Raw genomic sequence first — 288,358 nt, forward strand, 5'->3', positions numbered from 1 at the left:
TGAATAATGAACTCCTTCTATATGCCTCTGAAAATGAATCACACGATCTCTTTTCTTTAATTAATTATTTATTTATTTTTAGGCTTCCCAAATGGCTCAGTGGCTGCAATGCAGGAGACACAGGAGACTTGGGTTCGATCCCTGGGTTGGGAAGATACCATGGAGGATGAAATGGCAACCCACTCCAGTATCCTTGCCTGGAAAATTCTATAGTCAGAAGAGCCTGGCAGGCTACAGTCTAGTTGTGGTGCACAGTCTTCAGTAATTGTGGCAGGCAGGTTCAGTTCCCTCTTGGCATGTGCAATCTTCCCAGAATAGGGATCAAACCAGTGCCCCCTATAGTAGTAGGCAGAATCTTCACCACTGGACCACCAGGGAAGGCCCACATGATCTCTTGCTGAAATCCATCCTAGACTCTCTATAACTATTAGTGTTAGAATAATAAAATCTCCCCTATATTTACTAAGGCTTGTAAAGAGAAAAAAAGGATGTCATTCTCCAGTTTGGTGATCAGGCCTGATAATGTGTCCAGTAAGCTCTTGGCAAATCCAAGTTACAAAGACATCAGCTTTATAGCTATTTCTTTTTATCTTGTTTGTAATATTGCCCATTAAATGGAAGATGTATGCTGCCAGGTCTTGTTCATTTCAAAGCAAATTATAAGAGGTGACTCAACTGTGCACCAGGAGAAAGAGTCCAATGTTTGACCAGCCGGGCCACAAAGACATCTGCTTTCTGACAAGTTGACAGATCGAAGAATTGAACCTTGGTGAATCTTAATGCCATCTGTCATCTTTCACAGTGTTCTTCACTTATTTCTTTGTGAAAGAATGACTAATGATAATTCCTACTAGAGGGCCATTTGTATATTCAAGCTCAAGTGTTATACAGAGTAGAAGAGATGTCAATTCGTTGAGAGAACAAACTCCTTCCCTCCAGACTACAATGCTTCTTTTCTACCCGCTGTTAATATTAGGCTCCCTATTGAAACCCAGGGATTCAAAATAATCATTCAAGAGCTGAGCCCAAATCTATTTTCTCATTTCCAAGAACAAGAAAAAACAGTATCTTTTTCTTCTATTTTAGACTAGATTTTTTTTCCTAAATGTGCTCTGTAGCTGCCATTGTTCATAGGGAAAAAATGATCTGGATACAATTGGCCTAATCAGCTCTTAATCTGTGTGTCTAAGTGACTGATTACACCTCATGTTACCCACAGAAGCAGTTGCTGACACCTGGGTCCTTTTGAAAGTGCTGCTTCTGACATCAGTGCCAGGTACATGGCCCTGGAGACTCCAGCCTCCGGAGCGTAGAGAAGCTGAGCCATTGCATCTGGTGGAACCAATCATAGCGTCAAAAGCCTGTTCTGTTCTCCAGATGAATGAGCATCAAGATAGCCATCCTTCCTAGATTGTGAGCAGCTGCTGGCCAACATTGCCACCTTCCAAAAGGAGAGATTTGGAAGGAATGAACCCAGGCTATGCCAGTCTGATTTGTTAGACAGTTTGATCTCAGGAACAGATTGGGAGGACTCGCTGCTGCTGGGAGACTGCACAGGGCTCTTTCTAATTACGAGGGAAACAACGAGCCGATGGGAGGTTGGAAGAAGCAGTATCACTCTCTAGCTGGCCACATGCCACCTTCAGCTCTCCCTCTGCCATCCTGAAGCCAATATTCCTCTAGGCTGTCAACAAAGTCCACTTGGAAGCAGGGAGTGGGGTGTGAAGGATGAATTGGAAGTGTCAAGCAGGTAGAGAGGAGAGTGTGTTTCGGGTACAAAAAAAATCTCATAAGTCAGGCCCATGGGCTTGAAACACCATGATGCTTGGGTAAGTTTCTGAGGGCAGTAGTAACAAAGTACTGCAAGCTGGGTAGACAATAGGTCTGTTGTCTTGCACTTTTGGAGGCTGCTGCTTCTGCTGCTGCTAAGTCGCTTCAGTTGTGTCCGACTCTGTACGACCCCATAGACGGCAGCCCACCAGGTCCCCTGTCCCTGGGATTCTCTAGGCAAGAACACTGGAGTGGGTTGCCATTTCTTTCTCCAATGCACGAAAGTGAAAAGTGAAAGTGAAGTCGCTCAGTCGGGTCCGACTCTTCGCAACCCCATGGACTGCAGCCTACCGGGCTCCTCCATCCATGGGATTTTCAAGGCAAGAGTACTGGAGTGGGATGCCATTGCCTTCTCCGTTTGGAGGCTAGAAGTCTGAAATCAATGTGTACTCAGGGCCACAATCCCCATGAAGTTTGTAGGCAAGAATCGTTTCTTGCCTCTTCCAGCTCCTGGTGGCTCCTGGTATTGCCTGGCTTCTGACCGAGTCACTCCAACCTCTGCCTCCATCACCACTTGGCCTTTTTCACTTGGTCACTCATGGCCTTCTTATAAGGACAGCAGTCATCACATTAGGGTCCACCCTCATCCCATAGACCTCACGGTCCCTTGAAATATTCACAATGACTTTATTTCCAAGTAAGGTCAGGTTCACACATGTCAAACTTTGACCTTTTTTTGGAAGACACAATTCAACCACAACATTGGTACATAAAGAATGAATAGGAAGCATCTAAGTGAACACAGAGGAGAAGATATTTCTGATAGAAAGACTATCATAAGTCAGGCCCAGAGGGACTTGTAACACCATGATGCTTATGCAGAAAAATAAGCATTACTCAGCCATGAAAAGAAACAAAATTGGGGCATTTGTAGAGATGTGGGTGGATCTAGAGAGTGAAAGTCATACAGAGTGACGTCAAAAAGAGAAAAACAAATGTTGTATATTAACACGTATATGTGGAATCTAGAAGAATGGTATTGATGATCTTATTTGTAAAGCAGAAATAGAGACACAGACGTAGGGAACAAACGTATGAACACCAAAAGGAAAAGGGAGGAGGTGGGATGAATTGAGAGATTGAGATTGACGTATATATACTAGTGATACTATGTATTTATACTATATGTAAATAGTATAAATAGGTAACTAATGAGAACATACTGTATAGCACAGGAAATTCTACTCAATGCTCTGTGGTGACATAAGTGGGAAGGAAATCTAAAAAAGAGGGGATCTATATATACATGTATAGCTGATTCACTTTGGTGTACAATAGAAAGTAACACAATATTGTAAAGCTACTCTATTTCAATAAAAATTTTTGAAAAAGAAGAAAAGCGATGCAATAGCCTGGGTCCCCATCTCTCATTCTTCACGCTCATCAGCTCCTTTCTTCCCCTGTGCTGAGACTTACAACACTCATGATTATTTGTCCAATGTGTACATAGGGGTCACTAATCTAATCACAATACACCAGCCTGCCCTTAATATTTGCTGGCCTCAGGATAAGATACCAAATAGAGACCCACATAGCATGTGTCTAATTATTTAAAGTTATGTTTTAAGCTACAAGTTTCAAATATTCGTAAGTTATATGCTCCTATTTTGACAAATATACCTTCATTACTATAAACTTGAAAAATAAATTGGAAAGCTATGGTTTTGATTTAATTGAAAATTGGCAAAAGATCAAAGATGATCTGTTTGCATGTTCTGATAGAAGGGTTGGTGATGTTAGGATGAGCCATAAAATAATTCATAAATTATCACATATTTATTCCACAGAATTTCTTTTTCTTGCCTTAATTTCAGAAAATATACTAATTATGTTGCTGTTATCAAGCTTTTCACATAATTTGTGTTTTATGGACAGTATTGCCAAATTAGACCAAATTCCTTGGGTGATTATTGTTCTTAGGTAGTTTTAATTAGTATTAATCTTAAGAAACTTCACTGAAGTATGAGCAACTGGAATTTTCAACAAAATGCTTAAACAAATGCCTATATTCAGTTATGAAACATTTTCTATGTGGCAGGAACACTAGAGATTTACCCTCTTGGCAAATTTCAAGTGTTTAAGACAGTTCAGTTCAGTTCAGTTCAGTTCCGTCACTCAGTCGTGTCAGACTCTTTGTGACCCCATGAATCACAGCACGCCAGGCCTCCTTGTCCATCACCAAATCCTGGAGTCCACCCAAACCCATGTCCATCGAGTCAGTGATGCCATCCAGCCATCTCATCCTCTGTCGTCCCCTTCTCCTCCCGCCCTCAATCCTTCCCAGCATTCAGGTCTTTTCCAATGAGTCAACTCTTTGCATGAGGTGGCCAAAGTATTGGCGTTTCAGCTTCAACATCAGTCCTTCCAATGAACACCCAGGACTGATCTCCTTTAGGATGGACTGGTTGGATCTCCTTGCAGTCCAAGGGACTCTCAAGAGTCTTCTCCAACACCACAGTTCAAAAGCATCAATTCTTCGGCACTCAGCTTTCTTCACCGTCCAACTCTCACATCCATACATGACCACTGGAAAAACCATAGCCTTGACTAGACAGACGTTTGTTGGCAAAGTAATGTTTTTGCTTTTAAATATGCTATCTAGGTTGGTCATAACTTTCCTTCCAAGGAGTAAGCGTCTTTTAATTTCATGGCTGCAATCACCATCAGCAGTGATTTTGGAGTCCCCCAAAATAACTATAATCAACATTTTACACATTAGGCTCCAGAAATTATTCATTTTTTTAGTTAAAACTTTGTACCCTTTAACCAACATCTCCCAATTCCTCTGACCCAGAAGCCCTGGCAACCACCATTCTATTCTCTGCTTGCGTGAGTTTGGCTTTTTTAGACTCTTGATCTGGAAAAAAGGGAACCCTTGTTACTGTTGGTAGGAATGTAAATAGGTGCAGCCACTAAGGGAAATGAAGGTTCCTCAAAACATTAAGTATAGAAATAACAGGACTTCCCTGATGGTACAGTGGATAAGAATCTGCCTGCCAATGCAAGGGACATGCGTTTGATCCCTAGTCTAGGAAGATCCCACATGCTGTGGAGAAACTATGCCTGTGTGCCACAACTACTGAGCCCACTTGCTGCAACTAGCGAAGCCCATGCGCCTAGACCCTGTGCTCCGCAACAAGAGAAGCCATGGCAACAAGCAGCCCATGCACTCTAACTGGAGAGTAGCCGCTGTTCTCTGCAACCAGAGAAAGCCCGTGTGCAACAATGAAGACCTAGTGCAGTCAAAAATAAAATAAATAAAGAAGTTAATTAATTGAAAAAAGGATTTTTCATAGAAATGTCATGTGGTACAGCAATCCCACTTTGGGGTATTCATCCAAAGGAGATGGAATCAGATCTTGAAGAGATAACTGTACTCCCAAGTTCATTGCAGCATTATTCACAAAAATATGGAAACAAGCTGTGTCCTCAGTGGGTGGGTGCATAAAGAAAATTGATATATGTACATGTACAATGGGATATTATTTACCCATCAAAAAGAAGGAAATCCTGCCATTTGTGACAACATGGATAAAACTGGAGGACATAATGCTAAGTGAAATAAGGCAGACACAGACAGAGAGATACTGCATGATCTCAGTTGTCTGTGTATTTTTAAATCTTCAAGCTACTTTCATATGTCTCATTTCCTCTGTGAAGTCATAGAATTTTAAACATTAAAATAATCTTATAAAGTTTTATTGGATTTGGCTGTGTATGTAGTTAGGGCATCCTCTTGACTGAACTATAACCTCAGGAGCAGGGATGTTAAGAATTTTACTCATCATGGTCTGCCTTTGGTTTTAGAGGCAAACAGGTAAAATAAAACAGCCTAGTTCAAGCTTCCTCTGGTACACTAGGAATTCTGGGGACTAGAAGTCCTTCAGCAAAAAATACTGACTAAAATAAAGTACCAATAATACCTCTTAATCCAGAAATTCCACTTCCCATTTTCTACACAGAAATATACATGAGGAGGCAATATATACATGATATCCATACTTTATAACATAGAAAAGTCCAAGAAATCAAATGTATGTTTTACCCTTCCTTTACTGACAACCTGAGGTACAGCCATAACACAGAATTCATCAAGGCAATTTTAAAAGGATGAAATAGGCATGTGAATATTCACAATGAAAGATTTTCAATACATACCTTACATAAAATAAAAGGCAAATTGAAATAAAATTGATTTTGATTTCAAAGTTAATGTTTGGGTTATGTTACAATTACATTTTTTGTCTAGGATATCGGGCTATACTTCCTGTTCCTCTACATCTTTCTGAACAGTTCAGTTTGGAAGTTGCTAAGTGGGACAAAACAAGGTAGGCAGCCACACCAGAGAAAAGAGCAACTATAGTGGCCCAGAGTGGAATGTCAGGGTCTGAACAGGGTGAGGAAGATGCCCATGTGAACTTGAGGGGGTGGCAGAGACAGGAAAGAGAGTATACTCTAGAAAGTTGATCTGAGACTCTCTGTCGGTTCAGTGGTTAAGAATCTGCCTTGTGGTGCAGAGGACATGGGTTGGATGCCTGGTTGGAGAATGTGCGCTATTATTACTGAGCCTATGCACTGCAGCTAAGACCGCATGCAGTCAAATAAATAAATAAATATTAAAGAAAAAAAAGCAGAGTGATCAAATAAGTATATTAAAGATAGTGGGAGATAGGTTTATACCAGCAAAAAGATGGTCTGTAACTATGAAAGGGAACACTAAAATGAATCCGGTGCTTTAGTATTGGATTTGGAAGTATCAATGTGAACTTGAAGTGTTCAAAATACACAGATAAACATAGAATCAACACTGAAAAATATGTAAATATATATGTATATATATATATGAATATGTACATGCACATATATATATATTCTCTCACTCTAATCCTTAAAAGCATCTGAGATCTTCCAGTAGCGATAAGTATGCCAAGTACTCAGATCCTGCCTTCTACATACTATTTTCCACTAAAAGGAACTGGGTGTCCTTGAAAAAATGCTTGATTCTAGGGCTGAAACATGAAGTAAGAATCAGAAACATCTCCCTGTATCAGGAAGCAAGGAAATGTTTAAAGATGCTGAGACATGAAAAAGAACACAGAGGTCAGCTTGGTGAAGGAAGCCCTCACTGGGCAAAATCAGGGACACTTTTACCATAAAAAGAAATAATAATAGTAATGGATTATAACCCACTGCATAAAATAGAAAATCATGTTCATATAAATATAAATAAATACATAGTTGAGCTCAGTTATTCAGTCGTGTCCAACTCTTTGAGACCCCATGAATCGCAGCACGCCAGGCCTCCCTGTCCATCACCAACTCCCAGAATTTACCCAAACTCATGTCCATCAAGTTGGTGATGCCATCCAACCATCTCATCCTCTGTCATCCCCTTCTCCTCCTGCTCCCAATCCTTCCCAGCATCAGGGTCTTTTCAAATGAGTCAAATCTTCACATGAGGTAGCCAAAGTATTGGAGTTTCAGCTTCAACATCAGTCCTTCCAATGAACACCCAGGACTGATCTCCTTTAGGATGGACTGGTTGGATCTCCTTGCAGTCCAAGGGACTCTCAAGAGTCTTCTCCAACACCACAGTTCAAAAGCATCAATTCTTCGGCACTCAGCTTTCTTTATAGTCCAACTCTCACATCCATACATGACTACTGGAAAAACCATAGCCTTGACTAGACAGACCTTTGTTGACAAAGTAATGTTTTTGCTTTTAAATATGCTATCTAGGTTGGTCATAACTTTCCTTCCAAGGAGTAAGCGTCTTTTAATTTCATGGCTGCAATCACCATCAGCAGTGATTTTGGAGCCCCAAAAATAAAGTCTGACACTATTTCTACTGTTTCCCCATCTATTTCCCATGAAGTGATGGGACCAGATGCCATGATCTTAGTTTTCTGAACGTTGAGCTTTAAGCCAACTTTTTCACTCTCCTCTTTCACTTTCATCAAGAGGCTTTTTAGGTCTTCTTCACTTTCTGCAATAAGGGTGGTATCATCTGCATATCTGAGGTGATTGATATTTCTCCTGGCAATCTTGATTCCAGCTTGTGTTTCTTCCAGCCCAGCGTTTCTCATGATGTACTCTGCATATAAGTTCAATAAGCAGGGTGACAATATACAGCCTTGACGGACTCCTTTTCCTATTTGGAACCAGTCTGTTGTTCCATGTCCAGTTCTAACTGTTGCTTCCTGACTTGCATACAGGTTTCTCAAGAGGCAGGTCGGATGGTCTGGTATGCCCATCGCTTTCAGAATTTTCCACAGTTTATTGTGATAACAAGACCAGGGGCTGACTGTGGCTCAGATCATGAACTCCTTATTTCAATAAATACATATCCAACTAAAAAAGTTTCATGAAACATGGGATACTTACATGGTTTCAAAGTAACTCCTCACAAAATGTTTAGTTTCAAAAAGATTAAAAAGTTACCTTTCAGTGGAAAAGCCCTGCTGACAGCACATTAATTAAATAATCAAAGTGAACATAATGGGATAAATGGGAATCATGTGTCACCAAATATACAATGAGAAGAACCCAGATTTACTTCTGTGAAATTCCTGCCAGTGTATTCCTGCATATAACTTCAATTTAATCATGAGAAGAAGAAAAAATTTAAACCAACTCAAAAACTCAAATTGAAGGACATCTACAAAATAATTGGCCATGAATCTTCAAAACTGTAAAGCTCATGAAACTCAAGGAAAGACTGACGGAGGCTCAAGACACATTATTACAATCAAATGCAACATGCAAAGCTGAAGGGCAAACTTTTGTCATAAAGAACATGATTGCGACAATTGGCAAAATGAGAATGAGGTATCAGTTTAGATGGATTTAACATACTGATGTTGATTACCTGATTTCAATGGTGCTATTGGCTAACATCCCTGATGTAGGAAATTCACATAAAATTATTCTGAGTTATGGATTATCAGGTCAGTAATTTCCTCAAAACAATGCAGGAGAGTAAATTATTTGTTATGTACTTGGAACTTCTAGTTTGCAATTGTTTCAAAAATATCTTTTTAAAGAAAATTATACAAAATAATAGTACACAAAGTCTATTCCAAATATAAAAATAGAAAAACAAAACTATGTATAACTTTACATGTAGACTTATGGAAATATGTAGAAAGAGCTTTAGATGAACAGTGGTTATTATATATTTGGGAAAAACAGTTGATGGAGAAGTTAGGAAGGATTCTCTTTTGTAATTCAAAATATTTCTTTATTGTTTAAATTTTTATTCAATGATAATATATTGCCTGTGTAAAATGAGAAGGAGGAGATAAAACTATCTCTATTTGCAGATAATATGATTATTTACTTCGAAAGTAAAATTAACTTGAAAACTTCCTCATGCACGCAGTAAGAAAATTCAATAAGGTAGCGGAGTAGAAAATTAATATACACAAATCAATGGATTTCACATATACCAGAAACAAGTTATAAAATGTAGTAGAAGAAAAAAAATCCCATTTCTAATTGAGTCAAAGAAGGATATAATTTATAGGGGGAAAAAATAACAGGATGTCAGTCCTCCCTAAATTGATTTAGAAATGTAATATAATCTCAAAAATGCCAACAAGATACTTTTTAAAAAACTTCAACAAGTGATGCTAAAGTTTACATGGAAAAATAAATGAGAAAAACAGCATGGAAAGTTCTGAAGCATTGAAAAGGGTCTAGAACTAGGGTCTAGAGATAATAAAGAACTAGGGTCTAGCGATAATAAATTCTTCATAATGAAATAAAGACAAGAGAACACTTTCCTGGTTGTCCAGTGGTTAAGATTCTGTGCTTCCCCTGCGAAGGTGGAGGGGTAGAGGGGCCGGAGGGTTGGGGGTGAGTGGGGGTTGGTTTGATCCCTGGTCCAGGAAGATCCTGATTAGGGCACAGTGCAGTCCAGCCAAGAAAGGGAAGGAAAAAAAAAGACAAAGGAACAAAATAAAAAATAGAACAAAATAAATATTCAGAGATTGAATTATATAAATCTGGCATCTGTAATGAGAGGGGACAAAATTGGCTTTTCAGTAGGTGATGTTGGAACAACTAAAAAAAAAATTCTGTGATAAATTCCATATGAATCAAATAATTCAATGTTAAAAAATATATAAAGTTACTAGAAGAAAACATCAGGAAAGTTATTTGCAAACTTGCAGTAAGTTCTTTCTACCTGAATCAAAATCTAGACACTATTAAAGAAAAATGGGTACATTCATCTACATAAAAATAAAAACTTCTACTCAGTAAAAAAAAATACAAGCAAAGGCAAAGTATAAGTGATTAACTGGAAAAAGTATTTATTGCCAATTTACCTTAGCAGTATAGTGCTAATTCTTCTAATATATAAAGAGCTTCTACACAAATGATGAGATTATGATCTACATAATCTACAACATTAAAGGGAAAAAAGAGATACATACACTTTTTATGGGAAAAAATGTTCCTTAAATGAAAAATATTTTAAGCTTTATTTATATACATATCTTCCCTGGTGGCTCAGCAGTAATGAATCTGCCTACCAATGCAGTAGACCCAAGTTTGATCCCTGGGTCAGGAAGATTCCCTGGAGTAGGAAATGGCAACCCACTCCCAGTATTCTTGCCTGGAAAATTCCATGGACAGAGGAGCATGGCAGGCTCCATGGGGTTGCGAAAGAGGTGGACATGACTTAGCGACTAAGCAACAATAGAAATATAAATTAAAACCATACTAAAATAAGACTTTCAGCATATTATGTTGGGAAAATTCCAGCCATTTAACAATGTATCATGTTGGTGAAGCTGTAGGGAAACAGCACTTTCATTCATTGGCAGGAGCATGAATTGCTCCTGTGGAGGTAATCTGGCAATTAACTATCAAATATGCAGATGTATTTTACCATTTGACTTCATTTCTGTGTACGGACTGTGGATTAAACATAAATAACAATGCAGGTTGCACCTCAGGTTCAGGGGACTGGAGAGGTATATGATCTAATACACGGTTTTTCAGTTTTCTGTACCATGAGCATTTTCTTAAAATGACATCTTATGCAGGATGAGGGTGCTAGCTCTCCTAGAAGCAAAGAGATAAATTCCATTTCACAATTCTGAGAAAATTTCCCTTTCCAAGCTGACCATCATTCACTGTGTATTGGTGTATTGCTCTGATTTCAGCGTTGGTTACAATTCAGTATAAGATCCAGTGCTCTAAGCAGCAGCTGTTTTCTGTCTGATGTCACCTGTAGTCATCTTGTCCAGGTGGACTGGGTCCCCTGCAGGTCCCAGCAGAGAGGATGAGAGCCGTGAGTAATTTCTCATTCTTCCAGCCTTCCCTGAATGACAATGAAATCAAGGGGAACAGATCAGGGAGAAGAAAGGATAGAGGACTAGAGAGAAAAGGAATAGGAGAGGATCAGCTAAAAAATACAGGCCTAAAGACTCCTAGATAGAAGGTCATTTAACCTGAGGCAATTTGAGGAAGAAATTCTCAGCCTCCTTCTCATAAAACAAACTCAAAGCCTGAAGAGGTACAAACATTGACCAAAAGCTAGGAAATCACTAACCTTGAACGTAGACAAGAATCAGAGATACATTGTACTATACCAAGAGCTTCAAAGGAATAAATATAGCCATCACATAAAGATCTTTCTGCAAATCTGAAAATCAACAAACATTTTGGAGAGGAAGGAAAGAGATAAAATGCTGCCTGAATGGAAAACACAAACAAGCAGATGTCTGATCCAGGAGGAAGGAATATGGACCAAGTGAGGAATGCTGACTTTACAGATTAACAAATCACTCCACTTCATCTGTTTGCTCTGCTGGCTTTTCATTTCCATGGCTTCTAGTTCAGGAAGTTGGTTCAACATGCTTTTTTTAAGAATCAAGAAACCAAAGCATGTGTCTTCTTATTTTAAAAATCTATTGCTTCAGAACTGATGGTTGCCACAGGTGGGATAGTTAGGGAATTTGGGATGAACATGTACAGACTGTTATGTTTAAAATGGATAACCAGCAAGGACCTGGGCTTCCCTGGTGGCTCAATGGTAAAGAATTCACCTGCAATGTGGGAGATCTAGATTCAATCCCTGAGTTGGGAAGTTCCCTTGGAGGAGGGCACAGTAACCCACTCCACTGTTCTTGCCTGGAGAATCCTCATGGACAGAGGAGCCTGGCAAGCTGCAGTCCATGGAGTCACAAAGAATTGGACACTACGGAGTGACTAAACACACAGAACAAGGACTTACTGTACAGCACATGGAACTCTGTTCAATGTCATGTGCAGCCTGGATGGTAGGGGAGTTTGGGGAAGAATGGATACATGTATATGCATGGGTGAGTCCTTTTTCTATTCACCGTAACTATCACAACATTGTTAAACAGCTATACCCCAATACAAAATAAAAAGTAAAAAAAAAAAAAAAAATCCATTGGTTCAGCCTCAATAAAGATGAAAGTCAAATTGAAAATAAGTAGCTCTTCCTTAAATTGATCTGACCTGGTCCATCTCCTTTTACTATACTATGGTATTGGAAGTCATCCTTTCTCCTAGGGAAGCACCAAGTTCTTTGCTCCTAGGACATAAGAGGTTATAATTGCAAAACTCTGAATAAAGGAGATCATAGCAAACTACACAAGGTAAGATGACAACTGTTCCTTAAGTGAGCACTGATCCTACTATAAATCGGTCTATCAGACTGGCTTGCTGAGGAAAAAAAAAACAAAACAGTAGAAACAGTTTGCTTTTTAACTTTCACTTTTCAATGTGTACTTAATGACAAGGTCTATAGAAGTTTACAGAGACTTTTGAAGGTTAGTAATGCAGAATGAGTTAAACAAATCCTTAAAAGCAGTTTGCATTTAAATTACAATGTGAATATCCACAATATCAATATTTCATTTGAAATCACTGCAACAAAGAGCACCTGGTTTTATCTCAGAAACAATTCAAGCCCAATTTTCAATTTGCAAGATATAAAGAGGGTTTCCTTCCACTGGAATAAAAAAAAGGAAGAGAGAAACTAGGATGCACTCTTTACCTATAACACTAACAAAGAAAATGTCACAACTTTTCTTTTGACATCTCAAGGTCCTGTGTCCTGGCTGCCCCATTTTGCTGGGAGGAAACAAGAAGACTTGAGAGATCTCTTGCTAATTTGAAAGAGAAAGTCATTAAGCACAAATGTACCCAATGGTTTTGGCCAACATCTGCTCTAGGAGGCAGCTGATCCATTATGGAGAATTAAGAGTCTGTAGCTAAGGAACTAAAAGAAAAGTCAGTTTTTGAGAGTAGTCCCGTCTGTGGAACCATTCATTTGTTTCATGATTAACGAGAAATTCTTAGTGGTGCCAGCAGTGAGCTAACATCCCATTCTAGAAAAGCTGTTCTATCCTGTACTATCTAACTTCTCTGAGAGTGGTGTCAGGTTTGAGAGTTTTTAAGTTTATACCATTTTGGCAGGGGCCGGAGGGGGGTCTTTAGGCAAAAAAACTAAATTACCATTGCAAAATTTTCTAGAAAAGTGAATTTTTATTTTGAATGAGAAATCATACTAAATTACAAACTTTTAAAAGGTGATAAATACAGACATCACAAAATCAATACAAACACAATGCTTTTTATTAATTAATGGCCTGACATATTGTATTTCTCTTCTTCCCTACAGTTTTCATAATCTTTGAATATTTCATGCAAAGATGGGCTCAATAAAGGGCAGAAATGGTAGGGACCTAACAGAAGCAGAAGATATTAAGAAGAGGTGGCAAGAATACACAGAAGAACTGTACAAAAAAGATCTTCATGACCCAGATAATCACGATGGTGTGATCATTCACCTAGAGCCAGACATCTTGGAATGTGAAGTCAAATGGGCCTTAGGAAGCATCACTACGAACAAAGCTAGTGGAGGCAATAGAATTTCAGCTGAGCTATTTCAAATCCTGAGAGATGATGCTGTGAAAGTGCTGCACTCAATATGCCAGCAAATTTGGAAAACTCAGCAGTGGCCACAGGACTGGAAAAGGTCAGTTTTCATTCCAATCCCGAAGAAAGGCAATGCCAAAGAATGCACAAACTACTGCACAATTGCACTCATCTCACACGCTAGTAAAGTAATGCTCAAAATTCTCCAAGTCAGGCTTCAGCAATACGTGAACCGTGAACTTCCAGATGTTCAAGCTGGTTTTAGAAAAGGCAGAGGAACCAGAGATCAAATTGCCAACATCCTCTGGATCACTGAAAACGCAAGAGAGTTCCAGAGAAACATCTATTTCTGCTTTATTGACTATGCCAAAGCCTTTGACTGTGTGGATCACAATAAACTGTGGAACATTCTGAAAGAGATGGGAACACCAGACCACCTGACCTGCCTCTTAAAAAACCAGTATGCAGGTCAGGAAGCAACAGTTACAACTGGACATGGAACAACAGACTGGTTCCAAATAGGAAAAGGAGTACGTCAAGGCTGTATATTGTCACCCTGCTTATTGAACTTATATGCAGAGTACATCGTGAGAAATGGTGGGCTGGAGGAAACACAAGCTGGAATCAAGATTGCCAGGAGAAATATCAATAACCTCAGATATGCAGATGACACCACCCTTATGGCAGAAAGTGAAGAAGAACTAATGAGCCTCTTGATGAAAGTGAAAGAGGAGAATGAAAAAGTTGGCTTAAAGCTCAACATTCAGAAAACTAAGTTCATGGCATCCAGTCCCATCACTTCATGGCAAATAGATGGGGAAACAGTGGAAACAGTGTCAGACTTTATTTTTCTGGGCTCCAAAATCACTGCAGATGGTGATTGCAGCCATGACATTAAAAGACGCTTACTCCTTGGAAGAAAAGTTATAACCAACCTAGACAGCATATTGAAAAGCAGAGATATTACTTTGTCAACAAAGTCCGTCTAGTCAAGGCTATGGTTTTTCCAGTGGTCATGTATGGATGTGAGAGTTGGACTATAAAGAAAGCTGAGCACCAAACAACTGATGCTTTTGAACTGTAGTGTTGGAGAAGACTCTTGAGAGTCTCTTGGACTGCAAGGAGATCCAACCAGTCCATCCTAAAGGAAATCAGTCCTGATTATTCATTGGAAGGGCTGATGCTGAAGCTGAAACACCAATACTTTGGCCACCTGATTTGAAAAGCTGACTCATTTGAAAAGACCTTGATGCTGAGAAAGATTGAGAGCAGGATTAAAAGGGGACGACAGAGGATGAGATGGTTGCATGGCATTACTGACTCGATGGACATAGGTTTGGGTGGACTCCGGGAGTTGGTGATGGACAGGGAGGCCTGGCGAGCTGCGGTTCACAGGGTCGCAAAGAGTAGGACACGACTGAGTGACTGAACTGAACTGAACTGAATACTTCTTCATATTGATAATTCTTTAATATATTATCTCAAAAGAAGTAACAGACACATAATTCAGCCTGAAAAATAGCTGATGAAACCTATGTTATAATACTGATAGCTTTTTCAAAAAAGTTCAGCCTCATAACTTGTTAATAATGAGATGCTGTTTGGATGCATAAAACATGACTTAACACTCAGTTTTACTGCATCTGTAGTGCTGCTACTGGTTTTGTGCCCTACACACCATAGAAGTTTTGATCAGTTTTATACAAATCCATCAAGGAAGAAAAAAATGACTGTTTATTGATAATTACATATGGGGCATCCATTATAAGGTACTATGTTCTCCTGGAATTCAACTTCCGTTTTTCCTAGGTGTTAATGAGAACTGAATTCACCCCTCAAAACTTTATGCGTCTGAGGGTTGGAAGACTTTCCCACAGGTCACATGAATCCATACACATCGCATATTATTTCTCCTTTATGACCTATATACGGGTTTCCCTGGTAGCTCAGCTGGTAAAGAATCCCGCTGCAAAGCAGGAGACCCCAGTTTGATTCCTGGATCGGGAAGATCCCCTGGAGAAGGGATAGGCTACCTACTCCAGTATTCTTGCCTGGAGAATCCTCATGGGCAGAGTAGCCTGGTGGTCTACAGTCCATGGGGTTGCAAAGAGTCATACACTGTTGAGCGTGTCAGGTGCTAAGCACAGCACAGCACATTACCCATCTATTTCAATGCCAGGTGCAGGAGGACATGTTTATATCAGGATACATTTAACCCTACACCTTTTTTTACACTGTTTCTGGGAAGTTGGCATGGTGGGCCATAGGATTATTCCTGGAAGTCATTCCTACACCAGAACCAGCTAGCAATGATTAACTGTACATGGATGTTTATCATCCTCCTCCATAGAGCCCCCAAAACCCAAACTAAATGTGTTCCTAACTCAATCTTTCCCTAGGGCCACTCCAATACAATACCACCCCACCCAATACAAGGGAAAGAGTGTTAGAAAGTTGAGGTGAAAAGAAGCAACAGTCTTAAACAATTGCAGTCCGAACATCTTATTTTGCAAATTTTATGAAAACACATGAATATGCAATCATAGTGCAAACTCTATCCCAGAGTGTTGGAAGGAGCTCATGTGTACAAGTGAGGGGCTTTGAAGCAGAAGCTTTATTAGTTTCATGGGAAACTCACATTCACACACTGGCACTTGCATTTTATTCTCCTGCTAACTTTTTTTTTTTTTCCTGCTAACTTTTTATAGCAAATAGAACCAGGATGCCCTTCAGTTTCCTACCACCAAATGTGTAAACTTACCATCATCTGCTCTGATTCCATTTCCTTCCCTCTTGTTAAACAGACCAGAACAAGTGTCTTTTTTTTTTTTTTTCTATTTAGGGTCAATTTTATGTTATTGAAAATCATCCCAGAAACCTTACACAGTCCATTAACTTGATTCTTATATACTCATGTTTTCTCACTCACTGCAATATTCCCATTAGCTTAACAATTGTTTTGTTATCAGAGTAGTACATGTACATTATACAAAAGAGGCAAACTGTAAAACTAAACCTGTTGTGAGAAAGAGCAGCCCCTACTTAACTGCCACTCCTGCTTCCCAGAGGCAAACTCAGTCAGCTCTCAACTCCTCCTTCTTTCCAACTCCAAACTTGCTGTTGTAGCTATTTATTCTTTCTTTTTTTTGGCTGAGTCTCGGCATGTGGGATCTTAGTTCCCCGATCAGGGATTGAACCCGGCCCCCTGCAGTGGAATGAGAGTCCAAACCACTGGATTGCCAAGGAATTCCCCTATCATTTCTTTTACTTTTTAGTTTCAGACATTATCTATCAATTTCCCACTTTGAAAGATTAAGAACGTCACAGTTTGTAGCTATGGCAATATTCAATGTTTACATATCATGCTAGTTCCCAGTTAAACTACATAGTATGATCTGACTACATTTCTTCCCTGTAGGATTATTTCTGTTCCCTGGAGTAAACAAATGTTTTTGTATATTTGCTTAGTTTTCTAGTTATCAACCATTAACTTATTCACTAACTCTGTGCAGAATTCTCTAAATAAGTGCAAAAACAATAGAAGAAAATTCAGATCTAGGGGAATAGGTAAAGAGAACTGAAATTGTAAATATGCAGTTAAATAGAAAATATTTTATTTTCCTTCTTTTAATTTCTTTAAAAGATATTGGGTATTTAGAACAATAACAATGACATGATAATTTGGGGGCTTATAAGGTATATACCCCTGGAGGAGGAAATGGCAACCCACTGCAGTATTCTTGCCTAGGGAATTCCATGGACAGAAGAGCCTGGGGAGCTACAGTCTACTGGGGTCACAAAGAGTCAGAAATGATTGAACAAACACAAAACCACCATAACATATATAGAAATAAAGCACATGACAAGGGTGATACAAGAGATGGAGGAGGCAATAAATAAAATTAAATAGCTGTACTTTTTTTTATAACTTACATGAAATGATGCAACATTAAGTAGACTGTGATAAGTTAAGGATACATATTTTAAGTCTAAAACAACTACTAAAAATGCAAAACAATAAAGCCTAAAAAGTAAACAGAGGAAACGAAATAGAATATTAAAAACATTTTAAAAAAGGGTGAGGAAATTTAACTTATAGCAACTACAAAGAAGGAAATAATTAAAGTAGGAAATCAATAAAATAGAAAATAAACAACAACAAAAAAGAATATTCAAAAGATTATTAAAAAAACAAAATTTGGCCTTCAAAAAGATTAATTAAAGCTGATAAACTCCTTCCAAGATAGTCAAGAAAATAAAGGAAAATAAATACCAATATTAAGAATGAAAAATGGGTATCACTACAGATTCTATAAACATTAAAAGGATACAAAAGGGAAACATGATATAAAAGGGATACAAAAGGGAAAAAAGATGAGAAACAATTCATGCCAATTAAGTTTGACAACATATATAAAACCATCATAAGTAAAAAAACACAACTTACCAAAATGTTCATGAAAAGAAGTAAAAATCCGAATTGCTTTATATTATTAAATAAATTGCATAAAAATAAAATTCCTAGAGAGAAAATTTCTGGTCTAGATAACTTCACTGGTGAATTCTTTTGAACATTTAAGAAGGCAATATTGCCATGTTACACAGTCTCTTTCAAAAAATAGAGGACAAAGGAACATCACATAACCCATTTTAGAATAATTTAGCTAGAATAGTTTAATTCCAAAACCTAATACAACTACTACAAGATAAAATGAAACAAAACACACATATACATATCAAAATCTCTCACAAACACACATACAAAATTCCTTAAACACATATTGGCAAATTCAACCAGTAAAATAGAAAGAGTACCTTATAGCCAATTTGGGTTTATTCCAGAAATTCAAGATTGGTTTAAAAAACTTGAATTTCTCAATGTAATTCACCACATTAAAAGAATAAAAGAGAAAAATATGTAATTGTCTCAACGGATAAAAAACAAATATTTGCCTAAATTCAACACCTGTTCATGAGAAAACCTGCAAACCTGGAATGGAAGGAAACTTGTGTCTGTTAAAGGCATCTATGATAAATTCCAGATAACACCATACCTAATGGAAAAATAGTAAACTTTTCCTCTTTAATTCAGCAAGCTGGGAATGACGCTCCTTCTGTTCACGACTATTCAACATTGCACTGGGGGTTGTAGATAATGAAATAAGCCCCCTCCTCAAAACAAAACCAAAAATATAAAGAATAGAAAGGAAGAAGCAAAACTTTATTTTGTTCTAAAAGATAAAAATTTATGTTGAAAATCATAAGGAATATACAAAAAAAACACAAAAGTGATTCCTTCAACAGAAATCAGGAATGCAGGAAGAAACAAGAGGATGAGATAAATATCAAGATGGGAGAGTTAAACCCAAACACATCAACAATCACATTAATTGGAAATAGACTAAAAACTCCAATTGCAGAGGTTTTCACACTAAAAAAGCAAGATCCAACTATGTCCTCTTTATAAGAAATATGTTTAAACATAAAGAAAGGCAGTCTGAAAGTACAAAAAATGGAAAAAGATATGCCTTGAAAACAGCGTAAGAAAGTTGATGGGATGATGTTAACTATTAAATCTACCTCAAAAGGAAGAGTATCACAATAGGTAAAGATCTTTTATGAAGATAAAAGGATCAACTTAGCAAGAATATGGGCTTCTCTGGTGGCTCAGTGGTAAGGAACCCACCTGCCAATGCAGGAGACATGGGCTTAATCCCCTGGAGAAGAAAATGGCAACACATTCCAGTATTCTTGCCTGGAAAATCCCATGGACAGAGGAGCCTGGCAGGATACAGTCCATGCGGTCACAAAAGTTGGATGTGACTTAGCAACTGAACAACAATTGAGATCTTATTTCTCATAAATGATTCCTGCCATGACCTATTATATTGCAAATTGTCTCCATATTTTCTTAGCTATTTTGCTAAACTAGCATTAAATTTTAAATTGAGTTTGGATCTTTTAGGAAAACAATTATATGTACCTTTCAAATATAGGTTTCCTTTCCCATACTTAATATTTCTTCATAGCTATTTCATTGCTTAAACTTTCTAGAATAATTAAAAAAAAATAAACATATTGTCAAACGACTTGCATTTTGGCCCTGATTCTGGCGAACTGCCCTAATGTGTTGTCATTGTGATGTTTTTGGCTAATGGTGTGAGGGTGAGGTCTCAATGGTTTTGAAAAATATCTCCCATACTAGGTTTCTGAGAATATCTTGTGCAGAATTCAATTAGAGGATTATATCATAATACTGAACCATCCTCAGAGTTTTAGGTAAACCTTAGGTGACTTGGTTTTTCATTACTGCTTTCTAGCTCTTAGTGTTTTATTTAGGATTCTCTTACGTTTATAATAGAGATGGGTGTGTAAGCCTCATTTTGGGGTTTTCTCTTAGTAAAAGGGGGAAAGACACTAGGAACTAGCATTTACTAGGCTACTGCTACCACTAGGATAATGCATTAGTATCTTACATATACTCATTTTTTTGTAGTTTTGTTAGGATTTCTGGTTTCATATTACACTAGTTTGATTAATAAAAGTATTGCTGAATTTATCTTTGTGTTTACTTCAATGCACATATCATGGGAATTATCATGAACTTCCTAGAAAGCTCAAAGAATTTCCATACAAAGTCAACCTATTATGAGAGACAGCAAAAGAGACACAGATGTATAGAACAGTCTTTTGGACTCTGTGGAGAAGGTGAAGGTGGGATGATTTGAGAGAATAGCATTGAAACATGTATATTATCATATGTGAAACAGATCTCCAGTCCAGGTTCGATGTATGAGACAGGGTGCTCAGGGCTGGTGCACTGGGATGACCCAGAGGAATGGGATGGGGAGGGAGGTGGGAGGGGGTTCAGGATGGGGAACACATGTACACCCATGGCTGATTCATGTCAATGCATGGCAAAACCACTACAATATTGTAAAGTAATTAGCTTCCAATTAAAATAAGTAAATTAAAAAAAAAGTCAACCTATTAATAGTTCCAAGACTTTTGTGGAGGTAATTATTTTATAATTGTTTCCATTTTTTCCCTTGATTGTCAATTTGGCCAGTAAGAGCTTAAAGGGCCTTTGCTGACTGAAGTCCTATGTACTCATTCAGAATTCTCACTTGTCTTCATTCTTACTCCCTTCAAAAAAAGACCTGCACACAGAGGCACATCAACAGAATGCACTGCTTTTCATCTCTACTGAATTTCAGTAAAATCACCATCTCCTCTCACCCCTGAGCCTCCATACTTACTCCCTTACAAAAACACTCTCCTCTCTGCCTGGCTAGCGTTAACTATTGTTGAGATGTACTACACAATACCCACTGCTCTCCTATTCACAGGCTCATTATTTTATTATTGATTTTATTAAATCCCATAAGAACAGGGATGTCTATTATACACCACAAATGAGATAATCACTGAATAGGTTTTTCTGATAGTAGATACGTTTTGTCATACTACTTCTGCTAGATCTTTGTGATGTTATCTTTGCTTTCTTCCTTTTTTGTTTCCTACTTGGCTCTCTCCCCTGACTTTGCCACACACACGGTATTTTGCGCTTTTGAGAATACATATTAAATGCCACCAGTGGATAGCTTAATTATTTTTAAAACATGATTAAATGTTTATAACTCAAAGTTTAAAAATGAGAAAACATTTTAAATTCTCAATTTATGGAAGAATTTTGCACTTTTATTTCCCAATTCCAGCTCCTTGTTCCTCTCATCTAGTTTCCTATTTACAATAGGTGATCACCTTCATGTTTTACATTTGTGAACCAGCCAGGGTTCATCAGTGAGGGAAGGGAAGGAGGACCCTCTGTAGGGTTGTGGGTCAACTTTAATGTTTGTTAAGTTCAATTCCGCTCAGTTCAGTTGTGTCGCTCGGTCGACCTCATGGACTGCAGTATGCCATATTTGTAAACAAAGTTACAATTGGTCAGACTTCCTTTTAACAGTTTAATACTCATGGCCAATCCTTTTAAGCCTCAACTTCCTATGCTTGAATTACTTTTGATCTCTTTTCAGCATTTCCTATGCTTTGGGTACTATGTTAATACGCTGCCTCTGTATAATTTGTGTTAACTTTAGAAGTGAATTACTAAACAGCTAAGAAGTCTTGTTCAAAATTTTTTTTTCACTTAAAAAGTATTGCCTAAGAAATACATTTTAAATTTTATTTAAATTTATTGCTTACTCACACTACTTTTGTTAGAAACATTAATCACTCCTTCTATTCCAATTATTATTTTTGAACTATGCAAACTCCTCCACTGTAAAGGAGGCCACTCTGTAAACTGGCCACTCCAATTTCAAGTGGGCCATCAGGGTTTTTCTTCACATCTGCTATTCCAGAACTCCTTTGCTCTTCTCAAATCTCTGAAATCAGCAAACTATGGCACCAAGTCAAATCCAGCCCACTGCTAGCTTTTGTATAGTTCTAATGGAACAGTCACCTTGTGTTTACAGTCTATGGCTGCTTTCACATTACAGTGGCATGGCCAGTGCATAAAATATTACTGCCTAGTCCTTTAGAAAGTAAGTTTGTTGCCTGTGTGCATGCTCAGTCGTGTCTGACTCTTTGCGACCCCATGGACTGGAGCCCACCAGGTTCCTCTGTCTGTGAAATTCTCCAGGCAAGAATACTGGAGCCAGTTGCCATTTCCTACACCAGGGGATCTTCCCAACCCAGGGATGGAACCCACATCTCCTGCGTTGGCAGGCATTCTATACCACTGAGCCACCTGAGAAACCCAGGCTCCTAGGCTTTTTCAATTGCATGCCACTTTCAATTTTTCTTATGCTTGCAAAATTTTCAAATGACCTGCACATACTTTGGGCATTTATCAAGTACACATTCTAAAAACCTGCTGCGGCAGTAATATCAGTCTTCATTGACAGTGGTTGCTTTTGTGCCTATGTGCATGCTGCAGTTGCTATTCCTAAATCCCTCAATTTTTTTCTTTGCACTTACCCATTAAGGCCTGGTCTGAATTTGTACAAAAGGTAAGATTAGATACCAGAGGAATTGTTTGGCTCTGATGTTACAGACTGCACAGAACTATACCTGAATCCTTTACAAATGGGAATTAAGGGCAGAGGGCAAGAGATGGAGGGAGAAGGGGAAATGAATACTCATTAACAGGGATGAGTTTGCCATCCCTTTGCCACTATCCACTGCAGATGCATGCAAACCTCAACACAGAATGTAAGAAAGTAGCAATAATGTCAATGTCTCTATTAATGTCTTCTATCTAAAAATAGTGATCAAAGCAAATGCCAGTCTTGACTCCTCTTAGAAAGGAATGAGGTGATAGAATGAGGAAAACACAATATTCAAGTGTTCTAAAGTAAAGTATGAAGGGGGCCAGCTGCTGCAGAATAAGGGAGAAGGTCATATATAGTTCAAAGTTTACAATGTGACCACTTGTCCTATCTTACTGTAGCTGTATAGGAAATATTTAAGTGTTTCAACTCTTTTATTCTTTTAAGGATAATTCAGTGTGTATGTGTGTGTTTATAGACTTTCACTGTACATTTCTGTCACTTTGGCCATATATGTGTGTATGTTTGTATGTAAATTTTTGGTCACATTTTGTGGCATATGGGACCCTAGTTTCCTCACTGGGGATAGAAGCCACACCCCCTGTATTGGAAGGCAGAGTCTTAACCACTGGATAGCTAAGGAAGTTCTTGGCCATAATTTTTAAGCACTGATTATGTTGCTGTTACCAAGCTGGTCCAGTAATATGCTGTCTGAAAGTTGCTCTTTTTGACAGCAGGAAATAATTAGCTGAAATTAAAAAGGAGTAGGAGGACCAGGGAAAGGAAATATTTAAGTGCTACATTAAATTACATAATATGAGCATTAAGTCACTCAAGAAAAGTGGTGAAAAGTGAAAGTCGCTCAGTTGTGTCTGACTCTTTGTGATCCCGTGGACTGTAGCCCACCAGGCTCTTCTGTCCACGGAATTCTCCAGGTAGGAATACTGGAGTGGGTTGTCATTCCTTTTTCCAGGAGATCTTCCCTACCCAGGGATTGAACCTGGTCTCCTGCATTGAAGGCAGATTCTTTACCATCTGAGCCACTAGGGAAGCAAGTACATATATATGCAACATCCCCAGATCAAGGAACAGGTCTTTAGTAGGTTCCAAAAAAACACTAGCCTCCCTATGTAGAAAAGACAATTACTATGCATAATTCTAAAGGTTACCACATCAAATACATAGCTCTTTTTCTAAGGCGTCACAGTAATCTGAAAAAGAATTATTCATACTTTTCAAATAAACACAAAATAAACCACATAATTCTGAATAAGTAGTAACAACTTTATTTTAACTCAACGTGCTGAAATGCAAAAAATATTTTCAGCAACAAGATACAAAAAGTATGTATCTCATCATTGACATCAGCTGATTAAAAATGAGGCTGAAAAGTTCAATGTCTTTATACATTTGAATCTTGAAAATCAATTCCCCCCACAACTGATTTTAAATAATTTCAGCAGACTTTTATTTTCAAAAATGGGACTCAAGTTATATCTTCATTCTAAAAAACTGAAGGCAAAAATTAACTGGGTTACAGTATACAATGATAAACTCTAACAACAGAAGAAGATTTAAATATAAGAATTCTTTTTCAAACGTAAAGTCCACATACTGCAAACAGAAGACACGGTGTGGTGATTTCATTCTTAGTGAAGAGGAAATCTCGCATGGTAGGCACTCAATATTTGTTCAACTGGACCTAAAATTTACATCATTCCATTTTAACACTTAAACAAAGTAGAGCTCATAATCTGTATAAAAGAGGTTTGCAAAATACTCTTATATGTGCTGAAAGTGCTGTCTTTATAATCTGAAAACACTAAAACCCACCCACCCACCTTGTTTTGCAAGAATCCACTGAATATTTTCATTTTACCCAGCAAAGAGCATGAACATCCAACTCAGAATAATTCACCTCTTCAAGTAGACTTGGCTTTGAGAAAAGCTTGCTGAGTTGGACTTAAAACAACTTACTGAAGTCCCTAGTGTTCTATTTTAGTTAACACTAGGAAGCATACAAAGATTCTTAGATTTTGAATTTATGCACAAAACTTAAATGGGTAAATAAATTAGTTAATAACATGTCTGGCAATTTAAGCTCTAACTTAAATCTGGTTTAAAAATAAAATAATGTTCATGACAAATTTTTAAGAGATCTTCATTAATATTTTTAAACTCAATTTCAAAACTGACGTCCTAAAAAGGCACTGTTTTCACATTTCATCATGCAGTAAATTGGTCACATTTTTGAGAATTATAATTTCCTCAATTGTCCCCCCAAATAAAGCACATTTAAATGGAATACATTTCAACTAACCTAAACTTTCAACATTTAACTGAGTCCTATTTTCAGAAATTCACTTTTGAACATACCACACACAAATCCAAGCAAATATACATATACACACATACACACACACACACACATGCCTAATGACCACGTAATACATGCAAGGATCTCCAATTACTATTTCAAGACAATGACACATGAGTATTCAAGGAGGTAACAATGGCAGGCCATATGTGATGGCACCTTCATATTTGTGCTCCAAATATTGATACACACTAAAATTAAAAAATGAAAAAGGCACAAATATAGTGTTTCTGTATCTCAATCTAAAGAACAGTTCTCCAATGGTTACTTTTATAATATGTAATGTTTAAGACCAGTAACTACTTTTCTAAGAAAGAGCTGTTTAGGTGACAAAAGAGAAACAGGAGCAGGCTTTAGTTCAAAAGGCAACACTGCTTTGGACGAAATCTATGTCTACTGAAAACCATGTGTATAGTTTAAAAAAAAAAAGGCTATTAGAACACTCACTTCAGAATACGTTAACAGTTTTACATTGCCTCAAGAACCCACAATACCAAAAATATACATAATAAATAAAAAAAATAAATCAACTACCATGTGATTCTGTTAATATAATGGTAGGCATTATATTATCTGAAAAGTGGACACTTCTACAAACGTGGATATCCTTACAGCACAGTGTTTGACATTTTTGGTACAAAATGTGTTACCAAACTAAAAAAAAATCTTTATAATAAAACCCTTCAGATTTTCAATAAACACTAAAGTAAGGGTAAGCTGAAATGTATATTGTAGATGTTACCACTGAAGTCACTATGGTTAGAAATGTAGATTCAAGCAGTGAATTAATTCACAATGCATCTGTGTGCATTTGATATAAATGGATACACCAGTATTTTTTTTTAATATATGACAACAAAATTCTAGGGCCTGACAGGGGAATTGTTTTCTTCTAAGACCCTGGCAAAATCTCAAATCCTTGAAGTGTATATGTATGTGTGTGTTTTTTTAAGCTGCACACTATAAATTTAAAAGGCTCAATCTTATGGTTTAGTTAAGAAGTGAATTTCTGCTCCTTATAATACTCTTACATAGTTTTCTGCTCCCTATAATACTCTTACACAGGATAGAGTCTATTCATATGTAAGAATCCTTCTATCCCAAGGTAGTCTTTCAATATTAAATTAAAGTTAATACAACAAAGACTCAAACTACAAAAGAAGAAATGAAGATATCTGAAAATACCATGTTTTCAAACTTCAGTTTGATGTGGATAACAAATGATTATTTGACAGTGTTTGTTCAATGTAAATATGAATCATTCTTGGTATATTAGGATTCAGTAAATACCTAATAGATAACAAAAATAATATCTATTTTAAAATTTTAGCTTCATTTTTTTTTTTTTTTGCCCTAACTTTAAAAACTAAATAAACAAATTATACAAATTTTAATCTGGAGAGTAGTTACATAGGTAAATATATAGATATATGCATTCTTTTTTCCAGTGACACACTTTTTCCCCTTGTGGTCAAACACAGATCTTGCCTAAGAAGCATACTACCACTGTTAGAGGAAATCCGATGCAGCACTTGACACTGATCGCTCCCGCTTCGCCACGACAATGCACTAGAACAGACCTCTGCTGTGAACAAACTGAAGATATGTATGTGTTTAAAGCTAAAATTCATTTATAATAAAGAACTGGCCTGTGAAAAGCAGTTTATAAACAGTTTATCCTGTTCACATTATGCATTATTTCAATTATCATCCACAATGTTGGTACAGTAACTGAGACAGACAGGAGAAACCTAGGGAGGAAAAAAGGTTTCAGAGTGTAGCCTGACATATTTCTAAGGGTCCTCTCCTTTGGTCTTCGAATAATAACAGTTCATAGTTTTTAGAAGGAGAGTAGACTGTCTAGGATTCATTTACTGTTCAGGTGCCTTCTCCAAAGTGTGATAAAACAGTAGTAAATTCAATAATGAATATCTGAAAGTCAAACCAATGTAACTATAATTGGGAATATCTTTCTTATCTATTATCACAAACATCCCAGTTGCCTCCATCTTTCTTAAAAAATTCTTTCAAAAGTTAAGACAATTAATTATACCACATCAATTTCCTCAAAAGAAAAAAAAAAAGAGTACCATTTAGCATATAAAAGTTACACATTAAAAGTGCATATATATCTTCTTAATTGGCCCAGTCATTAAATTTACATTTGGTCATCCTTTTTTTTAACATATAGAATTCTTCATGTAAATGTAGGTCACTATAAATTAAAAAAAAATTAATTCAGCACTAAACATGCTTTCTTCTTATTGAAATCTTAACCTCAATCAGTTCTCAATCATTGTAAACTTGGATAAACTCACAAAGAAACACCAAGTAAAGGTTTGTTATGCTTCTCTTAGTTTGTTGGACAGTTAATATACAAACATCACACATTTCACTAAAAATTTGGGCCAACTCATTGCATATTTGCCCCTGAAATGAAAAATAAATTAGAACTGAAGCAGTGTATTGCCATAACTTACCTTGAAGGTAAGCAGGTTCTCCTGTATTTATAGAACTTAGACTAGAAACATTACCAGTCATCTCCAACGCAAGTGCTTTTTTAAAGGAAAACCTAGTTTTAAACTTTTAGTACAGGACAAACCCCACAAAATTCATCTGCCTTTCTCAAACTAATGGAAGATCCTTTTGAAACTTACTATCTTCAGTTATCAATATTACTGCATTATGGAGCTAGTGCAATCCTGCATAGCCTTGGTCACAATGACAAGGCACAATAAAAAAATTAAAGTATTATATGAACAAGAGAAGTCACTGAAGATAATTTAAGGCCTTGAAGTGAATTAGAGTATAATCAGTCTAATTTAAAGCTGAAGAATAAACCATAAATTATCCACCTGAAATGCAAGCAATATGCTTTTTCAGCTTCTGTCCCGTGGACAAGACAACAGAAACAACTCTTGCTTATGGTTTGTGTATTAGAATCCTTCTGGACCTGGAGGAGTAAAAGTCAATTCCATTTTTCTACAGTTCATGGAAGGTTTCAAGACTGTTTAAGCCGTTTTCGTGGAATACCAAACTGTGGACACTGTGCAGATGCTAATGCTCGGAAGGCTTCTGCTACCAAATGTGGGTGAGACTGAATCATGGACTTCCACCCGGATGTTTCCATTATGTCCGCTGCTTGGCTGAAAAATAAAAGTAAGAGATATTTACTAAGGAGTACTTTTCAAAATGCATTGTTGCACTGTCATTTTTTTTTTTTTTAATTTATAGATTTCAAAATTCTGTCTCCCTATGTATTCACACCACTTGAATTCATTAAAATATCAATCATCTTTACCTTATTGGTATTTTCTGTTGTAACTGAAACTGTCCAATTTTTCTGCAAATTCGACTCTCCTGAAGTGTATGACACTGGTCTGCAGAGCTCTACTCCCACTGTTACCATTTCTACACTCACTCTTTCAAGAGTTCCTTTCTCTGGCTCTTACACACAGGTTTTCTCTAGAGTTCCAAGTTTTGCCCTCTACTCTTCTTTAATATTCATTGTTCACCTTATCTCAGCCACTTTCACAACTATCATACTCAACAGTGATAAACAGTGATTTGCTAAATCTTAGGCCTCCCCACAAGGTCTGTCCCCAACCGCCTGTTCTCTTTACTTGGATGTGCCTTGAAAGCCGTAAATTTCAGACTGAGGATAAGAACTCAACATGTCTCTCTTGATCCCCAAATTCTTCCTCTCTCATTTCCAATCAGCTAGTGCTTCCACCATCACCCAGTGATTCAAGTCAGAAACCTAGGAGTCACCCCAGATGCCATCCTTTCCAATCTATCATTAAAGCCCTATTTGAATTCCCAAAGGTATCCTGAATCCCTAGTTAAGTAAGGCCCACAACATTTCTTGCTTGAATTATTATAAGAGTCTCCTAATTTGTCTTCTACTCTCCTATCATGCTCTTCTCAAACCAGCTTCCATGCTACCTCAGTTAATAAACACCTTAAAAAGGTTGTCTTCTGCTGTTCTCCAGTGCCAGTACACAGGTTCTTTACAAACAGAAATGAGAAACAAAGTTTCCAAGTTCTTCCCCCTAGCTTTCTACCTCCCATTTCATGCTTTGGCACTTTGTATATTATTATTAACAACAACAACAACAACAATAGTGAACTGTTTATTGTTAAAGGATGTACAACATGCTCTGAGTTAACACAATTACTCAAGCAACAAATCTAGTTATCCTTGCTTGTCTCCTGTCTTCTCTCCTTTGTACCTACCTACCATCCAAGTAATATCCAAATATTACAGACTGACCATTCAAAATATTATATCCTTTCATTTCCCTCTAGCCCCACTATCACTAATCAAGTCCAATTTTTACCTTCATCTCTTGCTTGAACTACTTCAATACCTTTCTAACTGGCCTACCTATACATAACCATGCTCCTTAATTACCACCACCACCTCAACCTCCCCACACTCAAGCATGTGGAGAAATTGCTAAAACACATACCTGATCACATCCTACTCTAGGTTAAAATCTTTTACTGTATGCCCATCCTCTTTGAATAATGTCTAAAAGCCCTAATGTTATTTAAATGGCCTTCCACGATCTGATCTTTGCCTTTTTTCTCCAGCTTCTCATACCTCTCGTCCCCATACTGTTCCTTCTTATCTTCAAACTATTGCACACCTGTATCTTTTTTTTTTTCTGGGACATACCTTTCCACCTCTTCCCTCTTCTTCACCGGGGTAACTCCTACTAATACTTTAGGTCTTTATACAACAATTCTTCAAAAGGACTTTCTCTGACACTTAGGTCAGGTCCCTTTGCTATATGCTCAGATGGGTATGCACTGCCTTACCTATTATTACACTTTATTTCAACTACTTTGTTTAGTTCCTATATATCTCCTGCTAAACCATAAACTCCATGAAGGCACGAAAAACATATGTTGTGTTAGTAAATATCTGTCAAATGAATGATCAACTATTGCTTCATGCACCTATACTTGGATTCAAGTGATGCTTTCTGTCTGCAATGCCTTTTATTTCCTCCTCAGTTCTGCTCATTCCTATTCAGATTTTTTAAGGCAAAGCTCAGTCAGCTTTACATCTAAACCTCCAGCCTTAGTTGTGTCCTGCACATACCCTTCTTTTATCACATTACTTACCATATTATAATGAAATGATACATGCATGGATGTTTCTGTCATTAGATAAATTTCTTACGAACAAGGGTTTTTCCTCAAACTTGTTTTTATATGCAGCACCTTAGCATAGTGCTTGACACACAACTGATACTAGGCACATGTTTGCTGTACTAAACATTAGCTAATAACAATTAAAAAATTTGCCTGACATCAAATTACCAGTGTACTTTCACGTTTATAATTTCAACTCGTTGTTTAGAATCACACAGATTCTTAATATACCTGATATTTTCATTGATTTAATTCAACAAGTATCTATTGAAGGTCTCTACGTACACCATAGTTTCTACATGGGATACAGAATAAGCTTATATTTTTTGACACTATAAAAATATTTTAACAGACTAAAATCAGAGATTGAATGTGGCAAAGTATGAAGCATCACAAAATTATCATTCAATTTTTTTTCTAGGAACACATACCATGATAATGTATTATCTATTACACACTGACCAATATATAGACTAGCTAGTATTTTTAAAGTATTCACTCATTTTTACCTTCAGAAAACAGAATTCACGAACTATTAAGAATTCAGTTAACCAACTTCAAATCTATCAAAACAGATGAAAGCAAGGGAATCATAAGCCAAACATTCATTTTCTTGTCTTTGAAACAATCTTTTTTTAATTTCTTATATCAATTTTTGATAATTTCCAAGAACAGAGTTTAACGGTTTATAGGCAAAAACTAATCAAAAGCAGATGCAAATTCTTCAACCTACTGACTCTCCTTTTGATTCTGAGTAACTGCAAAGAGTAAAAAAGTCACTCTAAAAATGAGTGAAGAAGGGGGAAAAAAAGGGAATAATAAATTCTCACGGTTATGTCATTCTGAAGATTCAGGCTTAGAAAGACGTCCCGACTACCCTGCTCCTTAGAGTTTTACCAGGGGAAAGATCAAATTGCTACCATTTCTGGAAGGCTAGGTAATTAACCTAATGCAGAATGTGATGCAAGGTACCTGGCTGCCCTAAGAAGCAGTGGCATTCAAATGTCAAGAGTTTTCAGGCAAATCTGGAGGGTACATTTCCTCATAGAATAAAATACTATTTCCCACATTTTTAGAAATGCTTTCTGAAGGGGCAGACACAGGGTCTCTAGTAGTCACTGAAATACCTGGACTGAGCTACATGCTAATGTGAACATATATGCTTAAGAAAAGACAGTGTCCATCCCAGTTCACATTACAAGCTGATCTACAAGGGAGCATAGCCTCAAGAATCCACTATGTGGTTAAATTATTATTTTTTTAAACCGGCAGTTTGCTTCATGTCACTAATATCTGGATTCATACTTATTGTAGATGAACAAAAGGCTATGCAACAAACACTTAATTTCATGTATGCAGATCAACTTTAAGTCAGAAACTGATGTCATCTTACTTGCTGTTCCAGTTTTTCCCATCTTTACACCCAAGCTGTCGAAGTACACTGCACCTGCATTGAAGATTTAAACACACTTAAGAAAAAGTCAGGTGAAAAACTGTTGAAGGTGTCATGTCCACTGAAATACAAGCACAGCTTACCTATTAATAAAGTCTATGGCTTGTGCTTTCAATTGTTCTGCACTGTGCAAATCTGCAAGGACAAGGGTATCCGCAACATTTTCTACTGAGAGGTTACTACACAAAGCTTCTTCACACATGACCTTCAGCCGTTCCAGTGCATACTATCCAGAAAGGAAAACACAACATTAAACATTTATTCAAACTACCAAGTTCTAAATACATGATATTTATAACTTTAGAAAATGAAGTTAAAGCACGTTACACATCAAACTGAGGGTACTTTAAAAGTCTTTGCTGCTGCTGCTGCTAAGTCACTTCAGTTATGTCTGACTCTGTGCAACCCCATAGACAGCAGCCCAGCATGCTCCGCCGTCCCTGGGACTCTCCAAGCAAGATCACTGGAGTGGGGTGCCATTTCCTTCTCCAATGCATGAAAGTGAAAATGAAGTCGCTCAGTCGTGTCCGACTCTTCGTGACCCCATGGACTGCTGCCTACCAGGCTCTTCTGTCCAGGGGATTTTCCAGGTAAGAGTACTAGAGTTGGGTGCCATTGCTTTAAGTTATTTTAAATATAAAGAAAGTATGAGTTACTGCATTCAAGATAAAGACTAATTTTTCTTAAGAAATTTCTACCTTAAGAAAATTTCTATCTAAGTTCAAGATACAGGATGAAATGTCAACCCACTCCAACATTCTCGACCGGAGAATCCCGTGGACAGAGGAGCCTGGAGGGCTGAAGTCCAAAGGGATACGACTGAGTGACTGAACACACATGCAAGGTCGAGTGTGTTTTTAAAACAGGTTTATTCTTTAAAAATTTCTCAGTACTCAAAAAACAAACAAACAAAAAACAAACAAAAATACCCTTATTACTCAATATTCTTAATGAGTATATTTCTCTTTTCTACTATTTTAAACACCAGTCAGGACACTGCATATTGTCACTACTTAATTCTGAAAGATGATGCTGTGAAAGTGCTGCACTCAATATGCCAGCAAATCTGGAAAACTCAGCAGTGGCCCCAGGACTAGAAAAGGTCAGTTTTCATTCCAATCCCAAAGAAAGGCAATGCCAAAGAATGCTCAAACTACCGCACAATTGCACTCATCTCACATGCTAGTAAAGTAATGCTCAAAATTCTCCAAGCCAGGCTTCAGCAATACGTGCACCGTGAACTTCCAGATGTTCAAGCTGGTTTTAGAAAAGGCAGAGGAACCAGAGATCAAATTGCCAATATCCGCTGGATCATCGAAAAAGCAAAAGAGTTCCATAAAAACATCTATTTCTGCTTTATTGACTATGCCAAAGCCTTTGACTGTGTAGATCACAATAAAGTATGGAAAATTCTGAAAGAGATGGGAATACCGGACCACATGACCTGCCTCTTGAGAAACCTGTATGCAGGTCAGGAAACAACAGTTAGAACTGGACATGGAACAACAGACTGGTTCCAAATAGGAAAAGGAGTACGTCAAGGCTGTATATTGTCACCCTGCTTATTTAACTTATATGCAGAGTACATCATGAGAAATGCTGGGCTGGAAGAAACAAAAGCTAGAATCAAGATTGCCAGGAGAAATATCAATCACCTCAGATATGCAGATGACACCACCCTTATGGCAGAAAGTGAAGAAGAACTAAAGAGCATCTTGATGAAAGAGAAAGAGGAGAGTGAAAAAGTTGGCTTAAAGCTCAACGTTCAGAAAACTAAGATCATGGCATCTGGTCCCATCACTTCATGGGAAATAGATGGGGAAAGAGTGGAAACAGTGTCAGACTTTATTTTTGGGGGCTCCAAAATCACTGCAGATGGTGATTGCAGCCATGAAATTAAAAGACGCTTACTCCTTGGAAGGAAGGTTATGACCAACCTAGATAGCATATTTAAAAGCAGAGACATTACTTTGCCAACAAAAGTCCGTCTAGTCAAGGCTATGGTTTTTCCAGTGGTCATGTATGGATGTGAGAGTTGGATGGTGAAGAAAGCTGAGCGCCGAAGAATTGATGCTTTTGAACTGTGGTGTTGGAGAATACTCTTGAGAGTCCCTTGGACTGCAAGAAGATCCAACCAGTCCATCCTAAAGGTTCACTGGAAGGACTGATGTTGAAGCTGAAACCCCAATACTCTGGCCGCCTGATGCAAAGAGCTGACTCATTGGAAAAGACCCTGATGCTGGGAAAGATTGAGGGCAGGAGGAGAAGGGGACAACAGAGGATAAGATGGTTGGATGGTATCACTGACTCCATGTACATGGGTTTGGGTAAACTCCGGGAGTTGGTGATGGACAGGGAGGCCTGGTGTGCTGCCATTGATGGGGTCGCAAAGAGTCGGACACGACTGAGCACCTGAACTTAACTGCACTGAATCCTGAAGAAAAATTATAAAGCTTAATACTCATAACCATAACTTGTATTTGACATACATGTGAAAAGAACATACTTGGCAGCTTTACTGAGGTATAACTGACATACAATAAAATGCACATATTTGAATTTTATACAGCCACATAACCATCATTAAATCAAGAGTGAACATAGTCATTATCCCCAAAGTTTCCTTCTACCTCTTTGTAATCCTCCTTTCTCACCCCACCCCAGGCAAGACCTCTAATATGTTTTCTATTGCTAGAATTCATATTTTCTGAAGTGTTCTATAAAAGAAATCATACAATTTGCTCTTGTTTTTATCTGGCTTCCAGTCATTATAATTATTTTAAGATTCACTCATGCTCCTGTCTGTGTATCAATAGTTCTATGCTTTTTATTGCTCAATTGTATCCCATTGATCTGTTGATGAACATTTGGGTGTTTACAGTTTTTAGCTGTTACACATAAAGCTGCTATAAACATTCATGTAAGCCATTAAATGGGCATATGCTGTCTTTTCTCTTGAGTATAGACCTATAAATAAACGCACTGGATAATATGGTTAAATGTAAAATTTAAAAAAAAAATGCCAAACGGTCTTTCAAAGTGGTTGTTATCATTTTACATTCTCATAAGCAGTATATGAGAGTCCACATCCTTGACCATACTTGGTATGGTTTTAATAATTTTAGCTGTTATAATAGTCATAGAAGTATCTCACAGTGGTTTTAACTTATACTACCCTAATGAGGTTGAGCATCTTTTGATATACTTGATGGACATTTTAAGAATTGTCTATTCAAATATTTTTATTTTTAGAAATAACACTGTTTACTTATAATTGTTTTGAGAGTTCTTTATATAGTCTGAATAGGAAAAGTGAAAGTGAAGTCACCCAGTCACGTCCGACTGTTTGCCACCCCATGGATTGTAGCCCATGGAATTTTCCTGGCAAGAGTACTGGAGTCGGTTGACATTAAGTCCTTTATCATATATATTCTGGATAAAAGTTGTTCATCAGTTATGCTTTGCAAATATATTCTTCCAAGTCTGTGGCTAGTCTTTGTACTCGCCTGTGTCTTCCGAAGAGTTTTAAATTTCATTGAAGCCCAATTTATCATTTTTCCTTTTATGTATTTTTGGTGTCATAGCCAAGAAGTCTTTGCCTAGTGTAAGACTATGAAGATGTTCTCCTATATTTTCTTTTAGAAGTTTAAGATTTTTTTAGGTTTATAATCTATTCTGTGTTACTTTTTGTATATGATGTGAAGTACAGTTTTTTCAAGAGTTCAACCACAGTTCATCTTTTTGGGTACAGACTACCAATTCCTGCAGCAACATGTACTGAAAAGACTATCATTTCTCCAATCAACTATCCTTGCACTTTCATCAAAAATTATATAGTCATACATGAGACAGTCTATTTCTGTACTGTCTATTCTGTTCCAATGAGTTATTTGTCTATCTTGTCACCAATACAACAATGTCTTAAATACTAAAGCTTTATGAGTTCTCCATTTTATTAATAATCTCTTTCAAAGTTATCTGATTATCCTAGGTCCCTGCACTTGCATATAGATTTTTAAAACAGCTTGTCAATTTGTACCCCTCATCCCTGCAAAGGCAGGCTAGGATTTTGATAATGACATGTTGATTCTACTAATCAAAAGAGAAGTGAAATTTTAACAATGTTAAAATTTCCAGTCCATTAACAAGATTTTCTCTCCATTTACTGAGGTGTACCTGAATTTCTATTATCAGTATAATATTCAGCATACAGGTCTTGAACATCTTTTGTCAAACTCATGTCTACGTGTTTTGTATTTTTCATTCCATTATAATGGCATTTCTACATTTAAATTCTGAGACAGTTACAGATTTGAATAAGCTGTAAGAAATAAGTTTTCATATACACTTGTTCCAGTTTCTCCCAGTGGTAACATTTTTCAAAATGAGTATAATTATCACTATAAATGCATATTCATGCATACACATACAGACATATACATGGACAGAAGTAGCATGGATATTAGTACTTTTGGAGGAAGCTCCCAATGGGCTTTAGCGTTTTCAGGATTGAGAACTACTGACTCTGAAATTTCCTGCCACTTTTACACAGTTTCCCTTTCCTCAAGAAATAAGCACTGTAAAGGACATTACAAAACAAGATGTTTTTTCTCTATAGCCTTGTATTAAAACATAAATCTATGAATACAGGATTAAATTAGAAAAAATACACAATATTTTCTTCCTTTTTTATAGATGAACACCATGCACTGTATCTTAAGACTATCTCAAAATTGCAATAAATTATACGCACTACTGTGTATGTGTTCTCATAAAACAGAGTAAAGATACACTCAAAACTACTGAGTCTGAAGTTAACATTCCATTTGTTCCATATACTCTAAATTAGCTCAAGTTATTTTTATGTTTTATTGATTAAAAATCTTTTCATTTCCATATTATCCCACTGTGTTATTTCATCATACTCTCAAGAGGCATCCACAAATAGTATAAATTAATTCAATACTTCAAGTTATTGAGGGTTCTCATTTGATGATAGCTTTCTAGATATGTCAAGCTTGAGGACATTTTTCAGCTCTTTAAGACCTAATTACTTACTTTGTCTGCAGCTGCCAACAAGTTGTCAGCCATTTTGTCAAGGTTTGGCGCTTTCCCTGTGTAAATGAATCTCATCATTTCTTTAAAAACCTCAGGGTCTACATCATTTATTTCCACTCGATTCTGGTATTGAGAACACAAAAAATGTTGTATTTCAAAAAAACACATAGACAATGAACCAGAGCAAAACTGACAATAATTTAAAAGCCCCGAATCTGTACTTAAACAATGTACAACTCAAATATTCATTAAAGTGTATTTTAAAAGTTAAGCAGGCAGGTCTAAGAAGAAGTATACCAAGTCAAGCACTACCATGTAGAAATAGAAACCCCCGTTTCTCAGTTAAAAAGTCAAATACAAATAAAAACAAATCTGTAAGGCCAAACTAAATATATCTTTATTCAGTTTCTGACCTCTATCTTAGAGGAAGATGGCTATTAACTTTTTTTGTTTAAAAGAATTAGGTTGTAATACCATGCCTAAGACCCTATAATGGTTCTTAGTCCCAGCTTTAAGTAAAGGTAAGGTCAAGTATTTGAGAACCTATCAGAGTTCACAACCTCAGAAATCTCTTACAAAAACGGCACATGATATTATCTCCTGGTACATCATCTCTCTGCTTGGGACATCCTCAAGTCCAAAGAGGACTGGTTGCTTTTTAACTCCTGAATTTTTGTATTCAGTTTCTCTCCTGAGATCTATGAAGCTAAATATCTAACACTATACACCACCAAACATTTCTGATCTTTTGATGACAATAACATTTAACATCATTGACCAGAAGACTGATCACACTACCAGGCCAGACCAACAATCAAAGGAAAGAAAGCAGCTATTTTATTGCAGCCTCTAGTTCTGCAGGGAGGAGAAAGCTGAGCCACATAAATAAACAGGAGTTGCCCAGTTGGAGCAATAAGGCTCACATGTAATACAACCAGCAAAAATCAATCTCTGGTCTTTGGTCTGACTACATTTCAAAATGGCAGATGAAAGAGAAATACCTGGGAAAACCAAATGGGTAGTATTACAGTTCAAGTAGACTAATAATAACGTAATTTATGTCCTTTATTAAATATAATACACATATTCTTATTACAGTGGTAAAAAGAATGTAGGAATTGTTTCTGTTCTAGAAAATAAATTCCAAAATCAACTCAAAAGTCTGGAAAGAAGGAATACACACCTTAACTGGAGAACTCTCAAAGAGGTATGGATCAGAACAGTCCTTTCAGATAGCTATCCTTTTTGATAACAACTATTCACTTATTTTGCTACCAAAGGGGTGCTACAATAGCTGTTATATGGAATATTAGTCCACATTAAGCTACATCTATTTTTCTACTATAGAACCCATTTCACCCCATCCTCTTATTTCTTTCTAAAATCATAACAATAAGAACATGCACTGTTACTTTTAAAATATACATACCAATATCCTACATGTATATAAATTAGATGTGAGCCTTTTAAACAAGGTTTACCTTTTTGCTTTCTTCCATTTCATGTTCAAACATGGCATTAAAAACTGGGGATCGAGCTGTAACAAGATTAAGTATTATTATTTAATGCAAAAATTTATGAAAGAAATGCAATATATTACTCAAAAGTAGAAAGTACCTGCAAGAACAGATTTATGAGCTTTAAATTCTTGTCCTCTCACAAAAAAACTGCAATCTGTAAATCTTCTGTTTTCCCAGAGATTACCTAAATCTTCTGCTAGTCGGCATTCAGGCACCTTTAATGTATTTGTATTAGTATGTCCTGATATATTTACTGAATCTTGGACCACACTCACCTAATAAAAAAAGGTACAGCAAGAAAAAATACTTTCATAAATTAATATCAGGAGTAAGCTACTAAGTTTCAACCTAAACTTATCATTAAAATCACATAGAAAATTCAATGTACTCCTTGTCAAAACTGCTAACATTTGGGAACTGAATTTAAAGCCACAAATTAAAGGAGAGAAATGATACAGAAAAAAAAAAATTGAAACGAATTAGATAATTTTAAGTGACATTTTATGTAAATAAATGGCTTACTGATTCCTGAGAATGCTCAGTTATTAAAGTAATCACAAAAATTATTTCTCAACAACAAAAAAAGGTCATAATATGATTCCAAATTCAAACAGGAGAAAATACTTTTGTGAGGAGAAAGAAATTAAATTTTCTTTTTTATTTTCTCACATTACAGAACTATCAACATTTAAACCTTATTAAACATACAATAAACACAGCATAACACTTATGACATTTTAGACTATTTTAAAATGTTGTTTAAAACTACAGACTATAATATGCAATTTGGGCAGCATTTTAAGTGTTGTCCCTACATGTTTCAATGCTAATAACACTGATTTAAATATCTAGTAATATTGATTTAAATTTTAAAGCATAAGAATTCTCACAGAACAATGTAATTATTAATGTTCATGGAAATCCTTTATTAAAAAAAACAGTAAGAATATAACTTAGTTCAATTAGACCTTTAATTTACCTATGAAATAATCAATAAATAAAAGTTGGTATGATTAAAACATTGCTTTTACATGGAGCCCAACATAATATGGATTAAATTATTTCTCATTAAAGATGACTATATTAAAAGACCACTAAGTCTGGCACAAACTTTAAGGAAAGGAATACACTGTTAATATTACTAGAAATTTCACTTTATATTTAATAAGTGGAAAAAAATACTACCTCAGCTAGTAAAGCAAATCTTTTAGAGTAAATGAACCATCTTTCACAAAAAAATGCTGTTTTGGTTACCTATGTTTTAAGCTGCTAAGTTTTCTGGTTGCTTTGTTATGCAGCAATACATGACTCTGTTAATTTAAAGTCGTATTTCAAAAGGTTTTTGTTAATTAAAAGTAGGTATGTATATGGACAAATAAACTATGTAGAAATTGTACACTGGAAATGGATCAGTTCAGTTCAGTCGCTCAGTCGTGTCTGACTCTTTGCGACCCCATGAACTGCAGCACGCCAGGCCTCTCTGTCCATCTCCAACTTCCGGAGTCTACCCAAACCCATGTCCATCGAGTCGGTGATGCCATCCAACCATCTCATCCTCTGTCATCCCCTTCTCCTCCCGCCCCCAATCCTACCCAGCATTAGGGTCTTTTCCAATGAGTCAACGTTTCGCATGAGGTGGCCAAAGTATTGGAGTTTCAGCTTCAACATCAGTCCTTCCAATTAACACCCAGGATTGATCTCTTTTAGGATGGATTGATTGGATCTCCTTGCAGTCCAAGGGACTCTCAAGAGTATTCTCCAACACCACAGTTCAAAAGCATCAATTCTTCGGCGCTCAGCTTTCTTCACCATCCAACTCTCACATCCATACATGACTACTGGAAAAACCATAGCCTTGACTAGACGGACTTTTGTTGGCAAAGTAATGTCTCTGCTTTTAAATATGCTATCTAGGTTGGTCATAACTTTCCTTCCAAGGAGTAAGCGTCTTTTAATTTCATGGCTGCAGTCACCATCAGCAGTGATTCTGGAGCCCAAAAAAATAAAGTCTGACACTGTTTCCACTCTTTCCCCATCTATTTCCCATGAAGTGATGGGACCAGATGCCATGATCTTAGTTTTCTGAATGTTGAGCTTTAAGCCAACTTTTTCATTCTCCTCCTTCACCTTCATCAAGAGGCTCTTTAGTTCTTCTTCACTTTCTGCCATAAGGGTGGTGTTAACCGCATATCTGAGGTTATTGATATTTCTCCCGGCAATCTTGATTCCAGCTTGTGTTTCTTCCAGCCCAGCGTTTCTCATGATGTACTCTGCATATATGTTAAATAAGTAGGGTGACAATATACAGCCTTGATGTACTCCTTTTCCTATTTGGAACCAGTCTGTTGTTCCATGTCCAGTTCTAACTGTTGCTTCCTGACCTGTATACAGGTTTCTCAAGAGACAGGTCAGATGGTCTGGTATTCCCATCTCTTGAAGAATTTTCCACAGTTTATTGTGATCCACACAGTCAAAGGCTTTGGCATAGTCAATAAAGCAGAAATAGATGTTTTTCTGGAACTCTCTTGCTTTTTCGATGATCCAGCGGATATTGGCAATTTGATCTCCGGTTCCTCTGTCTTTTCTAAAACCAGCTTGAACATCTGGAAGTTCATGGTTCACGTATTGCTGAAGCCTGGCTTGGAGAATTTTGAGCATTGCTTTACTAGCATGTGAGATGAGTGCAATTGTGCGGTAGTTTGAGCATTCTTTGGCATTGCCTTTCTTTGGGATTGGAATGAAAACTGACCTTTTCCAGTCCTGTGGCCACTGCTGAGTTTTCCAAATTTGCTGACATATCGAGTGCAGCACTTTTACAGCAACACCTTTGAGGATTTGAAATAGCTCAACGGAATTCCATCACCTCCACTAGCTTTGTTCGTAGTGATGCTTTCTAAGGCCCACTTGACTTCACATTCCAGGATGTCATGGACCAAATTACTAACATGCTAAGAAAGTATAATAATAGTCTAATATAAAATGCTTGAGAATATTAAGTCTCATTAGTCCTTACTCACCTAGATGTAATAACATCTATTTCATATGAATGAACTGACACTTCTAAAGAAAAGCTTTATTTTCTGAGGATATTCTCAGTAACCATTTTGTTCTCCTGATTTTATTAATCTTTTTGAAATCACATGCCATAAAAATCATCTAATCCAATCACCTTATTTTATTAAAAAATTTGAAAAAGTGAGATCCAGAGAAGATAACGAAAGTGTCCTAAATCCAGTGCTAGTCAGTATCAGAGGAAGACTAGATCTACACCCCCAGATTCCCTTTTTTAGCATTCTTTGCACTATACAGTATGTCTGTGGATTTTTTTTAAAAAAGTAGCAGTATTAATACTTTAATGCAATTATGGCTCTGAAGGGATTTATTGCAACAATCTTCTAAGAAGGTTTTCAAATACAGAAGCTAAGACATTATGCACATAAATAAGTCCTCCAATAAAGATTCTTCTATTAACTTTTAATAATTCAAATTGTTTCCAAAATTTTACAAATTACAAAACAGGGGAAAAATCTTCAGTAATTCTTACCTGACTACTGTTATATTATACATTATACTATATATGTATGATATGATATATTATATCATACATTATAACTTAATGATACTGAAATAAAAAATACTGGTATCACTATTCAGGGTTTAGTCAAGGGTCACAAAGACAGCATTTACTTGTTCATATCAGCACTGCTCTTGTAACTTCTACTGAGCAAAAGCTGGAGTGAATTGAACAGTTCAATTACTTGCATAAAGTACGTAGGATGTAGTGGAGTCATAAGAATGTGATCATATTTAAATTTAGGAAAGGATTTCTTAAGTTCTATTTATTGTTTAATTATCCTAACTCAAAACAATATATTTAATGTTAAAGTTTCACAAAAATCAGGTGATAGAAGGAAAAAAGATTAAATAAAAGCTATTTCATAGATAGATGTTATATTTGACTATACATAATCATAATTCAGAAGAATTTATATTATTGGCATACACATCTACATATAATTATCACAGTAGCCACAAATTTTAAGTAAGACAGAATTAACATTTCATACACTCTGAAGAGTATTCAAGGGACTACAGAGCAGAAATTAATGATCTAATTTAAACTGTTATGCATTGAGTTGTGATGATTTTTTCTGACACCTGCAATCAAGAAATTGGTAAAATTTTAGCTTTTTCTAGTACATATTCAAATATAGGTAATGAACATTCTTATGAATGGAACTTAAGAGTAAAAAAAATTCAGAAGAAAGGCTGAGATTCTTTTCTGAAGTGGTTGTTCTTTCAAAATAAAATGACAAATGCACAATACTCAAAACTGACAAATGCTGCAAAGTAATACCTCAAACTCGTCTGACAGCTCTTTTTCAAATTTGCTTTTGGCTCAACTCTGAGGATATATTTCAGCCTAAAGATGAAAATGTGCAGGCTCTAATCAGCTATGACTGTACTAGAAATCTGGGTCTCCCGTAGTGTGGAATTAAGGTGACTATTGTTTCCTATTTTTAAAACTCTCTCAATTCTCTGAACAAACTGTAAAGACTAGCTAGGAATTTACAAAGGTGCATAGTGCTACAAATCTTGATGCTCTAATCAACTACTGAACCATCCCTCACACTGGCTCCAAAATGAGAAACTTCTAAGGTAGTCCGATTTCATATAATTTTCCTGAATAGTGGGTCTTAGACTTTCTGGCTTTCAAATATAGGCATCCTTTTTTAGAAACTGGGTGATAGAAACTCCCATCCATTACCAAAAGTATATTAAAACAGAAAGGATAACTTAGTAACAGAAAAATAGGAGGAAAAAACATTCTAAATGAATTAATTTAATTTTATGAAAAATTCATTACCTATATTATCTACCCATATATATAGTCTTCTGTTTACCACAGACTAGCATGGGTCTATAAGTGATAAGTGAAGTCACTCAGTCGTGTCCGACTCTTTGTGACCCCATGGACTGTAGCCTACCAGGCTTTTTTGCCCATGGGATTCTCCAGGCAAGAATACTGGAGTGGGTTGCCATTTCCTTCTCCAGGGGATCTTCCCAACCCAGGGATCGAACCCAAGTCTCCCACACTGCAGGCAGACACTTTACCCTCTGCATGGGTCTATAGATTGAGACTATTTAAAATCTGTTGGATTCCAAAAGATAAATTAATCTAACCAATTTTCTGTTTTTCCTACTTATTCTTCAATTCCTGTTTTCTGCATCACTTTGGGAAAGAAGAGGCAGAAAGATCTGTTTACACTGACAGAAATTTCTAGCTCTGGCTACTTGATTCATAGGACTTGCAAGATGACTTATGTCTTGCACAAAAGGGTAGCACCAAACTGCCTTACCTGTCTACAGCACCACTTGCAGGGGAGGGGGAGGAGGCAGTTCTTTAGGTAGGGCAGTGCAATGCTTCCTCCTCTTCTGCAAGCAGTGCTGGAGATGCTGTAGAAGGAAGGGCATCAGTGAGAGGTATGGAAAAAACGGTGGAGGGCAGGAGGAAAGTTTGTTCAAAGCCCACCTATGTTAAATACAGTGCCCAAGGTATGAATGTCTGTATCAGTAAAGGTACATATTATAGTATCTAACACTAAATGTGATCAACTTAAAATGTATGTCACTGGTGGGTTCTATTTTTAGGAGGTGACTAGCATGTAAAATTTAGCATGTGGATAAAAAATATACTTCAAAAACATGTATCAAAATAAATCTTAGTTTCAGCCTTCATTCTGAATTTTTTAGTTGTCTAGGTTCCAATAAAATATAGTTAGGGAAGCATACTTTAGTAAACAGTATTTCAATTCTAAAAACAGAAACATTTTCTTAAAATTCTCAAAACGACTTTAAGCTGCAGTATTTTTTTTTTCCTTAATTGGATTATATAGCTTTTAATGTCCTTTAAATTCCAAGATTATGTGATTAAAATAAATTAATATGTTGAAATTTAAGATAACTACTAAAATTCTGAAAAGATTCTACATTATGAATGCTAAAATAACACACTCTATAATTATTTAGAATACTACTTAGAGTATCTCTCTGTTGGGAATAAATGCTCTACTGTATATTTTTATCAAATTATTTAATGATAAGCTCTGCTCAAGACACTTGTACTATGTGCATTATCAACCAAATAATAGTATGCATAACAAATTCATCTTATAGTTCATTTCACTTGTCTAAGTGAAAATAAGATGCATTCTATTTGCACTATGTAGTCTCTGGGGCCGTATTTCAATTATTCTTCTGACACAGCATGATAACATAATTAGTTTGTAATCTTGTCAAGAAATTTTACACATTTTCTATAAGAAGCGTCAGGCTAATTCAGTAGCAGTTAAGTAAGTTATTGCACTTTTAAGATACTCATCTGTCTACAATAACCTCCTGAAATATATTTAATGTTGAGCTTACCCTATCATTTCAGCAGCTCATATAGATAAAGCTATGTAATAACAATGACAGAAGCTAGTTCAAGCCTCAAATTAAGATAAATCATAAGTGTAAATTATTGGAAGGGGCAATGCTAGCAACTTTCAAAAGATGGCATTTCATGCATATGATTATATCATATGTTTGTCAACAAAGGTGTAGCTTAAAAATTTTGAGATGCCATTGTTTATAATGCTAACATCTGTTTGAATAAATGAACAAAAAGCTTCCCAATCTTTCTTCAGACACTTTCACTACCATGCAAGTATGGATTCAAACTGATAAGCCACTATATTTAATATCATCAATCTGAATACGACAAAAAATGCTGACCATTTAGAATTATTCAGAATGAAGAAGATATTTAGAAATTTTCATATAAAGTCATAAACATCCAGAGTCTTTGTATGAGGAAAGTATGTGATAGTATAACTGTATAAACAATTTATAGCTAACGATAGGAATTTTTTCAGGCTGGCTACTATACTGATTTCTAAGAACTTGTCAGCTTTTACTGTTAGAATATTTATATAAAGCCTTACCTATTATAACTGTTAGTTAATTTAAAAAGTGCAATCAATATTGTTCTAGTGCATATTTTTCCTTTATTACTAAATATAATCAAACACTGAGTTCCTTGAATAAAAAAATGTACCCACCTCACAAAATAATGTAAGCTTGTCATCTGGTAAAAGACCATTAGCTTCATCAAGCAAAAAATCTCTTCGAATGAATTTTTTAAAACCCCAGTCCTTCCCTTGTACGAATCGATATGCTCTTTGGCTTTCTGGTGGAAAACAGAATATAAGTTTAAATAAAACAAGTATTCAAGAAACATTCTGCTAATAATAACAATTAAATGAAGGTGCAAAATTAGGACTTGACCAATAAAAAATACATCCATCATAAAAATTATAGATATATGTCTTCATAAGTAAAATGTCAGTAAGAGTTACACTAGATAGAACCAGATCATTTCACAGCACTACCACAAATTCTGGCCACTCTCAATGAGCTCACTTCCAGATTCCTAGATATCTAAGTAGAAGAAAAGCCAGATCAAATCTCAAGGAGAAGTAAGAGATCTTTCAAACAATCTAAGCCCTTTAATAATAAAGTAGGATCAAAACACAGTGGCAAAGGCATAGTATTCATTATCTAGTATCAGAACCAGATTAGAAACATTAATTTCTTGCTTCTTTCTTTAAAAAAAGGATGCTCTAAATAACCAGGGCATTCTATAAGCTTTCCTAGGATAACCATTCCACTGATATAAATATAAGTTTTATGGAACTAGAGAAAAATCCATTAACTGGAGAAAAAAGCTAAAAAAAATCCTCTATCATTTGTTAGGTCTTTAAACATAATCCCATTACCTCTAGAAACAATTTTCATCAAGGTCCACAGGATGGTTTTGGTGTGATCAATAAAATATTTAATAAATGTCTAAAGTAAAGTTTCTTATGCCTTATATATACTGGTTAATAACTATATACTATGAAATAAACAAGGTCCTTTATAGAAAGTATTCACTATTGCTATACAAGTTGAAGGTAGAAAATCAGTAATATATCTAATTGAGATACTCCATTTTATGGACTAAATGTATACCATTCAAAGTTTTATGTTGAAATCCTACCCATAGTGTGATGGTAATAAGATGCCAATGACTGGGATCAGATGAGATTGTGAGGGTAGAGATCTTCATGAATGGGACTAATGCTCTTATAAAAGAGACCCCACAAGCTCCCTAGTCCTTTCCACTATGTGAAGACACAGTGTAACATTGGCAGGTCTGTAAGTAGTCTTCACTAGAATCTGACCATGCTAGAACTCTGATCTTAGATTCTCGGCCTCTAGATTTGTGAGAAATAAATGTCTGTTGCTTATATAGGCCACTCAGTCTATGCTACTTTGTTACAGCAGCCTGAACTAAGACATTATCCTATCTTACATGTCAGAATTATGAAAATACATGTGACACTATGTATTACTTCAGCAAGGAGATATATTATTTAAAATGCGTTTTGGAGTTTTTTTGTAATGATGTTACTTGATATTGTTAATCACTTCTAGAAATCACTTAAAATTTAACGCACAATATATTTTCCTACTATACACACTGTACATTTTCTACAATGATCTTTTACAATGAAGTGCCAGGCTACATTTTCAGCTGGCTATAATTCAGAGGCTTGAACTGAATTTAACAGGTTCTAAGACTAAGAAAAACCGTTTCCTTTCAGTCACTGTTCAGTCAACTGCTCAAAAAAATTATAGCAACAAAGTATCAGGGCATTGAAACATCTTTCTCATTGTTCTTTAGATTTCATTATCTGGCAAAAATGGCAAGGAATAAAAAGAAATGCTTTCTGAACACCTATTATATATGCCAGGCACTGAACCAGGTACCTTGTCCTAACAACAGCTATTTTTACAAGTGAAAAGTGAATGTCATTTTAGGACATGAAAAATTTAAATTTTAATATGATTTAAAACTAATTTTACATGTCTTATGAAGACTTAGTAAAACAACTGTAATTTTACCCTGGCATTTAAGATTAATAGACAAAATGAAATGTTTTTGGTTAAGCAGATTTTAGGAAAAAAAATCCTAAGTTTTTCTAAGTAAGAGTGCAAAAGTTACAGTACATGTACACAGTTACATAAAGACCTCTTCTAGTCAGTTTGGAAATCACTTACCCATTGCTTTTGTTTCTTCCCTTTTAGCATTCAGAAGGGAAAATTTGAATTTTGCTCGAACTTCACTTTTTGGACAGCTGACTAAAAGCAAATATAAGGACAAGTAGTCTTTACTTTCATCATCTAATCCCTTTGGATTTACTCTCAGGCACCTAAAATAAAACAATAGGCTCACATGGAGGAAGACAATAGTTTAAACATTCAAGAGAAACGCAATACTGAAATCATCTGTTAAATAATCTAAATAATACAACAGATCTCCTGTCAATATTTCTCACAGTTCTTTACAATTCTCTATAGCACTAGGAATTTATTATAAATCAAATATAAAATCTGACAAATATCCATTTAGAAACAGTAACAATGAAACTATAAAGTGCTAATGATTACATCAAAACAAATATCCGAAAAAACCAAAAATCTTACCATTTCATTTTGTCACTGGGGCTAGATGAGAATGTTGAACTTTTTAACACTTCACCCATTTCTTCTCGACAAAAACTGAAGTTATTAATGGTCCACATGTAGGAAAATTTTACTACTTTAACCTAGAACATTCAGAAAAGGACTTTTAGAATGATGACTTTTACATTCTTGACTTGTCACATGTTGAACATCCTATGACTCATCTCCTAACACTTCTAATAACAATGCTAAAGTGCTTCATAATATTCTCAAAATAGTATACAATATCTAGCATAAAGCAAGGCATTTTTTAATAGCATGTACCTGTGTATAACACCAGCTTTCTGCTATAGGACCGATAGACATATCTCCAGAGAGAGGTGGGGTGGGTTCCCGAGACATTGCCACTTTACTGCAGTCTTCTAAGATGTATGCAATATCCCGCACAGGTGAGTACTTTACTACAAAGAAAAGAAGTTTCATTTAATAATCACTAAGTTTAACTGAATCAAGAGGGAAGAAATATTTAAACAGTCATAAAACAATTACTTTCTCAAATTACATTATGAGGAAATGTGACGATTTCACTTAATGAAAAATAATTTAAGAAATAAATCATAAGCCTTTATGCCGTGTAATACTTGAATCTAAACTAAGTTAATACTTGCAGAAGCTATTTTACAAAGGCATACTTAAATTATCACAAATCAAAAATAAAATACTGTAGTAGCAAGATCATAAACATAAAAATCACAAAGTAACATGGAAACTTACTGACAGCAATGAATATCTGATTCACTTTCCTTCACCTTTCTATTGACATATATATATGAAAATCAAAAGGGTTAGAAAGTTAGAACAGCCCTGGAAACTACAACTATCACTTACTCATCTGTCAGAGCCCAAAACTTTGACCAACTATAAACAAAGAATGTGACCTAACAGGCAATGCTGAAGAATTGTACTTCACAGAAATTTACCTCCGTCTCAGACACACAGATTCTCTGATAAGACTTTGTCCACATCAGTGTTTCTTACCAGATAATATCTACTGTATCATAAAATTTCTTCCCAATTAGCTGTTCTTGAACTATATCCATTTGGACACACAATTAATCATCATAACCTGGCCAGGACATTAGTAACTAAATGATGCTTTCCAATTTGGAAAAGTCTATAAAAGAAAGAAGCAAAATCCAAAAGATATACATAATTATTGTACTTTCAGGAGTATGGATGGTTTCAAGATTATATTCTAGTACAAAGATTCAAGTCTGGAGAACTCTTTTTCATTTAAGAATAATTAATGAGCGAAGAAAACCATATGAGTCCTATAAGAAGAAACTACTAAAGGGAAAAAGGGAAGGATTTCATTCAAAACGCAGAAGAAAATATTTGCTCTGAGTAAGTATCATGTTTCATTAAAGGAACAAGAATCAAGATGGCCCTATTCTTCTTCTCATTGTTAAATCCATATAGAAAACAAGATTAATTATTACAGAGTTCTAAGGAGAAAGGGGCTGTAGCAGAAAGATTCTACACTATGTCAGGTTTTTATTCCCTTATGATTAAATTATGTAATTTACCCTTCCAATAATGGCATCTATACTAATAAACTGACCCACATGTTATTTATGTAGGTTCCTCACATATGAAAGAGTTCCTATCGTATCACGTACTTGCAGCACAATGCAATAAACTAGGGAACCAGCAAAGTAGCCAGACAAGAAAGTCAGGATGATAACACTGGGAATGTTTTATGAAGAGTACTTGTTAAGTCACAACGACCATTAAAGGAGAGGTAAAGAAGAGTGAAGGTGAAGATGCTCCTTAATGAAGCAAGAAGAGAGGAGATAAACGGTTGGCCATAGTAACAGTGCCTCAAAGTAAAGTGAATACACAATTTAAGAGTATTGTACACTGTCACTTTAACAATTGTTCACTTCTACATAAAAATTAGGTACTTCTCTTAATGAAGTACCTCCAGTTGTTGTCTTCAATTACTTTTATAAACTACAATTGGTTATTTACATTAGAAAACAGAACAGCAGACTGACAGTTACAACAGGGAGTAAGAGTATTGTTGTTTTAAAGATGTTGGTTCCCCTTCCACATTTAAACAGTCTTATTGTGGTATAATTTACATATCATAAAATTCACTCATTTTAAATGTACAGATGAATGACTTTTAGTGAGTTTAGTTATATAGCTGTGCATTCATATAGTTTCAGAGTACTTCCAGTATCTCCAAAAGTCCTTCCCACCCCCAAATTTCAGTTCAGTTCAGCTCAGTTCAGTCGCTCAGTCATATCCGAATACTTGCAACCCCATGAATTGCAGCACATCAGGCCTCCCTGTCTATCACCAATTCCCGGAGTCTACCCAAACCCATGTTCATCGAGTCGGTGATGCCATCCAACCATCTCATCCTCTGTCATCCCCTTCTCCTCCTGCCCCCAATCCTTCCCAGCATTAGGGTCTTTTCAAATGAGTCAACTCTTCACATGAGGTGGCCAAAGTATTGGAGTTTCAGCTTCAACATCAGTCCTTTCAATGAACACCCAGGACTGATCTCCTTTAGGATGGACTGGTTGGATCTTTTTGCAGTCCAAGGGACTCTCAAGAGTCTTCTCCAACACCACAGTTCAAAATCATCAATTCTTCGGCGCTCAGCTTTCTTCACTGTCCAACTCTCACATCCATACATGACTACTGGAAAAACCATAACCTTGACTAGACGGACCTTTGTTGGCCAAGTAATGTCTCTGCTTTTAAATATGCTATCTAGGTTGGTCATAACTTTCCTTCCAAGGAGTAAGCGTCTTTTAATTTCATGGCTGCAATCACCATCTGCAGTGATTTTGGAGCCCAGAAAAATAAAGTCTGACACTGTTTCTACTGTTTCCCCATCTATTTCCCATGCAGTGATGGGACCAGATGCCATGATCTTAGTTTTCTCAATGTTGAGCTTTAAGCCAACTTTTTCACTCTCCTCTTTCACCTTCATCAAGAGGCTCTTTAGTTCTTCGCTTTCTGCCATAAGGGTGGGAAACCACTAATGTGCTCCCCATAGTTATATGTTATCTAGAAATTCCATGTAGTTTTATGTCAGGCTTCTGCTTTTTTCCCTGAATATGTATCATGGTTTCCTGTTTCTCTGCACATCTCATAATACTTGGCTGAAAGCTGGACTGTAGCAACTCTGCATTATGACTTATTTTTCTATGCATGGCTGTTTTCTCCTTAGTAACTTGCTAGGACTTCACTGTAGTATCTATTTCTACCATATTGTGTAGCTGCTGCTGCTATCTGTTTGGTTTTTCATTCATTTTTTTTTTTTTTTTGCCTGGTTTGCAAAGCTGCAGGTTGTCCCCTTTCTTTCAAACCAAGTTTGCTACTTTTAGTTGACAAAGCCATGGTCCTCCCACCCCCCTCCTGGCCCCAGATCAAGTCCACCTCTTCTGGCAGCAAAGCTCTGATTTTCCTGGCTAGCCTCATTCTAGTAAAACTACTACTGTCGTCTACTGGGCTGAAGGTAGAAACAGGAGCGGAAATATGAGTTGGATATTTCTAAGAAAACTCACAGTTAATAAACGTACCAAAAAGGCAATGATTATTGACTTACCCATGTGAAAAGAGCCTGATCCTAGTCAATACTTTTGCCAGTGATTCTGAAGCAAGCTAATAAGCCACCATGACCAATCTTGAAATCAACAAACCAACAAAAGTATTTGCAATGCATAGAGCAAACAAAGGGGGTAATTTCCCTACTATTTAATGATTTCCTAAAAATTAGAAAGAAAAAAGTAAAGAATACAAATTAATTCACGGAAAAAGAACTTCACTCATAATTATAGTAGTGTAAATTAAAACTAAATTAAGAAGCCATGTTTTAACCCAGCATTATCATAATAATCCAAAAAAAATTGGTAAGAGTTTAAGGATAGGCACTCTCATACATTTCTTGTGGGAATATATGTAACATTTTAATAACCTCCCTTCTCATTTTTTTATGGTAAAATTTCTAGCAAAAAGGAAAGGAAATGATGCTAATAATAAGCTACTCAAAGTATAAAAATGCCTATGTGTTATTTGATGTCCATGAGAACCAATGAGATGGTTGTCAACTAAGAATTATTTCAAAAAAGTTTAGGAAAAGATGAAGAAGCAATTTGCAGGAGAATAGCTAAAAGGTGGGGGGGAGTCGAATTTATAATTTGTAATTCATTTGTAATCAGTAAAGTATCAAAAAAAACACCAATACCATTTTTCACTACAGCATAGTCCAAGATTCTTTTAAACTATCAATTCATACTGACAGGAAAACTACAGGGAAGCATATAAACATTACTGGCAAATCTTTTCTAGTACAATTTGATAGCTAGTATGAATGGAAATTTTTTTTGGCCAGATTCATCCTAGAAATTTATCTTGGGACAAGTATTAACAACTATGGGAAAAGATAAGAGTATGCCTTAAAGGACCTCACTTTAACTAGCATATATAGGCATACCTCAAGATATTAAGGATTCAGTTCCACACCACCACAATAAAGCACTTATCACCAAGCAAGTCACATGATATTTGTCTCTTCTATAACTATGGAGACTAAATTATCCACTATTAGAGAATAAAGTACTTTATTTAGATTATTTTTAAAAACTCTCGAGAGAGTCATTTTCAACAACTGTGTAGTATTCCTAAGTGTGTTAGCTATCAAGCTTCCAGACTAATGGAATTAGTTGTTGAACTTGGAAGTACTACAAAGATGAATAACATGTAGTCCTTGTTTTGGAAAAGACTATAATACAGTAGGAGAGACAGGTACATGTGTGATTACTTTCAATATGGTAATATGATAGAGGAAGGTGCAGAGAAATAATGGAGCACCTTCAGGACAGGAGGATGTGGTCCCTGAGCTGGGTTCTAAAGGAAGCAAACAAATTATAGAAGACCACAAACTACAGCAGAGATTTTAATAGCAAGAGTTCTATACAAAGACCGATGTGAATCATTGCTTTGTCATGAATTCTGTAATCTTACAGATACTGGTTCTTCCTTTTACCTATTAAAAGATTATAGTACCTCATTTCCCAGTGGTTGGTGAGTGGATAACATGAAATTTTATATATACATATATAAATATATGAAGTACTTACACTTAACATAATATGATTACTAGAACAGACCCATAGCAAAGAAAACTTCACAGGTGACAGCTGAAGATAATTTAGGCGGTGGTGGTTAAGACTGGTAATAACCAAGATAATTAATGTATACTAAAAGTACTTAGAGGCTATCATGGGGTCTTCTACCTCTGAGTATAATGAAATAGCTGGCAAGAGAACTAAGTTATGCTGTGTAGCAGAAAAACCTGGATAAAAATAAAGTAACTATCTATTTAGAAGCATTTAAGAGCTACTCAAGCAATCAGTACAGAGGGTCCCAAGATTCCAGAGAAGAGGGAATAATCTGAAGCCAAGCTGACAAGTCTACAGATACTTTTTTTCTAAGAATAGTTGCTGAGTCTAGCCACAACGTATAGTAAGAATCCAGGCTTTGCCTCAGATTCAGAACCATAGATATGGAGGAACTACATATCGAGGGCTGACTATAAAGTTACATGAGAATTTTCAATTGCTTAGGAGGTTGGTGCCCCTAATCTCCATTTTGTTCAGGAGTCAACCGTATTTGCTGTTTGGAGAAGACTTCAATATAGGCATCCCTCATAGATATTGAGGGTTCTAGACCACCGCAATGAATAACACAAGTGACTGACAGGAACTTTTTTCTTTCCCAGTGCATCTAAGTTACGTTTATACTATACTGTAGCTTACTAAGTCTGAAGTAGTATTCTGTTTAAAAAAAAAAGTCCATAGATTAATTAAAAAATGTTTTCTTGCTAAAAATGCTAACCATCATCAGTCAAAACTGGGTTGCCACGAACCTTCAATTTGGAAAAACAACAACAACAACAACAAACCCCCACATTATCTGTGAAACACAATAAAGCAAAATGCAATAAAAGTTGTGCCTGTACAAGGGTATAAAAAGATCTAGGTTAAAAAGAATGAGAAAATATATAACTTACATCAGGTACAGCTATATTAGGATCAGATAAAAGAGATTTTAAAGCAAGAAGCATTAGGAGACATAAAAAGGAAAATAAAATGTGAAAAAAGGTCAATCATGAAAACAATTCTAAATTGTTTGTATGCAGTATGACTGATTCAAAAATAATCACAGGTGAGACTTTAATTCACTTCTGAAAGAACAATCTTAATGACATATATACAAATGTAAACATACATGTATATATTCATATATGTATACATATGTATATATGAAAGGTGGAAGGGACGGAAAAAGGCAAGAGGCAAGGAGTAAGACATAACACCCGACAGCAAAAGAATGAAATTTACTTTCAATAGCATAGGAAACATTTACCAAAACTGACCATATTACTGCAGGATAAACAAAGTCTTGCAAATACTGGTCACTGAAATCATCCAGAGTATAAACCTTAACTGCAGTGGGATTAAGTTAAAAATCAATAAGGCAAAGATAACTAGAGAATACCTACATCTCCAAAAATTAAAAAAATTTTTCTAAATTTATAGGTGAAGAAAGAAATCACAATGAAGAATTAGAAAACATTTTGAACTGAATATTAAAGATAAGAAATGTCCAAAGTTTTTAAAGATGTAGCTATAATCCTCAGGAAATGTATACCCTTTGTGCACATATCAGAAAAGGCAGGCTGAAAATCAATGACCTACACGTCTATCTAAAAAAAGCTACAAAAAAGTAAGTAAAAACCCAAAGAATGTAGAAGGAATAACAGAGGTATGAACAGGAACCAGTGACTTGGGAAAAAATGTACAAGAGAAAAAAATACAAAGCCAAAAGCTGGCTCTTAGGAAAAAATAGTAACATTGACAGCTTTAGTTAGACTAACCAACAGAAGAGACAGAACCAAATTTACAACACTAAAAATAATGCTCTAAAAGATAATGAAGATATCATGAAAATGTTACACTAACTTAACTACCAACTTAATTGATAGTTTAAATAAAATGAGAAAATAACCTGAAGAACATCGCTTTCTAAAACTGACATACAATGTGAAAGAAAAAATCACAAATAGTCCTATTTTTACTTAGTGGCTACTTTGGAAAACGGCAATATCTATTAAAGCTAAATAACTAAATACCTTGAAACCCATCAATTCCACTCCTAGGTACACAGCCAAAAGCATACACTCACATGTTCTTCAAAATATGTGTACAAGACAGTTTATAGATTGGCCCTAGATATAAATACAGACAAAGCAATAAAGCACTTGTGACTGCCAAAAGCTGAAAACTACCCAAATGTTCATAAGTAACAGAATGGATAAACTGTGAAGTGAAGTCGCTCGGTCGTGTCCGACTCTTTGCAACCCCATGGACTGCAGCCTACCATGCTCCTCTATCCAGGGGATTTTTCAGGCAAGAGTACTGGAGTGGGTTGCCACTTCCTTCTCCGGATAAACTGTGGTACATTCATATAGTGAAATATTATACAGCAATGAGAATGATCTATTACAACATGCAGCCTGAATGAATCTCATGAATCTCCTAAAGTTAAGCCAAAAAAGTCAAACATGCTGTATAAATCCATTCTAAGCTTTAAACAGGCAAAACTAACTTAAGATTTAAGAAGTCAGAAGAGCAGAGGTATAAATGATAAGGTTTTGAGAAATAATGGATGATATCAAGGTTTGTAGTTTAGAAAACAGATTTGTCAGTGATAAAGGGGATTCATTTAAGTCACAATAAGAAGCTGGGTTTTTGGACAACTTAGAGTTTGGGAGTGGGGAAGGAAGTGGAATTATCAACATAGTCAAGAAGACCAGAAGCACATACATTTTTATTATAGCTTTACAGAAGTATACACACAGAAAGATGATACAATTAGTTAAGCGTTTAATTATTAGCTCCCTATGAGCCTAATCATGTAAAGACCCTACTATTCCAGTAGGTGCTTACTAAGAGGGAATAGCTCATGATCAGAGGACATTTTCTCTGCAAATGCATTTTCAGTATTATACAGAGAATCATTGTGAAAATTTATTTTATAATAATCCACTTCATAGCCAAATTTATAGAAAGGGCTATCTAAAAATGTGTAACTTTTTCCTGAATAGAAGCAATCTAATAATATCAAGAATAAATATTTTGTAAAGGCTTTCTCTTGATATATGCCAGGCTTAAGTATTTGTCTAACTTGACTCTCAAAATAACTCTATGAGGAGGGTAATCACTGTTTCTGCCAATGTTACGGGCGAGTAAAATAGAGTACAAAAAGGTTTAGGTAATTTGTCCAGGATTATAATGCTAAAATTTGGCAATGCCTGCCTGGCTGCCTGGATTCAAGCCTAAGCTTATACTAAATTCTTAAAGACAACCTTTCCAGCATGTTACTAACAGAAAACACACACACACACAACCAAAGAAATGAAAAGACAAAGCAAAGGTGATTCATACTCTCCTTCAAAATCATATGATAGATACATGGCCTTCTTATCAACTTTCTAATTTCTAGACATCTGGATCACATACTATAGCCAAAATGGAACTCTGAAAACAGTGCACAGTTCAAGGCAGTGAAGTGAGCACACTTACCTGTCTCTTTTATTTCCCAACATTCCAATGAGATGAAAATAAATTTTTACAAAACAATGAAGTCATAACAGGACTGGAAAATAAGGATGATATTGGTAGATCAGAAATTTTGAGAAGTTCAAGGTAGATAAATAGGGACAAATTAGCAGAAAAATCAATTAGATAGGAAAAGATTAGCAGAGAAACTAAAGGAGAAAAATCACAACAGACATTTAGAAAATGGTCCAAAGATGTAAAACAAAACAAAATAACCATGGTAGAAATGGAGACAATTTAGGAGACAGAATGGTACACTTAAATAAAACAAGAATAAGCGTCGTTGAAAAAATAGTCAGAAAAAATAATTGTTAATTAAAAATGTAAATGATAAATTAAATGGGCAAGATAAACAATAAAATGTTACAACTGACAGAAATTACTCTTGATAGAGACTACTCTTGAACAGACAAATTAAAAACGCAAAGAATATAGGAAATAAGAGAAGTTAGGAAGCTGGAGATCAGATAGAAGAGATCCAATATTCCAAAAGGAGACCCAACAGGTGCTCCTCAAGGGGATAAAAACAGGAATAGGGCTTCCCTGGTGGTCCAGTGGTTAAGAATCCATCTGTCAAAGCAGGGGAATTAGGTTTGATCCCTGGTCTAACAGGATTTCACATGATGCGTGCCAAAAGCCTGTGTGCCATAACTACTGAGCCTATGCTCTAGGGCCTGCAAACTACAACCACTGAGCCCATGTGCCTAGAGCCTGTGCTCTGGGACAAGAGAAGCCACTACAATGAAGTATAGCCCTCACTTGCAAGCTGAATAAAGCACATTTTCAGACAGCAAATACTTGAAGTTCGCCATTCTATTTTGAAAATTACCCAATGAACTCCAAACATTTTTGTATGACATAACTTGATGAGTAAAAAAAAAAACCATATGCTCTCGGCACATCTATTTATAAATTAACATATTATTATACTAACATATTTATGTACCAAGCATATAGAATTAAAAATAATCAGATAAAATCAAATAATTTAATTATTAATATATTCTGACACCCCCTAAAATGATCTTGTGAAATCCCTTTATGTGGATGCTTCTTTTGAAGACCACAGTGCTAACTAAATGAAAAACGAATCTAAAGAAAACAATCATGGGACTGAAAAGACAACAGAATTGAATAGGTCTTGGAAGAGAAAGAAACTGAAAAAAAAAACCCAACAAAACTAGGAGAATCCACTAGAACTTGATATTTAGCAAATTTTTCATTGTACACAGGATTTCATTTGATTCTGTGAGGCCATTCAACTTTGTTCCATAGTAAATATTTACATTATCACATTATAAATATTTGGGTTTAAAATGTTTAGAACTAGCCTGTGAGTAAAGTAAGAGAAATTAACAGTTATAGAAAAAAATGCAAACACCTTGATGATGTAAAATTAACAATGAATAATAACTGAGAGACTGGAGAGAGGGAGGTAGGCCAACACTGTCTAGATTAAAAGCAGGCACAGTTACAGAGGCAAGTGGAACTGGGAGTGGGAAGGTAGCTTCCTATTCTTTTCCCTCTTCATGTAAAATGAACCTCAATATAATCATGACATTTACTTTTAAGAAGTATTATAAGCTGGGGTGGGGGGCTAGTATTTAACAAGATATGTCCATTTAGAAAACTGGAAGTTGTTTTGCCGTAGTCAGTTCAGTTCAGTTGCTCAGTCGTGTACTACTCTTTGCGACCTCATGGACTGCAGCACGCCAGGCTTCCCTGTCTATCACCAACTTCAGGAGTTTACTCAAACTCATCTCTATTGAGTAGGTGATGCCATCCAACCATCTCATTCTCTGTCGTCCCCTTCTCCTCCTGCCTTTAATCTTTCCCAGCTACAGGGTCTTCTCAAATGAGTCAGCTCTTCGCATCAGGTGGCCAAAGTATTGGAGTTTCAGCTTCAATATCAGTCCTTCAGATGAATATTCAGGACTGATCTCCTTTAGAATGAACTGGTTTGATCTCCTTGCTGTCCAAGGGACTCTCAAGAGTCTTCTCCAACACCACAGTTCAAAAGCATCAGTTCTTAAGCACTCAGCTTTCTTTACAGTCCAACTCTCACATCCATACATGACTACTGGAAAAACTATAGCCTTGACTAGATGGACCTTTGTTGACAAAGCAATGTTTCTGCTTTTCAATATGCTGTCTAGGTTGGTTATAAGTTTTCTTCCAAGAAGTTAAGTGCTTTTAATTTCATGGCTGCAATCACCATCTGCAGTGATTTTGGAGCCCCAAAAAATAAGTCTGCCACTGTTTCCCTATCTATTTGCCATGAAGTGCTGGGACTGGATGCCATGATCTTAGTTTTCTGAATGTTGAGCTTTAAGCCAACTTTTTCACTCTCCTCTTTCACTTTCATCAAGAGGCTCTTTGGCTCTTCTTCACTTTCTGCCATAAGGGTGGTGTCATCTGCATTTCTGAGGTTACTGATATTTCTCCTGGCAATCTTGATTCTAGCTTGTGCTTCATCCAGCCTGGCATTTCACATGATGTACTCTGCATATAAGTTGAATAAGCAGGGTGACAATATACAGCCTTGACGTACTCCTTTCCCTATGTGGAACCATCTGTTGTTCCATGTCCAGTTCTAACTGTTGCTTCCTGACTTGCATACAGATTTCTTAGGAGACAGGTAAGGTGGTCTGGTATTCCCATCTCTTTCAGAGTTTTCCACAGTTTGTGATGATCCACATGGTTGAAGGCTTTGACGTCGTCAATAAAGCAGAAATAGATGTTTTTCTGGAACACTCGTGCTTTTTGATGATCCAACAGATGTTGGCAATTTGATCTCTGGTTCTTCTGCCTTTTCTAAAACCAGCTTGAACATCTGGAAGTTCACAGTTCACGTATTGCTGAAGCCTAGCTTGGAAAATTTTGAGCATTACTTTACTAGCGTGTGAGATGAGTGCCATTGTGCGGTAGTTTGAGCATTCTTCGGCAGTGCCTTTCTTTGGGAGTGGAAGGAAAACTGATCTTTTCCAGTCCTGTGGCCACTGCTGAGTTTTCCAAATTTGCTGGCATATTGAGTGCAGCACTTTCACAGTATCATCTTTCAGGATTTGAAATAGCTCAACTGGAATTCCATCACCTCCACTAGCTTGGTTCGTAGTGATGCTTCCTAAGGCCCACTTGACTTCACATTCCAGGATGTCTGGCTCTAAGTGAATGATCACACCATCGTGATTATCTGGGTCGTGAAGATCCTTTTTGTACAGGTCTTCTGTGTATTCCTGCCACTTCTTCTTAACAGCTTCTGCTTCTGTTAGGTTCATACCATTTCTGTCCTTTATTGAGGCCATCTTTGCATGAAATGTTCCCTTGGTATCTCTCATTTTCTTGAAGAGATCTCTAGTCTTTCCCATTCTATTGTTTTCCTCTATTTCTTTGCACTTATTACTGAGGAAGGCTTTCTTATCTCTCCTTGCTATTCTTTGGAACTCTGCATTCAAATGGGTATATCTTTCCTTTTCTCCTTTGCTTCTGGCTTCTCTTTTTTTCACAGCTATTTGTAAGGCCTCCTCAGACAGCCATTTTGCTTTTTTTGCATTTCTTTTTCTTAGGGGATGGCTTGATCTCTGTCTCCTGTACAATGTTATGAACCTCCGTCCATAGTTCATTAGGTGCTCTCTCAGATGTAGTCCCTTAAACCTATTTCTCACTTCCTCTGTATAATTTATGTCACACCTGAATGGTCTAGTGGTTTTGCCTACTTTCTTCAATTTATGTCTGAATTTGGCAATAAGGAGTTCATGATCCGAGCCACAGTCATCTCCCAGTCTTGTTTTTGCTGACTGTATAGAGCTTCTCCATCTTTGGCTGCAAAGCATATAATCAATCTGATTTTGGTGTTGACCATCTGGTGATATCCATGTGTACAGTCTTCTCTTGTGTTGTTGGAACAGGGTGTTTACTATGGCCAGTGCGTTCTCTTGGCAGAACTCTATTAGCCTTTGCCATGCTTCATTCTGTACTCCAAGGCCAAACCTGCCTGTTACGCCAGGTGTTTCTTGACTTCCTACTTTTGCATTCCAGTCCCCTATAATGAAAAGGACATCCTTTTTGGGTGTTAGTTCTAAAAGGCCTTCACAGAACCGTTCAACTTCAGCTTCTTCAGCATTACTCGTCAGGGCGTAGACTTGGATTACGGTGACATTGAATGGTTTGCCTTGGAAGCGAACAGAGATCATTCTGTAGTTTTTGAGACTGCATCCAAGTACTGCATTTCAGACCCTTTTGTTGACTATGATGGCTACTCCATTTCTTCTAAGGGATTCCCGCCCACAGTAGTAGATATAATGCTCATCTGAGTTAAATTCACCCATTCCAGTCCATTTTAGTTCTCTGATTCCTAGAATGTCAATATTCACTCTTGCCATCTTCTGTTTGACCACTTCCAATTTTCCTTGATTCATGGACCTAACATTCCCGGTTCCTATGCAATGTTGCTTTTTACAGCATAGGACCTTGCTTCCATTACCAGTCATATCCACAACTGGGTGTTGTTTTTGCTTTGGCTCCATTTCTTCATTCTTTCTGGAGTTATTTCTCCACTGATCTCCAGTAGCATATTGGGCCCCTACCGATCTGGGGAGTTCATCTTTCAGTGTCCTATATTTGTGCCTTTTCATACTGTTCATGGTGTTCTCGAGGCAAGAATACTGAAGTGGTTTGCCATTCCCTTCTCCAGTGGACCACATTTTGTCACAGCCAGCTCACATTAAATATACCTACCACCTCTATCATGTACTCCCCTTCATTTATTGTCTTTTATGACTGAGTTTTATATGTACAGTTTTGTTTTTAACCTAAACTATGATCTCCATGAAGGTTTTTTTCTTCATTTCTGCAGTGCAAGGTCTAGAGTTTATATTTTAAAAAGAAGCAAAGGACTAATTAAATGGTCTGAGGAATTAATGGAATAGCTAACTCAAACCTAGATGCAAAAAGAGAATAGCCATCTTGTAGCTCCAATCACTTAAACCAGTTTATTTCAAGTTTACTCAAGTTCACTAAAGTGTACATAACACAGAGAGAAAGGCTTCTCTTTGAAACAGAAACAGCTGTGACTCTCAGGAGAGTGATTAGACTCAGTGGCATCACATCTAGACACAGGTACTGGTAAAAGTCTTTAGGGAACAGGAACAGGAGGTGATGAAGGATACAGCAATGGAAACATTCTGAACCCTCAAGAGAAAAAAAAAAAGCTAGCTAAGGGTGGAAAGACCATTCTTTCCTCCTGACTATACATACTCCTATATAAGAGGAATGAGCTGGGGAGAGCGGGAGGAGGGTGTCAGCATCTAGGAGTTACAGCTAATGATGATGCAATTACACAGGGCCTTACTCCCCACCTTCCCTCACCACAGGGGTTGAGCAAATACTTCCTTTTACTTTATAGTCTTTGTTGTTGTTGTGTTAGTTGCTCAGTCATGTCTGATTCTTTGTGACCCCATGGACTGTAGCCTGCTAGGCTCTGTCTATGGAGTTTTCCAGGCAAGAACACTGGAGTGGGCAGCCTGTTCCTTCTCCAGGCGATCTTCTCAACCCAGGGATCAAACCCTAGGTCTCCTGCATTGCAGGCAGATTCTTTACCATCTGAACCACCTGGGCCTTTAACTTTTTCCTATTTTGGCTATTAATAGAGGCCTAAGTGAAGAAGTTGTTTACAGTCTGAACTCTCTGCCCAAAATAAAAGGTGACTTTTCTTTAAAATTTGGTAATTTGAAGTTTCTGTAAATCAAAAGCAGACTATCTGTAACCTGATATGGTCCAAATAGGTAGTTCCAACCTCTTATGTGATTACAAATAGTAGACTCACAGCTTTATATTTCTCTAGGGCAGTGATTCTCAAATTTAATTGTGCATGAGAATCACCTGGAAGGCTTGTTAAAGCAGAATACTGAGCCACAATCCCAGGGTTAATAATTTAGTGGGTCTGGGTCAGGCCCCAGAATTTACGGTTCCCAGGGTTAATAATTTAGTGGGTCTGGGTCAGGCCCCAGAATTTACGGTTCTAACAAGTCTCAGGTGGTGCTGATGCTGCTGATCTAGGAATTTCACACTGAGGACCACATTTCTAGTGTGAGGATTAGACCAGAAACCTATTAATACCAATAATACATTCATCTCATCATCACTGCTGCAGCTATCCATTTGTCCTCTGCTATGACTCAGTCTTCACATACTTTATTAGTCTACAGGCAGACTCAATGTTTTACCTAGGTATTATCCTGAGAGACTAGGCTAGTTTTTAACTTCTTTGTCCCAGGGTTTTATTCCAGTGTCATGGCACCTTTTTTGAAATCTATAACATCTTCTAACACCAATAGTAAGGAAGAAATTTTAATTATACATATATGGAAACTTAATTAGAACAGACAAAATAGACATTTTTAGACTAACTCTTTCTCTGTTTGATAAATCCTAAAAGTCATTAATACTTGGTGGGGAAGGTTTGTACAGCAGGAATTTAAAACCTCTGCTTACTGTTGCCTTATCAATCAACACGAAGGTTCTCCTTCAAAAAAAAAAAAAAGAGGAACCCCTGTGTGCACACACTGTAATCCCACAAAAATCACTCCATTTCTGTTGATTTAACATATTAAAAAAAAAAAAGGATTAAAAGTAAAAATCGTTTAACATTTCTCGACACAGACACACTATAGCTTATCTTAAAAAAGGTAAAAATGGAAAAAAGCCCTGGAATCCGTGTTGAGAGATCTGGATTCTACCCCAGCCCCTTTTGGCTTCAGGTCACACAGCAGAGCTTTTGGTTAAACAAAGCATTCAGGGCAAGAATCACTAAATCTGATCCAGTTCTACCATAAGCTTATACAGGGAGACTCATACACTGTAGACTAAGAGGTACTCAGTATCACTACATGATCTCCTCATAGTGCAATGACCTTCTTGGGGAAAAAAATAAACTACCAATCACTTCTAAACCTGATTGCTTTTCCTGTAGCATTACATATTAAGGACACTCTGGATCTTTGGCAACCATTAAAAAAAAAAAAATCATCATTTAAAAACAACTAGATTTGTATGTCATGCTAGTTGCTACAAGCTCATTTGTTTTCTTATTACTTATGTAAATAACTTATATACAAGGCACAATGAGAAAATTATAAGCCTAGATAGAACTGTATTAGAGGCCATATTCCCTTAAAAATATATGAAGCACATAATTTCACTTTTTAAAAGGAGGCTATTTCCAGAAATCTTATAAAGACAATATGGGATTTTAAAAAATCAGCCTTATTTAAATGCTTAGCATGGCACTTTATAACTATGTTCATTAAACCTCATTAAGATTTTAAATTACAGTGACATATAAACTGTGGTGAACCAAAAAGGGCAAAACTAGCAGTCAGGAGACAACTCAGTATGGCAAGCTGCAAGACCGCCTCCCTATTATTTTGTTTTTACTCATTCATTTCTTCCTTTATAGTCTATTTCTCTCAGCCCCTCCCCAATCACTGACTTGTGCTCTACACTGAGCTAAGGTCTGTGGAAACAAGGAAGACATAATATGAACTAGATCTCACAAGTCCCTTCGGGTAAAACCTTTATCAGGGCTCTAATTTATAAATTATAACAACACTTTTTTCTCAAACTCGAGAGAAGCTATCTCAATGAACAAACAACAGATAAGTTAACCATATCTCTTCTTTAAGCATCAACAGTGTTTTAATCTGTCCACCTTAACTGCCACTTCTGTAAAACATTTACTAACCAAACACTTAAGTTTACTCCCATACCATTTTCTTCAGCAAAATGAATAATTCCTTAGCTACTACCCAAGCACTTTCATAACCAATGCCTCGCAAACAGGATTAATCAAGTGTAGTTATTAGTATAGTAATCCACAAGATTTTACTTTGTAGTTTAGAATTTTACTCTTACACATATTATCTCATTTGATCCTTTAAACAACTAAATGAAGTAGCTACTTCTACAGAGAAACTGAAAAACAGAAGTAATATGATCTAAGGTCACAGAGTTAAAAAAAAACAAAACCCAAAAGACAAAAAAGTAACTCAGAAATTGAGTCCAGGATTCTTAATTGGAAATACTATGGTTTTTCAATTCATCAAACACGCAGAACTCCTTGAGATGATTCTATTTTCAACTTTACATAACTACTGCCTATTGTATAAGATGGCATATACTAAGCAAAGACATACTGATTAGATTTGAAGTCACTACTGGAAAAGTGTTACATATTTACTAGACAGCACATAATTTGTTGTCTCCTAAAAATCAAAGTACCAGGTAGGATTTAGTATCATAGAATGATCCACAGAACACCATCAGGGTTAAGAATTTGGTTTCTGATTTTAGACTTGGGTACAAATTCTGCAGCTGGATCTCAATTTTCTTGTTTGTAAATTGGGAATAATAAATGGTAATATCTCAAATGACTGCTATATTGAATGGGACTGTATAGACAACACCTAATATAGTGCCTGGTACACAGAACACACTAAATAAATTGGTTCAATGTGTATGAGTACTAATATAAAATTAAAAAATAGAACTAGTTTACAAAACAGTAATAATCTCATGAACTACAAAGAACAGTTAAATTTGCCTGAATATGTTTTTGAGGTTCTGTTTTTGCTTTTTTAACCTTTATCATTTGGCTCTTCATCAGCTATTACATGAGCTATGAATGCCGCTGCTCTCACACTGCTTATCTCTAACAGCTTCCACCTCCCTTTTAACGCAAGTAACGTGGAGATGTAGCTGTACAAAGATAGACTGATGCCCAAAGTGTCTCTTAGAAATTGCATAATCTCCAAGAGAACTTTCTGGAGTAATGGAAATGATCCCACATCTTGATTGGTCTGTTGTTACATAGGTGAATATACCTGTCAAAACTCATCAAAATGGACACGCAGGAAAAGACCTGTACATGACATAGTGCAAATCAAAAAAAAAAAAAAAAAATCTTTTTTAGGTTTTATAACTCTTGAACAAGTTACTTTCTCATTCTGGCCCTTACCTTTCTCATCCTCAGAAAGGCAATAATTTCTCACTCAGAAAGAATATAATGAGTGTCAAGAGATAAGGTCTATAAAATACTTACAGTAGTTTCTGCACAGTTAGTTGCCAATTCTGGATCCACTTACATTAACCCTAGGCATTGTTCAGCTTTATCTGAGTACTAAAACCTTCATCCATAATAAAAGCTATATTTCCTCCCTTCCCTCTCCCTTTTCCTACTCTTCCCCTCATCTATTTTAGGAAAATATGAGTAAACATGTGATTAAAGCTTTAGCCTCCACAGGGTATTAATTTATTTTTTTAAATCATAAGTCATTTTTCTTCAAAGTTCTCCTTCTTCTCATTTAATTACAGTAAAAAACATGGCAATTGCCTGGTGGACCAGTGGTTAAGACTCTTGTGCTTTCACTGCTGATGGCCAGGGTTTCCTAGTGGGGGAACTAAAATTTTGTAAACCAAGTGGCATGGCCAAAAACAAAACAGAGTAACAGTTCCTTTTACTAGTTTTCAAGTCACTTTTTAAAAAGTGTCTAAGCAATGTTCTTTGTTCTAGAATTCCAGGACACTAGAACAATTTCATGTTCATCTAGCATTTACTGAGCAAACATTCATTAAGAACCTAAATCAGCCAGGCATTGAAGAAACATAGATAAGGTCAGAGAGGCAAATACCTAGTTAGAGCAGATCAAGTAAAACCACTAATAAAAAAGTCTTACCAAATAACAAAAATATTGCAAAATAAAAGTCTTACCAAATAACAAAATATTTAAACTAGAAATTCAGCTCCTCAGTTGTACTAGACTCATTTTCAGTGCTCAATAGATGCAAGTGACCAAAGGCTACCAATAATGGAACATGGGGATCATAGCACCCTTCCACCACCACAAAAAGCTCTACTAAAAAATGCTGCTTACCCATTCTATTCCAGAACCACTCAGTCACGATTTCAGCTTATGTAACCTACAATTTTCCACTGATACCACTTGCTGCCATCATTCTGATTTCATGAATCTTGCAAGCTGCATGAACATGGAACAGGCTGGTACCCAAAGAGATGAAGGCAGAGGCATCAAATCTCTTACCATCACCCAAGAGGAGTTAGTTGCTCCTTATCACTAATGTTCCAGTCCACTTCTAATCATGGAGAGCCCCACCCTGATACTGTCACTGGTTATAATGTATCTGAGATGGGTTCGGGAAAGAGAGGAGTACTTAAAAGTTTTACCTCCTTTTAAGACAGACCTCACTATTACACATGTCTCTTACCTATCACTAGACCACACTATGGCAGCAGCTAGAAATAAAAATTCTACCAAACTACTAAGGCTTATTTTAAAGCAGTTGTTAACAACAATATTTCATTAAAATAAAGACATTACAAATGTTAAATCAGACAAGATGCTGGGACAGAAGACATAAACTAGTACTAACCTAGACAATTAGGAAAAACCATCATCCTTGAGAAAGATATGAGGAACAACTTTTGAGAACTCTTAGATTATAAAATCTAGGGGAAAGAAATTGTCTATATCTTTATACCCTGCATGTCTATAACCAGGAAAATATTTCATATAGCTGCTTAGTTTACAGAGGAAAAAAAAGATGAAAAAAAAAGGGGGGGGGTGCGGACAAAGAGAAAGAAGTTGAAAGAAAGAAATGAAGCTGATCCATGAAGAACAATGTGTTAAGAGACCCTGGATTTTAATTCAGTCTTTTTGAAATGATGTAACACATGGTCAACCTAGACTAAATAAAAGGAGGCTATTGCCATCTACCTACCAGCCCTGACCTCTCAAGGAAATGCTTTGCAAAATAGATGTTCTTATACCTCAAGAGAACACTTGAGAACATGAATGCCATGTCAGCTCTTCTGACGATGAGCTAATAATTTCATGATTTTTATGACTAGCAAATCAGTAGCTACTCAAGAATATGTAGAGCACCAGTATTAATCAAAGAGCTGCACTACCCAGGAACAGTACTTTCTAGCAAGAAATAAGGTCAGATATTAAAATACTAGCTCTACAAATGCATAAGACAATGTTAAAAAGGGAAAACTATGAGTTCATCTGCAGTTATGAGTCTCTAAACAACATAGCAAGCTGTGGGCATTTGGTAAAATTTGCTCAACTTTCAAGTTCTGAAAATTGAGTAAGCTTGGCTGTGTAGACAGCACTTCCTTTATTTAAGGGGCAGCAAAACCTCACAAAATAATGAATGAACACAACCTACAATCTGGGTAGACAGTCAAGAGCAAGTGCATTCCAGCTTTGCATAATTAGAGCTTTGGGGCAATGCTACAGACTAACTCAATAAAAGGGCCTACAAAACTTTTTGCAGGGTTGCAAAATCTTAAAACCTTTCCCAAGTTTAGCAACAGCTAGGCAGAAATGAACCATTTATCAGAAAGTCAGTAAACTATACAGCAAAGCTGCAATTTTCATGACAGCATTATTTTCCTTAAATTATACTTACATTTGTTTTATATTCTGCATCTTACCAACTGACAAGGCAACCAGAATCATTTGATGAGTTTTATGAAAATATACAAGTCTCTATTTTCCTTTGGTGTGCACACGGGAGGGGTATGTGAGTATGCTTGAAGAAAGGAATCATGTATATTTTGAAAAACTAGTCATACCACTTTACACCCACCAGAACAGCTAAATAAATCAAACAATATCAAGCAAATGTTGCAGAGTATGTGGGACAAATAGAACCCTCATTCACTATTGAAAAGACACTTTGGAAACACTGGGTAATATAAACTGAAACAGAACAAAAACACACATGGTCCAAAAATTCTACTACAGCAATTCTGTGCACATGTGCAGCAAAAGATATGTACGAGAATATTCTATAGGGGCATTAGGCATTGTGACTCAAAACTGGAAACCACCGAGATGTTCATCAACAGTAGAAGGGATAAATTACAGTATTTATACATACATAGTCATACAACAGGATGGAATACAATAGAATGAGAAAGAAGAAGCTACCACACTATACACTACACTGACGGATCACATAAAAATTGATTTTAGAAGCCACACACAAGCGTGTTGTTGCGTACAATGTTAAGTGCATGTCCATGAATGTATGTTACATTCCAATAAAAGTCTACCTAAAATTGGAAAAGCAAATCAATATATAATAAATAAGCAACTCTGATGCCTAAACATTTATAATACAATCTGATTCCCAGTGCCATGTCTCCTCCATGCCAAAACCGGGATAGAACACTTAAAAAAATATCCTCCCTCATGCTAATCTAAACCATTTTTACATTAAAACAAAGAAGGCTATATTAGGGTAATGGAATGCAAGAGTCAAATCCGTTTTAGGAGAGAAGACACTAATCTGAAAAGAATTTCAACACCAAAGCTCTCCCTCTCTACATTACCTGGACCACACTCAGATCTTCACCACCTAAAAGGGCACTCTTCTCTGCCATTTATTTAATGGAAACATTTGAAAAGTAATGACCTACCCTAGCAGGGTAGTTATGAGGATTGAAACAAAAAGAGCAGATATATCAAATCTTCAGCACTGTGCCTATGCACTCAATGACTAAACAGTATTAATAAATCCTAAATAGTGAGTCTTCCAGGTCAAGGGCTATTTCCAATTTATTACTGAAATACAGAACCCACCATTTAATAGTTGGTCAATTTATGGAATAAATGAATGATGTGAGTGTAAAACAGAAAGAAATAAAAACAAGGCAAAAGTGGGAAAAGGGGAAATACCAAGAAGCTCAAAGGAAGGGCTTACTTTTATATCAGGGTAAATGACAAGATTTTAAATCTCAAATGAAGCAACAAGGAACTTCCCCGGTGGTCCAGTGGCTGAGAGCCCACCTGCCAATGCACAGGACATAAATTCGATTCTTGGTCCAGGAAGATCCCATATGCCATGAAGCAACTAAGCCCATGTGCTGCAACCAGTGAATCCTGTGCAGCTAGAGCCTGTGCTACCCAACAAGAAAAGCCACTGCAGTGAGAAGCCCACACACTGCAAACAGAGTGCAGACCCCTCAACTAGAGAAAGCCTTGGCTCAAGAAGGAAGACCCAGTGCAGCCAAAAAGAAATAAATAAACCTAAAAAAAAATGAAGCAACAGGCATTTCTCTGGCAGCGCAGAGGTTAAGACTGTGCTTCCAATGCTGGGGGGGAGGGGGAGGGCGGGGGCAAGGACACGGGTTTGATCCCTGGTCAGGGAACTAGGATCCCCCATGCCTCCTGGTGTGGCAAAAAAAAAAAAAAAAAAAAGTGACGCAACAAAACCACGTACATATTAAAACTTTTAAAATAAATAAAAACTGCTTCACATATAAAAATAAAAACTTTTCCTCCATATATTTCAGTGCAGAAGCCAGATGTTTTAAATATAGTTCTTTAATAATGAAACTCTTAAAAATATTTCCAAATGAATTCCTTATGAGGTTGACAGGAATCATAAGTATATAACAGGTTATTTTTAAGATATCTGTCACAGCACATCAACATTCTGATTAAATATGTCATAACAGAAAGGAAAGCAGATTTCACTGAACCCTTATACAGTAGTATTATTTTTATGAATTTAGGTATCAAAATCATGAAGATGGCAATCTTACTAATACTAATACTAATTACTTACTAATTTCAAAGACAAATTAACAAAATACTTTTAATCTCTATTGGGTGCACAAAGTAACAATGAACTATTAGATCCTTTTCCCCTTCCTTTTAAGCATCTCCTTATTCTTAGGTTAAGAATAAGAATCTTATTTAATTAACTGTTTTTAATTAACCAACATTTACACAAAGCAATTTATGTGGAAAGCATTACTCTAAATGTAAACAAAACTCATTTGGTTCTTATAACAACTCTTAACAAGGTAGGTATGGTTATCTTTTCCATTTTACAGATAAGAACACGGAGGCAGAGACACTAAGTAACCCACCTAAAGCCAGAAAGCTATTAAAAAGCAGACTGGATGCACTCTTAACCTCTACGGTATACTGCCTAGAGATCTCTGAGGTAAAGTAAAACTAAATTTATCCTGACTTCACTTGCTGTTGGGAGGTTAGTTATGTTGATGATCTTGGGTGATAACCATAAAATGAAACAGCACTAATGGCACATTTCATAAATTCTAAGATACCAATTTTTTTTTAATATATAGTCTAGCATGTCTGAAACTGATGGCATTTTAAAACTGCAACTGACAGTACTCTCCCTCTCTGGCGTATAAAAAATAATAGTGCATCTGGTAATTGCTGGCAAGTATGCTTCAAAAACTTACGGTATGACCCTCATGGGTTAGTGCTAAGTAAATAAGATAAAATATCTAAATTACTTCACAGGTCTGGTACAGGACTTTAAAAAGGGTATTTCTTCCCCAAAATGATCTATGACGAAATTCCAGGTCAAGGTATCTTTACACTGCAGTTAGTTGTTACTTTCTCAGGCCCACGTTGAACTAAACCTGGTTATGTACTGCTAGGGAAAAACAACTAGTTTCATTATACAATCTGATGAAGAAATACAGAATTTTGGGTGGGAAAAAGGCTGGCAGACAAAATAACAGCGAAAATGAGATACCTGAGAAAATAAAATCAACAGGAAAGCATAAATCAAGATACCTCGTCAGTACCACTTGATTCAAGCCAGTTCTCAAATGCCACTGATAAAATGCTCACTTAAGTATCTTCAGTTTTTTAAAAAATGTGCTTTGAATGCAACCAGAATTGACCAAATATGCTTGGTGTGTGCCCATACCCTACTTGAACTACTCTAACAAAACTGGACATGTTAAACTTAACGGCCATATTGCATATCTGTCGCATAGCTATAACCACTGTAACTGGTTAACAAAGGTTTAAACTGATCCTAAGAGTGGCCACCAAAAAAATTTAAATAAATAAAGTTATTCATTCAGGACTTTCATGCAAGGAACACAGGTTTGATCCCTGATCTGGGAGGACTCCACAAGCTGCGGAGCAACTAAGCCTCTGCACCATAACTACTGAGCCCCCACTCTAGAGCCCGAAAGCTGAAACTATTGAGTCCATGTGCTGCAACTACTGAAGCCCGTGTGCCTAGGGGCTGTGCTCCACAACAAGAAAAGCCACTACAATGAGAAGCCCACACACTGCAACAAAGAGTAGCTCCACTTGCTTTAACTAGAGAAAGCCCACACACAGCAAAAAAGAACTAATGCAGTCAATATATAAATGTTTTTAAAAAATTCAATGTATTTAAATATTCCTGTGTCAATACTTGCCTTGATAATTTCAGGATGAATAATATTCAACTTTTTCTTTGTCTGCTTTTGTCTTAGTGGTTAAAGCTACCTTTCAGGGTAATTTCCCATTAAAACACCAAAACTGCATCCAGATTACAACTAAAAAAAAAACCCAACTGCACACTTTACCTTAAAAGTCACTTAATTTTGATGGGGCAGGAGGGAGGGGACAAAACGCACTTTCACAAAACTGAAAATGTGTTCTGTAAATATACCCAGGCAGGAAACAATGGTATCTTCTTTAATGGTGTATTAAATCTCAAATAATATTTTAAAAGCCTCATACTACTTTTCAATCACACTACAACCTTTGAGATACCACATCACCTAATAAATAGCACAGTGAAACCTCTCTTCTTTTGTATTTGTTATTCTTAATTATTTTTATTCCTATATTACTTACACTTTAAGTGTATAAACAACCTATCCCAGCCATAGTTTGAGCCCATGCTATTTTATATCTGTAGACCAAATTTTTTAAAACTATTTTTTTATGTATGTAAAGTTCTATTTCACATAGTTATATAATTCAGAATTTAATGCTAATAATTATCCTGTCCTCCTTTAGAACATGTAGGTAAGTCTGAAGAATATCTGAAGAGTTCTGCATATGTATATATAAATAAAAGGCTTGGGAAAGTGTACCTGTAAGAACCATAATATACAAAAAATATATAGGTGTCGTACAAGAACTTATTAAGATTTAAAAAACCAAAAACCAGGGAGAAGACGAGCAAAAGACAGGAGGAACTAATAAAAGGACTTTTTTTTAAGTTATAATTTTCTTAATATAAAATGGAAAGAAGACTCCTTAGCAGATTAGAATAATCTAATGATGTTTCTACAAAAACTTAAGAAAGGATTTCAGTAGCAAAAATTTTGCTGGAGTCTATCCTGTCTTTTTAAAACAGATGTCTTCTAGAATCTTTACTTACTGTGTTGGTAAACCATAAAGAAGGCTGAGTGTTGAAGAATCGATGCTTTCGAACTGAGTCGCTGGAGAAGACTCTTGTGAGTCCCTTGGACTGCAAAGAGATCAAACTAGTCAATCCTAAAGGAAACCAACCCTGAATATTCACTGGAAATGAGCTCCCTGATGCTGGCAAAAGGAGAAGAGGCCGGCAGAGGATGAGATGGTTGATGCAACAGCCATGAATTTGAGCAAACTCTGGGAGATAGTGGAGGACAGAGGAGCCTTGTGTGCTGCAGTTTATGGGGTTGCAGAGTCAGAACTCCACAATACTTTGGTCACCTGATGTGAAGAACTGACACATTTGAAAAGACCCTGATGATGGGAAAGACTGAAGGCAGGAGGAGAAGGGGATGACAGAGGATGAGATGGTTGAATGGCATCACCGACTTAATGGACATGAATTTGAGTAAACTCTGGGAGTTGGTGAGGGACAGGGAAGTCTGGCGTGCTGCAGTCCATGGGGTCGAAAAGAGTTGGACACGACTGAGTGACTGAACTGAACTGAAAGAGTCGGACTCAACTTAGTGACTGAACAACAAAGCCCATTTTAACATAATTTCTCTTTCTAATACACTTTTTTGTCCACTAAGGTTTTGCCAATTACAGCATTCTTCGTGAAGGAATCCCTGAAAATAAACTGTGTTCTACTATGATGTAAGACTTTAAGTCTCAGACCATTTAGACTATCTAAAATAGCATTTACGGTATCAGAGGACTGCTATTATTCCATTGAGACCCAAAGTACGATCACTGATCATATCTGATGGATAGGAGTAAACTCCTAGCAATCCTTACCAAGGCCTTCATTTTAATTCTCTAAATTTGAGAAAAAGTTGTATGTATAAAATTTCTCCAATCCAAAAAAAAAAATCATTAAAATATAACCAAAATATTCAAGTTATACTGTCACTTAATGATTCTATAAATATAGGTTATAAAATATAAAGCTAACCAGCAAAAACAAAACACCACCTAGGACAATAACAAAGAAAATCTTTAAATTTTGAAGGTATTCAGAAGCTATCTCCGTGTTTGGTGGCTAAATGGGAAGTGATATTAATCAAAACAGCAAATAGAAAGATGTACAAGTTCAAGAGACAAACTTCTGAATGGTATGGCCAAACTCTAATCTACCACCCAGACACGTGCCTTGCCACAATCCCTTGCCTTTGCAAGCTTTCAAAATAAACTCCTTTACCCCTGCATTGCCCTTTCCATCTCTCCATTTGTCCTTCCGAAACGCTCTGCCCAATGGTCTGCTTTCTTTTGAAAGCTTTCCCTAAGGCCCCTTCTCTCTGCTTACAAGGCAACCTGAATAAACTGCTATGATAGCACCAATCACACTACACAACATTTAACTGTCCATTGCCCCTTGACTCTGAGGTCTAAGTGAATTCTGAAAAGTCCAATAATAGTTAATACTTGATTAACAGTACTTAAAAAATATATTCTATTTGAATATATTAAAAATGAATGAATGAATGAGTTTGAGATGCTTATAGAACATCCAGATACTGATAAACAGAAACATGGCTCTGAGCTCAAGAAGGAAGACATGGTTCATGTTATAGATAACATTTTACCCTAAATCTATAGGCAGATTAAAGAAAAATTCATAATCAAATAGTTTATGGATGGACAGACAACTGAGACATAACATTTTTTGCCCATAAAATACAATGTGTACTCTTCATTGTTGTTGAAGTCATTAGGTCGTGTCTGACTCTTTTGTGACCCCATGAACTGTAGCCCGTCAGGCTCCTCTGGCCATAGGATTTCCCAGGCAAGCATACTGAAGTGGGTTACCATTGCGTTCTCCAGGGGATCTTCCTGACCCACGGATCAAACTTGTGTCTCCTGTATTGGTAGGTGGATTCTCTACCACTGAGCCACCAAGGAAGCCCTGTGTTCTCTCGAATTTCCAACTTAATTGATTTCTCAGCTTCAATCAACATAGATTAGCCACACCCTCCTTTTTCGGTCTATTGCCTTGGCTTCAGTGATGCTAAGGAAAATATTCTTCAACCTCTGGCTATATCTTCTCTGTCCCCTTTGCTCCATTTCTTTTTCTCAATGTTAAATACTGAAGAGTCGTAGGGGACCACATCCCTTTATCTTCTCTATGTACTTTCTGCTTAGGCAATCTCAACCCCCACCTTCCACATTAAGACATCCATTAACAGCTATATACTGATTATTCCCCACTGAATCATGATCAATATGTCCCCTATTACCATAAACTAACATAAAACTGCTCCCTCCTCCCCCACTATTCCCCTGTATTATGCACAAGAACCACTAACCCTGGAAATCAGCCTTCTCCTCTCCCTAGACTTCCAAATCGAATCCACCACCAAATCCTATTAACTTTACTTCTCAAATATTTGTCAAATTCAGCTACTTTATCACTGCCAAGTCTGGACCAAAATTTCATTATCTCTTGCCTAAATTACAAAAATAGCTGAATTCAATTCTGCTCAAAGTGTGATCTGTGGACCCATACTGATCCACAAACTCTTGTTATTGGTGTGAGACAAGGTAAACACAGCAAGAGAGGGCACTCAGAAATTTTTAGAGCAATTTGATACACACTGCCACAATATCCATTTTATTGTACATTACCAAAATACCACACAAATTATAAAGTAAAACAAAACAAAACAGGTCCTTCACCACAGATAAGTTTGAGAAGCACTGGCCTAACTGGCCTCCTTGCTTTTACTCTTGCTTGTCTCCAATCTGTCCTCAACAGAGCGGCCAAGTGATGGTTTTAAAGCAAAAATTTAAGTAACTTATTCAGCTGTTTGACATTCTCCAGTGGCTTTCCACTACCCCTAGGATTAATTACAAAAGACAGGTAAATCCTACTGCTGAGATTTTACAAAATTTTTTTTTTTTCAGAAAGGTTAAGAATCTTGTTTAAAGTAACCAACAAAGAATTGGAAGATTGGAAGGTCTGAGAGGCAACAAAGGATAACAGACTCTACAACCATATGACCTGGCTCCACTGCTTACTTAGCTGTGTGATTTTGCGGAAGTAATCTGATTCTCAGGTTTCTTATTTGTGAAATGGAGATTAAAGGCTCTTCAAAGGGGGATTGTTGAGAAGTTTAAACAAGTTAACATATATAAATCATTTTAAAGAATGGCTGGCCCAGTGCTTTAGAAGTATTAGTGATTATCATTATCTTTAACATTTTACTAGTGCTCTTAGAAGGTAATTTTATCGTCTTACTTGCTTATTGTCTGTCAGTGCCACATTAAGATATAAATTACAAAAAAAAAGGCTGTATTATTATTCTCTGATGGAACTCTTCTCAGAAGACTTAAACCCTATAGAAACTGAGTTAAGTGACTATTTCCTCAGTTCTTTCTTTCTCAAGCATAGGGCAGAGCTAGAACCAATCTAGGTGCACAGAATAGTAGTTAATTCATTACATATTCTGGATGCTTTAGAGCAATAGGGCCTGATATTTACTGGAACCCCAGCTGAAAAGGGCTGCTCTTGTGTATTCCCCAAAGTCTGGTGTGATGTAGGTGCTCATTAAATATTTTTGGAAAGAATGGTTCTTTTCAAAACCAAAGGAATAGTGCTTAGCACAAAGTAGCTACTAATTGTCAATTTCATTCCACCCCCTTCAAAATATCTACAAACTTTAAAAGTATGATTCTATGGGATCTTGAACTGGGGGAGTCTATATTATTTAAAGCCAAAAATGCAGAATACAGACAGTAAGAAAGCCAAGAAATAGAAACCAATGTTGGCAGGAACTATGTGGAAACAGTAAGAGGTGGAAGATAGGTAGAATGTGGATATGCAGGGGAAAGAGCAAAGGTTATTCTAGGTCAGGGAATAACATAAGCAGCAGAGACAGTGTCATCCAAAGTTTAAAGAACATTACATTGGTGATACCAAAAAAAAAAAGATTTTAAGCTATACACAGGCAAAATATTTGCAAAGTTCCATATGCATATGTTTTTATGTGTAATTAGGACAGCAAATTTTGATTCCAAGCTTTTACTACTTATAACAACATTAAGTTAACAGAACTTATTTGGACTTTTAAAAAAAGTGAGTTGTTTAAAAAAAAGTATCAAGAAAACAATGCACAGGAAGAGAGCAAATATGACAAATTAGTCAGGATTTTGAAGAGTAAAATTTGGTGAACATTAAGACAGTCATGTGAATAAAACCACTCAGAAAAGCAATGAGTCTTCTGAATGAAGCCAAATCCTTAGTAGCAATTCAACATAAAGGACAAGCAGGTATGAAGTATCTTAACAGTTGTGAGTATTTAATTGTAGTACTAGAATTTTCCTCAGTAAAATCCTCATTTTCCCCTATGATAAATATGCTACACAATTCAATTTCAGTTACTCCCAAAACAAAGATAATTTTAAATTTCCAAACAGATACCTGAAAATGATACTATGTATAGCCTGGTAACTTACCTGAAAATAAGGAGCTACAACTGTACTTTTCACACCAGAAAGAACTACTTTATACAGTAACAAACTATGAATCATAGCTACATCAAAAAGCCGTTAAATTAAAAAAAGCAAAAGACCGCTTTCCTTCCCTCCACTTCCTCTCTCAAAATTAACCTACTAATAGCCAAATCAAGCTAAGAGATGATAAAGAACACTTACTGAACTCTTATCAGGCACTGTTGTATCTTACCTGAATTAAGTTATGCAATTATCACCATTTTATGAAGTACACTCCTATCCACATTTTACAGCTGTAGGAATATGAGGCACAGAGAGATTAAATAACTTGCTCAAGGCCAGATATGGTAGATGGAAAGGCAGGGATTTAGATTCTGACAGTTCAGTTAAGAGTCTGAGCTCTTAACCACTGGGCACCATTTATCCCAAGAATAGCAGGATGATAATTTGAAATATTCCACTTTCCCCATTATGACAGGAGAGATATGTTTCAAAGTGTGAACTTTTTTGTTAGTTAAATTTCCAGTCTAAGAAACAGGAGGTTCATCAGCTTTGTGGAAAAACTAGGAAGATGAGTATTATAATGAAACAATATAGGCCCAGTAGTCTTTCAAATACAGACAAAGCACCATAAGCTTCAGAAGTCTGGCTGTGAATGACACTATTCACAGAGAAAGATGCCAAAAGTTGGGATAAGCAGAAGGTGAATCCTATTTCTACTCGATCTACTGCTTAGAAGGAGAAAATCCTGCCCATCCTCTTGCCTTTCTGTAATTCAGTTACACAAATGCATAGATTCAAGAGGAGTGAGGGGAAAGGATGGCAGAGGGAGCAGAAAGATGATAAGTCAGGACGTCGTGAACCCTGAACCGCAGAGTCCGTTTGATGTACCTGGTGAGGGAGAATTATGAGAGGGCAATGTGTACCTGGCGGTAAGGAGGTTCAAGGCAGGGCCACCAGGGTGGAGGCACCGAGGGGTCCGGCTGGAGAGCTGAGAATTCATCGTGAAACGGGCTAATGGAGATACTTTCTAGTGTATACTTTTGGGATAAGGAAGTATGGACGTGAACGCGGGGGGGGGGGCAGTTTCTCGCTCTAGGCAGGACTCAGGGTGGGAAAACAGACAAGGTATTAAAGGGCGGGCGCGGAGGTCTACACTTTATAAAGGGGGGAGGCGGCGAAAGGCAAAGGGGCAAGGCTGGCGGAGGAAGGTCGGGGGGATCCTGGTAGTAGGCAGCAGGGAGTCAATGGGGGAGGGGATGATCCCCAGGGGAAGTCCAGACTCGCGAGGTTAGGGAGGTCCGGGGGCGGGGTGGGGCCAGGGGTCGGGAGGCACACCTCAGGAGCGGGGGTTCTGGGCCGAGGAGGAGGAGGAGGGTGCCGAGATGCGGAAGGAGGCCGCTGGGTTCCAGGGCAGGTGAGTCCGGGGAAGAGGGGGGAGCAAGCGACCACGGCTGCGGCCGGGACCGCGGCGGGGGAGGGGCACCTACCCGGACGTGAGGGGCAGCGGCGGGCAGTCCCAGCGGCGGCTCCTCTCCGGCTGAGGTGATGGCGGCGAGTCCCTGTGGCGACCGCCTCTGCCGAGCCGCATCCCTCCTCCTCAGCCCGCCCTTGTCTCCTGTCTCCCGCTCCTAAACTTCTTCCCCGGGATAAACAAACCCGCCGCCAGGGGCGGCCACCTCCGCCGCTCCCGCCCCCACGCAGCCCCCCCGCTCCGGGCCCGTCCGGGCCGCGGCTTCCGAGTTGCGACTCCAGCCCCAGCCTCAGCCCGCGAGGGCGCGTGCGCGCGGCGGCGGCGGCTCGTGAGGCCGCCCCTCCCTTCGGCGCCGGGCACTTCCGGCCCGGGCCGGATCCGCCGCCGGGGTTTGAATGTAGCCGGCGCCCTTTGCGCCGGTCACTGGCTCCCAGCCTGGCGGGCTCCACGTCCCGGGCCGAGCCTCTCCTGGTAGGGGACCCCCCGGGGACCCCCACACACACCCCCCGCACCCCCCCGCACCCCCCCGCTTCAGTGCAGTGCAGTGCAGCATAAAACTTTCCTAAAAAACTCACTGATCCCCCCTAACAGCTTATCTAATTGACTTAGGGTCAGTGTGAGAGGCGGCTGCTGTTTTCTGCTCACGGTTTCCTTAGGGCTGTACCAGGCTGGAAAGCTAAGATACAATTTGTACCGATCGCTTCCTGTGAGCTCAGAACTATATGACTTCCTAAAACAAAAACAGCAGTATAGAGACTTCCCTGGCGGTCCAGTAGTTAAGACTCTGCGCTTGCACTGCAGGGGCGTGGGTTCCATCCCTGGTGGAGCACTAAGTTCCCGCAAGCCACTCAGCGCGGCCAAAAGGGAAGAACAGCAACAAAAAAACAGGAGTATACAGTCTCTTGATAGGGGTAAAGACAACAGTCTGGTAGGCAAATGAAGTGCTACGGTGGAAGCGTTTTCCGTTGGAGGAGATGACCCGGAACTATCAGGCTTAGGAAGGGAAGGGCCCGCCCAGGGGCGGCTGAAGGATGCTTAAGAAGCATAGCAGAACAGGAGGCATCCCGAGACTGGACATTGGTAAACAGAGCTGTAGCTAAGCAAATGTCTTAAGAGATGAGGTGACTGCCTCATGGAGTTCAGAGAATGTAATCTTATTTATGTATTTGACACAAAAAAACGTGCGTGGAATACAAACAGCTCCAGCCAGATTTTCAGAAAGGAGATAAGATCAGAATAATCAGGTCTCAAAGTTGCCTTAGGCAAAGAGTTAAAAAACAGAAGTGAAAATGAGCATTGATATATTGGGGACTGTAGGAAGAGGAAATATTAGTGCAGAATTTCATGTTCTCCAAACATGGACAAAATCAGATACTATTATTTGCTTTACTCATTGTGAGTGTGTGTTAACTTTATGATATGTGACAGAAACAGTACAAATTACATGTAATTTTTGCCCAGGCCTTTTAGTTGTGTCAACCTCTTATCACTCACGCACTTTCTTTAATCGACCATTATTATGCACTTATTAGTGCATAGTAATATGTTCAAGGAATTGAATTGCAATAAATCCTTCAGTAGATTTCCAATTGTGAGTTAAGAAATGAGTGGTACTTGGTGGCTCTCTATAGACTGAATTCTAGTTGGGGAGTGGTTCAATATACTTCCTCCTACAGGATGTCAAATTGCTCCTCAGGGTATTATTATAGTCTTTCCCCTAGGCTTGCTCTCTTTGCAGTATTAGGATATATCATTCTTTTTCTGGCAATATTTGGTGAATTTATCCACTGATAAAATAACAGTAAATAGTAAGAGATGACACCACCCTTATGGCAGAAAGTGAAGAAAAACTAAAGAGCCTCTTGATGAAAGTGAAAAAGGAGAGTGAAAAAGTTGGCTTAAAGCTCAACATTCAGAAAACTAATATCATGGCATCTGGTCTCATCACTTCATGGCACATAGATGGGGAAACAGTGAGAGACTTTATTTTTCTGGGCTCCAAAATCACTGCAGATGGTGATTGCAGCCATGAAATTAAAAGACACTTAACTCCTTGGAAGGAAAGTTATGACCAACCTAGACAACATATTAAAAAGCAGAGACATTGCTTTGCCAACAAAGGCCCGTCTAGTCAAGGCTATGGTTTTTCCAGTAGTCATGTATGGATGTGAGAGTTGGACCATAAAGAAAGCTGAGCACTGAAGAATTGATGCTTTTGAACTGTTGTGTTGGGGAAGACTCTTGAGAGTCCCTTGGACTGCAAGGAGATCCAGCCAGTCCATCCGAAAGGAGGTCAGTCCTGAGTGTTCACTGGAAGGACTGATGTTGAAGCTGAAACTCCAATACTTTGGCCACCTGATGCGAAGAACTGACTCATTTGAAAAGATCCTGATGTTGGGAAAGATTGAAGGCAGGAGGAGAAGGGGATGACAGAGGATAAGATGGTTGGATGGCATCACTGACTCCGGGAGTTGGTGATGGACAGGGAGGCCTGGCGTGCTGCAGTCCATGAGGTTGCAAAGATTCGGACATGACTGAGCAACTGAACTGAACTGAACTGAATATGGCTTGTAACTAACGCTAATAAAAATGTGACTGGGAATTCCCTGATAATCCAGGGGTTAGGACACCTTGCCCTCACTGTGGAGAGCCCAGGTTCCATCCTTGAGGGAGGGAACTGTGATCCCACAAGTCTCGGGGCATGACTACCCCACAAAAAAGAAAAGTTTGGCAGAGTAAAAGATGATTCTATGATCAATAAACTTGGATTAAAGATTTATTACCAATCCCCTAAAGAACTTCCTTTCTTGATTTGATTTGATTTCCTACTTGTTGGATACCCATTAGAAAACTAGATTATTAAAAGAGGTTTTAGTTTAGTGCTGCCGTAAGTGACTTTTAAAAATAGAGAAATAAGTAACAGCTTTATCACTGGTGTAGAGCATAGTGAGCTTCCAGTCACGTATCACGTTTGCATTGCTTAAGGCATTACCCGTCATGACCATCCAGCTCCTTAGATGCCAAGAAACTTTATGATAACTAGTTCTGCTGCTCATTGTCACTTTTCTATAGGAAACCAGTCAGATTCTCAGTGGATGTGGCTGATTCGGAAACTCTTATTGCAGATAATAGGTTGGCAGTTAACACAGATCAGAAGAGCCATTCATTCTCTGAGCTTAATGCACACAGAGGAGGACCAGATTTTGAATCTTCTTGACTCAGCCCTATGAGACTCTGTCTGAAAAGCTATCCATGCACTCCACTTCGATGTTTTAGTGACTGCAGCATCTTATACCTCTTTTCTAAATTAAACATTACAATTCTTTCCATTTCATGGCATGACCGACTTACCAGTGTCTTCCATACTACCACCCTGTTTTGTACTATCATTTTCTAATTCTAACTGTCAAAACTTATAGAATTCATAAATCCAGTATTATCTTCTGTTTAGAGATAAAACAGAAGTAACGATGTGCTTATTAGCAAACAGTATCCTTCATGAATCTCTGAGCTCCCCTGGACATTTTGCTCATACCCTTACCCAACTAATGTGGTTCACCAAATGCTTCTCTTCTAGTGAGCTGGCTTCTGCTAACCATATCCCCTCCTATCTTAAATTTTTTTCAAGGGAACCGCTCTGGTCTTACTTTTCACAAGCTAACACTTGTGATCATACACTTAACATTTAGTTTTTGGGATTTAGGTGGAAAGAAAAGAAAAACTTTTGGTAATTATCTTTTACAGTTGATATTAGGCCTTTTATCTGGAGGAAAACACTAAAACCTTTGTTGAATAGCCTGTCAATTACATGTAATCTCATTTTTTTCTTCCTTTGTCTACATTTCTTTCTTATCTCTGGCTGTTCATCTTACATATAAACTCCTAGTCTTGTAGTACTTTTACATTATATAATATTCACTTTTTAAGGATCTAAAAGCTTAAGAACTCGAGCATTATACCTACAACTTTTGTGTAGTGATGTCCCCCAAAAAGGGCAAGTTTGATGTACTTATCACTTAAAAATCACTCCAACAAAACTGAGAACAGAGCCCAGAACTCTGGGAACAGGATCTTTTATGTCTTTTAAGTCCTTCTTTGACATTCTTTGTTTTCATGTCCTCAGCCATGATACGTCAAATATTTTGAGATGTTCCCTTGTTTCAGACCCATTCATGTATTTAATGCTTTGGTTCTTTGCATACTCTGTCTACTGTAGGAGATGGAGAAGGCAATGGCAACCCACTCCAGTACTCTTGCCTGGAGAATCCCAGGGACGGCGGAACCTGGTGGGCTGCCGTCTATGGGGTCGCAGAGTTGGACATGACTGAAGTGATTTAGCAGCAGCAGCAGCAGCAGCAGCTACTGTAAGAGAAAGGATTTTTGTTGTTGTATCACCATGTGGAGAGTAAGAGTTGAGTTGCAGCAGTTTACTAGTTGGTATACTGTTACATTTTCTAGAAATTTAACTGAATATTAAATTTAACCAAGTTTGAGACATTTCCAGGCTCTTAAACCACCAATAGTCCCTAGATTCTGGATCCATAATGCTCAATGAGTGAGACAGCAATACCTCTACCTACACAATACATTGTCTTGTAAAAGTCTTGGTTACCTACTTGGAAGTCCTCTATTCACAATGTAATGGGAGAAAACAACAAAAATCTCTTCTACAAGATTATCCAAGGCCCCTAGAGCATCGCTCTAGGCGCACCCTGAGAACTCTCATCCAAGGTCACTTACGGTTGCTGGAAATATTTTTACTGTGCCAGGATCCAGGAGGTCGCTGCTGCCATGATCTAGTAGTCCCTGATGATCTCTCCCTTCTTCAGCGTGGCTAGCTAAACTCTCTCTCCTCTGCTGGTGCCCTGACCTTGCCCCTTCTCAGCTTCCCAGGTAACCTGAGAAGTTGTGGTTGATTCTGGTCCCTGGAGATAGTCCCAGGGGAAGCCTGGAATGCTCCACTGTGCTCTCCAGCTAGGGTCACCAGCCTCTGCAGCAGCCCCCAATGGCTCTAGAGGTGCAGCCACTCAGTCTCCTCCTCTTTTATCTCTGCTCAGTCATCACAATGTCTCCAGGTCAGGGTCTTTGGTACCCTCCCAGAGAGACACACCCTAATGCCTATCAGGGCAATTTCTGGTTAGAGGAGTTTATTTAAACATCTGCCTCTGCCACACCCACTGGGTGGGTCTCACACTCTAACCTTCTCCCTCAAAATTGGTGCATATCACTCCACTTTCTTCTGACCCTGCCTCAAGAAATGGCAGCCCCATGGCTGTTTTCTTGGACACATTCAGGGGCCCTGCCTCCAGCAGGATCTCAGATGGGCTTCTGTTTCACTCAGACTAAGCACTCCTACAAGGGGACGCATGTAGAACTGGGCCCTGCTCCCAGACCAGCAATCTAGAAGTCCCACAGGGCCCACTGGGTGAGCTGCACCGGTGTTCCTGGGGCTGCCCAGCGGCCAATCAGACGCTAGTGAACCCAGGAACCTTGGAATCTCCGGGCCTCAGTGTTCCTTGACTTGCTGCTTCCTCCTGCCCTACAGCCTCAGAGGGATTGAGTTCTCGTGCTCTGTCTTACCTTCTGCTGTCTCCCTGCTTTAGCAACTACGCCCTGCTGTCTAGCTGTTGCCAAATCTGCATTCATACCCCTACACCACACTGAGTGGCCGCCTGCCTCCAGATGGTTCTCTTTGCTATTCAGAGCCCTTCGCCGCCAGCGTGCTTGCCAGAATGGAAATCCTGGTATGGCCATTTCCAAAATTAGAAACCAGACAGTGCCATCCATATCTGGGGACACTGCGCTTGCACATCCCAGCACCCGGTCAAGCCCAACCTCTGTGAAGGTACCTGCCAGACACCCTCCGTGCAAGCCTGCCTCCCCTTCCCTGCATTTCTAGCCTAGGTGATTTGTTTTTTTTGCCTTCCCCTCCCTGCCTGTCCATCCCTGCTGAAGTTTTAGCACCCTTGACCTTCTCTGAACTATGCCAGGCTGGAGAAGGGCCAACTTTAGGGCTATATAAATCCTGGATATAGAGGCCTCTTCCCAAACGTGAAAAGATGTAGCCACATCTTACATGAAAAATACAATGTTTTGTTATGCAATATGAAAGAGATTCATCTAATTTTCCTTTCAAAATATTTAATAATTTCATTTTGCAATTCTCTCTGTATTTTAGAGCCAAGACATTTTCTTTTCCAGCTCTCAAAACAATTTGATAAAACCTGGAAAAACTTATGGGTCCTGGGCACTGTGCCTGTAGTGAGAACCTGAACCCTTAAAAGGATTAAAAAATGGCACTGGGAGGGGGGAGGCAAGCCCTTCCACACTTGACTCCATTTCAGGGCTTCTTCCCCCAATCTCATCATCACTGAAATCTTTCTCTTCCCCAGTTGTTATTAACTGGGTTTCTCTGTTTGATCCCTGCCTTGGTGACTCACTTTTTACCCATGCTGCTCACATGTGTTGTTGTTTAGTCATGTCTGACTCTTTGCGACCCTATGAACTGTAACCCACCAGGCTCCTCCATCCGTGGGATTTCCCAGCAAAAATACTGGAGTGGGTTGCCATTTCCTTCTCTAGGGGATCTTCCTGACCCAGGGACTCAACCTGCCTCTCCTGCATTGGCAGACAGATTCTTTACTGCTGAGCCACCAGGGAAGCCCTGTTCCGAATGTTAGCTGGCTGGCCTGGATTGCACAGCATCACCATCCTGTAGATTCCCTTTCACAGCACTCCTTCCACCACTGAGGACCTTGAGGTATTGTCTTGAAACCCCCTCACCCCCTGAGACTGCAGCTTTCAACTATGGCATATGTTTGCTTGACCCTGTGGGTATGACTGACAATATTTTTGGATTGGACTTTTGTTAAGTCTGCAGCTCCATCAGCCCTCTGCCTTCCCCCACCCCTGCCACCCCAGCTGCTGTATGAGACAGGTCTCCTACTACAGTTTGGATGCTTCAGTCCTACCCTGTCTGCTAGGACGGACCAGTAATGCCCACTTGTGTCCAAAGCAGAATAACTACCAGAAATCACACTTTGCATTTTTCTGCTTAAGTACCTGCTCACATTTCTCTGTGTTGTGTTTTGAGCATCTCCTTCCCTGAAGGAGGCGCTATTTATGCCTCTCTGACACATGGCCTTACTGCACTTCTCTGCAGGTTTTCCTGATTCATTATTGCAGATTGAGCTTATATGCTGCTGCTGCTGCTGCTAAGTCGCTTCAGTCGTGTCCGACTCTGTGCGACCCCATAGACCGCAGCCCACCAGGCTCCGCCGTCCCTGGGATTCTCCAGGAAAGAACACTGGAGTGGGTTGCCGTTTCCTTCTCCAGTGCATGAAAGGGAAAAGTGAAAGTGAAGTCGCTCAGTCATCCGACTCTTAGCGACCCCATGGACTGTAGCCTACCAGGCTCCTCCGTCCATGGGATTTTCCAGGCAAGAGTACTGGAGTGGGGTGCCATTGCCTTCTCCGTGAGCTTATATACAAGAATTCAAAATGTCCCCAGCTATTACCCCAGATTATATCTCTTTTGAGTATTAACTGTTACTTAGCTGAAATAGCCATTAGAAGTTTGGCTTTTACTTTCCAGGATTTCTGGATTTTATTGTAGTGACTCTATCATTTCAATATATTTATTAAAATTGAATTATGAATATTCAATGCATAGAGTGAACCAGTATTGTTTATTCAGTCTCCTTTTCTTAATATTTTTTTTCCCCAGAAACAAAATTAGGCTAGCCTTTTAAAAATCGTGTTTTGCTGCAGTCTACAATTTTGAGAGGAGAGGTGATGCACGTTTTTATTTTCATGTTGTCAAGAGCTCAGGAAGAATTTGCTTCTGTTTTGAATATGCAGCCTACTGTGTGTGTGCAAAACAGGTGTGAAAAAGCCCAGCTTCCTTTCTGAACACCTACTAAAGCTGTTTTCTTTCTTTTCTTTTCTATTTTTCTCAGTTGTAATCATTTCACCATAAAAAAGTCTGGATATTTATACAAAATGTTATTGTGTTTCATTTGTCAAGTTGACTTTCTGAGTTTGATTTTTATTTTACTGATTTATTTGTTTGATCCAGGATAGGCTTAAGATATATTTTCCTTGACTTGAAGGAAAATGTGATTTAGGTCCTGGAATATTCACTTGATGCCATGCACTAATTCGTGGTGTCCCTCTTTTGGCATATGCTATGATTCTGAACCTGTTTGCCCTCCCATCCACCCAGTGCCCTTTCCCCTGTCTGTTCCACATCTTAAACAGCTCTTGCAGACTATTTCCTGGGCTCCTGTGTCAACTGGCTTCCTGCTGGAAATTCAGTAGGAGACATTGTCAGGATCCTGGAAGGAAGGAAGAGTGGAGAAGCTGGTGTATTATTACCTTCTTTTTCTGCCTTAGGCACCCTCCCCTGCAGCAACTGTGATACCTCCCAGCCCTGGTAATCAATAACCTCAGATATTCGGATGACACCACCCTTATGGCAGAAAGTGAAGAAGAACTAAAGAGCCTCTTGATGAAAGTGAAAGAGGAGAGTGAAAAAGTTGGCTTAAAGCTCAACGTTCAGAAAACTAAGATCATGGCATCTGGTCCCATCACTTCATGGGAAATAGATGGGGAAACAGTGGAAACAGTGTCAGACTTTATTTTTGGGGCTCCAAAATCACTGCTGATGGTGATTGCAGCCGTGAAATTAAAAGACGCTTACTCCTTGGAAGGAAGGTTATGGCCAACCTAGATAGCATATTTAAAAGCAGAGACATTACTTTGCCAACAAAGGTCCGTCTAGTCAAGGCTATGGTTTTTCCAGTGGTCATGTATGGATGTGAGAGTTGGACAGTGAAGAAAGCTGAGCACCGCAGAACTGATGCTTTTGAACTGTGGTGTTGGAGAAGACTCTTGAGAGTCCCTTGGACTGCAAGGAGATCCAATCAATGCATCCTAAAGGAGATCAATCCTGGGTGTTCATTGGAAGGACTGATGTTGAAGCTGAAACTCCAATACTTTGGCCACCTCATGCGAAGAGTTGACTCATTGGAAAAGACCCTAATGCTGGGTAGGATTGGGGGCAGGAGGAGAAGGGGACAACAGAGGATGAGATGGTTGGATGGCATCACTGACTCGATGGACATGGGTTTGTGTAGACTCCGAGAGTTGGTGATGGACAGAGAGGCCTGGTGTGCTGCAATTCATGGGGTCGCAAATAGTTGGACACGACTGAGCTACTGAACTGAACTGAACTGAACTGGTAATACTGTCTGTTTAAAAGCGTAATGGCTTCTTGTGGTTGCTAATCCCTGAATTCTTCTCAGTTTTTCCATCATTTGTGCAATGGATATACCAAATCCTCTGTTGAAAGTAATGAGTGTGGTTTATTTTTTTCTGGTTAGACTCAGCACATTTGTCCATTTTATGTTTTTGTAAGGGTCTTATCCTGTTCATAGGGGAAGGAATGATGTTCACAGAGAAGTAGTCATTTTATTTTACCTTATTTTTTGTTGTACCTTGTGCCTTTCAGGATTTTTTTTCTCCCACCAGAGACTGAACCCCTGCCCCTGCAGTGGAAGTGTGCAATCTTAACCACTAGACCGCCAGGGAAGACTTGAGAGGTTGTTGTTAAGTGGCCAGGTCATGTCCGACTCTTTGCAACCCCGTGAACTGCAGCACGCCAGGCTTCTCTGTCCCTCACCTCTCTTGGAGTTGGCCCGAGTTCATGTCCATTGAATTGGTGATGCCATCCAACCATCTCATCCTCTGTCGCCTCTTCTCCTTCTGCCTTCACTCTTTCCCAGCATCAGGGTCTAACTTAGGGATCTGTTTGTGTTCCTCCACTTGGCTTGGCTAATGTCATTGTTCTTTTAGCTCCTTACCTCCCATATTTGCTTTCCAGTATGTATGGTATTGGGCTGGTAATACCCAGCCCAAGCCCAGTCCTTCTCCCATTCTCCATCCTTAAAGCATACGACATCTGTCTTCTGGAGTCATATCCATACAGATGCACAACAGCCTGCTTTAAAATATTTTAAATCCCCTTTTATATAGTGTTCTAAACAAGAGTATGACAGCTGTAGGATAGCAGAAAGGGCACTAGATTATCCACCCAGAAGCTAAACTTGTGTGACCTCACCCAGTACCTTAGCCTCTTTCTGCACAATAGCATTCTGGGTAGTAAAACCGGGAAAAAAGATGACTTCTTCATCAGAGCTGTGAAGAGCAAATGAGATTAATGAAAGGATTTTATGAGTGGTAAAATGTAAGAAGTTACTTAAAAGTGGTGAATAAGACTTTTTTTCTCAAATGTAATTTTGAAAGCACAAATGTATTTCTCAGTTGAAATTTATACTGAAGTTTAATAGCATCACACGGCCTTCTTGTAACACTGGATTTCTCAATCTTGGTTCTGTTGACGTTTGGGACTGGGTAATTCTTTGTTGTAGGAGGCTGATCTGTACATTGTAAAATGTTTGGTGGAATTCCTGCCTCTAGCTGCTAGATGCCAGTTACACCTTCCTCCTCAACTTTGCCAACCATAACATTTCTAAACATTGCCAAACTGCACTGGGAGAAAAGGTGGAGCAAAAAGATAAAACCTTAGGTTGAGAACCACTGATCTAACCCAATCTACTTGGAAAAGTAGAGTTTTCTACTCTTTTAAATTTTTATTTTAGGAAAATTTTAATTTTGCTATGCTTTTTATAAAGTCACCTCTTAATTTAGGCTGTTAAAAAAAAAAGATTTTGACTTTCAAAGAGATTTTGGAAAAGGACTTTAAAACTGCAGTTCAGTCATGGAACGTACCCTCTCTAACGTTTTAGAGATCCTCTCTAATGTTTTAGAGTGTCACTGATCACTGTCATAGCAGTCATGTGTCTCTTACTAAGTATTTATGTTGGAGAGACTCATCTTCCTGCTGAATACTGTGGTTGGACTGCCTAACTAAGTGGACTTACTTCATACAATTAATACCTTTTATTATTTTTATTAGGTATTAAAAAACCACGCTAATACTTTATTGATTATCATATGCTAATATCTTTTGATGTCCTTTAAGGCAAGGGATATTAGTAGGAACCTATATTTCTGTCATAACTCAGATATTCTGGGTCTATACTTATATAGACTACCTTAAGTAGCAGCAAAGTTAGAATTTTATGAGCATGACTGCTAGGTCATAATCAATAGAATTTTTCATATTATTGGTTCCTAATATGATATTCTTCTTCACCATTGGATTTCTAGGACACTGGAAACAAACTGTAGCTGTTTAAAATCCAGAAATTATTGGGAGTTCCCTGATAGTCGAGTCGTTAGGGCTTGGTATTGTCACAGCCACGGCCCAGGGTTCAATCCTTGGTTGGGGAACTAAGATTCTGTAAGCTTCCCAAGCTACCAGGTACAGCCAAAAAAAGGAAAATCCAGAAGTTATTATTTTTAAAATATTGATGCCAGACGTCTGAAACTATCTCTCCTAGCTTATTTTGTCAACAAGTTCCTAAAGCCAGTTTCCCATCTCAACTCTGACAGTTAGCTTTCTTACTAGCTTAAGAAAATATTGATCAAAGCAGGTTGTAAAACAGGAGAAATAGGTTGTAGCAATAGGACTATTTTTGCTGGGAAGATAGAAGAGATGTATGATCCTTAACATGAATATATTGCTAAGCTTTATGTTTCCAAGATTGGTAAAAAGGTTGCCGCATCAGGAGAATTAAGTTCATTTCCTCATTTTTTTTTTCGCATTCTGGTTAATCTTCTTTGGGAACCTATGGACCCTCTTCAAAAGACTTATCAACATGAGTAATAATATCACTACAATTAATATTGTAATGGGGTGGAGCGGGCACATAGCTGTTAGTGCCTGTTATCGCGAGACCCTTAGTGGGCGATTAGAGGTCCTACTCTGCCAATAGTCAGCCTCCCAGTGCTGCTGCCAGCATACATTGCAGTGAAAGGACCTTCTCACTAGGGTCCTCTGAGTCCTCTAGGCCCTAAAGGCCTGGGCCTGGCAGGTGAGCCAAGGGCCCAGGGTCAGGCTGAGGGCTATGTCCCACAGAGCTCCAGACCCCTCCCCATGGCCTCCCACTGGCCGGGCCCAGGCCTTGAGGCAACAGCGAACCTCTCCCTCCTCCTCACCTCTGCAGCCTAATGATGGCAGCAGTCTCCATGGGTTCCAGTCCACAGAGGCCTTAGCAACTGGAATATATGGACAATGCTATTAAGGTGGCGCTAGTGGCAAAGCACCTGCCACTGGAGGAGACATGAAGAGACACTGGTTCGATCCCTGGGTTGGGAAGATCCCCTGGAGGAGGGCATGGCAACCCACTCCCGTATTCTTGCCTGGAGAACCCCATGGACAGAGAAGCCTGGCGGGCTACAGTCCATAGGGTTGCACAGAGTCAAATATGACTGAAGTTATTTCGCACACACACACTCCATCAAGGTAACAGCTTCAGGTAGCTTCAATCTCTCTGTTCAAGTTTCAAAAATTGGTACAGTGTTGATCCATTGTCTACTCCTGGGAGGTGGCCAGAGGTCAGGGTTAAGCTGCAAGGATGCTGCACATCATTACTTCAGGTCCCCATCTGTGGTTGGGGCTATTCTCAAACAAGGGCAGTTGCTGTGAGCTGGTAATTAACATGAATGGCATTTGCGGCAACATGCGTTCCTATTGGCGGAGAAGGCGATGGCACCCCACTCCAGTACTCTTGCCTGGAAAATCCCATGGACGGAGGAGCCTGGTAGGCTGCAGTCCATGGGGTCGCGAAGAGTCGGACACTACTGAGCAACTTCACTTTCACTTTTCACTTTCATGCATTGGAGAGGAAATGGCAACCCACTCCAATGTTCTTGCCTGGAGAATCCCAGGGACGGGGGAGCCTGGTGGGCTGCCGTCTATGGGGTCGCACCGAGTCGGACACGACTGAAGCGACTTAGCAGCAGCAGCAGCAGCATTCCTATTGATCGTGTACACATAGTCCTCTCCAGTTTAAATGAAAAGCCTGAGACCTGGATACCTGGTTCGCTCAGTGATGACAGCTGGGCAGGGTCTGGTACTGAAAGTGCCTCCAGCTGAGATCTGCCTCCTAGTAGCCAGGATTTGGACCTCAAAGTGTGAAGTTGAGCCTTAGGACCTTGCACCCTCTTGTCAGACCAGGTAATAATATTTTGTTTGGTGGAGGTTTATAGGAACATCATTCATTACCTGGCCATGACCTGACCTCAAGGGCAAAGGGTCTGAAACCAAGAAGTGTGCAACAGCTAACCACGCCCCTCCCTCACCTTTCCTATAAAAAGGGCTTTGCTAAATGCTTTTGGGGAGTTTGGGGTTTTCAAGGCATGAGCTTTCCAGCTGGCTTCCCAGGTGGCATAGTGGTAAAGAGGAGTGGCTAATGCAGGAGACACAAGGGATCCCTGGGTCGGGAAGATTCCTTGGAGAAAGAAATAGCAACCCACTCCACTATTCTTGCCTGGGAAATCCCATGGACAGAGGAGCCTGGTGGGCTATAGTCAATGGGGTCGCAGAGAGTTGGCTAAGCAACAGCAAGGCATGAGCCACCAGTCTCCTTGCTATGGCCCTGCAATAAACCTTTCTCTGATCCAAAGCCAGACGTTTTGGTATTTGGCCTCACTGTACATTGAGCACACAGACTTGCATTCGCTAAAAATATTATATATTGCTCTTACAGATTTTTTTCATAAAGTATTTTAATAAGAACTGTCTTATAATTGAGGTAGGTGGTAGGAGTTTATGATCTAGAAAGTGCCATTAAGCTGGGCCAGAAAGTTTGGGTCCTCTTATTTCCTATCATACCATTGAATTTGAATGACTTTGGACCAGGCCTACCTCTACATTCACTGTCACTGCCCCAGTTTATCACATAATACTTCCGGTTTACAGCTTCACATCTTCTGTCTACCCTGTGTACACATTTGGATCTGCAAACTCTGCCAGAACAAAACTTTGGCTAGCATGCCATACTATAAATCAATATATTCCCTGGTGGAAGTCTCTTCTTTCTGGAGAAGGAATCATTTGAAGTACCAGTGTTTGCCTCATCCATTTTTTGAGATCTGAGAAGCAAAAGCTATAAATATATATAGAAATGGCCTAGCCAGATTTCCCATTCTCATCATAAATATTGGAGGAAAAATGTTGATGATGGATTATTTCAGATTCCTCCTTGCTACCTCTGCTTAAGAAAAGCTGTATGGCCAAGATGGAATTATAGGGACTAGATTTATCCTCCCACCTGTAACAACCAAAACAAAACACACACACACACACAAATGAAAACAAAACCAAAGCAGACAAAATACATGAAACAGTGGTTTTCAAGACACTGGCTATCAGGCAGTGGATGAGTGATTCTTGAAAGAAAGAAACATGAGAGATGAGACCAACTGTTGCCCCAGTGTATTCACTTGAGAAAGTTTTCAGGCCATGGCATATGGAAGAAGAACTGAGGTAAAGCCCAATTCAGTTCAGTTCATTCGCTCAATCGTGTCCAACTCTTTGTGACTCCATGAATCGCAGCACGCCAGGCCTCCCTGTCCATCACCAACTCCCGGAGTCTACCCAAACCCATGTCCATCGAGTCAGTGATGCCATCCAGCCATCTCATCCTCTGTCGTCCCCTTCTCCTCCTGCCCAGCATTAGGGTCTTTTCCAATGAGTCAACTCTTCTCATGAGGTAGCCAAAGTTCAGCTTCAACATCAGTCCTTCCAATGAACACCCAGGATTGATCTCCTTTAGAATGGACTGGTTGGATCTCCTTGCAGTCCAAGGGACTCTCAAGAGTCTTCTCCAACACTGCAGTTCAAAAGCATCAATTAGGACCCTGAATTGAAGAGGAGCTTAGAGTCTAGAGAAATCAAGACAGAGTTGATGAGATGAGTGACAAAGAGGACAGAGCTGCCAGGAGAACACTGGCAGTCTGCAGAGGGACCCTTTTCAAATATTCAGCAGAGTCCTGATCACCATATGGACATGGGTTTGGGTAAACTCTGGGAGTTGGTGATGGACAGGGAAGCCTGGTGTGCTGCGATTCATGGGGTCGCAAAGAGTCAGACACAACTGAGCAACTGAACTGAACTGATCCAGGTATCCAGATAGAGATATCAAATAGAGTTTTGGATATGTGAGTCTGGAATTCAAAGGAGAGGGCTGGAGAAATAAATTCTGGAGTTGTTCATGTGTATGTGGGATTAAAAGCCATGAAACTGGATGAAATCACTAATACAGGCAGCATAGAGAAAAAACCATAAACTGAACCCTGGGGCCCTCTATTGGTTAGAAATCAGGCGAATAAGGCAGAACCCACAAGGAAAGCTATGACACTGCTGCTGCTGCTGCTAAGTTGCATCAGTCATGTCCGACTCTGTGCGACCCCATAGACGGCAGCCCACCAGGCTCCACCGTCCCTGGGATTCTCCAGGCAAGAATACTGGAGTGGGTTGCCATTTCCTCCTCCAGTGCGTGAAAGTGAAAAGTGAAAGTGAAGTCGCTCAGTCGCACAGCTATGACACAGCAGCCAGTAACGTAGGACAAAAACCAGGTGAGTGTGTTAACATTTTCTGATGGGCATGACTGTGCGACTGAACTGAACTGAACTGATGGGCAGAATTGCAGTGTACATGAATGCCAAAAAGTAACACAGTAGAAAGGGAAAAACTGGTGATGCAGGCAGAGAGATGAGATTTCCTGGAGTGATGTCCTTGAGTAGGCAAAAAAGTATGGGGTTAGGATACTAGAGAATATGTTGGTCTAGATAGGTGCAGGGGCAGTTCATTTGTAGTAACAGGAAGGAAGGCTGTATGAGGCACAGATACAAAGAGGTAGATAGATGTTGTAGTGAGAAGTTCTCTTTTGAAAGACAGATAAGGACACTGGAAAAAGAAGAGAGAAGGTCAGGGAACTGAGAGGCCATGGTAAATATTATGGTCACCAACAGTCATTGTAGGAGTAGTGTTGGATAGAATGACAATGAACCAGGGGATAAAATCTTCAAGGAGTGAGGAGAAATCTTCAGTGGGTACCCTTATGATAAGGGATATGTTTTATGGTAGGAAGAAATGAGATTCAAAGCTAGAGTTTGGGGGAAGAGTAAGATAAATGATCTAGAAGCAGTAAATAAAACAGTAAGGAGGATGCCTAGCCCACCACTAGGTCCAGTGGTGAGAGGCGCATGAGAGAAGATGCTGGTACTGCTTGTGAGGGCTCCGGGAAAGCTTTGTTCCCAGGAAGAGACCGAGACATGTGGAAATGTAAAAATTCATGGATTAAGTTTTTGATTAAGTAACTAGAGCATTACTGACGTTTAGTTTCTGGGGAAGAGGGATACTAAAAAGTTCCCAAATGTAGGGGTTGGCCTATATAACATAGACTTCAGTTCAGTTCAGTCACTCAGTTGTGTCCGACTCTTTTCGACCCCATGAACCGCAGCACACCAGGCCTCCCTGTCCATCACCAACTGCTAGAGTCTACCCAAACCCATGTCCATTGAGTCGTTGATGCCATCCAACCATCTCATCCTCTGTCGTCCCCTTCTCCTCCTGCCCTCAATCTTTCCCAGCATCAGGGTCTTTTCAAATGAGTCAGCTCTTCGCATCAGGTGGACTTACCTGCCCAAATGCTAGGAACACCCCCATTAGGAATCTTAACAAGAGAAGAGGTGGAGGATACTCTTAGTTGGATTCCTGCAGAAAGCAACATTGTTGTAAGTTGTTTATTTAGGGGTGCTAGGAAGACCAGTAAAGGAAGAGGAAAGTGGTGCAGTGAAAATAAGGCAACCAGTGGTATACTGTTAAGCTGGTACCTCAGCGGGTAAGTGAAGATTAACCTAATAGGAAGTTAAAAATGGAGAGATCTGAGAAAGGAGCAAAACATATCCCTTCCAATTAACTCTATGCTGAAGTGGGGAGAGAAAGGTAAATACACACCAACATCTAAGAGGCATTAACTAAGGGCTGCAGCTCTGAGAAATATGGACAAAACACTGACCACATCTGTTACCAGGGTGTAAAATAAAGGTTTATCTGTAGGATAAATTATAATAAGCAGAATTGTTGGGCATTACAAACAAGTTCCTTTGTAATTTAGATAGACATCTCCAAATTGTCCATTGCACAGAGTATACTAACTTACATTCATACCAGAAATGTGTCTATTTCTTCATATTTTCCCCAAATTTATGTTCTATTAAGCTCTGCTTTTTGCCAATCTTCTAGTTAAACAAGTGTTTCAGTGTAATTTTAATTTATCTTATTAGGAGTGAGGTTGAACAACTTAACATATATTTAAAATTCCTTTTTCTTTTTTAATATGCAAACTGCATGTTAATATTCTTTGTTCATTTTTCAGGTTATCAGTCTTCTTACTGATCTGTAGAAAAACAACCCTTTTTGATATGAATACAAATATTTCTCCAATTCATTGTGTGTCTTGGAAATTTCCTTATGGAATTCTGTCTGTGCCTCTCCTTCTCCACTGCTGGTCCAAGCCTCCATCAGCTCCCACCTGGACTGGAGACCTAAGCTCCTACCAAGTCTCTGCTTCCACTGCTGTCTCCTGGGCCCTAGTCTCTGTATAAGACAGAGTGGGCTTTGTCAAATAGGAATGAGATCATACTCACCCCTAAAAACAACCCCCCGGGCTATTTGCTTCTTCTCAGCACATTTAAATCTAAGCTCCACTCCATGGCTAGTATGACTGCATGAGTCACATCTTACCTACTCCTGTCAACTAATCTAATACAGCTCTCCATCCAGAGAATGACCTTCTTTCAGACTCTTGAACAAACCGAACTTGTTCATACCTTATGGTTTTTGTGCTTTGTGCTTAATACTCCTTCTGGCAGGAACGTCCTTTCCTTAAACTTCTCATTGTTCACTCTACCTCACTTGGCCTTCAGGAAGCGTATCACCTCTGTGAGTATCCTACCCTCCCTACCAGAGTCAAAATGGCACAGGCACCCATATCCACACCCCCAGTTCTCAGGTCTATCCCTGCCTCTGTGCATTATCTTTGCTTTAGGATTTAGCATAATGCCTAGAATTTAATAAACTCCTAATATTTTATGCAAAAGTATGCCTCTGTATAAAAGGATACCATCTTACATTCAGAGTCTCTTAAGTCTTTCACATTTTAGGGCATTTTTGAAATAATTTTAAACAAATACTGTTTGGGGAAAACAATCAAACTGAGATGGCCAAAATCAATGCTAGTTTAAAATGCTTATATAAGTCACTTGACTGAATTGTTTCAAAGGGAGAGAAAAAAAGGAGGCACAATAATGTAAACAGCTTTAGTTTTTTTGGCAGGGGTGATGAGTGATGAGGGTATGTATGCCTTTACAAAGATGATCATGTAAGCATGTTTTTAAGTATCACTTAAAAAGCAATGTAGCAAGTGTAAGTATTATGAAGATAGATGAAAAAAAAAAAACTATCCTAACAAAGAATTTATAGATAGGTACAGCTTAGAATAAAAGTTACAGCTGATAGCATCATATTATACTTAAAGAATTCCCTCACTCAGATAATTTTGATAAAAGTAAAAATGATATTACTATTAGAAGATGGTAAAGCAGCCTCAATCTCTTGAGTCTCCTTGTGAAGGATATTTGCTTGAAGAGCTACACTGACTCAAAACAGATGTAAAGTAAACAAGAAAACGAATTTTTTATTTTATTAAGCTGCTAGGACTTGGGGTTGTGTGTGTGTGTCTGTTTTTGTTTTTTACCAAAGCACAATGTAGCCTATGCTGACAAATAGAGCTATTTACTCTACAATATAACCCTGAATTAATCTAATCATCTAAGAGTGAGTGAGTGAAGGCGCTCAGTCATTTCCAACTCTTTGCGACCCCATGGACTGTAGCCCAGCAGGCTCCTCCATCCATGGAATTTTCTAGGCAAGAGTACTGGAGTGGGTTGCAGTTTTCCTTCTCCAGGGGATCTTCCTGACCCAGGGATCGAACATGGGTCCCCCTCATTGCGGGCAGACGCTTTACCGTCTGAGCCACCAGGGAATCTCTCTGCAGTATAACCCTGAATTAATCTAATCATCTAAAGGTAGATTCAACTAGTTTGTACGTTTTTAGTCTCCCCTGTATTCTTTTAGGAGCAGAGCAATGTATAAAATGATACTTACATAAACAACATCTTGTCTAGAAATACTCACCTATAAGTATGAAATTTTAAAAATACTACTTTTAAAAAATAAAAAAGTTTCATCGATCATAGAGAATTTATACCAATTTAGCCTAACTTTTAAAAAAGTATCATAACCACAGTGTTTGAAAAATAAATTTGTGGATCTTGTCATAATTTTTATAAGAAATATAAATACCAAAAGATTTTATTCAAAAACAAGAAAAGAATATACATGGCCACATGCACTTGGAGTTAAGAGTATTAATTTCCCAGATGGAAGTCTTAGTTCACACTTTAATGTCAAGAATCAAATCTTCAATTTTATGAAACATGTTAAAACTGTGTCAACTGTTTTCTTTAATAACATTTTAAAACATGATGCATTTTTAACAGTAAACTGTACTTTCTATATCCTCGTTTTTCACTGGACATGAGAATTTCCCAAAGACTGGCTTGAGACACCACACAAGCTTCTTGAAAGTGAAAGTGTTAGTCGCTCAGTCATGTCTGACTCTTTGTGACCCCATGGACTGTAGCCTGTCAGGCTCCTCTGTCCCTAGAACTCTCCAGGCAAAAATACTGGAGTGGTTAGCCATCACCAGGAGATCTTCCCGACCCAGGAATAGAACCCGGGTCTCTTGCATTGGCAGGCAGATTCTTTACCATCTGAGCCACCAAGGGAGTCCCCAGGGTTGAGACTATCTGGAAACTCCACTTCCCTCATTTTGGTGCCTGTTGTGTGGTACTCTTCTTCCTTGGAAAACCAGGATTTTGAGTGAGCTATGCTTGGTGGTGTGTGATGGCATTCTTTGGGACAAGGGTAGAAGAGTGTGAACTCATCATTCCCATTTGGAAATGTTTAATCCTAGGTTTCCCATATCCTTTTCTAAAATATTAATTTATTTATTATAATTGGAGGCTAATTACTCTACAATATTGTAGTGGTTTTTGCCATACATTGATGTCAATCAGCCACAGGTATACCCGTGTCCCCCTGTCCTGAACCCCCCTCCCACCTTCCTCCCTATTCCGTCCCTCTAGGTTGTCCCAGTGCACTGGCTTTGAGTGCCCTGTTCCATGCATTGAACTTGGACTGGTCATCTGTTTCACATATGATAATATACATGTTTTGATGCTATTCTCTCAGATCATCCCCTTCGAGAGCCATCTACCAAAGGACACATGGGATCACAGCAAATTTCTTACCATATTGTACCAGCATGTACTACGACATCTTTCTGTATAGCAGTCTTTTTGTTTCTTTCGCTAGTTACAATTCTTGACTTTAGAATCTTATTCCAGACCAGAATATATTCTCTATGATATGTAAAAATTCTATAATTATATGTGTTCATATGAGAATCAGAATAATTACCAATAATGCCTCCTATTATTATTTACCACTGTATTAAAAAGAAAAAATGTATTTTATTGCCTACAGTATTCTACAATACCTTGTTTTGTTTTAATTGTGAAGTTGTTATTGTGAAGATACTCTTGAATCATCATCATCTGGCTTGGAAATTTCACAGAACTCAATTACTAAGTTAATGTCTATGGCCTGCTTTATGGTAATATAATTTAAATCAGCCATTGTTCCAGGAGAGACACAGCATGGGGTAGTGGTAGATCAAGGCCCTCCATAAGAGGCAGTGGAAGAATCCAGTTGTCCTGGATTCTTGTGCTATGTGAGTTGCAGAGAAATTCTAGCATGATATTGAACTTAACTCCATAAAATGAGGACAGGGACATAATTATATCTTGATGATTAGAACACAGAGGATAAGGCAAGATGATCTTTTCAGGCCTCTTCTGATCCTAAAACCATTGGCTGACTTAGAATTAGTGCCATATTAAGGATCAAAAGTAGAAATTACCTCTTTTGGATGGAGTTCTATTCAGAAATAATGTCTGTCTATCCAAAACCTCTAGCTATGTAGAAAACAATTATCTGTGCTTTTAAACAGAAAACATAAAAAAAGTACCCAAACTACCAAAAGATCTTTTTAATTTTGTTGTTAAATAGTATGACTCTGGGAAAGAAAAAAAGCCAAGGAATGAATGAATGTACCATAAGTCAAGTCAGCTCTCATAAGAAGTGATATCTTACTTTTCCCTTGCAAGTATAACAGAAAGACAGACAAGGAATTATTCCAAGTTTTGCAGGTCCAGGTGGTTTTACCTGTGGACTAAAGAGCTGGATTACAGAAGAAAGCACTTTTGAGTTTCTTAAGTCATACTTTCATCCACTTTGACAGACAAGGAATTATTCCAAGTTTTGCAGGTCCGGGTGGTTTTACCTGTGGACTAAAGAGCTGGATTACAGAAGAAAGCACTTTTGAGTTTCTTAAGTCATACTTTCATCCACTTTCTTAAGCCTTTTCTTACCAAAGAGAAGTAAAACGACAGGATATTTAGGTTTGGAAAAGTGCTAATTGCTAGAACACTTAGCCACCAACACTCTGGGTTCAGCTGGAATGGAATGGACAGAAAAACCCCCCAAACTTCAGCGAGTTCATTTAAAACATATCTGCTTGAAATCTCTTTGATTTGTGGCTTTTTCTTGATGACTTCTCCAGATACCTGCTTTTATTTCCCTACAAGTTGTTTCAAAAGATAATGAAAGGTGGTTAAAAAAGATTTTTCAGGCTCTATGGGAAAAAGAAAGTATAGATTATTTTTGTCCTTGCTTTGATCATTCTTTCCACGACTCTCCAGTCGGCTTCATAAACTATTACTGAGATCAAAACAACAATTCCTGTTATCACTCTGAGCCGATATCTGTCTGAGTAAATGTGCAGAAGTTTCTTTTCATTGGCTTGCTCAGAGCAGAATTCTTAGAAATATACAGCAGAGAACTCCTATAGCCCTATTCATTAAAAACTCTGATTTGTTACTGACAAGGGTTCCTTGGACTCTCAGCAGAGATAACAGCTTTGAAATGAGACTCAAGTGTCATTTCATTTTATGTAGCTACAGATATGTTCCTGTTATCCTTAATGATTTCATTTTTTTTCTACTTTTATTGTCTCCAGTTCTTCCCAGCTGGAGACAATAATGGCCTTCTCTTGCTGGACTAGTCTGACCCCAGTTCCCTAGAAGATCCTAACCAGGTCAGGAGGTTAAACCAGTTTTGTTAGCACCACCTGTAGATAGAACCTAGAATTACTCTTGCTAGTTTGTAACTGGCATGGCTGTAGGAAGCTCTTGGATTGGAGCCCATTTTGTTGCAGGATATTTTTGCCACTGTTACCCCCCTATATTAATTCATATCACAAATATGCTCTGCTTTCCTTGCTGGACTGGATGTACTCCCTGAGCTGGAGCTCACTTGGCTACGACTCCAATTCCCTATTTGGCTTGCACCAAGTCTCTTTCCTGTGAACTCTGGCTCCTGGCAAGAGCCTTGCTATGAAGAGAGTTATAATCAACATCAGATGGATTCCGGATGCTATTCTTTGCCTGACTGATGGGGAACCTTAATTATCAGCTTTGAGGCTGCCGTGTCCTTTGGCATTTGACTTCCTGGCTATTTAGAAGCTAGCTACTCAAGACTGGTTGGTATCCTTATGCCCCATTTTTCAGTCTCAGCTTTTCGGCCTTTCCTGGTTATACATGTTGCTAAGGTACCAACGTACCTTAAGCCTCAGTCTGCCTTTTGTTTTTTTATTGGATTATTGTTGATTTACAATTTTGTGTCTCTGGTGTACAGCAAAATGATTCAGTTATATATATGCTTACCTGGTGGTTCAGTGGCAAAGAATCCACCTGCAATGTAGGAGATGCAGGAGACTTGAGTTCGATCCCTGGGTCAGGAAGATCGCCTGGAGGAGGGCATGGCAATTCATTCCAGTATTTCTGACTGGAGAATCCCATGGACAGAGGTGCCTGGTGGACTACAGTCTGTAGGGTCACAAAGAGTTAGACACAACTGAAGTGACTGAGCCTATGTGTATGTGTGTGTGTACGTAATTTTTCATTATGGTTTATTACAGTATATTGAATAGAGTTCCCTGTGCTATACAATAAGACCTTGTTTATCCACTCTATATATAAAGTATGCATCTGCTTATCCCAAACTCTCAATCCAACTCTCCCCTACCCACTAAATGCTTGACAACCACAAGTCTGTTCTCTATGTCTGTGAGTCTGTTTCTGTTTCACAGATAAGTTCATTCTTGTTATATTTTAGATTCCACATGTAAGTGATATCATATGGCATTTGTCTTTCTTTTTTAAGTTACTTTACTTATTATGATAATCTCTAATTGCATCCATGTTGCTGCAGATGGCATTATTTCATTCTTTTTTATGGCTGAGTAATATTCCATTGTGTATATTTGCCACATGATCTTTACCCATTCATTCAGGTTGCTTCCATGTCTTGGCTGTTGTAAACAGTGCTGCTGTGAACACAGGGGTGCATGTATCTTTTCAAATTATAGTTTTGTCTGGATATATGCCCAGGCAAATAGATGGGGAAACAATGGAAACAGTGAGAAACTTTATATTTTGGGGTTCCAAAATCACTGCAGATGGTGACTGCAGCCATGAAATTAAAAGATGCTTGCTCCTTGGAAGAAAAGCTATGACCAACCTAGACAGCATATTAAAAAACAGAGACATTACTTTGCCAACAAAGGTCTGTCTAGTCAAAGCTATGATTTTTCCAGTAGTCATGTATGGATGTGAAAGTTGGAGTATAAAAAAAAATGAGTACCAAAGAACTGATGCTTTTGAACTGTGGTGTTGGAGAAGACTCTTGAGGGTCCCTTGGACTGCAGGGAGATCAAACCAGTCCATCCTAAAGGAAGTCAGTCCTGAATATTCTTTGGAAGGACTGATGCTGAAGCTGAAGCTCCAATACTTTGGCCACCTGATGCGAAGAGCTGACTCATTTGAAAAGACCCTAATGCTGGGAAAGATTGAAGGCAAAAGGAGAAGGGGGTAGCAGAGGATGAGATGGTTGGATGGCATCACCAACTCGATGGGCATGAGTTGAATAAGCTCCAGGAGTTGGTGATGGACAGGGAAGCCTGGTGTGCTGCAGTCCATGGGGTCACAAAGAGTGGGACATGACTGAGTGACTGAACTGAACTGATGCACATGTGTGGGATGGCTGAATCATATGGCAACTCTATTTTTAGTTTTTTGAGGAACCTCCATACTGTTGCCATAGTGGCTCTACCAGTTCACATTCCCCACCAACAGAATAGCAGGGTTCTTTTTTTCCATACCCTTTCCAGCATTTGTAGAATTTTTAATGATGGACATTGACCAGTGTGAGGTAGTACCTCATTATAGTTTAAATTTGCATTTCTCCAATAATTAGTGATGTTGAGCATCTTTTCATGTGCCTGTTGACGATCTGTATGTCTTGTTTGGAGGATTATCTATTTAGGTCTTCTGCTCATTTTTTTTGTTTTTAAAGTTCATACTTTATTCAGATTTCATTAGTTTTTACCTAATGTCCCTCCTCTGTTCTAGAATCTCATTCAGGATATTATATTATATTTAATTATATATCTTTAGGCTCCTCTTGGCTGTGATAGTTTCTCAGATTTTCCTTATTTTTGTTGACCTTGACAGTTTTGAGGAGTACGGTTGTATATTTTATAGAATGTACTTCAACTGGGATATGTTGATGTTTTTCCTCATGATTAGCCTGGAGTTAAGAGTTTGTGGTTGGAAGACCAGAAAAGTAAAGTACTATTTTCATCCATCCTGCCAAGTTAATATTATTAACATGACTTTATCATTATTGATGTTGACCTTGATTACTTAGCTGAGGTAGTGTTTGTGAGGTTTCTCCACTATGAAGTTATTCTTTTGTCCTCCTTTCCCTGCTAATTTTTTGATTATTTTTTTTTTGTTGTTGTTGTTGTTGAACTGTATTAGCTACTTAATATTTTGGAAATTAACAAACATCATCAAATATCATCAAAATTAGTGATGTTGGTAACACCATTTGCAAATACTTTCTCCCAGTCACTATGTTGTTTCATTTTGTTTATGGCTTCCTTTGCTGTGCAAAAACTTGTAAGTTTGATTAGGCCCCATTTGTTTATTTTTGCTTTTGTTTCTATTTCCTAGGTAGACTGACCTAAGAAACCATTGGTATAATTTATGTCTGAGAACATTTTGCCTATGTTCTCTTTAGGAGTTTTATAGTGTCATGTCTTATGTTCAAGTCTTTAAGCCATTTTGAGTTTGTTTTTTGTATGGTTGTAAGGGTGTGATCTGACTTTACTAATTTACATGTAGCTGTCCAACTTTCACAACATGACTTGCTGAAGAGTCAGTCTGCCTAATTTATGGCACTGTGGCGTTTATCCCTATATGCACATATGAGTGCATTTATTTTCATTATTTTAAGATAAACTCTCTGAAGATTAAGGCGTTGTATCTCTAACTTTCTCTAGAATCCTCAGATCCTGATGTAGAAGAAAGAACTCTTAAAGCTGTTTGCAGCCCTTGAGTTCAGTTCAGTTCAGTTCAGTCGCTCAGTCGTGTCCGACTGTTTTTGACCCCATGAATCGCAGCACATCAGGCCTCCCTGTCCATCACCAACTCCCGGAGTTTACCCAAACCCATGTCCATCGAGTCGGTGATGCCATCCAACCATCTCATCCTCTGTCATCCCCTTCTCCTCCTGCCCCCAATCCTTCCCAGCATCAGGGTCTTTTCCAATGAGTCAACTCTTTGCATGAGGTGGCCAAAGTATTGGAGTTTCAGCTTCAACATCAGTCCTTCCAATGAACACCCAGGACTGTTCTTCTTAAGGATGGACTGGTTGGATCTTCTTGCAGTCCAAGGGACTCTCAAGAGTCTTCTCCAACACCACAGTTCAAAAGCATCAATTCTGCGGTGCTCAGCTTTCTTCACCGTCCAACTCTCACATCCATACATGACCACTGGAAAAACCATAGCGTTGACTAGACGGACCTTTGTTGGCAAAGTAATGTCTCTGCTTTTAAATATGCTATCTAGGTTGGTCATAACCTTCCTTCCAAGGAGTAAGCGTCTTTTAATTTCATGGCTGCAATCACCATCAGCAGTGATTTTGGAGCCCAAAAAAATAAAGTCTGACACTGTTTCTCCACTGTTTCCCATGGGAATACCAGACCATCTGACCTGTCTCTTGAGAAACCTGTATGCAGGTCAGGAAGCAACAGTTAGTACTGGACATGGAACAACAGACTGGTTCCAAATAGGAAAAGGAGTACGTCTAGGCTGTATATTGTCACCCTACTTACTTAACTTATATGCAGAGTACATCATGAGAAACGCTGGGCTGGAAGAAACACAAGCTGGAATCAGGATTGCTGGGAGAAATATCAATAACCTCAGATATGCAGCCCTTGAAGCCACTACTTAATTGACCCTAGATCATTGTACTTACTATTTATAACCTGTCCATCCACTTTTGGATCTTATGACATACATGAATGACACTTCATGTATCTACCTGAGCCTAATAGAAATCACTGCTTATAATTCCATTACTTAAGATTACTGAACTCCCCCGAACTTCAGAAGGCGTTCCTTTTCCTAACAATCCATTTTATACCTAAAGTTGCTTTAAATTCACCTTTTGACCCCATTTAGCAGAAAACATGACGCTGATGTCTAAATAATGTGATTTTATTTTATAGTCTGTGACAGCTGAACGATATCAAAGTTGTGACTCTGGCACTGGAGTTTTATTTCCATAGTACAACTTTAGTAGTACTTAGTTTCTTCCCATCTGCAACACAACTTTTAGTTCTCCTTTTCCTCCTAGAAATCTTTTCCTTCCTGACATCTTTCCCAGATCATTTCTTCAATCCTGTTCAGAAACCTTCATTTTAAGCATATATTGCTCAGACCTTTTTTTCCCCCAACCTTGTCCTTTCTAATGTAGATTAGATTTTTCTTCAGAACACCAAATTGATAATAATTTCAGTCAAAAGGACAATTAAGGCACATCTAGGTCACTGGGAGAGTTTCATGATGTCCCTGTGTCCTGTGCTCACAGTGAACAGCAGACTTCTGTGGTTCCACCGATAAATGGCCAGACAAGGCAACGTGTACATTGTTGTCTGGGTCACTCAGAACTCCTGTCGGTATTGTTTTAAAATATGTCGGCTTTTGTCCTCCCCTCAGCTACTAATCTGTTAATCTGATATGTATTACTGATTTTCGCCTTATGTGTATAGCAAGTAGTCCCCTATTATCTGAGGGGATACATTCCAAGACCCTCAGTGGATGCCTGAAACTTTGGATAGTATTGAATCTTGTTTCCAGTTGACCCTTGAACCACAGGGGTTAGAGCTGCTGTAAATAATCTGAGTATTGTACTCTGCCCTCCATATCCACTGGTTCCTCTGTATCTGAAGTTTCCTGGTATCTCTGGTTCTTCTGTATCAGAGGTTCTGAACCTGTAGATTGAATCAACCTCGGATTGTGTATTTCTGTATGATTTACTACTGAAAAATATTCATGTGTAAATGGACCATGCAGTTCAAATCTGTGTTGTGAAGGAGTGAACTATATGTTCTATGTTTTTTCCTATACTTATGTACCTATGATAAAGTTTAATTTGTAAATTAGGCACAATGAGATTGACAACAATAATAATTAAATAAAACAATTGTTACAATATATAGTAGTAAAAAGTTTGTGAATGTAGTCTCTCTCTCAGCACGTATCACGCACTGGCTGTCACTTTTGCGTGTGCAAAACTAACTCAAATTTCTTTTTCTTTCTTCACAATTTCATGGATAGAAGATTCATTCTTACCATAAATCTTAGCAACCTCAGCATACATTTTTCTTTTCCTTTCTTTATTGAGAACTTTTACCTTTTCTCTTAAAGGAAACACTCTTATGGTAGATCCTGATCACCACTCTTGTGCTTTGGGGCCTTCATTATGTAAAATAAGGGTGACTTGAACACAAGCACTGTGATGCCATGACAGTCATTCTGATAACTGAGATGGCTGCTAAGTGATTAATGGGAAGGATGCACTGGACATTGGGATGATTTGAGTCCTGGAAGGGATGGCAGAGGTTTCATTACACTACTCAGAAAGGGGAAACTACTGTATCCCTTTCTGCTTTTCTGAGGGATGTTAGACATCCTATCCAACCTGGTCCACAGCTGTTATCCTGGAAATGTTCAGTCACCATCATTCTGGGATTCCCTTTATCTCTGTTTTAAATTGAATTCTTTGTTTGCTTGATCCTTGTCTTCCTCTTTCTTTATTGAGTCTTTCTTTTGGACAACATATGTTCTCTGTTAGTTGCCTGAGAAAGGGTGTGTGAGAGGATGTCAGTCAGGGTTCAACCAGGAAAGACAGAACCAATAGGAAAGATACACTAAGGGATTTATTTCGAGAAACTAGCTTAAGTGACTGTGGAAGCTGGTTAGACAAGTCCAGAATCCATAGAGCAGGCTGTCAGGAAAGGCAGGCCTGAAGTCTCAGACACAGGCTGTAGCTGCAGTCCACAGGAAGAATTTTTTCTCCTTCTAGAAGACCTCAGATTTGCTCTTAAAGCCCTTGAATAGATTGAATTGGGCCCACTGAGTATATCGAGAATAATCTCTTTTACGTAAAGTCAACTGATTATATATGTATATTTTCCCTGTTCTTTTTGAAATCCTAAAAGTTGCTTAAAGGCTGTAAGGAAAACTTGCCGAACCATCCTCATTCAATGAGAGTTTACCCCAGGTGACTTAGATATAGTACCTCTTCTTAGAGAGTCTTATGAATCTTTATTTTTGGTTCCTCTCTTCCCAGCCTCAGTTTAAAAATACTGTGCGTCCATAAACATGTCCCACCCTTTCTAGAGATGGTAAAAGGATACAATTAATTGTTACTGCTTTTCTTATTTACATTTTATTTCTTGCCTGGATTTGGATTTCCTCCAGAAAAAGAAAAGATGTCTTAAATATGGAACTTCTCCAGATTACTACCTTCATCCACTGTGTTTTAATTCTCATTATTTTCAGTCTCATATTTTGGCCTTTTTCTGATCTTGCCTAAGCTTCTAAGAGTTTCTGATTATAGCCATCCATATATTATAAGCTATATATAAATTTGAACTTCTAGTATGAAAATTCTAAGAATATGGACAGTCTCTTCTTTAGAAAGCAAATTATAAAGTTTAGCATCCAAATTCCTGCTACTGTGACAAATTCCACCCTGAATAGCATGGGAAAAATGCATTCCAGCTTCATTTACGTTAGCAGTGAATTTCAATTCATAACCAGCTGGCTTTAGAAGTACTACCATTCCCTTTCCACATCCTTATCTATAGCTTCAGCCAACAACCAAGTCCCTGAGACATATGGTTTTGTATTTCTTGGAAGAGTTGCAGCAATTCATTACTACATTCAAAATTCCTTGAGTCCAGCTGCAATGTGTAATTACTCCAATGCAAAGAGTCAAACTACATGAGAATGTACTTCTCCAATAATTTCTAATTCATATATTCAACAAACTCATGTTTATTTAGATTTTAGAATGGTAAGGTAGAAGCTCAGTTGAGTGTTGGGCATAATGATATTTTGGACAGGTAAGTATGGGGAGTACATGGGTTTTATTCAGCAGTGAACATTTGTTGTTCAGTTGATAAGTTGTGTCAGACTCTTTGTTACCCTTGTTACCCCATGGACTGCAGCACACCAGGCTTTCCTGTCCTTCACTGTCTCCTGGAGTTTGCTCAAACTTATGTCCTTTGTGTTGATGATGCCATTCACCATCTTGTCCTCGGTTGCCCCCTTCTCCTACTACCCTCAATGTTTCCCAGCATCATGGTCTTTTCCAACGAGTTGGCTCTTCACATCAGGTGGCTGAAGTATTGGAGCTTCACCTTCAGCATCAATTCTTCCAATGAATATTCAGGATTGATTTCCTCTGGGATTGACTGGTTCGATTTCCTTTCAGTCCAACAGATTCTCAAGAGTCTTCTTCAGCACCACAATTCGAAAGCTTCAATTCTTTGGTGCTCAGCCTTCCTTGTGTTCTGAATCTCACATTTGTACATGACTACTGAAAAAGTCTTAGCTTTGACTGTATGGAACTTTTTCAGCAAAGTGATGTCTCTGATTTTTAATATGCTTCTTAGGTTTAGGAGGAAAGGAAAGATATACCCATTTGAATTCAGAGTTCCAAAGAAAAGCAAGGAGAGATAAGAAAGCCTTCCTCAGTGATCAGTGCAAAGAATTAGAGGAAAACAATAGAATGGGAAAGACTAGAGATCTCTTTAAGAAAATGAGAGATACCAAGGGAACACTTCATGCAGATATGAGCACAACAAAGGAAGGAACGATATGGATCTAACAGAAGCAGAAGATATTAAGAAGAGGTGGCAAGAATACACAGAAGAACTATACAAAAAATATCTTCATGACCCAGATAATCACGATGGTGTGGTCACACACCTAGAGCCAGACATCCTGGAATGTGAAGTCAAGTGGGCCTTGGGAAGCATCACTATGAACAAAGCTAGTGGAAGTGATGGAATTCCAGCTGAGCTATTTCAAATCCTAAAAGATGATGCTGTGAAAGTGCTGCACTCAATATACCAACAAATCTGGAAAACACAGCAGTGGCCACAGGATTGGAAAAGATCAGTTTTCATTCCAATCCCAAAGAAAGGCAATGCCAAAGAATGTTCAAACTACCGCACAATGCCACTCATCTCACATGCTAGCAAAGTAATGGTCAAAATTCTCCAAGCCAGGCTTCAACAGTATGTGAAGCGTGAACTTCCAGATGTTCAAGCTGCATTTAGAAAAGGCAGAGGAACCAGAGATCAAATTAACAACATCCACTGGATCATCCACTGAAAAAGCAAGAGAGTTCCAAAAAAACATTTACTTTTGCTTTATTGACTATGCCAAAGACTTTGACCATCTGGATCACAGCAAACAGTGGAAAATTCTGAAAGAGATGGGAATACCAGACCACCTTACCTGCCTCCTGAGAAATCTGTATGCAGGTCAAGAAGCAAGAGTTAGAACCGGACATGGAACAACAGACTGGTTCCAAATCGAGAAAGGAGTACATCAAGGCTATATTTTGTCACCCTGCTCATTCAACTTATATGCAGAGTACATCATGTGAAATGCCAGGCTGGCTGGAGCACAAGCTGGAATCAAGATCGCTGGGAAGAATATCAATAACCTCATGTATAAAGATGACACCACCCTTATGGCAGAAAGCGAAGAAGACCTAAAGAGCCTCTTGATGAAAGTGAAAGAGGAGAGTGAAAAAGTTGAATTAAAACATTACATTCAAAAAACTAAGATCATGGCATCCGGTCCCATTACTTCATGGTAAATAGATGGGGAAACAATGGAAACAGTGAGAGACTTTATTTTTTTGGGCTCCAAAATCACTGCAGATGATGACTGCAGCCATAAAATTAAAAGACGCTTGCTCCTTGGAAGAAAAGCTATGACCAACCTAGACAGCATATTAAAAAGCAGAGACATTACTTTACCAACAAAGGTCCATCTGGTCAAAGCTATGGTTTTTCCAGTAGTCATGTATGAATGTGAGAGTTGGACTGTGAAGAAGACTGAGCACCGAAGAATTGATGCTTTTGAACTGTGGTGTTGGAGAAGACTCTTGAGAGTCCCTTGGACTGCAAGGAGATCAAACCAGTGCATCCTAAAGGAAATCAATCCTGAATATTCTTTGGAAGGACTGGTGCTGAAGCTGAAACTCCAATACTTTGGCCACCTGATGGGAAGAACCAACTTATTGAAAAGACCCTGATGCTGGGAAAGATTGAAGGCGGGAGGAGAAGGGGATGACCAAGGATGAGATGATTCGATGGCATCACCGACTCAATGGACATGAGTTTGAGTAGACTCCGGGAGTTGGTGATGGACAGGGAGGCCTGGCATGCTGCAGTCCATGGGGTCACAAAGAATTGGACATGACTGAATGACTGAACTGCACTGAACTGAGGTTTGTCATGGCTTTCATTCCAAGAAGCATGTGCCTTTTAATTTCATGGCTACAGTCACTGTCTGCAGTGATTTGGGAGCCCCCCAAAATAAAATCTGTCACTGTTTCTACTTTTCCTGCTTCTCTTTGCCATGAAGTGATGGGACCAGATTCCATAATCTTAGGTTTTTCAATGTTGAGTTTAAAGCCAGTTTTTTCACTTTTCTCTTTCACCTTTATCAAGAGGCTCTTTAGTTCCTCTTCACTTTCTGCCATTAGAGTAATATCATCTGCATTTCTAAGGTTGTTGATATTTTTCCTGGCAGCCTTGATTCCAGCTTATGCTTCATCCAGCCTGGCATTTCACATGATGTACTCTACATATAAGTTAAATAGCAGGGTGACAATATGCAGCCTTGTCATAATGAACCTTTGATAAGGATTTAAAAATATTTCTACACCAAAAGGACTTCTCTGTATCACTGCTACTTTCCAATAGTAGCTTTGTCAACAAGCAACTAGATCAACCAAAATCAGTAGTTGGGGAAATATTGCTTACTGTCAAGCTATTTTTATGCTATAAAATCCATTTTACAAACAACCTTATGTGGAATTCCAATATCTAAAACAGATAAAGAAAGAATAACTCAGGTTGAGAAGTATGAAATGCACATAGAGAAGTGAGTTTAGCTTTCTCTTTATAGCATAATGGCCAGGTAGGCACATCTGTAGCAGTCCAGAGCTCTGAAGATCATGCTAGGAAACCTTTAATCTGTATTATTTCCCAGAATATTTTGGTTATTTGCTGAATGATCTATTGCTTATTTTTTCTATATAAGATGTAGCCAGTAAACACCAGTCAGTGAGCCAACTTTTTGAAGGACTCATTATATATAGTCTTAAAACAAACATCCAGGAAGAAGTTGCCATGGAAAATAAAATATTTGAGCCTGGGGAGAATCTGAGAGAAAAAAAAGCAGAAGAAAAAGCACTTGGAGCACAAATTAATATAATCATAAGCAAGTTTTTAAAACATATTAAATAGAGCACACCTGATCTTATTTGATCCAGGAAACTAAGTAAAGCTAATCTTGGTATTATATACTTGACATTTACTAAAAGAATATATCTTATATGTTCTCATCACATACACACACAAAATGGAAACTATGTGATATGAAGTATGTGTCTAACTTACTGTGGTAATCTTTTCATGATATCAGTTCAGTTCAGTTGCTTAGTCATGTCCAACTCTTTGCAACCCCATGGACTGTAGCACACCAGGCCTCCCTGTCCATCATCAACTCCTGGAACATGCTCAGTCTCATGTCTATCGAGTTGGTGATGCCATCCAACCATCTCATCCTCTGTCGTCCCCTTCTCCCCTTGCCTTCAATCTTTCCCAGCATCAGCGTCTTTTCCAATGAGTTAGTTCTTTGCATCAGGTGGCCAAAGTACTGGAGTTTCAGCTTCAGCATCAGTCCTTCCAATGAACACCCAGGACTGATCTCCTTTAGGATGGACTAGTTGGATCTCCTTGCAGTCCAAGGGACTCTCAAGAGTCTTCTCCAACACCACAGTTCAAAAGCATCAATTCTTCGGTGCTCAGCTTTCTTTATAGTCCAACTCTCACATCCATACATGACTACTGGAAAACCATAGCTTTAACTAGGTGACCTTTGTTGGCAAAGTAATGTCTCTGTTTTTTTAGTATGCTGTCTAGGTTGGTCATAGCTTTTCTTCTAAGGAGTAAGCATCTTTTAATTTCATGGCTGCAGTCACCATGTGCAGTGATTTTGGAGCCCATGAAAATAAAGTCTGTCACTGTTTCCATTCTGTCCCCAAATATATCTGTATATCAAATCACCACATTGCACACTTTGAATTTACACAATATTATTTGTCAATTGTATCTCAGTAAATCTTGGAAAAAGCAAAAATTAAATTGAAAAAAAGAAGAATCTTTTCTTGCTTATATAGGCTTAAATTCACTTTGTTTTTAATTGGTGTGTTTATAAGGCATTTGTCTCCTAAAAGTAGATTTGTGTTTCAGTCACAATGACAATAATTCTTCCTTGGTAGAACCTATCTGTGTGGCCTTGGCCAAATCTGACTGGGCAGAGCACAGAGCACCCATTTGCTGCTTCTTCTGACTGGTACCTCAATTTGGTGGCTGTGCCACAGAAATAACAGTTGTATATCTGTAGAGTAATAAGCCAGTCCTGGTGATTTTGAAGTCTGAATGTTTTTTGATTCTGCAACAAAGTGAATGTAATCATGCATACTTAGCCTGTCCTGACTAGGCTTTCATCCTCTCATTAATTAACATATGGAGTTAGTTTTTTATAGGCACTTACTTGGGCAACTATGCAGCTGTTATAGGGCCTATAAAGTGAAAGTGAAGTCACTTTCGACCCCATGGACTGTAGCCTATACCAGGCTTCTCAGTCCATGGGATTTTCCAGACAAGAGGACTGGAGTGCGTTGCCATTTCCTTCTCCAAGGGCATGTAAAGTTTAACCCAATATGGCTCTCTCTCTAAGGATCTTGTTATGGTTAATTCTTATATCTTCCCTTCTGCCCATCTCTAGAAATTTCTCACTTTTCTTCTTAGAACACTGTACTAGGATTAGATTTGCTTCCAGCGACTGTCCATGGCTTAGAAAAATGAATCTCTTGCTTGCCAGCATCTCTATGCAAATTCTGCCGAGTTGAATTCAGTGCCAGAGGGGATGTGTGCTCTGTTTGATCAGCACTGATTTCTGAGCTGGGCCCTGGAAGAAGAAAACATGGATTTTGTCAGTCTCTGTGGAGCCCGAGAAAAGGGTCCTGATTGCATTCTGTCCTGATTACAGCTGTCCTGCTACTGAGTGTGGCACTCAGAATATCTACTGTGGTCACATGGCAACCGAACTCAGTTTCTGCATGCAGCAAATGTGAGGGCCTGTTAAATAGATGAGTTGTACAATCTGTAAAGTGTCCAGTTCTTGACTTGGAAGTGACTTTGATAACTTCTTCTTCCTCAAAAACATTGTCTCCTACTATGCACTCAGAACGTCAGGTTCCTACCGATCCCCATGATGATCCATAAATATCTACCTGAACTCAGGACGATGATTGGATTCAGCATTGTAATTGCATATGCCTGACTCTTCCACTTTGTCAACAGCCTCCTCCCTGGAGTATCTCCCAGTGTGCATGTCACATCCTGTTAGGTAGATTTTAATCCGGCAGGACTACTTTCCATAGTTTTATGAGCAAAGATCTCATTTAATTCTCCATCATTTTTAGCACTTAACACATTGTTAGTGCTTTAAAAGGATGACACAATGCCTTGACTAAGTAGGTATAGAGTATTTATAAACGTATAGAGTATTTATATACTTAAAAGTACTTCTACATTGATTATCTTCTGCAATTTCCACAATTACCCTGTGAGGAATGGCAAATCCCTCTTTGACAAATGAGGAAACTGAGGTATAAAAGGCTGAAGTCACAGTGATGGTGACAGTACTAGATTTAGGATTAAGTTCTCTTGACTTCTAGTCTCAGACATTTTTGGTTAAATATTATCTCATCACATCATTATTCTCTGAAAACTATTCCCACCAGAAATCTCATTTTAATTAGATATTTTGTCTCTTGAAACTCTATAGAGTGTCTAGTATTTACAAAACCATGCTGGTCGGAGGCAGGGTTGCCAAAAGAAACTAAAAGATACAAGGACAAAGCCAATAGGAAGATTTTTTTGATGATTCTTTGAGATGGGATAGTGCAATGTCAGATTCACCTTGACACTAAGTTATGTTGAAAACTGTGTCTATCATGAGGACCACTGGGTGCCTTTCTCACAGCCACTCCGGCTTGGTTTTACAACAGTGTTCAAATAGTGAGACTCTGTCCCAGAGAATCGTTGGGTTTCCTGCCATATCTATGGATCTATGATCATGGTGTTAATTTTAGAACATGGAAGAAATATTAATAAGGAGCATGAGTCACACTTTACAAATAAGGATAGAGGATGTGAACTTAAGTGACCTGTTCTATCAGGGCAATGGAATTGGGCAGGCTTCTTTATTCATTAACTGATTCACTTAGAAAACATTTATTTGAAACCCTATTTTGGTCCAGGAATTATTCTAGGTACTGGAAATACAGCTGTGGGAAAAAAAAGTCCAAAATCACTGCTTCAATAAAGTTTATATCCTAGTGGAGGAAGGAAAATAATAAATAAAAAATTAAATTATAGAGTATATTAAATATGGCAACACATTAAAAAAATAAAGCAGATGTCTTTTTTTGGGTTGCTACAACAAAATACCACAGACTGGGTAGTTTAAAAATAACAGATACTTATTTCTTATAGTTCTAGAGGCTGGAAGTCCAAGTTCAAAGCTACAGCATAGTTACATTCTAGTGAAGTCACTCTTGGGCTTCCCAGGTGGCCTAGTGGTACAGAATCTGCCTGCCAGTGGAGAAGTTGCAAGAGAGGAGAGTTCCATTCCTGGGTCCGGAAGGTCCCCTGGAGAAGGAAATGGCAACCCACTCCAGTATTCTTTCCTGGGAAATTCCATGGACAGAGGAGCCTGGTGGGCTACAGCCCATGGGGTCGGCATGACTGAGCATGCATGCAGTAAAGGCCCTCTTTCTGGTTCATAGTCAACAGTCAACATGTTCTCATTGTGTCCTCATGTGTTAGAAGGAGTTAGGAGAACTCTGTGGGTTTTTTTTTTAAATGACAGCACCAATCCCATTCGGACTTCCCTGGTGGCTCTGATGGTAAAGAATCTGCCTGCAATGCAGGAGACCTGGGTTTGATCCCTGGGTTGGGAAGATCCCCTGGAGAAGGGAAAGGCTACCCACTCCAGTATTCTGGCCTAGAGAATTTCATGGACTGTATAGTCTCAAGGATTCAAATTTATTATAAAACAAGCTTGCTTTATTAAACTTCAGGTATATGGGGTCTTTTTCATATTCATGGGAGAAGATGAGGTCGACATTTTACAGGGCTGCCCCCACCCCTGACTACCGGGATTTGATGCTAGCTGCCCCTTGTTATTTCAGTGCATTCTCCATACAGGCAATGATCCTTTGAAGGATTAACCCCCAACAAACTGGATAAGTACTAAGTATTGGATTCCTACACCTGTGTAAATCTAGTGCTCTATGGGGCTGAAGAGCTTTCAGATAACTTTATTTATTTGTTTTTCTTGTGGAATGAAAAGATTTTCTGAGAGTAAGTTTAAAGGTAGTTGAATACACATCAGCATTTGATCCCTATCCTTTAGGCACTGGATCTCAGATTTAAGAGTATATAAGAATCAGAGTAACATGTATTTAAACAAACTCTCGGGGAGTGAAGGACAGGGAGGCCTGAAGTGCTGCAGTCCATGCGGTTTCAGAGAGTTGGCCATGACTTAGTGACTCAACAACAGCAACAACAGCAAGAATCAGTAGGAGTTATTTAAAAATGTAGATTCTCTGGTCTTCAGCGATTCAGATTCATTCACTTTGGAATGGAGCCTATGAATTTGCACAGGAGGTGATTCTGACGCTGATTCAGGATGAGGAGAGACACTTTTGACATGGATGAATGAGTCTGTTACATGGTGTCTGATTCAGGAAGAAAAATTAGTAGTGTTCGTGGGAAGTTTATTTATTTATTATGATCTTGAAAGAAATCCTCAAAGTGCATTTTGTTAAGCCAAACAAACTGTATGTTATAGAAAAGAGAATGTGAATACATACAAGGGAGGTTTTTCTAATAACTAGCTTTATTAAGTCATGGGAAAGCAACACGTGGATAAATGTGGGACTTGTCATTGAAATAAAAACAAAGCATCAGTTTGAGATGATACAGACTTTTTCTGTGGGAAATAAGATTCTGCTAGTTGCTGTCTAAAGCCATCATACATAATTATTATTTAGGCCATGTGGCTTGTGGGATCCTACTTCCCTGACCAGGAATCAAACCTGGGCCCCCTGCAGTGGAAGCATGGAGTCCTAACCACTGATCATACCTTTATTTTAAAAAACAAAGGAGAAAATATATACAGAGGTAACTTCTTAGGTCCCTAACAACTGGCAGATTCTTTGAATGTTTTCAATGTACTTGAAGGACAGAGGACTGGCCCACATTTTCATCATGATTTTCCCCTACTTTCTTCACCCCAGAGACTTCCTGGTGGCACAAAGCAATTTGAAACCCTTTCCAGATATTCTGGTGAAAGTTTCCTTCTTACTGTGGTAATGCAAGAGTGAATCAGAGTTGAAATGACAGGGATTGCTACTAAGTTTGAACAAGACATATAAACCACATGAGTGACAGGAGAAGCTATTACAAGAAGGATCTGTATTGGATAATTTCTGAACTCTCTGAATTCTAAAACCCCAAGTTCACATATAATCATATCTACCCTTGTGTAAAACTGTCCTGTTCTGGGAGAACTCACAGAATCACATCTTTATATCTCATTCCCTGAGTAAACTCAGGGGCAGCATGTCACACAGCAATAACCCTATCTCTTTTTTCCATCTTTTAAATGATTAATAGATAACAAATACTTAATTCTACCAAATGCCTCATTACAATCAAGGAAAACTGTTAACGGCAGTTTTCAAAAAAGAAGGTTTTAATTTGCATGTAATATGCCTTTCAAAATTCATTTCAAAATGCGCTCACTGTTTGTTTTGAATTCTTAGTGTTATTTTTCTCCCTCTGGCTCTTCTGTATGTAATGATTTGTCAGTCAATGGCATTCCTATAGGTACATCTCTGTCAGAATTCCGAAAGCACATTAGCAGTGGTAAAACAAAGCCCTCAGAGGTAGGCATATTTTACTGTACGATAACATTCCCCTTTTAGGCATTGTTTGCCATGTGTCTTTGAACACCTAGGGATTGTATTATCTCATTGTAGCAGAAGGCTTAGTGTTTTCTAATGTAATTATGTGATGAGAGAATGTGGAGTTTAGAATGAACTATATTGTGCTGCTTATGTTTTTAAATGACAGTATAATAACAATACAGTAGAATAGGTAACTATAAATAACATACTAAGAGAATAATATACAACTACATCTAACTGGAGGTACTGAGGACTTCTGGACTAAGTCTCTGTAATGATTAAATAGGATAATCTTAAATCAGCTTAATTTATTGTCTTTTGTTGTTTTGTTTAGTTGCTAAGTCGTGTCCAACTCTTTGCGACCCCATGGACTGTAGCCTGCCAGGCTCCTCTGTCCATGGGATTTCTCAGGCAAGAATACTGGGTTGAGTTGCCTTTCCTTCTCCAGGGGATCTTCCTGACCCAGGCCACTGAGCCACCTGGGAAGCCCTAATTTATTGTCTTTTCCTGAGGCAAAATTTTCCCCTATAGAAAGCAGTAAATCTAAATGAAACATTGGATATTTTATTTAATTTCATTTTATTTTTTGCAGTCTAGCATTATTTTCTTTCTTTTGATTAAACACCATGGTTTTCTTTTGGGAATTACTTCTTCCTGTTTGCAGTCTTGTTAATTGTCAACTCTGCCCTCAGCTGGTTAAGGTATGAGTAGTCCATAGTTGCTGTATAATACAGGGAGCTCAGCCTGTTGCTCTGTGACAATCTAGAGGGGTGAAACGGGGGTCGGGGGTGGGGGGTGGGTGTGCTGGGAGGGAAGCTTAAGAGGGAGGGGATATGTGTATACTTATAACTGATTCACATTGTTATACGGCAGAAACAAACACAACATTGTAAAAAAATTATCCTCCAATTAAAAATAAAATTTTTTTTTAAAAGTTTGAGTCCATGACCCAATTAGATATGTTCTTTCCCAAGATTTGACTCTTTGTAAATATATGTTAGTCGCTTCAGTCATGTCTGACTCTTTGCGACCCCATGGACTATAGCCTGCCAGGCTCCTCTCTGTCCATGGGATTCTCTAGGCAAGAATACGGGAGTAGGTAGCCATACCCTTCCTCAGGGGATCTTCCCAACCCAGGGATTGAACCTGGGTCTCCTTCATTGCAGGCAGATTCTTTACTGCCTGAGCCACCAGGGAAGCCCTTTATATATAAAAAATTTAAAAAATTACTTGTTTATTTTTTGGCTGTGCTGGGTCTTTGTTGCCACATGTAGAATTTTCTGGTTTTGGGACACGGGGGCTACTCTAGTTGCAGTGCGTGGGATTCTCATTGTTGTGGCTTCTTTTGTTGTGGAGCACGGGCTCTAGGGCACATGAGTTTCAGTAGCTGTGGCACACGGGCTTAGTTACCCCCTGGCTTGTGGGATCTTCTTAGATCAGGGATCAAATCTGTGGTACCTGCATTGGTAGGTGGACTCCCAACCACTGGACCACTAGGGAAGTCCCCAAGATTTGACTCTTGAAAGGAGTGATAGGAAGATAGAAAAAATAGAACCCATTTCATCCCCTGAGGGACCCTGATAAAACCCTAGGCTGGTTCTCACTGCTTGCATCCCTGGAGCTCTTTCCCGAGCACACTTCTGCACTTACTCCTTTGGTCTGTGAGTCACTCCATAGCCTTCTAATAAGTCCTTTTTGTTATTCAGGTCTTCCAAAGCTTCCTCATTTGATGGACAAGAACTTGCACTCCTCAATCTGTGTTATCTTTCTAAAAGATTATATGGAATTTAACACTTTTATCAGTATATATGTAGTCTACATATATATATATATATATAATTTACTTCTTCCCATGGATTGTATGTTTGTGTGCATGCTTGTGTGAGTGCATGTTGGTATGTGAGACACGTGCAGATACCAAGATTCCATCCACATTTTTATGAGAACTTGGTCTTTTCTAATTAAGGGCAATTGCTGGACTCAAAGCAGAACATAGGCATATTCTAAGGAGTCTCCTTTAAGCACTCTCTCTGTTCATTAGTGAATTTGTAAGCCCTATTTTAGTCAAATGAAAAGAGAAACATTCTTTTTAAAGTTGGTACACAATGCTATGCACATACTAATCTCATAACAGGTTTGTGCTTAATATCCAGAGAAAGAGCTTAACTAATTAAATTCTATTAACTACTGTGAATTGAATATGAAAAAGATTGTACAAGCTTAGCAATAACAACATTCCTGCAGTGTCAACACAGATTCCTTAAAAGGCTCAAAAGAATCTAGAAAAAGATGTTAGTCTAAAGATCTGAGGCCTGGAAGGTCTGAGATTTTGGACTTGGTCTTGAGTCTTTTATTGGATGACCTTTTATGTTTGTTTTTTATTTGACCTTTCGTGGTTGTAATTTTTCCAACAGTGGAGGGAAGATAACAGTTTGTTTCTTTTTTTCTTTTCGGCCATGCCATGTGATATGGGGGATCTTAGCTCCCGACCAGGGATCAAACCCGTCCTCGATTCACTGGAAGCTCAGAGTCTTAACCACTGGGACGTCAGGGAAGTCCCAAACATGACAATTTATTTATCTACCTCACAAGATTGTATGAAGATCAACTTAGAAGCCCTCCCATTATGCTAAATGGAATAAGTCAGACAGAGAAAGACAAACACTGTATGACCCATTTATATGTGGAATCTAAAAACACTGAACTCACAAAAACAGGGCTTCCTTCCCTGGTAGCTCAGATGGTAAAGAATCTGCCTGCAATGCAGGAGACTTGGGTTTAATTCTTGGGTCAGGAAGATCCCCTGGAGGAGGGCAAAGCAACCCACTCCAATATTCTTGCCTGGAGAACCCCATGGACAGAGGAGCCTGGCAGACTGCAGTCCATAGGGTCGCATAGAGTTGGACACGATTGAAGCAACTAAGCAGCAGCAGCAGCAGCAGCAGCAGCATAAAAACAGGGAGTAAATTGATGGTTGCCAGAGGTTGAGGGATTGGAGGGATTGGGAATGTTGATCAAAGGCTTCAAACTTTCACTTATAAGATGAATAAAATTATCAATGCTGTATTAAATAATTGAAAGTTGTTCTAAGAGCAGAGCTTTAATATTCTCACCACAACAACAAGATGGCAATTATGTGGAGTAAAGATTTTGCAGTATATACATGTATCAGATGATCACATCATACACCTTACAAGTACACCATGTTATACAGGCATATCTCAGAAGAAATATTGTGGGTTTGATTACAGACCACCACAATAAAGTGAATATTGCAATAAAATGAGTCACACCAATTTTTTGGTTCCTCAGTGCATATAAAAGTTAAGTTTACACCATATTGTAGTTTATTAAGTATGGTATAGCATTGTCTAAAAAAGCAATGTGCATAATTTAATTAAAAATTCTCTATTGCTAAAAAGTGCTAACCATCATCTGAGCCTTCGGCACTTCTGTACTCTTTTTGCTGATTGAGGGTCTTGACTTGATGTTGATGGCTACTGACTGATCAGAATACTGATTACTGAAAGTTGAGGTGGCTGGGGCAGTTTATTAAAATAAGACAAAAACGAAGTTTGCTGCTGCTTTTCCTGAACAATTTCTCTGTAATCAGAGAAATGTTTGACAGCATTTTACCCAGAGTAGACTTTCTTTCAAATTGGAGACAACTAAATTTACATAATATTCTAAATCCTTTGTTGTCATTTCACTGATCTTCACAGCAGCTTCACCAGGAGTAGTTTCCATCTTAAGAAACTATTTTCTTTGCTCATCCATAAGAAGCAATTCCCTATCTGCTGAAGTATTCTTGTGAGATTGAAGCAATTCAGTTACATCTTCAGGTTCCACTTCTACTTTTAGTTCTCTTGCTGTTTCCACCACGTGTGCAGTGACTTCCTCCACTGAAATCTTGAACCCTTTAAAGTCATCCATGACAGTTGGAATCGACTTCTTCCAAACTCCTATTAATGTTGATATTTTGATATCTTCCCATGAACCATGAATGTTCTTCATGGCAACTGGAATGGTGAACCCTTTCCAGAAGGTTTTCAGTTTACTTTGCCCAGATCCATCAGAGGAATCACTGTCTGTGGCAGCTGTAGCCTTACAACATGTGTATTGTAGGTAATAAACTTGAAAGGTGAAATTAGTCCTTGATCCATGGGCTGCAGAATGGATGTTATGTTAGCAGGTATGAAAACAACATGAATCTCATACATCTCCATCAGAGCTCTTGGGTGACCAGGTGCATTGTCAATAGGCAGTAATATTTTTAAAGGAATTTTTTTTTTTTTCTGGGCAGTAGTTCTCAACAGTGGGATTAAAGCATTCAGTAAACCATGTTATAAACAGATGTGCTGTCATTCAAGCTTTGTTGTTCCATTTATAGAGCAGTGGAAGAGTAGCTTTAGCATAATTCTTAAGGGCCCTAGGATTTTAAGAATGGTTAAGTGTGCAGTGGCTTCCCAGGTGGTGCTAGGGTAAAGAATCTGCCTGCCAATGCAGGAGACAAAGGAGACGGGTTCAACCCCTGGGTCGGGAAAATCCCCTGGAGGAGGAAATGGCACCCCACTCCAATATTCTTGCCTGGAAAATTCCATAGGCAGAAGAGCCTAGTGGGCTACAGTACAGGGGGTCGCAAAGAATAGGACTCAATTTAGCGACTGAGCACCAACTCGCGCAAGTGAACATAGTCCCTAACAAGAGAGTCAGCCTTCCTTGGAAGTTTTGAAGCTAAGCACTGACTTCTCCTCTCTAGCTGTGGAAATCCTAGATGGCATATTCTTCCAATAGAAGGCCGTTTCACCTACATTGAAAATCTGTCGTTTGTTTAGTGTAGTTGCCTTTGTGAATTTTCTTAGCTAGACCGTCTGGATAACTTGCATTTTCACCTTGGACTTTCATGTTATGGGGATAGCTTCTTTAAACTTCAGGGACCAACCAACTTCTGCTGACTTCTGATGTTTTCTGTGAGTCTCCTTACCTCTCTCAGCCTTCATAGAACTGAAGAGAGTTGGGGCTTTGCTCTGAATTAGGCTTTGGCTTAAGAGAATGTGGCAAGAATTACCAGAGAGTGACACAGACAGAATGTGAGCAAATGCTGTTGGAATTATTATGCCAATAGACTTACTCAACATAGGGTTCTCACAAACCTTCAGTTTCTTAAAAAAAACCTCAATATCTGTGAATCAAAACAAAGTGAGGCACAATAAAATGAGGTATGTCTGTATATCAATTGTATCTCAGTAAAGCTGGAAAAAAATGAGGTGCCCTTCAAGTAGTTCAAGGGAAGTATTCTTTAAATTAGAGCCCATAAAAGTAAAAGATAAGATGACAAAAGAAGTAGAAAATAAGTCACTGTATGCAAAGGATTACATGATTTGCATAGAGGACCCAAAATAAATGAAACCATTGAAAAGCAGGTTTAAAACAATGCTAATCACAACTGTACAAACATGTGAGGCTTTAAAAAAAAAGGACTTCCCTGCAGTCCAGTGGTTAAGATTCCATGCTACCAATGCAAGGACAGGTGTGATCCCTGGTTGAGGAACTAGGATCCCACATGCCACAGTTCAGTTTGGTTCAGTCACTCAGTCGAGTCCAACTCTTTGCGACCCCATGACTGCAGCACCCCAGGCCTTCCTGTCCATCACCAGCTCCCAGAGTTTACCCAAATTCATGTCCATTGAGTTGGTGATGCCATCCAACCATCTCATCAAAATTTAAAAAAAAAGGGGGGGGGGACTTATTTGAAAGCCAATTTTATGAGGGGAGCTCCCAGTGTTCTTTTAATAGATTATTTCTTTTACAGAGGAGGTCATGGGAACCCACTCCAGTATTCTTACCTGAAGAGTCTTATGGAAAAAGGAGCCTCATGGGCTACAGTCCATGGGATCGCCAAGAGTTGGACATGACTAAAGTGACTGAGCACACACGCACGCACCCCCCTTTTGCAAGTGTATAACAAATAGGAATTATTATTTATCAGCCAATTGCTATTTCTTAAGTTCTCTGCTAGCAATATTTTTATTGTCTCAACCCCCCAAATAAAGTGAACTGGATACTGTCTTTATTTTACAGAAGAGAAAACTGAGATGCAGAGAAGTTAAATTACTTGCCAAAAATGATAGCTGAGATTCAAATTCCCTGTACATACACTTCCACCAGAGACTGGCTTGACCATGTGACTTGCTTTGGCCAGTGAGATATTAGCAAGCATGATGTAAGCAGAGGCTCAATAAGGGCTTTTTCTTTGGGGGCTTGTCTTCTCTGAAGTTCTTCCTGTTGGAACCATGAGACTACCCAAACCGGCCATGTGAAGGAGAAGGGAGGTGCCCAGAGGATGGTCAGAATCAAGACCCCAAACACATGGCCTCAGTTGATCACTGATCACTGTAACAAATATGATAGAGTGATTCCCTGCTATGTGTGATGAGGACATTAGCACGTACGAGATATCTCCTCTCATCTCACTCTATCCATCTTCCAGGTGTTAAGAGTTCTTTTTTAACTTACAGAAATATATAAAGTACTATAACAATGATTCTCTTTCCCTGAGAACTTTGTAGAACTGCGCTCTGTTGTAAAGGGATCTGAGGGCAGCATGGTTTCTTCCCCTGTGACACGGATTGTTTTTTTTCTGTATTTCGCTTGATTCGTTTTTCTTTATCCTTGATAATGGCCTAGCTACCACATAAAGGATAGCATACCTAGAATGTAAGTTGGTGTTGACTGCTAGGCATCAAGTTTACTTCAAACACAGAATATTCCTTTAGTCTGTAGCATTTATTTTCTTCATTTCTGGGAAACTTTTCTTGTTCTATAATTTCATTTTTTTTTCCTGCTTTTTTTGTTGGGTTCCTTATATCCCAATATCTTTATGTTAGATCCTCTTTAACTTTCTTTCTTAACTACTAGCTTCTCTCTAATCTCTTAGATCTTTCTTCCTCCTCTTCTTTTTCTTCACCTTCTTTTTGCATTTATTATTTCTAGCCTTTTCTTTGTGAGAGCAATTCCGTAGTTAGCAGAGCCTTTTTTCTTCCCTTTGCTGTTTCTAATTTGTTTATCTTTTCTTAATTTGGCCAAAATCAGTTTCAGTTTTTACAACTCAGGATCGTGGCAAGAAACAGAATTGACCTACCATGCTTAAGATTTAGAGATATTATGAAAAGGATTACTGTTGGGATGGGGATGAGGTTAAGAGAAAAAAAAAAACAAGAAATAGTTAGCTCCCAGGGATTATCAACTGCTTGAAGATGCTACCATCCATAGGACTATGGCACAAGGGGAGGAAAGAGTGTTCCTGGAGTCCACTGACAGTGAACACATGGAGGAGGGTTCCCTCCCATGTAAGCTAGAGTTGTAGAAATGGCAACCCACTCCAGTAATCTTGGCGGGAAAATCCCACGGACATAGGAGCCTGGTGGGCTACAATGGGGTCGCTAAGAGTCAGGCATGATTGAGCATGCACATATGCATGGGAGCAGGGAGAGAGAGGGAAGAAATACCTAAGATTTTCCCTCCTCCCAGCCTCTAATTTCCAACCCACCTGGAAGCCTAAGGGCATGGGAACAAAGGTGGTGAGTCTCAGGGGTCTGCTTCACCTGGATCAGAGCAAGGCAGAGAGGGGCAGGGAATGGTGGTGACAGTGGTGGGTGGAGGTTGGCCAATGAGAGTAACCAGCACATTCTTGTCAACTTATGTTACTGTCTTAGAGAATCACAAAGATTTTAACTCTTCTACAAGTCTCAAATATTTACTTCTGTTCATTGGAGAGTGTGTGTCTGCACATGCACAAACACACACCTACACCCACACGTGTAGGTTTGCATATGTACATGTGTGTATTTGCCGAGTTTCCACCAGTATCTTCATGAAGCCTGATCTTAACAAATTTGAGGGAAGGTATAATCTTTAAAGCAGGAAACAGATGGTATCTTAGAGAATCTCTGAAAATAATGAGTCCACTTCATTTTCTGTGTTCATCAGCTCTATTTTGTTTAAAGAAAGAGAGAAGAGCCACAAAAGTTTATAGCCAGGGAACAATATTATCCATCTTCAGTTGTTTTTCTCAGACTAGCAAATTTCTTTTTATCTCATACTTTTGCTTTATTGATTTGTTTTTGAGCCATTAAAAAGTTGAATTTTTATTCTTATTAAGTCCATCCATTGCCTGAAATAATTGGGAGATATTACCTTCCTGTTTTAAGTTAGAATTTCTTCTAAGTGGGACTCTTTTATTTCATGTTGAATATTTGTTTGTTCTTGCCATGCTATTATTTTCATTTTGATAGTGCTCAGGTAATACTCCAGTGATACAATGTTGATGCCTTCTTCCTACCATGTGAGGAAGATTTATTTCTTTTCCTCACATTTACAGATGGTGGGCTAAGTATTTTACATTTTATCCTGAGGGAATGGTAGGGTCAAAGGATCAGCTCAGCTGAGGGGAACATGTGCAATCTGCATTTTCTTTGAGTGCTTGGACTCTGTCCTATCTCTTGCTGCTGCTGCTGCTCCTGCTAAGTCGCTTCAATTGTGTCCAACTCTGTGCGACCCCATAGACGGCAGCCCACCAGGCTCCACCATTCCAGGGATTCTCCAGGCAAGAACACTGGAGTGGGTTGCCATTTCCTTCTCCAATGCATGAAAGGGAAAAGTGAAAGTGAAAGTGAAGCTGCTCAGTCGTGTCCGACTCAGTTTCTCAAAGGCTTTGTACCAACTTGCTGTGTTCCAGTCTAAGGAGACAGCCTTCCAGCTGCGTTTGGCAACCACTGTTAAAGAATGTTGACATTGAATGGACCTTAACCTTATTACACTAACTGAAGTCAGTCAAAGACAAATATCATATGATATCACTTATATGTTGAATCTTAAAAACACGATACAAATGTACATACTAACAAAACAGAAATAGACTCACAGACATAGAAAACAAATTAATGGTTACCAAAGGGGATGGTGGTGGGAGGAGGGAGAAGGTATGTTAGGAGTATGGGATTAATATACACACTGCTACATATAAAATAGGTAACAAGGACCTACTGTATAGCCCAGGGAATTATATTCAATATCTTATAATAACCTATAGTAGAAAAGAATCTGAAAAAGAATATATATCAATGTATATGTACTACTGAATTACTTTGCTTGAACACTTGAAACTAACACAACATTGTAAATTAACTATACTTTAATAAAATAATTAATTATTTTAAAAAATCTTAAAAAAAAAAAAAAAGGAGTGTTGATATAGGAACAGGTTTGAAGAATTGTCTGAGTCACCAAGGAAGCCCAGAAACAGGAGAGCATTGCAGAATTAAATAAGTTGACTTTCCTATGTGAAGTCAGATGTTAGATCTAGACAGATAGCCTAGCATATTTCTCCAAGAAGAGATGTCTTACTTGGCTCTCTTTAAGTCTATTATGGATAACTAGCAGCCACATAATTTCATTCTGATGTTGGCTTTATGAATTAGAAAGAAAGGATACCAACCGAGAAGGTGGGAAAGCCTGTGAGCATCTTTGTAGAAACAGAAACCCAAATAAGGGAGTTGGATAGAGACATTTCTAAACAGTACAGTGAGAAATGGGTCAGTGAAAAGAGCTAAGGAATAGCTGGTTTAATTCCATTTCCATAAACTCCAGGAAGAAGACTGCAGAAAATATTAAGCTACACAGTTCCTTACTACTATAATTTGGTTATGTTTTATTCCCCTTTAGTAAAATGGCATGCTGAAGTCCATGGGGCAAAAAGTTGGACACAACTTAGTGACTGAATGATGACAAGTAAAAAAAATCTTTAGAAAATATTAAAGGAGTTCTGTGTAAAGTGAATATGCATTTGTTTCTTCATAGCACCTTTGTGGTGAACAGTCAGTGGAAGTTTTGCTCTAGTTTTAAGGAATGGGGAGAATGGGGGTGCAGCAGGGAGTGGAAGAAGGGGGTAGAATTATTAGCTATAAAAATGATGCAATCCTAGGGCTCCTGGTGGCCATCTTTGCCACTTTGAGGGGGAGAATCAGTCCAGAGCAAAACAGAGACAGAGGGAAAAAGTCAAACCCTTGAAGACATCATTGAAACACCATGATCTAGCTGTACCTAAAGTTTATCATTTGAACTTCCTAGTTAGTTAGAAAGCTAGACAAGTCTTTGTTCGACTATACTGGGTAAGATTTCTGTTACTGAAGTACAAGTACAAGCGAAAGTCGCTCAGTTGTGTCCGACTCTTTGTGACCCACTGGACTATCCAGTCCATGGAATTCTCTAGGCCAGAATACTGCAATGGGTAGCCTTTCCCTTCTCCAGGGGATCTCCCCAACCCAGGGATCGAATCCAGGTCTCCCGCATTGCAGGTAGATTCTTTACCAGATGAGCCACAAAGGAGTTCCCTTATTAATATATTATATTTCCCAGGGATCAGCAGGGAGAAGAGTGGTTAAACTTCAGAAATAGCTAGGCCTGCACTTTGGAAAAGAGGATCCTTTTGAAGGGGATGAATGTAGTCAATGAAGAAAGAGAGCACTTAGCAACTGTGTGGAAAACAAACAAACAAAAAATAACAGAACAAGCAATAATAACAAAACAGGTGAAGAACTTAAATCCCCAAGAGCCCCACTTGAAGGTAGCGCAGCCTATTTATCGTGCCAGTTGATAGTCTGATTTTCCTGGCTAGGTGAAAATTTTTTTTGGTTTTCCAAAAAAGTTCATTCCTTACCAGGTATTGGACAATGTCAGGGGATTTCCTTATGGAGGAAGGAAGCATTAGGAAGTGAGCATGGAGGTGTTATTATTACTGTATGTTTTTGTAATTTCTTACAAAAATTTGTAATTATTTACAAATTTTGCTGTTTTATAATTTTGTATCACTCCTGTTTTTTTCCCCTGAGACTGCAAGTTCTTTGGAAACATGGATTATATCATATCTTGTTATACCAAGACACCTAGTGTTTGGTACAGTGCTGGATAACACCAGTCATGGAGCACAGAACATGTTTGTGGCAGAAACCAGAAACTTTAACTCGGAATCAAAAACAGTTGCCTTGGGTCTGATGGAGGTATCTTGCTCCGAGGAATGGCACAGAAATAGAAACCTCAGAATGGTAAGGGACCAAGGACCAGCTTATGGCTTAAAAGTATCATTAAGCATCTGATCTACTTTGACATTGTTAAAAAATTATCTTCAGAGAGAAAAAAAACTGCAGCAATGTAGTATACATCTGTTTTGTATCAAAATTTAATATTGTGCTGATTTTGTGAATGACAGAATAGTCTATTTTATAGCCACAAAATTTCAAGCCATCATTTTGTGATTAGTAATATTTTGCCTTTTAAAATTCTAAATAATAACTTATCATGGATTCTTTAGGAAACTAAACTTTGGAGGTCAGCAGAAAGCAACATTACTTCATTCTTTTTCTTAAATGAAAAGTTGTAAAGCATATTTTGAAACATTGTGATAAAGATTCCAAATGTAGTTGTAGTTTTACTTATCTGATTGTTTGGCTTAATGCAATCTTACTGAGCCAGTGGACCAGTTATTCAGAATTAGGTAACAGGTTGGCAAAACATGACATCATCATTTGTGACAGTCTTAGACAAAGTTATAAAACAGGTGAATTTAGCCTTTCTAACCTGATCCCTGTTTTCAGTGCTCTCTTTCTTTCATTCCCACACTATCTAAGAAAATAATCAAAATACCAATCTGGTCATGTCACCTTTGATTGAAAGTGTTCCAATGGCCTTTGCCTCCTGGTAGAATAAAATCCAACTTCCTCTGCAGGAGAAACAAATTTTGGCTTTGTGATATGAACCTTTCTTATCTTAGGAATCTGCTAGTGAATTTGACCCCTTTCTGAGTTCACTGTTGTCCCACATTATTGGAGGTCAGGGTCTTCTAAATAGCATACTTCTTCCTCATTCAATTTTTCAAAACCAATTGAGAGATCAGACAAAAGTATAAAGGCATATGGGAACCAAAATATGACCTCTGTTACCAACAGGATATTAGAAAAATTCCCATTGGTGGACAAGTGGGCTTCCTAATACCAGTTTCCGGAGCTACCATCCCAGTAGATGGTCATACTAACCAAGGCATAGGCAGTGCAGGATGAGGGCAAGCTCCCCACACTTGGTCCCTGTGTGCCCCACAAGGTACTTCCCTGCAGGCAACCTAGGTCCCAAGCAGAAGCGGAGAAGGGGCTGGCCTTCTTACACTCAGTCTCTTTCTTCAAATTTTCCAATCTTGTTAACTCATTCTTCCTTGGAGGGGGACTGAGTGAGGTGGGATGAGGAAGGCCAGGTTTATGATGCACATGAAGGACCCTCCATGCAATGTGAAGCATAGTAAATGGAGAAGCAACACTCCAGTTAGACAGACTGACTTTCCAGCTTCACTTCTCTTATTGCCAAAGCACAGAGTTTTTTTTGTTTTTTTTTTAAGTGGAGATTTATGGATGTTGGAGTTTTTATTGCTTGTATGTCTGAAAACATCTTTATTTTTTCTCTTGCTTTTGAATGATTATCTAGTTTTATTGCTTTTTCAGATACTTCACGGGCCTTCCTCAGTGGATACGTGATGTAAGGCAAGGAGAAGTGCTAAGTTCGGGTGGTGGCTGAGGGGTGCTACCTTCTAGTCACAGATACTTATCTATATTTTCTTTATGTATTGGGTTTTTGCATAATGCTATTTTTGAAAAAGATCTTGTCAACAGACAGAACTTGGGAAATGTTACTGTAGACTAATGCTTCTTATAAAAATAGTGAGAACAAATACTTAACTAGCACTTTATATGTCAGGTACACTAAGTAATGTGTGTGTACAAACATTGGTGAAGTGAAGTGAAGTGAAAGTCACTCAGTTGTGTCCGACTCTTTGCAACCCCATGGGCTATATACTCCAGGCAGGAATACTGGAGCGTGTAGCCTTTCCCCTCTCCAGGGATCTTCCCAACCCAGGGATCGAACCCAGGTCTCCCGAATTGCAGACAGATTCTTTACAGCTGAGCCACAAGGGAAAACATATCACTTTATTTTTCAAAACAACCTGGTGAAATCATTATGATATCCCTCTTTTATAGATGAGGAGACTGAAGCCCTAACAAATACTTTTTCTGAAGTTACATAGCTAGTAAGAGGTACAGCTGGAATTTGACCCCAGTATTCTGAATGCAGAGTGTATATTATAAATGATTGTGAAATGTTTGTGCATCATTGTGAAATGTAGAAAGTTGGAATGAATCCCTCATCTAAATACTGCTGCTGCTGCTAAGTCGCTTCAGTTGTGTACGACTCTGTGCGACCCCATAGACGACAGCCCACCAGGCTCCCCCATCCCTGGGATTCTCCAGGCAAGAACACTGGAGTGGATTGCCATTTCCTTCTCCAATGCATGAAAGTGAAAAGTGAAAGGGAAGTCGCTCAGTCGTGTCCAACTCCTAGCGGCCCCATGGACTGCAGCCTACCAGGCTCCTCCGTCCATGGGCTTTTCCAGGCAAGAGTACTGGAGTGGGTTGCCATTGCCTTCTCCGCGTCTGAATACTGGAAGGGGAGAAAAAGAGCCTTGACTTCCTTGCTTTGCTGCTGGACTTTTCCTATGCCACCACACCACTTTCAGGGTGGCAGCTTACTCTGTGCACATGTGATGCTGACTCTGGCCAGCTCCATGATCACTGCTGCTGATTTAGTGGAGATGATTCCAAACTCGGATATTCTACATCCCACTTGACTTTACCAATTAGATGACTCACCAAGCTTCTTGAACTTAGGCAGTCCCAAAAAGACCCTGTGATTCCACACCCAACAGACCTGTTTGCCCTACCTGCTTCTGTTGTCAGTAAATGGCATCATCTTTTGTCAGTTGCTCAAGCCAGAAACTTGTTCGTCATCTCTAATTCCTCTCTCTCCTCACCTCCCACATCCAACCCACAAACAAGTCTTTTTGATACCAACCCCAGATACAGCTGGAATCTATATAATTCCCTCAACACCAGCACACAACCCTCTTAAGAAAAACAACCCAGTAGCTATTACTCCCTCATGTCTTTTCCTTTATCTCTGCAGAACGAGCGCCCTCTATAAACCATCTGTTTCTTCAGAAGTTTACACTTGAATACATTCAACAGCAACACTACCCAATCCTTTTTCTTGTTTTGGAACCTTATTTTGTGGGAAATAAATTGTCACAAACATCTCAAAATTTACCATGAAAAATCACATTTCCACAAAAAATTTCTTTCAAAAAGCATAAGAAATTATAAATATATACATCCTACAACTGTCTTATCCCCAGTTTCTGTATGCTTGGTCTAATGTCTAATTCATATGGTTACAAAGTTGTTAATATTTGAAGTAAGCCATTTGGGCATATTTTATGGAAATTTTCCACAAAAACAACTTTTGCTATCTGTTTCAGTATTTAACTTTTCAAGATTTGATATCAAAATATATACTTGGAAAAATTTAATTTCAAACAAAGTACTTAAACTGTATTGAACTTGTTTAGTTTGGACATATTTTAATCTTGATGTTATATTGGCATGTTATAATTAATGGCCTATTTGAAATTCCATTAAATCTTTTATTATCAGAGGTTCATAACTGCAGCATAAAAATTCTTCTCCATGCTGAAACTTGTTATACAAGGTCTCAGCCTAGAACTAATTAAAAAAATTAGTCATTAAATAGTTTGTCTTTGAATGCAGACTTGTCATTTTCATTAATTTTTTGACTAAGCTGTTTAGCCAGGTCTATACTGCTCCGTACTAATACTCTAAAAACTGTTTTTGAAATGTTTGTAGGAATGGTGATGAGACACATAGGAAGAATATTTCTCATTTTAGACCAGGAGTGGTGTGCCTCCCCACGCCCTCTCTAGTGTCCAGTGTCCTTCATTCCAGTATCTTTCTGGTTCGTGATTGCCATCAGGTAAACCTTTATTCCTGCTCCAGGGTTGCCTGTCTGTGCAGGATGGTGTGTGGAATCTTAATCAGACGTTCAGTGAATTCTCCTGTTTTCAGCCCCACATTCATCTCCCATGTTTAGGGGTACACAGTACCACAGGTTTCTGAGGCTCCTCAGGATTCTGCAGTGAAAGTCAAGTTGCTTCCTGGTTAGAGAGATGGAATAATGCTAAAGAGCAGTCACTTGAGTTCCCGTCTTGTATACCATATGCTAGCCTTTTAATCTTAGATCAGTCACTCAACTTTGAGTCTCAGTCTCATCTATAAAAAAAAGGATGGCAAACTATCACAGTTTTTGTGGGATCAAGTGAATTAATGAGGATAAGGTTAAAAAGGCAACAGAGGGCTGGATTAGGCAGGACACAATAGATGACTGTAATGACCTGGTTTTTACTCTGAGTGATACGGAGAGCCATTGAAAGGTTTTGAGTAGAGGAGTAAAGTGATCAGATTTATATTTTTTAAAAATAGAAGTTTTTACCATTAGAATTTTCTGGAAGATTAAATGTCTGAAAGATTGTAAGGGAAGAGTTAATGTTAGTTGGAGGGATTTTGGCTTTAGCAGTGATGGAGTTTCCATCAAGTGGGATTTGGTTTGGTGTAAAGGGAGTTGCATTTTGATTTTCTGTTGGGCATCTAGATAAAGTGCTGGGGAGAGAGTTGTGGACAGGAATTGTAAATGTGAGAGTTTTTGTATAGAGACTATGTTTAATGCCATGAGAAGGGATTAGATGAACAATGTGGTGAGTGTAAACAGAATACCAGGGACTGAGCCTTGGGGCACTCTACCAAGAGCTCAGGGTGAGGGAGAGAACTGGAGATGAAAAGCGTTGCTCAGTGAAATGTGAGGAGTCCAAAGGAGTGGGTGTCCTAGAAAGCAAATGAAGACAGTGGTTAGAGGAGAAGTGAGGATTAATGTTCAGTGTGTCTGATAAGTAAGATTAGAACTATGAATTGATTATTGGATTCAAACAGTGAAAGTCATTGATTATGACAAGAGTAATTCTCATGGGGATTTGGGCAAAAGTAAATTAAGTGGTTTTAAATAACAACAGAAGAAGAGGAATTGGAGGTAACAAGGTAGGTAAGTCTAAATGAATTTTTCTGAAAATCGAATAAAAGAAACGGGGTGGTAGCTTGCAGATGTTGGAGACAAGAGCTGATTATTATTATTTTTTTTTTAGAAGAGAGAAACAATGGCTTATCTCTATGTAATCGGAATCAACCTTGGTGAACAGAACTCTAAAATATTATAGTCTAGTTCTAGATGTAGAATCTTTACATATAATAGCTAATAAATGAAATCTATGGTCACAGCTATGTTACTGTGTTTACAAGAGAAAAACATTTGTAAGCATAAAGCACAATGATTAAGTGCATATATGAAGCTTTGTCTAGCTTCAAAATTCCAACATATGTGCTCAGTTGCTTCAGTCGTGTCTGACCCTTTGTGACCCCATGGACTGTGGCCCGCCAGGCTCCTTTGTCTTTGGGATTTTCCTGGCAAGAATGCTGGAGTGGGTTGCTACACCCTCCTTCCAAGGATCTTCCTGACTCAGGGATTGAATCCATGTCTCCTGCATCTCCTGCATTGCAGGTGATTTTTTACTGCTGAGGCACAGGGGAAACCCTCCAACACATTATTGCTTACTTCAAAGAGTTTTGATGACGATGCCTTCAGTCTACTGATATTTACTGAATGCCTGATACATCCCAGGCATTCTTCTAGGTGCTGTGTATATAAGCACTGAGCAAAACAGAGATAATCAATGCTCGTGCTTTTTCACAATGACTGACATATAAAAAGCATTCAGTAAACATAGGTTCTTCTCATTGTTATTTTCATTGTTATCATCATCATCATTCTCATCAACATCAATACAGGCCAAGTAATGTCTGGAAATACTCAGAAATATAGAATATAATAAATGTTTGAGAGAACAGGGAAAATATAAAGAGAAAAGGGCACAGAATGAATCTATTTTTTGAAGATGAGAACTAGGAATAGAAGTTAGAAGAAGGGATATTATGGTTTGATATAAAAGTGAAAACTCATAAATTAAATAGAATGGCTGTGAGGGAATGAGCTCTCACAGGTGCTATTCAGGCAGCAACATAAGGAATGTTGTATTAGGTATCTTGACTTGGCAGTGATATGATAGTCTTGGGAGTTTCTAAGATCTATTATGGGGCTTCCCTGATGGCTCAGTGGTAAAGAATCCCTCTGCCAATGCAGGAGACTTGGGTAGGATCCCTAGGTCAGGAAGGAAATGACAACCCACTCCAGTGGGAAGCAGGAAATGGCAACCCACTCCAGTGGGAAGCAGGAAATGGCAACCCACTCCAGTATTCTTGCCTGAAAAATCCCATGGACAGAGGAGCCTGGCAGGCTACAGTACAAAGGGTTGCAAAGAGTTGGACACCACTGAGCAGCTGAGCACACACCACAGCACACAAGATCACTTATGGATCTAAAATATAAGAATTCTATAAAATTTCTTTTTTTTTTTTTGCCTTGTATGAAGGATTTTATTTTATTTTTTTAAAATTAGTGTATTTATCTATTTTTTTACTTTACAATATTGTATTGGTTTTGCCATACATTGATATGAATCTGCCATGGGTGTACATGTGTTCCCCTTCCAGAAACCCCCTTCCACCTCCCTCCCCATCTCATCCCTCCAGGTCATCCCAGTGCTCCAGCCCTGAGCACCCTGTATCATGCATCGAACCTGGACTAGCGATCTGTTTCACATATGATAATTTACATGCTTTAATGCCATTCTCCCATATCATCCCGCCCTCACCCTCTCCCATAGAGTCCATAATACTGTTCTATTTATCTGTGTCTCTTTTGTTGTCTCGCATACAGAGTTATCCTTACTGATATTCTAAATTCCATATATATGTGTTAGTATACTGTATTGGTGTTTTTCTTTCTGGCTTACTTCACTCTGTATAATAGGCTCCAGTTTCATCCACCTCATTAGAACTGATTCCAATGTATTCTTTTCCTGTTTGTAGACTTTTGGATAGCAGCCATTCTGACAGGCGTGAAATGGTACCTCACTGTGGTTTTGATTTGCATTTCTCTGATAATGAGTGATGTTGAGCATCTTTTCATGTGTTTGTTAGCCATTAAAATTTCTATAAATATAAATGATTCGTCCTGCTTGGAATTTTGACACATGTGTTCTTAGGTGAGCCACTTAACCTCTTCGGGTGTTAGTTTTGGATCTCATCTGTAAAAAGATAAGTCCACTGACAATGACCTCTAATAAATTTTTAGCTCTAAAAGCACTAGTGAATGAAAACCACCTGAGAAATTTTTCCCACTTGTTTTCAGTGTTTGAAAGCACTGAAATTCAGTTTCTTGGAGCTAGGAATGTGGAGAATTCTGGTATATGCATAATATATAATTCTATGATTCTTACTTTTTTTTCCATTATATGAATTATATTTGAAAGAAACTTTGTTTTGCAAGCAAGCAGAGATGGCTCAGTAAATAAAAACTGTATTTCAGAAATAATAACATGCAGTATAGGCAAAATCACTTATTCTGTGTACTGAAACCTAAGTTATTAGAAGTGAACAAAATTGCAAACAATTATTGTGAGAAAGAGCTCCTGCTTGTTGATCTTAGGATGTTGACTCTGAGGGCTGGTGCTGTGGTGCCTGGGAGTATTGAGAATAAGACAACCCTTCCTAAAAAACCCTTTTTTTAAATGTATCTTTTTTTCCCCTTCAGTGCTCCATCCTCCTTCCTCTTTGCTTTTTCTCTGTGCCCTTCCTTTTTGCTCTTTCTAAATAAGTAGTTATTTGAGTATCTATTATATGCTCACATAAGTGATGAATAATGGGGGCAAGGGAATTAGTATAAGACTTGATCCCTCATTTTGAGGTATTTGTAGAGTATAGAAGGGAAGAAGGAAAAAAGAAAATACAATAAACGTAGGTCTTACAGTGACCTTGCATTGTATTAAGTGCCTAGAAGACAAAGATTCATGCCTTCACATGGTGTATAGTCTGGCATTTGGCAGCCATCACTCATTTACTCCCCTCCACAACCCTGTGAGATACTTAGCATATCTTCATTTTATAGATCAGAAGAAATTTATCTATGTGTGTTTGAATCTAAAGCCATATTTCTCCTCACCACATTGTGCTCCCTTACAGGAACAACAGAATATAATCAGATCTAGTGCAATGGGGGATGGAGTTGGCTGTATTTATAACGTATGAGAAAAGGAAAAGATATTACAGATTGTTGGAAAGATGGGTGAGGACTTTATGGAGAGGTGGAGACTTGAGTAATTTTCTCCATTCATTCTTCAATGAAATATTTATTAGGGACTTTATGCCAAGCATAGTGCTATATCTGGCTTAGTTGTTTGTGACACACAAATTTTAAAAAAGATTGATGCTTACAGATAAAATTATAACCAAAGTTTGTAAAATATGTTATATAGGGCACAAAAGTCATCTTTCATATTTTTTATCTTCCCAAGTTCAACTGACATAAACTAATTTCAGTTTCTTGAATTAAGAGAACCTCTAAGATCTTACAAAAAGTCAACCAAGATTCTTGCTTTATATTAGGTTTTCATTTAAAGCAAACATTTAGCACCATGTTCCCCAAATGTAGTTGAAAAAAGTAATCACTTGGGGTACTTCTTATACTTAGAGATTCCCCCCAAATCTGGAAATCTATATTTTTAACAATGGCTCCAGTTTACTTTTTATAATCAGCAAGTTTGGAAATCACTAATTTAATCCAAAGCCACTGAAATTTAGCCTTTGATTTCATGATAATCAACTCAGACTTACACAGTCCAAGTTGGTTTGGCACACAGCTGCAAATGTCAATCAGATCAGAGGGCCCAGTGTACTTGAAATTGGCCTTAAGTTTTGATGAGAAAAAAACATTCCAAACCAGAGTTAGGGGAACAAAATTTGAGGTTATTAATTTTTAACCTATTAACAAAGGGAAGAAAAACCATATTAGTGTCATTTAAAAATTTCTAACATTAAACTTTTGAGGGAAGAGAATCATATGGTGTAGGTAAGAAGATGGTGGCAGTATCATTCATTTTAGGTTTATACATGAATATTTGAAGCAAATCAAATATGATAGGAAAGATGGAATCTAGTTTTTGTTGTTGTTATTGTTGTTGTTTAGTTGCTCTGTTGTGTCTGACTCTTTTGTGACTCCATAAACTATAGCCTGCCAGGCTCCTCTGTCCATGGGATTTCCCAGACAAGAATAGTGGAGTGGGTTGCCGTTTTCTTCTCCAGGGGATCTTTCTGACCCAAGGGTCAAACCTGCTTCTACTTTGGCATGCAGATTCTTTACCCCTGAGCCACCAGAGAAGCCCAATCTAGTTTTTAGGAAAAGATTATTGTTTTCTTTTCAGTTTTAATAGAATTCAAGGCTGAATAGCAAGGGGTGACCAAGAATTTTAGTGACAAAGTTTTTGGATCCTAGAGGAGGATTAGTAAAGAAAAAAAAATCTGTTTATATATAAAATGCCTAGCAAATATTTCTTAATGGTGATTATGATAAGCTTTCTCAAACCTTGAGCTTTGCTTTTTTTTTTCTTTTTTGATTAGGCAACTCAGGGATGGCTTGTGATACAGGGAAGAAAAGTTATTTTAGCATTTCAGTCCTTAGTGGTAAAGACTAATGTGATCTGTTCTGGATATTAATCTATATGCTTAGGTTTGTGTTGGTCCTGGACTTAACTTACTGAGTGATTTTGAGAAAGTTACTTAACTGCTCAGCTTTTCATTTAATCTCTGTCAAAGAAAGGTAACAACACATATTCTATAAATCTTGTTCAGTTATTGTGAATGTTAAATGAGATAATGGGTGTTAATACAGAGAATTACTAAACACCACTGATAATCATAAAACCTATGTACTTTGTCTCAAAATGACCTGAAAAAGCATTACTCTGCACTGTTTAAGGAGAAGGCAATGGCACCCCACTCCAGTACTCTTGCCTGAAAAATTCCATGGATGGAGGAGCCTGGTAGGCTACAATCCATGGGATCGCTAAGAGTCGGACACGACAGAGTGACTTCACTTTCACTTTTCCCTTTCATGCACTGGAGAAGGAAATGGCAACCCACTCCAGTATTCTTGCCTGGAGAATCCCAGGGACAGCGGAGCCTGGTGGGCTGCTGTCTATGGGGTCGCACAGAGTTGGATACAACTGAAGTGACTTAGCAGCAGCTGCACTGTTTAAAATGACTATTTGGTTAGGAAACCTAAGTCAGCCAAAGGAAAGGCCCTGATAAATTTTCGAGATCCTTCTAATGCCCACATTCTCTCAGGTGATACAGTTATAAGTTCACGTCATCACCAGAAACCATTTCAGCATCAGAGAATGCAAGAACAGTGGTGTGGGAGCTGCTTGTAAAGCTCCTGGTTTCCTGCTGTGCTTGTTGAGCAGCTCAGTAGAGGCTGTCATGTTCTCCCACTGGCTGCTTCTCACTGGGCCTGTAACTCAGCCGCTTGTGTTCCTTCCTAATTTACATGCTGTGACTCACTTAGAATGCCAAGTGGGAAAATGCTGGCAATGCAAAGGTTAATAGAAGCGCTGACACAACCCTAATTGCAGCACCACAAACATTATCTCTGTAATTGTAGCTAGCACTTATCTCAGTTTCTCATACTCGTCAGCCCATTGAGATCTGCCTCAAGCTGAGGGTGGAAAGGGGGGCCTCTGGAGTCCTTTGAATGGGCAGGGTCTGATAGAGTTATCAGGCCTGTGCAGCTAGGATGCCTGCCGCTGTTGGATGTGTTGTCATAATCAGTGTTTAGGCAAAACACCTGGACTTGTGCAAGGACCACCACTCCTCTCCCCACCTCAGCTCTATACTGGTGCCCTGACTGGGAGGGATGGATGAAACCAAAAGGGATAAAGATGCCAGTCTGAACTGGTCCTTAGACGCTTGACTGAATGTTTCCCATTAGGTAATTGGGTACCCTCATTTGAATATATGTTTGTTTTCATACTTAGGGTGGCTTGGAAATGTGCTCAACTCATCTATAGTAACTGACTGTAGCTTTTAAAAGCCCAGGCATGCTGATGCTTGTTGAGTGTAATTGGCCATGCTACATAGTTGTGGCTTTGGGAGGGTGGAGATGCTAATATTGCAAATTTGGGATATCAAGTTAGCTAATTTAATGAGGACCCAGACTTCTTAATATCAAGAAGATATTGACCATCACCATTGTTTATCTCATTGTTAGCACTGAACTTTTGTCTAAATGGTATACCTTTATGGTGCTAATTAAATCAAAAGTTTTTTCCAGTAGTCATGTATGCATGTGAGAGTTGGACCATAAAGAAAGCTGAGCAATGAAGAATTGATGCTTTTGAACTGTGGTGTTGGAGAAGACTCTTGAGAGTCCCTTGGACTGCAAGGAGATCCAACCAGTCCATCCTAGAGGAAATCAATCCTGAATATTTACTGGAAGGACTGATACTGAAATTCTAATACTTTGACCACCTAATTTGAAGAGACGACTCATTTGAAAAGACCCTGATGCTGGAAAAGATTGACGGCAGGAGGAGAAGGGGACAACAGAGGATTAGGTGGTTGGATGGCATCACCAACTCCATGGACATGAGTTCGAGCAAGCTCCAGGAGATGGTGAAGGACGGGGAAGCCTGGAGCGCTGCAGTCCATGGAGATGCAAAGAGTCGGACATGACTAAGCAAGTGAACAACAGATCAAAGTTGTTGGGTTAGTATGTGTAGATAGAAAGATTAACGTTGGGTTTTTTAATTTTAATCTTCATACTCTGTGTGTTTGGTTCTGGTTAAAGATTTCATGGAGGTGCATGTATGAGAAATTATCTGTCTTCCTTCCCTCCACCCCCCTACCACTGCCCAACACATTTCTTCCTTCTTTCTTTTCTTTTTGCCAGATGACACTAGTTTGCATATGCTTGCTGATATTCATGCTCAGTATTTTTATCCTGATTTTGGGTAGTTCGTGGAGCTAACATTTTCCAGATGAAACTATGTTTATGAAAAGACACTTCTGAAACTTTGTATTGATTTCCAAGGCAAACACCTTTACCAGCTTTTACAAAGGAATGTCTAAGGCACAGAACAGCATTGCTTTTGGCTCCTAGAGTCAACTATTGGGGAACATTCAATTCTTTCACTCTGTTTCCCAGCAGAATCCAATATACTCAAGATCCACACATCTCTCATTCAGTCTGACTATTGATACTGTTGGTTGAATAGGTTACCCATTTTCAGTAGCATTTTGTTTGAACGACGGAGTATGGAGAGGGAAGAGCTGCTGATGACACAACAGAATGAGTCACTAAGCATGACAGACTTCCAGTGATTGGTGGCAAGGATACTTTCAGAGAAAGGACCCTTCATAATAAGCATCACTCCTCTAATTCGCTTTGGGACAGGGGCCCCTACTCTGGACCATGATTATAACAGTCTGAGTCATGAGACTGAGTGGGTGTATGAGTGTATATGGTTGGTATACTGGGGGAAACAAAACACATGCAGAAGAAATAGCTACTGAAAATTAAAACAGCTCTATAAAACATTGTGAGGGATGGCATAAAGGAAGCAGCACTGAAGAGATGAATGTGCCAGTGGCAGACCTGGAGCTCAGCGGTAGTATTCTCACATGGCTAATAATAGCAATAATAAAAATGAGGATAAGCATTTACTAAGCTTTCATTAAGTGCAGGAGCTGTCTTAAGTGCTTCACTGAGCTATTTACATAGGTCCTTGTAGCCACTCAATGAAATAGTTACAGTTCTTATTTACATTTAGATGATGAACTAAGGCATAGGGAACCCACATGAATTGTTTGACTAGTGAGTTTTTCAAGTTGTGTCTAATCCAGCTGATTTTGATACCAAGGCGTGAGTGATATTATGCTACTTCCAACAAGACCAGTTCAGAGTGTTCTTTAGTTTTTGTTCTCTTCTCAGAAATCTTTAGAGATCTTTTTAAGTCAAGGAAGGAAAAAATGGCTAATTAGGACCCAAATTACATGTACTTAAACTATTAACTCTGTGAACTACTATACCTCTAAAGCATCGTTTCATAGTCAGTACCAGGTTATACAAAGAGGAAAAGATTGTTTTCAATACCGTGAAAAAGAAGTTTTAAAGAAAGCACTGAATAAAATGAGTATAACTCTCTACTTCAAAGTCCTTGCTGATCCCTTCATTTTCAGAGCAAAAATCATTACATGTATTTAACTTTGGTCAGGAAAATTATATATTTACTTCTTTGAACTTTGTATGTGAATTTATTCTTAAGGGTCTTTAAAACTCTGAGACTGTGAGGCTCTTCTAGGAACTGGATTCTTTTCCCTTATTGAATTTCAGTCTTGCACACACCTGGCCTTTTGAGGGAGTGGGAGAGTGCTATTTTTAGGAATCAGTGAGTTAAAATGGACTGGAATTCAGTCATCCATAATTCAGATGACCATTATATCTACTACTGTGGGCAAAAATCCCTTAGAAGAAATGAAGTAGCCATCATAGTCAACAAGAGTCTGAAATGCAGTGCTTGGGTGCAATCTCAAAAATGACAGAATGATCTCTGTTCATTTCCAAGGGAAACCATTCAGTATCACAGTAATCCAAGTCTATGCCCCAACCAGTAATGCTGAAGAAGCTGAAGTTGAATGGTTCTATGAAGACCTGCAAGACGTTCTAGAACTAACACCCAAAAGAGATGTTCTTTTCATCATAGGGGACTGGAATGCAAAAGTAGGAAGTCACGAGATACCTGGAGTAACAGGCAAATTTGGCCTTGGAGTTCAAAATGAAGCAGGGCTAAGGCTCACAGAGTTTTGCCAAGAGAACACACTAGTCGTAGCAAACACCCTCTTCGAGCAACACAAGAGAAGACTCTACACATGGACATCACCAGATGGTCAACACCGAAATCAGATTGATTATATTCTTTGCAGCCAAAGATGGAGAAGCTCTATAGTCAGCAAAAAGAAGACTGGGAGCTGACTGTGACTCAGATCATGAACTCCTTATTGCTAAATTCAGATTTAAGTTGAAGAAAGTAGGGGAAACCTCTAGACCATTCAGGTATGACCTAAATCAAATCCCTTATGATTATACAGTCAAAGTGACAAACAGACTCAAGGGATTAGATCTGATAGACAGAGTGCCTGAAGAACTATGGATAGAGGTTCTTGACATTGTATGAGAGGCAGTGATCAAGACCATCCCCAAGAAAAAGAAATGCAGAAATTCAAAATGGTTGTCTAAAGAGGTCTTCCAAATAGCTGAGAAAAGAACAGAAGCAAAAAACAAAAGAGAAAAGGAAAGATACACCCAATCTGAATGCAGAGTTCCAAAGAATAGCAAGGAGAGATAAGAAAGCCTTCCTCAGGGTTCAATGCAAAGAAATAGAGGAAAACAATAGAAAGGGAAAGACTAGAGATCTCTTCAAGAAAATCGGAGATACCAAAGGAACATTTCATGCAAATATAAGCACAATAAAGGACAGAAACGGTGTGGATCTAACAGAAGCAGAAGATGTTAAGAGGAGGTGGCAAGAATACACCAAAGAACTATACAAAAAAGATCTTCATGACCCAGATAACCATGATGGTGTGATCTCTCACCTAGAGCCAGACATCCTGGAATGCGAAGTCAAGTGGCCCTTAGGAAGCATCACTATGAACAAAGCTAGTGGAGGTGATGGAATTCCAGTTGCTGCTGCTGCTAAGTCGCGTTAGTCGTGTCCAACTCTGTGCGACCCCATAGACGGCAGCCCACCAGGCTCCCCCGTCCCTGGGATTCTCCAGGCAAGAACACTGGAGTGAGTTACTGAGCTATTTCAAATCCTAAAAGATGATGCTGTGAAAGTGCTGCATTCAGTATGCCAGCAAATCTGGAAAACGCAGCAGTGGCCACAGGACTGGAAAAGGTCAGTTTTCAATCCAATCCCAAAGAAAGGCAATGCCAAAGAATGCTCAAACTACCACACAATTGCATTCATCTCACATGCTAGCAAAATAATGCTCAAAATTCTTCAACAGTACATGAACCATGAACATCCAAATGTTCAAGCTGGATTTAGAAAAGGCAGAGGCACCAGAGATCAAATTGCCAACATCTGTTGGATCATCAAAAAAGCAAGAGAGTTCCAGAAAAACATCAATTTCTGCTTTATTGACAACACCAAAGCCTTTGACTGTGTGGATCACAATAAACTGTGGAAAATTCTGAAAGAGATGGGAATACCAGACCACCTTACCTGCCTCCTGAGAAATCTGTATGCAGGTCAAGAAGCAACAGTTAGAACCAGGCATGGAACAACAGACTGGTTCCAAATTGGGAAAGCAGTACGTCAAGGCTGTATATTGTCACCCTTCTCATTTAACTTATATGCAGAGTACATCATGCAAAATGCCAGGCTGGATGAAGCACAAGTTGGAATCAAGATTGCCGGGAGAAATATCAATAACATGAGATATGCAGATGACACCACCCTTATGGCAGAATGCAGGAAGAACTAAAGAGCCTCTTGATGAAAGTGAAAGAGGAGAGTGAAAAAGTTGGGTTAAAGCTCAACATTCAGAAAACTAAGATCATGGCATCTGGTCCCATCACTTCATGGGAAATAGATGGGGAAACAGTGGAAACTGTCAGACTTTATTTTCTTGGGCTCCAAAATCACTGCAGGCAGTGACTGCAGCCATGAAATTAAAAGACTCTTGCTCCTTGGAAGAAAAGCTATGACAAACCTAGACAGCATGTTTAAAAGCAGAGACATCACTTTGCCAACAAATGTCCGTGTAGTCAAAGCTATGGTTTTACCAGTAGTCATGCATTGGAGAAGGAAATGGCAACGCACTCCAGTATTCTTGCCTCGAGAATCCCAGGGACGGCAGAGCCTGGTGAGCTGCCGTCTGTGGGGTCGCACAGAGTCGGACACGACTGAAGCAACTTAGCAGCAGCAGCAGCAGCATGCACAGATGTGAGAGTTGGATCATGAAGAAGGCTAAGCACTGAAAAATTAATGCTTTCGAGTTGGGGTGCTGGATAAGATTCTTGAGAGTCCCATGGACAATAAGGAGATCAAACCAGTCAATCCTAAAGGAAATCAACCCTGAATATTCATCGAAAGAACTGATGCTGATGCTGAAGCTCTAATACTTTGGTCACATTATGCGAAGGGCCAACTCATTGGAGTAGACCCTGATGCAGGGAAAGATTGAGGACTGAAGGAGAAGAGGGCAGCAGAGGGTGAGATGGTTGGATAGCATCATGGACTCAACGGACATGAGTTTGAGCAAATTCTGGGAGATAGAGAAGGACAGGGGAGCCTTAGGTGCTGCAGTCCAGGGGGTCGCAAAGAATCCTAAGTGACTTAGTGACTGAACAACAACAACATAACATTTATGTTGTGGACAGACAGTGTTTTAATCATAAAGCCTTTATCCCTGGAGCCACCTCTAGTGGTCCACCTTGAGGGAAATTCAGGAAGAAGAAAAACAGGGTATTGCCCTTAGATAGTTAAGATGCATATCAAAGGAATGATTATAAACCCAGACTCTTGCATCTTCCCATACACAGAAAAGCACTAAAATCATTAATTTGTTGATTTAAGATGTCTGTTTTTGTGATTAGCAGTAGTCTTTGAATTTAGACTACAATTGTTTGTTTTTTCAGCAAAAACTCCTCTATATCCTGGCTTCTCCATTACCTCTTTGGAATAGTCCCTCAGAGTTATCTGACAGGCTGCTGGTCTGGATTATAGTCCTCAGTAATGCCCTGAATAAAATATAATTCTCAATCTTCAAAGTGTGCATTTGTTTTCAGTCAACAATATATAATTATTTGCATATATTATACCACTTTATATTTATGTTTATGATTTATGTTATATATCTAGATATTGTTTATCTATGATAAATATAAATATAATCATAAAGCTTCTGTCAGGCATTTTTTGTTGTTGTTGTTAGAATATTCAAACTTGAATGGAGGAAACAGTGGGGGAAGAGTTGAGTGAAGCCAAATTATATTCTAGACCTGAAACTCTATGACCCCTTATAGCTGGTTGAAAGATTACTAGCTAGTGAGGGAATATCATTTTTGATAAAGGTCCTAAAAGTCCTTCTGAGTTTGTTTAATCATCACTGCTTCATTCACACTAGTTTTTTCTTTGTTTTGTTTACTTGGTTCATTTAGGAAGCCAGGGCTTCCCTTGTGGCTTAGCTGGTAAAGAATCTGCCTGCAATGCAGGAGACCTGGTTCGATCCCTGAGTTGGGAAGATCCACTGGAGAAGGGAAAGGCTACCCATTCCAGTATTCTGGCTTGGAGAACTCCATGGACTGTATAGTACATGGGGTTATAAAGAGCCACATAGACAGAGCGAGTTTCACACTGAGCATAATGGGTCAGTATGATAAATGAAGTGTTATGCGGAAACAGGAGAGTTAAGAAAAGATTGCCAATTGTAAAAAGAATTCAGACTAACCATTTGACAATTCTGCCTGTGGCTGCTCCTGTTCTTTGTAAATAACCAATTGTGTAATAGATAATACTCTTGAACTTGAGGTCACATATTGTTTTCAAAATACAATTAAGAGCTTTTAAAAGTATTTCTGAAGATTTCACTCTAACATTTTTGGATAAATTGCCACTCAGTTAGTATTTGACTTTTTTACTTAGAACAAAGGGAAAAAAATAAAGCCAACTTTTCAATAGAGATTCTTAAGATTTGTTAAGTTATACTTTTAAATCATGTTTTGATCAATTTTCCTTTTCATTTCATAGCAAAGTTACTTTATATGAGCTTATTTATTCATTTTTGAAAGAAAGTGTTTATATATGAAAGTTTTGTGACTAGGAAACATTTTAAGATCATAATTTTCCCCTGAAATATGTTAATTTTGAGCGATGAGCCCATGTTTCTTTTCAGAAATATTATTTATTTATTTTTATTTTTAAAATTTTTATTGGCGTAGAGTTGATTTACCGTGTTATGTTAGTTTCTGTTGTACAGCAAAGTGAATCAGTTATACATATACATATATCCACTCTTTCTAAGATTGTTTTCCCATATAGGTCATTACAGAGTATTGGGTAGAATTCCCTGTGCTATACAGTTGGTCCTTATTAGTTACCTATTCTATATATAGTAGTGTGTATATGTCAATTCCACACTCTCAATTTATCCCTTCTCCTCTTCCCCTCTGGTACCCTTAAGTTTGTTTTCTCTATCAGTGACTCTGTTTTGTAAATAGGTTCATTTGCACCATTTTTTAAGATTCCACATATAAGCAATGTGGTATTTGTTTTTCTCTGCCTGACTTACTTCACTTACTGTGATAATCTCTAGGTCCATCCATGTTGCTACAAATGGCATTACTTCATTCTTTTTTATGACTGAGTAATATTTCATTGTATATAAGTACTGCATCTTCTTTATCCATTCATTTATCTTGGCTATTATAAATAGTGCTGCTATGAACATTTGGATGCATGTATCTTTTTGGACTAGAGTTTTCTCTAGTATATCCCCAAAAGTAGGGTTTCTGGGTCATATGGCAATTCTAGTTTTAGTTTTTTTAAAGAACTTCCATAGTGGATGCACCAGCTTACATTCCCATCAAGAGTACAGGAAGGTTCCCTTTTCTCCACACCCTCTCCAGCATTTGTTTGTAGACTTAAAAAAAATTTTTTTTTTATTGAAGTATAGTTGCTTTACAGTGTGTTAGTTTCAGGAGAATCTTTCAGTTTTTTTGAAGTGTAAAAGCAGACCTCTTTATCCTGGGCTAATCTGATTAATTTAATAATGAGCAATTAAAACTTGATGGGTAAGCAATAAGTTTTGAGATGGTGTGATGATATGACTAAAAACCAAAAGGAAACTGTGTAAAAACTGTTACAAGCAATGGTATAATTAGTATAGCAGCAGAATTAAGATTGACATACTGGACTTACATAGTGGTCCAGTGGTTAAGAAGCCGCCTGCCAATCAGGAGACAAGGGTCCAATCCCTGGTCTGAGAAGATCCCACATGCTCAGGACAGATAAGCCTCTGTGCCACAACTACTGAAGTCTGTGCACCAAAGAGCCTGTGTTCAGCAATAAGGGAAGCCACCAAAATGAGAAGCCTATGCACACCCCAACTGGAAAGTAGTCCCTGCTCATGCAACTAGAGAAAGCCCACATATAGCAATGAAGACTAGTGCAACGAAATAAAAAAGCTATGACCAACCTAGACAGCATATTAAAAAGCAGAGATATTACTTTGCCATCAAAGGTCCATCTAGTCAAAGCTATAGTTTTTGCAGTAGTCATGTATGGATGTGTGAGTTGGACTATAAAGAAAGCTGAGCCCTGAAGAATTGATGCTTTTGAACTGTGGTTTTGGAGAAGACTCTTGAGAGTCCCTTGGACTGCAAGGAGACCCAACCTGTCAATCGTAAAGGAAATCAGTCCTGAATATTCATTGGAAGGACTGATGCTGAAGCTGAAACTCTAGTACTTTGGCCACCTGATGTGAAGAACAGACTCACTGAAAAGACCCTGATGCTGAGAAACATTGAGGGCAGGAGGAGAAGGGGACAACAGAGGATGAGATGGTTGGATGGCATCACCGACTCGATGGACATGAGTTTTGAGTAAACTCTGGGAGTTGGTGATGGACAGGGAGGCCTGGCGTGCTGCAGTCCATGGAGTTGCAAAGAGTCAGACATGACTGAGTGACTGAACTGAACTGAACTGAATACCTTAAAAAAAGAATTGACATACAAAAATGGAATACATTTCATATCTATAATATGTAAATATCTAAACAAAAACAATTTGAATAAAATAGAAGACTCAAAGTTAAACATAATCACAGATACACCTAGACATAAGCGCAACAAGCAGTGTCTAAAACTTCCACAAGGAAAATTATGAAACACTGCTGAAAGATTTAAAAGTATACTTGAACAAATGGGAAAGATATGTATTTCTAGATATCATAAAGATTTCATTTATTTCTAAATTAATATTACATTAATATAATATCAATACAAATGGCACCATTTTTTTCTTTCCTGATGTCAGAAAAGTTGATATAGAAGAAAAAAGTAAGAATAGATATGAGAATCTTAAAAAAAAAGAGGGTAATAAGAGGATGCTAGTCCTACTACATATTACATCATACTAGGAAACTGTATAATTAAAATAGTAGCATTATAGTATGAGTAGAAGGAAAAAGTAAACCCAAAGACAGGAGAATGTAGTATAAAATCATCTCATAACAGTAAGGAAAAGGTGAATTTATTTTAAGAGCTGCTATTAGTGTAAGTGGATGGTAGTAGAGAAAAGAAAATTGGTCTCCTTCTCGATCTTACACATCAGGACAAATTCTAAGTGTCATATGGTTAAATTAAACCACACAAATACTAAAATAAACCATGGGTGAAAACTCTATGGTCTGTGCATAGAAGAAATTTTCCTAACTAAAACTCAAGATACAAAAGTAGTAAGGGAAAAAATACTGATAATTTGACATCTTCAAGAATAGCAGACTGGTTCCAAATTGGGAAAGGAGTACGTCAAGGCTGTATACTATCATCCTGCTTATTTAACTTATATGCAGAGTACGTCATGCAAAATGCTGGGCTGGATGAAGCACAAGCTGGAATCAAGATCGCCGGGAGAAATATCAATAACCTCAGATGTGCAGATGACACCACCCTTATGGCAGAAAGTGAAGAAGAGCTAAAGAGCCTCTTCATGAAAGTGAAAGAGAAGAGTGAAAAAGTTGGCTTAAAACTCAACATTCAGAAAATTAAGGTCATGGCATCCAGTCCCATCACTTCATGGCAAATATATGGGGAAGCAATGAAAACAGTGACAGACTTTATTTTCTTGGGCTCCAAAATCACTGCAGATAATGACTGTAGCCATGAAATTAAAAGACTCTTGCTCCTTGGAAGAAAAACTGTGACCAACCTAGACAGCATACTAAAAAGCAGAGACATCACTTTGCCAACAAAGTCCTTCTAGTCAAAGCTGTGGTTTTTCCATTAGTCGTGTATGGACGTGAGAATTGACTATAAAGAAAGCTGTTCAGTTTAGTTCAGTCACTCAGTCATGTCCGACTCTTTGTGACCCCATGAACCGCAGCACGCCAGGCCTCCCTGTCCATCACTAACTCCCAGAGCCCAGCCAAACCCATGTCCATCGAGTTGGTGATGCCATCCAACCATCTCATCCTCTATCTTCCCCTTTTCCTCCTGCCCTCAATCTTTCTCAGCATCAGAGTCTTTTCAAATGAGTCAGCTCTGCACATCAGGTGGCCAAAGTATTGGAGTTTCAGCTTCAGCATCAGTCCTTCCAATGAACACCCAGGACTGATCTCCTTTAGGATGCACTAGTTGGATCTCCTTGCAGTCCAAGCGACTCTCAAGAGTCTTCTCCAACACCACAGCTCAAAAGCATCAATTCTTCAGGGCTCAGCTTTCTTTATACTCCAAGTCTCACATCCATACATGACCACTGGAAAAACCATAGCTTTGATTAGATGGACCTTTGATGGCAAAGTAATATCTCTGATTTTTAATATGCTGTCTAGGTTGGTCATAACTTTCCTTCCAAGGAGTAAGCGTCTTTTAATTTCATGGCTGCAATCACCATCAGCAGTGATTTTAGAGCCCAAAAAAATAAAGTCAGCCACTGTTTCCATTGTTTCCCCATCTGTTTCCCATGAAGTGATGGGACCAGATGCCATGATCTTAGTTTTCTGAATGTTGAGCTTTAAGCCAACTTTTTCACTCTCCTCTTTCACTTTCATCAAGAGGCTCTTTAGTTCTTCTTCACTTTCTGCCATAAGGGTGGTGTCATCTGCATATCTGAGGTTATTGATATTTCTCCCAGCAGTCTTGATTCCAGCTTGTGCTTCCTCTAGCCCAGAGTTTCTCATGATGTACTCTGCATATAAGTTAAATGAGAAGGGTGACAATATACAGCCTTGACGTACTCCTTTTCCTATTTGAAACCAGTCTATTGTTCCATGTCCAATTCGAACTGTTGCTTCCTGACCTGCATACAGGTTCCTCAAGAGACAGGTCAGATGGTCTGGTATTCCCATTTCTTTCAGAATTTTCCACAGTTCACTGTGATCCACACAGTCAAAGGCTTTGGCATAGTCAATAAAGCAGAAGTAGATGTTTTTCTGAAACTCTCTAGCTTTTTCGATGATCCAGCGGATGTTGGCAATTCGATCTCTGGTTCCTCTGCCTTTTCTAAAACCAGCTTGAACATCTGGAAGTTCATGGTTCACGTATTGCTGAAGCCAGGCTTGGAGAATTTTGAGCATTACTTTACTAGCATGTGAGATGAGTGCCATTGTGGGGTAGTTTGAGCATTCTTTGACATTGCCTTTCTTTGGGATTGGAATGCAAACTGACCTTTTCCAGTCCTGTGGCCACTGCTGAGTTTTCCAGATTTGCTGGCATATCGAGTGCAGCACTTTCACAGCATCATCTTTGAGGATTTGAAATAGCTCAGCTGAAATTCCATCACCTCCACTATCTTTTTTCGTAGTGATGCTTCCCAGGGCCCACTTGACTTCACATTCCAGGATGTCTGGCTCTAAGTGAGTGATCACACCATCATGATTATCTGGGTCATGAAGATCTTTTCTGTACAGTTCTTCTGTGTATTCTTGCCACCTCTTCTTAATATCTTCTGCTTCTGTTAGGTCCCTACCATTTCTGTCCTTTATTGAGCCCATCTTTGCATGAAATGTTTCTTTTATATCTCTAATTTTCTTGAAGAGATCTCTAGTCTTTCCCATTCTTTTGTTTTCCTGTATTCCTTTGCATTGAGCACTTAGAAAGGCTTTCTTATCTCTCTCTGCTCATCTTTGGAACTCTGCATTCAAATGGATATATCTTTCCTTTTTTCCTTTGCTTTTCGCTTCTCTTCTTTTCATAGCTATTTGTAAGGCCTCCTGAGACAGCCATTTTGCTTTTTCGCATTTCTTTTTCTTGGGAATGGTCTTGATCCCTGTCTCCTGTACAATGTCACAAACCTCCATCCAGAGTTCATCAGGCACTCTGTCTATCAGATCTAGTCCCTTAAATCTATTTCTCACTTCTACTGTATAGTCATAAGGGATTTAATTTAGGTCATAGCTGAATGGTCTAGTGGTTTTCCCCACTTTTGTCAATTTCAGTCTGAATTTGGCAATAAGGAGTTCATGATCTGAGCCACAGTCAGCTCCCGATCTTGTCTTTTCTTACTGTATAGAGCTTCTCCATCTTTGGCTGCAAAGAATATAATCAATCTGATTTCAGTGTTGACCATCTGGTGATGTCCACGTGTAGAGTCTTCTCTTGTGTTGTTGGAAGAGAGTGTTTGCTATGCCCAGTGTGTTCTCTTGGCAGAACTCTATTAGCCTTTGCCCTGCTTTATTCTGTACTCCAAGGCCAAATTTGCCTGTTACGCCAGGTGTTTCTTGACTTCCTACTTTTGCATTCTATTCCCCGATAATGAAAAGAACATCTTTTTTGGCCATTAGTTCTAGAAGGTCTTGTAGGTCTTCATAGAACCATTCAACTTCAGCTTCTTCAGCATTATTGGTCGGGGCATAGGCTTGGGTTACTGTTATATTGAATGGTTTGCCTTGGAAACGAACAGAGATCATTCTGGCGTTTTTGAGATTGCATCCAAGTACTGAATTTCGAACTCTTCTGTTCACTATGATGGCTACTCCGTTTCTTTTAAGGGATTCTTGCCCATAGTAGTAGATATAATGGTCGTCTGAGTTAAATTCACCCATTCCAGTCCATCTTAGTTTGCTGATTCTTAGAATGTCGATGTTCACTCTTGCCATCTCCTGTTTGACCAGTTCGAATTTGCCTTGATTCATGGACCTAACACTCCAGGTTCCTATGCAATATTGCTCTTTACAGCATCGAACGTTGCTTCTATTACCATTCCCATCCACAACTGGGTGTTGTTTTTGCTTTAGCTCCATCCCATCATTCTTTCTGGAGTTATTTCTCCACTGATCTCCAGTAGCATATTGAGTACCTACTGACCTGGGGAGTTCATCTTTTAGTGTCTTATCTTTTTGCGTTTTGATACTGTTCATGTGGTTCTCAAGGCAAGAATACTGAAGTGGTTTGCCATTCCCTTCTCCAGTGGACCACATTCTGTCAGACCTCTCCACCATGTCGTGTCCGTTTGGGTGGCCCCGCATGGCATGGCTTAGTTTCACTGAGTTAGACAAGGCTGTGGTCCGTGTGATCAGATTGGCTAGTTGTCTGTGATTATGGTTTCAGTCCGTCTGCCCTCTGTTGCCCTCTCTCAGTGAGTGCCGAAGAATTGATGGTTTTGAACTGTGGTGTTGGAGAAGACTCTTGAGAGTCCCTTGGACTGCAAGGCGATCCAACCTGTCAATCCTAAAGGAAATCAGTCCTGAATATTCATTGCTGAAGCTGAAACTCCAATAGTTTGGGCACGTGATGAGGAAAACTTATTCATTTGAGAAGACTCTGATGCTGGGAAAGATTGAAGACAGGAGGAGAATGGGACGACAGTGGATGAAATGGTTGGATGGCATCCCCGATTCGATGGACATGAGTTTGAGCAAGCTCTGGGAGTTGGTGATGGGCAAGGAGGCCTGGTGTTCCACAGTCCATGGGGTCACAAAGAGTTGGATACAACTGAGCAACTGAACTGAACTGAAAACTTAGAAACAACAAATTTTTACATTGGAAAAAACAAGTAAATAAAAACCATGAAGGGCAAAGTAAAAATAACAAAATGGGAAAAATATTTGCATTTTGTATGAAAGACAAATGTTCATAATTCTAATATGCTAAACGCTTATACGTAACAGAGGAGAAAAATTTATAGTTATAAATCCTATAGAAAAATAAGCAAAAGATTTAAATAGATTAATAGAAAAAGAAATACAGATGGCCTTAATCCTTTGCAAGGTGTTCAACATTGCCGATGAAAACAGAAACACAATTTTAAAGTACACTGAGATCCCATTTCCCTTTAACAGAATTGGCCGAAACCCGAATGCTTGATAGCACCCCCTAATGGCTTGATGATGCAATCTCATACTGGTAGGAATGCAGAATGGTAAAACTTCTAGTGGAGGGTGAGTTGGCAGTATCACTCAGTTGGCACCTAATTCTTACTTTTAGGAACCTATTTTGAATAACCCACCAGGGGAAAATAGGAAGATATTTGCACACAGCTATTCATTGCAACAGAAGACTGGGAAAAAACCCAAATGCCCATCATTAGGGGACTGGTTGAATGCTATGTTACATCCACTCAACGAGATACTATGCAAGGATAAAGAGAAGTGAGAATGATCATATACACTATGAACTCAGCACTGGAATGAAAAGATTAAAATAGACTCAAAAGAGGTGACCACTGGCTGCAGTATATAGAGTTTATTCATGAATTGGCAAACTTTGTAAAGGCTAGATTACTAAACATTTAGTCTCTCTGGTCTCACAGAGTCTGTCACAACTATTAAACTCTGCTCTTGTGATGCAAAAGAAGGCATTGGCGACATGTATACAAATGGGCTAGATGTAAATGCTTTCCAGTAAAACTTTGCTTTCAAAGATGAGCAATGGCCAGATTCAGCCTACGGCTATAGTTTGCAGACACCTGACAGACTTTTGAAAGAAAGTAATGAGACAAATTGAATACTGATTGGATGGCAGAATTTAGACAAGAATGAATGAGCCCTTCTATTTGGAAAGGGAACAATGAGAGGAACAGAGCAGTTACTGGTCCACTAAAGTACTGGAATCATATCGTACAGCGTGCTCCTGTGGAGTGGGGACTGTTCCAAGTTTATACCCTTGTCTTGGTTCCTGTAAGTAGATTTTCAGATCATTGTATCCTCTGACATTAGCCCTGCCTTCTGGGAGTTCCCCCTTTTTCAGTTATCTTTGTTGGCCTGAAAATTCTCTCCTTGGAGCTGAGCAGCCCCTCAGTCTGCTTCCTGGGCTGGATTATTTATTGTTGGCTTAGCACCTGGCCTCCTTTCTAAGGTTGGGAACTAACATTTCTCATCTATCATCCCCATCTTTAGATGGTGTGGGATAGAGTTGGCCAGTTAGAGGAACTTATATGAGATGAGAAGGCAGACAGAAGCAGAAGATACTTCTCTTGGAAGGTTATGACAAGCAGACACAATATGTAGAGGTGCCTGGTGGGCCACCTGTTCCCTCCACCTGCTCCAGCTAATCTTCTTGATTGCTGGCCGCACTGACCAACAGTTGCCTTAAGCCCTTGTAAGCTTGACTAGGGCCCACAGAGGCTTGCCCAGGGCTCTCCACAAGCTCCTCCTCTGCTCGGCCTTCCAGCTTCTCTCCGGCAGTGAGATGCACAGGTTTCTTGTGTTTTCCTGCAGGCTCCAGCTTGTCTCCTTGTGCCATAGCATCAGGATAAAGTCACCAGTGACTACTTCTCCAATCCTTCAACTCCCACTTCTGAGACTTTCACTAACTTAGCTCAGTCCACAGGTGGGTAAACTCAAATTCCCATAGTAAATCTCTTATTCCTTGTAATACTTAACAGTGGCTTTATTTTCCTGTGAAGTGAAGTCAAACTGTTAGTTGCTCAGTCATGTCCCACTCTTTGCAATCCTGTGGACTGTAGCTCACCACGCTCCTCTGTTCATGGGATTCTCCAGGCAAGAAAACTGGAGTGGGTTGCCATTCCCTTCTGCAGGGGATCTTCCTGACCTAGGGATTGAACCCTGGTCTCCTGCTTTGCAGGCAGATTCTTTACTGTCTGAGCCACCAGGGAAGCCCTTAACTTCAAATGATATGCTACCCATGGAAAGTTGAGGGCAGGAGTCATTTTATGTCTCAAATAGTCATTCATTTTTAGTATGGAATGGATAATCTTTTGAAGGACAACTCCCTCAAAAACATACATGGCTTCTGGTCTAGTTGATTTCATTTAGTTCCTTGTACCAGTATCCATACCAACAATTCTTTTGATTCATGCTTCTTTTCTTAAAGTTAACTCTGGACACTTGATACAAATCAGATTTTTATCAGCAAGCCATACCTTAAGCCTGTTCTCTCTCTGCCTTATGTTCAACTAAAAGAATTTTTGTTTGCTCTCTTAACTGACTCAGAAGTTTTAAAATGAGGTAACGTGGGTTTATAATATGTTTCATGTGTGCAACATTATATTTTGACTTCTGTACACCTTACAGTGTTCTAACCACCAAAAGTCTATTTCCATCTGTCATCATAGAATTGATCATCTTTACCCATTTTGCCCTCCTCTCTCTCCTTCCCTTCTGGTAAGCAAGACTCTATTCTCTATCTCTACTTGTTTGTTATTTTTGGTTTATTTATTTGGTTTTATTTATTTATTTGACCACACTGAGAGGTGTGTGGGATCTTAGTTCCATGATCAGGGATCAAACCTGGAGCCTCTTGCATTGAATGCTAGGAGTCTTAATCAGTGGACCATCAGGGAAGTCCGTATTTTGTTTTGTTTTGTTTGCTTGTCTTATCCTGGATTTGCAGATGTAAAAGTCTAGTCTGCAGTAAATCAGATAATACTCCATCACTTCTATTTGTAGTCTTCATATGCATTCCATGCTTGTGTGTGTGTATGTGCATGTGTGAATTGAGAATATGTAGGATTTTGTAAGTCCCTTGGACTGCAAGGAGATCCAGCCAGTCCATCCTAAAGGAGATCAGTCCTGGGTGTTCATTGGAAGGACTGATGTTGAGGCTGAAACTCCAATACTTTGGCCACCTGATGCGAAGAGTTGACTCATTGGAAAAGACCCTGATGCTGGGAAGGATTGGGGGCAGGAGGAGAAGGGGATGACAGAGGATGAGATGGCTGGATGGCATCACTGACTCGATGGACATGAGTTTGGGTAAACTCCAGGAGTTGGTAATGGACAGGGAGCCCTCGCGTGTTGCGATTCATGGGGTCGCAAAGAGTTGGACACGAGTCGGACACGACTGAGCGACTGAACTGAACTGAGGATGTTGTAAAGTGTCAAACATAAGAAGAGCCCTGGACTTTTTAGGGAGGAGAGTGTGAAGTAGTAAGGTCATTTGTAACATTATTACCCATTTTGAAGGCATTGGATGGTGGGCTTTTTAGATGTGACTCTGTGGGGTTTTAGCATGTTAGGAGTAATTGTCCAGAACCATCACTTACGTCTTTAAATTTTAAAGGAAGTGCTGACTGAAAAGATACACAATGTGAGAGTTGTGAGTTAAGTTTTATTTGGGGCAAATTGAAGACTTCAGGCCAGGAGCCGGTACCTCGGATAGGTCTGAGAGGCTGCTCCAGACAGGCAGTGGTGGTGGTTGTTCAGTCACTCAGTCATGTCCTTCTCTTTGTGACCCCATGGGCTGCAACACGCCAGGCTTCCCTGTCCTTCACCATCTCCTGGAGCTTGCTCAAACTCATGTTGATTGAGTCAGTGATGCCATCCAACCATCTCACCCTCTATCATCCCCTTCTCCTTCTGCTTTCAATGTTTACCAGCATCACGGTCTTTCCCAGTGAATCGGCTCTTTGCATCTGGTGGCCAAAGTATTGGAGCTTCAGCATCAGTCCTTCCAATGAATATTCAGGGTTGATTTCCTTTAGTATTGACTGGTTTGATCTCTTGCAGGCCAAGGGACTCTTAAGAGTCTTCTCCAACACCACAGCTCAAAAGCATCAATTCTTTGCCACTCAGCCTTCTTTATGTTTCAACTCTCACATCCATACATGACCGCAGGAAAAACCATAGCTTTGACTATATCGACCTTTGTTGGTGAAATAGTGTCTCTGCTTTTTAATATGCTATCTAAGTTTGTCATAGCTTTTCTTCCAAGGAGCACGTGTCTTTTAATTTCATGGCTGCAGTCACCATCTGCAGTGATTTTGGAGCCCAAGAAAATAAAGTCTGTCACTATTTCATTGTTTCACCATCTATTTGCCATGAAGTAATGGGACCAGATGCCATGATCTTAGTTTTTTGAATGTTGAGTTTTAAGCCAACTTTTTTCACTCTCCTCTTTCACTTTCATCAAGAGGCTCTTTAGTTCCTCTTCACTTTCTGCCATAAACGTGGTGTCTGAGGTGGTGTCTGCCATAAAGGTGGTGTCTCAGATCTGTGTATCTGAGGTTATTGATATTTCTCCCAGAAATCTTGATTCCAGCTTGTGCTTCATCCAACCCTGCATTTCACATGATGTACTCTGCATATAAGTTAAATAATCAGGGTGACAGTATACAGCATTGACGTACTCCTTTTCCTATTTGGAACCAGTCTGTTGTTGCATGTCCAGTTCTAACTGTTGCTTCTTGACGTGCATACAGGTTTCTCAGGAGGCAGGCAAGGTGGTCTGGTATTCCCATCTCTTTCAGAATTTTCCACAGTTTATTGTGATCCACACAGTCAAAGGCTCAAGAGGCAGTGGGGGGAGGTCAATATATAAGATTTTGGTGAAGGGGGAGTTCAATGCAATCAAGTTCTTACTTTACACAAGGCTTTCCGCTGGTCATGAGGAGCTGATGTCACCATGAAGGGATTTAGTGCTTTTCTAGATATGAAGAGATGTAAGGGTTGGGATCCTGAAATCAATTCCTGAAACTATTTAACTGTCTAAAGTCTTGTTCCACCATTTCCCTGGAGCACAGAGTGCCTCACTCTCCACCCTGAATTCCCCTCAGGGGATATTGAAGGCCAGCAGCTGCAGCAGCACAAGATTCAGTTTCTGCAGAGGCAGATGGCAAATGCCTTTGTTGTTGTTGTTGAGTCTCTGGGAAAATGCTTTTGGCAAGTAAGTGCCAATTTACTTGGCACTTGAAGTTTGGCAAATGCTGTAGACTAAATGTTTGTGTGTCTCCCATATTGATTTGTTGAAACCTAATCCCTAAGGTCAGGGTGTTTGGAGGTGGAGATTTTTGGAGATGATTAGATCATGAAAGTGGAGCCCTTGTGAATGGGATTAGTGCCCTTATAAAGGAGCCCTAGAGAACTCCCTCACCTGTTCTTCATGAGAACACAAGGGCCATCTATTGACCAGGAAGCGCGTTCTTACCAGACCCTTGATCTTGGACTTCTCAGCCTCCAGAACTACGAGAAATAAACGTCTGTTGTTTATAAGCCACCCAGTCTGTGGTTCTTTTGTTATAGCAGCCTGAATGGAATGAGATAGCAAGTCTAAAGAAACCTCTTTCCTTGTTGTTCAGTCGCTCAGTTGTGTCTGACTCTTTGCAACCCCATGGACTGCAGCACGCCAGGCTTCCCTGTCCTTCACTATCTCCCAGAGCTTGCTCAAACTCATGTCCATTGAGTCGGTAATGCCATCTAACCATCTCATCCTTTGTTGTCCCCTTCTCCTGCCTTCGATCTTTGCCAGCATTGGGGTCTTTTCTAATGAGTCGGCTCTTCATATCAGGTGGCCAGAATACTGGAGCTTCAGCTTCAGCATCAGTCCTGCTAATGAATAAACAGGGTTGATATCCTCTAGTATTGACTAGTTTAGTATTGATCTCCTTGCTGTCCAAGGGACCCTCAAAAGTCTTCTCCAACACCACAGCTCAAAAGCATCAAGCCTCTTTTCTTACCTAGTAGCCATTCATCCTCTAACCGCTCCCACCTCCCCATCACACTGCTGTTTGCCTTATTGTGGCTTCTTTTATCTTTCAAGATTGTGATCAATGTCTATCCAAATTTAAACCTAATTACTCAGTAAAAATGTCAAAATCCCAAAGACCTAACACAAAAGGTTTGTTCTAGCCTTAAGTCCTAGGAATTACTTTGAGTTTGTTCTTTTGATTCAACCATAACCCACTTAGCTGTATTTTAAGCATCACCTACTTTTCCAACATAGCTTCTAACATTAATGATATTTCCAGAAAACCCCAGGTTACAAACACCAAAGGATAAAAAAAAAAAAAGCTAAGAGGAACACTTCCACACTGTAGGATGATGACATGAACCCCTGCTTAATCAAATTCCCAGCCAATCATAAATACCAAGGTCATCTGAACAAATTGATTGCTTTTGCATACCAAAGCTCTGATTTAAATTCTCAAGCCTCCATAACTTTAGAATCAATAAACATTTATTATTGTCCTTATTTGTACCTCTGAATAAATTACTGTGTAATTTTATCTCTTAATTCTCAAAGGTGTAATATAAAAATACTGATTTTAATAGGTTTTTGTGCTACTAAAAGAATATGTAATTTATGCATTCAAACCCTTTAGCACGATGCCTAAGGCATTGATACTGTGGGTACGAGCAATATGTGAAAACTTTTCTTTTAAAAATCTTTTATTGAAGTGTAACAGTCATACAGAAAGTACACACAGATTGTAAATTTACGACTTTATGGATTTGTGCAAAGTGAGCACACCTGTACAGTCAGTCTCTGGATTAAAACATAATAAAATATACCAGTCCCCTGGAAGCTCCCCTCTCCCAGTCAGTATCCCCTGAAAAAGATAACCACAACCTGTTTTCTAGTACCATCAATTAATTTGGCCTGGGAATGAACTGTACATAAGTTGAATCCTACAACCAGAAACTTTTTGTGCTTGCTTTTAACAAATGTACAAGAAAACCCTCAGCATCATGTTTAAGTAATTCATCTACATTTTTGCATTTAGTGATAGTTTTTTGATTGCTTTGTAATATACCTTTGTATGAATATTACATTTTCTGTTGATGAACGAGTTTTAGCTATTATGAGTAGTGGGGTTATGGAAATTCCTAGGTGTGACTTTTGATGAACACATGCATGCTTTCATAACTGTGCATTGCTGCTAGGTCAGAGTGCCCATGTCCAGCTTTAGCTGATACAGCCAAACTTTTCTAAAGTCATTATCTAGTAGCATTCTTGTTTGTTACCTTAAGAACTTTGTCAAATGTTTTTTTTGCCAAGGTTTAGCCATTCTGGTGGGCATATAGTGGTACCTCACTATGGTTTTAATGTGTAATGTGGTAATTAATGATGTACACATTTTCATGAGTTTTGCGGCCACCTTGATGTCCCTTTTTGTATAGCATTTGGTCAAGTATTTGTCTTATTTTTTCTATTAGAATGTTTGTCTCTTCCCCACCCCCCAAGCCTTTGGCAGCAGTGCACAGCATGCAGTATCTTAGTTCCTTGACCAGAGACCAAACTCATGCCCCTGCAGTGGAAGCATGGAGTCCTAACCACTGACTGCCAGGGAAGTCCCAGGATGTTTTTGCTTCTTAAAACATTAATTTGTAGGGGATTTTTTTTGTGTGTGTGTCTAGGTTTGAGTCTTTTATATATCTTATAAATATTCTCTCTGACTCTGTGGCTTATCTCTTCTCTCTTTTAATCTTTTTTGATGAACAGAAATTCTTAATTTTAATATAGTTATTGTATCTACTTTTCTTTTGCTAATGTTTTTTTGTTGTTGTTGTTTCCTGTTTAAGACATCTTTGCCTGACCCAATTTGATGAAGATATTCTCTATTATTTTCTTTCAGATGTGTGAGATAGCTTTATTTCTTCTTCCTTTTTTTTTTTTTTAAATTTTTGGCTGTACTTTGTGGCATGCAGGATCTTAGTTCCCAGGCCAGGGATTGAACCTGTGCCCCTTGAAGTGGAAGCCACTGGACCACCAGGGAAGTCCCAGCTTTATTTCTTAAAAATAATTTTCATACTAAGTATAGTAAAAGAATACAAATGACTGTCATTGCTGTCTTTTATTTCTGTCCGTAAGCAATTGGAATTTACTGATGTATTTGTATTGTTATGCAATGCAGTGTTTCCCGAAATGTTTCTTGAAGTGCTACCTGCATGAGAACAGATAAGTTGGTCTCAAGTAGCTTTATGTATAAGAGGCAGACAGTAAGTGTAAGTAAATGGCTATGCAAAGATAGGAAGGGGTAAAAGGAATAAAAGATACAGATAAGAAAACATGGCATAGGATGATATTATTTTTTTAGGTGGGTGGCAAGGAAGGTTGTATGGAAGAGACAGCATTTAAACCAAACCTGGTAGTGTGGATGGAATTTGGACATGATGCTGCTGCTACTGCTAAGTTGCATCAGTCATGTCCCACTCTGTGTGACCCCATAGATGGCAGCCCACCAGGCACCCCTGTCCCTGGGATTCTCCAGGCAAGAACATTGGAGTGGATTGCCATTTCCTTCTCCAATGCATGAAAGTGAAAAGTGAAAGGAAGCCGCTCAGTCATGTCCAACGCTTAGCAACCCCATGGACTGCAGCCCACCAGGCTCCTCCATCCATGGCATTTTCCAGGCAAGAATACTGGAGTGGGTTGCCATTGCCTTCTCCATGGACATGATGAGATATAGTAAAAGTATTTCAGAGAGCAAAAAAAATGATCAAATCACTGAAATTGAAAAGATGTGGTTTATGTGTATATATGTGAAAAAGCAGGGGTAGTTTAACCGGATAGTTTATATAAACTGTGACTAAAAAAATTGCTGACCTTGACTATTAAAAAGCAAATACAACAGAAACCATACATGTAAATGCATGTCATGTCTTACAAAGTAGTTGTATTAATTAGTGCATTTAAGTTATATTAACAGAAACCAAATCTAGCCAGTTTAAGCCCAAGGAGAAAGAAAAATAAATGGGCATTTCATGGAATCTAGGGGTAGTGGAGCAGCTAGGCTTTGGGAACCAGTAGGGACTAAAGGTTAGAGCACTGTAGTAACCTAGGTAATTTTTTCTTCATTTATTAGTTCTGCCTCTCAGAGCCTATCTGTTTCATTTTGTCCTCTTGCTCTATAGTGGTGTCTTGATTTGCTTGGACTGCTACAACAAATACACCATAGACTGGGTGGCTGATAAACAACAGAAGCTTATATCCCACTGTTCTGGATGCTGGAATTGCAAGAAAAGGGTGCTGGCATGGTTGAATTCTGATGAGGACCCTCTTCTGGTTTTATATTGCTGACTTATTGTGTCCTCATTTGACAGAAGGAGAATGAGAAAGCTCTCTCTCTCTTTTTTTTTTTAAATAAGGACACTTGTCTCATTCATGAGGGCTATACACATATAACTGTAAGGTTCCTTAAGATCTAATTACCTCCTAAAGTCTCCACCACTAAATATTATCACATATTGGGTTAGGATTTCAACATGTGAGTTTGGGGGGAAAGCATTCTATCCATAATAAATGGATTGATTTATTAATCCTAATTCCCAAGCCAGATGTTAGAAAATAGCTTCTAAGAACTCTGAAGTAGATCTTCTCCATTCAGGAATTCAGACAGAAGTACCTGAAATATTAAATTCCCTTAAGAAAGGCTCATTGGCTTATTGACTTAGTTTGGGTCAAGTGCCTGTTCTTGGTCTAATGAGTTATGACAGAGCATGGCATAGGAGGTATGTGATAGGAAGCATCATATTGACTATTGTGATTCCTTGGAGTCTTCTCATTAAAACTAAAATGATATTTGAGCCTAGGGAGGGAGTTTACAGAAAGTGGAAAGTAGATTATTTAATCAGTTCAAGAGGCGTCACCCTAGAAGGCTGTGGTAATAACTAGCAAGGTGATGTAATATTGAGGATGATTCATTGAGCATGTATGGCAAGCCAGGTCCTTGTGTTTCTTAACTTTTTTATTTTGAAGTGATTATAGATTTACAGAGAAGTTGTACAGATAATATCTAGAACTCCTGAATAACTATTCATCCAACTTCTCCTAATATTAATATCTTACATTATCATGGCACATTTACTAAAACTAAGAATGAACATTGTACACTGTTGTTTAAACTGTAGACTTTAATTCAGATTTCACCAGTGTTCAACTAATATCCTTTTTCTGTTTAGGGTCCAATTCAGATACTACACATTGTACATAGTCATCACATTGTCAAGTCTTTTCCAACTGATGACAGATTCTTAGTTTTCTCTTATTTTTTGTTATCTTGACACTTTAAAAGAATACTGGTCAGGTATTTGGAGGATGTCCTTCAATTTGGTTTAATTTTATGTTTTCACATGATTAGACTGGGGTTAAGGGTGGGAAGAATACTATGGAACTGATATGCCCTTTTTTTCACATCATGTCATGTTATTGGGGATACATGATATCAACATAACTTCCAACTGGGGTGTAAACCTTAATCATTTTGGTTAGGGTGGTGTCTGGTAGGTTCCTTCACTGGAAAGTTACTGTAAATTTGTAAACAAATGTTAAAATCACCCTAGTAATTGACAAATATTTGGGGCGGTAATACTTTGGGGCTAAGGAAATATCCTCTTACTCCATAAAGTTTCACCCAAAGTCAATTTGAGCATTCATCCATGGGTCTTGCCTGCAGCAGGTGTTGCTGTGTCTAATGGTGATATTATTTCCCCTCATTTCTTCTCTGTTTATCCTCTGGAATTCTTTTCAAGGGAACATATCTTCTCCTCATTTTATTTATGGATTCAGTCATTTGTATAAATGACTTTGGGCTTATGGATATTTACTTTATTTTGGGGGGGTCATAATCCAATATTATCTTTATTACGTTGCTCCAGCTCTGACTGTTTAGAGCTCTTTCAGGTTGGCTTTCCTGTCCTTTTGTTGTGTAGTCATCCTTTATTTATTTATTTATTTTTTTTAAAGAACTTTTAGATGGTTTGATTTATCTATATTTTCCCTGTTCCTGTTCTGCTATCTTCTATTTCTTCAGGGAATCTTGAAAAATATCTCCTTTTATTGGAAAATGGTATTTAGAAACTCAGATCCAGACTTTAGGTGTGCTGATTGCTAACTGGAATATCACTGCTTTGCGGCCCTCTCTGGTAACAGAGCTAGGAAATATCTGTATGTATGTTAAACCATGTATATATATATATATATATAAAACTCTGTAGTTATTTTCATTGCTGTTGTTGTTCAGTTGCCCAGTCGTGTACATCTCTTTTTGAATCTCATGGACTGCAGCATGCTGGGCCTCTCTGTCTCTCACCATCTCCCGAAGTTTGCCCAAGTTCATGTCCATGACATCAGTGATCAACATCAACATCACCATAGACATAATTATTCTCATATCTATCTGTAAATATATTAAAATAAACATTAATTCATACTGCTATCTCTAACTCCAATATAGTAACACAGGATTAGTTTTTGCCTTCTTCTCTTACATATTTGTAATTTCATTCTCCAGCAGTGAGGAAACTCCTGCCAGGTGCTTTTTCTGTGATATTGTATTAAATTGCTCAGCTATGCTATGAGAGTTATCTCTGTTTTACTGATAGGAAAACACTTAAATTTTAATAAGCTTAAGTGATTGTCTGCAGGCACAAAGAAAGCAAATGATGGAGCCAGTGGATTCAAAATTATTTAAGTGTCATGTTTATGCATTGACTTATGGTTAAGGCTGCACACTTAATATGATACAACTATCCTTGTACAGAGGATGAGATGGTTGGATGGCATCACCGACTCAATGGACATGAGTTTGAGTGAACTCCAGGAGTTGGTGATGTATAGGGAGGCCTGGCGTGCTGCAGTCCATGGGATCGCAAAGAGTTGGACACGACTGAGCGACTGAACTGAACTGAATTGAATCCTTCTATAAAATATTTTTAAAGTTAGTCTTTTAATAAATATAACAGGTTTATTGAGATATAATTCACATCCTATAAAATTCACCCATTTAAACTGTCTAATTCATTCTTTTTAGTATATTCACAGAATTGTGCAACCATCAACACTATCTAATTTTAGAACGTTTTCATCACTTTCCCTCCAAAAAAATCTATAGCCAGTAACACTAACTGCCCATTACTCCTTGTCCTCCAGGCCATGGCAAACACTAATCTATTTTATGCTTCTATATATAGATTTATCATTTCAGAATATTTCAAATAAGTGAAATCATACAGTATGTGGTCTCTTGTGATTGTTATTTTTTAACGTAGCGTAATGTTTTCAAGGTGCATACATGTTGTAGCAAGTGACAATAAAATTTGTCTTTTAAAATGTAATTTATATTTTTAGAGCACTTGTAGGTTCACAAAAAAGTTGAATTGAAAGTACAGGGAATTCTCATATACCACCTTCTGCTCCAAAACACACACAGCTTCTGTCACTGTCTACATTGTACATCCAAGTGGAACATTTGTTATAATTTATGAACCTACACATCATTATCACTCCAAGTCTATAGTTTACATTTGAGTTCACTCTTAGTGCTGTATATTTTACAGGTTTGGGCAAATATATAATAACATGTATCCAGCTATTATGGGTTTCCCTAATAGCTCAGCTGGTAAAGAATCTGCCTGAAATGCAGGAGACCTATGTTCGATCCCTGGGTTAGGAAGAGCCCCTGGAGGAGGGCATGGCAATCCACTCCAGTATTCTTGCCTGGAGAATTCCCATGGACAGAGGAGCCTGGTGGGCTACAGTCCATGAGGTTGCAAAGAGTCATACATGACTGAGCAACTAAGCACAGCACAGCATCCACCATTATAGTATCATACAGAACAGTTTTATTGCCCTAAAAATCCTCTGTGCTTTTCCTGTTCACCCCTCATCCTCCCAACTCTTGGCACCACTGATCTTTTTACTGTTTCATTAGTTTTATCTTTTCAAGAATGTCTTATAGTTGGAATCACATAACATGAAGCCTTTTCAGATTGGATTCTTTCATTTGGTAGTATGCATTTGAGTTTTCTCCATATATTTCATGGCCTGATAGCTTATTATTTTTTAGTGCTGAATAATATTCCACATCTGATTTATCAGTCACTTACTGAAGAACATTCTGGTTGCTTTCAAGTTTTATTAATTAAAATTAAAGCTACCATAGAGCATCGAAATATATGAAGCAAATATTGGCAAATGTAAAGGGAGAAATTGACAATAAGGCAATAATAGTAGGGGACTTTAACACCCCACATACATCAATGAACTCATCATCCAGACAGAAAATCAATAAGGAAACAGGCCTTAAATGACATATACCAGTTGGACTTAATAGATATTTATAGGAGATTCTATTCAAGAAGATTAAAATATGCATTCTTTTCAAATGTACATTGAAAGTTCTCCAGGAGAGATCACATTCAAGGCCACAAAACAAGTCTCAGCAAATTTAAGAAGATAGAAATTATATTAAGCATGTTTTTGGACCACAAATGTATGAAACCAGAAATCAATTACAGGAAGAGTAATGGGAGAAACACAAACACATGGAGACAACAAACATAAACAACATTCTATTAAAAAACCAATGGATCAATGAAGAAATAAAAGAGAAATCAGAGGTACCTTGAGGCAAATGAAAATACAAACACAACTTTCCAAAATTTATGGAATGCAGCAAAAACAGTCCCACAAGGGAAGTTTATAGTGATATAGGCCTCCCTCAAAAAACAAAAAAAGCAACCTAACCTACCATTGAAAAGAATTAGAAAAAGAACAATCAAAGCCCAAAGTCAGCAGAAGAAAAGAAATAATAAAGATCAGAGAGGAAATAAAAGAGAACAATGATAACTACAGTATAAAAAGATCAATGAAACCAAGGCTTTTTTTTTTAATTTTAGAGTTGATTTACAATGTGTTAATTTTTGTTCTACATCAAAGTGATTCAGTTATACATGCATACATATATATGTGTGTGTATATATATATATGTATATATATACATATATTCTTTTTCATATTCTTCTCCATTATCACAGGATATTAGATATAGTGATCTGTGCTATAGAGTAGGACCTTATTGTTTATCCATTCTATGTATTATAGTTTCCATCTGCTAATCCCAAATTCCCAATCCACCCCTCCCTCCCCCTTGGCAATCACAAGTCTAGTCTCTATGTCCGTGAGTCTCTTTTTGTATTGTAGATAAGTTCATTTGCATCATATTTTAGATTCCACATATTAGTATGGGTATTTGTCTTTCTCTTTCTGACTCAAACTACCCCACAATTGCACTCATCTCACATGCTAGTAAAGTAATGCTCAAAATTCTCCAAGCCAGGCTTCAGCAATACGTGCACCGTGAACTTCCAGATGTTCAAGCTGGTTTTAGAAAAGGCAGAGGAACCAGAGATCAAATTGCCAATATCCGCTGGATCATCGAAAAAGCAAGAGAGTTCCAGAAAAACATCTATTTCTGCTTTATGGACTATGCCAAAGCCTTTGACTGTGTGGATCACAATAAACTGTGGACAATTCTGAAAGAGATGGGAATACCAGACCATCTGACCTGTCTCTTGAGAAACCTGTATGCAGGTCAGGAAGCAACAGTTAGAACTGGACATGGAACAACAAACTGGTTCCAAATAGGAAAAGGAGTACGTCAAGGCTGTATATTGTCACCTTGCTTATTTAACTTATATGCAGAGTACATCATGAGAAACGCTGGGCTGGAAGAAACACAAGCTGGAATCAAGATTGCCGGGAGAAATATCAATAACCTCAGATATGCGGATGACACCACCCTTATGGCAGAAAGTGAAGAAGAACTAAAGAGCCTCTTGATGAAGGTGAAGGAGGAGAGTGAAAAAGCTGGCTTAAAGCTCAACATTCAGAAAACTAAGATCATGGCATCTGGTCCCATCACTCCATGGGAAATAGATGGGGAAACAGTGGAAATAGTGTCAGACTTTACTTTTTTGGGCTCCAGAATCACTGCTGATGGTGACTGCAGCCAAGAAATTAAAAGACGCTTACTACTTGGAAGGAAGGTTATGGCCAACCTAGATAGCATGTTTAAAAGCAGAGACATTACTTTGCCAACAAAAGTCCGTCTAGTCAAGACTATGGTTTTTCCAGTGGTCATGTATGGATGTGAGAGTTGGACGGTGAAGAAAGCTGAGTGCCGCAGAATTGATGCTTTTGAACTGTGGTGTTGGAGAAGACTCTTGAGAGTTTCTTGGACTGCAAGGAGATCCAATCAATCCATCCTAAAAGAGATCAATCCTGGGTGTTCATTGGAAGGTCTGATGTTGAAGCTGAAGCTCCAATACTTTGGCCACCTCATGCAAAGGGTTGACTCATTGGAAAAGACCCTAATGCTGGGTAGGATTGGGGGCGGGAGGAGAAGGGGAGGACAGAGGATGAGATGGTTGGATGGCATCACCGACTCGATGAACATGGGTTTGGGTAAACTCCGGGAGTTGGTGATGGACAGAGAGGCCTGGCGTGCTGCAATTCATGGGGTCGCAGAGAGTCGGACACGACTGAGCTACTGAACTGAACTGAACTGAACTTCTGACTTATTCACTTAGTGTGATAATCTCTGGGCCCACCCATGTTGCTGCAAATGGCATTATTTCTTTCCTTTTTATGGATGAATAGTATTCCATTCTATATTCCATTGTACCACATCTTCTTTATCTGTTCATTTGTTAATGGATATTTAGATTGTTTCTGTGTCTTGGCTATTGTGACTAGTGCTGCTGTGAACATAGTACTGCATGTATCTTTTTAAATGATACTTTTGTCCAGCAATTCCAGGAGTGGAATTGCCGGATCATATGGCAGCTCATTTTTATTTTTGGGGGGAACCTGCATAATGTTTTATATAATGGCCACACCAATTTACATTTCCACCAACAATGTAGAAAGACTCCCTTTTCTCCACACTCGCTAAGGACTTTTTTGAAAAAATAAAACTGATAAGCTGTTAACTAGGCTCATTAAGAAAAAGGTGAGAGAACCTAGTAAATAAAATAAATGAAAGAAGAAATTACAACCATTATTACAGAGATACAAAAAATCATAAGAGAAAACTACTACTATATGCCAACAAATCAGACACCCTAGAAGAAATAGAGAAATTTCTAGAAATATTCAATCTTCTATGCCTGAGTCAAAAAGAAATAGTCAGAACAGACTGATCACTAGTGAAAATAGATTGTGTTGTTTAGTTGCTAAGTTGTTTCCAACTCTTTTGTAACCCCGTGAACTGTAGCCAGCCAGGCTCCTCTATCCATGGGATTTTTCAGACAAGAATACTGGAGTGGGTTGCCATTTCCTTCTCCAGAGGAATCTTCCTGACCCAAGGAATGAACCCATGTCTGCTGCATTGGTAGACAGATTCTTTACCACTGAGCCACCAGGGAAGCCTGAAATTGAATTAATAATCAAGAAAATCTCAGCAAACAAAAGTTTAGGACCCAAAAGCTTCACAGGGAAATTCTAACAAACATATAAAGAAGACCTAATACTTACCTTTCTCAAACTGTTCCAAAAAGCTGATCAGGAGGGAACACTCCCAAATTTATTCTACAGTTACCATTACGCTGATACTGCTGCTGCTGCTGCTGTTAAGTTGCTTCAGTCGTGTCTGACTCTGTGCGACCCCATAGACGGCAGCCCACCAGGCTCTGCCATCCCTGGGATTCTCCAGGCAAGAATACTGGAGTGGATTGCCTTTTCCTTCTCCAGTGCATGAGAGGGAAAAGTGAAAGTGAAGTCGCTCAGTCGTCCGACTCTTAGCGACCCCATGGACTGTAGCCTACCAGGCTCCTCTGTCCATGGGATTTTCCAGGCAAGAGTACTGGAGTGGGGTGCCATTGCCTTCTCCGATTAAAAGCAGACAAAGACCTGCAAAAAAAAGAAAATTACAAGCCAATATCTGTAATGAACATGGTTCAAAACAGGGTAGCAGCTCAAGTGGAATATTCACTAAGATACCACGTTCTGAGTCAAAAGCCACATAGATATCATGCCTGTGTACCATACTGCTTTGATTGCTATAGCTTTGTAGTAGAGTCTGAAGTCAGGAAACATTATGCCTCCAGCTTTGTTCTTTTTTCTCAAGATTGCTTTAGCTGTTCAGGGTCTTTTGTGTTTCCATATCAATTTTAGAATTATTTGCAAGGAACACAACAATGACAGAAAGAGCCAGAATCTGCCTTCATGTAGCATATGCATTAATGGAGGAAACCACCTTGAAAACACAGAAATAAAAATAATCTGGGATAGTGGTAAGTGCTCAGAGGAAAATCATACAGCAGTGTAGGGGCATAGGGGATGATGAGGTCTGACAACTTAGTTTTGGGTAGGGTGGTCAGAAAATTCCTGTCTGGGAGACAGATTAAACAGAGATTGAAAGAGGGAAGCAATGCCTTTAGAAAGTGTTGGGGAAAGGAAAGTCCATATGGAAACACCCAAGGGGGTCAACCTTGGCTTTCCTGAGGTACTGTTAGAAAGTTGAAGCTGCTTGAGAATAGAGGAGAGGAAGAGTGTTGGGAGATGGAGTGAGAGGGGTGATTGTTGCTGTTCAGTCACTAATTCATGTCCAACTCTTTGCAACCCCATGGACTGCCAAACAGCAAGACTTCCCTGTCCTTCACTATCTCCTGGAGTTTGCTCAGTCTCACGTCCATTGTGTTGGTGATGCCATCCAACCATCTCATCTCTCAGTCTTTCCCAGCATCAGGGTATTTTTCCAGTGAGTCAGCTCTTCACATCAGGTGGTCAGAGTATTGGAGCTTCAACTTCAGCTTCAGCATCAGTCCTTCCAATGAGTATTCAGAGTTGATTTCCTTTAGGATTCACTGATTTGATCTCCTTGTTGTCCAAGAGATTCTCAGGAGTCTTCTCTAGCACCACAATTAGAAAGCATTAGTTCTTTGGCACTCAGCCATCTTTATGGTCCAACTCTCACATCCATACATGATTACTGGAAAACCATACTTTTGACTATATGGACATTTGTCAGCAAAGTGGTGTCTCTGCTTTTTAATACACTGTCTAGATTTGTCTTGAGTTTTTCTTACAAGGAGCAAGCGTCTTTTAATCTCATGGTTTTTAATCAGATCTGTCTTAGTTTTTCTTCCAAGGAGCAAGCGTCTTTTAATCTCTTTGAAACCATCCACATGTGACTTTGGAGCCCAAGAAAATAAAATCTGTCACTGTTTCCACTTTTTCCTTATCTATTTGCCATGAAATGATGGGACCAGATACCGTGATCTTAGTTTTCTGAGTGTTGAGTTTTAAGCCGGCTTTTTCACTCTTCTCTTTCATCCTCATCAAGAGGCTCTTTAGTTCCTCTTTGCTTTCTGCCATTAGAGTGCTATCATCTACATATCTGCGATTGTTGATATTTCTCCTGGAAATTAGTATCTGTAATTATTCAGGGGGTTTCCCCTAAATTTTATACATTCTCACAGTAATCTATATGAATAACTAGAATTGCTGAATAATTGCATTTTTTTTGAGATTAGAAACTGATTTTGAAATCAAAATATTCTATTTCTCCTTAAGTTTGTGTGCCAGTCTCAACCACTCTGTGCCTTGCTTACCTCACTTATTCTCCCGGAGTCTCAGAGACAATTTTCTGTACCTTTACACAGAACTGGATACTATTTGCTCTAAGTACAAAATATATTCTAACCCATACATGAAAAGAGTCTGTTTCTAACCCCATAGTTGCTTACACAAAACTGATACAACTGGAAAGTTCCTCTTTGTAGATTGATGCTTGTTGTCTTTATTACATGATCATTTGCTGTTAAAATTAGTCTCATTACTTTAAATGTGTACATGATAAAACTGACTTACTTTGCGCTCCCTAAAATAGCGCCACTTTGGAACTGGAAGACAAGACTTTCAGTTTATCCTGTTTCACACACTGACTCTGTGGTCTTGAGTATCTCCGAATCTTCTTGAAACAGAATTCTAATACTCAATTAAAAAAAATGTCAGGAATGATTTTAAAAGGATTATCATTATCATTGCCAGCACCAATTATATCATTTGGCACATGATAGATAATCAATATTTTAATGAAAGAATGTATTCAGTAATATTGTTTCTCAAGGGTGTAGTTAAATGCCTCAGTAGACAACTTCCAATGATCACGATATTTTCTTCCCTATAGTTTTTGAGAGGAAAGGACCAAAATGGCATGGTTAACTTAGCAAACATTAATTAAGCCTTCATATATGGCAAGCTCTATACTAGGTACTGGAATTCTAGGAAGAAGTAAGAAGAATCTTTGCTTCACAGGTATTTGTCTTTGGACCCATGTATAGAAACCAATTACCTATTTATTGATAAATTTTCTGTTCCTCATATGTTTTGTGAAATGTTAGGACTATTCAGAACTATATTCAGCTATATTTATTCAGATAAACTGAATAAACAACTCTATGATCAATTGGCTTTAGTTTAAAATATTTCTCTTCTTAATAAGTAAAGTCAGATCCACAGTATGTGAAGATCAGCCTCCTCACTGAAATTATCTGAGAGTTTAATTTTTTTCTGGCTGCACCATGCAGCATGCAGGATCTTAGTTCCCTGACCAGAGATCAAACCTGTGCCCCCTGCATTGGGAGCACAGAGTCTTAACCACTTGACCACCAGGAAGGTCCTATCTGAGAGTTGACACATCAACAATTCCTGGACCCCATCCTGAGAGAGTCTGATTTAATTGACCTGATAGGGGCCTGTGCATCAATTTTTTTAGAAAGCTGCCCAGGTGATTTTAATATGTGGGTAGGATTGAAATTTCATTGTGTTTATTCTGTGCATTTCAGGAGCAACTAATTTCACATATGCATTTCAAATTCTTTTTTAAGTGAACAGCATTGAAATCCTATTTGTTCTTTAAAAAACAGCGATCAACAATATACATGTGTATTTCACTCCCTGAGCACTGCAGCCTGACAACCTAAAACTCTTTGGCTGAGAGGTCTCTGCATGTGCACAGTGTTTAAACTGGGGAACTCTTGGACTACAGACCCGTGAGCCAAAGCCAGTTAGAACCCACTCCTCATAATGCAGAGACAGATGATTTTTTCGAAGGATCTCCAGGAAGTGATCTTTGATGGCTTTCAGTCAATTCCCTAGTATTTAATGCAACATTTTCTATTACTTGTGAGTGTTTTGGGGAGGGAAGGTCTCTATTTTAAATCAGATCTATTCAGAGGGGACTGTGAACTCTTCTAGGAACGTTAAAAGAACTACTACCCAATAGTGTAAAAACACACAGAACACTGAGTGTTTGGAGAAGACAGTGGTAGGTGCTTGGAAACAAAGTGATGTCTCTCTAAAAACCAGTCCGGTAAGAGTTAAGAAGAAATTCAAGAGTGCCTCCTACTTCTTCCCACTAGGTTTCTAAGAATGACACCAAGGCAGAGGAAGGTGAATGTGAAAGGTTTCAATGTATTCAAACATCTTTCTTTTCTAAGAGTGAGTCATTACAGTTTCTTCTCATTGCACTTTCTGTTCCTTCAGAATTTAAAACTTCTTTTCACTTTCTGCAGTTTGAACCTTTGCCATATACTTACTGTTGTTTGATGTTACTGTGTATTTGTTTCTTTCTTATTGCTGTTTTGCTCAGCAGACAAGCATGGTGTGGCCTGGGATGCTGCTTTAATTGTTGTTGTTATTTGGTCGATAAGTCATGTCTGACTCTTTTGCAACCTCATGGACTGTAGCCTGCCAGGCTCCTCTGTCCATGGAATTTTCCAGGCAAGAATACTGGAGTGGGTTGCCGTTTCCTTCTCCAGGGGATCTTCCAACCCAGGAATCAAACTCATATCTCCTGCATGGGCAGGCAGATTCTTGACCACTGAGTCACCTGGGGAATCCTGCTGTCTTATTACACTTATTTTATTTTTCACTGATGCTGATTAGGACAGTGCCTGACACATATTAGGTGCTCACAAAATGTTTGCTGAAAGAACTGTGAATCAATGTTCATTGTCATTTGCTACTATCCACTTCCTCACTTGACTGGGGAAATTACTGCAATCTCCTTTCACTGTTCCCATTCATGAATATTTCCAGGCAAGACAACAGCTATAGCTATAAGCAAATAGCTATATATATATATAGCAGCGCAACTGACACATAATCATGGTTGATTCCAAGGCACATATAGATCTGCCACGCTTCCTAAATGATAGACTGCTTTGTTAACTGAATGACAGAGAATGTTTGACTTCATTTCTGGGAGTTTATGTATAATGGCTGGTGGGAACCAGAAGGAAGTTCAGTAGGAAAACCCCCAAAAAACATTGACATGGGTGTTCAGATAATTGGGATTTAGATTTTGCTCTGCTGCTGTGATACCTGAGACCTGGGGGTCATCAGTCTATCTTTGAGTGAGTGAGTTGAACCAACCGATTTATCAGGTCCTTTATATATTTAATGTTTTTGACTTCAGACATACTTGCTTCTCAAAGCAAGGAAAGACGTAATAAGTACTGGGGATTGACATATAGAATTCACATCTTTTGGAAACATTTCTAACAGTAACAAAGAGGAAAGAAATTTGGCTTTCTGTGATTGGGCTCATTTATAAGCAGTGTATGAGTCTTTTATGATTCAGTCTTTAAAGTACTCAGCCCTTTTGATAGACTGAATTTCTATTTTCTTATAATTCCTAAACTACAACAAACCCTCTCTGGGATGTTATGCAAATTAACCCATTTGTCGTAATGGGGTTTGATTCATTCTCTTTGCCAGCATGGAGCTGGAAATCCTTTTTGCCCTTTCATAAGTTGCCATGCTGCTCTGAGATTACCCATATTCTAACACGACTCACAGCACTTCCCACATCATATTGTCTGTTTTCCACTGGAGAAACTATGAACATCTAGGGGAATATATAGTAAGTACTCAGGCCACAGTAGTTGTTTCTTCAATTTTGGTTAAATGAATGAATAGATGAATGGAGCATTTTCTATGGTTACAGTTAAATAAATTAATAAATCAAAATTTCCCCTAATTTACTGACACTGGATTAATTGATTGGTTGATTTCAAAATAACACTATTGCAGTGAGATTAGTATTCCAAAACCTTACTCCCCATGATTATCAAAACTTGGCATTGATGTTCAAATAGCAGCTGAACCATGTTGTGTGATTCTGTATTTCCACAAAAAAACAGAACATTACAGTGTTAGATAAACATCTCACCAAATGTTAAAAAGAAGAAACCTTGAATATAATGTAGTCATTTTGGTGGTAAGGAAACAGAAGCCCAATAATTAATTTGCCCTAAGTTCCTGATAGTAAATCCACAAATCTGAGACCATAACCCAAGTTTTCTCATTTCTATCTTGTCCTTTAACCTTAGTACACACACAATATAGATTGCTTATGCTTGGATTCTGAATGAAATTGAAAATTCCCATTGTGTTCATTGTTTGCTCATTCTCCACTGTAGGGGAATTTAACCCTTGTGATAGTGTCCCCTCCTTTATGTGCCTCACAGCACACACACATGAACACACACACACGCGGTATTTCAGTGCGGTTTGCTTGCTGCTCTAGGCTTACTCCCTCACTTCTTATCCTCTTTTTACGGTCTCTGAATGGACCTGTAATTCAGGAACTGACAGGGAGTGTGGAAGGAGTGGAAAGTTAGTCAATGGATGGAGGCAGGAGGGGAGCAGGGAATCTGGAAATGGGCTGGTGGCAGCCACAGCCTGGTGGGCTAAGCCTGCAGATGCACTCCTTGACTTTGAAGTTTATGCACATATACTCATGAACATTCTTATATCAAAATCATATTATACAAGTTGCAGAACCCTTGGGAATCATCTCATGAGAGACAGAATATAGGATGCGAGGTAGCCTGGATTTAAGTGTTAGGATTACTAATGTAATGATTTACTGTAAATAATTTATTATAAAACAATTGTGTTTTGAAAGACTATTTAACTTCTCTAAAGTTCACTTTTTTAATCTATAAAATGGATTGTATTGGTTTCTTCGAGCTGCCATAAAAAAGTACCACAGACTGGGTAGGTTAAACAGCAGCCATTTGTTTTCTCACTGTTCTGGAAGCTGGAAGTCTAAGATCAGTGTGTCTGTAGGGTTGGTTTCTTCTTCTGAGATCTCTCTCTTTAACTTGCAGATGCCATCTTTTCCCTCTGCCTAAACATAATTTTTTCTGTGTGCATGTCTGTGTCCAAATTTCCTCTTCCTATAGGGACACCGGCCACATTAGATTTGGAACCATTCTAAAGACCTCATTTTAACTTAATTACCACTTTAAAGACCTTACAACTAAATATAATTACCTTGCGTGGACTTCAGCGTATAAAATTTGGAGTCACACAGTCCAGCCTATAACATAGAGTATATTTTATAACCTAAGAGTTGATGATCCAATGAGTTTTTATATGCAGAATGCTTTTCTGCATAAATGAAGAACCTGACATTTGCCAATAGGAATGTTTAAATCCTTATTTTTAGAACTCACAAGCTGAATGGTTCTAGTGGCCATATAAATGTTCAGTTTCGTGGGTTTGTTGCAGGGTAGTTATGTTTAAATATCTATATTAACACACTTCTATATATTATGACATTTATTTTTTTTTCTTAGTATTTTATGCACCTCCTTTTTTCCATCTTTCACCAGTCAAACCTGCCCCTGATGTGGGCTGCATAAGGTTCACAGGGTAGGAGTGGGACATGTGTAGACACAGATGGGGTCTCCCTGTATTTCACCACCGTAGTTGGAGAGAGCGAATGAGCACACACAAGATCTAGGCAGACAGCACCTTAACAACCCCACAGATATTTCTGTCCCCAGTGTAACATGGAGACAGCAGCAGAGAGAGTTAAGACCTTCATGGTGAAGTGTACAAACATGAGGGATGTTGCTGCAGAACCCTTGTGGTCTGACTACCAGGAACCAGACAGAATGAAAAGTCTCTCAGAATCACTACGTGGACAGTGGACTTCTAGGATTATATCACAGCAGGAGACAGTTGGCACTACCACAACAGGATAATTTGAGGAGGCATTATCTACAGGAGGAGTGATCCCGAAGGTGTGGGCACAGTGTAGAGTGTAGGAACCCAGGGCTTGTAGTTACAGAACTGTTATCACTACTCGGCCAACCGGATGAAGAGAGGGCAGAATTCTAGAAGCTAGAAGCAAGACAGAGCACAGGGAGAAGGCTGCTTCCTTGTGGAAGCCAGAGGGAAGTGAATCATGTCCATGTGCTCCATTTAGTTTAGGCTCCAGGGCAGAGTAGAATGGAGACGGGTCAAGAATGAATCTGGAGGGGACAAATGGAACATTTTGGGGGGTCTGACTCCAATCTCTTGGCACTACCTGCGTCTCTAGAACTTTACCATAATCCTGGGGAAAGGGAGGAGTGTGAGCACAAAGTGGTTAATGTTGAGTTTCCACCACAAAGCAGAATAGACTCAAAATAGTAAGTAAGCTGAATTATAGAAAAAGACATATGTTGCACTTGTAAAACACAGGTTTTGGAATCCACTTCATATAATCCATAAGTCCAGTGTTATATCTACCATATATTAATACATGTGCATCCCCTCTCACCCGCATACCACACACACACACACACACACACACACACACACACACACACACACACACACACACACACACACACACACACACACCACACACACACGGAATCCATGAGTTTTATCTGCATCAAATGACAATGCAAATGATATTTGCATTGGGTTATAAAATAGAGGAAAAAGTGCTGGCAAAGAGAAGGGAAGACTGAAATGAGTAAAAAATCAGTAGGAGTGCATTAAGTCAGAAATGTCAAGCAAGGAAGGAGGAAATGGAATTTGAAATGGCAGGAGCCACTGGTATTATGAGCAAGCGACTTCTTGATTGACACCAGGCCTTTCCAGGCAGCCAGGATGAGGCCAGGAGAGGGAGCAGCACTTAGCAGCTCAAGGAGAAGGAGGGTCTGTGTCCCTGGGAGACACAGAGAGAAGCCTCATTTTCCAATTTCTTGTTTTCCCTTCTAATGTACTTGCAGGCTGGTTGTGTCTATTCTTCACAGTCATCTCCTCTTTTACTGATTTGAGTGGGGCTCAGTTTCATGAATATCTGTTACAAATTTTGCAATTGTTTTTTGAAGCTTATTTAAATTTTTGAACTTTAACCCCCATTCTTCATGACACAGAAAATGAAATCTAAAAATTGAGTCAAATTTATTCAGTTCCTTCAGGTTGGAAACTGTCCTAATCAGGATTGTTTTACCTTCTTTTCCCTCTTTTCACCTGGATTGAGACTCTGAAGACCTTAAGCTTTAATCACTGGTGGCATCACTGACTCAATGGACATGAGTTTGAGCAAGCTCCGGGAGTTGGTGATGGACAGGGAAACCTGATGTGCAGCAGTCCATGGGGTCGCAAAGAGTCAGACGTGACTGAGCGACTGAACTGATATACATAGTTAAATAACTTGTCAGTTTCTCTACCTTTAAACTTATTCATAACACTACTGATTTTGCAAAATTTTACATTTTTCTATAGTCAAAACTTGGAGAAGGAAATGGCAACCCCACTCCAGTTTTCTTGCCTGAGAAATGCCCTGGACAGAGGAGCCTGGTGGGCTACAGTCCACGGGGTCGCAAAGAGTCAGATGTAACTTAGTGACTAAACAACATAGTCAAAACTATTACTCCTTTATGAATTCCCTTATTTAGAAATTGGAAAAAAAACCACCTTTTATTTCTACTATAGATCGGTTAAGTTTGATATTGTTCAGTTACCATTTTAATTTCGATGTTTTGGTTTATGCTGTTAAATGAGAATCCAGGTTGAGTTTTTCTCCAATTAGCTAAACAATTTCCCAAATAGGATTTATAAAATAATCCTTCTCTTTCTCATTGACTCATAATGTTTCCTTTATGATATATAAAACTTTTACATATAATACAGTTCAATCTTACAAGGCACCAAAATTAATCAAAGACATTAGCCATTGTACTTGATCTGCTTTTGGAAGAGCTGCAATTAAAGATTCCTCTACAACCCTCCCCAAATTGTCTCCCTTACCTACTGGGCTGAGGAAATTTTCCAAGACAAGAAGGAAAGATGCACAAAGGAGGATAGAGCGTAACAGAAAAACATTTTCCACATTTTAATTCATGGTCAGTCCTTTCCTCTTGGTTGCCCACAAACCTACATCATTAATGAAATGAGGTAGAATAGAGGCAATATTTACCAAGCACTTATGGTGTTCCAGATCCTTTTATCCTCTCAAAACCCTATGACACAGACATTCTTCCCTAATTTTGCAATTATGGAACCACATTCAGTAATTTTAACTAAACTGCCTATTACCATACAATCAATAAGTAGCCAAAATTGATAGGATTTGAGCCTCAGTCACTTTGAATCAAAAATCATGTTTGTTGAAAAATACCCTTAGTTGGAAAGAATCAGTCTCTTTCTCTCTCACATGTTCATTCCTTTCCTGGAATAATATTATTTTCATATTAGCAGGCTGCGTGCAACACAGACCATAAGTTGGAGCTTTTATACATTGCAAGAGTAAGTCTGCATGTGAAGTTGAAGGGATGAGAAGGGAAGACTCTCATGCCTGGGATGAGGGAACCCAGCAACAAAGGATGTTACTGTCCAACAGAAGGTTAGAAGAGGATGTGACATCTCAATAAGTCAATACTAAAGAAACCAATCCTGTATATTTATTAGGACTGATGCTGAAGCTGAAGCTCCAGTTCTTTGGCTACCTGATATGAAGAGCCGACTCATTAGAAAAGATGCTGGGAAAGATCAAAGGCAGGAGAAGGGGACGACAGAGGATGAGATGGTTGGGTGGCGTCACTGACTCTATGGACATAAATTTGAGCAAACTCCAGGAGATGATGATGGACAGGGAAGCCTGGCGTGCTGTAGTCCGTGGGGTTGTAGTCGGACACGACTGAGCGACTGAACTGATACTGATCATGTACATTTCATGTATAATTTATATATGTTTTATGTATAATTCCATTATATATATTCTTTTCCAGCTTCTTTTTCCTTATGGGTGGAAAGTGCTTTTTCTTAATCATTTGAAGTGAAAATAGTGTAAAACAAATTTGTATCTTTCTGAGATTTTAACTATTTAAAGAAGATAAAAACAAGGAAGGAATACAAATTAATAGTACTTGCCTTTGATTTGTGAGATTATACTGGTCCATTTTTTCTCAGTTTTTCAGGGCTTTTCAAATATTTGCAATCAGAATCAATTATCTTATACTCAGAAAAAAGTTTATGTTCTCAGTACATAACTGGGAATATATTGTCTTCATTAGGTTAAATGTTTGTTATAAATATTGACAAATCCAGTGAAAAGAGGCAATTGTCCTGAAGTTAGATTATTATTTAAATGTGTAATGAGAAAAATATTTGTTAATGTCATGTATATAAACAAGAATATCTATATCAATATAGTAGGATGAAAACAGTTAACTTAGCTCTTGAAAATATAGGTAAAGGATTGAGAAACTAGATTTATAACTTAAATTTAAGAGTTAAGTTTATAGCATAATCAGAAAACAGTTTGTCTTAGTATATATGATGTCTAGGAAATTAAATATGTCTGCAAATTGATTGAGAGTTTCCTTTGTAGACTTAAATGACAAAGTAAGAATAAATATTTTTTAGGTGCTATCAATAAAACCTGCTTAACCTGATTTTTTTTGAAAAATGTTTTTGCGGAAGAAAGTTTAATCTTTTTTGACTTCCATGTAGCTTTAGAAAATAGCTTTGCCATAATATATATAGTCAAAATAGTGATTTTATATGTATATTTCATTTCAGGTTACAACCTCCTTAATTCTCTTATTAACACTGTGATGATTTGATTATGATCAGTTTGTGGGATTATTAACCATTCTTGGTTTCTTCTCACCTCATTAACTAGCAACCTAGGCACTGAGTGTTGATAATAACCAGTTTCTCATGGACTGTTGCTCAGTATTACCAAATCTTTTTAGTTTTATGAAGCCATTTCCATTAGAGAGTGAGTAGGTTTTCTGTATTGTTTTTCTGTTTTGCACATGTCAGGATTACATTAAAATAAATATGTCTCTATCACCTAGTTCCCAGTTATTTTTTCCTAAGAAGCAGCAGCGTTTATTCAGTGTTTCAAATACCATCAGGTTAAAAAATTGTTTCTTAAATCAATTTTCTAAATAAATGGAGTTAGTTTAGCTAAAATGGCACTACTCAACTTACCTGGGGTCTTGCTAACAAGGGTGTGAGAAAAAGCAAGCTGAAATTTTAAAAATAGTAGTGGTAACTTGGCTGTTATTATTGAGACATAATGACATCGATTTTAATTCACAAGCTGGGAAGGTTCTGATTAAGGAAGCAGACCAAATTCATCCTATTTGAGAGTGTACTTGTTCTCAGGTACCTGATAAAATTTTTTTTTTATTTGAAGGATAATTACTTTACCTGATTTTGTTGGTTTTGAGTTTTGCATGGTTCTGTATATTCTTTTCCCATGGTCAGGTACTCATGCCTGCTCTCAGCTGGTGTTCTGCAGGCTCTTCTGTGTCCGAAGTGTATTCTTGATGTATCCATTGAGAGAGATGTCCTCCACATCCACCTACTCCTCTGCCATCTTGTTCTTCCTGATAAATGTTTGTCATTTGAGTGATCTGGAGTCCATTAGCATTGCTGAGAAGCCTGGAAGGAATGTGCATGGAGAAGAAAGTATTCTGTCCTACATGTTTATATAAGTTAAATAACTATTCAGGCAAAAATGATGAGAAGTTCATCATTTAGAACATTATTTTTTCAGCATTGTAGTTTTCACTGCTTCTTTAAAAATTAAAAAAATGTAATGATGTTTATTTCCTGTGAATTACCAAATCATTTCCTTTCCCCACCTTTCTAGTCAATTGTCTTTTTTGTTTGTAGAAACTTTTAATATAATATAGATATTTTTTAAAAAGTGCTTATTTCACTATTTACTCTTTGTTACTCTCTGTAACTTAACTGCAGATCTCTCACATTGGTTTTCTATCTTCCCTCCTCTGTACCTGGCTCAGACAGTCAAGAATCTGCCTGTAAAGGGGCAGACCTGGGTTCCATCCCTGGGTTGAGAAGATTCCCCTGGAGAAGGGCATGGCAACCCACTCCAGGATTCTTGCCTGGAGAATTGAGAGAGGAGCCTGGTGGGCTACAGTCCATAGGATTGCAAAGAGTCATATATGACTGAAGTGACTTAGCATCTGCGCATGTGTGCGCGCGCACACACACACACACACACACACACACACACACACACACACTCCCTAGACAGAATGCAGTCCATTTCAGAAAGTGAGAGCAGTCCTGAAATATGAGGTGGTTAGTTTTTATGGATTGGGTAATTTCATAGGCTAATAAGTGGGAGGATTATTGCAACTATTTGAGGGAAGGGGTGGATTTCTAAGAATTGGGTCACTGCTCACTTTTGGCCTTTTATGGTTGGCCTCAGAAATGTCATGGCACTGGTTGATGTGTCATTTAACTTGCTGATGTATTACAGTGAGTACATAATGAGGCTCAAGGTCTAGTGGAAATTGACAGATCCACTATCTTGGACCTAGTTTGCTCTAACTAGTTTATGTTGTGTCCTCAACAGCTGTGTCATTCATTTAAAGATTGTGCCCTGTCCCCTTCTTATCTCATGTGTATGTGTGTGCTCAGTCACTTCAGTTGTTTCAAATTCTTTGTGACCCCATGGACTGTAACGCTCCAGGCTCCTCTGTTCATGGGATTTTCCCAGTGAGAATACTGGAGTGGATTGTCATTCCTTCTTCCAGGGAATCTTTCCAACTCAGGGATCCAACCCATGTCTCTTGGATCTCCTGCATTGCAGGTGGATTCTTTACTTGCTGAGCCTTATGTCTCATATATAATTCTATATATTTTAATTTTTGCATTGGGATTTCATACTTAATCCATAAATTCCTGAAGATATTTTAAGAAGTAGTGTATGACACTGCATGATCTCAAAGGGTCATAACTACTTCATGTTAGATAGAACATGACATGGCATATAGTATGTATTCCATAAAAGCTGATCCATTAAGTAAATTAAAATTTTTTCAAAATCATTCAAACTCTGACAAAAATGAAGCTAAAATATGTATTTCAACTTTTTAAGTCAGGTTTATTGTATACTTTAAAATTCATTGTTTATGAACTTGATGGGTTTATACAGACATGTAACCACTACTCCAATTAAGATTTAGAAGATTACATTTCCCCAAAATTCCTTTGTGCCTTCTTTCACCTCTGGGCTTCCTTGGTGGTTCAGGTGGTTAAGAATCTGCCTGCAATGCTGGAGACCTAGGTTTGATCCCTGAGTTGGGAAGATCCCCTGGAGAAGGAAATGGCCACCTGTTCCAGTATTCTTGCCTATAGAATTCCATGGAAAGAGGAGCCTGGAAGGCTACTGTCCATGAGTTGCAAAGACTCAGACACAACTGAGCAACTCACACTTTGACTTTTCACCTCCAGGAAACCAGTGAACTCTCTTTGTCACTAGAATTTTGCTCTTCTAGAATATTGTATGAATAATAGTATATAGCCTTTTGTGTCTGCCTTCTTTCACTTACTGCATTTGTGATTCCTTCATGTTGTTGTATATAATAGTAGTTTATTTCTTTTTATTGGTGAGTAGCATTCCACTGAATGGCTATAATATAGTTTGTCATCCACTCACCAGTTGATGGACATTTAGATTATTTCCTTTTAGCCTGTTTTTAGCAATTATGAATAAAGTTGCTCTAAACATTTCTCTACAGGTTTTGTGAGGATGTTATTTCTCTTGGGCACATACCTCGGAATGAAATTGCTGACTGCTCTGGTAATTGTATGTTGCTGGTGGGGATTAAGGGTGGTGAAGGAAGAGGACAGGATAGGTTCTCTGCTATCCTGGTGCAGAAGAGAGAGTCTCCTGGCCCTTCCCAGCGGGAACAGCACACCTCTAATGGCATCAACACAGGATTCTGGACTGGCCCTCCTCTAGAGTAGAGAATTTTTCTTCTGCATTCTCTCATCAGCAATGGGTCTTCACTCTGCTCCTCTCATGGCAGCTTCAGGCTTTTGGTGTTTGTGAGAGAATGGCCTGAGCCAGGTGTCTGAATTTCGTGCTTTGCCCATAGAAGCAGCTGTGTCCCTTTGGCTGGCCTCTACTCTCTCAGGGTATCCACCATGCCCCCATTTTTGTCATGAGCACCTTTGCTGAAGTCTCTGGAAAAGAACCTGGAGTTAGTACCAACTCCGCTTGTGTCTGGGGCAGCCAGGGAGTCTGTCCTGTCATATTACCCACAGCCCTTTGTGCCGTGCTAAGTTGCTTCAGTTGTGTCCGACTCTTTGCTACCCTTGAACTGTAGCCCACCAGACTCCTCTGTTCATGGGATTCTCCAGGCAAGAATACTGGAGTGGGTTGTCATTACCCCCTCCAGGGTATCTTACTGACTCAGGAATTGAACCCATTACCAATTCTTTAAAGGGTCAGTTGATTTTTTCTTACTCAACTTCATGGCAGCCTGTGCATTTTCTCCCATGTTCTGTTACTTCTGAGCTAGTCCACTGGTGCTTGATTTAATTCAATTTATTTCAAATATAAAATTTAATTAAGAGCAATTTCACACAGTTTAATTTCTTGTATGATAATTACTGTGGATTTCCTATTAGGGCATCCATGGAAGGGAAGTTAGATGGTCGAAGAGGAACAAAGTCTGAATCCAAGGAAATGTGCTTTTCAAACTACTCTCCCACATACCCGTAGAACAGTGGGGTTTTGCTGCCAAATTTCGCTAAGTTGGTATGTTCTCCATTACTCAGAAAGTAGTTAAGTTTCTGTGCAGAATTTTCTGAATTCTAAGTTTTTACCTCATAATTTGTTATTATGGTAAAACCTTGGCAACTGCTGCTGACTGTTTGCTCAGTGGCTCATGCAGCTGGGCAAACAATGAGCATGAAAATGGCAAATTGGGCAGCCAATCAAGCTTTTTCATCACTTCATAAAGTAATTGGGTTCATCTTACATGGTTTTAACTTGATAAAATGTTCTATTGAAAATTTTTGTGTGTTTTGGGAATGTGGAGACCTGTATCATTTTAGAGATTAAAAAATTTTGCATTGCCTGCAGAAACTCAGAATAGTCTTGTGGAGAAATATTGCAAAGCAAAGAGGAAGATGTAGTTATAAAAAATTAGGGTCAGCAAAAGATCTTTGATTTCAATTGCATGTTATTTCTGTTTCTATGCAAATTTTTACCATACATTTTTAATGCGGATTATTTCAAGTCATTTGAAAAGCCAAGATTTCAGCCAAATTTATTTAAAGACCTACAAGGAAGACATGTTGATCTTAAAAAAGAAAAAAACAAACCTTATACCTAATCATGGGGGCTGGAAAGTGAAAGTCATTCAGTTGTGTCTGACTCTTTGCGACCCCATTGACTATATAGTCCATGGAATTCTCCAGACCAGAATACTGAAGTGGGTAGCCTTTCCCTTCTCCATGGGATCTTCCCAACACAGGGATCAAACTCAGTTTTCCCACATCCCAGGCAGATTCTTTACCAGCTGAGCCACAAGCAAAGCCCAAGAATACTAGAGTGGGTAGCCTATCCCTTCAACAATGAATCTTCCTGACCCAGGAATTGAACTGGGATCTCCTGCATTGGACGCAGAGTCTTTACCAACTGAGCTATCAGGGAAGCCCTGGGCCCTGAGGTGTCAAGAAATTTTAATTCATGCTGACTTTTATCTTGGAGAAGGGTATGGGAAGACTTCTGGACTGGTTTGAAAACAGCTAAAACATATCCAGGAGAATTTTCAACTTTTGTAAAATCCGGTGAGTAAAATACATAATTTTACAAGACATGGAGTAGTCTGTATGTGTTAGAGTTAAAGGTATTCTGGGACATAAGATCCGTCTTCAAATCTGGAGTTGATTTATCTCTTACTTTTATATTTAAACATAGATGATGGAAGTATAACTTGGTTGGTACACATATATATTTTGTAGTAACATTTTCTGCTAGAAAATGTGTTTCTAGTTTATAAAATAGAACTAAATATATCAATATTTTGTGGCAATCCGTGAAGAGTGCTGTGATTTCCAAGCAATTCCTCATGTGTGTTTGAGCTGACTTTAGGGAGTATTCACACGATTTACTTTAGATGATAGGGCATAATCTTGAATTTGGCCCTGAAAAGTGATCATGCTTAATTTCCTCCTCTGTAAAATGGGAGTGATAATGGTGTCTAGTTCATAGAATTATTATGAAGATTAAATGAGGCATAACTTGTAAACTGATTGTTTCAGTACCTGACCATAGAAAGCCTTCGCTTAGAATTTAGCTTTTATTAATATCTGAAGCATAGAAGTGGTCATGGGCTTGTTTTGCAAGACCTATAAAAAGCTATGCATCATTGTATAGGTACTTCCATTGAAATTGGAGGAAACAACAATGATAATATTCATTTTCTGGCTTATTAACTTATAGCATCTATTGTGAGGACCAACTGAAATAATGCTCATCGTTCTGTGTTGCAACTTGAAAATACCTTACACATATATTATTTGGGGGTTGCAAAGTTAACAGCCATTCACACCAAGAAAGAAACTGTCTTTGTTTTTTGTATACTTGTCATTTTGAGAGAAACTGTCAAGTTTTATTTTATATATATATATATATATATATACATATATATATATATTTTACTGTTTTGTTATCCTGAGTTTCTTTCTTTTTTTAATAATAGCTTTTCAAACCTTGAGTAAGATTAGTAAGATCTCTTTTTTCATAATATTTTTCCCATCTGGCAAGCATTTGTATCAATGCAGGATTTTAGGTCAGTTAAGGATGTATAGCAAACTTAGTCATTATGTAGCCTCCCACACCCCAGAATTCTGAAATAATGCTTTGCGTAGGCAGGCCTCCCTACCCAGGATGTAAGTCTGACTCTGCAGAGGGTTTTCTGTTATCATCTTTCTCTGTAGAACCAGAAGAGGGAGCACCCGTCTCTCTCTATCTAAACAATCATAATAGCTTTTGAACATATGGTGGGCCTTTCATGATTAATTTTTTTTTATAAAAATGAAGTTTAAATAAAGATGTAAAATTCAAAGTATGAAAGTCCATTAATTATCTTAATTCTGGCAAGTTTAGACAGATTCAAAGCGGAAATGTTCTTTTAAAAACTACACGTTGTCATGGAGTGAATCTGGGTGCTATTGAGTAACTTTACCACACATAATTTAGAATGTATTAGTTGCTGGAAGTAGAGGGGAAGAGGAAGCTGACAGTGACTGAAATTATTTAATAAATATTTACTGAGTACTTGCTATGTGTCAGATCATGAGCTAAATTATGTAGCTACTTAGATGAATCAGATTCAGTCTGAAGAGCCCAGATAGGGAGGAGGAGGTTGGGAAAAGTCACTTGAAGAAAATATTGTCTAATTTCTAAAGAAGTTTAAATAGAATTTTGTTGAATGAATGAAAGAAAGACAATAATATGTATGTTAATAATATAAAATTTAACATTTTAACATGGTGCTTTAGAGACATGGTGCTTACACATGCACTACTTATTTAATTAGAATTAGGAGAGGTTTAAATTTATACAGCTTGTAAACTGCAAGCTAGGTCTCTGAGTGCAAATCCTAGACCTTTACCCTTTCCTTATGCTTACTATATAAGGTATTTACAATCTGTTTTTTAAAAGTAAAGAATCGCTTCGCAAATGCATTCTTAAGAAAATGAACATATTGCTTTGGTATTAGACAGTGATCTCTTTCAGAAGTTATCTTCCCAGTGATAGTGTATCTGGGGTAACGTTCCATGTATATCTCTGTTCAAAACTTTAAAAAACTGGTTAGATTAGGCAGTTTACCTAATGTACAGACCTAAATTCTGGGCCAGAAGAAAGTTGCCTAAATAGTTTACTTTGAATTCATTAAATTTTGTGGGTAAAGCAAGCTTTTGGATATTAAAGAAATAAAATGAATGGATATTATGAAACCTTTTGAAGATAATTGATAGGCAACCAGATCTTTCAGCAAACAGAATTACTCTTATGAAGGATGAACAGGAACTCAAGATGGATCAAATGCAAAGGAAACGTGAGGTTTTGAGAAATTTGATGTGGGACTAGAAAGTCTACGGTTGACCCAACTTTATGTTAGATACAAGTTACTTCAGTTTTGCTCAAGACAGGACATAGACCAATATTTTTTTGGTGTAAAACAACCATTTTGTTATTTCTTTCAGGTCTGTTGACTGCCTGGGCTCAACTGAGAGGTTCTTACTCAAGATTTCCTTTTATTCATCTTCACCTGTTTATCCCACCCCCCCACCTCCGGCCACCTTTGGTAACTACCAGTCTGTTCTGTTTCTATGATTTGGTCTTTTTAGATTCTGCATAATGAGATTTAACAGTATTTGTCTTTTACTGTCTGATTTATTTCACTAGTATATGCCATCAAGGTCTATTGATCTCATTGATCTCATTGATAAGTGGCAAGAGTTCCTTTTATGGCTAAATTTTATATATATATATATATGTGTGTGTGTGTGTGTGTCACATCTTTATCCATCCATCTATCAATGGACGCTTATGTTGTGTCTATGTCTGAGCTATTGTAAATAAAGCTGCAGGGAACATGGGTACACAGATATCTCTTTGAACAATGATTTTCATTTCCCTTCAATATATGCTTGAAAGTGGAATTGTTGGATCATATGGTAATTCTATTTTTAATTTTTGAGGAATCTCCATACTCTCTTCCATAGAGGCTGCACTCATTTACATTTCCAGACCCTACTAATTCTTAATTGTACTTCAGACAATTAGATTTTCTAAACTGGTATGGGTTATAACATGTATGTGTATAATCACATAAGCTAATGTTCAGTAATTCCTGGGTCTCTGGCTTATGGCCTTCTCATATGCTTCTGTCCCTTTCCGAGGGGTAATGTGATTCCTGCTTTCTTTTTCTGTTCTATCCTCTAGCTGCAGTGGGTTTTCACTCAGGCCTTAACATGGCAGTTTTTGTGCTCTTCCTCCTGCAGATTAAGACTTTTGTTTTGTAGGGAAATAGAGGTGAAGGGTTGAGTCTGGGTTTTTGCAGCAGCGCACGACAACCCACTCTAGTATTCTTGCCTGGAGAATCCCATAGACAGAGGAGCCTGGTGGGCTACAGGCCATGGAGTCACAAAGAGTTGGACATGACTAAGTGACTTAGCATGCATGCATGCACTGTTTCCCTGCATAGCTGGCACCCTAAGGAAAACTTTCTCAGGATTCTTCCTAATTATCCCTGTGACTGCCTGGTGGGGTTCATGGAGTCAAATCCTGCAAGAGGGTATGGAGGCCCCCTAGCTGACATCCTTAGGTACTTGGCACTCTCATGCTAGCTCACCCTTATCCTCTAGCACTTTGTTTAAAAAATTAGCTGCATCCATCTTTCCAGCTAAGGTGGTGTCTAGTGTTGTCCACCCCAGGTAAACAAGTACTTGGTTCTCTTTCTCCCCCAAAGCACCCATATCTCCCCAGACTTCAGGTTACTTGGTGGCCCTGCAACCTCAGTTCTTTAATGGGTGAAGAAAAGTTTGTACAGCTTTGACCTTGCTACAAAGTTGAAACAACACTCTTCCCCTCTTTTTGCCTCTCTGAGCTGAAAACCCTTATCTTGATTTTAATCATGATCTGTGCCATTGTCTTGTCTTTATCCCCCTTTACCATGTATCTTAGAATTTACTGTGCATAAGAATCAACTGAGAAACACATTAATGCGTATTTATGTGTCGCATCTCTAGAAATTTTAGTTCAGCAGTCTGAGGCAGACAAAAAGAATTTGAATGTTGAAAATGCTCCTCAGGGGGTCCCCATTGCTAACAAAGACTTTAAAGGGCAGTATCCTCTCAAAGGTAAACTTTCCCTGATTGTGACCAAGTTGATGCCTTATATATTTTAGCCTCTCAATAAGTATGCAAAATATGCCTTGACTTTAAACTAGTTGGATAGGAAGAGAGGTGGGAAGAAACTTCTCTTGAATACTCAATCTGTTCCTCATGTTTATGAAACCTAGCCACAATTCAAGTTCCAACTGAAGCTCCAAATATTCCCACCATCTCTTGGAGTACAAAACATTGGAGGAGTTTGGGGGCAGTGAGTCAAGAAAGCTCTTCTTACATGCCAGTTTTGTCAGTACTTAGTTGTGTGATTTATCTAAGATGCTTAAACTTGTCTGCAATTCACTTTTCAATTTGGTTAACAACATATAGGAATAAAGTTGACTTTGATCATAAACATAAAGGTCATAGCAATCATAAAAATCACTTGGAGAGGTGTTTATTTTTACTCATAATGTGTGAATGTATGTATATTATATATACATACATAAACTTCCAGATGTTCAAGCTGGTTTTAGAAAAGGCAGAGGAACCAGAGATCAAATTGCCAACATCCGCTGGATCATCAAAAAAGCAAGAGTTCCAGAAAAACATCTATTTCTTCTTTATTGACTATGCCAAAGCCTTTGACTGTGTGGATCACAATAAACTGTGGAAAATTCTGAAAGAGATGGGGATACCAGACCACCTGACCTGCCTCTTGAGAAACCTGTATGCAGGTCAGGAAGCAACAGTTAGAACTGGACATGAAACAACAGACTGGTTCCACATCAGGAAAGGAGTACGTCAAGGCTGTATATTGTCACCCTGCTTATTTAACTTATATGCAGAGTACATCATGAGAAACGCTGGGCTGGATGAAGCACAAGCTGGAATCAAGATTGCCAGGAGAAATATCAATAACGTCAGATATGCAGATGATACCACCCTTATGGCAGAAAGTGAAGAAGAACTAAAGAGCCTCTTGATGAAAGTGAAAGAGGAGAGTGAAAAAGTTGACTTAAAGCTCAACGTTCAGAAAACTAACATTCTGGCATCTGGTCCCATCACTTCATGGCAAATAATGGGGAAACAGTGGAAACAGTGTCAGACTTTATTTTTTGGGGTTCCAAAATCACTGCTGATGGTGATTGCAGCCATGAAATTAAAAGACGCTCACTCCTTGGAAGGAAAGTTATGACCAACCTAGATAGCATATTTAAAAGCAGAGACATTACTTTGCCAACAAAAGTCCATCTAGTCAAGGCTATGGTTTTTCCAGTGGTCATGTATGGATGTGAGAGTTGGACGGTGAAGAAAGCTGAGCTCCGAAGAATTGATGCTTTTGAACTGTGGTGTTGGAGAAGACTCTTGAGAGTCCCTGGGACTGCAAGGAGATCCAGCCAGTCCATCCTAGAGGAGTGCAGTCCTGGGTGTTCATTGGAAGGACTGATGTTGAAGCTGAAACTCCCAATACTTTGGCCACCTCATGCAAAGAGTTGACTCATTGGAAAAGACCCTGATGCTGGGAAGGATTGAGGGCAGGAGGAGAAGGGGATGACAGAAGATAGAGATGGCTGGATGGCATCACCGACTCGATGGACATGAGTTTGGGTAAGCTCTGGGAATTGGTGATGGACAGGGAGGCCTGGCGTGTTGTGATTCATGGGGTTGCAAAGAGTCAGACACGATTGAGTGACTGAACTTAACTGAACATGCTTTATACATATATGCTTGTATATAAATGCATGTGTGTGTTAGTCGTTCAGTCGTGTCCAACTCTTTGTGACCCCATGGACTGTAGCCCGCCATGCTCATCTGTCCATGGAATTCTCTAGGCAAGAATATTGGAGTTGGTTGCCATTACCTTCTCCAGGGGATTTTTCTGACCCAAGAATCGAACCTGGGTCTTCTGCATTGCAGACGGATTCTTTACCATCTGAGCCACCAGGTATTTTTACTCATAACCTGTAAATGTATGTGTATATACACATATATACATTATACATATATGCCTGTATATACATATGCATACATATATGTATTTACAATTGCTATACACACACACACACACATACATATATAAATTGTAGATCCCAGTCTTGCGATCCCTGGAGTTGCTGAATCATTCATCTGAGGTATTTTTTGTTTATCCTCTGTAGAAGATTGTAATGATCAGTCATGATTGGAAACTACTGAATTAATTTGTCAAGTCCAAGCATCCATCTCTTTCTATTGAACTCCCTCTGATGGTCATACACCTCAAAGTATAATCTATTACATTTCAGTTTTTATTTGGATTATCAAATAAAAATTCCTGAAACATTGAAATATACTTGATGATGATGGAAACTATGTGTTATCCTTTTCTCCTGAATAGAGTTCCTAGTGCAGTTGATAGAGTCCTGCAAGCAAATTAGTAAATTTTGTTGACTGATAGGTTGAAAGTAGCCAGAAGTCTTAAGTCAGAGAGGAAAGGGAAGTTACAGATGGGTGGGAAGAAACACAGCTGTCTTGGTCTTAGCTTATGTGAATAGAATATCTTGGCAGAGGGATTTTAAATAGATTGGATAGGTGACAAAGGAGCACTGGCAGAGAGGAAGACGGCAGTAGTCAGGGTAACTAAGCAGTTGATGACATCTTAGTTGGGAGTTTCCGAAATGTGGAGGAGGAAATGACACACGTGAGTGTGCGAGGGAAGAGCCTTGGAGCGGAAGGGAGAACTCACGAGGGGAGGCGGCTGCGTGTCTGAGGGCTAAAGATAGTTGTCAGAGGGAGAGAAAGTCTACAGTTCGGGAAGGAACAAATATGTGTAGCACAAAGACGTCAGAAAGCTTTAATTCCTGGAGATTAAAAGAAGCTGAGTTTTACAGGGAGGGCAGTTGCCCTGGAGGTCGTCAGCCATCTTTGTGAGAGATCAACTTCTGTTGTGTAAATTCAGTGAGATTTGGGAATCAGTGGCATAGCCCCAGCTATCCTATTCTCACTGGTGAAAAAAAAGCCTTAATAGAGTTTATATGGAATGTTATTTGATTAATTCTGATGCATGTGTCAATTTGAGTTAATAGTAAAATTTCACCCCAGGTGTATAAATGGATTTACCTGTTGAGTGAATTTATATAATTCTTTGGTTGTCGGTTGTGAAGAACACTTGCTCAAATGAAAAAGTCAAGTTTTAAAATCTGACAACAATTAGGTATGAGAAGTAAAGTCTGTTCTCAAGAGGATAGTAAACGTTTCCTGTCAAGAAGGAAGGTGGGATTTTGATTTACTTCATTGATCCTGTTAGTGGAATAACTTCTAGGAAGGAAGTATTAGATGTTATTAGATATTTAAAAATAATATTTGTACCTAATCCTGAGGACTCACGGCAAAGACTGGAGTGAGCAAAGATTAATGATTTTATATGGTCTTATCCAGCAATTATCATGGTGCCCATGTTTCCTTGAAAAGAAGAATCAGTGTTCAGTTGTTATGTCGAGGGAGTGATCCCCTTTTTAAAAGATATATTATGTCATACTTGCAGCCTGAAGGTGACTGATCCTCTGAAGAGAAGGTAGTCATCAAAGAAAACACAGCCACAGACTTGGAGAGTGCTGGCCTGAGAGGCAGAGGACTGCTGTATTTATTACAAAGCCAAGTGTAACAGAATACTTAAGGTAAGGCAAACCTTAACAACTATCCTCTGATAATGGTGGTGACTTTACATAGGTGCAGGAGCAAAGCTGTGGGACCCTTCAGACTGAAGTCCATGTCCCAGCACAGAAAATATGGAACCCAGAGAGAGATACTGTTCTGGGCCAAGCCATTCCCTTAGCCTCCTGGTTCCAGGTTTATCATAAGTTCTTTGTGAGACAGATAGGTTGTCAGAACCTCGTATGTATCCTTTCTAGTTCATTGTATTTTAACATGTATCTAGGCAACATTACCAAGTATGTAATTATTTGATCTTAGTAAATATTTTTGTCATCTTCATGAAGTTCTGAATAGGAGCACCCCTTGGTACCATTAGATGTAGATACTGAAACTGGGAATAACTTACTCAATACTCATGGTCAAGGATGTAGCGCTAAAGTCAGTACTGTAGAGTAGACCTTGGTGTGTTATTTGGCTGCCTAACAACCATCAACCATTCTTAATTTTCCTGTGACTTTTGAGTGAATTTCATCTTTTTGTGGGCAATTTGAGTATGTCAGTCATGTGTCCTCCCCTGGGGTGGATAGCCATTCCCTTCTCCAGGGGATCTTCCTGACCCAGGGATTCAACCCATGACTCCTGCATGGCAGGTGGATTCTTTACCATCTGAGCCAAAAGGGAAGCTCCATGAATATGTCAGTCATGTGTCCTGCCCTGTCCTAACTGAAAGCCAGACTAGATGATTGCTTTTACTTAGAACCTTTGGCTGACTGCATCAAGAAAAAGGTTATTTGAAGCTCATTCATTCCAGCATTTGGACTTTAGACCCAAGGGTCAGTCGCATCACTAAGCTGTCTTGGTTTGTGATTTTCCCTGTTCTGTTTTGAAGGCTAGTTTCCTTTCCTTCCTCCCTCTATCCCTACTCCTTTCTTCCTTCCTTTCTTTTCAAATAAAACAGCAGCATATTTAAGTGTACAAAGTGGTTTGATGTACATATGCATTGTGAAATGATTCCTGCAATTGAGTTAATTAGCACATCCATCATCTCACGTAGTTACTTTTTTTTTTTTGGTGAGTATGCATAGCAAATACTCTCAGAAAATTTCAAGTATACTATACAGTATTATTTGGAGAAGGAAATGGCAGGCAACCCACTCCAGTATTCTTGCCTGGAGAATCCCAGGGACGGTGGAGCCTGGTGGGCTGCTGTCTCTGGGGTCGCATAGAGTCGGACACGACTGAAGCGACTTAGCAGTAGCAGTAGCAGTATACAGTATTATTAGCTGTAATCACCTGCAGTCATCATGCTATATAATAGATCCTGAGAACTTATTCATCTTATAACTTAAAGTTTGTACCCTTTTATCAACCTCGAAGCCTTTTCCAGTTTCCAGTTTCAACACCTAGTATCCCTTTAGTAAATTATATTTTTATAAAAATTAATCTTTGATATTTGAACTCTCTGCAAATATAGTGCAAATTCTTTTAGTAAACACAGTGAGCAAAACCAGATAACTAGCCCCAGAATTCTCAGGAGGAGAATAATTTATCTAGGCAATATTTTATATTATAAAATGTCAACAGGTTAAAAAAAAAAGGAGGTAAATATTAGAGAGTTTTTGTTGCTTGTGGGTCCTCTGGGTCTTCCCTGCTGGTAATGTTAGTTCATTCAGGGCCCGCTCATGTTTAGCCATCCTTCTATTGTCAGCGTATGGGATCAAGTACTGCAAATATTATCTGGGCAGATTCAATGAGCGTTAGTTTACCTTTAGTCACATGGGTCACATGAACGAAGATAGAGCCAAGGTAGATAGAACAGGACGGGCAGTCAGGCCCCATAGGCACACCAGTTGCCGGGCTCATGCAATAGGAAATATAGACTCAAGATATGAGAGTGGGAATTAAAAAGGGCAGGCACTGAGGTGCACAGGCTATTAAAAAAATGTACTCAAGAGTCTGAGGCAGAGCCTCCGAGCACCATGTATTGACTCTAGGCAGAGACACAGATGCTGGAGTGTCATTTACTCCATTTGAGTCTGTATTAGTCTTGTGACCCAGGAAAGTTATGTAACCTGTCATCTCTCTCTGCCTCTGTTTCTTGATGCATAAATTAGGGACAACTGTAACACCTACCTTAAAAGTGTTTACTGAGGGTTAAATGAGTTAATATATATAACAGTGCTTAGAACAGTGCTTAATGTGTAATAAGTGTTTAATAAGTATAAACCATGAAAAGGCATGGGTAACTATGATCAGGGTGCATCTGTGAGCCTCTGTTAGGGCCCCAAGTACAAGTAGAAGGAACAGAGAGCACTTAGAATCAGCAGTCAGTGGGTGAGGCTCTGGGAATACTTGCCTCCCAAATCAAGCCTGAATTTGGAGACAAATAAATGTGGCACAGCATTTCCGGAAGGAAAACTTGCTGAACCCACTTGAAAGAGACCTAGATATAATTCCCATCCTTCACCACCCATAATTTTGTATTAAAAACAATTATGCTCCACTATAGAGGCAAGCAAATCCTTAACCTTTTTTCCGTTATCCATCAAATAGGCCCATCCTCTGTGCAAAATGAAATTACTTGTTTGAGAGTGTTTTATACATTTATAGAGAGTTTATATTATTTGGGATCCTTTCAGTTGCAAGTGATGGAAACTCAACTCAAACTAGCTAAGAAGGTAAGTGGAGTTAATTAGCTGATGAAAGTGGACAGAATATTGGGTATTTCATGGACTGAAGAACAAGCTATGGGAACCTGATCCTTGGAGACTGGGACTAGTATTCCAAGTACCTGGATTTTTTTTTTTCCTCTTCACTAATACTACTTTGTCGCACAACTCCAAAGGTCACTGTTCACTTGGGGAATGGCTTTCCATCAGGAATGAGGGGTGCCCTTTGGAGATGTGACATGCTCTCTTCTCTCCTTGATTTTGCTTCTCTTTGAACCTTATTCTCTTTTGCACCAAGTAGGTTTCCTGCTGAAGACTGGAAACTCCTGCTACTCTAGCTTGTATCCTTCCAACACTGTAACAGAAAGAAAATAAAATCTTTCCTTTCAGTTTAAGTGGAAAGTTTCCCAACAAGGACTCTTGATTGGCCTGGTCTTGGTCACATGCCTATTGCTGAACCACTGAGGCCTTGAGGATGGAGTCTTGTGATTGTAGGAGCCAAGGTCATGTGCTCATCTCCTAAGTATGCATGAAGAGGGGTGGGATGTGTGGAGGGAATGTTGGTGATTGAAGGCCCAAAGAAGGGAAATATGAAAGGCCAGCTAGAGTTACCACTGTCTACCATGAAGAAAAGCATTAATCATTTCCTGATGTTTGAGGTTATTCCCCACCCTTCCATCCTGCAGTAATATGAAGAGTGTATTGAGCAGAAGTAGTAGTTATATGCCTATGCGACACATATTAAGCCTAGATTTTCATATTGGGAAAACAGACTTCTTGATAAATTAAGAAATTTCACCACAGCTGTACTATAATTCTTCACCATGACCCTTTTGGAGGACTCTAATATCGCTGCGAATGAGAAATTATTTTCCATACTATCTCTGTGTAAACATGCTTCTTAACAGTCCTGAAAAGAGCTGATAACTGTCTCTGGTACTATAAGGGCACTAGGTGAAAGTATGGATTCAGTAGGCATTCATTCACTTAGGAAGTCTCTTGAGTGTGCTCACAAATACCAAGAAGTCAGTGTGGCTTCGGGACGACAGCATGAGTTTATCAGATGTTCTTGCCCGGACGTATAAACAAATAGAACTGGGACTATGGAAATGATATGTGGATATGTTTCTGGAAATTTAAACAGGAGTATTATTCAGTGAGCAAAAGACTTGCACCGGGAATTGATAACCCTTTGAGGGTCAGTACAAAGATTAGATGTGTATGGATGAATAATAATGTATATAAAAACCAAAGGTGAGGTGAACTGACAGTCAATTCAAGTTTAATATAACAACAGAGTGCCTCTTCTTTTCCCTCAAATTTCTTTATTCTTCCTTTCTAGGTTTCTGTCTATTTTAAAGACCATTCTTTCTAGTTTATGTGCAACCTTATTTATTGATAGAGTTTTAGTCTTTTATTTTCTTTACATCCAGAATTTTTGTTGCTAATATGCTGCTGCTGCTACTGCTAAGTCGCTTCAGTCGTGTCCGACTCTGTGCGACCCCGTAGACGACAGCCCACCAGGCTTCCCCGTCCCTGGAATTCTCCAGGCAAGAACACTGGAATGGGTTGCCATTTCCTTCTCCAATGCATGAAAGTGAAAAGTGAAAGGGAAGTCGCTCAGTCATGTCCGACTCCTAGTGACCCCATGGACTGCAGCCTACCAGGCTCCTCCGTCCATGGGATTTTCCAGGCAAGAGTACTGGAGTGGGTTGCCATTGCCTTCTGCTATATTCAACATAAGGAAGCCGATTCACAGAGAGGTTAACTAACTTGACCAAGCTTGCAAAGCTCCTTAGTGATAGAGCCAGAATATGGACCAAGACAGGCTGGCTCCAGAGCACATGCTGTTCACTGTTCCACTTTGTTGTTTTCACTAAATTCGAGGTAAATGTTTAAATCTGGTGCGTTGTCAAATTCTTCTCTTGCAGGAGAGTTTTTTTGTCATCATATAGGATCATTGTATTCAGCCATTTGTTAAACACAGCAACATTTGTTAAACACAGCAACAGGATTGTAATTTTTTGAACATAGATGTGCTCTGAATACAGGGATAATATAGGCTAGAACCGTCTCATCTACTTACTGGCTGTGTGAATCCTGGTACGCACAGATTCTTCACTTTCAACAAAGGAACATACTAGCTGCTTGACATATCTCAAAAATAATGGGAGATTCAGGAAGTGTAAATTGAGGAAGCACTAAGAAAATCGGCGCCATGAAAATGAAGCAAATCGAAACCAACACCAACTTCTCATGATCTTTTGTCATCTCATTTCCCTGGTTTTGTCCTGTCTAATTTAGATCATAAACTCTCCAGTCAGAAACTATCACCTCTTTATACAGAGTACTAAGGCTGGTGTCACTATTTAATGAAAACCCAAGAAGCAGCAGCAAAGTTTTTAAATTAAATCCACAGACCTAAGGTGAAAGTTATATTGAGTTCCAACTTTAGTTCATTATGGCAAAGTTAAGATAAGGACATGGACTTATTTCCTTAATTTTCCTATAACTAGTATACTGTAGCAATTAAGAGAAAGTGGTCCAGAGTCTGATTTCCTGGGTAATAGTTTCTGGATTGGCATCTTAACAATAATATACTGTTTTGAACTATATTTTATAGATACCAAAAAATACAGTATTGTACATTTTTACATCTCAGAAACTGAGATGACTCATACAAAGAACAGTATTTTATGGTCACCATTGGCTTCGTGGCAGCTGAGACAAAGCTGGCATTGTCAGAGCATAGAACCATACTTGGTCATTGCTGTTCACGTTGTCATCACTTTACCGGAGTTTATGGGCACTGATGTTACTGCACATGCTAAGTTAATTTGCATTTAAGTTGTTTTCAGAAAGATCACACAATGCACTTGGCTTTAAGACAAAAAGTTACTGTATACACAGAAACAGAACAGGGGGCTTAAATTTGATATTTGTGAAGCAAATATTCATCATTAGAAGAATGATCATCTTGACAGACTTTCTTGCAAAGGAAAATCAAGTGCTTAATGATATCCCAAAGAGAAAGATCCCCACAAGTAGCTGAAACTGTTTATTTTGTTGCTGAGTATACCAAAAGGATTACTTATCACACACCAAGTCATGCAACTGAACTGCACACAGGAGAAATTCCAAATCCCTTCATATATTGAGGAAAAAATTGCAAAGCAGTTTTTGGTGGTATGATACAAGAGTGCTTTCAACAACTGTATGATACAAATTCGAAGTAACGGAAAACATTATGTCGTAGTTTACTTGGCAGTATTTTCCCTCTTTTTTATTTGTATATTTAAAAAAGCATAATTTGCTGATGGCCTCCTTGAGTTGATAAAATACAGAATCTATCTCATAGGCTGTGTGAGGACTCAGTGAAGTAACATAGATAAAGGGTTATTGCTGTGATTGACACATGATAAGTGTATAATACACATTGGCCATTTTATTAGCATCATCAAATGACAAAGTTCTCCCATTTTCATACCTGTTCTGTTGTAGATTAACGGGGATTGGAAACAATTCAAGTGGGATACATTCCGTTTGAAAATAAAATGTGGTTTTGTGATCTACAGGAGAGCTGGAGGGGAAAGTTTAATAGGCGATGTTAGGAATCCTACCAGGTGCTTCACAAGTCAAAGGGATGAGTGAAGTGGAAGACTTTACAGCATGTCCAATGTGGGATGGCTTTTTTTTTTGTCTTTGACTGAAAGTTACTCTGGTACTACCTTAAGAAATTGCTACCTACCATCCTGATAGACACAGCTTCAGTTGTGTTTCCCGAGCGAAGAAAATTGAAGACATTTCTATGTACCACCTTGGTTTTTTAATTCAAAAAGTGTAGTGTTAATTTCAGTGTACCGTTTCACACAAAAATTATTCATAGCTTTAGAATTTTTTATTTTAGCAGCACTTTGGAACTGCAAGCACATTATAAAGACTTTATTGAAATGTCCTCAGGTAAACAAATGTGGGCCTCAGCTCAGTGAATTTACACAGTGTTCAAGTACACAACTGAATTCAACCTCTGAATTTTAATTTTCATCTAACTCAAATTCTTGCATTCTTCAGAACATAAAAGGAAGACTTTATAAAGTCATGAGTGATGCTAATTGTGCTGTGATTTTTTTTCAGGATCCATTTCCTGGTTAGAAATCAACATTTTGAGAGGCTTTTTTCCAAATGTCTCTTAGACTGTGTTCAGGAGTCTTTATTAAATGTTAATGCTTATTTTTTTAAACAGATTAACTTTTGAAGTCTGAAGTATCTATTTTAATATATTTGACTTTTATTAATCAAGATAACTAAATATAGAAAAATGGATTAAGTACATATACACCAACCTTCTCTCACTCACATTTTAAAGTTACTTTTTGTGAAAGACAAGCAAAGGTTATGTGTACTTGATCTTTACAACTTTTATTATTTCATAAGTGTAAGAATGATAACACATGATATTTGAGGTCTTAGGAGTGAGAGTCTCTCATATGGCCAGGGGAATTATTGAAATTCAGTTCAAAAATAATTCTGGGTTTATTCATATGGCCAAATTATTTTGCCTTCTTTCTGCATCATAAATTTGATTGCTACACTCCAGTTTCTTTTTTGGCTCAGAAAACTATCCAGGAATGTTTTGGTTATTGAGTACCATAATGACTGTGTCATGAGATAATTGATCTAGCAGTTAAGTAGTCAAGTTCCCAATCATGATACAGTCCCTCTGGACAAGTGGACTTTCACCTGTGTGATTGCAGGTTAACTTGGTGTGTTCACTTATTAATATTTTTAACAAAATTATCCTTTAAAAAAGTTGGGGGGGGGGATGCTGCTATGAGACTTCTTTGCTGGTTTAAATTTACTTCTCCACATCCAAGTAAGGAGTGCTTTTTTTTAAGTGACATCATACATAAGATGAATTTTCCACTTTTCACTTTCAGCTGGTTTTCCCCAAGGGGTCAAATAGATGAAAGAGGAATGGACATGACTGCTGAGTGTGCTTTAGATCTTTGAATTTATCAGATCGATCAAGGTGAAAGATTTTTTTTTCATTTTCTACTTTTTCAGTATTTTGTTTAAGCAAAAAAAAAAAAAAAAGACACAAAACTCTAATCAATGATGGTAAAACTTTCTCCAAAATGTCTCACTATTAAATAAATATGTGATATGAAATACTTCGGTGTTAGATAAATCACAGAATGGAAGAGAATTTTACAAAAACAATTCAAGTGTTTTACTGTCCCTTTGTGTTTGATAGTCAATTCTATTTTAGGAAGTCCTTTTTAAGCTCTGGGAATGTAAAACAATTACCTTTCAAGGCACTAAAGTGCAACCTGAATATAGTTAACACTTCATCTGGCTTCCAGGTGTAAATTAACCTTGTATACAGGCCATTAGGAATACTTAATGATCTTTTATTTGTGAATCATCAACATTCCAAAATTTGACTAAATGCAATGAAAGATAAGCAATGCAATAAAAATTCTTGAATGCAATTAGGAAACAAGGTATTATTTTTATGATTTTATTATAATATGCAACATAATTTCCCCTGATCCCCAAGTCAATGAATTTCTGCATTCAGTTCAGTTCAGTTCAGTCGCTCAGTCGTGTCCGACTCTTTGCGACCCCAGGAATCGCAGTGTGCCAGGGCTCCCTGTCCATCACCAACTCCCAGAGTTTACCCAAACCCATGTCCATCAAGTCGGTGATGCCATCCAACGACCTCATCCTCTGTCGTCCCCTTCTCCTCCTGCCCCCAATCCTTCCCAGCATTAGGGTCTTTTCCAATGAGTCAACTCTTCACATGAGGTAGTCAAAGTATTGGAGTCTCAGCTTCAACATCAGTCCTTCCAATGAACACCCAGGACTGATCTCCTTTAGGATGGACTGGTTGGATCTTCTTGCAGTCCAAGGGACTCTCAAGAGTCTTCCCCAACACCACAGTTCAAAAGCATCAATTCTTCAGCGCTCAGCTTTCTTCACCGTCCAACTCTCACATCCATACATGACCACTGGAAAAACCATAGCCTTGACTAGACGGACTTTTGTTGGCAAAGTAATGTCTCTGCTTTTAAATATGCTATCTAAGTTGATCATAACCTTTCTTCCAAGGAGTAAGCGTCTTTTAATTTCATGGCTGCAATCACCATCAGCAGTGATTTTGGAGCCCAGAAAAATAAAGTCTGACACTGTTTCCACTGTTTCCCCATCTATTTCCTGTGGAGTGATGGGACCAGATGCCATGATCTTAGTTTTCTGAATGTTGAGCTTTAAGCCAACTTTTTCACTCTCCTCTTTCACTTTCATCAAGAGGCTCTTTAGTTCTTCTTCACTTTCTGCCATAAGGGCAATATCATCCGCATATCTGAGGTGATTGATATTTCTCCCAGCAATCTTGATTCTAGCTTGTGCTTCTTCCAGCCCAGCGTTTCTCATAATGTACTCTGCATGTAAGTTAAATAAGCAGGGTGACAATATACAGCCTTGACGTACTCCTTTTCCTATTTGGAACCAGTCTGTTGTTCCATGTCCAGTTCTAACTGTTGCTTCCTGACCTGCATACAGGTTTCTCAAGAGACAGGTCAGATGGTCTGGTATTCCCATCTCTTTCAGAATTTTCCACAGTTTATTGTGCTCCACACAGTCAAAGGCTTTGGCATAGGCAATAAAGCAGAAATAGATATTTTTCTGGAACTCTCTTGCTTTTTCGATGATCCAGCGGATGTTGGCAATTTGATCTCTGGTTCCTCTGCCTTTTCTAAAACCAGCTTGAACATCTGGAAGTTCATGGTTCACGTATTGCTGAAGCCTGGCTTGGAGATTTTGAGCATTACTTTACTAGCGTGTGAGAGGAGTGCAGTTGTGCGGTAGTTTGAGCATTCTTTGGCACTGCCTTTCTTTGGGATTGGAATGAAAACTGACCTTTTCCAGCCCTGTGGCCACTGCTGAGTTTTCCAGATTTGCTGGCATATCAAGTGCAACACTTTCACAGCATCATCTTTGAGGATTTGAAATAGCTCAACTGGAATTCCATCTCTTCCACTAGCTTTGTTCGTAGTGATACTTTCTAAGGCCCACTTGACTTCACATTCCAGGATGTCTTGCTCTAAGTGAGTGATCACACCATCGTGATTGTCTGGGTCGTGAAGATCTTTTTTGTACAGTTCTTCTGTGTATTCTTGCCACCTCTTCTTAATATCTTCTGTTTCTGTTAGTTCCATACCATTTCTGTCCTTTATCGAGCCCATCTTTGCATGAAATGTTCCCTTGGTATCTCTAATTTTCTTGAAGAGATCTCTAGTCTTTCCCATTCTGTTGTTTTCCTCTATTTCTTTGCATTGATCGCTGAAGAAGGCTTTCTTATCTCTCCTTGCTATTCTTTGGAACTCTGCATTCAGATGGGAATATCTTTCCTTTTCTCCTTTGTTTTTCGCTTCTCTTCTTTTCCCAGCTATTTGTAAGGCCTCCTCAGACAGCCATTTTGCTTTTTTGCATTTCTTTTCCATGGGGATTTCTGCATTAATTCCTCTTTAGAAGACCACTCTAATAATATAAGGAATCAGTACCCACCCACCTACCATCACTTCAAATGCACACCGAACAACAGCAAATCCAGGGGCCCCCAAATTTTTCCCCATCAGCCCACAGGTCTTCTGTTGGCAAGGAGATAGCAGTGGACACCGAAGAGCACATCAGGAAGGGAGATAGAGTCTTAAAAGCTCTGTGGTAATGTCCCACCAAGGGTAATTTTCCAGTAGAATGCTTGAGCAATACATGGATTTGACGTTAGCTCTGTCTGTTAACTTCTCTGGTGGCTCAGACAGTAAAGAATCTGCCTGCAATGTAGGAGAATTGGGTTTGATCCCTGGGTCAGGAAGATCTCCTGGAGAAGGGAATGGCTACCAATTCCGTATTCTTGCCTGGAGAATTCTGTGGACAGAGGAGCCTAGTGGGCTACTGTCCATGGGTTGCAAAGAATTGGACACAACTGAGTTACTAACACTTCCACTTCACTTTTGTCTATTAACTGAGAGCAAAATCTTCTTTCTTTTCCTCCCTCCTCACTTTTTCCCTTCTTCCTCTTTCTCTTCTTCCTCTGTTCATTCCTCATCTGTCTCTTTCTGATTTTGGTCTCCTTTTCTGTCTGGGTCCTCTACTATCCCTCTTCCCTGTCCTCTTTCCGTGCACTCTCCCTGAGAGCACACTGTGTACATCATCCCAGTTCTGCTTCTCCATCTCTGATCTCTTTTACCTCCAATTCACTCTTCACTGCTGCCTGCAGGACACTTTCAGCTATGGTTCTTTAAATCCTGTGGATTCCATTTCTTGTCTATTGAACTCATCTTCCCCTCATTCCTCAAACCAGCTCTTGATCCTCGCTTCCTTATTTCAGTGAGTAGTCTCACCAGTCTTTCAGATATCTATGCCTCAATCCTTTCTATAATCTTTGATGACTCCCTTGCCTTTTCTTCCTACATCCATGAACCCTCCTGACTACTTTTGTTACATCCTTAAATCTGTCTTTTCATTTCTCTTTCTAATATTAAGTGTAGACCCCTATCGTAATTTATCTAAATTCATTTTCACTTCCTTTCTCTTGTCGTTACTGATTCATCCTTTACACCATGTCAAGATACCCATGATATCACAAGATTCCTAACATACTACAATGAGCATTTCATCTTCTCATCAAAAACCTTAAATGACAACATGGTGTTGTTATTGTTCAGCCTCTCAGTCATGCCCAACTCTTTGGGATCCCATGGACTGCAGCACACCAAGCTTCCCTGTCCTTCACCATCTCCTGGAGCTTGCTCAAACTCATGTCCATTGAGTCGATGATGCCATCCAACTATCTCATCCTCTGTTGTTCCCTTCTCCTCCTGTCTTCAATCTTTCCCAGCATCAGGGTCTTTTCCAATGAGTCAGTTCTTCATATCAGGTGGCCAAAGTATTGGAGCTTCAGCTTCAGCATCAGTCCTTCCAATGAATATTCATGGTTGATTTCCCTTATAATTGACTGGTTTGATCTCCTTGCAGTCCAGGGGACTCTTAAGAGTCTTCCCCAACATCATAGTTCAAACACATCACTTCTTCAGTGCTCAGCCTTCTCTGTGATCCAACTCTCACATTCATACATGACTACTGGAGAAACCATAGCTTTGACTGTATGGACCTTTGTCGACAAAGTAACGTCTCTGCTTTTTAATATGCTATCTAGGTTTGTCATAGTTTTTCTTCAAGGAGCAAGCATCTTAGTTTCATGGCTGCAGTCACCATTTGGACTGATTTTGGAGCCCAAGAAAATAAAATTTGTCACTGTTTCCCCGTCTATTTGCCATGAAGTGATGGGACCAGATGCCATGATCTTTGTTTTTTGAATGTTGAGTCTTAAGCCAAGTTTTTCTGTCTCTTCCACTTTCATCAAGTTTCTAGTTCCTCTTTGCTTTCTGCCATAAGGGTGGTGTCATCTGCACATCTCAGGTTATTGATATTTCTGCTGGCAGTCTTGATTCTGGCTTGTGCTTCATCCAGTCCAGCATTTCTCATGATGTATTCTGCATATAAGTTAAATAAGCAGGGTGACAATATACAGTGTTGATGTACTCCTTTCCAAATTTTGAGCCAGTCCATTGTTCCGTCTCTTGTTCTAACTGTGCTTCTTGACCTGAATACAGGTGTCTCAGGAGGCAGGTAGAGTGGTCTGGTATTCTCATCTCTTTAAGAATTTTTCACAGTTTGTTGTGATCCACAGAGTCAAAGGCTTTAATGTTGTCAATGAAATGGAAGTAGATGTTTTTCTGGAATTCTCTTGCTCTTTCTATGATCCAGTGGATGTTGACAATTTGATCTCTGGTTCCTGTGTATTTTCTAAATCCCACTTGTATATCTAGAAAGTTCTCAGTTCACATACTGTTGGAGCTTACCTTGAAGGATTTTAAGGATTACCCTGCTAGCATGTGAAATGACTGCAACCATGTGGTAGTTTGAACATTCTTTGGCATTGCCCTTCCTTGGGGTTGGAATGAAAACTGACCTTTTCCTGGAATGAAAAGTGACCTGTGGCCACTGCTGAGTTTTCTAAATTTGCTGGCATACTGAGTGCAACACTTTAATAGCATCATCTTTTAGGATTTGAAATAGCCCAACTGGCATTCCATCACCTCCACTAGCTTTGTTTGTAGTGATGCTTCCTAAGGCCCACTTGACTTCACACTCCAAGATGTCTGGCTCTAGGTGAGTGATCACACCATATTGGTTATCTGGGTCGTTAAGATCTTTTTTGTATAGTTCTCTGTATTCTTGCCACCTCTTCTTAATATCTTCTGCTTCTGATGTAGTAAGACAATCAGAGAGATGAAGACAAAGGTGAGTACATATAATACAAGCTGTCACTAAGAGTTAGAAATGATTTTTTTCTGTTTATTAATGTATCTATTTTTGGCTTCATCAGGTCTTAGTTGCGGGCTGGGGGCTCTTCATTGCCCCATGGTGGCTTCTCTCTAGTTGTGGCCTGAGGGCTCTAGAGCATGCAGGCTCAGTAGTTGTGGTGCTTAGTAGCTTCATGGCATGTGGGATCTAGAAGTGATTTATACTACAAGATATCAAATCTAATTCAGACAGTGTCATACTTGAGCAAGAATAGACAAATAGACTTGGGATAGATGAAAAAAACTTCAAAGCAATGAAATTCTGGTATGACAAAAACCCTTTTAATAAGTGTAGATATAAGAGAGATTCCAGAAATGAACTTACACATTTATAGTCTTGATTAATGAGAAAGATAATGCTGCAGTACAGTGGGAAAGGATGATCTTTTCAATAAATGGTGCTGAGTTAATTGGATATTCATGTAGAAAAAATGAAATGTTGACCCTTCTCTCATATATGTAAAAAAAAAAAACATTGGTGCATGGAGCTAAATGTAGACACATACACAGAATCATTAACTAAAAAGAAAAGTACTAGTCCAGACTGTGTTAAAATTAAGAAATATAAAAAGTGAAAATGCTTGCCACAGAGTGAAAGATTTTTGCAGTGCATCAGTCCATCAGCTCTCAAAGTGTCAGACAGGACTGAGTGACTGAACAACAACTTTCTGACTCAGGAGAGGTATAAAATAATTAAGAAACTCCTACAAAATAATAGGAAAAAACAAGTAGCCTAATAGAAAAATGAGCAAAGGACTTTAACTAGTACTTGATAAAAGAGGATCTATAAATGGCCAATAAACGCATGCTGCTGCTGCTGCTGCTAAGTCACTTCAGTCGTGTCCGACTCTGTGCGACCCCATAGATGGCAGCCCACCAGGCTCCGCCATCCCTGGAATTCTCCAGGCCAGAACACTGGAGTGGATTGCCATTTTCTTCTCCAATGCATGAAAGTGAAAAGTGAAAGTGAAGTGAAGTCGCTCAGTAGTGTCCAACTCTTAGTGACCGCATGAACTGCAGCCCACCAGGCTCCTCCATCCATGGGCTTTTCTAGGCAAGAGTACTGGAGTGGGTTGCCAATGCCTTCTCCGAATAAACACATGAGGAGATGCTAAATCTTAGTAGACACTAAGAACGGCAAACTGAACCCTCAGTGACATACCACTACACATCCGCCAGGATGGCTAACATTTTAGAACCCACACAATACCATGAGCCCAAAGAAAGCCAGCGCCTAACAGCCTGGGGTGGAGGGTGTGGGGAGCTTCCATTCACTCTTCCTCCCTGAGCCTCCACAGTCATTCTCCAAGCAGCAGTCAGATTATACTTTACAAAATGTTTGTCACTGTCTCAGTTCCCACACCAGTTTCCCATTCTATGGAGGATGAATTCCAGACTTCATAAGGTCCTCCCCACATACTTCTCGGTCTTCATCTCTCTCTCCTCCTCCCTCATTTAGCCCCAGCTTTCCTGACCCTCTTAGGATTGATTCATGGCTTTTATATTTGGTGATTTCTGTTCTAAAAAGCACATCTTTTCATGGCTATTCTCTTTCTTTTAGGATTCAGATCTCAGATTTCCTCTGAGAAGCATTTGCTTATTGTGAAATATAAAGTAGCTTTCTCCCACCAGTCCTGGCCATTGTTACCATAGCACCAGACTGACATATGTATTTGCTGTTGAATGTCTGGATCTTCTCTCTAGAACATAAACTCTAAGCTGTCTTTTTCATGGTTGTATCCCCAGGTCCAAGAACAATGCCTGTCACATAATATATGCTTACACATATTACTTGCTTTTGGAAGGGTGATTGGAAACTCGCCTTATTCCCCTGGTTGATTTTGGCTTTGTTACTTATTTATTTTTTCCCAGTGATACTCCTCAGCCAGCCAGCAGGATTTGATTTCGGTGAGGGGATATTAAGAGGCATCTGTGGCAGGAAACCAGAGCTCAAGGTGTTCATTGGAAAAATGGAGAGGAGATATGCTTGTTCTAGAGAGAAATTGTTTTGTTTTGTTTTTTTCTGTTGAAAGAGAGAAATAGGTTTAGAGTGGATTTTGGAGACCTCTGCTGTCTGAGGTGCCATCTAACCCTCTCTCCCTTCTCAGAAACCATTAGTAAAGTCTGCATGACTCGTGAAGCACTTGTAGGTTTTGGGAGAAAGGAGGATTGTTCACCATGTTCTGGTATGGGGTTCATATACAAGACAAGGAAAAGAGTTTCAGCATTGCGAAAACAGGCTTTGACCCATGGCACGAAACATAGACGCTGAAAACCTGAAAGACTGATACAAAATGCCAGATTCACATCTTCTCATCACGTGATAGAGAACTTTATCTTAGTGTGTGTGCATCAAATCCAGGAAAGGATTCTGATCAGCTTCCCTTGGGTTATGTACCCATCTCTGAGTTAATCACTGTGTTGTGGGAAATGGATTTTGTAATTAATCAATCTGGATCGTAGACTGGACCCAAGGACTATGAAGTAGAATCTGTTAACAGAAGGCAGGACTCACAAAAGGTGCTGGCCAATCAAACAATAGATTTCATAGTCTCCCAGAGTTCTCTTTGCTGAGTCAAAAGATCTAGCAACCAGAGTATTAATAGGATAGAGGACCAAGCAATATCTTATCAACGGCCTTCTAAAATTCTTGGAATTCTCAGAATTAACCTTAAGGCATAATTGCAACTTGGGGATGAATTTGCACTTTATGTAGTTGTAAAGGATCAGGACAAAGAGGATGCTGAGCAGAGCTAGAGAGATCTGGGTTTAGATCTGCGTTTTATACTCTGTGACCTTGTGTGAGTTTTATATCTTGGGACCTAAGCCCTTTCAATTGTGAAGGATTTTTGCATGGATGAAGAAATGTAAGTTATAAAAAAAGATTATGCAGATATAATGTATGAAGTTTTTACCCTTGGTCCCCAATCACCAGGGCTTAACTTTTCTGAGGCATAGCCTCTCAGTGTCTCTAGGATCATGGAACTGCAACTCCCGAGGTTAAGTTTAGATGCTAAGTGTAGCTCTAGACACAGAAAACTGGTTAGGTGGGAATCTTGGGATCCAGAGTGTAAAATAAAGTTGAGTTCCCTCATTGCTGCCATGAAAGAGATGGATTAGCAGAGCACTAAAACTACCAAAAGTCAAGATGGGGGCAGCGTCCCTAAACCCCAGGTTCCCTAGGATCTTCTGTAAGCAGTCAGGTAGTTGCTGCCCTGACACTGAAGAAACTCTCATAATGATTCTTAAACCCTTTCTGTCCCCATTTCTTGTTTATAGGACTTGGTTCTCTGGAGGTTTAAAGAGAACTATTAATTATATAGGATCTTAGTTTATGATTACAGTGTTGCTATCACTTTTCAGTAAGATTACAAATCTTCAAGAAGAAAACTATAACTACCATTCATTCAATAAAACTAAATTAGAAACAACATGTGTAGACTGGAACCAGAATTCCAGGGTTAAGTGTCAGCTTACTGCTAAACACTTGTGTGACCAAGGCAAGTTACTTATTCTTTCTGTGCCTCAATTTTTTCCTCTATAAAATGGGGAGAATTATAATATCTAGTTCATAGGGCTATTTCAAGAGACAAAAGTTTTTTTAATAGTGTGTAGTAAGCCCTGGATGCATGCTATTAATAGCTATTAACAAGGCGGCACTTAGGATGTGACAGGTTCTATGCTATATTTACATCATCTGAATTGTTGTTTATTTGCTGAATCATGTCTGACTCTTTTTCATCCCCTTGTACTGTAGCCCACCAGGCTCCTCTGTCCATGGGATTCTCCAGGCAAGAACACTGGAGTATTTTATAGATGACATATCTGAGAGGTGGAGCTCTCTGCCCAAGGAGATACGTACATCTAGAATATGATGGACCAAAGGTTGGAATCCTTGTTCATCTGTTGAGAGCTCCCATTTTCAGTGACATCTTATGGTTACCTCCTTGCCTGTGGAGTCCCAGCCTTCAGTACTGGGCACCCAGATGTTCCCTCCAGGTGTCTGGAGCAGATTGATCCTCCTGGAGTCTCCAGGTTTGATTTCAGCCTTAGCACAAGCCTGTGGTTTTTCCCAGAGCTAACTCACATAGTGGTTTCACAATACAGTGCTGAGTACAGAGGTTGTGTTGATCCATTTTTTTTCCTCCTTGTCATTTAAGGTCAGGATTGGATACAGCTTGTGAAATATATATTGTTCACAGCCTTTTTCTGTTCACTGAACTTTCCAATTAGTGTCCACTTAAATGGATGCCAGGGAGAATTTCTTACAAGCCATGGTGTCATGTTGAATTGTGGTGATTATGAAGGCTACAGTGACAGGAAAGACATAAGATTTTTTTTCTTTCCTCATATAGCTTGATTAAAAACTGGCTGTGAAAAATAACTGTTAAGAATTCCCTGATAGAAAAGGACATTAAGCCTTTTTTTCTTTTTTGCCATGTTGTTAAAAGTCCTTCTAATTTAAATGTTCCATTTCTTTGAGTTTTGTTTTAAAGATTATAGTTGTATGTAGCACCCTCAGGGTAATGTTTTATTGATTATCAAATGTCTCCAGTGCATTTCTGCTCTCTGTCTATTTAGGTAAAGAACAAAATAGTGTGGGTTTTCTATCTTTCATTCCAAATGTCATTTGCTGTGAGCTATTTTCTTGTACTCAGTTGCTTTCTTTTCCTTTTGTTTATCTTATTTTGCATACACTTTCACTTTTTTACAAAATTGGTTATAATGTGGGATTATGCTGTGTTTTGAGGGTGAATTTGAACATTAGGAGTGATATTTTATTTTCTGACAAGATTAGGGTATTTTTTACCTCTTTTATTCTCCTTCAAAAATAAAAAAATAAAAAAGAAATGCCCCAGTCAATGAATAATTTAAGTCCTTGAATTCTGAAGAACATATTTGAGTATTTCATGGTATAGGCATCTTTATTTTATGTCTCCTCCCCCAAGGCAGGAGAGGTACCAGGTATTACAATATGAACTCAATCAGTCATGTCCTTTCCCCAGGCTCTGTGGTGATGAGAGTCTCACCTCTAAGAGGATTTAATTCTTGGACAGGAAGGGAATTCAAGGAAGCCGCTGTCACCCTTATTTAATCACCATTGTATTTTATGTAAGTCTAGGAGTTTGGACTTACAGCTTCTCTTGCACTAAAATCAAAAGGGTAGGTTTTCCTATGAAAATTCAGCTGTCTCTGGAGTTCATTCAAGGATGGCTGGGTTGAGATCAGGGCAGGTAGAACAGGCTCTCTGGTTAGTTCCCTTGCAACCCTACTAATGGCTCAGTGGTAAGCATGAAGGGAATGGGATGTTTCTAACTGTACTTTGGTTCTGTTTTTTGGCTCAGTTTTATCCAGATCTATTGTGGCACTTCTGGCTATTTCAGTTTTTTAAAAAAGAGCATGTGAATATTGAAGAATAGTGATGATTTTGCTTATCAACAATTTGGAGCATATTGGTAGCAGAGGATAATTTATGCTGAATTGTATCTGCTCCCAAGTTTCAAGGCCATTTCAGGGTGTGGCAAGTCACTAGTATAGCTAATTTACCTTTTAGAAATGAATTGGGCTTTTTTGTAAGTTGGTTGTTTGAAATTCAGGAATATCATAATCTATACAAAGCATTATTAAAAATACTGACATAATTCCTAGGCTAGGCCACTAACATCTATTGAACTTACAATGCAATTGTGTGATATAATTGTACTGATGAAACCAATGCTGCTGCTGCTAAGTCGCTTCAGTCGTGTCCGACTCTGTGTGACCCCATGGATGACAGCCCACCAGGCTCCCCCGTCCCTGGGATTCTCCAGGCAAGAATACTGGAGTGGCTTGCCATTTCCTTCTCCAATGCATGAAAGTGAAAAGTGAACGTGAAGTCACTCAGTCGTGTCGAACTCCTAGCGACCCCATGGACTGCAGCCTACCAGGCTCCTCCGTCCATGGGATTTTCCAGGCAAGAGTACTGGAGTGGGGTGCCATTGCCTTCTCCCGATGAAACCAATACCCACTTGGAAATGTGTTTGGGGTTTCAGTTACCTCTACTGTGGTCCTGGTTTTAGTATCTAATATTTCCCCCCCACTTCCATCACTTTCAGCTTACCACATAGAGACATTTACTTCTCCATCTCATGCCTCAGAACTCCTTTATTTAGTCTTTCTCAGTTCTTTCACATGTTCAGTGTGCCATCTTTCTATCAAGGCAAAGCCCTCATTTTTGCTAGCCTCTCTACTTAAAATTTCCCCCTTCATTCTCATCTCGACTGACTCCCCTTTGTCCTTCACTGTGGCTGTCGCCTCTGCAAGGGTTCCTCCTTCTCACGTTTCAGTTTGTCTTAAGCCTACCCATATTCAAACTGCCCAGGATTTCTGAGAGTATAGGGAGCCCAAAGAAGAGAAGATGACCAGTGAAACTTCCATACTCACATAGAAAGGTAAATGCTATTCCCACTGGCTCTTGCTGGTACTTGTCTCTGATGAGCACTGGTCCTCAAGGGGTGTGAGAAGATGCTCTTCTACTCTCCTGACAATGATGGTGAGAGTCCTCCAGGGACTTCCATGTGTCTTTGAAGAAGATGGCACCACCAGCACCAGTGCTAAGCTCAGTCACAGCTGCCCTATTCTCGGCTCCGAGGGTTTCAGATCTTAATGCTCAGCCCTTCAGTTTGCATGGATAGTTTCCTCCCAAAGAAACAGGAGGCCGCACAAACACTGGGTCCTGACTGATTCTGTCCTGCACCCCACAGATCCAGGCCACCTTTTCTCTTCTTTTCCAGAGATTCATATCTAACAGTTGAGCTATATATTAGTTTCCCAGTGCTGCTATACTAAATGAGCACAAAATGAGTGGCTTATAAAAGAGAAATGTTGCACAGTTGTGAAAGATGGAAGTCTGAAACCCTGTTAGGGCTCTGGAGAAGAATCCTTCCTTGCCTTTGGTAGCTTCTGGTTGTTGCTAGCATCCTCAGCATTCCTTGGCTTATAGATGCTTTATTCATCTCTGTCTTCATCTACACATTGCTTTCTGCCCTGTGTGTCTGTGTCCAAATTTCCTTCTTCTTATGAAGATGCTAGTCATCTGGATTTTAGGGCATATCTTAATCCATTATGACCTCACCTTAACTTGATTACATCTGCAATAACCTTATTTCTACATAAGGTCACATTTGCAGGTTCTTAGTGGACATGAATCTGGGGGAACACTACTCAACTCAGTAAAAGCAGTTTTCTCTTAAATGTTCAAAATCCAGACAATCTTAGGATATCTCTTCCCTCACAAAATGGGGATAGCTTCCAACACTCCTAAAGAAAGATACTGCTAATAGTTATTAGGTGACTCATTCTCATAAAAAAAGATTCCCCAACAGATCTGGGAGGTAGAAAAGTAACTAGAGTGCAAAATTTAGGAGGTGTTCATTCTCTGTGTCTTTCAAGTACAGGGTTTTACTTATATGACCCTGAGAGCAGGTCCCTCCTTAAATTTTAGGTATCTGTCTCTCTTCTTGCCTCACCCAAGTTTCAGCCCTGTGCCCAAGACAATACAAGGACTGTACCCATGAAAATGGTGGATGAGATGGGCAACATTCCTGGCATCTCTGTCAACAGAAAGTGAAAAAAACATCTATAGTTTTCTTCTGTGGTACAGTACCCTGAGACATAATATAACAAATGGTAGAGTAGTTCCTCAGCACTGACTGAGTTAAGATCTCTTTATCTCATTCATTCCTTATACATCTGAGCAAGTATTAATGTTGTTCCCATTCTGTAGATGCAGAAACAACAATTCAGACAACTGCAATCCTCTCCCATCTCATGACACTTTGACTGCCACAGTTCCTGCCACAGCAGATGTTCAACACATGTTTGAACCAGAAAGCCTGGAATTTTTTTTCTTGGGCATATTTTTAATTTTGTCCATCACAGGACTTGTAACACAGGACTTCCTGAGTACACAGCAGGCGATGAGTTCTTCTGTTGTAACTTCATCCACACACTCATAACTCAGAATGACTTGTTGCTGAAACTCATGTACATATTCCCTCCTGATTTCTAGTTGTTGCCTTTTGTGTCATCAGAGATTCCTTTTAGGAGTTAAAGTTCACTTCAGAGTCAGAGTGAAGCCAAAAACTTTTCCAGGTGCAATGATGAGATGAGTAATGAAGGCTGGCTGGTGTTGGAGGGTCTCCTGTGGAGGCGTGGCTCACGGCAGGGACAGGGGCACTGGCAGCAGCAGTCCTGGGAGGTGCCCCTTGTCGTGAGCCCTCAGAAGGCCTGGATTTTTTTGAAGAGATTATCTGTTAGTCAAAATGGTTAGTTTGTGTACTTGTCCACTCAGGCTGCTGTAACAAAATACCATAGACCGGGTGACTTAAATAGCAAGAAATATCCTTTCTCCTAGTCTGGAAGCTGGGAAGTCCAAGATCAAAGTGCTGGTCAGTTCAGTTTCTGGTGAGAGCTCTCTTCTTGGCTTCTGTCCATGTCCTCCTATGGTCTTTCCTGGGTGCCGGCACAGAGAGAGAACAAGGTATCTCTTCTTGTAAGGACACTAATACTGTTGCATCAGGCCCCCACCTTTAAAATCTTATTTAACTTCAGTTACTTCTTTACTTCAAATACAGCAACACTGGGGAATAGAGCTTCCACATGTGAGTTTCGGAGGCAACGCAAACATTGAGTTTATAATACTAGGTGTCAGGCACTGTGACAGATAATGGCACACAGAGATGGATTAGACATCACCCTGTCCTTAAGAAGCTTAGGGCCCAGTGCAGCAGGCAGAAGAAAGAAGAAAGAACTGTTAGACTTACCTGTGGAGCTTCTCCCAAACTAACAGATAGCCACTCTAGGAACCCTTAAATTTCTCACTGTACAATTTGATAACCCCCAAAAAGTACTTCATTTTCTCAGCCCCAAATGATCCTAGTGCCCAAACCATAAAATATGCTGTTTTGCAAAACTCCATCCTTGCCCAATAATTGAGCTGTGCCTAAGGGTTGTGTAGCAACTTCAAATTGTGCTATTTCCTTAATAAAAATAAAGAGAGATTTTAGAACATCCTCCCTCTGAAATCCCTCTGCATTAATTAAACTTAATTGTGTAAAGCAATTTGATGATTGGAGTTTAAAAAACTAATAAATTATTAATGTTATAATAAATAATATTTAATATATTCTAATGAGGACTCACATTTATAAAGTATTCGTTTTTTAAATACCATATCTATAATTTATTACAGAATCTAATGAAAATAATGCTACTTACAAGAAACTCCACCCTTGGATCATGGTTAATTGTAGTCTATATCCCTAGTTCACTTTTGCTGCAAAAGGACTGGTAAGTATATTATATTAAACAAATCACAGAGAGAGAGAGAGGAAGTAGAACTTATTTCGCATGTTGGAGAATCTTTCTCTTCAGATCTAGGAAGAGTTGGGGGCGGGGACAGTCTTCGTTAGTTACCACTTAGCTTCCGAAAATCACGAACTATTCCTTAGACTGTAAGTTTTCTACAGCACAGTGCGTCAGTAGCTAGCACACTGCCTGGCCCAGAAGAGATGAGTAACAAATAGGTGTTGAATGAACAAATAAACAGATTGCAGATCTACTACCTAACCTTCTTATTTCTCTATCCTCTCTATCCTCTATCCTGATATTTCTCCAGTGTTGTTGGCTATGAAATTGGCTGCTCTCCCATAAGGAAAAGTAGGAGGCTTTAGAAAAGTACCTTAAATATAATTCCTTTTATCATATGGGAAGTTCTAAAATGTGTGTTAATAAATACATAATATGCATACTATAACTTAGATTGAAAATTAAATTTCTTCATGTAGAGTTAATCTTTTATTACACTGCAGACAGTTCACGTGTTCACAGTAAAGTTCTAGAATGCTATCCTAGCATGCCTTCCCACAAAAATAACTTTCTCCCTAACTACTGGGCAGAATTGAACCTTTCTGGCAGAAAACTACACAAGAGAAAAGCAAGATTTTTTTTTCTGTGGGGTAAGGGGAGGGCATAGAGGGTAACTGGTTTAGATATTAATGTAGTACAATTTGTGAAGAATAAACAACTTTATTTCCTTCCAAAATGTGCTTTCATTACTTGACAAATTCAACATGTATTTAATCAGATCATTAAATATTTCTTATAAGGCATTCAAAAGATAATAATGTCCTTAAGGAATTTTCCTCAGGCAGTAAGTATTTGCAGGCAAACACATGTAGTTGCATCATACTTTTTAATAATGGGATAGAATTTTCCTTCTCCCACCCCCAAGACTAGAAATATTTTAAGTAAGGCCACAAGATGGACTTTCCTTTAGACATAACACCTACTGATGAGAAGACAGGCCAGAAACTAGAAAGGCAAAATTGTTTTGCCAATCAGTGCTGTTTCAATTTCAGCTTAAGTTGTTTGATACATAAAGTGCCTCAGTTACTGTGGCTGATTGATGGGGGTTGTTCTTCAAGTGCTAAACTGTAAAACTATTTTATATAGCTGAAAGATATGGTAATTTTTTCCCACTGATTTGGAAAAAAAAAAGTGGTTTAAAAAAATAAACTCTGAACTTGCAGAGTTATTTCTGTGGAAATGAAGAAAACAACTTAGGGTATTAAATATTAAAAAATTCACACCCCGAATCTTGAAGCAATTGTAAAAATGTATTCATATTCCTAGGTGGTGCATTTTTCTTTCTTTCTCTTTTTTTTTTCCCTCTCTATAATGAGATGCACTGAGTTTATTTGGGTTAAGTAAGACTCTCCACTTTCAAATGTATGCTGGAAGGAAGCTCATCTTCTATGTTAATGTTAAAAAAGCAAGCAAAAGCAATTCCGTATTTTGAGAAAGCTCGCAGCACCGCTGTGACCAGTTTAAAGAAGAGGAGGATGAAGGCAATGATTTGACTGGGGGTTGCCCTAGCTTGCTGGGGAAACAGACACAACCATTACTCCTTTGTCAAACATCCTGTTTGTTGTTCCCTGACCTTCTGCTCATTCCCAGGGTGGAATGCAGAACTCAGGAAAGCACTTGAACTATCTCAGTATCTAGTATCGTGTACCTTGGATGGCAAGGAAATCAAATAGGTCAGTCCTAAAGGAAACAACCCTGAATACTCATTGGAAGGACTGATGCTGAAGCTGAAGCTCCAATACTTTGGCCACCTGATGTGAAGAACTGACTCATTGGAAAAGACCCTGATGCTGGGAAAGATTGAGGGCAGGAGGAAAAGGGGGCAACAGAGGACAAGATGGTGGATGGCATCGTTGACTCAATGGACATGTGTTTGAGCAAACTTTGGGAGACAGTGAAGGATAGGGAGATCTGGCATGCTGCAGCCCATAGGATCACAAAGAGTTGGGTGTGACTTAGAGACTGAACAACAGCAACAGCCTTATAAGAGCTCTACCCTTAAAGATTAACTTTAGAGGAAACATTGAAGGGTTTACAGTGTTGAAATCTCCTGGGGCCATGCAAACATTTCAGGAACACTTTTTAAGTCTTTTTATTTTTTTTTGATCCTAGACTCTGGGTAGGGCCAAAACAACAAAGAAGGTTTTCTCTCACTTATTAGCATGTATTGAGTGTCTATAATGAACAGGGTGTAGTGTGATAGTTAGGAACTGAGATTACTAAGACTTGATCTCTAATCTTCCAAGGAAGGGAGGGGCAGAAAATCATCTATGATGTGTGTAAAGCAGGAATAAGACCCTAGGGAGAGTTGGGGCTTGAGAAAGTGAAGGATGCTTGCCAAACCCTTCAAGTTCATTTGTTCACCAATATTGTGCTGGCCAAACCAACCAGTCAGTGACATGATTTTTGATCCCATTTGCAACCTTTGACAGAGGAGCATGGGCTGAATGGTCAAGCAGCCAACTTCAATAAAATGTGGTGTGTGTTATAGTAAATGTAAACATAATAAGATGAACTGCTGGGGAAGCAGAGAAGATGCGATGGTTAGTTCTTCCTGGGGATAATGCCTGTGATCGCAGAAGAAAATGACATATGAACTTTGTTTCTGTTTTGAAACTAATATTTATTGTGGCTGACAGTGTTGACACTAGGCAAACATTGTCACACTTGATTAAAAGGAGGTTATTTGAGTGGTGGGAAGAAAGCCTGGGTAAAAGGTAGGAGTTTTCAAGGTGTGGAGAGTGACAGTCTTGGAGGCATGTTGCCAAAGTCTTTAATGTCATTTGAGGCAGCTCTTGGTCCCTCAGCAGTCTCGGGAGGTTACGTGGGGACAGAGATTGAGAAATGTAATATGTATTCAGAGAAACCATGTATCCAGTAAAAAGTTAAATTGCAATTAAAGATAAGCAGTGGTCTCTCCCATATCCAGAAAATGATATTGGGGAAATCAGGATTTCACTGAAGTTCAAGCATTTGTAGAAAAGAGTAAGGGTATAAAGAAATTTTAGCATTTTATAAATAAAAGACAAAAAAGTACAGTTATATTATCCAAAATTATAAGAATTTGTGTTCCCTATCCACTTTACTGTAAAGCTTCCTAACATTCCCAGGAGTTTTCCCTAAGTATCTCCGAGGCTTCCCAGGAGTATAAAAATGTTCATGAACCATTTCTTACTATCTCCCATGATTTTCCTACTAGGGAAGCAGAAACTGATGCTCTCCTTGAGGATGAACACCATGATGACCACTCTTTCTGGTCGTCCATTGCTACCATCAGTGGATCCAGACATCTATCATTGACAGCTCTGTATTCATTCCTTCCATGGATGCCAGTTAATTTATTCCAGAAGCAGTAGCTTCACAGGTGGTAAAGTCTCTTTCAGTTCAGAGCCCCTTACTCTGCCATGGCCCATGAAATACACTCATATTACCAAAATTAATTGAGCTAGTAGTAATTGAATTTTCAATGGTATATGTGGGGGGAACTAGTACTCTCACGTCACCCATAGCGTTGATAGACAAACATACTCATGCTTCCAAACTCCTTCTGTCTTCTATGTTAAGTTCCCTACTAGGCTTCCTGTTGCTCTTAGTTAGAATCTGCAGGTGGTGCAGTGGTAAAGAATCTGCCTTCCAGTGCAAGAGATGCGAGTTTGATCCCTGGTTGGGAAGATACCCTGGAGTAGGACATGGCAGCCCAATCCACTATTCTTGCCTGGAAAATCCCATGGACAGAGAAGCCTGGCGGGCTACAGTCCATGGGATGGCAAAGAGCTGGACACGACTGAGCACAAACACACAGAGAGTCTGCCTTGGGCCCTACCCTTATCAGCTCAGTGGCTTATTTGAATATCTTTGATTGTCAATGGAAAGGAGTCATGGACTCATGGATTCAGCCCCCCTTTTCTCGTAAGCCTTACTTGTTCTTTATTCATTTGTTTTCACAAATAGTTACAAAGAAGATGGCAAGTTGCTAACCTGGCAGCACCCAACTATGAAGTGAATGCATGTGAATCTATTGGGAAAGGGATGATAAAGCTTCATAGGTGAGTGGAGTCTGAGCCTGGAGTGTGGTCTGTGCCCTATGACACTAGAGGTAGAAAGAGAAGAGAGCAAGGGACTTGGAAAGAGCAGTCAGCAGGAAGTGGTGTGGCCTGGGAAGGAAGGGTCTGTGACCAGGATGATGAGATGTGATGGATACAGACAACAGACTGGAGAAGTATCCCTGTTGGGTGGTGATTATCCATCATAAGAGAAGTGGACAGCATTCACGAATGCATGCAGGGTCACCTGAAATAAGAGGATAAGACTGACATGAAAACTGGGAGGGCTCCTGAGTGATTTCCTTCCTGGTTTTCCCCAAGGTCAGTAATAACATGTGAACATTTTGAAACTATCTCCATAAGTATTTTTAATGATTATAATTCATAATTAGCTACATTTTAAAAGAAGTTTTAAAGAAATGGCAGTTTCCCTGTGGTTTTAAAAAAACTATGTTATTAATTAGCTATGTTTGAATATATTAGCTGTATTCTGAAGGGATGTTAGAAATTTATCCCACATCCAAGTATTTTCTTCTGTAAGTGTACATTTTGTTTGTCTTGGGTCTTTAGAATTTTAGCTTTTTGGTAGGAGTTGATTGGCAAAGAAATTAATTACATCAGATTCTGAAATAAAGGGATTGAATATGATTTCATTACTACATCCACACTTGGTAAAATAGTGGACTTTGGAACCTACCCACTTGTGTTGTGGACAGGGAGAAGGAAGGAGGAGTAGAGTATTAGCAGCAAAACGAGGTGCCCCAAAACATAATTATGAACAACTGTTAAGATCACTACCACTCACGGGAGAGTTTCTCATCAGGTCTGCAGAGCACAGCAACAGGGAATCCAATATTTTCTTACATGGTATGTCTTGGTGCAGGCAGGTGGAGAAGGGAAGAGCTGCCTCTAAGAAGGGAACTAGGGATGCAAACATCAGAACCACAGCCCCTGAGAATGGCTGCTAAGAGCAAGGCATGAGCCAGTCCTTGAAAGATACCAAAGGAGAGGTTCAGTGCATAACATAAAGTGAAAAGAATCTTGATAATTACAACTGAATGATAAGGTCAGTGCTTGAAAGAACCATGAACTCAACTCATCTGTAAATCTCTCCATCAATTTTAGAGGACTCATCATCAAGTACAGGGGAACTGGAGTGCATTCCAGACCCTAAGCCTTGGGGCATTCCACTTTACAGGGCTGCAGTCACTGCTACTTGACTGCTAGGCACCCTCAGACTGAAGACAGAGAACACATTCTTTTGTGTCTCTTCTCTCACTACATGATTGTGCAGCTGTAACGAAAAAAAAAAAGATGAATTAGTATGATAATAAGTAATATTTGAATGCAAGACTATGCTAAATGTTTAAGATACATTGCCTCATTTAATTCTTAAATCCTAAAATCATTTGAGAGCTTCCCAGGTGGCGCTAGTGGTAAAGTATCTGCCTGCAATGTAGGAGACATAGGTTTGATCCCTGGATCGGGAAGATACCCCGGAGTAGGAAATGGCAACCCACTCCAGTATTCCTGCCTGGAAAATCCCTGGACAGAGGAGCCCAGTGGGCTATAGTCCATGGAGTCGCAAAGGATTGTATACGACTGAGCACACACACACTCAAAACCATTAGGAAACTGAAATACAAGAACGAGGATTTGGATCTTTCTTGAAGGCTCTTAGCACTTGAGATTTCTATATATATAAATACCCTGTGAACCCCCTGAAAAATAGGGCAACCAGTTTCTTACTCTACCCCCCTCACAATCATGCAATTAAAAATTTGTTTGACATTTGACACTTTTAAGAGTTTCTTTGATGTTGATTTTAACTCATTAATAATTATTAAGAGGGATTTCCCTTGTATGGCTATGATTTTGGACATCTCCAGTGGGGAATGTTTGTGAGAGGGTGATACAGCATCATAAATGGCTATATAGCCATCTGCTTCTAATATTAATAGATCTTGGTTTAAATCTAGTTTTTCATCATATCAGGTTTGTGTCCTCAGGAAAGATTCATCTTCTCTAAGTCATATTTTCTTCATCTGTAAAATGGGGATACTAAGTTGATACTTTGAGTATTAAACAAGATAAGGTATATAAGAAGACATGGTTCCTGCTTTATACAGCTCTGAGTCTAGTGGAGGTGGATATACAGCAAACCAACAAAACCGAAGTAGAAATGAAAGCCACACATTTAAAATATATCAAAAAATTTCAATGGTTTGTTGAAAAAAATAATGATTTGATTTGATGTAGAAAGGTGGCAAGGGGTATAATTCTAATTGTTTTCCTATTTTGTCTCAAATACAATGGCAATTCTTTGAAGCCTTTTAAGAAAAAGCGTATCATGTAAATTTCACTTTAAATTGATCATTTTGGCTACTGTGTGGAAGATGGATGGAGGGAGGAGGACAAAAACAGGCAAAAGCAGGGAGGTCAGGTAAGTAATTTGAATGAAAAGAGAGATGTAAGTAAATCCAAGTAATATTTTGGAGGTTGGATTGATCGGATTTCATAATGGACTAGATACAGGAGTTAAGAACAGATGGTAAGATAATAAGGATATCTCTTAGATTTCTGGCTATAGCAATTGAGGTTGGAAAGTCTAGTGATGGAGTAGATTTGGTGTGGGAAGAGGGTGATCAAGAGTTCAGTTTTGGAGCTATTGAACTTTAGGAACATTTGAAATATTTAAGCATGTGTATAGAATAGGCAGTATATTATCATGTCTGAGGTCTGTACTGAACATATACATTCAGGAAGCACCAGAATTGTATATATGGTTTCAAAGCCAGGAGAAAGGATGAGAGAAGGAGCATGTAGGGAAGTAGGTGGAAAAATGAGCCTAAAGATAATCCAATATTAGAAAGTTCAGTTCAGTTCAGTTCAGTCTCTCAGTCGTGTTGGACTCTTTGCAACCCCATGGAATGCAGCACGCCAGGCCTCCCTGTCCATCAACAACTTCCGGAGTTTACTCAAGCTCATGTCCATTGAGTCGGTGATGCCATCCAACCATCTCATCTGCTGTCGTCCCCTTCTCCACTTGCCTTCAACCTTTCCCATTATCAGGGTCTTTTCAAATGAGTCGGTTCTTCTCATCAGGTGGCCAAAGTATTGGAGTTTCAGCTTCAGCATCAGTCCTTCCAATGAACACACAGGACTGATCTCCTTTAGGATGGACTGGTTGGATCTCCTTGCAGTTCAAGGGACTCTCAAGAATCTGTTCCAACACCACAGTTCAAAAGTATCAATTCTTTGGTGTTCAGCCTTCTTTATAGTCCAACTCTCACATCCATACATGACTACTGGAAAAACCATAGCCTTGTCCATCCTAAAGGAGATCAGTCCTGGTTGTTCATTGGAAGGACTGATGTTGAAGCTGAAACTCCAATACTTTGGCCACCTCATGTGAAGATTTGACTCATTAGAAAAGATCCTAATGCTGGGAAGGATTGGGGGCAGGAGGAGAAGGAGACGACAGAGGATGAGATGGTTGGATGTCATCACCAACTCGATGGACATGGGTTTGGGTAAACTCCGGGAGTTGGTGATGGACAGGGAGGCCTGGCATGCTGCAATTCATGGGGTCGCAAAGAATCGGACACGACTGAGTGACTGAACTGAACTGAACTGACTAGATGGACCTTTGTTGGCAAAGTAATGTCTCTGCTCTTTAATATGCTCTCTAGGTTGGTCATAACTTTCCTTCCAAGGAGTAATCGTCTTTTAATTTCATGGCTGCAGTCATCATCTGCAGTGATTTTGGAGCCCAAAAAAATAAAGTCAGCCACTGTTTCCTCTGTTTACCCACCTATTTGCCATGGAGTGATGGAACCAGATGCCATGATCTTAGTTTTCTGAATGTTGAGTTTTAAGCCAACTTTTTCACTCTCCTCTTTCACTTTCATCAAGAGGTTCTTTAGTTCTTTACTTTCTGCCATAAGGGTGGTGTCATCTGCATATCTGAGGTTATTGATATTTCTGGTGGCAATCTTGATTCCAGCTTGTACTTCATCCAGCCCAGCATTTCTCATAATGTACTCTGAATATAAGTTAAATAAGCAGGATGACAGTATACAGCCTTGACGTACTCCTTTTCCTGTTTGGAAGCAGTCTGTTGTTCCATGTCCAGTTCTAACTGTTGCTTCCTGCCCTGCATACAGGTTTCTCAGGAGGCAGGTCAGGTGGTCTGGTAGGTGAAAAAATGAACCTAAAGATAATCCAATATTAGAAAGTAGAAGAACTATTTTTTTAAAAAAGTTGTGAGTGACAAAAATAGAAAGAAAATGAGGATTTATTGTCTGTATGGTGCAATTTTATACTTCAATAGAAAGTTTAATTTTCTACTCTTTCTTACCTAGTTGTATCTTATTTGTCTAATAAAGTGAACATTTCTGGATAGCGATTATGATTCTTCTTCCTCTCATGCTTATTGCAACAGTCCAATAAATATTTCTGATTGATTTGAGAAAAGAGATAATAAAATAAAGATTCTAACTTACATCAGAATACTGAAAGTCATCTTACCTTTCATATTAAGTCCTTATAGTCTTTTAATAGATTATTATGAGGACTTTAGCCAATCTCTTTATAAGAGAGAAGGAAATTTTTCATAGCAAAACCATTTTCTTCCTTGTCTGCTTAAATCAGATATCTTATTTGTTAGTAGATTAAGACCATTCAATTGCAATAAAGACTCTAAATCATAGGTTGACAAAATAGGCAAGTATCTGATTATGTTACTGGACCTATTGAATGGCTAATCAAAACCATAATCTTTACTTGATTACATTTAAGAGTGGTAACACTTCAGGTTTGTATCAGTTAATCATGAAATCAAAAAATGTATTAAAATACTTCATAGCCTTTATACCACCTGCCCACTAGTACAGTAATTACTGAAAGGCAAAAAGATGAGTACGGAGGAGGATTATTTCTAAGAGGATTTTAGTTTTAATACTTAGTTAAATTATGGCCAAATGATTGTTGAGCTAGAGATCTACAGGAAAAATGTGACAAGAGGATTAGTAGAAGATAACCTCTGAGGTTTAAAAATAAGAAATAGAGGTGATTGTGTTTATCACCTGACTGCGGTGATGCTCTCCCCTCTGGTTTTTCACTTATTTTACATGGGGAACTGGACATTCATGGAGTGAGCCTTTTGACCAAAAACAAACCAAAACAGACAAACAAACAAAGAACAAATCCCCAAATCCTATTCTTTGGATAACATGTATTGTATTGCTCTTCGCTATTTTATCTAAACAAGGTGTGTATGTGTATTTTCTTTTGATTTCTAACATTATAGAAAAAGCGTTGTTGTTGTTCATTCCCTGTCATGCCCAACTCTTTGTGACCCCATGGACTGCAGCACACCAGGCTTCCCATTCCTTCACTGTCTCCTGGAGTTTACTCAAACTCATGTCCATTGAGTTGGTGATGTCATCCAACCATCTCATCCTCTGTTGTCCCCTTCTCTTCCTATCATCAATCTGTCCCAGTATCAGGGTCTTTTCAAATGAGTCAGCTTCACATCAGGTGGCCAAAGTATTGGAGTTTCAGCTTCAGCATTAGTTCTCCCAATGAATATTCAGGGTGATTTCCTTTTGGATTGACTGGTTTGATCTCCTTGCTGTCCAAGGAACTCTCAAGAGTTTTCTCCAACACCACAATTCAAAGGCATCAATTCTTCAGTGCTCAGCTGTCTTTATGATCCAACTCTCACATCCATACATGACTACTGGAAACACGATAGCTTTGATTATACAGACCTTTGTTCGCAAAGTGATGTCTCTGCTTTTTATTTTTTATTTTTTTTACTTTCTGTATGTAGTATTTTATTTCAATAAAAAGTTAAAAGCAAAAAAAAAAAAAAAAAAATACAAGATCCAAATGATCTGTTAGGAACATGCTGCTGTTGCTGCTGCTGCTAAGTCGCTCCAGTCGTGTCCGGCTCTGTGCGACCCCATAGACGGCAGCCCACCAGGCTCCCCCATCCCTGGGATTCTCCAGGCAAGAACACCGGAGTGGGTTGCCATTTCCTTCTCCAGTCTCTGCTTTTTAATAAGCTGCCTAGGTTTGTTATAGCTTTTCTTCCAAGAAGCAAGCATCTTTTAATTTCGTGGCTGCAGCCACTGTCTGCAGTGATTTTGGAGTCCAAGAAAATAAAATCTGTCACTGTTTCCACTTTTTCCCCATCTGTTTACCATGAAGTGATGGGACCAAATGCTATGATCTTAGTTTTTTCATCTGTTTGTTTGTTCTTTAGTTCTTCTAGGTCTTTGGTAACATTTCTTGCATCTTTTCCATTGTTTTCCCAAGATCCTGGGTCTTCTTTACTCATTATTTTGTATTCTTTTTCTGGAAGGTTGCCTATCTCCACTTCTTTTAGTTATTTTTCTGGGGTTTTATTTCATCCTGATTAACTTTGCAGTTTTTGTTTTAGTTGCTGTGGGACTGGGGTTCTTTTTGCTTCTGTCTGCTCTCTGATGGTGGAGGCTAAGAGGCTTGTGTAAGCTTCCCAATGGGAGGCACTGGCAGTGAGAAAAACTGTGTCTTGCTCTGGTGGGCAGGGTCTTGCACAGTAAAGCTTTAATCCAGTTATCTACTGATGGGTGGGGTTGTGCTCTCTCCCTGGTAGCTGTTTGGCTGAGCCCTGGGGTCTACAGGCTTTCTGTGCTGTGTGTGCTAAGCCACTCCAATTGTGTCCAACTCTTTGTGACCCTATGAACTGTAGCCTACGAGACTCCTCTGTCCATGGGATTCTCCAGGCAAGAATACTGGAGTGGGTTGCCATGCCCTCCTCCAGGGAATCTGCCAGACCCAGGGATCAAACCCATGTCTCTTATGTCTCCTGCATTGGCAGGCAAGTTCTTTGCCATTAGAACCACCTGGGGCACAGGCATTATGGTAGGGTTAATAGGGGCATCCAAGAGGGCTTATTCCAAGGCGGACCTTCCTGGACTGCTGCTGCCAGTGCCCCCATCCCTGTGGTGAGCCCCTGCTGACCCACACCTCCACAGGACACCATCTAACACTAGCAAGTAGCTTTGGTGCAGCCTCCTGTGGGGTCACGGCTCCTTTCCTCTGTGTCTTGGTATGTGTAAGATTTTGTTTGTGCCCTCCAAGACTGGAGTCTCTGTTTCCCTGAGTCCTATGGAAGCCCTATAATCAAACCCACTGGTGTTCAAAGTCAGATTCCCTGGGGATTCCCAGTCCCTTTGTCATATCCCCAGGCTGGGAAATCTGACATGAGACTCAGAACCTTCACAACAGTGAGAGAACTTCTTTGGTATTAATTGTTCTTCAGTTGGTGGATCACCCACCCGGTGGGTATTGGATTTGATTTTATCATGATTGTGCCCCTCCTACCATTTCACTGCAGCTTTTTGTCTTTGGATGTAGAGTAGTGTTTTTTTGGTGGGTTCCAGCGTCCTGTCAATGGTTGTTCAACAACTAGTTGTGATTTTGGTGCTCTTGCAGGAGATGAGTGCACATCCTTCTACTCCACCATCTTCAATTGGAAGTTAATCTTAGTTTTTTGAATGTTGAGTTTTAAGCCAGCTTTTTCACTCTCTTCTTTCACCCTCATTAAGATGCTCTTTAGTTCCTCTTCACTTTCTGCCATTAGAGTGCAATCATCTGCATATGTGAGGTTATTGATATTTCTCCCAGCAGTCTTGATTCCAGATTGTGATTCATCCAGCCCAGCATTTCACATGATGTGCTCTGCATATAAGTTAAGTAGTACTGCGTATAGAAAAAGTAGTCAATAGATAATGTGTTTCTAATTATTTACTACTGTTTTAATGTAAAAATATAAAGCACATATGTCCTAATCTTGTTTTCTAGATAATTATGGTTGACATGGAAAGATAAGGAGTAATATATGAATACTGGGAAAAAATGCAAACAATACCAAAAAGTATAATGTGAAAGTAAAAGCCTTTATCTCCCAAGCCAAGCCTTTCTATTGAAGGCCTTTTTGAACAGTGCATATGTAGGTTTCAAAAGCATATATGTATATATTAATTCATGCATTCATTCAACAAATACTATTGAGCATTTATTATATGTTGGTATATACATAGTAGTGTTAGTTGCTCAGTCGTGTCTGACTCTTTGTGACCCCATGAACTGTAGCCTGCCAGGTTCCTCTGTCCATGGGATTCTCCAGGCAAGAATACTAGGGTGGGTAGCCATTCCCTTCTCCAGAGAATGTTCCCAACCCAGGAATCGAACCCAGGTCTCCTGTATTGCAGGCAGATTCTTTACCGTTTGAGCTATAGAAGACCTATTTATATGTATTATATATATAACATACATATGCGTATGCCTGTGTTATGTAGGTAGTACATGCATATATGTATATATAACATATTAGCTCTACAAGATATAAAGATGTGTATATGTGTGTGTGTGCATTCCAAAAACTCCTATAAATGATTTTCAGTTACTGAGGTTATCTACACACCAAAGATTTTTCTATGTAGATAAGCTTATTCATTTTTCTCTGTTTTAAATATTTTTCTTACCTTCTTTTCCTCCTTCCTTTCCATCCTTTCTTCCTTTATTTTCTTATTTGCAATGGCACCCCACTCCAGTACTCTTGCCTGGAAAATCCCATGGATGGAGGAGCCTTATAGGCTACAGTCCATGGGGTTGCTAGGAGTCGAACACGACTGAGCGACTTCACTTTCACTTTTCACTTTCATGCACTGGAGAAGGAAATGGCAACCCACTCCAGTATTCTTGCCTGGAGAATCCCAGGGACGGGGGAGCCTGGTGGGCTGCCGTCTATGGGGTCGCACAGAGTCGGACACGACTGAAGCGACTTAGCAGCAGCAGCAGCATAATATAGTAGACAATATCCGCTGGATCATCGAAAAAGCAATAGAGTTCCAGAAAAACATCTATTTCTGCTTTATTGACTATGCCAAAGTCTTTGACTGTGTGGAGCACAATAAACTGTGGAAAATTCTGAAAGAGATGGGAATACCAGACCATCTGACCTGTCTCTTGAGAAACCTGTATGCAGGTCAGGAAGCAACAGTTACAACTGGACATGGAACAACAGACTGGTTCCAAATAGGAAAAGGAGTACGTCAAGGCTGTATATTGTCACTCTGCTTATTTAACTTATATGCAGAGTACATCATGAGAAATGCTGGGCTGGAGGAAACATAAGCTGAAATCAGGATTGCCGGGAGAAATATCAATAACCTCAGATATGCAGATGACACCACCCTTATGGCAGAAAGTGAAGAAGAACTAAAGAGTCTCTTGATGAAGGTGAAAGAGGAGAGTGAAAAAGTTGGCTTAAAGCTCAACGTTCAGAAAACTAAGATCATGGCATCTGGTCCCATCACTTCATGGAAAATAGGTGAGGAAACAGTGGAAACAGTGTCAGACTTTATTTTTCTGGGCTCCAAAATCACTGCTGATGGTGATTGCAGCCATGAAATTAAAAGACGCTTACTGCTTGGAAGGAAGGTTATGGCCAACCTAGATAGCGTATTTAAAAGCAGAGACATTACTTTGCCAACAAAGGTCCGTCTAGTCAAGGCTATGGTTTTTCCAGTGGTCATGTATGGATGTGAGAGTTGGACAGTGAAGAAAGCTGAGCACCGAAGAACTGATGCTTTTGAACTGTGGTGTTGGGGAAGACTCTTGAGAGTCCCTTGGACTGCAAGGAGATCCAATCAATCCATCCTAAAGGAGATCAGTCCTGGGTGTTCATTGGAAGGTCTGATGTTGAAGCTGAAACTCCAATATTTTGGCCACCTCATGCAAAGAGTTGACTTATTGGAAAAGACCCTAATGCTGGGTAGGATTGGGGGCAGGAGGAGAAGGGGATGACAGAGGATGAGATGGTTGGATGGCATCACTGATTCGATGGACATGGATTTGGGTAAACTCCGGGAGTTGGTGATGGACAGGGAGGCCTGGCATGCTACAATTCATGGGGTGGCAAAGAGTCGGACACGGCTGAGCGACTGAACTGAACTGAACTGATAGTAGACGTTGTTTTTAATTTCCTAATTATGCCTCTACTTTTTCATCTCATGTGATTTTTAAATATTTGTTACAATAGTAATGACATCATAGTGGCTTTGGAGCCAGGATACCCAAGTTCACGCCTCAGTTTAACAATTTACTAGCTGATGACCTTGAACAAGTTTTTTTCGGAGTCTTCGTAACTAGATTTTCTTGTCTATAAAATGGAGATAATAATAGTGCTGATCTCAGAGGATTGTTGTGAAGAAAATGACTAGAACAGAGACAAATGCTCAGCACATCAATGCATGTTAGCTATTGGTATTTTCCTTTCAGTCTCACTTTCTCAACATCTTTTATGTTGTTGTTTGAAAAGATAAAATATGGGTATGAATTTATTAATTGGTGTAGTGAATCTCTGCTTCCTTTTTACCTGCTCTGCATTTTTGCAGTTTGGAGAGTTCTACCTTAAAATGAAGCCAGTTGTACTTATAAATTCATCTAATCAGTACTTTGCCTAACCTAAATCCCCCTTGATAGAAACTTTCTTTTTATTAAGGTAACATTGGTTTATAACACTATGTAAGTTTCATGAAAACAACATTATATTTCTAATTATTGTACACACTACACTGTGCTCACCACCAAAAATGTAGTTTCCATCTGTCACCATGTCATTGATATCCTTGCACTTCACCCTCTCTCTGCCCCTTCTGCTCAGTCTGTTCTCTATATCTATGGATTTGTTTTTGTTTGGTTCATTGATTCATTTTGTTTTTGCTTTTTATATTCCACATGTGAATGAAATCATATGACATTTATCTTTCTCTGCCTGAAGTCTTATTTCATTCAGCATAACACCCTCAAAGTCCGTTGATGTTGCAAATGGCAAAATTTCATCTTTTTATGACTGAGTAGTATTCCTATGTTTGTGTATGTTTTGGCATCAGATTAACTTTCCAGCACCATTTTATGTCTTATCCTTATTTTGCTTTCTTTTTTCTTATACACTTAATGTATATTATTTTAATAAAATATACATGTCCTTCTGAAGCACATTTAATCAATTTTGAACAAAGCAGGGTTAATTACAGATTAATAAATAAAAATAAACAATTTAAAAAATAGGGATAGAGTGAATTACGACAAGTGATTAGGTTATAAATGACTTTTCAATTGGCAAAAGAATTTTTTTTTTAATAAATTTATTTATTTTAGTTGGGGGCTAATTACTTTACAATATTGTAATAGTTTTTGCCATACATTGACATGAATCAGCCATGGGTTTACATGTGTTCCCCTCCCTGGACCCCCCACCCACCTCCCTCCCCATCCCATCCCTCTGGGTCATCCCATTGCCCTGGCCCTGAGCCCTTGTCTCATGCATCGAACATGGAATGGTGTTCTGTTTCACATATGATAATATACATGTTTCAGCACCAGACACCCCATGGAAGATAACATCCTATCGGGAGAGAACTTTGTTAATCTGGAAAATACTTCTTCATTTTGTTCATTTGTGGTTCAAACCTGTTCTGATATAAAGGTAGGGAGGAAGGAAAGGCAATGCCAAAGGAATAGATGAATAAACAGATGGATAAATACATGGAAAGGAAGGAAAGGCAATGTCAAAGGAATAAATGAATAAATAAATAAGGATCTTCAAGATAGTTTTAGCTCCCCATTAGGTGGTCCTTGGTTCACTATGAAATTGCTTTCATTCCCTGAAGACTAGCTGACATCAGAATTGGGCATCTTAGAGAACTATTTCCAAGTTGATAGAAAAGGTGTTATTGAAAAGATTTGTCAGAATCACATAATAGCTGAATCCTACCCCGTCTGTGATCATATCTCATCACACTGGACTTTAGGTTTCTGAATTCTCATGGAGGTGACTTTCTCATGGTTATGTGAAGAACCTCATTATTCACTTTTTAATTATCTACCCAAATACCACCTCCTAAAACAGGGGCTCAGTCTGACAACTGCAGTTGGGCGGATGCATGGGTAGTATGTTAGCCTCATAGCCCGTGTAGGACAGAGGAGGCTGGATATCAGGATTTAGAGCAGGCCTCAGGATAGTCTGTCTGCCTGAGCCACAGATAGCTCAGTCCTTCAGGCCCCGAGGGAAGGCTTAACCAGGTAGGTTGTAAATGGCCAGGGAGGTTTCTGCAGGGTTGTATTTCTTTGGAACTGGAAGGCAGATGACCTTTAGATTCCTAAGAAAGTTCCTAATAAATAGTATATTATGACTTTATGGTGCCAAATTCCCCTTTTCCTCCTAAGCACTCAACCAGACACTCCTCATTTACTGAACTCATAAAACGTTCACTAATGAATGGAACTAATTATCCCCTAGTTTCAGACCCAGGTTCTGGTGCCTCTAGTTTTCCTATTACAGATAGGATTGGGGCAAATCATTATAGATGGTGCCAAGGTTTCTAGTTCCATACTTGAGAGGTCAGAGAGTGTCTTTTTTCCCTTCTGAAATGTACAAATCAATTTATATCTTAAAACCACACTTTACAATAGGTTTGTTTTGAAGTGCTACATAAAGTCCTGAAGTTTTCCTTACATTTTGTTTCCTCTGTAATCAACTCTGGTATGACACTTTGATATAATTAAGCAGTAGCATTGGTTCTGTGGTCTTGGGATCCCTAATGTAGAAAACCATTTCCTTTGATTTGTTCTTTATTGGGGTTTTGGTTTTCTCCTAATTTTAAAGTAGAAAAGAAGGGAAAACCGTCAAGGATGTCAGCATTTAAGCACACCATTGCTCAAATTTTGAATTTTGACATGAGGTAGAATGGCGCTAAGAGTCGGACACGACTGAGTGACTTCACTTTCACTTTTCCCTTTCATGCACTGGAGAAGAAAATGGCAACCCACTCCAGTATTCTTGCCTGGAGAATCCTAGGGACGGCGGAGCCTGGTGAGCTGCCGTCTATGGGGTCGCACAGAGTTGGACACGACTGAAGCGACTTAGCAGCAGCAGCAGCAGCAGAATGGTGCCTCCAAGTAAGGGGGTGGGAGGTGAGAGCAGGAAGAGCAATAAAACATAATCTGAATTACTTGGAATACTTTTAAAGATATAATATCCATTTTCTCTATTCCTTATGGTTTGGGAAGGAGAAATGAGGAAAAGAATAGTAGTGGTGAACAAATACTTCTGGTTAGAAAGTATTTGACACTTTGAGATAAGATATGTGCTGATTTGCAAATATTGTTTGTGCTGGACCTCATTTGCATTCAGATGCATTCATGCTTCACTAAAAATCACTGGATGTGGGGCTGGGGGAGGAGGAGCAGTCCTTGCAGGCTGTGCTTCCCAGGCTCTGTATCAGCTGATTTCCACTTGGGTTTGGTGAATGAGAGGTACTGACAAGAGATCAGAGGGAGAATAATGGGGGGAAAGCCAGGGTATTTCTCCCCCCACTCCCTGATTCAGGCAATGGCTGTCTCAGTGTCTGAGTCTCTTCCATGTCTCTCATTCTCAGTCGTTTCACTTTCCTCCAGGTAATGCTGGCTGTTGGGCTTTAGTAACCCTTCTCCCCGAGGCCCCCTGCCCCTAATCATCAAGCTGTCTCATCATCCCCTCTCTGTTAGTCTTTCAGCTCTTTCATGACCTGAGGAACCAATCCCCTGTATTAAGTTTCCTCTGTTTTCAATATTTAGCATCATTTTTAATTTTCCTGCTTCAAGCTAAATGATATGCCATTATAGCACTTACCTTCTGTACAATAAAGAAAACTGAAAAGTGTAAGTAAGCCTTCTGTACTATAGTTAATATTCATTCAATCACAACATGGGGAAAACCAGCCAAAACTTCCTTAAGCAAAATCATATATTTAATGGCTCTTATATGGATTGTAGATTGGTTTGGAGGTCTCATGGCATGACCAGAGTTTATCTCACTGGGTTGAATTATTGTTTGTTTGTTTTGTTCCCTCTGAATTGACATCATTCTCAGTCTTAGTCTCAATTGATCATAGTACAAGTTCCAAAAGAAGAATTTCCTTGTCCAACAACTACCAGCCTCCTGGAGGTGGTCAGTCTTGATTGCTGGGTCAGCTCCCTTGGTTCTGCCCACTTCAGTGAAGTAGTCTCTGCCAGTCACAAGTTGCTGCACTTCCTGTCCAGCCCGTAGAGTCAAGCTCCATCCCATCCTGATCCAGTTATTCTGCTTATTCTTATTGACATCATCAGAGTGGTGTTGGTGCTTCTCTTTGAAGGTGTTGACAGAGCTTGTCATATGATATGTGAAGTTCAAGCAGAGCCTTGGGGAATGAAAAGAACTGCAATTCTTATTGGTCACTAATGGTTTATAATGAACACATAACCTGTCAGTGAAGTAAGTGAATAACTATTTGTTTTGAAATATAAATAGAGGCTTTGGTAGTTATCAATCCCTAGTAGAAATCAAAGCTGCCTTTAAACCTCAATGTAACATAAATTCCTGAAAGGAAAGTTCACATATCTAGAAGCAGAAAAACTAGGCAATAAGTGGTAACATTTTAGTCGGGCATTAGATAGTACTCTTCTATTCCTTTCTTGAGTTTTGAATAAATTTATGTAAATAGGCAAAAGAGTCAGAAAGAGAATGAAATATCATTGTTATTATTGGAAAGACAGGAATGGTCTTTCCAAAACAGACACACTTCACTGAGGACTATTGCTTTATACTCTTGAGTCCCAAAATAGGGAATGAGATGGGCTTTCAGAACTTCTAGAAAGTAGGTCTTCGTCTGACCCCTGGGTTGGTGTCCCCTGAAACAGGAACAGAGAAGAATGCTAGTTAATCCAGAGATAGGGGGAAGGTGAGCAGACACAATTGCTTTTCAGTTTCACTAATGTGATATCAGCCTTCCATTTGGGAATGAATAGAAATTGCCAAGTGGGTAGTTGTTTTTACTTTCTGGGTTCAGGCTGAAATGCTGAGGTAGAAATGAAAAGATCCCTCTCCAAAACACCTGTGAAATGGTGTAATATTTTTTGATCTAAGAAAGTTTCACCATTGGATAGTTCAGTTCAGTTCAGTTCAGTTGCTCAGTCGTGTCCGACTCTTTACGACCCCAGGAATTGCAGCACACCAGGCCTCCCTGTCCATCACCAACTCCTGGAGTCTACCCAAACCCATGTCCATTGAGTCAGTGATGCCATCCAGCCATCTCATCCTCTGTCATCCCCTTCTCCTGCCCCCAATCCTTTCCAGCATTAGGGTCTTTTCCAATGAGTCAACTCTTCGCATGAGGTGGCCAAAGTATTGGAGTTTCAGCTTCAACATCAGTCCTTCCAATGAACACCCAGGACTGATCTCCTTTAGGATGGACTGGTGGGATCTTCTTTCAGTCCAAGGGACTCTCAAGAGTCTTCTCCAACACCACAGTTCAAAAGCATCAATTCTTCGGCACACAGCTTTCTTCACCATTGGATAAAGTCTTCATAAATATAATCCATTAAAATGTGAAACATGTAGCAAATGATTCCTAAAAAATCAACATAATGACTATCATTTAAGTGGGAATTCAATACCAAATCCTTAGTGAACTTAGCACAAAAATTACTCTGGATAATAGACCAAGCCATTAGTATTATTGTCTGGTGATTGTAAGAAACACAAACAACCTTTTTTTTTGCAATCCTATTCTGGAAGCATGGTATATCAATCAAAAGAAATTATTTTCACATTAAATATTACTGTTATCCCACAGGGAGTTTAATGTGATTTTACATGACTAATGACACTGAAACCTGTATTTATAAAATAGAGGGGCAAGGCTGTTGGTTAGGTAAGTACAACAAAAACCAGAGGAAGAATCCTTAGTATCCTACTTTCTTCCACTGGGATAATGAACAGTGATTAAGTCATTTCTCCTTCAACTAAGACATTTTAATTTCTTCTCAGAGATTTCTGAAATATGCTTTAATCCCTGAAATATGCTTTAATCTGAATGATTGCCATAAAATAAAAGATGTTGGGTGGAGAGGCAGGATGTATTTTGCATTTAACATGCCAAATTTTCCACATGGCTCAGATCCCATTGCTTATGAAGCCTTATCTACATTTAGGAATACTCTAATTTGTGTTAGCCTTACTGTTGTTGGCAATCTTTTTAGAATAACTTTTTATTTTGAAATAACCTCAAACCTAGAGAAATTTTTAAAATAAAAAAAACTGCTGTATAACATTTACCCACGTGTTTTGATTGTTAGGATTTTGCTGCATTTGTTTTCTCTCTCTCTCTCCCCCCCCTTCATATTTATTTATCTACACCTATATTTTTATTTATCTGTGTAAATTTTTTGTGAGATTTGAAAGTTGTAAAATATGATGCCTCTTTATGCTAAATATTTTAGTGTACATTCCTTAACAAAAAGAACATTGTCTTACATAACCATAGAGAAATTATCAAAATTGGAAAATTCACCTTGATATAATATTGTTATATGGATGACAGAGAGAACCATCCATATGGTTTGTTCATAGAGTAGAACCATCTACTCTATGGATGTTATTCAAAATGTGGTGGTTGTTCAGCTACTGTCTTTTCATCATTAGCCTTTTCATTCTGACTCTTCCAGACTTTAGACAAAGTGCAGGTCCAGAAAGCAAAAGGTACTGCTTAGTGAGATATTGCTAGCCTTTCCTATATTTGGATTGCTCATTCTCATGTATAAACATGAACTTTGATCCTGAAAGTAAGTCTCCCTACACTTGCTTTCAGAGGTGCTTTCCTAGCATCTCTTCTAAGTCACAGTTAATGTTAAATAGCAGACCAAGACCTCCAGTTTCCTTAAAGACTTTCCACCAATTTCTGACCTCCCCTGTGCATGGTCCTGCAAGTACTTCCCAGCAAACACTCCATCCTTATGTGAGGATTCTGCCATTATTCTTTTCTAATCTTGTCTGGTTCCCCAGTGGTATCAGCCCTTCAAGCTACAACATCTTAGTGCCATTGTTGGTCCTTGTCTTTTGTTGCTTCCTGTTGATGACCTTGAGAGATTTCACTGGGCTGTGTGATCTCATGGAATTTGGATGAAACCTGATGCTGTGATGTCCTCTTAATTTTCTTTCCAACATACACTACGTTGCCACAGTCTTTTGTCTTTCCACTCAATCCTCCATCTCTCCAAGGTACTGCTATCCCATTAGTGATCCAAGCCAGCCCTTTGGGCTCAGAGCTCCTGATTCACTCTGAAGCTTTCACCATCTAAACTTATCCTACCAGGATGAGGCTGGTCTCTTTCATCTTCTCAGGCTTGTGATGCCGGTCACTGGGGACTAGCCTATGCCTCTGCACATTGTAGAAAATATATAAAAATTCATGTGTACACATACACAAACACTAACACATACCTTGTGAATAGATTTAACTGAGGCTCTCATATTGCCGGGGATTCCCTTGTGGCTCAGCTGGTAAATCCACCTGCAATGCAGGAGACCTGGGTTCAATTCCTGGGTTGGGAAGATCCCTTGGAGAAGGGAATGGCTACCCACTCCAATATTCTGGCCTGGGAAATTTCCATGGATTGTATAGTCCATGGGGTCGCAAGAGTTGGACATGACTGAGCAACTTTCACTTCACTCATATTGCCAGAAGCAGAACCTTATCTTATTCTTCATGTGAGGCAGGAGATTGATTCAAGATCAGACAGCTGGTCTAATCTTCTTGCAGATAGCCACCCCCAATCTCAATATATATATGTAATTAAGCTATCATTTGATGGCAAGATAGAGTGAGTCAACTGCTAGCAGGACAGGCAGATTAGCTTGAGAGTCACAGAACTTGGAAAACTGGGTGCTCAACGCTTCTTTGTTGAATAAATGATAGAATAAAGAACATTTAAATATGCTAGAGCTAGCTCCAAGAAATGAGTTACAGCATCTTAAACAAAATGCCTGCCTGCAATTTTGGTAAGATTCTTCTGAATGACCCTTGTTGGGTTAGCAAAAGTCCAAGACATAAACAGAGAGTTAAGCTTTCAACGTTCATGAGAACACAAATTACAGCATTTTTTATTAAAGTCATAATTATAACTATTAAAAAACTAGATACATATTGACCACTAATTATCTACATTCACATGTTTAGAAAGGGATTTTTCAGTGAGTACTACAGCTTGGCCCAGATAAACACTCTCATTTCCATATACTTATTTTAAATTGCTACTTAAATGCCTGTCAGTCTGGTTTTCTTCCGAGAAGTCAGAGGTCTCACCTGTCATTCTTTTTCTCCCCCCACTCAGGGTAACTTGTTATACTTACTTTATTTCTTAGTTTTTTTATTATATAATTTTCAGGTGTACAGCATTATAATCTATATGTACTATGCAATGATCACCATCACAAATGTAATTTCCACCCATCACTTTACAATTGACTTCTTTACCCATTTCACCTACCCCCAACCCTCATCCCCTCTGGTAACCACTAATCTGTTCCCTGTATCTATGAGTTTGTTATTGTTTCATTTTGTTTGTTCCATTGTTTCGTTTCTTTGTTTTTATATTCCACCTATGAGTGAAATAATACACTATCTGTCTTTTTCCATTTGACGTTTCACTTAGCATACTACATTTCAGGTCCATCCATGTAGTCACAAATGGCAGAATTTCACTCTTTTTGATGGCTGAGTAGTATTTCATAGGGTGTGTGTGTGTGTGTGTGTGTGAGTGTGCATGTGCACCACATCTTCCTTCTTGGCTATTGTCAATGAAACTGAAATGAACATAGGGATGCATATATCTTTACAAATTAGTGTTTTGTTATTTTTCAGATTTGTTTTCCAAATAGAAGTGAAATAGCTGAGTCATATGGTTTCTCTATCATTCTTAAAGTAGGCAGTAGTGCTGTGAAGCTTTCTGCATGAATGACTGTGCTGTCTGTTGTTGTTGTTGTTTAGTCACAAAGTCGTGTCCATCTCTGCAACCCCATGGACTGTAGCCTGCCAGGCTCAGGCAGGCTATCTACCAGGATAGATCTTGCCTGTGTCTCCATATGAGTGCTCATTGTTGTTTAGTTGCTGAGCCATCTTCAACTCTTTGTGACCCCATAGACTGTAGCCTGCCAGGCTCCTCTGTCCATGGGATTTCCCAGGCAAGATACTGGAGTGGGTTGCCATTTCCTTCTCCAAGGGATCTTCTTGACCCAAGGGTCAAACCCACATCTCCTACATTGGCAGGTGGATTCTTTACCACTGAGCCAGTTACTGCATAGTAATTTAGGACCACCTGATCTGTCTCCTGAGAAACCTGTATGTGGGTCAAAAAGCAATAGAACCTTACATAGAACAACCGACTGGTACAAAATTGGGAAAGGAGTAAGACAGGCTGTATATTGTCACCATGTTTATGTAACTTCTATGCAGAGTACATCTGCGAAATGTTGGGCTAGATGAATCACAAGCTGAAATTAAGGTTGCCAGGACGAATATCAGCAATCTCAGATTTGCCGATGATACGACTCTAATGGCAGAAATTGAAGAGGCACTAAAGAACCTCTTGATGATGGTAAAACAGGAGAATGAAAAAGCTGGCTTAAAACTCAACATTCAAAAAATGAAGATCATGGCATCTTGCCCCGTCACTTCAAGGCAAATAGAAGGGGAAAAAGTGGAAGCAGTGTTAGATTTTATTTTCTTGGGATCCAAAATCACTGTGGACGATGACTGCAGCCATGAATTAAAAGACACTTGCTCCTTGGAAGGAAAGCTATGACAAACGTAGCATATGAAAAAGCAGAGACGTCACTTTGCCGACAGAGATCTGTATAGTCACAGCTTTGGTTTTTCCAGTGGTCATGTACGGATGTGAGAGTTGGACCATAAAGAAGGCTGAGTGCCAAATAATTTATGCTTTCAAATTGTGGTGCTGGAGAAGACTCTTGAGAGTCCCTTGGACTGCAAGATCAAACTAGTCAATCCTAAAGGAAATCAACCCTGAATATTCATTGGAAGGACTGATGCTGAAGCTGAAGCTCTAATACTTTGGCCCCCTGATGCAAAGAGTCAACTCATTGGAAAAGACCCTGGTGCTGGAAAAGATTAAGGCAAAAGGAGAAGGGGGCAGGAGAGGGTGAGATGGTTAGATAGCATCACCAACTCAATGGACATGAATTTGAGCAAACTTCGGGAGATAGTGGAGGACAGAGGAGCCTTGTATGCTGCAGTCCATGGGGTTGGAAAGAGTCTGACACGACTTTGTGATTAAAGAATAAGAACAACAAAATTTAAAACTAATATGGTAGTTTTTTGTTTACTGTATACTTTTTGACATGTGAGGCACATTATATACAATATCTCATTTATCCTTATGGCAACCCTATATTCTTCATTGTTTAAATGAAGAAAATAAGGCTATGGTTACAAAGCTTCACATCACACATTGCCTTACATCACACAATGACAAAGTCAGAATTTAAACTCAAGTTTGTCTGACCCCAGTCCATACTTCTAATAACTGTGCTATTTAACCTCATTTAATAAGTATGTATCAAGCACCTCAAATATCAGATACTACTGTGGTATGATAAAAAGTTTTGCTAAGGTTGGTTTATTCTTTCATAATCCTTATAATTTAATTAGAGATAAAGGGAGATACAAATGAAGTACTCTAAAACTCAGTAAAACACAGTACAGTAAAACACAGGGAAGAATAAAGGATAAGACTACAGTGGTTAAAGAAGACATCATGGAGATCGTGATGCTTGGTCTAAGGTTTGTATGGAGGACAGGTTACAGAGATGTTAATATGGAAGACCATTGCCAGATGGCACAGAATGAGCAATAATGAAAATAAATGAGCAAAATGTACATTCACCTGTAGCCTCGTGAGAGAAGGGTTTGTATTTGATTTCTGAATCTAAAGTACCCAATGTGCTAGTTAGGGAGTTTGGGATGGGCATGTATACACTGTTGTATTTAAAATGGACAGCCAACAAGGGCCTACTGTATAGCTCAGGGAACTCTGCTCAATATTATGTGTCTCCCTGGATGGGAGGGGAGTTTAGGGGAGAATGGATACATGTATACGTATGGCTGGGTCCCTTTGCTGTCCATCCGAAAATTTCACAACTTTGTTAATCAGCTATACCGCAATACAAAATAAAAAGCTTTTTTAAAAAAGTACCCAGTGTGATGCATAATAATCAGGTTCCCAGTGAATGTTTGTGGGTTGAAACATTGAGGAATTGTGCCTAAAGGAGAAAGGACTTGGGTTGAAGGGTAAAAAGAGAGAAGGTTGTAAAGGTAACTGGAATTAGACTCTGAAGAGCTCTGAAAGTCCTTCCTAGCACTGAAAAGTGTGATTCTCTGTGTTGTCAGTTTATAGCATAAGAATTGACTGGTTATGAAATACAGAACCCTTGACTATTTTGAAGGAGGACATAACGAAACAGGCACTGGAAAAAAATAGACTTGAGATAGGAGAGAGGAGGATGACAGGGAAAGTAATTAGTAAGACTATTGCAAAAATCCAGTTATGAGGCAAAAAGAATATCCCCTAGCTTAACAGCAAGAAAAAGCCAGGTAGACTAGAAGATCTTAACTTTTGCTGATGCCATCAGAGTGCTGAGTTCACAGAGTAGCTAATTTGTCTAAAATCTAAGAAAATACAGGTGCCTCCAGGAAACTGAAACGTTAGCATTGGCTTACCTGTGGCAAAGTGTGGGCAGAATTAGGGCTGCCACACAAGTGAGTAAGAAGCATTCAGGTAAAATTTTAAGGAATTAACTAAATAGGCCCCTCAGAGCTGCAGACAGAGTGGTGTTGGTCCTCGCTTGTAGACTCTTCTCCATGACTCTCCACAGGACACCCTAGAGAAAGATGGGAAGAAAAAGATCCGGACAAGACTCCCAGGAAAGGGTTGAATCCTGGCTAAGACCTTTGTCTCCTCAACAAAAGCTTGAGGCCACTGGGGGTGAGGCCCCAAACCTTGTTGTCCTGGGGCCTGAGGGGAGACCCACTGTCACCTGGAGGAAGGTAAAAGAAAAGCCTGTCCCTGGGGGAAGGACAGGAAGCTTTGCTGAGCCAAGGGCACTAGAGATCCCCTTCTGCTGGAGGAGGGCAGGAAACACTGTCCTAAAGAAGGATTGCCTAGGACACCGGGCAGGATTAACTGCTAGAGGTGAGAAACAGTATTGCTAAGCCCTACCACAAAGACCCAGTGACACAGGACCTACCCACAACTGAAGCTGGGCCAGGACAACGGTGAACCTCCCAAGCCCCTGCCTTCAGGTTAAAAATAACCTCTGTCTATTATGCAAGAATGTGGAGAGAGACACTCTTTGAAGTACAAACAGGGATGGCTGAAGCATAGAGTGGGAAGAGAAAACTTCTCCAGCAACCCGTCATTTTGTGTGCTGTTTGGAAGATAAACTGTAGGGAGCTGAGAATCCTGGCAGATCAGGTAAGCAGCTATTGCAGTAAACCAGATGAGGAAGGATGGTGACTTGGCTAGTGTGACTTAGCAGTTAACTGAGTGTGACGTGGTCTGGTTCTGATCATGTTTCCAAGTTTGAGCCTGCAGGGAGGGTTTGTTGATATATTGGATGTGGAATGTGAGAGGATAATAGGAAGCAAGGATGACTGAGGCTTCTGAACTGAGCTGCTAGAAGGTAATATTATCATTTACTAAGCTTGGAAGGACCAAGGTGTGGGGAAAAGGTTTGGGGGTAAATCAAGAGTTCTGGTTATTTACTGTACAAATAGTTACTGCTATTTGTAACTGTTTAGAAGCTTCATAATTATCTCCACATTGTCCTTCATATCTTGTGTATATGGGAGGCCAGTCCTTCGTATGAGGTGCAGAAAATACTGCAAGCAGCTTCCTTCTTAGGATGGTGATTCTTCCATGGAGAAAGGAACTTTCCTCTGGTCCTTTTATATCAGCTGCCCTTGCTTTCTTGATTTGCAAGATGAGGAGGTTTTCTCTTCAACCACACTCTTGATTGCCCCTTTCATGAGATAGAAAATGTAACCTGAGATGTCAGAGATGATATTTACCATTGTGTTTCAAACCTTGTAACTGGATTTGTAAATTTCATGGTTCCTAATCTTTTTATGCCATCCTCCCTTCTCTTCCATCTTACAGACTTAGCAGTGCCTGCTGATTCATATGCTAGCATGCCTTTTCAAGTAGAAGTTACAGACTTTATGCAAGAAAGTGAAGAAATTGAGGATCCTGTAAAGTGGTTTCAGTATTTGGTCTCTCAAAACCATTTAAGATGCACACAAGGACAGTATAACAGATTTTGTAAATATTGGTTTAAAATAGAAGGGACAAACTGCTCTTTGTCAAGCTAACTTTTCATAGTGTTCTGACTAAGCATAGAAAATGAAGTAGTGCTTAATTACCAGGGGTATGAGGTGATGGAGGAATGGTATAAAGACTTTTTTCAAAATAGGGAATATTCACAAGCAGGAGCATGGAAACTTCTATACAGCAACCTTCTAACCACTGGGATTGTGATCCTAAAGGATGAGAATCTCCATGTGAGGGTTTGCTGACAACCTCCATCAGTAACACCAAAAACATGTGTTAAATGTTCTTGGGCCCCATCCTATCCTCTGCTTCAGAGCTCTGGTGGTGACTAGGGGACTTGGTATTTTAAAAAGTCCGAGTGATGACCCCAAGTTTAAGTCTCTGCGGTGTGTCCTGCAGCTTCTGAGTTTCTCTTTTATGACTCCCCCAAATAGTCATATTTTGTTCTTGTTGTTTAGTTGCTCAGTCATGTCTGACTCTTTGTGACTCCATGGACTGTAGCCCACCAGGCTCCTTAGTCCATGGGATTTTATATTTGCCAAGCATTAAATGTTAACTGCTTATCAAGCACCTTGCAAACATTGTATCTGAAATTTCACCCTGAGAAGAGTGTGTATTCACATTTTTCAGATAGGAATCAGACTCAGAGAGGTTAAATAGTTTGTTCAAGTTGACACAACTGGTGAGTAATAAAATCACCATGTATATGTGTGCTCAGTCATGTTCGACTCTTTGTGACCCCATGGACTGTAGCCTGCCAGGCTTCTCTGTCCATGGGATTCTCCAGGCAAGAATACTGGAGTGGGTTGCCATTTCCTGATCCAGGGATCTTCCCAACTCAGGGATGAAACCCATGTCTCTTACGTCTCCTGCATTGACAGGCAGATTCTTCACCACTAGCACCACCTGGGAAGCCCCAAAGTCACCATAGTACATGCAAAATCAGTTCAGTTCAGTTCAGTCACTCAGTTGTGTCTGACTCTGCAACCCTGGACTGCAGCACACCAAGCTTCCCTGTTTGTCACCAACTCCTGGAGCCTACTCAAACTCATGTCCATCACGTTGGTAATGCCATCCAACCATCTCATCCTCTGTTGTCCCCTTCTTCTACCGCCTTCAATCTTTCCCAGCATCAGGATCTTTTCAAATGAGTCAGTTCTTTGCATCAGGTGGCCAAAGTACTGGAGTTTCAGCTTCAACATCAGTACTTTCAATGAACACCCAGGACTGATCTCCTTTAGGATGGGCTGGTTGGATCTCCTCGCAGTCCAAGGGACTCTCGAGAATCTAACACCACAGTTCAAAAACATCAATTCTTCGGTGCTCAGCTTTTTTTATAGTCCAACTCTCACATCCCTATATGACTACTGGAAAAACCATAACTTTGACTAGACAGAACTTTGTTGGCAAAGTAACAGTCCTTCCAATGAATATTCACGACTGATTTCCTTTAAGATGGACTGGTTGGATCTCCTTGCAGTCCAACCAGGCTCCAAAAACTGGAATATATTTAGAACTACATAAAATAATAGTGAATGAGTTTAATCTTTTAGTAATGTCAGAGATATTTGAGTATCTTGTAGTACCTCAAGGTTATTATTGTAAACGTCAATTATTGTTAAATGGTACTGAACAAAGGAATTCTATTCATGTTAGTATTCTTGTTCTTTGGATAATTAATAACAGACAGTACCTAGAGTTGCATATGATGAAATTGAGTGTTATGTTCTTTTATAGATTCAGAGAATATTCATTCTCCCCTCAAATTTAGGGAATTCCCTGGCAGTCCAGTGGTTAGGACTCCATGCTTTCACTGCTGAGACCACGAGTTCAATCCCTGGTCAGGGATCTAAGATCCTGCAAGTCCCACTGCACAGCCAAAAGAGGGAGAAAAAAATCTTCCATCAAATCTACTCATTCTATAAGCAAGGACACCTTATTTTTCACAGGCTATATGCTAGCTCATGTTAGTGGTTTCCAAATTTGGCTTTAAAGCAGAGTCACTCAAATAGTTCATAGGTTTTAAATGGCTGAAAAATTCTTAAAAATACAGATTCCTGGGTTTTACTGTTAGGATTTTGATTTGGTGAGCCAGAGAATCATGGTTAAAAAGCTTCCAAGTGATTCTTGTAGAAGCCGTGTGTGAAGTACCTGGTTCATGAAGCAATGTGAAGATGATACTAGGAGTATATAGTCATTCAAAATACCTTTTATTTGTAAGTTCTAGAACTCTAAAAATTTTCTTTGAAATAGCTACTCATTTGGATTCTTCCCTTTGAAAATGCCTTTTATAAAGGTTTTACTCTTGTGAATACATGACACTAGGGCATAAGATATTGGTGGCTTCTGGTGCTTTCTGCACAATAGGAGTGAGAATGCATAAAAGAGCTTGTGAGAAATTAAGGAAGTGGAGGACAGCAGGAGCATGGAAGGGTTCCGAAAAACAAATGAGGACTGCCAGAAACCAAACTGGTCCATTTCATACACGTAATCCAGGTTAGCGTCGTCTCCACAGTATTTATGGTTCCAAGTTAGTCCACATATTTCCAGGATCCTTGGAGGTTAACTCCTTTCTTAATGTTCTTGGGAAGAAGGGGGAACATTGCTTCCTGTTATTACTCTAAACTATTTCCACTGACTTGGAATTATGGGAGTGGCATCCTGTTTTGTGGTATCAATAACTCCTACTCATTACCTTTAAACTTCAAGGAGAACGTGATCTAGAGACTTTCAGAAAATGGGGGGGAAAAAGAGAGGGAAATTATGTTCACTAGTGAATGTCTTCCTGTTGAGATCTGAAATGAAAAGGCACTCCAGACCACTGATGAGGATATATTTTTAGAGGGAGGAGGGTCTTAAACTCCATAACATTCTAAATCGTTAGCATTTTTAGTGTACTGTAAGGTACTCTGAATATTTTTATCATGAATCTGATAGGTGTATTCTTTTCTTAATTCTTAATCAATGGCTCCATTACTCTTATTTTGGCTTTTGTAATATCATGGGAATAAAAAGGTGCACATAGATGATATTAGTCAACAAACAAACCGTTTCCCCCAATTTGATGGAAGTATGTTATCTTGATGAAAAATCATTTTATCAGTTTTTTTTTACCAAAGGATGGAGAGAAATACTGGTGATCTTCCATTTACCCATACGACTTAGAGACAGGTGCTGTCTGCTTCTCAGATATCGCATGAGGATGAGCCAGCAGAACCCAGGTCTACCAATGGCCCCACAGCATCTGGATTCAGAAAGATTAACTTAGAAAGAAAGAAACATTAGGGCAACAGGAGGACTATTCTGAAAGATGCAATTGTTTCAGAGCTCATTTTTGAATATTTTGATGAAGAATGCTGCTCTCCCCTATTTCCTCAGTATTTAGATTCTCAAGTACAGGTGAGCATGGGTCACCTAGAATAGTCTACACATTACAGACTCCATTATGGTCAGATGACTAAGTTCTGACCAGTGGCATATACCCTAAGTATCTTGTGAAAATTCTGAGAAGAGTCCTTGAAAGAAGAGAGTTTAATTGCCTCCTTTTTTTTTTTCTCCTATCTTCTGGCTTGACTGGAGTAGTTGGTGTTAAAGCAGCCATTTTAGAATATGATTAGAAGTTGTATGTAGAAGAGAGCAGAACAATATGATAAAGGAATGTTTGGCCTTGGCAATTGTGTATTTACATACCAACTCAGCCCAGACTGCATACATGAAATAGACTACACTCTTATTTAGTTGAGGGAAATTTAGCATCATGGTAAAGAATAAAGGCTCAAAGATCAGATTGGATTTGATTGAGTCTTGGGTCTATTTCTCACTAGATATGTGACTTTGAGCAAATTAATGAATTGTGCCTCACTATCCTCATTTACCAAATGGGCTAATGATAAACTTCACCCATGAGGTTGCTATAAGAAATCAATGAGATAGTGTATATAAAATGGTTAGAACGGTGTCTGGCATATGGGTAGCACTATATAAACAATAACTATTTTTTATTATTTGAGCCACAATTATTTTCACAGTTTTGAGATTATAGAATAAGCTGATACTAGTGAATGCAAATGCTCAGTACATATAAGTAATGCCTGGTACAAAGTGGGTGCTTAATTAACATTTTTTTAATGAATGAATGAGCTATTTCTATTTACTTTTAAGTTTACATACTATAATAACCTGAAAAGTGACTTTAAGAACATTGCAGCTTTCATTAACCCTTGAATTATGAGCAAAACAATTAGAGATTAAAGAGGGTTATTAACTATGTGTTCTGGTGACATCTAGATACTATAATGCCCTGTTGGCATGGAGCCCCAGACTCAAAAGCCATTCACCACTCACTAGTTCAGCAACTTCTCACATGGTCCCTGTTTTCAGTTCTCAGGTTTGTGCATCTTTCATAGCATCAGGCTATTAACTCGTTATGGGCTCCTCTGCTACTGACATATATGACAGGCTACCACAAGCCTTTGACATATGCTTAGGAAAGACCAATCTATTTAATATTACCCAAACAGAGACCATGATTGGGAAGAAAATCCACCACAAGCAAATGCGGTATTAAAAGGAGTACTTGCTGGATTATTCAATAATTGAGGGAAAATGTGCTTAGCATCCTGTGTCTTTCCAAGCATCAATCATTTTGGGTCAGTCAAACTTGAAGAAGTTCCATTTTGTTGGCTCTGCCTAAGTTTATGCTCCATATGTATGACATACTTTTACAAATAGTGTTGAAGGGGACATATGATCTTCATTCTATTATTTCCCCAAATGAAGAACATGCCAAACTTCAGGGAAGGCATGTGATATCTGCAATATTTATAGATTCTTATGAAAAGCTTTGCTATGATAAAGAGCATACAGTTAGTTTCAAGTTCCTCTTTTCTAACCAGTCCATACATTTTCTTTAAAGTTAATATAAATTTAGACATTATGTGACCTATACTTTGACTGCGTCATGAAGAAGATGTCTGTATACCTTTATTTTAAAGTACCTTATACCTTTATAGTGAATGTGTAAAACTGATAAAGAAATATATGTGACACAACAATAGTATACCTGGTATCTTCTTTTCCTATACACACAGTTTAAAAAATTTCATTACTCATTGGCCCAATTTTGCATTTAAATATGAATTCATTTAATTTTACTTTGCAATCAGGTAAATTAGTGAGAAGGAATCTAAACAATATGCTTTAATTGCGTTTATAAATTATTCTCTCTGTCCTTCATGAGCGTTCTTTCTTTTTTAGATATTGAAATGTAGTATCTAAATATAAAGTGCAGTAACATCTGGTTCTAATTGCTGGTTTGAATAATATAGATAGACCTTCAACATTTCATGCTTTTGAAAGGATGCGTTTAGTAGGAGGTACTGAGTCAAAGGTTGTAAAAATTTTATACCACTAAAAATAGTTGAAATCTCAGATGCATTTAAAATGGAAATTACCACTTTCTGAGCAAATAGTTCCTCTCCATGTAAGGTGTGTATATGCTAGAAATGGTTCATCAAAAGAAACTTTTTGCTTTTTTTAAATATCCCATATGCTAGCATTCATATAACCACAGTATTTTTATTTTTCACAGATTCCAAGTCTTATTCAAATCCTGAAGTAAACATTCAATAGTCACTGAATTCACATGTTGTACAAGGTTTTATATTTATGGTTGTCTTTTAGACATGTACTATCGTAATAAACTGGAGTGGAAGAGTTCAGTTGTCCTCATGGGTGACAGACAAGTGGGTTATTGTACTGCTAGAAGTGTGTATGTCTGTGTGTGTGTGTGTGAGAGAGAGAGAGATGGATCACTGTTTCTCACCAAAAAGTCCTGAGGAACACTCTTCAGTGTATGTTTAAGCCTTTCTTGCTTTCCTTGACCATGAAAATCCTTTCTTCAATACTTGTCAGACTCAAAATTCTTTTCTGAGTTCTGATTTTGTGGCTTTATTGCTGTAACACCCTTGAAAAAAAAATGTAAAAGCAAACAGACTTTCATCCAGTGGCACTCAATAAATAGCTGTTGTCTTAACAGTTAACTCAATGGAATAATTGGGTGTCTTAGAACATTATGCAATTGTTCTATTTAGAATAAAATCTCATGTATATCTGGATTCAGGATCTCCTTACAAAGACAAGCATTGCTCCCTTTCTTGAAGACCGGTGCCCCTGGGAAGGTCAGTGCTCTGAGTTCTCAGTAAAGGTCTCTCCATAATTTGTTGGGCACCTGAGACCATCTGGGCCATGAATATTCTGAGAAGTTGAAAGTGACCACTTCTGAAATAGTATTTTACAATTCATCGTGGCAGATTCCTGTTTTTAAATTATCAGTTGAACTGAAATTTTTAACTGATAGTTATAGACCATTTGAAATGGACCAGCCTTTCTCTCCACGGCAGAACACAGTGCTTAGTAGGTGGAGAACCCATGTTTAAGCACACAGGCTCTGGACCCAGACTTCTTGGGCTCACACCCAGGTTTTACTGTTTATTAGGTGTGAATCCTCAAGCAATTTAACTGACTTCTTAGGACCTCAGTTTTCTCATCTGTAAAATGAGGATAATAAGAGTACCTATTCCAGTGGTCATGTATGGATGTGAGAGTTGGATAGTGAAGAAAGCTGAGCACCGAAGAATTGATGCTTTTGAACTATGGTGTTGGAGAAGACTCTTGAGAGTCCCTTGGACTGCAAGGAGATCCAGTCAATCCATCCTAAAGGAGATCAGTCCTGGGTGTTCATTGGAAGGACTGATGTTGAAGCTGAAACTCCAATACTTTGGCCACCTCATGCGAAGAGTTGACTCATTGGAAAAGACCCTAATGCTGTGAAGGATTGGGGGCAGGAGGAGAAGGGGACGACAGAGGATGAGATGGTTGGATGGCATCACTGACTCGATGGACATGGGTTTGGGTAAACTCCGGGAGTTGATGATGGACAGGGAGACCTGGCGTGCTGCAGTTCATGGGGTCGCAAAGAGTTGGACACAACTGAGCAACTGAACTGAACTGAACTGAACTGATTGCATAGGTTGTAGTGAAATTAAATTAAACTACATAAACTTCTTATTATTACTGAGAAAATTTGGGACTCTAAATGACTTTATTGAGAAGCTAGCATCAGAATAATCTCTCTATAGACATAGTCTGTATGGGAAAGATTGAGGGCAGGAGGAGAAGGGGACAGTAGAGGATAAGATGGTTGGATAGCATCACTGACTCAATGGACATGAGTTTGAGCAAACTCCAGGAGATAGTGAAGGACAGGGAAGCCTGATGTACTGCAGTCTGTGCAGTTGCAAAGAGTTGGACATGACTGAGCAACTGAACACCAACAACATGGCATAGTCTAAGAAAAAAGCTTGGTCAGGAAGGCAGGCATGAAGGTGGAGAACTCAGGGAAGAATTTTGAGTCAACTCCAAACCAATGACTCTTAGTGGGCCTTTTTTGAAAATAGGCCAGAGGCAACTAATCATAGCTCAGGCATTTGAGCCTCTGAACCTGAAAGAGTGTGGCTGTGCTCCAATGTCTAGAGGGAGAAAGATTTTTCTCTCACTAAGACCTCTTAGGACCCATGTTTGCTAATAAGAGGTAAGCCCAGATTTTGTTTCCCTTAAGATTTCAGTGGACTCTGGGCCCTGGGTTTGAAGAATACTCGGATTCTTCCCACAATATTCATCTTTCTTCTTAACTCAGTTTCTTCCTGAACCAGATACAATGATCTTGACTGGAAGAACTTCACAGTAGTCAGTGTTTAAATAGCAATCAAATTAGTACCTTATGTACTGTGAAAATGCCCCCAAAATATGACTGTTAAAAATACTACTGCTGATAATCTCAGCTGTGGTTAGCTTAAAAAAAAATTGGTTGAGCATATAACTGAAATGGACTGACTTATCACACTTTGTTAATTTTGATCAATGGTAATTTTGAGGAATTAACATGTCTATTAAAGTTTTGCCCAGTAATTTTAATTAACATCATCCTTCTGGAAAAGTTTATTTAAAAGGTAGGCTTAGCCTTGGTAATGATTTGCAGTTCATGCCACTGCCTTGCTCAGGCCCTAATTATTTCTTAACTAAATTTGGAATAAACAGCTTCTGTCTTGGGGGCTCTTCATCCAAATTTCCAATCGAATCCTTTATCACTGCCAAAGTTAGTAGTTTTAAAATAAAGCTCAAATCTGTTCCCATGACTCATTCACTTAAAACTCTTCAATAATTCTCCCATAATCTCAGAACAAAGTCCAAATCTTTTTTTTTCATTTAATTATTTTTTTAACACCAAAACCATTTTGTATTGGGGTATAGCCAATTAACAATGTTGTGGTAATTTCAGGTGAACAGTGAAGGGACTCAGCCATACATATACATGTATTCATTCTCCCCCTAACCCCCTTCCCATCCAGGCTGGCACATAACATTGAGCAGATGTACTATACAATAGGTCTTTGTTGTTATCCATTTTAAATATAGCAGTGTGTACATGACCTTCCCAAAGTCCCTAACTATCCCTTCCCTCTGACAGCCATGAGTTTGTTTTCGAAGTCTGTGAGTCTCTTTCTGTTTTGTAAGTAAGTTCATTTGTATCATTTCTTTTTAGATTTCATGTATAAGGGATGTCATATGATATTTCTCCTTCTCTGTCTGATTTACTTACCTCACTCAGTATGACACTCTCTAGGTTCATCCATGTTGCTGCAAACGGCCTTAATTCATTATTTTTAATGGAAAGCCCAAATCTTTATCTTCTGCATTTAGTCCTTAATAATCAGGTCTTGCATCTCTCCATAGTTTCATTTCCTGCTACACACACCTTGGCAAAAAACTAGGTTCAGCTAACACTTAACTCTTTGATATATCCTAAGCTCTTTCTCATTTCTGTCTGGTTAACATGCTGTCTTTCTATGTGGAATGCCTCCCCTTATGTTGTTTATTTGGTAATCTACTCATCCATCTTGTTGTCTCCATGAGGCTTTCATAAGCATTTGTGATCTAGGTGAGATGACTTTTTATTTTGGGTTTCCAAAACAACCTTTCCATTCCTCAACTATAGCTCTTATCATCTTGTGCAAAACTGTCCATTTATTCTTTGCTCCTTTCCTCATATGCACCAATAAACTGTGACCCAATCTCCTAAGAACTGAAATCAAGACTGTTAATGTTTTATTCTGAAGCAAGGCATAATACCTAGTAAGTAACTGGTACTAAATAAATGTGTTTGAATGAAATTGTTTTATTTAAATCATGTTTTCTGATCCTTGAGTTTCAACCATCAAGAAATATATGATGCAGTGTGGTAACTTTTATCTTGTCATTGGAAGAAGTCTATTTTAGATTCAACATAATTCTAAAGAAAGAATTGTGAGGGTGGAAAAAGTGGCTCAACTTTGGAAGTTCTCAGCATCTCAGCAGGGAATGATGCTCCCTATCCAACTTAGCACAGAGGTTTTGCCGTTAAAGATAGTTAGGTGATCTGCTCAGTGACACTGTGTCTTGGCCCATGAAGGGGACATGAGCACATGACTAGGACTAGGTGAAAGTTTAGATAAGCTTAAGAGCTATCTGTCCACTTGACAGGTATCGGATGAATGCCATGTGACATTTGTTTATGCCTGTTTTCCTAAATATGTTCTGTTGGATCCTAGTCCTGACATATACTTCAAAAAAGGATTCTATGGTCATATAAACTTGACAAGTGTCAGAAACTCTGTCTCCCTCTTACAGGCTCTGCATGCACATAAGCATCTTAAAGAATCTGAAAAGTCATGCAATGCAAAAATGCACTTAATTTCTAGACTTACATGACCAGAGGACTCTTATATTTCATATCATTCTTTAACATTTTGTGTAAAGACTGTCCTATGGAACACATATTAGGAAACACTGTTAAGTACCGATGACACTGAAGTGTAGAGGCCACGGGCTTAACATCTATGATTATTCTAATTTCTCCAACTCTGAATGCTATACCCCTTTCTTCCATATTTTTGTCAACTCTTCTAAATATAGCTACATAGAATTGCAGAGAAGAAAGGTATCATTTTGTCTACCTTTGTGTTAAAAATGAGAAAACAGAGTTCCAGACACCTTCATTGGCTTGCTTAATGCTAATAAACCTGGTACATGAAGGAACCTGGTTGCCTGACTACCAATCTCACCATGTTCCACTGTAGCAGAAGATTCAGGCCTTCCCTTCCCTTGCCCAGTGAACTGCCTCAGCATTTAATGTACTGCATTTAATGCATTTAATGTTATCTTCTTAACTTTTACAATATTAACTTGGGTATGAGCAGTCTTTGCTTTGTTTGCATGTTTGTTTCTTATTGTGATATTTTTATTCCCCAATCAAGTTTTAGTTTCTCCAGAGAAGTAAGCTTCAATGCTTAATCTGATGAAAACAGCTAAACATTTCCTAAAAAGTGACCTCTATCAATTTACATGAGAAACAGAGAAAATCATTAGCAAATAGAAAAATAACATAAGAATAAGCAATATATACATATAAACTATTTAATCTCATTAATAATAAAGAAAGACAAAATATAACCAAATGAGATAGTATTTTGTCATAAAATATGTCAAAAGAATTTTTAATTTTTTTCAAGATTGTCAAGATTGAGGTGAAATAGACATTTCATATTTATCCTAGGAATTATGTAGTTGGGAAGATGTTTTTGTATGGGAATTTTGAACCTGTCTGAAACCTTCAAAGCCTGACTGATGTGTTTTTGAACAGTCTGTTGATGCCTAAAACTTATATTTGATTATTTATACAATGTGATATGGACAAATAGTATCACAAAAGTATCATCAAGGTATTGTTAATGGAATTAAAATTTAGCTATTTTTAATTGGAAAATAGCTAAAAAGCAAAAAGAAGCATACTTTGATCTCAGGGTAAAATAAATTGTTGCATGGCCAATGTAATGATTCATGACCATTAAAATTACATCCATAAGATTATTTACTTATATGGAAAGATGTTAATAACACATTGTTGACTGAATAAAAGATAGGTTAAAATGTATGTACCCTATGGCTCCAATTTTTGTATATATATATATGTTTGTTATGGATAAAAATCTCATCTGTATTCCCATCCTAGACCTGTACTTAGCTTATTCGTTGTTGTTCAGTCGCTTGGTCGTGTCCGACTCTTTACGACTCCATAGACTTAACTTAGAGGCAATATTTAAGTAACACTGAATGAATAAATTGAAACAAATCTGGAAGTACATGTGGTGGAATGATAACACTGTTTGATTGGTGGCGTGGCAGTTCATGTTTTTCTCTTTTTTGTTTATATTTCTTTTATACAGTAAACCCACATAAACTTTGTAATAAGAAATTTCTTTCAAATAATAAAAACACAGCTGCTTAGTTAATGTCATTTCCCAGCAAAGCAATAATCACCATTTAACCCACTTTGTCTGAGATGCTTCTAATGTTTAAATGAAGATGCTCAGCGCTCATTCCTTGTTTCCTCGGGGCTACTTGGAATTCTACCCATACCAGGCCCCCACCTACACCCAGGCCTGTATTATTGGCTGTCATTTTTAAGTGGCTCAGACTCTATGATCAGAATTTCCTGAATGCATGAAGAATAACTGCCCACCCACAAACCCCATTGTGTGTTTTCTGCTTGGCAGGGCTCCCTTGTCACGTACTGTGTTTTCCAGGAACATGTTCTATAGAGACAAATGGCCCCCAAGGAGCAACTGAAGCATGTGTGTAGGCACTTAGAATTGACATACGGTGGAATGATCGGAAATTTATTTGGATAAATAGCCTGGAATATAGTCAGGGACTTCCCATAATTCTGAAGTCAATGAGGCCCTTGGTAGTTTTATTTCCCTCACTTCCGAGACAATGGGATTCATAGAGACGATGGATTTATTCATTAAATGCTGAGCATAAGAACTTGTCATCACCATCTTCTTTTGGGACAACTGAGCATGGTTCCTCTTGGTAAGTAATATGAACACAAAATAAATATTGCAAGCTATCTGTGTCCCAGTCTTCCCTATGAGCAACTGCAAGTTCAGCTGCTGCTATATTCAAGTAAGATTTAGCTCAGAAAGTGGTAAAATGCTTAGGCTGCAGTATTTCACTGTGGGATGCTGTAATGTCAGAAGCCCTTGCCAACACATCCCAAAACTCCTCTACTATGTGCTCCAGAAAAAAAGGCACAAAATTCCTTCCAGTGTATGAACTCTGGACCTAGAGATTTTTTTTTTTGAAACTTTTTATTTTATATTGGTGTATATCTGATTAACAATGTTGTGATAGTTTCAAGTGGACAACAAAGCAATCAGGCATACATATACATATATCCATTCTCCTCAAACTCACCTCCCATGCAGGCTGCCACATAACATTGAGCAGAGTTCCCTGTGCTGTGCCAGAGGTCTTTGTTGCTTAACTGTTTTAAATATAACAGTGTGTACAAGTCCATCCCAAACTCCCTAACTATCCCTTTCCTCCAACCTTCCCCTCTGGGGAAGGAGAATTTCATTCTCTAAGTCTGTGAGTCTGTTTCTGTTTTGTCAATAAGGTAATTTGTATCATTTCTTTTTAGAGTCTGCATATAAGTGATATCACGTGATACTTCTCTTTTTCTGATTTATTTCATTCAGTATGACAATCTCTATGGACTTCGAGAATTTTGGTTTCAGTAATTGATAACAGTTTTAATCTTGAGTAAGTACCTTAACTTCTTTGAGCCTCATTTTTCCATCTGTAAAAAGGAAACCTATCAACAGTCATCTCATAGGATTATTGTAAGGAATAAATGATCGTGTTCAAAACATGCTTAAAGGTAGCTCGTAAAAAGAAAGTGACTAGCATGTCTGATGTGCTCAAAATGTGAATTCCTCTTATTATCACAATCATCATCATCATCATCATGATCACTTTAGAGAAGGGGATCTTGGCTGTGTTTCAGCTGACATTTCCAACCTGGGTTAAATGATATAGGAAAGAAGAAGGAAACTTCAAGAAAGACAAATCAAGGTAGAAGGAGAAAGTGAGGGGAGAGATATGGAGAGAAAAGGACAGAACCAGAGAGACGTCGAGGCCGTTGAAGTTGTCTCAGGTCCTTGGGTAGCCAACACTGGCCTTAAGTAAGGTAAAGGGCAGGATTTGGATGTAGTATTTTAACCAGCTGAACATTAGCCAGGTGTCTAGAGCAAGTTATCCTAAGGTAAATGGGATCTATTTCTACAGTGATGCATACATACCACTTCACCCATGCAAGATGATAATATTTAATCATGTAGCCACTAAATCTAAATAGTTCTACTTTCTATTCTATCATCTTCTTCACTGGTGGTGGGTCATGGTGATGTTGATGATGGTGGTGATGGCAGTAGTGGTGGTCAGTTACTGAGATTCTGCCATGAGCCACATGCCACATTTTACAGGTGAAGACATTAAAAACCAGATTGTAGAATCAGAAATCAGTCTCTAGAGATACCACACAATGGATGTACGAGTACCTATATGTTTTCAGTTCTGGGATTTTTCTGCCATATCACTCTGTCTCTCTTCCAGATTTAAAGAAAAAGTTGGTTTTATGGTCCTCAGGATTTAGCAGATTGTTCTGCTGTCAGTGCATGGGAGGAGGGGGATGGGGAGATGAGGATTGGATTACATTGATCTTAGAAAGCACACGGGTTTCTTGCCAGATACTTTTCACTTATCCAGGACACAAATACCAGGTTTGCCTGCTATTTCAGTTTCCCAAATATCAGGAATTCAGTGGAAATCCTTACAGTGGAGAAGCTTCCTATTGTTTCTACTGGGTCACTTCTCTAGAGATTCATTTAACCAAACTAAATTTGTCTAAAACAAATATAATTAAAAGTCAGTGGGCCTAAGAGCATTTTTGGTTAGACTAATTTTTAGTGACTAATATTAATCATTTTTGGCACATTTCCTATACAATATAAGGTATGGAACCTCTTTTTTATGTTCTTGCCTTTTTAAAGTACTTTTCTGTTTTTATTATTCATCAAGGATCCCAAGCTTCAGCCCAACTTATACACATTTCTGGGATTCAGATATCTGGACATCTCTTGCAAATAGGTTGAGAAGTACAAATCATGTTATTTGCTTAAATCTTGAAGATGTTTCCTGGGGAAAAAAACTTATCCTGGAAAAAAAAAAAAGTAGCATGATTTGGGAACAAAATCACTAGACATTGGTGGAAAAGACTGGTTGTTTTTCCACTTAGAAACCTAAATTATAAATCATTGCTTATTTAGTTATTGCTAGATACAATTGTTTCTAAAAGATCAATCAAAAAAGTATTTATTGAGTAATTATGTGCTCAGTATGTAATTAGTGCTTTAATTGGGTATGTATAAAATGTGATACTGCTCCATTTGTTCTTTGTTTTTGTATACCTGGAATCCAGAATGGTGCCTGATTTATGTACATGATCAATAACTAACTGATGGATAAGTTAGTGAGTGAACAGATGAATGAATCATGCTCTGGATGTGGAGGCAACACAAAGGAAAAGCAGCAGCAGTCTTTATAGAGAACAGAGAAAATAATTAGTACTGAATTACAGTGTGGTGGACAGAGGTAATACTTGAGTTCCATTCTTACTCTGTCTTTGGTGTCTTTGGTGACCATGCATGTTACTAAAATATATGATGTGTAACAGATTTCTAAGATATTTGCAAGTTGTAACATATTTTGATTTGATAAAAATGAGTTCTGAAATATCCAAGATTTCTCAAGTAGAAGGAGAAAGTGGAGATTGGAATGATAGGGGAAGTCTTCATTGAAGAGATAGTATTCGACTTGGGTAGGATTTTTATTAGGTGGAAGAACAAGAAACTAGTAGGTTTCCTTCTGTGTCTATGCGTGTGAAGTTGCTTCAGTCTTGGTGGACTCTTTGGCTCCTCTGTCCATGGGATTCTCCAGGCAAGAACACTGAAGTGGATTCCCATTCCCTTCTCCAGGGGATCTTCCTGACCCAGGGATTGAACCCATGCCTCCTGTGTCTCCTGCTTTGCAAGCAGATTCTTTACCTCTGAGCCACTGGGGAAGCCCTTGCTTCTGTGTAGCAGTCGCTTATACAAATAACACAATGTCAAGAGGTAGCTTAAGCACCATTTTTATAGGTAATGAAACTAGGATAAGAGAAGAAACCAATATATCTCCAGTTGAGTTAGAGAAATAAGGATTGGAGCCAGGACCACCACACTCTAAAGCCTTTGTTCTTTTCTGTACATCCCACTAAGAAGACCAAGTGACACTGTATTATATATAAGCATATTCTAGAAATTTGGTTTTGTATTTGCATTGCATTTGCAAACTAGCTCTCTTAGTTAGTGAAAGTTTCTCACCAAAATGAAGTTTTGTCAAACTTTTTACCTGTGGCAGACAATGTTAAGTTGCTTCTTCAATATCTGTTCTCCCTTTCTGTTTTACTAGAGGAAGTAAATATACCAAGTTAATAATACATAATTCCCTAGGCTCAGTTGTAGCTAGGGGTGGCCACATGGCATATTTTCCCTAATGTGCTGTGAGTGGATGTATACTAGTTGGAAAGTCTGGGAATGCAATTACTTTCCACAGGAATGAACTCACCTTTCATATTCCTTTTGTGTTTTGCACCTCACACCTCTTATTACTTGAAATTCGTATATTGCCTAGAGGTAGAGCAGACATTCTGTAGACAAGGTGACAAAAGCCACATGCTACGAATTACAGTACAGAATGCCAGCGAGGAGATTTAGGTTGTTAGCAGCATTGTGAAACCTCAGTTCCAACCCTGAACTACCAACTGCAATGCTTCACGTTACATGAGAAAACTAAGGTTTCAGTAGCTTGCTGCTAACTGATATACCAGGGTGGAGGATAGTTTATTTAGTTAATACAAGTTTCTGGTAATCTCCTCCACATCTAACTCTAGAGATACTGGAAGAGTTAAAGAATTTTAGACTTTAACAACAAAAAAGTGATTGGGCCCCTGTATGTGTTTCCTAGGGCTTCCATAACAAATTTCCATCAACTTGGTGACTTAAAACAATAGAAATCTCTCTCATGGTTCTGCAAACTGGTATTGGCAAAACCATGCTCCTCCTGCAGGCTCTAGGAAAGCATTCTTTCTCACCTCTTTCTGGCTTGATAGCACCCCTATCCTTGGCATTTTCTGTTGTAGCTACACCAGATCTCTACCTTTGCCTTCATGTGGCCTTTTTTCCTCTGTCTCTTTGGAATTCTGTGTGGCTCTGTCCTTTTTTTATAAGGACATCATCATTGGATTAGGCCCCATCCTATCCAGTATGATCACATGTTAACTTACTAATTAAGTTAGGATCCTCTGCAAAGACTCAGTTTCCCCCAAATTTCACTTTCTAATGTTCTGGGAAGACACTAACTTTTGAAGGACACTATTCAACCTATTGGGGCTTCTCAGGTGGCTCAATAGTAAAGAATCCATGTACCAGTGCAGGAGGTGTGGGTTGGATCCCTGGGTTGGGAAGATCTGCTGGAGAAGAAAATGGCAACCCATGCCAGTATTCTTGCCTAAGAAATCTCATGGAATGAGGAGTCTGGTGGGCTATAGTCCAGGAGATGGAAAAAGAGTCTGACACAACCTGGTAACTAAACAATAACAACAACTCAACCTATTACAGTCCTAATGTGAAAAAAAAATGCTTAATTTAGAATGGGAGAAAAACAGACATCAGATATGAGACAGACGGAGAGTAAGAGAACTTTCTGCTTATGGCCCCTCATCTTCTCTGTACTGTTCCTGGTACAACATAGTTAACCCCACCACTCTGGAAGGGCATGAACAGGTCAGTGCCCACAGCACTCAGAGGTGTTGGGGGGCAGAAGAAGAGTCTTGAAGCCCAGGCTAAGTGGGAAGCCCCTCATAACAAATAGAGGTGGGATGGATGGGCCTTGGGACTGACTCTTCTCCCGTCCTTCAATTCTTTGGACCTGTGGCTACAATTCAGGTAGAAACTCTTAGAAATGAGAGACTTCAGGGCAGAGGTATTAGGAGGTGCCTTAAGGGTCAAAGTCATCTGAAGTAGTGGGCAAATGAGGAATCACCCAAGACTGTAAGAGGCTCTCTGACAGGCACAGCACCACACCTCATGCTGTCATTTCACCTGGAAGAGCATTAAGTGGAGTCTAAACTTTGTCCTTCATCATGTAAAGCAAAATATTCTTGTAATCCCTTTGTCTATAAACTCTTGAGAACACTGGTGAAGAGGGTACAACTATGAGAAAGAGACTTCCCTGGTGGTCCAGTGGTTAAGACTCTATGCTCCCAATGCAGGAGGTCTGGGTTCAATCCCTGGTCAAGGAACTAGATCCCCCATACTGCAACTAAGACCCAGCACAGCCAAATATATGCATACATAAATATTAAAAAAAAAAAAAAACTTAAGAAGGAAACAAGATATTAATCTATGCATGAAAGCACAGAACTCACAAGCCAGAGCAAACAGAGACTATTTTCAGAGAGATAACTGAGGATTATGGGAAAGAGAAAGAGTATGAAGAATTTGTGAAGAAGAACCATTAGGAGAAAATGGGTATAAAACCTGTAAGCTATTAAAATAAAGAAATCAGTGCATGGATTGAATCCTAGATCAAATACAGCTGAAAGATGATATAGCAAATTAGAGTATCAAGTTTGGTGTCTCTCCTGGAAGATACAGGGACAAAAGAAAGATCTGGAAAAAAATGAGAGAAAGGAAATATAGAGGGGAGAAATACCTCATCATTTTTCTAAAAAAATAAACCCAGGATGAAAAAAAAGTGGATAAAAGGAAAGAATGCCTGAACTTTTCCTTAAATAATCCAGAGATAAAAGAGCTTATTGAAGGGGCTCATTGAGACACCAAACAAATCTAGGCATATTATAATGAGATATTTGGAGGAAGTACTCATGGCATGTGTTTTGTTTGGCTGAATTTATCCCTTTCCTCCCTCTTTTGATAGCAAATTTTATATATTATAGAATCTGGCAAAGCAAAATATTCACCCTACCAACTTCTGTGGCAGCTAGGAGTGGCCATGTAAGGGAGTCCTGTATCATACTACAAATGGCTGCTCTTGCACCAACCATACTGTACAGCATAGGAATATAGTCAATAATACTGTAATAAGTTTGTGTGGAGACCAATAGTAAGTAGACTTATTGTGGTGATCATTTCTGCTGTATAAAAATATTGAATCTATATTTTACACCTGAAAGTTTTGTATGTCAGTTATAATTTATAATTTTTTAAAACTTCAGCTCTTAAATAAAAAAAATGATAAATTGGACTTCATCAAAGTGTAAAAAGTCTGTTCTTCCAAAGATCCTATTAAGAATTTGAATAGTCAAACCTTTAATTGAAAGAAAAATACTCTCCATGCATCTATCTCAGAAATATTTGTAACCAGAGAAAAGAACTGTTATAAAAGATTTGTAACCAGTTGTAAAGAACTCTTAAAACTCAATAATAAGACCAACAATTCAGTTAAAAATATAGTCAAAAGATCTAAACAAAACCTTTCCAGAAGACACACAAATAGCCAATACACATGTGAAAACACGTACCGTGTGATTTGTCCTTAGGAAAATGCAAGTTAAAACCATAGTGAAGTAGCCACTAATATTAAGTCAAAAATATTTACAATCTCAATTGCTGGCTAAAATATCCAGCAGCTGGACCATGGATGTCTCACTGGTTGCAATGTAAAATGGTATTACACTCTACAAAACTGGCAGACACTTAAAAGATATAAAATATACCCTTACCGTGTAATCCAGAAAATCTACTTTGAGGTATTTGCCCAAGGAAACTGAAAACCAAAGGCTTGTACACAAGTGCTCTCAGAAGCGTTTTTGTTGTTACAGCCTCCAGAGTGGAAGAAATCTGAATGCTTGCCAACAGGTGAGTTGATAATTGCTGTGGTATATTCATTCAGTGGTACAGTACTCAGCAATAAAAACCAAGCTACTGATACATATAGCAACACAGATGACTATCAAAAATATCCTGTGCAGAAGAAGTCAGATTATAGAGTATACAGTGTGATTCCATTTATATGAAATTTTAGAAGAAATAAACCTAATTTGTAGTGTCCGAGAGCACATCAGTGGTTGCCCAGGACTTCCAGATATGACCTTGACCAAAGCTGTTAGGCTTCCATTCATTTTCAGTCAGGTTTTCCTTTCACCCACGTCTCTGCTTTAAAACATGCTCGTGCTTAGTCACTCAGTTGTGTCAGACTCTGCAAATGGACTGTAGCCTGCCAGGGAATTTTCCTGTCAAGAATATGGGAGTGGGTTGCTATTTTCTTCTCCAGGGGATATTCCTGACCCAGGAATTGAACCCGCGTCTCTTGTGTCTCCTGCATTGGCAGGCAGATTCTTTACCACTGTGCCCCCCTGGGACTTTAAAATGGAGAATATTATAATTTAGTGTGTGCCAATTCTTGGTCCATAAACTAGTGTGCTGTGAAATGAAAAAAATCAGACAGGTGGGAAGTTTTTCAAGGTGTTAAATTTATTCAGTTGTAAGTGACTATTTATTATTGTGAAATTACTTCTTTGTAATTTGGTGTTAAAATATCTATTTATTTATGCAATGGTGATAGTCAGTGATGAATTTTGTTTTTTAAAATAGATATTTAACAAGTTTGAATATTAAACGAAGAAAGAAGATGAAGGGGGTGTAGGAGAAAGTCATATTCTGTCTTGATTTAGCGAAGGATATTTATTTTAAGGCTTCCCTGGTAGCTCAGTAGTAGAGAACCCACCTGCCAATGCAGGGGGTGCATGAGGTGCAGCTTCAATCCCTGGGCTGGGAAGAACCCCTGGAGAAGGCAATGGCAACCCACTCCAGTATCCTTGCCTGTGAAATCCCATGGACAGAGGAGCCTGGCGGGCTACAGTTCATGGGGTTGCAAAGAGTTGGACATGACTTTGGGACTAAACAACAACAATCTATTTTAAAAATCCATAAAATTACAGACAGAAAAAACAGGAACTACAGCAACAGAGAAACAAAATAACAAAAACAAAAACTAGAATTTTCACTACAATCAAAATAAAGTTTTATGTTCAATTAGACATGTTATATAAAATTTTAACATGGAATTTACAACAGTGAGAACTCCTGAATATTTAAAACATTTTTAAAAATGTAAGTTATTCAGCAAAAAAGTGACATCTATGAAGATGAATATAGTATTTAAAAGGACAATTCACATAAGTGTATAATAAACATGTACATTGATTCTCAAGCCCACTACTAATTACAGACATGAAAATTAAAACAACAATAAAATACTACTTTATAACCACCAAACTTCTTTCCAGGTAGCGCAGTGGTAAAGAATCTGCCTGCCAATGCAGGAAACGCAAAGAAACACAGGTTCAATCCCTGGGTCGGGAAAATGTCCTGGAGTAGGAAATGGCAACCCACTCTAGTATTCTTGCCTTGAAAGTTTCATGGACAGAGTTGGACATGACTGAGTGACTCTACACACAATCACCAAATTAGCGAAAGTTAGAAGGTGAGTAAGGATGGGGGTGGGTGGGGATGGTGGTAGAGGCATCTTTCTACATGGACAGCTAGCGGAAGGTAAAATGTTCCAGTAATGGAGAGAAGCTGATAGTGCCTAGTGAAATAAGTGTACTTGGACCCTATGACCCAGCTCATGAAAATTACAGGGCATGATGAAGGAGTTTCACAGCATCACTACTGTTGTAGTAGGGAATGGTAGGCAACTTGAGAAAAAGGCCAAGAAAATGAGTTTTATGCATATTTGGGATGATCTCACAAACAGATGAAAATGGCAAGAAATTGATATGTAACAGTAGTGTTTATGCAAATTAATAGCACATGTGAAAAACACTCCAGTTTCCAAGGAAAGATGGATGGAAAGCTGAGAGGATGAGAAGAGGGAAGGAGTGATAAAGGGAAAATATAATAAAATAAGAATGAAATTAAATAGAACAAGAGATGATTTTAACATAATGATAAAAATGATGAATTGAAAAATATCATTAATCCTATATATCTTTAAAAAATTAATCAAAGGAACCACAATAAATCAGCACATTAGGATTCATGTGGGAAAGAGAGTGAACTCTGACCCAGTGTGACCCTAATCAATCCAGTGCTGCTGTAGATCCCTACATTGTACTCTGAGTGTTTGTATATTGCTTACCACTAAAGTATGCACTGGTTTCTCTAAATCCTTCAGCTAGTAAACTCCCACGAGGAAGATTCTCTGGTTCAACTTTCTTCATGATGCCTGACCCATAATGTTGCAAATATTAGGCACTCAGTAATGTTTCACTCTTTTGATTAATAGAACGGAAAAGTTGGCATTCTACAGCATGTGGCTTCCTTGGATCTATCCTCAAGTGATTACACCAGATGTGCTGGAACTGCTCTACGTGCTATCATCCTTAAAAATCACTATTCTCACCCCCTTACATGTTGCTGCCAGTTTGTTTTGCATTTTTCTGGTAAGAGGATATTTCCTATACTAGGTGTTTCGTAGCACTTCTGTGGCTTTGTTGTGTGTTGATACCTTTAGGTCCTAATAGATTCTCTCATAAGAGTAGTTTCGATTCTTTTTGGAACATGAGAAAAAAAAATTGTTTGTGGGCTGTTTCTGTTACAGACCTCTTATCTCTCTCCCCCTACCACACTCTCTGACTTCCATTTTTCCATTATGTCCTGGATGTTTTACTTCTATGCTTCCTCTGTGTGTTCAGCAGTGGCCATTTGAGTAGTTGGTGCCATGTAATGAAGTGGAAAAGGTAGGCAACCATGCTTGCAGAGTCAAATCCTGCACAAGCCAGGTATTAACCATGTGATCTTGGGCAAGTTATTGAGTTTCTCCAGCTGAGCTTTCTTGTTTTTAATGTGAAGAAAATAACACTTTGTATATGGTTTTTGTGGGAATTTGATAATGTTCATATGGAAAGTTTACACTTTGCAGCTTAACCTTTTGATGTACCTATACATTTTAACACTATGAAAAGTTGATAGTCCCACATATTTAGTGTCCCATCCCCCCAAATCATTAGTTTTTTAAAATTTTTAAACAATTAATAAGCAGAGAGATTCACTTCAATCCTCAGCTAACTCAATTTAAGGTCATATCATGCCTTGCAACTTGCCACATTCTTGATACCTCAATCTGTAAGTCTTACTCAGATTTCTGAGACAAGTTTAAAAACAGGGTGAAGCTTTTGGATGGAATGATGATATAGTTGGACACTTTACAGTTAGTAAAAACAAAGCCGAAAACAGAATTTATCTTCAGGAAGTACTATAATGTCTCCTGAGCTAAATAAAATAGTATTAGTGAGAAACCTCCGTACAATTTCTCTTCAAAGTAGCAGAGAGAGAATGAGAAACTCACTCATAAGATGCTGAAAATAAAGGGAGAGAGTGACAAAGCATAACAAAGATTTGATCAACTTTTGGAAGACAAAAGGTATATAGAGCCATGTTGACAGATGAATCACAGGGGAGAGAGCTGCCAGTGAGACCAAGCACAGGAGAAAATTCTCAATTGAGGAGGGAGAATTCATGGTGGAAGACCCTGGATTTAGCTTGTGCAGAGTTCCTATGAGAAAAGGAAATGAAGTTGAGGCTGTTGGTTAAAGAGCTGTTTATAGAATGACTGTATCTAGGGACCTTATCTCCTCCTCACCCTGAAATGGTTCTTGCCTAGCGCTGCTTGTGTTGTCAGGGTTTGCAACTGGCCAGACACTAGAGATGTGCTCTGCGCAGGATACTGAGCCTTCTTTCTGTCAGAGAATGACTTCCCAAAGCCCCGTTGTAAAATGAACTCAAAGTGTATGTTGGTTTCTGTTATTTAGAAGTAAAGCCGGTGTGATTAAAACTAACTTCACTACCACCACCACTTTGCCTGTAATTCAGTCCTGAAAGAGACATGAAAAACAAGAATGAAAAATTGCTCCCTCAGCAAGAAATATTCATCCCTTTCTCCTCCCTAACCAATGGCAAACAATGACCTTTTTACTGTCTTCATAATTTGGTTTTTTTCCAGAATATCATATATGTGGAATCACACAGTATGTAGACTTTTTAGGATGGCTTCTTTTACTTTGCAATATGCGGTTAGGATTCCTCCATGGGTTGTCATGACTAGATAGCTCACTTCTTCTTAGAGATGAATAATATTCCATTGTCTGAATGGACCACAGTTTATTCACTTATTGGCAGACATGTTGCTTGCTTTCAGGCTTTGTCAACTACAAATAAACGAGCTATAATTATTCTTGTGCAAGTTTTTCTGTGGAGATAAGTTTTCCATTCACTTGGGCAAATACCAAAGAGCACAACTGTTGTATTACATGGTAAGAGTATGCTTGGTTTTGTAAGAAACTGCCAAACTGTCTTCTGAAGTGACCACCAGCAATGAATGAGTGTTTCTGTACATCCTCATCAGCATTTGGTATTGCCAGTGTTTCAGATTTTGACTGTCCTATGAGGTGTACGGTGGCATCTCATTGTTGTTTTAATTTTCAGTTCCCTAATGACAAGTGCAGGACTTCCCCTGTGGCTCAGTGTTAAAGAATCCACCTATACTGTGGGAGCCTCAGGAGTCTTGGGTTCAGTCCCTGAGTCAGGAAGATCCCCTGGAAGAGGGCATGGCCACCCACTCCAGTATTCTTGCCTGGAGAATCCCATGGACAGAGGAGCTGGGCAGGCTACAGTCCATAGGGTCACAGAGTCACACAGTAACTTAGCACGGCATGGCAATGACATGTGCTAGTGAACAATTTTTCATGTGCTTTTTTGCCATTTGTGTATCTTCTTTAATGAGTTGTCTATTCAGGTCTTTTGGTCTTCTTTTTAAATAAAAATAATTTATTTTTTCATTTTTTACAGTTACTTAATATTTACATTTTTATGAAAATATATTCAAATTTTATAGAATGGATACAATTACATTTCACTTTTAAATTACCGTCAACAGAACAGAGAGTGTATGAAAAACCTTGATTAAAACAATTAATGATTGTACTCAACTAAAGGTAAGAAAAATTAACTTTATGCAAAAATTATGTAATAGTTTATAACTTATGTGAACTTATATTTTATTATTAATCCAAATATCACTGGTATATGAATAGAACAAGCAGAGGTGCACAAAAATTATACAATCGTCTTTCAGTTCAGTTGCTCAGTCATGTCCGACTCTTTGCGACCCCATGAATTGCAGCACGCCAGGCCTCCCTGTCCATCACCAACTCCCTGAGTCCACCCAAACCCATGTCCATCAAGTCGATGATGCCATCCAACCATCTCATCCTCTGTCATCCCCTTCTCCTCCTGCCCTCAATCTTTCCCAGCATCAGGGTCTTTTCAAATGAGTCAACTCTTCGCATGAGGTGGCCAAAGTATTGGAGTTTCAGCTTCAACATCAGTCCTCCCAATGAACACCCAAGACTGATCTCCTTTAGGATGGACTGGTTGGATCTCCTTGCAGTACATGGGACTTGCAAGAGTCTTCTCCAACACCACAGTTCAAAAGCATCAATTCTTCTGCGCTCTGCTTTCTTTATAGTCCAACTCTCACATCCATACATGACCACTGAAAAACCATAGCCTTGACTAGATGGACCTTTGTTGGCAAAGTAATGTCTCTGCTTTTTAATACGCTATCTAGGTTGGTCATAACTTTCCTTCCAAGGAGTAAACGTCTTTTAATTTCATGGCTGCAATCACCATCAGCAGTGATTTTGGAGCCCAGAAAAATAAAGTCAGCCACTGTTTCCACTGTTTCCCCATCTATCTGCCATGAAGTGATGGGACCAGATGCCATCTTAGTTGTCTGAATGTTGAGCTTTAAGCCAACTTTTTCACTTTCCTCTTTCACTTTCATCAAGAGGCTCTTTAGTTCTTCATTTTCTGCCTTAAGGGTAGTGTCATCTGCATATCTGAGGTGATTGACATTTCTCCCAGCAATCTTGATTCCAGCTTGTGTTTCTTCCAGCCCAGCGTTTCTCATGATGTACTCTGCATATAAGTTAAATAAGCAGGGTGATAATATACAGCCTTGACGGACTCCTTTTCCTATTTGGAACCAGTCTGTTGTTCCATGTCCAGTTCTAACTGTTGCTTTCTGACCTGCATACCGGTTTCTCAAGAGGCAGGTCAGGTGGTCTGGTATTCCCATCTCTTTCAGAATTTTCCACAGTTTATTGTGATCCACACAGTCAAAGGCTTTGGCATAGTCAATAAAGCAGAAATAGATGTTTTTCTGGAACTCTCTTGCTTTTTGGATGATCCAGCGGATGTTGGCAATTTGATCTCTGGTTCCTCTGCCTTTTCTAAAACCAGCTTGAACATCTGTAAGTTCATGGTTCACGTATTGCTGAAGCCTGGCTTGGAGAATTTTAAGCATTACTTTACTAGCATGTAAGATGAGTGCAATTGTGTGGTAGTTTGAGCATTCTTTGGCATTGCCTTTCTTTGGGATTGGAATGAATGCAAACTGACCTTTTCCAGTCCTGTGGCCACTGCTGAGTTTTCCAGATTTGCTGGCATATCGAGTGCAGCACTTTCACAGCGTCATCTTTCAGGATTTGAAATAGCTCAACTGGAATTCCATCACCTCCACTAGCTTTGTTAGTAGTGATGCTTCCTAAGGCCCACTTGACTTCACATTCCAGGATGTCTGGCTCTAGGTGAGTGATCACACCATCATTATTGTCTGGGTCGTGAAGAACTTTTTTGTACGATTCTTCTGTGTATGCTTGCCACCTCTTCTTAATATCTTCTGCTTCTGTTAGGTCCCTACCATTTCTGTCCTTTATTGAGCCCATCTTTGCATGAAATGTTCCGTTGGTATCTCTAATTTTCTTGAAGAGATCTCTAGTCTTTCCCATTCTATTGTTTTCCTCTATTTCTTTGCACTGATCGCTGAGGAAGGCTTTCTTATGTCTCCTTGCTATTCTTTGGAACTCTGCATTCAGATGGGTATATCTTTCCTTTTCTCCTTTGCTTTTCACTTACCATCTTTTCACAGCCATTTGTAAGGCCTCCTCAGACAGCCATTTTGGTTTTTTGCATTTCTTTTTCTTGGGGATGGTCTTGATTCCTGTCTCCTGTATAATGTCACGAACCTCCATCCATAGTTCATCAGGCACTCTGTCTATCAGATCTAGTCCTTTAAATCTATTTCTCACTTCTACTATATAATCATAAGGGATTTGATTTAGGTCATACCTGAATGGTCTAGTGGTTTTCTCCACTTTCTTCAATTTCAGTCTGAATATCGCAATAAGGAGTTCACGATCTGATCCACCGTCAGCTCCTGGTCTTGTTTTTGCTGACTGTATAGAGCTTCTCCATCTTTGGCTGCCAAGAATATAGTCAATCTGATTTCGGTGTCAACCATCTGGTCTTTGATACTTTGCAAATTTTCAGTCACTTAAAAATAATAATTTTACACATAGTTGTCATTGTAAATGTAAATTTTCAAAGTAGGGGAATAAAATATTTGTTGAATGGTTTGATAGCTTTAGTTTAAAAGTTTTCATACTTTCACATATGACATGGTGGCTTCCATATTTACTCTTTCCTGAGCTCCCTGAGTGTTATGGGTGGGACTAAACCATGTTCTTTCCCCTGGCAGACAATATGTTGTGCACTAACTTCTCTCACCCCAGGGCCTTCGAAAAAGAAAACTCCATAAGACTGTTACACTCTCTCCTCATTACACAGCTCTACTGAGGCTGTAGACACAGAGCCTAACAGCTGCTTGAAAAGAGAGAAAAGGAATAAGATAATACAGAAATACGGTTGTTTTTGAAAGATTACTATTTACAAACACTACCTTATCTTACCTTACCTTGATTAAGGTGTGAATACTATTCCATAAGAGCACAGAGAAGCAGCAGTGGTGAACACTCGGTACACAGTCAATATAAGGACAGCCTCCCTGTGTGACTTGGGAGTAAATTTTTAAGTAAACTTCTAGGTTATGGATCACAGGTCCTGAATCCTGTGATGACAGTGCACCAAAGAGGACAGAAGATGAATAGGTTATGACTCAATAATAAAATAATAAAGTGACATATATCTATATATTTGTACATAGACATGTTTCAGTGATAAATATTCACATTTTTAAGATGTCTCCCTAAGCATATTTTCGTACTCAAATGTAAAATCAAAAGAGAGTAGAAATCACTGCAGAGAGGAATTGTGTCAATATGTGGGCTGTGGACCACTTGGTGCAGAAAGCAGGTTCTAAGGGACACTGCAGGAGTGCCTTGAGATGTGACTTGGGAGTACGTTTCTATAATAAGCTGCTTAGCTCTTGTGCACACTCCTGTTGGAAAACCATCACACATAGGGTTTAAGGAAGTTGTCCTGCTACACTGTGGAGAAAGGAAGAGTCAAGAAACTAAAGTTAGGAACATGTACTATGGTTCATTTAAATAAATTCTTTTCACAATAGAAAAAAATGAAATATAGTTGATTTACAAAATTGAGTTACTTTAAGGTGTACAGCCAAGTGATTTAGTCATACACATACATATGTTCTTTTTCAGATTCTTTTCTCTTACAGGTTATTACAAGATACTGAATATAGGTCCCTGGGCTATAATTAGATGCTTGTTGTTCATCTCTTTTATACATAGTAGTGTGTATATGTTAATTCCAAACTCCCAGTTTATCCTTCTTCATACTGCAGTTTATGAATTCAGAACTTAGATGGTGAAAGCCAGCTCTAAGGGGAGTGGCAGTGGGGACAGGGAAGAAAGGCTGGATTCTAAGAACGTCTTGAAGGTAACAGATATAAACTTTTCTGTCTAAATATAGGGGGTTTCAGTTTGGTTCAGTTCAATCGCTCAGTTGTGTCTGACTCTTTGTGACCCCATGAACCGCAGCACGCCAGGCCTGCCTGTCCATCAACAACTCCCTGAGTCCACCCAAATGCATGTCCATTAAGTTGGTGATGCCATCCAACCATCTCATCCTCTGTCGTCCCCTTCTCCTCCCACCCTCAATCTTTCCCAGCATCAGGGTCTTTTCAAATGAGTCAGCTCTTCGCATCAGGTGGCCAAAGTATTGGAGCTTCAGCTTCAACATCAGTCCTTCCAATGAACACCCAGGACTGATTTTGTTTAGGATGGATTGGTTGGATCTCCTTGCAGTCCAAAGGACTCTCAAGAGTCTTCTCCAACACCACAGTTCAAAAGCATCAATTCTGCGGCGCTCAGCTTTCTTTATAGTCCAACTGTCACATCCATACATGACTACTGGAAAAACCATAGCCTTGACTAGACGGACCTTTGTTGACAAAGTAATGTCTCTGCTTTTTAATATGCTGTCTAGGTTGGTCATAACTTTCCTTCCAAGGAGTAAGCGTCTTTTAATTTCATGGCTGCAATCACTATCAGCAGTGATTTTGGAGCCCAGAAAAATAAAGTCAGCCACTGTTTCCACTGTTTCCCCATCTATTTGCCATGAAGTGATGGGACCAGATGCCATGATCTTGGTAGTCTGAATGTTGAGCTTTAAGCCAACTTTTTCACTCTCCTCTTTCACTTTCATCAAGAGGCTCTTTAGTTCTTCTTCACTTTCTGCCATAAGGGTGGTGTCATCTGCATATCTGAGGTGATTGATATTTCTCCCAGCAATCTTGATTCCAGCTTGTGTTTCTTCCAGCCCAGCGTTTCTGATTATGTACTCTGCATATAAGTTAAATAAGCAGAGTGACAATATACAGCCTTGACGTACTCCTTTCCTGATGTGGAACCAGTCTGTTGTTCCATGTCCAGTTCTAACGGTTGCTTCCTGACCTGCATACAGGTTTCTCAAGAGGCAGGTCAGGTGGTCTGGTATTCCCATCTCTTTCAGAATTTTCCACAGTTTATTGTGATCCACACAGTCAAAGGCTTTGGCATAGTCAATAAAGCAGAAATAGATGTTTTTCTGGAACTCTCTTGCTTTTTTGATGATCCAGTGAATGTTGGCAATTTGATCTCTGGTTCCTCTGCCTTTTCTAAAACCAGCTTGAACATCTGGAAGTTCACAGTTCACGTATTGCTGAAGCCTGACTTGGAGAATTTTAAGCATTACTTTGCTAGCAGGTGAGATGAGTGCAATTGTGCGGTAAATTGAGCATTCTTTGGCATTGCCTTTCTTTGGGATTGGAATGAAAACTGACCTTTTCCAGTCCTGTGGCCACTGTTGAGTTTTCCAAATTTGCTGACATATTGAGTGCAGCACTTTCACAGCATCATCTTTTAGGATTTGAAATAGCTCAACTAGAATTCCATCACCTCCACTAGCTTTTTTCGTAGTGATGCTTCCTAAGGCCCACCTGACTTCACATTCCAGAATGTCTGGCTTTAGGTGAGTGATCACACCATCGTGATTATCTGGGTTGTGAAGATCTTCTTTGTACAATTCTTCTGTGTATTCTTGCCACCTCTTCTTAATATCTTCTGCTTCTGTTAGGTCCCTACCATTTCTGTCCTTTATTGAGCCGATCTTTGCATGAAATGTTCCCTTGGTATCTCTAATTTTCTAAGAATAGAATAAAACTCCGTGTCAACATTTTAAAGAATTATTTCTCCCAAAACACTATCTAGTTGCCCATCCCCTTCCATCATCCCAAATTGTTCAGTTTAGTCACTCAGTCATGTCTGACTCTTTGCAACCCCATGAATTGCAGCACGCCAGGCCTCTCTGTCCATCACCAACTCCTGGAGTCTACCCAAACCCATGTCCATTGAGTCAGTGATGCCATCCAACCATCTCATCCTCTGTTGTCCCCTTCTCCTCCTGCCCCCAATCCTACCCAGCATTCGGGTCTTTTCCAATGAGTCAACTCTTCGCATGAGGTGGCCAAAGTATTGGAGTTTCAGCTTGTCCCAAATTGTAGATCCACTAAAAATATGTGGTTTGCTCAAGATTACCATCTTCATAGCGACAGACTTTGGATAGAAACTAAACCTTTAGGCAGTAAGGCCAATAGTCTTGCCACCAAAACATGAGTCACACATGTTTCCAGGTGTTGAGAAACTTGGTCTGCTATTCAATATTTTGTTGAGGATCATCTACATGTTAAGTAATGGGCACAGTGCTCAGTGCTGGGATTACAGTGGTGAATAAATAAATACGCTACTTGCCCTCATTTAACTCTGTATCTGGTTGGCAAAACAGTGATACTTATGCCAGAGAAGGTTTAGGAGGTGAAATTGGTGCAGTGATGGGGGTGTGATGACTTATTTTAATGTCTGTTAGTTTGGGGCATGCTGTGTTTGATGTCTGTGTTTCATGTACACACATATTGCCTCATTCTCCCTGCAAGCTACAGGGATGTATTTATTTATGTATGTATGTAGATCAAGCAAACCTTCCCTAGGTGTCTTTTCAGATGAAAGAGAGAAATGTAAATAGTGAGGAGAAGGTTTATCACATCTGTTAAAAAATACCCTTCCTGAGTTTGTAGCAATGTGACCTCTGGCTTATGGAGAAGAATATAAGGTTGTTTTACCAGGTGGAACAAATTTGCAGGGTTTTGACATGATTTTTTTTTTAATCATTACTGAGGTACATCTTTCTTCTGTAAAGTGTGTCTTGTCTCCAGAATGGTTTTCTTTTTCTTTTTTTAGATTCTACTATACTTGGAAAGAGAAAAGCACAAAGGCAGTATTAGCTGTTTGCAGCCTGTACTCTGTAAATTGACTATTAGCCAGGTGTCCTCATAGAGATGGGCAGTGTGCCTTTGTTCTACCTTGTGTCAAGAGTAGGAAAATGAATTAACTTGGACATGCTTTAGATGATTTTCAGCATGAAAACTGATATCCATATGTTTAAAATGAATTTACTCTGTAAATATTTGCACTGAATAAAGTTTAAATGAAAATACTCTGACTATTCAAAGACAGAACTTTGAGAAATAATAAAATTAGAATCATTTCAGAGAATCTAAAGAAGCACATTTAACAAAATATCTCTGGATAGAAGTGGACACACCACTTAATGTGACTTCTTGAATAAAGTTCTGATAGACATTTTTAGCTTTTAAAGAAAATTTTTATGTTGAGGAAGAGGTTTGGGTTTTTTAATATGCTCACATGATATAATCTACTTTTTAATTCTTTTCTTAAATAAGGAAGAATAAACATCAAGGAAAAAATTTGAAAACTGTAGTATTTAATAATTTACTAATAGCAAAATACCCAAATACCTTTTACCATTCTGAGTATTGAATAATAAAAAATAGAAATCAAGAATTTACAGCCAGGAAATCAAGTTCTATATGATTATAGAGGAGTAGAAATATTTTTATTTATTTTGGTTTATAATTTGAATTTAAAACTAAAGGAAAAGCAGAAGGAAAAGGAAGAAGAGGAAAGGGGAGTATTTTGATAGGTTTTTAAAAGAATTCTTTTGAAGATTTTCCTTTTTAGTTTAGAGAAACAGGCACAAATTATGTAGTGTTCTTCTGTGATTCTGGTTTTGTGCACTCAGAGATAGACCATACCATTTATTGTTAATTTGATCTAAAGGCTTTCTTTTCCATATTTAGACATTATGTTGGTATAGCTGGTAATTTGCATAAGAGAAATAAATTACCCTCATATTAAAAGGAGTTGAAGTGTCTTAAATGCTTTTGCAGCCACAAGTAGAACAGTTAGAAACACACTGCTTATATTTCTTAATTATTGATACTTATTTATGAGAGTAATTTTCTGCTTACCAATTGTCATTAATCCTTACAGCTTTATGGTTCATATGCTCCCTTATGCATGCGGTATTGACTTTGTTTAACAAATTATATTATTCGTACTGTTTTCTAAGTTTGCTGCAGAAACTTGGCATTCTACAAAGTCTTGAACTGAAGGAAAGAATTTTCTTGATGAAACTTGCATTGACCTTACAGACCCATGACCAATGTGCATGATCAAAGCCCCCAGAGAGTTAACAATAGCGAGGTAAATGGGGACCTCAGAGGTACTGCTTAAGGGAGATAAGTTCTGAGCAGACTCAGTAAGGATCTTATTGTCTGGGAGCTTGCAGTTCCAAGGAGAAATGAATATATCTCTTCACTTCATTGTCTCCAGAGCCCTCATCACTGGTGGAAATAGTATACTCCGCGATTTTACCAATCTTTAACAATGTTTCTCAGAACAAGTTCATATGTTTAACAAGAAATACCCCTGAGCGCTGTTTAAATACACTCATAGTTCTCTTATGAAGTCACTCGGCAAAGACTTGTTATGCTCTGATTAGCTTATTAGTTCATTCTGGATCTGATAGAGAGTTTTGGGGCATTGTCTGTCAACTTGCAAGAAATTAGGACAGCAAATGCCTTTGAATTGTCTTTGCTTATTTAACCATGTCTCTGCAGATGTTCACTATTTTAATATGTCTTTTATTTGTAAAGTGCACTATTTGTTTAATCAATTAGAGATGTACAATTCTGAATAAATGAAGTTTACAAGTAGATTAAAATGCTAAAGAGACATACTTCCCCCTCAAATGAGTGTCAACCCTGCATATCAACATATGGTTAATTCTGAATGTCAAAAGATCATTTTCAGGCTCCCTTAGTTCATGGAATGATAATAAAAAATTACACAATATATAGTTTATGAAGGCAGCCCATAATAATAGCTTCACTTGTACTTAGGTTATTTACAAATGATCATAAATTACTTTTTCTGTAATAGAGGAAATATGAAAGAGCTGCTACTTTATGGATCTAATTATTTTAAATAATTCTGTGGAATCATTAGTGGTATTTTCAAGAAGTGCAATGCAAAACTCAACTGTCACTACTCTTTATTTCCCCAACTTCTGTTTACTCCTGTTACTTTAATATGAATAAGTTAGTGAAGTGGAAATGTGGTGCAATAGAAGAAATTAGACTTCTGAGTTAGATACAGGGCTATGGCATTGGATAGCTCCAAGGGTTGCCATTCTATAGGCTCCGTGAAGGGCATTCCTGGTGTTGTGCAGCATATATCATGGCTCACCATAGATTAATGCTGGAAACTCGATTAAATAGTGTTGGGCAAAGTTCTTGGCTCTTTGAACCTTCGTTTCCTTGTCTATAAAATGGAGATTATTTTACTAACCAGATATTGTTCTTTTGTCAGTTACAAAGGAATTTACCTACTAGATGTGATTCTTTTGTGAAGATGGGGTTTTACAAGGGTTTATTCCCATAACAGCACTTAACATAGTACCAACACGTGTGTATGTGCACTAAGTTGCTTCAGTCGTGTCTGACTCTATGTGACCCTATGGACTGTAGCCTGCCAGGGTCCATGGGATTCTCCAGGCAAGAACACTGGAGTGGGTTGCCATGCCCTCCTCCAGGGGATCTGCCCAACCCAAGGATTGAACCCGCGACTCTTATGACTCCTGCATTGGCAGGCAGGTTCTTTACCACTAGTGCCACCTGGTAGGCACTTAATAACTTAGCTCTACAAGTAGGTAGATGACAAAATCCAACAAATTGATTAAAAAAGGAAAAAGAGGGAAAAGATGATATTCACTTATAGTGTAAAACTTAAAATAAAGGAAAAATGAAATCAATCAGAAAGGTAGTCTAAGCATTTATGTGGCATCTGAGGTTTGGTCCTTGTAGTGAATGCAGGCCTTAAGAGGGCAAGTGACACAGAATGGATATATGCATATTATGAGAAGTTTGAAACCTTCACATATTTAAAAATACTCCTGCTTGTGTTTCATGACAAACAGCGAAACTGATAGAGTCTGTGGTGCTTCCATTTCAGGTTTAAAATTCTTTCAAAGTAATTCATTTTACTATTTCTATTCCAATCCATTTTTTCTAAGTGTTTTAGAAAAGATGTTAATAATTAGCAGTGGTACACTAATATGTGCATGCACACACAAATATGTGCACACACACAACCTACAGATCTTGGATACTTAATTTTAAAATGTTAATTTCTATCATATAAATTTTAGACTTTTACAACAAAATATAAAGCAGACACTGGAAATTGTTTTTCAGAAAAAATATTACAACAGAGAAAGGTAGGAGAAAGTTTGTATAATTCAATATAATAAAAATAAAAGTGTAATGACAATTACTATAGCTATCAATCTTCAATAATTTGTGAAGAATCCAGCTTTAAATGCGATGAAGCTTTATAAGATTTGTGATTACAGAGTGTAAAATATAACAGATGCTACAATATTTAGATGCCTGCTGGCATTTACCTTTTTCTCTGCACAGTTCATTTCAACTATATGAAAATTTTATGTGCTGTATAAAAGTAGAGAAAAAGAAATTTATTTGTAAAATAACCACAGGAGAATTGATGGTGTTTCAGCAATATGGTATTTGATTCTGTTTGACCAGATGAACTATGTGAGAAAGTGGAGAATTTGATGATACAGTATTACTTTCAGTTTTCATATGGTGGAAGATGCACAGGTCACAAAATAATACCAGTGTTGAATTCAATTACTTTCTCTGTGGTGTTCAGAGCTGACTTTTTAGGATGGGAGCCCTACTGTTCGCTGGAGAAATGGTTTTGCTTTGAGGATTGCAATGGAGAGTTGCTGGCATTGGTGACTTTGGAGAAATGGCCAATGTTATGTCTCAGAGGCAAGATACTTGGGGTGCAACATCTCATTTTTTAAAACCACATTTTACAGGACATTAAATGTTAGTCTTCTTTAAAAAATTCTTTTACTATCTTAATGTATGTTCACGTTGTAAACATGATTTTAAATTCGAGATATCCTAAAATAAACAAAACTCCAAATTGCCTACTTTTGAAGATTTGTTCCCTCTTTTAAAAGGTTTAAAATTTCCCATTACATCATATATTTTTTCAGAAAAACATTTTTTTGAGAAAATAATGAAAAAAATTTCTAGATCTGCAAGCTAGGAACCTTGAAGTTATTCTTGGACACCTTTATCTCCATCTTCCTTACATACCCAAATCATTAACTTCTATCAGTTTTTATCTTCTGTGCCTGTGTGCATGCTCAGTTGCTCAGTTGTGTCTGACTCTTTGTGACCCTATGGACTGTAGCCCACCAGGCTCCTCTGTCCCTGGAATTCTCTACGCAAGAATACCGGAGTAGGTTGTTGTGCCTTCCTCCAGGGGATCTATCTGACACAGGAATCGAACCCGTATCTCCTGAGTCTCCTGCATTGCAGGCAGGTTCTTTACCCACTGAGCCATTAAATGGATATCTTCTAATATCCATTAAATCTGTCTGCTTCACATTCTACATGTACCATTTGTACTACTCTGCCTAGAATAATGGGAACATCTCTTTTTCTCCCTGCATCTATGTTTCTAGAGCAAATTTATTTTCCATAATTTTCAAAATGTAAATCTGACCTTGTTCTACCTATATGTACTTCAAGATTCCCACTGTTCTCAGAATGAAGACCAACTTTCTTAATAAGGGCCCATGAACACTGATTTGGCTTTGAAACTGCCAACTCCCAGATGTACCTCCCCTGGCTCTTTGCTGTCTTGAGTCCTCTTCTGCACTTGTGGGACCTGAAAGCCTTTACTATTGAATTTCCCCTATGCCAGCAGTACTGCAGATTGAAACACATGTAACCTCGGATGTGCATGAAGGTGTGCCAAGCACACCAATAATTTTGAAGTTTCCAGATCCGCAACATCCACATGGATTTTTTTTTTTCCTTTGAATGATCTGCATCAAGAAGGTGTCTGCAGGTGAGGCATCCTGCTACCTCTCCCTTCCATGTTCACTTTCACAGTCACTCTTTTGCTTTACAGACAGACAAAAGAAGGTGGACCTTTCATTCATTCTGATTCTTATTGTCGAACACTGCATCAGATAGTAAAGTCTCTGTGGCCCCGAAAGAGGAACAACTGTCAACAACAAGGCGTCATATATTTTCCATTTTGATATATATTGCTCTCAAGGGAAAGTGGGAACTAGAAATGCAGCATTTTGGCCTGTGCTGGAATGTTCTTAATCCAGATATTTCATGGAGTGGGGCAGCAGGGGCACTGACAGTTTTTCTTTAACCACCTCATTTCTTTCACCCCCCAACTGTCCTCAAGAAAGAGGGAGGGAGGGTCTCAGAAGAGCAAAGCAAGGTGAGAGTTGGTAGAAACATTGAAGACATCAGGATTTATTTCATCCACATGGCAAACTAGGGGAACCTCCTGTTTTAATCTGTTCGTCTTAATTCTTTTGTGTCTTTATTGTTTATCTACCTATTAGGATATACAAGTTTTGTGAAACGCAACCTGGGAACTCTCAGTTTGACCTGCATTTTTTTGCAGTTTCATTAATAAGAAGGATCCTGAGGATTACTCTCATTCACCTTTTCCATAGTCTGTCTGTCTGTTACGTATCTAGTCAAGATCCGGTTTCCTGTTTTTTGAATAAATATCCAAAAGTGGAATTGCTGGACCACGTGGTAGTTTTTTTCTATTTTTCATTTCTTAGGGAAGCTCCATGTTGTTTTCCATAGTGGCCATACTATTTTACATTTCTACCAACAGTGCACCAGGATTCCAATTTCTCCACATCCTGCCAATACTTGCATATTTTCATTTTTTTGATAATGTCCATCCTAGACAGGTATAAGCTGATATTTCACTGTAGTTTTGACTTACACTCTCTTAATGATTAGTATGGTAGACATCCTTTCAAATGCCTATTGGCCGCTAGTTTGTCTTTTTGGGGAAAATGTCTATTCAGGTCTTTTGACCATTTTTAAAATGAGTTATTTGTTTTTTTACTATTGAGTTGTAGGAGTTCCTTACAAATAAAGATAATAACCCCTTATTAGATGTATGGTTTGCAAAATTTTCCTGTCATTCCATAGGGGTCTTTTCTCTTTGTTAGGTTGTTTCTTTTGCTACATAGCAAAGTTTGATATAGTCCCATTTACATGTTTTGCTTTCCTGGCTTGTGCTTTTGATGTTGTATCCATCTCTGAGAATGCTGACAGCAGTTTGTTTACATTTTCAGCTCTTTGTGTGTTCTGTTGCTTCCAACTTGTTTTGTTCAGTTCTTTCGTTTCAGTCTTTCTTTTTCCTATCAAAGGCTTCCTCCACTGTTTTGTAACCCTTGATTGATAGCTATATTTAAGAGTTGGGGGGGAAGCTGTAGGAAGTTTTAAATGGGTGGGTGGGACTGATTGATTGTGGGACTCACTGAAGGAAAATGTGGTTTAGCTTTTTTTTTTTCGGCATGTAGGAACAGGGATATAACATGTGCCCCTGCAGTGGAAGCTCAGAGGCCTAAGCCCCAGACCACCAGGGAAGTCCCTATGGTTTGGCTGCTTTATTGAAGAGCCCCTAACATTCATCTCTTTAGGACTTTTCTCTTATGCTAGTCACATTCCCCAGGAAAGATCCATGCAGTCTCCTGCCTGCAGGATAAAGTCTTGGCTGCCAACATTCCAGGAGCTGATGAAAAATGAAGAGAGCCAAGGGGATGTCTGCCTTCAATAAATTCATCCCTTTTCAGCTCCATTCTCAGCACTCTACCTTAGCATGTGTGGTGATTCGAGACCTTCTGATCAAGGCAAAACAAACTTCCAGCCCTCTGCTGGGGTGGGGATAAGGGAAAGTGAAAAAGGGATCTGCTCTGCTCCTTAGGGAACTTTGGAGCAGTTCTTATTTTAGTTCCCTCTCATTCACCTCCACATTTGGAAGGACCTGGTGCCACTAATTCCCAAGACTTTGGAAATCTATTTATTTATTTATTTATTTTATTTATTTATTTATTTTTATACTTTCTTTCTTTTTTTTTTTTTTACTTTACAATATTGTATTGGTTTTGCCATACATTGACATGAATCCGCCATGGGTGTACATGTGTTCCCATCCAGAAGCCCCCTCCCCACCTCCCTCCCCATCCCATCCCTCTGGGTCATCCCGGTGAACCAGCCCTGAGCACCCTGCATCATGCATCAAACCTGGACTGGTAATTCGTTTCACATATGATAATTTACATGCTTCAATGCCATTCTCCCATATCATCCCGCCCTTGCCCTCTCCCATAGAGTCCAAAAAGACTGTTCTATATATCTGTGTCTCTTTGCTGTCTCGCATACAGGGTTATCGTTACCATCTTTCTAAATTCCATATATATGCGTTAGTATACTGTATGGTTGTTTTTCTTTCTGGCTTACTTCACTCTGTATAATAGGCTCCAGTTTCATCCACCTCATTAGAACTGATTCGAATGTATTCTTTTTAATGGCTGAGTAATATTGCATTGTGTATATGTAGCACTGCTTTCTTATCCATTCATCTGCCAATGGGCATCTACGCTGCTTCCATGTCCTGGCTATTATAAACAGTGCTGCGATGAACATTGAGGTGCACGTGTCTCTTTCAATTATGGTTTCCTCGGTGTGCATGCCCAGCAGTGGGATTGCTGGGTCATATGGCAGTTATATTTCCAGTTTTTTAAGGAATCCCCACACTGTTCTCCATAGTGGCTGTACTAGTTTGCATTCCCACCAACAGTGTAAGAGGGTTCCCTTTTCTCCACACCCTCTCCAGCATTTATTGCTTGTAGACTTTTGGATAGCAGCCATTCTTACTGGCGTGAGATGGTACCTCACTGTGGTTTTGATTTGCATTTCTCTAATAATGAGTGATGTTGAGCATCTTTTCATGTGTTTGTTAGCCATCTATATGTCTTCTTTGGAGAAATGTCTGTTTAGTTCTTTGGCCCACTTTTTGATTGGGTCGTTTATTTTTCTGAAATTGAGCTGCAGGAGTTGCTTGTATATTTTTGAGATTAATTCTTTGTCCGTTGCTTCATTTGCTATTATTTTCTCCCATTCTGAAGGCTTTCTTTTCACCTTGCTTATAGTTTCCTTTGTTGTGCAAAAGCTTTTAATTTTAATTAGGTCCCATTTGTTTATTTTTGCTTTTATTTCTAATATTCTGGGAGATGGGTCATAGAGGATCCTGCTGTGTTTTATGTCAGAGAGTGTTTTGCCTATGTTTTCCTCTAGGAGTTTTATAGTTTCTGGTCTTATGTTTAGATCTTTAATCCATTCTGGTTTATTTTTGTGTATGGTGTTAGAAAGTGTTCTAGTTTCATTCTTTTACAAGTGGTTGACCAGTTTTCCCAGCACCACTTGTTAAAGAGATTGTCTTTTCTCCATTGTATATTCTTGCCTCCTTTGTCAAAGTTAAGGTGTCCATAGGTGCATGGATTTATCTCTGGGCTTTCTATTTTGTCCCATTGATCTATATTTCTTTGTGCCAGTACCATACTGTCTTGATGACTCTGGCTTTGTAGTCATTTAAAACACTGCCTTAATTTTTGTGTTTAAAAATATTTGTTTTTGTTTTATTTCAGGAAACAAAAGTATGTGTGTGCATCCAGATATGTCAATTTTTTTCAGTATGTTTCTGATTTTTTTTTTTGAGAAGACTCTCCTTATATCAAGGTTAAAGCAATTCTATTCTTTTTTTCCTTAAGCTTTTACTCCTTCTGGAATTTATTTTCATGTATGAAATGGGGGTTAGACATCCAATTTTATTATTTTCAAAATGTCTCAACTCTGGCTTTTTACATAGATAATAATTTCCCAATTGATTAATCATGACACTTTTACCTTTAGAAAATTTTATTATAGTATATAGGTCCATTTATTGCTTTTGTTGTTTCATTTTTCTATTCTGCCCAAATTGGAATTTTTTTTTTTTGACCATGCTGTTGTTTATGGGATCTTAGTTCCCTGACCAGGGATAAAACCCAGGCCTCTGCAGTGAAAACACTGAGTCCTAACCACTGCAGTGCCAGGGAATTCACTGGAAGATTTTTAATCATTATGATCTTATGACATATTTTGATATCAGAAAGATTATTCCCCACATTTTCCTTGTTCAAAAAATTTTTTTCTAGTCTTGCCTATTTCCTTTAGTTGTATAGTTATGCATTTTCATTATTTAAAAAGTCATCCTATACTGACTTTAATAGTAAAGATAGTTTAGTCAGACAAGGAAATTAATAATCCAGAAGTATTGTGAGTTCTTTCTATTTATTGAAATCCCCTTCCATATCTTGTTTGACTATACTTTTTTCTTTATTTTATACTTTGATTGCTATTGTGAACATGTTGGAAAATGGCATAGGAGGAGATAGAAGCTTGGTTTGACTTTTCTTCAAAGCCTGAGCTCTAACATACTTTCTAGCCTCATCTATACCAGAGGTTCTCAAAGATGACTCTTCATAAGAATCGTAAGCCATGCTTTTAAAATAACTTTATCCAGTTTTACCCACTAAAAGTGCTAAGGGGGTTGCTTCTGCTAAGTCACTTCAGTCGTGTCCGACTTTGTGCGACCCCATAGACGGCAGCCCACCAGGCTCTGCCATCCCTGGGATTCTCCAGGCAAGAATACCGGAGTGGATTGCCATTTCCTTCTCCAATGCATGAAAGGGAAAAGTGAAAGGGAAGTCGCTCAGTTGTGTCCGACTCCCAGTGATCCCATGGACTGTAGCCTACCAGGCTCCTCCGTCCATGGGATTTTCCAGGCAAGAGTATTGGAGTGGGGTGCCATTGCCTTCTCTGGCTAAGGGGGTAGCACTTTGATTAACGTAGTCTGGGTCTGGAGAATTAGTATATTTTTAAAACTCCTCTGCAATGTCTAAAGTTTGAAGAAGCTTGAGAATCACTCCTCTACATGAGTAACTCTCAAAATTTGCATACACTAGAATCATTTGGGAAGCTTAAGAAAACAAAACCAAGTAAACAACAACAGCAATAAAAATCAGATACATACACTGCACACCACAAAAATTACTTTAGAATTTTGGGAGTGAGTCCTCAGCAGCAGGATTTTTAAAAATCTCCAGTTGATTCCAATGGGCAGGTGGGTGTGAGAACTACAGTCCCACCTCCTACAACTCAGATGGTGGTAGGAGCACCAGTAAAGTCAGCATCACCTGTGAGCCTGTTAGATGTATAGCATCTCAGTCCCTAGACCTACAGAATCGAAACCTGAGAGTGAAAAAGATGCCCCAGTTGTATGCAGCTTCAAGTCTGAAGCATACTGCCACATACAATACTATCAATAAATGTGTTTCCAAGCTTGTCTGAACATTCAAGTCAATGCAGGAGTTTTAAAAAATGCTGTTGCTAGGCCTTAGACTAGATTAATTGAATCAGTATTTTCAAGAGACAGCTGTTGCTGTTGTTCAGTCACTCAGTCATGTCCAACTCTTTGTGACACCATGGACTGCAGCATGCCAGGCTTCCCTGTCCATCATCATCTCCAAGAGTTTGCTCAAATTCATGTCCATTGAGTTGGTCATGCCATCCAACTATTGTCCTCTATCTCATCCTCTATTGTCCGCTTCTCCTCCTATCATCATTCTTTCCCAGTATCAGGGTCTTTTCCAATGAGTCAGCTTCACATCAAGTGGCCAAAGTATTGGGGCTTCAGTTTCAGCATCAGTCCTTCCAATTAATATTCAGGGTTGATTTCCTTTAGGATTGACTGGTTTGATCTCTGCACTGTCCAAAGGACTCTGAAAACTCTTCTTCAGCATCTCAGTTCGAAGGCATTAATTCTTCAGTGCTCAGCTTTTTTTATTGTCCAGCTTTCACATTCGTACATGATTACTAGAAAAACCATAACTTTGACTAGACGGACCTTTGTCGGCGAAGTAATGCCGCTGCTTTTTAATATACTGTCTAGGTTTCTTATAGCTTTTCTTCCAAGGAGCAAGTGTCTTTTAACTTCATGGCTGCAGTCAGCATCCACAGTGATTTTGGAGCCCAAGAATATAAAGTCTGACCCTGTTTCCATTGTTTCCCCATCTATTTGCCATGAAGTGATGGGACTAGATGCCATGGTCTTAGGTTTCTGAAGGCTGAGTTTTATCACTCTCCTCTTTCAGCTTTATCAAGAGGCTCTTTAGCTCCTCTTTGCTTTCTGCCATAAGGGTGGTGTAATCTGCATATCTGAAGTTATTGATATTTCTCCCTGCAATCTTGATTCCAGCTTGTGCTTCATCCAGCTGGGCATTTCACATGATGTACTCTGCATATAAGTCAAATAAGCAGGGTGACCAAAATATTGGAACTTCAGCTTCTGCATCAGTCCTTCCAATGAATATTATTCAGGACCGCTTTCCTTTAGGATTGACTGGCTTGATCTCTTGCAGTCCAAGGGACTCTCAAGAGTCTTCTCCAACACCACAGTTCAAAAGCATCAGTTCTTCGGCAGTCAGCTTTCTTTATGGTCCAACTCTCACATCTACACATGACTACTGGAAAAACCATAGCTTTGGCTATATGGACCTCAATCCTGAATATTCATTGGAAGGACTGATGCTAAAGCTTAAGCTCCAATATGTTGGCCACCTGATGCAAATAACTGACTCAATGGAAAAGACCCTGATGCTGGGAAAGATTGAAAGCAGGAGGAGAAGGGGACAACAGAGGATGAGATGGTTGAATGGCATCACCAGCCCAATGGACATAAGTTTGAGCAAGCTCTGGGAGTTGGTGATGGACAGGGAAGCCTGGCGTGCTGCAGTCCATGGGGTTGCAAAGAGCTGCACATGACTAAATGACTGAACTGAACTGAAGCAGGGATACATACAGCCTTGACGTACTCCTTTTCCAATTTAGAACCAGTCCATTGTTCCATGTCCAGTTCTAACTAACTATTGCTTCTTGACCTGCATACATGTTTCTCAGGAGGCAGGTAAGGTGGCCGGTATTCCCATCTCTTTAAGAATTTTCCACATAGTCAAAGGCTTTAGTGTAATCAATGAAGCAGAAGTAGGTGTTTTTCTGGAATTCTCTAACTTTTTCTGTTATCTAACAGGTGTTGGTAACTTGATCTCTGGTTCCTCTACCTTTTCTAAATTCAGCTTGGACATCTTCAAGTTCTCAATTCACATACTGCTGAAGCCTAGCTTGAAGGATTTTGAGCACTATTTTGCTAACATGTGAAATGAGTGCAATTGTGTGGTAGTTTGAACATTGTTTGGCATTGCCCTTCTTTGGTATTGGAATAAAAACTGAACTTTTCCAGTCCTGTGGCCACTGCTGAATTTTCTAAATTTGCTAGCATGTTGAGTGCAGCACTCTCACAGCATTATCTTTTAGGATTTGAAATAGCTCACCTGAAATTCCATCACCTCCTCTAGCTTTGTTCATAGTGATGCTTCCTAAGGTCGACTTGACTTCAAGCTCCAGGATGTCTGGCTCTAGGTGAGTGATCACACCATCTTTGTTATCCAGGTCATTAAGACCCTTTTTGTATAGTTCCTCTGTGTATTCTTGCCACCTCTTCTTAGTATCTTCTGCTTCTTTTAGGTCCATATTTCTATCCTTTATTGTGCCCATCTTTGCATGAAATGTTCCTTTGGTATCTCTGATTTTCTTGAAGAGATCTCTAGTCTTTCCCATTCTGTTGTTTTCCTCTATTCCTTTGCATTGTTCATCCAAAACAGCTTATTTCTCCTTGCTATTCTCTGGAATTCTGCATTCAGATGGGTATGTCTTTCCTTTTCTCCCTTGCCTTTTGTTTCTCTTCTTTTCTCAGGTATTTGTAAGGTCTCCTCAAACAACTAATTGCCTTTTTGCATTTATTTTTCTTGGGGATGGTTTTGATCACCACGTCCTGTACAATGTTATGAACCTCTGTCCATAGTTCTTCAGGCACTCTGTCTATCAGATCTAATCCCTTGAATCTATTTGTCACTTTCACTGTATAAGAGATGGCCCATAGGTATAGTGGGCTTAAAAATATTCTCCAGGTAACTATAATATGAAGTCAAATTATCCATGGACCTATATATTAAGGCTACCATGTTTGATGTCATTTATCATTTAATAAAAGTAGCATATATGTGACTCTTGTCTGAGCAGTCAGTCATTAAAAAAAGTGTTTCTGAAGATTGCAGGTAATAGAGTTTACCTCCTCTCATGAGCACACTAAAATCACAACTGCCTGCAGAACAACCACTGATGGAAAAGACTGGAACTTACCAGCAGAGATATTCTATGGCTAAAAACATAAAGAAGGAGCCACAATGAGAGAAGTAGGAGAGGTGGATTTGCAATAGAATCAAACCCCATACCCTCTGGATGTGTAACCCACAAAAGGGAGAAAAATTATTCCAGACGTTCTCCCACAGGAGCATGAGTTCTGAGCCCCATATCAAGCTCCCCAGCCTGGGGGTCCAGCACCAGGAAGATGGACCCCAGAGCATTTGGCTTTGAAGTCCAGTAGGGCTTAATTGTAGGAGCCCCTGAGGACTGGGGTAAGTAGAGATTTCACTCTCAAAGGGTGCACACAAAACCTCACATGCCCTGGGACCCAGAGCAAAAGTAATAATTTGATAGGAGTCTGGGTTGGGCCTACCTGCTGGTCTTGGAGTGTCTCCTGGAGCAAGAGCAGGAGGGGAGGCCACATGTCACCCTGGGGACATAGACACTGGTGTTGGACATATTGGGGAACTTTCAGCCATGTGAACACTGCTGCTGTGGCAGCTGACATCTTGGATACTTAGCGC

At 38.8% G+C, this 288,358-nt stretch overlaps 1 protein-coding gene and 2 long non-coding RNA genes across 14 annotated transcripts; 2 read left to right on the forward strand and 1 right to left on the reverse strand.

The window, feature by feature from the left end:
- Nucleotides 1-24,068: 24,068 nt before the first annotated feature.
- Nucleotides 24,069-83,852, reverse strand: SPOPL (speckle type BTB/POZ protein like). Of its 11 annotated transcripts, none has more exons than XM_081579111.1 (13): nt 78,850-79,139; nt 51,554-51,713; nt 48,967-49,102; nt 48,253-48,389; nt 47,950-48,071; nt 47,524-47,675; nt 45,480-45,607; nt 38,474-38,651; nt 38,338-38,393; nt 36,857-36,979; nt 31,882-32,024; nt 31,739-31,792; nt 24,069-28,328 (listed from the first exon to the last, which is right to left on the reverse strand). In XM_081579111.1, the coding sequence occupies exons 4-13, from the start codon at nt 48,328-48,330 to the stop codon at nt 28,184-28,186; spliced, it is 1,179 nt and encodes a 392-aa protein (XP_081435237.1). In that variant the 5' UTR covers nt 48,331-48,389; nt 48,967-49,102; nt 51,554-51,713; nt 78,850-79,139; the 3' UTR covers nt 24,069-28,183. The 11 variants fall into 11 exon arrangements, with proteins under 11 accessions (XP_081435237.1, XP_081435232.1, XP_081435230.1 ...); XM_081579106.1 differs by lacking the exon at nt 48,967-49,102 and adding an exon at nt 72,873-72,962 and having other exon boundaries at nt 51,554-51,631; XM_081579104.1 differs by lacking the exon at nt 48,967-49,102 and adding an exon at nt 72,873-72,962.
- On the forward strand, nt 78,680-222,357 carry LOC145541763 (uncharacterized). 2 transcript variants are annotated; one of them, XR_014079264.1, is made up of 6 exons: nt 78,680-78,776; nt 188,751-188,851; nt 193,900-194,032; nt 216,341-216,438; nt 219,716-219,880; nt 220,468-221,727. It is a non-coding gene; the product is annotated as an uncharacterized LOC145541763 (long non-coding RNA). The 2 variants fall into 2 exon arrangements; XR_014079263.1 differs by lacking the exon at nt 216,341-216,438 and having other exon boundaries at nt 220,468-222,357.
- Nucleotides 85,464-88,187, forward strand: LOC145541767 (uncharacterized). The gene is made up of 2 exons (XR_014079268.1): nt 85,464-85,593; nt 87,227-88,187. It is a non-coding gene; the product is annotated as an uncharacterized LOC145541767 (long non-coding RNA).
- Nucleotides 222,358-288,358: the final 66,001 nt, after the last annotated feature.

The sequence above is a fragment of the Giraffa tippelskirchi genome, chromosome 3 (assembly GCF_054371585.1).
Source record: "Giraffa tippelskirchi isolate mGirTip1 chromosome 3, T2T-mGirTip1v1.2.pri, whole genome shotgun sequence".
Lineage (NCBI taxonomy): Eukaryota > Metazoa > Chordata > Mammalia > Artiodactyla > Giraffidae > Giraffa > Giraffa tippelskirchi.

Bases quoted from the DNA above. Each gene is read 5' to 3' on its own strand.
- SPOPL (XM_081579102.1), bottom strand. The intron at 38,394-38,473 runs GTACTTTCTACT...ATCTTGTTACAG, and splicing joins TCATAAATCTGTTCTTGCAG to CTCGATCCCCAGTTTTTAAT. The intron at 28,329-31,738 runs GTAAGATGACAT...TTTATTTTTCAG, and splicing joins GGGAAAAACTGGAACAGCAA to CCAAGCAGCGGACATAATGG.